The sequence below is a fragment of the Heterocephalus glaber genome, unplaced genomic scaffold (assembly GCF_053883595.1).
Source record: "Heterocephalus glaber isolate CG9 unplaced genomic scaffold, H.glaber_assembly_v1.0 deba00000937, whole genome shotgun sequence".
NCBI classification, from domain to species: domain Eukaryota; kingdom Metazoa; phylum Chordata; class Mammalia; order Rodentia; family Bathyergidae; genus Heterocephalus; species Heterocephalus glaber.
In genome coordinates, this window is record NW_028258173.1 from 13,024,504 (window position 1) to 13,312,861 (window position 288,358).

At 43.7% G+C, this 288,358-nt stretch overlaps 3 protein-coding genes, 2 long non-coding RNA genes and 1 pseudogene across 17 annotated transcripts; 3 read left to right on the forward strand and 3 right to left on the reverse strand.

Moving 5' to 3' along the window:
* Window positions 1-9,533: 9,533 nt before the first annotated feature.
* Window positions 9,534-53,816, reverse strand: Gna13 (G protein subunit alpha 13). Of its 2 annotated transcripts, none has more exons than XM_004870274.4 (4): window positions 53,317-53,816; window positions 50,863-51,089; window positions 20,747-20,797; window positions 9,534-14,960 (listed from the first exon to the last, which is right to left on the reverse strand). In XM_004870274.4, the coding sequence occupies exons 1-4, from the start codon at window positions 53,597-53,599 to the stop codon at window positions 14,388-14,390; spliced, it is 1,134 nt and encodes a 377-aa protein (XP_004870331.1). In that variant the 5' UTR covers window positions 53,600-53,816; the 3' UTR covers window positions 9,534-14,387. The 2 variants fall into 2 exon arrangements, with proteins under 2 accessions (XP_004870331.1, XP_021104244.1); XM_021248585.2 differs by lacking the exon at window positions 53,317-53,816 and adding an exon at window positions 52,504-52,599.
* On the forward strand, window positions 53,332-58,698 carry LOC147828777 (uncharacterized). Its single transcript, XR_015450138.1, has 2 exons — window positions 53,332-53,467; window positions 58,343-58,698. It is a non-coding gene; the product is annotated as an uncharacterized LOC147828777 (long non-coding RNA).
* A 20,051-nt stretch (window positions 58,699-78,749) lies between these two features.
* Window positions 78,750-82,876, reverse strand: LOC110346814 (uncharacterized). Its single transcript, XR_015450136.1, has 3 exons — window positions 82,520-82,876; window positions 81,317-81,650; window positions 78,750-79,418 (listed from the first exon to the last, which is right to left on the reverse strand). It is a non-coding gene; the product is annotated as an uncharacterized LOC110346814 (long non-coding RNA).
* Window positions 82,877-83,083: 207 nt separating this feature from the next.
* Window positions 83,084-201,143, forward strand: Rgs9 (regulator of G protein signaling 9). 12 transcript variants are annotated; one of them, XR_015450132.1, is made up of 25 exons: window positions 84,140-84,477; window positions 85,807-85,989; window positions 91,390-91,489; window positions 92,660-92,749; window positions 108,276-108,355; window positions 131,290-131,386; window positions 134,692-134,742; window positions 136,153-136,259; window positions 136,467-136,518; window positions 136,781-136,839; window positions 137,955-138,031; window positions 142,218-142,299; window positions 149,123-149,194; window positions 157,229-157,258; window positions 158,103-158,164; window positions 160,228-160,341; window positions 161,310-161,425; window positions 163,575-163,662; window positions 165,443-165,581; window positions 167,527-167,612; window positions 169,796-169,913; window positions 178,700-179,187; window positions 180,387-180,533; window positions 182,198-188,688; window positions 191,810-201,143. XR_015450132.1 is itself a non-coding variant. In XM_087208183.1 (25 exons), exons 12-25 carry the CDS (start codon window positions 138,009-138,011, stop codon window positions 182,394-182,396), a joined length of 1,764 nt encoding a protein of 587 aa, XP_087064309.1. In that variant the 5' UTR covers window positions 84,140-84,477; window positions 85,807-85,989; window positions 91,390-91,489; window positions 92,660-92,749; window positions 108,276-108,355; window positions 131,290-131,386; window positions 134,692-134,742; window positions 135,814-136,022; window positions 136,153-136,259; window positions 136,467-136,518; window positions 136,781-136,839; window positions 137,955-138,008; the 3' UTR covers window positions 182,397-186,730. The 12 variants fall into 12 exon arrangements, 11 of the variants coding, with proteins under 11 accessions (XP_012923082.2, XP_021104241.2, XP_087064309.1 ...); XM_087208183.1 differs by lacking the exon at window positions 191,810-201,143 and adding an exon at window positions 135,814-136,022 and having other exon boundaries at window positions 182,198-186,730; XM_021248579.2 differs by lacking the exon at window positions 191,810-201,143 and having other exon boundaries at window positions 84,191-84,477; window positions 149,123-149,185; window positions 182,198-186,730.
* On the forward strand, window positions 126,631-129,312 carry LOC106008200 (pre-mRNA-processing factor 40 homolog A pseudogene; annotated as a pseudogene).
* On the reverse strand, window positions 187,232-191,961 carry LOC110346813 (spermatogenesis-associated protein 31C2-like). Its single transcript, XM_021248578.2, has 4 exons — window positions 191,773-191,961; window positions 190,899-190,956; window positions 190,267-190,318; window positions 187,232-190,040 (listed from the first exon to the last, which is right to left on the reverse strand). Exons 1-4 carry the CDS (start codon window positions 191,959-191,961, stop codon window positions 187,232-187,234), a joined length of 3,108 nt encoding a protein of 1,035 aa, XP_021104237.2.
* Window positions 201,144-288,358: the final 87,215 nt, after the last annotated feature.

Genomic DNA, 288,358 nt, shown 5'->3' on the forward strand with positions numbered 1-288,358 from the left:
ACGAACAATTGATATTGTGGCCTCTCTCTCACTCCCCCGACCTCCTCCTCTCTTCCCATCTATCCTCCTTGCTAGAGTTCCCCCTGCCTCTGCTGCTCTCCCTGGGACAAATCTCTGTCCTCTCCTTGAAGATGAGGCTTCCGGATACACTGCCTAGTCAGGCAGCCCCCAGAACAATCTCATCCACACCAGCAGCTTCAACCGCTAGGTACACGTAGCTCAAAACCTGCTCTTTCCTATCAGACCTCTCTGCTGAACCTGAGTCCCGAAGCTCCAGCTGCAGCTGCTCCTCCCCACCTACAAGAACCTCAGCCTCACCCTGGTTCCCAAAACCCGTCTTTCTCATGCAGAGCTAAGGACTCCACCCATTTGCTCCAGCGAAAAGCAGAGACCTGCCCAGTTCCCACCCTCTCCTACCACCTGCCACATCCAACATTCAGGGCAAATTTCTTTCCTAAGTATCTTAGGATTCTAACCCATTGCCTTCTGATTCCACTGCTAAAGCCTAAGTTCAGATTCTTGTTTCTTCTGTACTTCAACAGCCCTAACTTTAGTTCTTGCCTCCTTTGGTCATCACTGTCTCTGGAATTACTAGAACAGCACTCGGGGCATGTCATTCCCTCCTCGCAGTGCTTACAGACAAAATCCGAGGGCCTGAGCTTGCATGTGACACCCCGCAGGACACGCTTCTGGCTCTTTGCTCCAGCTTCTCTTACTGCCACTCCCAAAGCCTCCTGTCTTCCAAGCCATCGGTATTTTTGCCCCACCGGACATCTTGCCTTTGCACGTACTGTCCTCTCTGCCTAGAATGCCCTTCCCTGCCTGTCTCACTGCCTTGTACTCACAGCTGTCCATGTTTGTTTCCCCCACTAAACAATGAACTTCCTGGGTGGAGGTGGGGTGGAGGGGCTCGTTTCTTCTCTCTACTCCAGCACCTCGCAGAAGCCTGCTCAGTTAAAGCTTATGCAGCTTATTTATGTAATCAAATATTCTCAGCTGTCTCATTCCCCTGCTGCTCCTTCCATCTAGTGTGCACCCTTTCCTGCTCTCCGTGTCCAGGTAACTTTGAGGTCCCCACCCAGATGCCTTCTCCCCACGAGTGTCCCTGATGTCAGCTGGCCGGAAGGAGCTGCCTGGGGAATCCTCTTGAGTGACAGTTATTTATTACTTCATATCTTGGTTTAAATGATTATATACCTGTATTCTCTCTCTTGCTAGACTATGAGCATCTTAATTTCATATATGGATCATTTTTTATCACCAAAGATGTCCAGGACATAGGTGATACCATAGGCATTGAACAAATGCCACTATATTCTACGCGTATTTCTGAGCATATTGAATAATATATTTCAGCAAGCTATTAGACTCTGAGCGTTGAATGGACAAGCTCCAGTCTAGAAGTCAGACAAGGAAGTACACACGTGGAGGTTAAATAAGAAAGAGGGTGACAGCGTGGGAGGGAGCAAGAGGAGATCTGCGTTCCACAGCTTGAACACACAGTTGATTTTTTGCTTTTAAATGTCTTTGACTATTTTTCCTATATAAAAGCAATTTACACACTGTAGAAAGTTCAGAAAACAGAAGAGCATAAAGAAGACAAAATACCTTGTGACTCTTGTGATTCAGAAAAGAAAAATTAACATTTTGGTATATTTATTTTCAGTCCTTTGCAAACTATGTGAAGGGATTGAAGGATCAGATTCTCCTCTTTTGCAAACTGTGGGATTGAAGGATTAAATTTTCCTTCCCTCTCCCCTCCTCCCTCCTCTTCCTCCCTTTTCCTCTCCCTCTCCTCTTTCTCCTTCTCCTCCTTCTTCTGGTGCTGAGGTTCCAACCCAGGCTTTGTACATATGGACAAGTATTCTGCTACTGAGCTACATCCCCAGCCTTCCAACTCTCTTTTTTGTTTTAACAGATTTACTGAGATATAATTCACATACAATAAAATTCATCCATTCAAACCCACGCAACTACAGTCATCTGATTCTGGACAAAGGAGCCAAAAATATATGTTGAAGAAAAGTCAGCGTCTTTAACAAACGATGGTGGGAAAACTGGATACCTACTTGTAGAGACTGAAACTGGATTGCTAGCTCTCACCCTGTACAAAATTCAATTCAAAATGGATCAAAGGCTTGGGTACAAGACCTGCAACTTTGGAAGGCAGCTATGCTCACCACTATACCACCAACGCCCGCCAAGACCTGAAACTTTGAACTGCTTGAAGAAAACATAAGGAAAACACTTGAAGTCACAGGCACAGGCAAAGACTTTCTGAAGAGGACTCCAATAGCACCAAAAATAGTAGCAATAACCCACAAATGTGTCCACTTCAAACTAAAAAGTCTGCACAACAAAGGAACAATTAACAAAATAAACAGAGACAGTTTACAGACTAGGAGAATATCTCAGCCAGCTACTCTTCTGATAGAGGGTTTATATCTAGACTATATAAAGAACTCAAAAAACATCTAAAATCAAATAGCCCAATCAATAAATGGGCAAATGAATTGAACAGATACTTCTAAAAAGAGAAGCACAAATAGCCAATAAGTATATGAACATCTTCAGCCATTAGGAAAACGCAAATCAAAACTACATTGAGCCAGCCGTAGTGGTGCACATCTATAATCCCAGCACTTGGGAAGCTGAGGCAGGAGGATCATTGTGAGGTTGGGGTCATCCTGGGCTACATGCAAGACCCTGTTTGAAAAAACAAACAAACAGAACTACATTAAATTCCATCTTATCTCAGAATGGCTATTGTCAAGAATCTAAAAAATAATAAATACTGATGAGGAAGAGAATATAGAGCAAGCCTAAGTGCCCATCAATAGATGAGTGAATAAAAAAAAATTGTGTGTCCGGTGTGGTGGTATGTCTCTGTAATCCTAGCACTTGGGAGGCGGAGGCAGGAAGATTCCCATGAGTGCAAGGCCAGCCTGGGCTACACAGTGAGACCCTGTCTCAAAAAAAAGAGAAAGGTGGGCTGGAGATTTAGCTCAGTGGTTCCGGCGCCTGCCTCGCAAGCACAAGGTCCCGAGTTTGATCCCCGGTACCAAAAAAAAAAAAAAAAAGAGACAGGTATATATACACAATGAAATATTATTTAGCAATAAAGAGGAAAGAAATCTGAAGGAAAATGGATGGATCTGGAGATCATCATGTTGCATAAAGTAAGGCAGACTCAGGAAGACAAATATAATATGTTCTTTCTAATATGCAAAACCTACAAAAGAAGACAAGGAGAAGAAGGGACTCAGGAGGAGGGGTGTAAGGGCAGGTAATGGGGGGATGCAGATGATCATAATTGATTGACCCCCCCCAAAGAATATGAAACCAGAGGGGAGACCTGGGCAAGGAGGATGGGGGTGAACACGACCGAGGTGAGTTCTGCACAAGTATGAATCTGTCCAGATGAAACCACTAATCTGTATAGCCACTACGCACTAATAAAATAAAAGTGTGAAAGAGAAGAACTCACCCGTTACAGGTGAACAGCTCGGCATTTTAGTGTGTTCACTGAGTTGTGCAATCATCATCGCCATCTAAAGCCACAACAGTAAGAACCTGCCTGCCGGGAAGTCCTGCACCCACCACCTTCAGTCACCGGTTCCCCTGTCCCAGCCCTCAGCAGCTACTCATCTCCTCTCTGTGCATTCACACGTGCACATTCTGCACATGGAATCGGAGTTTGACTGTAAGGGCAAAGCAGCTTGTGACTTTTTCACTTAGCAAACTATGCTCAAGCTTCATCCGCGTTGTAGCACGTGTAAGTACCTCATTTCTCCTTATTACGGAGCAATCACTATTGGGATGTACTAGATTTTATCTATCTGTTCATCAGCTATTGGACATTTAGGTTATTTCTACTTTGGGGCTATTGTATATAATGCTCTTATGAACACTGATATGCATATTTTGCATGAATGTTTTCATTTCTTTTACATACACATCTATGATTACAATTGCTAGATCCTGTGGTACCTACAGTTAATATTTTGAGGATCTGTCAAACTGTTTTCCAAAGGGGTGTATTTTTACAATCTCACTAGCAGTGAATTAGGTTTCTCACTAACACTCACTGTTGTCTTTTTTATTATAGTCATCCCAGTAGGTACAAAGCGGTAGCTTATTGTGGCTTAAATTTGCATTTCCCTGACGGAGAAAGACGTTGTGCAGCTTTCCATGTGCTTATTTGGAAGCTCAAATTCTCATTTGTACATTATGACGAGATCTTTGTGGAGGAGTGGCTAAAGTGAGTATCAACTTCCCAGCGAATAAAGCCTGAGCTTTGTGTCCAAGTGTCCTTCTGGGGGCCCAGCTCACTGATAGTGCTGAGCTGGCTTTTGTAAACAATCATGAGAACATCCTTGGATGTGAGCCCCATATCGCCAAGAATGTCCCTGGATATCCAGCCTGCCTGTGACCCTAATAGGAAGATTGTTTTCTTGACTCAAAACATCACTTCTCCAGCACTTTCCTCTGGAAAGTTACCTTTTAAGGATCCTGTTTCAGAGGGCCTGGCTTGTGAAAATAGTACTGGATTCTCATGCAGATGGCTCGCCAGTGCTGGCTTTGTAGTTGCCTGTGGCAGAACACTGGATGAGAGAATCATCTGTGGTAAAATAAAAAAATTGTCCCATTGAGAATGAGAGTTGGAGCTGGGCGGAGCACGCCTGTAATCCCAGCACTCAGGAGGCTTAGGCAGGAAGATTGCTGGGAGTTCAAGACCACCTGGGCTACTGGGCTACATAGTAAGATCCTGCCTCCAAGAAAAAAAAAAAAAGAAAAGAAAAAGAAAAAAAGAATCAGAGTTGTAGCTCAGTGGTAGAGTGCTTGCTATGTGAGGCCCTGGGTTTAATCTTTAGCAACACACACACACACACATACACACACACACACACACACACACGCAAAGGAAGAGAAAGATACAGAATCTGGGTTGGACTGGGTGTGGTGGCACACACCTATAATCCCTGTTCTCTCTGCTACACAGAAGGCTGAGGCAAGAGGAAGCAAGTTTGAGGTGCAATTTAAGGACATCTTGTTTCAAAATAAAAAATAAAAAGGGTGGGAGATGTAGCTCAGTGGTAGAATGGTTGCCTAGCAAGAGTAAGGCTCAGGCTCAGGGTGGTGGAGGTGGAGAATGAATATATCCAAGATGGCCAATAACCTGCTTTAGTTAATTGCTTTTTTTTTTTGCTGTACCGGGCATTGAGTCCAGAGCCTTCACACTGAACTACATCCCCAGCCCTTTTTAATTTTGACACAGTGTATCACTAATTTGCTAAGTTAAACAAGCTGGGCTTGAACTTGCAATTCTTGTGCCTCAACCTCCCAAGAGTGCCAGGATGACAGGCAAGCACCATCATGCCTGTCTTGGCCAGTTGGTCTTTAACAAACATGGTGCAGGCTGTGGCTTTTGCATTACGGCTTCATTTCTACTGTGCTTGCAACCCTAAAGCCAACATACGGTCCAAGAATCTCATATCTTGCCTACCAGAAGATGAGAGCCCATATGGAGGAGAACCAAGGCACTAACACCCCCACGTGAGGGCAACTCTTCAACTGACCAGAGATGCATGGAACAGCATGCTGTGCATGGAACAGCGGCAGAGACCAGCTCAGCCGCCCAGACCAAAGAACACCTTCCACTCATGGACTGAGACACAAATAGAGTAGCTGTTGTTTTAAGTCACTAAGTTTTGGGAAGATCTGATACCCCGAAAAAACTGAAATACAATCTGAGAAATGAGTCAGATTCTTGGAATGAAGGATTCAGATCAGTTCCAAATTTATAAACTTTTGGAGACCACAGACTCTCCATCAAATTTTTTTTTTAATGTAGCTATCAGAAAAATGATTTATAAAACAACTGCCAAACTAAGAGACTCTTATTAGAGATGCTGAAGTTTTCTGTACTACTTATGTGGTATGACGTGTGGGGTTTGTTTTACAAAATCTTGGGTGGAGGAAGGGAAAGGTGCAGATATGGATGGGATGAGATGGCCAGGAGTTACCACTGAAGCTGACTTATGTGTAGATTTATTATACTATTATCTTTACTTTCGTGTGCTTGAAATCTCTTGTAATGAAGTTTTTAAAAAAATCCAAAGTGAGAAGCAACGAAACAAAAACAAAGAACCACCCCAAACCTAGGAACACAAGAATAAAACAAAGTTAATCTTACAATGCAGAACTAAAATCATTTTATTGTTTATTACTAAATGGATAAAATTATTTACTATAGGATTTTAAAATATTGCTCCCACAATGTCTCCTGCTCTTCCTTTCCAACTTGGGCAGAGTCGTGAGAAGGGCCATTCTGCCACCTAAGATGTGGTGACCAAGAATATACCATCAACGTTTACAAGCCATCCCACTGGAGTGGGGTTAAAGAAGTGTGTCTCTTGGGCCTTAAGGAGATCCAGGAAGGAGGTGGACACTTGGGACATGTACCCTGACACCCTGACACTAAGCTCAACACAGATGCCTGGGCCAAAGAAATAAGGAACGTCCCATAGGGTATTTGTGTGCCTTTGTCCAGAAAATGTAATGGGGATGAAGATTCACCAAACAAGCTCTATACCTTGGTAACCTATATCCCTGTTATCATGTTCACAAAGCTGCAGTAAATGTGGATGAGAACTAGTCACTGTCAAATAAAAGAGGAAAAAATGATTTCAAAGTATCTTTCCCAAACTGAGAACTATTCATGTAACCAGTTATTCACAGAACATGGGATCAGTTTTTAAATTTTCTGTTCTGTTCTAAGGTGCCATAAAATGTGTTTCAACTCTTGTGAATATCCATGAAATTTTATCCATGTGAATATCTATGAAATTTTAGATTTAGTAAGAACATTAGAGGAGTTCAGAACCAAATGCTAAATTTATAGTGGTTGTGGTAGAATAGGGTCAGGAGTGATGCATCTTAAAAGGTTTTAGTAATCTATGGGGAAAATTAATGTGAAAAAGAGCATGCTAGCATTGTGTTACTGTAACAAATACCAGAGGCAATCAACTTAAAAAGAAAAAAGGTTTACTTTGGCTCACAGTTTTAAATGTTTCAGTCCATGAAGAGTTGGCCTCAAGTGGGTCTTTGAAAGGTAAGTAGGAGTTGCCCTGTGGCAGAGAACCATGGAGAAGTATAGGGAAAATGAGCCATCTAGTTTGGTTCCCCTTGTCATTTTTTAAATCACACAGGAATTGTACATCCTCTGTGGGTCCCACTGTGATGTTCTGGTACATGTCTACATTGTATAATGTTCAAATCAGGGTAAGTGTATCAATCTGCAAACATTTGCCCTTTGGGGTGAAAATATTCAAAATCTTTTCTTCTAGGTTTTCTGAAATATACTCTATGTGAACATTTTGTATGGTCACCAGAACTTCTATTCAACTTGCTGACTGACCTGACCTCAACGTCTCACTGCTACTACTCTTCCCAGCCTCTGGTAACCACTGTTGTATTCTGGCCTGGGAAAGGATGGTTGTTGGTGGGTCCTGGGTATTTTGAATGCTGGGTGAGCAGTTTGGGTGTTATTCTGTTATACACAGCCTAGGAAAGTAATGGCTCTCCATTGCACCTAAATTGGACTGATGCTCATCATTTCCATAACATTTGACATGCACTCCTTTCTCTGGAATGTGTTCTTTCCAGGTTTTTAGCATCTTCCCTCAAACTAGACTCTGCTACAAATGCTAAGACTGCCTGTAGAAAATTAGCTTGTCATTTTGTCAAAAGCTGAGCCATAGTGCTATGATTTTTTCTTTTCAGGATTTTTCTCACTCTGATGTTAGAATAAATCAGCAAGCTAAATTCCACAAAACTGGGGTTTTGCGTGTAGAAATAATAGGAGAGTGGAACAGCCAAGCTTTCTCTCAAGGTCAGCATGCTTGGACTTTGGTTTCATCTAATATGTTTGTTCTCTCTTCAACTTTTGACAGGGGCAGAAAATCAAATCAAGCCTATTGAAAGCTGCAGTGTAATTGAAAAACCAAACAACCAAAAAACAAAACAAAACAATAACAAAATAAACCAAACTCCCCAAAGCTACCAACTTTTTATAAAGACTTGGTTGCTTGTTTTCCTGCCATGTAGCTCCATGGGAGAAGAAATCATCACATTCCCCTGTGCAGTGTAAATGTTACTTCTGGGCACATCTTTCGTCAGTACTTTTGTGGTGAGCCACCGTGACTAGATAGCGTGTATTGAAATCTTTGGTTTTCCTGGTACATTTCAAAGAAAAAGGGACTCCTGCAAAACAGCTGCTCAGAATTTTCAGTTACTTCTTACTCTAATGCTGCCTTTTCAGGTGCCTCACCGGTTTCCCAGGAAAAACTGCAGCATGTATTTTATAACACTGCCCTAGGTCATTGGTTTTTTGAAGATCTGCCAAATTTCCCAAGTCACCAAAACAAATCTCTGGTTCAACCTGTAAACCTTGAGTTTCTTGCATTTTCAAAAGACTTAAATCTTTTCTCTTCAACCACCTACATTCCAGGCAGTGTTACAGGTCATTCTGAGAGCACATCCCATGCCAATGTGGTGCCTCATGGTGTCACTTAACCTTGTGGCAAAACACTGTGCTAGACAATGAGTTTTAGCTGCTTTTTTTTTTTTTTGGTACCGGGGATCGAACTCGGGTCCTTGATCAGTAATATTCTTAAAACTAGGGCTGGGGATTTAGCCCAGTGGTGCTGCCGCCTGCCTTGCAAGTGTGCAAGCTCCTGAGTTCCATCCCTGGTACCAAAAAAAAAAAAAAAAAAAGTTAAAAAAAATATTCTTACAACTGCCAAGGTGATCAAAAACAAGGGAAGCATAAAGGAAGCATGAGAAACAGTCTGCAACAGCCACGAGGAGCTGAGGGTGACAGCTCATGTGATAACTGATGTAACATGGGACCCTAGATGAGTTTTGGGACAGCAAAAAGGCATTAGGGAAAAGTAATCTGAATAAATTATGAGGTTCTGGTGAATAACATTACCAGTATCAGCTCGTTAATGACAAATGCACCAAACTAATAATGCAAGAGGCTGAGGAAGCTATTACAGGGGTGTGGACTATAGGAGAATCCTAACTATTCTGCAATGTTTTCTGTAAATTATATTCTAAAATAAAGTTTACTGGAAGAAAAAGTGCTAAGATGTTGATTAGTTTTTAAAATGTTACTTAAAGTACAAGAAGAGCAGCAGGACTACACAGCTAAAAACCCCAGGAGTCCAGAATACCTGAGTGCAGTTTCAGCAACTGTAAAGAGAACAAAAAAATTAGTGGTTCCCTTTTCCTCTTCCCGTGTTAGAACATACCACCTGCCCGAGAACTCCCTTGGAAGAAGTCCGCATCTCCAGCTTTAGTAAAAAAAAGTTTATAGACTAATCGTAAGGCAAAGTGTACTGCTAGAGATGTGCCAAAGTAGATTTTTGTGCCTTAAATCACTATGTGAAATTTCATTTTCAGGCTTTAACCTTACCATCTCCTTACATTTATAAAACTGTTAGTTTAAATAACATCATAGTATCAAATCATTTATAAATTTTTATTAAATGTCAGTAATTTTTACAAAACAAATATTAATAGAAAGAGGCAAAACTTTTTTGGCAAAATGTTTACAAAAGCAAAAAGCCTTAATGAATAGCAACTCATTTTATAAAATCAAACCATCCTTTCCACTTTTAGACCTCCTTTAGAAATAACTTACTGCCAATCCTGAACTAAAGCACTGACCAAAAAAAATTTACAATCATATAATGTGCTTAGTTCTTGGAAGGTTATAAAAAGATATAGGTAAAAAAAACCCTAAGCCACAAATATTTTTGTACAGAGCTAATACAGATTATGTTTTGTTAGATACAGTATGTAAGAGGTTGTAGCAAAATATACTTTTGGATAAGGCTTCTTGTGATAAATTACCATAGAATAGAGAAAAGCCACTTAAAATATTTTGCGAGTCTGCTTTCAAGTAAGGGGTAAAGAAAGGGTAAATGGCATAGTTTGTTGCATTGTTAAATAAACATAACAAAGATTAATCCCTTCCCTCTCCCTTTTATTCCTGGTGTCATCAGTCATAGACCAAGGACAAATCATCACTTAGTATGGTAAGAATATTATAAACAAGCTTTTAAAATACAAACTAACATTACATACCAAGTAGTTTATTACTATCAACGACATTCACTGAATGAAAATTTATGCTATTATGTATGGGTCCCAGACTCCAATTCATTGTATAAATCCATCATTAACAGAAGATTTGTATAGATCACAATTATCAACTCGGAAAATATTGCCATAGCATTAATGCCTTGAAAAAAATAACAACGTTCTGTGTAAGTTCTGGTAGTTGAAACCATATAGTTATACCTGAATGATGAACATATTAAGTACTAACTATACAATCATGATAGACATACTAATGTAAGTGGTTCAAATACTGTACTTCAAATGATGTTAATAACCACCTACCAACCCGAGGCTGTTATCTACTTGATGGTATTGAAAAAACCAAAGAACAATTGATGTAAAACATTCAGGTTTAGTATAAATTTATTAAGCCCTAAACTCGTACCCTAAAATAAGGGGTGTATGCTGAATCATCTGCTTTACTTGGAACACGGAGACACATACACACCCACTTGTAATCTCTCCCCTCTTCATGTTTACTAAATTCTAGACTGAAAGGCCAACTGGTATCCTAGCATTAAAGGAAAGAAAGAAGGAAAGGAGGGAGGTCAGGAGGTAAGAAAAAAACAGTATTTTTAGTCAAGCAGCACAACACAAAGGTATCATCTGTTATTATATCACATGCTGAATCGATGGGAAAAAGACCAAAGTAACCAGTACTGTTAAGGTTTCCAAATGAAAAGGCATGTGCAAAACTTGTTCTTGATTCCTCAAATAAAACTAAAAGAAATGAAAGGGTAACTTCTCTAGCTTTATTAGGGAGTTTGTTACAAACGTTTGGCTTGGTCTTATAGGCATGATTCCATGGATTCAAACAAGAAATTAAGAGTTAACACTGCTATTTAGCCTTCTCATTACATATATAGAAATAACATTGCTACAGATGGCAACGGAGAGAATCTTGTTTCAAATGGCTTGTTTGTGGTTTTGTCTAAATGCATCATTAAATAATGAAAGCAACAATTTGAGGGTTTCTCAAATAGTGATTTGAGTTTCAGAACATAACAGCATAATTTGGTAACTTTATTTTTTATATAAGGCATAACCAGATATGTGTACTAAGGCTGAAAAATACATTTTATCAAAAGCAGAAGATACAAGTATTTAGGTATACATTGAAAGTTAAGGTTTAATTATAGAGCACAAGATTTCTGTTTAATCTAAATCAATACTTCTAATCATTTCTGGTATCAATTTAAATCAACCACTGCCACCAACTGAACAAGGATTTCAGTAAACAGCCTGTATTTGTAAGATTAACCATAGGACTTTTTCTTAAGTATTAGTCAACACAACTTAAAAGAAAACAAAAAATGATCTTTTTCTTTCCTCACTGTATTTATTCCTCAGCTGCAGCTGTACTCCAGTTGTCAAGTGCCCTTCCCACATAATAATATTGAAATGAAGATTCAATTTAATACAGTATTTGGCAGAAAGCAACAATTCAGGCTATTAAAGTATTTAAGTGGTAGAGGCATGCCTCGAATTGCTCAGGTCTTTAGAAAACATCTGAAAAAAACTATAAAAATTAAGGTCTAGGTTGTTGATCTTTGACTTATAAGGCAACTCTGTAATACTATAAATTCCTTCCACGTCAACAAAGACATGATATTTCTTCAGATCAATGAGCAAGCATTCAGAATTACAAACAGAACATAATATCTAAGAATTAGGCACATTTTGTTCCAAATCATAACCAAAGATTTGGAAACTGAATACACCAATGAGCTTTACATCAGAGTTACTTTTTTAGAGATTGAAGGGAAGTGGGTGAAGATTACAAGCACCTTTTAAATTCTGATCCTTAAATTTCATCTCCCTTTTCATACAGTGGTATTTCAATTAAAAAAGGATCTGGTTTTCATGATAGTTAAAAAACTTCTTTCAAATGGTTTAAAAATATACTATACAAAAACATGTGGGACTAAAGTCTTTGAACTTTACAATTCTACTGAATATCTAAACAAGCCTGTGTAACTTAAATACAAGTAACTTACTGCCTCAAAATATATTCTAGGTTTTGAAAAGAATGGTGATTCTGAGACATTACATGCATCAGAAGAAAACTGCAAATATCCAAAATGATAACATATCTAGTTGGTGGCTTAATATTTCTTGGGAATAGTCAAAATGGAGAAGCTTGGGGATTTCTGCTTTGTCAGGCAATACTTATTGTTATCACAGACCTTAAATATAATTTACACAGCCTAAGTGTCCACTTTCTACAGGGAATTCAGCCTTCACAGGAGTCAAATGTCTTGGCCATTCAAATAAAACTATTTGCTAAATTTACACAGACCACCAAACAGACCAAATGTTACCATGCACATATTCAGATACAGTATTCACTGGCAGTGGATTATGCTAATCCTGTGAACTTAAACAAGGTATTCTTTTTAGGCAAAAAGCAGTAGATGTAAAACTATTCCAACATGCATGAGTTACATTATCAACATTATGATGTCCAGCAACATTTCTGAAGCTCAATACACAAGGCATGAACGCACTGGAATTCATATGGCTATAATGACAGTGAAACTTCAAATGCAAGAAAAGTTAGGTGTGTCAAGAACAAATCCCTGGCTAGCACACCGAAAGGCCCTGCTCTCATACCTGACAGAGAAACAGAACAAGAGCCAGTGACTTAGAAACGCTGGGTGATCCAAATGCTGACCGGTCTTTCAAGGATCAATGAAACACCTGAGAATACAGTCAGCTACACAGTAAGCTAACAGATATCACAGTCGTAATCACAATTTTCAGGAAAAGTAGAAAAGCTGTCAGACTTTGCAAACTCTCACCAGCCTTGTACATCTGTACCTCTAATCCAATTTTAACACTACGTATAACCTACCATGCAACATTTTTAGTACTTCAAACCAGCCACTCTGCTGAGTTCACTATGATAGAATCATTTTGTACTCACAGAGCTACTTCATGGGCATGGTTTAAATTTGGTAAGCAGTGAGGGGAGGTCAAACGCAATCATCTTTAGGTGTGAACTGAAAAGATTACTTATTCTTAGAAGCACTCTTAAGACATTTAAAATGTACCTCAACAAAGTTGGCTTCTCATAAACAATAATTACACAAACACGTACATACTGTATCTTTTAGCAACATACCAAGAATGAACAGGAATCTCAAATAATACCTTCCTGAATAGTTTGACATGAAAATACTGCCCTTGGCAAGCTTTGATAAACAAAAGAACCCCTTAAATGCCACAGTTTGGAGTTGTTGGGGGCTAGACAGGGAGCAAAAGAAAGAGGCAACAATGCAAAACTGATTTCCTCCTGTAAGGAATGAGATCAGCTAAGACAGGTTTAAAAGCAAAGCACACAGCATTCTGGAACAGGTATGTTTGTTTCTGTTATTAGTTTGCCTGTAGTTTATAGTGGCTGCAGTGGCCAAAATATTTCTCTTATGGCACATTAAATTACATGATAATCAAACATGAAAAAGGCAAATTGTATTTCACTCATCACTTTTGATCAAAGTATTATATATAGTATTTGCTTATCTTTTGCTCCCTGGTACCATTTGTCAACTCTTTCACATCAGACCAGAAATCCTTATGTAAACTTTAAAACACTAAGAACATTATCTTCAGAAACCACAGAAATTAAATAACAAAAACAAAAAACAGCTGTTGTGTCTGTAAGCAATTACAAACACATGAATGCTACACCTGTGTTAACTGACAAGCCTGCCATTCCTTAGATTGAACTTTTTTCCAACAGCCGTTTCAAAATAATCATCCTAAAGGTAGGCAGTAAGCGTCACTAGTCTGTGTAAAGTAGACTGAAGATCTCTTACTTGTTTTAGAGCTATTCCTAACCTCATTCCTACAGGTATTTAGGGTGCTGTCTACACTTGGCACTACAGGAGAATTCTGTTTGAAAAGTGGAGGAATGGAAAGCCTGACATACACCTAGTCTGCGATTGGCCAGGTTACATGTGGACTTGAATGGAAGCCATGGTGAAACTGATCAAAGCCTGAATTCCAGCAGATACTGGTGATACGTTATTCAGCAGTTTTTGGCCACAAACCAAAGGCGCACAAGGACTAAGATTACCTAGAATCAAGATTTTTCTAATTCCTGTTGTAAACTGCTATTTTTAAAAAATAAAACATAACAAACAGAAAACAATCAAAAACACAAAAAGGTATTACAATAGCAAGTCTTTTATACATCACTGTAGCATAAGCTGTTTGAGGTTGTCATGAAGAATAGTATCCTTCACATCACGGAAAACAAGGCGGATGTTCTCCGTGTTGATAGCGGTGGTGAAGTGGTGGTACAAGGGCTTCTGCTGCTGGTCCCGGCGTTTGTTCCGGAAACATTCTACCAGGAATTTTTGGACGTCTCTTAAGCAGTGTGGATCTCCTTCAAATTCTAGGAAATAGTCTTTGATGCTCACAATTTGCACTTTCTCCTCAAGCAAGTCTGTCTTGTTTAAGAAGAGAATTATAGAGACATTGCTGAAAACCCGGTTATTGACGATTGTTTCAAAAATGTTCAGAGATTCTGTAAGGCGATTGGTCAGTCGATCCTCCATAAGCACCTGGTCAAATTCACTTGAGGAAACAAGAAAAAGTATTGATGTCACACTGTCGAAACATTCAAACCAACGTTTCCTTTCTGATCTTTGACCACCTACATCAACCATTTTGAAAGGAACATTTTTAATTTCAAAGTCATACTCATGAATGCCTTTAGTAGGTCTTCTGGCAAGCAGAATATCTTGTTGTGATGGAATGTAATCCTGGAAAAGAAAAAAGGTTTATACTTAGTAACTGAGAAGTAATTAATACAATTTCTAATGGGTTATTAGTTGGTCTACTGAATGGGTATGCACACAAAATGATCTTTTACATGACATTTCTGATACATTAAAGCATCAAGTACTGTTATTGTCATTCTCATTTAAAAAATGTCAAGGCATGCCTGTAATCCCAGCTTCTGAGGAGGCCCTGGCTACTGAGGAGGCTGAGACAAGAGGATAAAAAATTTGAGGCTAGCCTGGGGAATTTACCAAGACTGTTTCAAAATAAAAAATAAAAAAGGGCTAGGGATGTAGCTCAGTGGTAGAGTGCTGGCCTCCCATGTGCAAGTCCCTAAATTCAATCCCCAGTATTGAAAAGAAAGGGGGGTGGGGCAGCCACAAAGAAAGAACAGCTCAAAATTAACTGCAAATGACCAGCATCTACAATTTTTTTCGTCCATGCAATGCTACTCACATTTGGAGACGATGCACCAGCTGTCCTCTCCCATCCCCACCCCAGTTCTACTTCCTATTATTACCCACTCATGGATCCAGCCACGGTGAACTCACTGCTCTCACACTCAGCATCCCCACCCCGCTCCTCTATGCAAAGCAGGGTCTGAATCCAATGCGATTCATTAGGGTCACTTTCCGTGCCTGCTTCTGTCCACTCCTCTCTAACCCATTCTAAACGCTCCTGTACTGTGCACCGCCTCTTCATAATGTAAGAGCAGGTCCACAGTATCACTGCTGCTACACTCAATGTGTGGAAAACATTTTCTCAACTAGAGTGGTGCCTCTGTTCACACACTATGCTTTCCACGATTCTGGCCCACAAACCAAGTTGGATGAGAAATGAATCAAATTCAGTAGGTTCAATGTGGATCTTATGGGGTAATTTGATTAGGTTCTCCAGTTTGGTTTGCAACCAGAATTGTGCAGAGTTCAGTTCATGAACTGCGGTGCCATGTATAAGCAATTAGCCACATGTACTTTGGGGACACCTGCTAGGTTTGTTTCCAGGGGAAAGTTCAAGTAGTTATGTTCTACTTTTCTCATATGTTGACCCAAGAACTCACAATTGGCCACTTAGTCTAAATGTCAACACCCCTGCCCGTGAAATGGAGGCAGTCACACCTGGTCTATCTGCCTGGGAGGGAGGGTCTGTGCAAATATCAAGTGAGCTCCTCCTGAACTCCTGAGCAGTGCACTTCCTTATGCAGTGCAGGTGGGCCTTCCTCTTTAGGCTAGTACTTTTCCACAGTGTTCACATAGCTTTCTGGCAGTAGATGAACAGGAGAAATTTTTTTTTTTTTTTTTGTACCGGGGATTGAACTCGGGTCCTTGCACTTGTACAGCAGGCAGCAAAACCACTGAGCTAAATCCCTGGCCCTAACAGGAGAAATTTTAATGTTCATCATCAAGGTCAAAATATTTTAAAAATCAAGGCAGGATATAAAACAATGTTTTTATTCACAATGCTGTGAATATTTTATGCTTTTACCAGGTAGTGAAGTATGATTTTCAAATTTTATTACAACATGAATACTCATCTCCTCAAAATGGTGCACTGGATTAGGAATAAGAAGAGCAGGCAGTTTTTAGTTACTAGAACTCCACAGCTATTCACAGCATGACTCCAGGGTTCCAATTAAAGTGTTAACTTTTCCATATTTTCTTCTGGCTTCTGTTCACATGCACACCTGTTCTGATAACCAGCATATGTGCACTGTTTCTAGCCCACCATCAGAATTTTCCTTAGCATCTAACCTGTTCTGTATATTGGTACTGTGACATCTCCTTGTAAAAGATTTTACATATCAAAGGTATTAATGTGCTGTAATTTACATTAACATTCCCCTACTAGGGGAATTTAGGTTGTTTGGGTTGTTTCTAATTTTTTATTCTAATTAATAGAAATACTGCAATTTGGGCTGGGGATTTAGCCCAGTGGGTCTGCCACCTGCCTCGAAAGCACAAGGACCCAAGTTCAATCCCTGGTACCAAAAAAAAAAAAAAGAAAGAAATATTGCAATTAAATTTCTCGCACATGTAAGTTTTCCATTTGGAGTATTTTTTGAAACAAAAATAATCAGTAATAAGATTATGAAGTCAAAGGCACAAATGTTTTAATGAACTTGGACACTCACAGACTACTTTCCAGAAGGTGGTACTAGTTTATCGTGAATATCTGTGCCACCTATTTCGGATGTGCCAGCTCTAAAGTATTTGGAAAACTTCAGATTCCATAAAAATAAGTTCTCAGGGGCCGAGGATTTAGCTCAGTGGTTTTGCCGCCTGCTGCACAAGCGCAAAGACCCGAGTTTGAGCCCCAGTACCCCCCCCCCCAAAAAGTTCTCAGACAGTGGAGTAGCACACACCTGTAATCCTAGCACTCGGGAGGCTGAGGCAGGAAGATAATGAGTTTGAAGCCTGCCTGAAATACATGGCAAGACCCTATCTTACCCCCTCCCGATAGTTCTCTATAATTGTCTTTATTACAAGACAACAATCTAGTTAGGAAGTAAAGTCTCCTGTGCATGAAGCACAGCATACAGGACAATGTGACGGAGTGCTAAATGTTTGGCAGAACAGAGTATGTTGGTTAGGAGTGTGAATCTTACAGCCAGCTTGTAGTTTTGTGTGACCTGGGACAAATCATTTGACCTTTCTGTGTTTCAATCCCCTCAACTATAAAATACAGATGGTACTCAGAGAGTTGCAGTAAAGGTTGAGTTAAATGGGTACAGTGCGTAAGAACTGCATCTGGCAGGGTGAAGAGCAGAATCAAAGGAGGGTGGCTTGCCCAGATACACTTCCACTCTAGCCTCACACTTGTAGAGGTCCACCATTTGCACTTGATAAACTATTCACAATCAAACACATTTACTCAATCAGAAACTCACTTTCTTCCAATCCCTCTAAGTGCCCTCAGGGTGCTATTTCTACCTCTTGCCCACTTCATTAAGACTTCCTGTCACCTTAAACTTGTCCCTGTCAATACTATTTTGTATTGAACCCTGTTGCCCCTTCTTTGAATCTTTGTTACATGTTTTCTTTATCCCTATACTGCTCCCATTTATTGTCTCAGACATGGGTCATTCTTTCCCCCAAACATCTTACATCTCTTGGACCCATCTCTCAGCTACTCCCAAGCCTCTTCCAGATGACTCCTGAACTTGGGATGTGGCTGCTTATTTCATCAGATCAAACTCTGCTGACTGGCTTGTTCTCTGGAATCTGCAGATGCAGTCCTGCATTATTCAAGCTCACCATAAGCCCAGCATTAAGACCTGCACAGAGCTTCACTTCTCTTGCCATTACTGTTCATCCACTTGCACAACAATGCCCGTGCGTGCAATGGAAAAAACTCAAGCTGCCGCCTTTCAGAAGTCCGTCTTTACAAAAATCTGAGCCAAAAACTTCATGTATCTTTCACCAGACAGATGTGCCTCCTAAAAACCAAACCCATCCAGCTGTCTCCCAACTCGGTGAACATATCTTATATATCTAAATCCAACCCACTCTTCAGGTAGGTTAGGTTCGCTAACTCTTTCATGAACTAATATTATCTTTGTGACTGGTATCATTTAATTGTCTACTACTTATTTTGTATATGCTATAGCTCTGACTAGACTGAGCTCCTTTATTTAGTGTATAGTTTAAAGAACAAAACAGCTAACACTGGGCATTTACTACATGACTACTTTTTAAAGGATTATTTCTGAAATGTTTCATGACCCTATGAACTGAGCTCTCCTGTCATGCCCATGTTACGGACGAAGAATCTGTACTTTTGAGCTCCTAAGGTCACAACAGAGCCAGGTGGGGACAGATGGGGCAGGAACTCGAGCAGTCTGGCTACAGAGCCCATGTTCTTGACCCCTGTCCTGTTTCACCTTCCAGAACAGTACAGAGCAGTGGCGGCGAACCTATGGCATGCATGCTGCAGCGGGCTGTTTATTATCATCAAAAGCTCTAAAAGGTTTGCCACTTGTTTGAGCTTTGCATACAGTAGGCTTCAAAGACTCTGGGACGTTTAGTAAGAGATAGATTGAAAATATGATCCTGTAACTTGTCCAATATGCACAAAATGGGTGACAAAAATGCAACACACTCAGGATTATTCTCCCCTCTTTTTCAACTACATGCTGACCACATTAACTTTTCTTTTTATTCCCAATTTGTCTCAACATAAGACTGAAAACAGCCATTACAAACTGGCCTAGAGTACTTATTCAGAAGCTATTCACTGAATGCCTACTTCATGTCAGGCACTGTCACTAGGCACCAAAGACTCACTTCCTGGCCCTTATGGAAAGAGGCGGATAAAAAATAAACATAAAATTGGGCTGGGGATTTAGCTCAGTGGTTCCACAGCCTGCCCCACAAGCGCAAGGATCCAAGTTTGATTCCCGGTACCAAAAAAAGAAAAATGGAACCAAAAATAAACATATAATAATATCCACCGTAATAGCTGCAATGAAGGAAAAAAGTGAGGGCTGACACTGAGTGCTAAGAGGAGATATACTTGAAGGGTGTCCTCATGGAAGGCCTATCAGAAAAGACGACTCGAGAGGAGCAGGCAACACTGGCACTGCATAGACAAAAAGAAATTACTCTAAAAACTTACTATTTCATCCACCAAGGCTTAGCATCAGTTGGTCTATTCTTAACTTTTTTTTTAAGATTTACAATCAGATCAGATGGAAAAGAGATAATAAAGCAGACTTTAATATAAAGTTTTACTAATGTGGACTGATGAGCAAAATAAAAAAAATACAATAAATTATGGAGAGGTCAACTTCTGGGGTATATCTGTGTCTACAGAACAAGCAAAAGGACAATGTGCTGGCTTAAAGGCAAATACAATTTAGAAAAACTCAGGGATGATATAAAATTAACCTGACGGGATAAAAGAGCATACTGTTTCACATGTCCTAAATATATCTGTATGCTACTTTCTTACTTGAAACAGGTTCATTCTGTGCTTTTCTTAAGTTATATTTTTGGTTTACAACCTCAGAATCCATCAGACAATATTTACATTATAAAAGGAATTTGAGAAGAGGCAAATGAAGCCACGCTAGATTTAATGAAGAATGACTCCAGGGCAATGCATCAAAACATTTTTAAAGCAGTAGAAACCTTAATTCTAACGAACTCTTCTGTGTCCAACAAGTACACACAGTGGCCTTTTATGCCTGTGTTGGCCCTAGGACATCAGAGCCAGACGAGAGTCACTGGCTGTGAGAGTAATAGTCAGAGAAGATAACAGACTACTGCTTCCACAGTCAAGCCTCCCACATGGAACCTCAACACAAAAGAGCTCTCTACTGAAAAATGGCAATTGCCACAAGGTTTGAAAATCAATCAACCCATTGTGTTCTTTCCATTTCTGCTTACAAAAGGCCCTAACAATATCAAAAGATAGTAATGTATAATTTCATCTCCAAAATAAATCTTAATGGTTTTACTTCCATGTAATAGTAGATAGGACAATTCTTCAAGGAAACTGGCAGAGGCCTAAACAGTAGGGGAGAAAAAAAGAGGTGTCATAACTGAAAAACACATTTTTTTATTTTGAAAAAAAATTCAATATTCTTAGCTGCTAATCGGTCTATAGTAAAGCAGGATGAGTTAGATTACTGCCACTAGGAAAAATGAAGAACCAAACTGCTTAATACATATTTCTAAATTTTCCAACAAGCTTCCCTCAAATAAAATCATACTCTGACTACTGCTTTCAATATCAGTAAGTATAAATATTCAGTTTAAAAACTTACTGGTTCTCCAAGTTTATCCAAGTTATCCAGGAAATATTTTACAGATTCACCCTAAAAACAAGAAGAAAACAGTTATGAGGGCTTAGAAATGGAAGATCTTACAACATTTTATATTACACTGTCTGGTTGTACACTTACACCAAACATACTTCATTTAGCCACCAATTCAGACTGAACAATGCACTCTTCTAAAAATATATAAAAAGGCTACACTGCTGAAGTGCTAACTCTGCAAGGGATGGCTAACTTGGAAAATGCTTTGTATAAGTGATACCACAAGTGATCATCTATTTGGATGAGATTACAAGCATGCTTCTGGGCAGGACTCCATATCCAAAGGGAATATGTAATTAAAAGGTTAAAAACTGATTTTTTTTTTTTTTTGGTACTGGGGATAGAACTCGGGTCCTTGTGCTTGTGAGGCAGGGGGTGGAACCACTGAGCTAAATCCCCGGCCCTAAAAACTGATTTTGAGATAAACATAAATCTGTTAGTAAAATGTGAGATCCTTTCGGCCTACATTTTCTATCTACAGCAACGGCAGATCTCTTCGGGAACAAGAATAAGAACGACTCAGACTTGAGAGAATACACATCTCTCAGGAATATGCCTGTGCCCGCGTGGACACAGTGCTCCAGGAGAGACTGGGTGCTCCCCTTGCAGGTTTCCCATCTCTGACACCTCTCATTGAGTGGTCTGTCCTTTCTGAGCCCAGATTTCTATCAGAAATACAAGCAGTTACAGACAGATAAACTGTATGACAATAAAGTCCCACAACCAGAGGACATAAGAAGAGGGCAACCTGCTATGGGAGAAAAGGGCTCTGGGTCCAAATCTCCCATTGCTCGCTCCCTGCGTTTCCACTTTCCCGCTAGGTCCTGCTGCTGCTGCACTGCCCCTGTCTGCTTCCACACCCCAGAAGATGGAGCTTCTGGGGGTGCAGAGAACCATCTGAATCTAGATCTCCCTGGACTGCAGATACTCACTTAGTAGCACCGGGTTGGGGCTCCAGTTTCTGTGACTCAGGGATGCCCAGGTCCACACTCTGTATCACAAGACCTTAAAGAAGCAGCTGTCTGGCTTTTTGGTCTCAAGATCCCTTCATATGTCTTAAGATTCTTGAGGATCCCCAAAAGCTTTTGTTTATGTGGGTTATGGCTAATGATACTCACCAAACTATAAAGAAAAACTGAGAAATTTTAACAAACATTAAGTGGCAGTAAGTAATAAGCCCATTTCGTGTTTTTGTATTTTGGTGTGGCTTAATACATGACAGCAGGACTCTGCATCTGAACTACTACAACTGGTTATTTTGTTTGAAATAAATGAAACTTTGGCCATACACATAAATGTCAATGGAAAAGGATAACTGTAAATATTCTTTGCTACATCAAAATTATGTAAGTCGTAGTTTCTCAAAAGTTAGTTCCCGCTAAGCATAGTGGTACATGCCTATAATTCCAGCACTCGGGAGGCCGAGGCAGGAGGATTGCCATGAGTTAAGGGGTAGCCTGGCCCACACAGTGAGTTCAAGGCCAGGCTGGACTACATGTCTCAAAAAAAAAAAAGTTCCCTGTAGAACTGGAAACCCCACCAAACAACTTTTCATACTGTTACAATTTATTGGTCTATCCTGTGTTCTGAATGGATCTTTTACCCACCTACAATTCTGTAACATCAAACAATGGTTGTTTGGAACATACAGTATGTATGTCACTAAGTTATGCAGATCTTAACAGTGTTGGTATGTTTCATTATACAATACTTTAAAAATCATGTTAACATGTTAATATCAGCTCAATCTTACCACAGGTCTTTGGAAAGCTTCCAAGCTCACAGTGGCAGGTAGATACAAATTTTCCTAAATTAAATTTTCACTCAAAATCACTGGTAACAAAACTTTCAGTTACTTTGTCACTGGTTAACAAAAACTCTTATTTTCCTTGTAATGACAGGCCAATCTCTTCCATTTTATAAAAAATGTCTTATCAAATGCTCAAGTCTGTCAGTCGCTCTTTCAGGTAAAACTTGGTACTCCATGAACAATGCAGCCAGTGCAGCTCTCAACGGGCCCAGTCATCCTTGTGCTATTGCTGGAGATCACTGGTAGCCAAGCTATGGCACTGGCCTGTTGTTTTTCTTTCAAGACAAAAACCATTAATGTATGAAGCTGTTTTTTCTACACTAAAACCTCACTGTTCAGGTTTAATTCCAGTATTAGCACTTTGCATTAAATAAGTGGGCTTTGGGTTACAGTTTGGGCACTTATCTCCAAAAGGTTTGCCATCACTGCTGGAGACCATCATCCTCCTTCCAGAACGGTTTCACTGGACCTCCCATTTGAGCACAAATATTGGACAGATGGGTACAAGGGGCAGGGGAGACCTTAACATAATTAACAATTTTGCTGTTCAAGCAAGGGTAGTCATGAGAAAAACTGGATTGAGGGGGCATGCTTTTTGGGTCTTAATTGATACACAGCAGCAAAGAACACGACCAGTATAGTTTGAAACCAAAATGCTAACCTGTGTGCCAAGGTGCTGGCAGTTTGGCCTACTGGGCAGTTTTATCCTTGGGTGTTCTGTACCATCAGTCCAAGTGTCAACATAGTGAAAAACTGAAATGACATCCAGTGTCTCTCTGAAGCATTTCTAAAGGCCCCATGGAGAGGGTTTTGATGATCCTCAAGAGTCTGTGGACCACATGTTGAGAACTGCATACTGTATATCACAAAGGGAACCATGTATGCATGTGTGGTAGGATGGAGTGGCTGATTTCCAAAGGATTTCAAGTGGTGATAACTGATATTACATTTTTCTGGACCTGAGAACACTGATACAGTATTTACAGAATCTAAAGATGATTGTTCAGAGAAAGGAAAACAAAAAGTGTTCAAGAATCCATCTTGTACACTTTTTTTTCTTTTTTGGGACTGGGGATCTAACTCAGGATGTTATGCTTGCCAGGCAGGCAGGGCACCACTGAGCTAAATCCCTGGCCCAAGAATCCATTTTGTATTAACAGATTATTTGGTCAAACAAGAATAAATATTTTATAAATTACTCATCTTAATGAAAAGAAAATGTTATTTTCATTTTTTGACAGATAACAATATGGATCAAGGGGAATCTTGGCTTCATCTCTAAATAATAAAATCACTGTTTAGTTATAGACTTCTCAGTATAACTCCAATAACTATTAATTCTATCACTCAGTGATGATCAGTTAACATTTGAAGATATTTCCTTCTAATCATTTTATAGTTGACAGAGTTGAAGTCATATAGACAACTCTGTATCCTAATTTTCCCACTTACGTAAATATAAATTTTAGCAGTTATAATAATGTAAGTACATGGTAGAAAGTAAAATAAAACCATTAATCTAATGTTGGCTATTTCAGTCATTTCTCATAAAGTTTTAATATTTTCAGAATAACGTCATAATGAACAGTTTTATGTATACAGTTCTTTGTACTTTTTGGGTTAGGTCCATAGTGACCTCAGATGATTGACTATGGCAATGGTTAAGCATTTTTAAGATGCCTGCTAACCACAGCCACAAGGGCTCTTCTGGATCTTCCTAACCCTACAGGTGAAATGGCGAGTTTATTCAACAGTGGATCTAAATGAAGATAAACTAAACCAAAATTATTCAAAAGTATTCTGCAGATTTTTCTATAATGAACTGAAGCGCAAACTTGAACTCCTATCATGATGCTTAGCATTTAGGGATCCCAGAATAAAAAAGCTCTGCTTAAAAGACAAAATCAGCCCCATACCCAAACCAACAACAACAAAAAAGTTCAACTATTCAAAAATTATTGGTATCGTTTAAATGATAGATAAATGAAAGGACAGTAAACTTAATATGAACATGTTAATATCTGAAGCAGCAACAGTCTTCCTCCTGTTTGTTTGTTTTTGGTACCAGGGATCAAACTCAGGACCTTGTGCTTTCGAGGCAGGTTGCACCACTGAGCTAAATCCCTGGCCCCTGGTTTTTTGTTTTTTTTTTTGGTACCAGGGATCGAACTCAGGTCCTTGCGCTTGCACAGCAGGAGGCAAAACCACTGAGCTAAATTCCTGGCCCCTTTTTTTTGAGACAAGAGTTTTGCTATGTAGTTCAGGCTGTCCTGGAACCTGAAGTGATCCTTCTGCCTCAGCCTGCTAAGTGCTGGGATAATAGGTGTGCGCCACCAGGCCGGGCTTTCCCCCTTCTTAAAAGTAAATGCTTATACCCAACCATTCTGACAGTGCAGAGAACTGGTACACCCACTCTAGTGACCGTGTAAATTTACACAAAACCTTTAGAAACTTCAGGGTAGCAGACTCCATAAGATGCTTCATGACCTCTGACACATTCTAAGGAACTTAGTATAAACAAAGTGATCTGTACACAAAAGGATATTTACTTAGTGCTACCTGTAACAGTAATATCTGAAGGTACATTTTTCCACTTATCATTAGAGCACTAATTTAATTCTGGTATACTAGCATCATAAAATGTTATAAATATCAATTAATTTGCTATAATGTTATAAATCAAAGAATAATTATATTTGCTACATATGAACTATTTATTCCATTTAGTGAAGGTCTACAATCCTGATCTGCAAGGTTTTCTCGATTTTTGTTCTGCAAGCACAGCACAACATTCATCCATCAGGATAACCTGACCTGAACCTGTTAGGTTGCTCACAACTTTTATTTATCTTACACAGTGAAACTATTCAAATGTTTTATAGCACAAAAACAGTGAGTATTAGACAGAAATGCACACATGCACAGTTATACCTTTCTGAGAAAGAAAAATTCTGTAACACATCTGAACTCAGGATTTGAGACTATGGACAGAATTAAACTTTTAATGTGAATGGATGTAAACTAAAATCTTAATATTCTTTTTTTTTTTTTGGTACTGGGGATTGAACTTGGGACCCTGAGCTTGAGAGGCAGGCTGCGGAACCACTGAGCTAAATCCCCGGCCCCAAAACCTTAATATTCTTACGGAAAAGAAATGTTTAAATATAGATTTTTTTCTACAATTTATCATAAAGTTCCACATTAAATCAAATAAACAGGTTATCCTGTACCCTAGAAAGAATGGCCACCATCAAGAGGTCAAATAATAACAAATACTGGCAAGGCTGCAAAGGAAAAAGAAATCCTCTACACTGTTGATGGGAATGTCAACTAGTACAACCACTATAGAAATCAGTATGGAGATTCCTCAGAAATCTAAAAACAGAAATTTCATTTGACCCAGCCAGTCCCCTTCTAGGTATCTTTCTCAAAGAGTTAAAGATGCCATATAACAGTGATCTATGCATACCTATGTTTATAGCAGCACAATTCAGAATAGCTAAATCTTGGAAGGAGCCTGTATGTTCATTAACAGATAAATGGATAAAGAAAATGTGGTATTTATATGCAGTGAAGTACTACTCTGCCATAAAGATAAACTAGTGTCATTTGTAGGAAAATGGATGCCCCTTGAGATCCTGTTAAGTGAAATCAGACATACAAGCTTAAATATTCCATGGTTTCTCTTATATGTGAAGCCCAAATTATAAATAAAGAGCAAAAGAAAAGACAGATAATAGGAATTAGGGAGACAGGTCTTTCTCAAACGGGAAGGGGATCAGACATGGAAGAGGAAAGATGGGATGAAAGAAGGAATTAAGATATGTTATGTACATGTACCAACTCCACACGAGGAGTGTAAACATTATATACTAATAAAAAATTTTAAAAAACAAGGTCTATTAAATTGCTCAAAAACAAGTGATTTAAAAACACATCTGGTATGTGTACATGCACACGCACACACATGCATCCTCGAACAGGATGAGGACTTTTCTGAATTAGGTAATTTGGGGAATTTTTATCAGCAGATTTTAAGAGTTTTAGTGAAAAAAAAATCCCAACGAGAAAAACTGAACTTTTTACTGTCTCAAAAAAAAAAATTTCAAGTCAAGTACAAAATGTGTATCGCCTGCACTCTAACCATTAAAGTTGCAGAAACAATGATGGTGTCTATACAGGAAGCCCAAGAGCTTCTGACCATTTCCTTTTGTTTGTGCTTCAGTGTTCCCATGAAAATTTTATATACGAGGCAAGACATACGGTTAAAACTGTTAGAACTTTTCCTGGTCCACTTTGTATTACTTAAGGGAATTTTTAATGAAATTCCAAAGAAACTGCATTGGATAACTAAGACTTTGTAAAATATAAGATGTTTTATGTCACCTCCTCCTTTTTTCTCTGTTCAGAACACTAAAACAACTTTCTAGGTTATTGTAGCAAGCCTGAAAATCATAAAGCAGTATGGGACCACGGAAAGTCTTCCAGCGCTCCTTTAGTTTCTGGGCATTTAAATTCCATCTAAATAATGGCACATTCACCAGCAGACCTGGTTCTAGCAACAAGACAGGCTCTATTGTTCATAAAATTAATGAATACTGGTGGTTTCCAATTATTTCTTTGACTTTTAAAACTGTGAGCCAGGAGGCTGAGCGGGGAGGATCACCACAAACTTGAGGCCAGCCTGGGCTACACTGGAAGTTCAAGGCCAGCCTGCACTACATAGCAACACCCTGTCTCAAATTAAATACGTAAGTCTAGGAAGGTCTGTGACCCACATTTCATATCAGTTTTATAAAGTTGCAACTGGGAATGGCCTCAATGTTGTCCACCATTCCTGAGAATCATTTGTTGCAAACATTCTTTCTTTGCTTACAAAGACAAAATGGGTCAGGAGCCCTAAAATTTAAGTTAAAGAGCTGAGAACACAAGTTATTAAATTCAGTTATTAAAAAAATAACTTAACAGTTTCCTTGCCCAGCTACTGGATAAATGACAGATATGTTCAATGCTCCCTTCTGGACAGCTGAAAAGACAAGATTTATAATGTACTACTTTATAGAAATATGGAATTTAGGCTAGATAGCCAAAGAATACAAAAGACATTATCTGCTTTTTAACAAAAACATGATAAAAAATACTAGCAAATTTATGTCACTAGGAAAAGGGTAGTCTACTGATAAAAGAGGTAAAAAGTAGAGATTTTAACCTCAAAGTCTGATTCATGCCTGAAGAATACAATTTTAAAGTCTATATAGATGAAGATCAAACATACTCTAGCTTTTTAAGGCAAAGCATACACACTCTGGAAAGCAATCTGGCAACATCTATCAAGACCTTCAAATGTGCTCATCAGGGTACTACTGAAAAATACATGCAACTTCAATCATGGTAGTGAAGTACTATTGTTGGCAGAAAGCCACTAATTATTGTTGTTATTTATTAAGATTCTAGAACCAGGGATGGATCAACAAACTATAGCCTGCAGGGCCAGTCCGGCCCACTGCCTGGTTTATAGGGCCCATTTCTAAATCACTAGGAAAAATATTTCATAACATAAAAATGTGAAACTCAAATATCAGTGTCTATAAACAAAACAAAACTATATTGGAGCACTGCCACGTTCAATGGCTTTGTATCATCTAAGGCTGCTCCAGCAGCAAAGGGCAGAGGAGGCAGACGCCATGTGTGCCGCTCTCACAGCTCTGTACCCCTCACTGCTCAGGGCAGTCTGACCTGCAAAGACACAGTTATACCTTGACTTTAAAAATGTTTTAAACACCACTAATATTGCCTTACCATAACATTTTTTTTTTAAAGTTCTAAAAGAAAAAAATCAAAAAAAGAAAAAATGGGCCAGGGATGTAGTTCAGTCGCGCCACACCTGCCTGCAAGCTGGGGGTGGGAAGAGAGGGAGAGGGACTTCCCTGTGCTTTTAAGGTGCAAAAGTATTGTGTTTCTTAGGCAGTGACATTAAGCTAAAAGAATACACTATACGTTTACAGACTAAGCACTCTACCATATCCTCACAACTACAAAAAAAGTCACAGAATTTAAAACAGAACAGCAGAATTTCTTCACAAAAATAAAGAACGAGTGACTGCAAGCAGTTTCCAAGTGGTTCATCTGCTAGCCAAGCCAGGAATGACATTACTACTAGCAAATTAATTAATTCATGCTCGATTTCAGCAGCCAAAGAAGTACATCCAGAGAAGAAAAAGACTACAGGCCAAAAGGTTTAAAGTGTTCAAAGCTTGAAGACATCAAGAACAACTATCTACTGTCAATTAAAAAGCAAGGCAAATGGTTTTGGTGGTTTTCCTTGACTCCTGAGTTTATTACCAATAGTGCTCAGTTGCTCTTTACCCAAGGGCCCAATGCCAAGTTTGATGTGCCCGAAGAATCACCCTGTATGAGTGGTCAGCATGGAAGAACTACATGTGAGAATATTTTAAACTAAGTTGAGAAAACAAACCAGTGCAACCTAAATCGGAATACTCTAGGGCAGTGGTGGCGAACCAATGGCATGTGTGCTGCAGCAGGCTGTTTGTATCACTGAAAGCTCTAAAAGGTTCATCACTGCTCTAGGGTTTTGCAACTAATGGTGGTAAAAACGAAGAGAGCTTAGCTGGACAATTATAGAAAGCTTGTGAAAAGGGTTATTCACTCATTATGCATGAAGAGGTACTCTGAGGAACTGATTTTTTTCCTGAACACCACTGTTAACCACTATTGTTGAACACTGGTTTTGGAATACTTCTGGGGAAAAAAAATGATGAGGATGAGAGCTCCACATACAAATTTGCAATGGACATATATTCCAAACTCCAGCCACAATTCCAGCAGCACTTTTCAGATCTCAAAGTAAGTGCAAAGGACATCTTATTTCAAAACCCACTGAACTATGAAAATAGTCTCCCCTTACCCTTCAACTGGAACTGGTGAATCTATAATGACATGCAAAGAGGCAACAAGGAGAAGAATCTAACATAATTCTACAAATGTCATCCAAGCAAAAACTATGTGTAATTAAATCATATGCTCATTTGGTAGTACCTGTATATGGAGACATTTTCTTTTACTTTTTCTTTCTTCCTTCTTTTTGTTGAGTGCTGGTAACAGAACCAAGGACCTCATGCATACTACACAAGCACTTTACCACTGAGCTATAACTCTAGCCCAGAGACATTTTCTAGGATAAAATGTACAGTATCATTACAGATCAGCATTAATGGATGGACCTTTTTTTTCCGAGACAGGGTCTCCCTATGTAGCCCAGGCTGGCCTCAAACTCAGGATCCTCCTGCCTCTGCCTCCCAAGTGCTAGGATTATAGGCATGTATGTGCCAGTCTGCCTAGATAAGAGCAAACATGTGCAACTGATTAGGAACATAAGGAAGCACTAAACATTGAAACTGAGAAGCAAAATGCACTTCTCCATTTTCTCCTTGGCAAGACCTATATTATCAAAACTACACATTTTTATTATTTTGAGTTTTATCAATAAAAAAATCTGGAAATCTATGTTTCCTCTTGTTACATAAATACCAATAACAGTGTTCTTCATTTTGTCTCTCACCATGTGAAGCCTAAAATGTAAGATCTGGCCCACTAGGAGAAACAATTTTCTGACTGCTATTCCATACCAATGTTTTGTTGTTATTTTTCTTTCTTTCTTTTTTTTTTTTCCTGGAGATAGGCTCTTGCTATGTTACCCAGGCAGGCCTCAAACTCCTGGGCTCAAGCAATTTTCCTGCCTCAGCCTCCCAAGTAGCTGGGACTACAGGCATGTGCCATCATGCCTGGCTTGTTCTAGTGGTTTTTATTCCTGGCAGTCATCAAGACTGCCTAATATACTTATTAAAAGTAAGATTCCCTGCTCTAAAATGAATCCACCAAGTCACAACCTTGGCAAACTCTGAGAAAAGTCATGTGATTCAGAAGTACTTTACGCATAGATTTTAATTGGGTGACATGGTGCATGTCTACGGTCCCTGCTACTCAGGAGGCTGAGGCAGGAGTATTGGAAGATAGAGACCAAACCGGAAAACTTAGACCTGGTCTCAAAAAATAAAATAAGAAAGGATAAAATGTAACTCAGTGGAGAAGCACTTGCCTAGCATGTATGAGGTCCAGGATTCAGCACAGCAATAACAATAGCAATAACAAAGGATTTTATATTAATTTTATCTTTAGGGGCTGACTGTATACCAAATTAGCTTTTGTAAAGCTTTGAAAAGATGCTGCAATATTAAGAAACTAGATTAAAATTTTAATTTAGTTTTCATTCTTCATAATTCAGCCAACTCTCACTGGGGGGGGGGGGGAGAGTGAGGAAAGAAAGAACAAAACCAATCTAGTCAGGCCTTCCTTCCTAGATTGGGGAGAGTAAAATTCAGTCAACATAGTTTTCCCTTTTCTTAAAATTTAATTTTCCCTTTTTAAAAACTGAGTTTGCATTTCAGATAAGCATCACACTCTTGAAGCTTATTTTCAAATATCTACCCCAGTCCACAGCCTTTAAGGTAGTTCTGAAATTTTGTGGTTAAACATTAACAAACCTGGTATTCCAGATGTAAAACTGTTAAGGTGCCAAAGCACAAATGAGAAAAATTATTAGGCTGCTAATTATATCTTAGCAACAGGACCCCAAGAAACTTGAAACCTGAATTAAACTTACAAAATTAATCTGCTTCTGTAACAGTCAATTTCAGTCACCCAGTAAGATGAAAAAAATAAGGATGTGGCCTCACTAATTCCCACCTTTCCCGTGTTGTTCTGCTCTGCATCCTTTTTCTTCCAATGTATATCCTGACTGCCACCAGCACTTTCCAGGGAGCTGCAGTCCCTTATAGTCTCAAACCTAGCCTCCTCTCTGAAAAATTTAAGGAGAGACAATATAAATTTTATTTTTTTAAAATGAAGCGGGGCTACTGACAGCTCTAACACTGAGTTCATCTGACAGAAATGTTAGGGCTGTTGGGGACACTGGAAGATCACTGACATAATTCAGTTGTGCTGTTCCACCAAAAAGTATTTACCAAGAACTACCTAAAATGGGAGAAAGTCTCAATTATGAGTGCTAAATGAGTGAGACAGCATTTCTTGTCTGAATTCTCTAGACAGTTTCAAGCGATCACACCAACATTATCTTTTTTTCTCTGTAAAACCATTTCTAATTAAAAGGAGCTTCCCTCTGCTTCCTGAAAATGCTCTGCCTATTCCTACCACGTCTGCCATCTCCTCACATCTCCCTCTACCTCACCTGAGGATCTTACTCCTATATAGAGAGAACAAAGATTTCAAGCTGGAAGTGTTCAGAGAACTAATCTTGGTCTCCATTTCATAGATGAAAAGCCCGAAGGTCAGTGAAGGTAGGTGGCTTAGTCAACAAAACTATTTTTTGTGGCAGAAATTGAAAGAAAACTACTGTAGTGGCAACAACTGAAACTCTTTGATTCAAAAAGGAGTTTTTCAGGTATATTGATTCTTAATCTACTTCTCTCCCCAACTTTACCACGATTTCCTCTTTATCTCCACTGCAACTTCTCAGTAATAATTCTGTATCTTTTGCACCGGTGGCTTATACCTCTCACAGCAGTTTATTTTATATGTAGTCCTGTATGTAAAAATCTAGACTCAAAGTCCTTTTGCTATACCTCTAGGTATCCCACAGTAGGAATATTGCCTTGGACATACCAATAGCTAAATAACCATCCGTCAGATTTTCTGTATTGTAATTTCCCTTCTAGGACATCCTGTTTCCATCTTATTATTTCTGCAAATGAGTATTACAAGCATAATATATTGAACAGAAATGTTTTTCGAGTAACTTTCACTAAATCCAGGTGTTTATAAAGATGTAAATAGTAACAGTAGAAAATCAAGAAATGAACTTGAATATATATGGCTAAGTTCTTCCAAGGCAGCAAGTGCACTACTTTTCTATGACTGAGTACTGTGAAGAGGACTATGGGCAGTGAGGGGAAGAGCCTATGCTATACAAGTAATCATTAAGTATTATCATCAATCAAAAAGATACACCATCAAAGTGATAAAGTATCATAGCAGTTCAGAGTAATATTCAGTTAGAATTTGGAAGAGGCAAAGATGAGGAATCTTCAGGATTTTTTTTTTTTCGCTGAACAGATTCAGAATATTTCAGAATACTCGTAAAGTTTCAGCAGATTCAAATTCCAAGTAATGACCAAGAAGAGCTGGTCCTGCACCAGGACTAGATCTCCAGAGGCAGTGAAGACCCACAGAATCTGAAAGGCTTTTTGTCACAGGCAATATATATCCTAATTATTAATACTCAGAAATTTGACAGATGTCAGATTCTGACAATGAGAATTTTAGGTAATATATAATAATACAATTAATTTAACGGATTATTTTACAGACTATGATCAAAGTCAGAAATGAGCTGTTCAAAAATTTGTGGCATTACCTAAAATAGTCTTTTAAAAGTAAATGTGAAATAGGAAGAAAAAGGGCAAAGGGGAGGGGGAAGTGGGAGGGGTAGGGGAAAGGAAAGAAGGGAATGGAATTAATATGAGAAAATGAAAAGATGGAAACAAAGTCTTTTTAAATAGGGAGGGATGGAGAGGTTGAAGGGAGGGCAGGGGAAGGGGGAAAAAAATAAGAACCAAGAGAGTATGTAAAGGTGCATATCTCCAATGATGAATGTCATTATACTGTATACCTAAAATGTACCAATAAAAGGATATACAAAAAAAAAAAAAGTAAATGTGATCATTCAAGAAGTATTAAAATTTGCCAGGGATTTAGCTAAGTGGTTCTGGTGCCTGCCATGCAAGCTTAAGGTCCCAAGTTCAATCCACAGTACAAAAAAAAAAAAGTATTAAAATTAAAAGAAAATTCATATTACCAAGATAATCAAGTAGTGAGAAATTTTCTTCTGAAATCTAAGTATACATGTGATTTTGAAAATGATAGTATGACTCAAAGATAACATCTAATTTCTCTATATACAGAACCGTCAACTAGCCAAGTGCTATAAAGAACAGAACACCTCCTGAAGTACTAAGCAGCTTCAAAAGAAACATTTGTGTACCAAAACAGCTAAATCCAATGGTTTAAAGGATTTACAAGCTAACCATTCACGTCTGAGCCTTCTATTTGCAAGCCTGAAATATTTGGCAGGATAAGAGCTAGGAGAAGAAACTAGGAAACTACACTCATCTTTTTAAACTGAACACTACCGTGAACTACTATTAACATAAGGTTTTTGTATACCTCTTAACGCCTTTAATTTCCATCAGCCTTAAAATCTCCAAATTCAAAATAAAATGGTTTCTGAATATTAGGATTCTCTAAGTATATACTTGAGGAAAATCTACTCAATAGGAAACTTACTAACCTCCCTTTAAAAGAGACCTGCAAGTAAGTTTTAGTAATGATTCACATTTGTATCACTAATAGTTTCAATCCTAAAAACATCTTCGTTAAGTCTCATCTAAATAAGGAGACTTTAGGATAATACTCTATGAGTACATTCTGTGTGATATAAGTCTTTCCATCCAGCATGTAGTTTTCAGCAAGAAATAAATGCCAAATATAAAGTACAAAATACAAAAGTCTATCCTTAAAGCTATTTAATGAATCAAGATTCTTCATTTTAACCTAAAATGGCTAGTAACAAAGGTAGTATTTCTTATTGAAGACTCAATTTTCCACCCTATCTATTCTTTATTGCGTCTCCACATGTTCAGATGAAAATACAGAATATATCATATTGCTCCACCCAAACTATTTGCCTAAAATCTAGGATTCTAACCTTAACTTGCAATCTGTAAAGGACAGTAAATACAAAACTAGCTTTGATTATATTTTAAGAATTTGTTAATTGTTTGGAAAACAATTGTGAAGTGACAAAAAAAACCTTAAAACCATCACAAATATTTGAAATAAACTAGACCTTTATAATGGATTCCTTATCTTTTCTCCCTTAAGTTTTATTTCAAAATACATGACAAAGGACTGCTTGAGAAGGTCGTACCATACTAGTGGCTAGCTTTACTCAGGGGAAAGCTCATAAAACTCCGCTCTCACAGCTTGGCAGGGACCAGTTTCACTTCTTTCATATCATGCCCTTCAACATTCTCTTCTTGCTTGGTTTTCACAAAGGGCTTATTTTATTGTTTCTTTTTTAATTTTTTTGGTACCAGGGATCGAACTCCGGTCCTTGCGCTTGTGCAGCAGGAGGTGAAACCACTGAGCTAAATCCCTGGCCCTATTTTATTGTTTCTTATCTTTGAGATCTTTTTTTGGTAAATTACTTTATTACTTCATTTTTTTCTAGGAAAAAAAAACCAAGTAGCTGAGGTGATGCATAGTACATATTTTTTTTTTTTGGTACTGGGGATCGAACTCTGGTCCTTGCGCTTGCGCAGCAAGGAGTGAAACCACTGAGCTAAATCCCCAGCCCCACAGTACATATTTTTAAGAGCAACACTGTCATCTTTATTATGAACTCATACAAAAAGTGCCAGCTTCATGCCTTTTTGTTCATGAGGAGCAAGACAGAAGCTACTTTCCTTCGCTTGTTAAATACATCAAAATTAAGCAGACACCCAAGTGAATGTCATTTCAAATTTATTGCTAGCATTTTCCATGTGCATCAGTAAAAACTTCCAAAAGAGCCAAAATCAGTCCATTATAGTATAAACTACTCAATCTGAAAACTGTTTTTCAAATTAAATCTTTCCAGATCTAAGATAGTTTATAATAGCATAAGTAGGATCTCCCAAAGAATATTATCTGCATCTAGTTTAGACAAAAATTGATTTCAATTCTTGCTAGTACAAAATTACGCTGTAAAACAAACTAGGGTGCAATATTAAAAATAAAAGATTTTGGCAGGGGATTTAGCTCAGTGGTTCCGCCACCTGCCTCACAAGAGCAAGGTCTTGAGTTCGATCCCCAGTACCAAAAAAAAAAAAAAGCAACAAAAAAACCAAAACCAAAACAAACCCAACAAAACACCACAAAAAGGACCTTATTTATTATAGAGAAATAGAGAAAAAAGTTTGTCATATGTCTAATAGCCATTTATAAATACATAAGTATCTTTTTTGTGGTTTTTTTTTTTTTGGTACCGGGGATCGAACTTGGGTCTTTGTGCTTGCAAGGCAGGCGGTGGAACCACAGAGCTAAATTCCCGGCCCTACATATGTATCTTTTATAAGCTATTCAATTTTATTATCTTACGAAAATAAAAGTACAAACTTTAAATGTGAGGAAGGTGTTTCATACTGCAGAGATGGGCTGGCCACATTACAAGTTACCTTTTAGCATCACCACATTCTATTCCTAACCATTTCCCATTTAAGTAAAAAATCTGCATCCATTTCTAAAGAATTCCTTGCTAGTCCTCTGAGGAAATCACCTCCAGGAAATGATAATGGTGCAACATTAAATGTGCAGGATATAAGGCTGTACAGAAAAGTTTATCTCAACATCGAATATTGCATTCAAATACCAGATGGAAATACACCAAAATGTCAACAAAGATGCCTTGGAGGGGTGGAATAGTGGCTAACTGAATGACATTTTTCAATGTTTTAAAATTCACACTTAAAAAAAAAAGCTATTTTGAATTCTAGTGCCCATAAGTCATTTCCTGAAAACACATACACAAATCACTTTTCTACTCTTCAATTTTCACTTATTACCATAAAGCTCAGCCTTGAAAAATTTCTGTGTTTTTGAAAACAGCCAATCTTGTACAATACCAAGAACATATAAAGAAATACGTAGCCAGAACTAGAACTCTTTAGTAATAAATTATTTGATTCTCAAAAATGAATGACCTTGGAGCCGGGGATTTAGCTCAGTGGTTTCGCCGCCTGCTATGCAAGCGCAAGGACCCGAGTTCGATCCCCGGTACCAAAAAAAAAAAAAAAAAATCAAAAATGAATGACCTCAATAAAAAAATGTAGTTTTCCAAAACAGAACATACTTCACAAAGTTTTAACTCCCCTGCTATCTACAACAGACAGCTTTATAAGAGTTCTTTGTTAATACCCCAGAGTCCTCATGAACACACACCAGATGCAAAGTTCTGCTCTATGACCTACCACACCCCACAACTCAAACATGATAATCAACACTAATTAATGAAGTAATTACATGCCTAAGATCACACAACAGCTGAGAGGAAAACCCAGAGCACTTTACTCTGGCTTAGTGTTCAATCCATTATCCCAAATTCTTATCAGCAGAAAAGTTCCACCCTGCTCACAAGGAACATTAACTACCTTCCTCACCTCACTCCCCAGTCAGTCTTGTCAGACAGCAAAGCAATGCAATCTGCAAATACTTCTAAATACTACTGAATGTGAAAATTGGCCCAGAATTTATTTTGTTATTACGAGAGGCAGGAAAGTATGGTAGTGAGCATCACACAGGGACTGGAGACTCCTGCACCTGAGTCTGCACCCTGACTTTAGCACAAAGCTAGCTGTGCCTGAATCTATGTCCTTAACCCCTGTGGACCAATGCTTCATGTACCAAGTGAAGTGAACAGGGCTACATGCTTTTGTAGGTCCTTTCAAGGTTAATAAAGACATCATGATTCTGCAAACGGAGTAAACAAACAGCATATCATCTGCCACTACTAGACTAGGAGCCCTGCTTAAGGCAGCAAGACAGGTAATTCACATGAGTTCTGGCTCCTGTACTCAACATGTATGTATGTTTTCTCCCTTGTCATTATTCCCTAAACAATAAAATGTAACAATTATTGGGCTAGGGATTTAGCTCAGTGGTTCCACCACCTGTCTCACATGCCCAAGGTCCCGGAGTTCAATCCCCGGTACCAAAAAAAAAGTAAGAACTATTTATATAGCATTTACATCATATTACATATCAGTTACCCAGAGTTAACAATATATGGAAGGATATGCATGGGAGGATGTTCATTAACTGTTGGCAATCTAGAGGTTATATGCAAATACCACAGTTTCTTATAAGACTTGAGCAGCCACATGCTCTGGGTACTAATTTCCTGTGGACATGGAGGAATAGGTGTACCAAGTGAAAAGCTCTTCTGTACTTAAGAGATCAACAATATTGTTAAATGATATTTAATTCTCCTGAGAGTGAGGGTCAAAGAAATCGATTAACATAAATGCAATGTTCTCTTGAACTTTAAAGAGGTCTGAAAAACCACAACCTGCTAAGCCAAGTGGCTGGAAGTGCTGCAAAAGGGAAATGAGAATAGTAAGCTTGACTTCAAATGAATCTTCCCTACTTCCTCACCTCTCTTCCCTCTGCCAGTCTGGCCTCCCCCGCATCACGCCACCTGCCAGTCAGCCTACATGAACCTCTTTCTCCCAAAATCAAGGAAGATGTCATTCTTCAGTCAACAGACCCATCTGTAGCACATGGCACTGCTGATCACACTTTTTCTTTTTGAAACACTTTTCTGGCTTCCAAGGCTTCACACATTTCTAAATTTCTCTCCTTTCTGGTCATTTTTGCTAGTACCCTCACCTCTGAACATTTTCAAAAGATAGGAAGGTTCCTTAAGACAGAGCTCCAGGGGCTGGGGATTTAGCTTAGCTCAGTTGCACTGTGCCTGGCTTGCAAGCGCAAGGTCCTAAATTCAATCCCTGGTAACAAAAAAAAAAAAAAGAAAGAAAAGAAAGAGCTCCAATCTTTTTCTCTTTGTATACCCTTTCTCTATATGCATTATACGCTTTTAAAAAACACCTGGAAAAAAATAACTCCTAAATTTCTATCTCTAATCCCAAACTCTGTTCTGAACTCTAGACTCAAACTGTCTTCTTGGTATCTCCACCTATATCACTCAAAGAGATCTCAACCTAATATATTCAAACTACATTTAATATTCTCTCTCAGAGTTTATTCCCACACAAGCCTCCAGCTCCATAAAAAGCACCAGCACCCACCTAGTTGTTAAAAGCCAGAAACCCAAGTCATGCATAACATATACCTTTTCCCCTTGCCCCGTATCTTTATCTATCAGAACCCTGTGATTTTCCTTACAAAACAGCCTTGAATCCATTTTCTTCTCTTTATCTCTCTGGCCACCACCTGCTGACAAGCTGCTCATCCTAACAGTCTCCTACTTTTGGGCCTGGGTAGCAACCACGACAGGCCCTGGCACTAAGGCTTTCCCCACTTCCCTCCAATTCCCACACAACAGCCTGAGTGATCTTGCCTAAAATCCTTTAGTAGCTTCTAAAGGCATTCAGGGAAACCTCAAACTTCTCAAAGCAGGCTATAGGCCTGTCAGTTACAGGCTGCTGCCTTCCTCCTGCCAGGTCAGACTCCTTCATGCTCTCCCCTCATGGGCTCTGGTTGCAGTTCCTGACAGTCAACAGCTTTTCTGACCTCACACACAGTATTTCTTCTGCTTGAAGAACTCTTCCTCCTCCTTGCCTGGCTGACACTTTCTTATCCATAGGGTCTTAACCAAGATGCCACCTTCTCAGACCAAGCTTTTGGTCTCTTGTTGCTTTTCTTCTTCAGAGCACTGATCACATATGTAATTATACACGTGCTTGTATCCCTATTTACTATAGGTTCCTCCAACTAGCATCTGAGACTGATGCAGAAATGACTTTCACTTGGTTTACCAGCAGCCTGCAAAGAGAGGCTGGTCTCATCAATAGATGTACAAGAGCATGTGACTGTGTAGATGCAGGCAGCTGCCTAGGAACTGTTACTAGACCAGGTCTCCAGTAATCTGCTACCCAGGGCTTTCCTGCCCTCACTCACTACTTTTTACATTCCAGGAGAAAACAATTCAGATTATTATGAAATTGGATAATTTTAAAGTAACATTCTAAATCTTAATACTTTCACAAAGAATATAGTTACGTATAAAAATAATCATATGGACATACATGGTCTTACTAAAATACATTTCTACAGAACAAATCTTTTAACCAACAGTTTACCCCAAGCACGGCTCAGGCACATGTCATTTCAATCAGTTAACTCTTATTTGCACAATATACACTCATATGACTGTTTTATATCAACTATTTTTTGTATACTTTTAAATTTAGAATGTTGTATTTGCCTTTGATGTTTCTAGTGAAATCTAATAAGTTCAAGTTATTTTCTTTTACCAATTTGTGTTTTTATATGTGAAAAATAACCTATAATTTTGTGCTACAATCTATAAAGTATATTAGATATAATTTTCATACTTCTGCAAGACTCAGTGATATTCTTTTACAATACAAAACAGACACATTTGGGACACTGAGACTGAACAGGAAGTGCCAAAAGATCTGCAAAAGAAAAAACTAAAAATGGGAGAAATGTTAGTATATCAGAGTAAAAGTCTGTGTTATGAAATGGAAAGACAAAAAAGACATGTCCTTACTGTCAACTACTAACGATACAGAAATGATAGAATTTGAAAATAAAACAAAACAAAAAAACTAAAAATATTCCAATAGTGGTCAATGATTATAATGCTATGGGAGGTGTTGACAGAGTTGACTAACCTTTAACAAGCTATCCTATGATCAAAAAGCAAGAAAAAGCTGGATGTGGTGGTGGTGCACACCTGTAATCCCGGCACTTGGGAGGCCGAGGCAGGAAGACTGCCACAAGTTCTAGGCCAGCCTGTGTTACAGATTTCAAGGGCAACCAGAACTACAGTGAGACCCTGTTTCAAAAAAAAAAAAAAAAAGCCAGGAAGAAATACGATAAAACATTTATGTAACCTTCTGTACCAAATAACATGGAACAACGTTTGATATTTATTCACATCGAAGGGGTTCAAAAAGTCATTTACAATTTAGGTTAGGTCTCACAGACAAAGTAATTGAAAAACACAGGATAGTGAAATGCCAACCAAGACATCCATCATTGACATCTTCACCATTAGGTTAGTGGGTAGACATCTTATTAAAATTATATCCCCTAGCAAAAAAGGAAAGGCCAACACATCAGTGTAAAGTGTGTTGTTAAGGAAAGACATTAATTCAAAAAGAATTCAGAAAGAGACTAAATTCTACTGTCCAGATTGTATACTGAATGTTTTAGAATATACCATACATAGAAAAATCTGACAGTAGTGTCATTTATATTTCCTGTTGTAAAAATTAATAAAAAAATAAGCAAGTTTTGATCATCCTGTATTTAAATAATTGGACTGGTAACTGGTTAAATAAAACACTCCTTTTTCAAAAGAAACACATCACACATTAAGACCAAATGTGCAAAACACTACAACAGGGGAAATGTTGGTTCTTTTACTAAACTATAATATTAACCTTAAAATTGGTTCATTTAATCGTAACATACCATCATTAAAAAGTCAAGAAAAAAGCCAGGTGTGGTAGCACATGCCTGTAATCCCGGTACTTAGGAAGCAGAGGCAGGAGAATCCTAGGAAGTTTGAGGTTAAACTGGGCCACACAGTGAGTTCCAGGCCACCCTGAACTACACAGTGAAACCCCGACTCAAAAAAAAAAGCAAGCAAGCATAACTCCTCTTATAGCCTAGAATTGAAATGTTGATATCTACAAGGTAACAGTTTAAAGTCCCTATCATATTTTAAGGCTATAGCAAATAAGGACACTTTTACTGTAAAAGTGGCAACCGGGTAACAGCTAAATATAGCATATCATTTGTACTGTGATATTTCTAACTAAATTGGCTAAAATATATAATTTTTTTTTTTTTAAAAAACAAGGTTTTGCTATGGTGCCCAGGCTGGCCTCAAACTCCTGGGCTCAAGCAATCCTCTTGGCCCAAGCTTCCTGATAGCTTGAGACTAAAGGTCCTGGCCAGCAATCTTGGTTTACATTATTCTTTTTTACAATTTCCATTAGGATAAATAATATTTGTGGCTTCATATTTAATTAGATTTATAAAAATCAATACAATGAATTTAGAGACCATCTTACGCTTGAATAGCAATTTTATTTGTCTAAAGTATATTCATGTACATCTTCCCATATGTCAGGCCACAGCAGAGTTGGCCTGGCAATAACCTAGCTGTGATTCTAGCAACCAGGAAAATCTGGGGCAACTGGTCATTGCTAGTAGCCTCCCTGAGTTCTTCTTTTACTTAACATCAATGACTAGATACCATCAAACTACATATTGTATGGGGCTGGGGATTTAGCTCAGTGGTTCGGCTGATTGCCTCGCAAGTGCAAGGTCCCAAGTTTGATCCCCGGTACCAAAAAAAACCACAACTACATATTGTGGGGCCTAAATAGAAACTACATGATCATATAAGATGATGGATTTTCTATATATAGTAACTTACACTGAGCCAATTTACTCTACTTAATAAAAAATAATTTTAAAAAGTTATCCAAAGAGTAGGAAAACAGTAATCAAGGTATTAAAAAGAAAAGCAAAAAGTCCTTCACTCTATTATGCCCTTTTACAAGTTAAATATAGCTGCCTTGGCTCCAAAAACCCAAAGACACTGTTACACCTTTTTGGGGGCAGAGCAGTATAGAAGAGTTTTGTTTGTTGGCTAACATTGTTTTCTAAATGCTAAAATCAACGTGTTGGGTTTTTTTCCCTGTAGGGGAGCATATTTGAAATCTGTTTATTTTGCTCCCTGAGAAAAAAGTAGGAATTTTCAGCTGGGCTAATGTTGTTTACTTGGTTTTATAAAAAATGGTGAGAAGCTTGGACAGCTCACAAAAGAAGCAATATGCAACCTTAAAAAATCATTCTGTATTTTATGAACATTAGAAACTTTTTTTTACCTTGGAAATGAAGGCCAAATACCTTCTTAAGCTGAGTGCTCATCAGGCCTCTGCCAATTTACAGGCAGGGAAATGGCAGAAAGGGAAAGGCAGACACGTGTATATGCAGTGTAGAGGTGCCAGGCACTCAGACAAAGGTGAGGAAGAGCAAGGGAAAGCACATTCATTGGGAGGGGCAGGGCACCTGCGCCCACACCAAAGATCACCTCACCACGCCTTCAGGAAGGACACAAGGATCTGCCCCATTCTGCTGCACAACTAAAGCATTTCAGGAACACAATCATCTAATGATTAAGTAATTCTGGCTAGAAATCTCTGAAATGTGAAAGATCAATAGTGGTCAGTTTCACTATACATCTATATACTACTTCATTATTATTTTTCTTTTTTTGGTCCAGGGGATTGAACTCAGGACCTTGCACTTTCGAGGCAGGCGGTGGAACCACTGAGCTAAATCTCCAGCCCACTACTTCATTATTTTTAAAGCATTTTAGTTTTCATTACAGGTTGAGCATCTAAAATTTGACTATTAAAAAATCTGAAATAAAAAAAAAATCTGAAATGCCTTGAAATCCAAAACCTTTTTGAGTGCTGACATGACACAAGTGGAAAATTCTATACCTGACATCATGTGGACAGGTCACTGTCAAAACAAAGGCACACCAGAAATATTGTGAGATTGCCCTCAGGCTAATGTGTATAAAGGTATATATGAAACAAATGAATTTCATGTTTACACCTGGGTCCCATCCTGAAGATATCTCATTTTATATATATGCAAATATTTAAAAAGCTGAAAAATCTGAAAGCCAAAAACTTCCAGACCCATCATTTAGGATAAAAGATACTCAATCCATATGAAATTTTATTCTTTAGAATTGTAGAATTTGCAAACTGCAGAATTTGCTTTAAAAATCACTTATAAATACATATAAGGATTAGCCACAAAGACTTATTACATATAAAATGATGTTTGTTTGTTTAAAAAGGTGCTGTAAAGAAATGAGCCAGGCCTGTTGGTGCACCCCGGTAATCCCAGCACTCAGGCTGAGGGAGAATTGCAAATTCAAGCCCAGTCTAGGCTATTTAGCACAAACTTGTTTCAAAATAGAAAACAAAAAGGGGCTGGGAACATAGCTCAGTATGAAGGCTGGGTTCAATCTCCAGTAACAAACAACAACAAAAAAAGAACCACTTCACAAAACTTCAATCTGAAAATCAAGCAAAGCGATACTAGAAGGCAACAGGAACCAATGTAGCAATCAATACCTCAAGTCTCTCTCTGTTATGTGATCTTCTTAGATAAAATATAGGGTCTGACAAATATGTAAGTCATACATTCTGGATTTACTCAGAATTCAAGGTTTTTATATACTGGTAATCAAGTTCAGAGGGTGAAACAAATCAAAGCTTATAGTGCTTTTTTATTGAGTGCTCTCTTTTTTATAAAGCTATTTATGTGCATATGCATATTAGGAACATTAATAGCTAATTTAGTACTGGCTATGTCATTATATTTGTCAGGTACTGTGCCAAGGGGATTAGCTTTATATGGATCATCTCATGTAATCCTCGTAACAACTAGTTCTACTAAGTTCATTAATGGACCTCATTTTACACTCAGAAACAGAAATTCAGACAGGCTCAGGGATTCACCCAAGCTCAACAGTGATCGGCAGCCAGGACACAAATTCCAGTTGGTTGCTTGTTCCACTTTTATCCCAGAGCACAATGGAAAATCACACCAAATTTTAAGGTGATCGTACTAAAACCATATGTAAAAAATTTACATATATATAAATTATACATAAATTTATATATTAATATTTATATATTTTATATATACAATATGTAAAAGAAAACATGAAACCTGAAAGTGGTTACTTTTAAATTTGTATGGAAGCCAGGGATTTAGCTCAGTGGTTCTGCCACCTGACTTGAAAGTGCAAGGACCCGAGTTTGATCCCCAGTACCAAAAACAAAACAAAACAAAATTAAATAATATCACTTAAATTTGTATGGAAGATAAAGGTTTAAAAAACCCACACATACAGCATAACTATGTACCCAGTTCTTACTTTAGCCAAAAAACAAAATAAAACAATGAAGAGTAATTCTACCAAAGTACTCTGCATCTACTGCAGACTAGATGAGGATGAAAAAATTCACTCATTAAACTGATTTAAAAATCTTTTTTTTGGTACCGGATATCGAACTCGGGTCCTTGCGCTTGCGAGGCAGGCGCCGGAACCACTGAGCTAAATCCCCGGCCTCTAAAAATCTTTTTGATTCATTTTTCCAAAAGAAGAGCAATTAAATTTGAAAGATTAACAACTACCATCATTGCTACAGATCAGTAACTTTGGCCAAGTCCACTAAAGTCCAATTCTCAAAACAAAACTATTTCTTTGATCCCTATCAGCCCATTCTAATGCTGCTGTTGTTCATGCTGCTATACTCTTTTGAAAAAAGGGCATCTTGTGAAAAAGGCTCAAAATACAGACCAGTGGTGGCAAACCTATGGCACGCATACTGCAGCAGGCTGCTTATCACTGAAAGCTCCAAAAGGTTCACCAACACTAATGTAGACAAAGGTTAATAGGATGTAGTTAGGGAATAAAATGAAGTACTTCCAGGCAATAAAAGCCACTGCTAATGGAGACATACACATTTTTTAAAAACTAGGTTGTTTCTTGGGCCCGGGGATTTAGCTCAGTGGTTCTGCCGCCCGCATTGCAAGCAGGAGGATCCGATTTCGATCCCCGGTACCAAAAAAAAAAAAAAAAACTAGGTTGTTTCTAACTGAAAAATATGTGACATGCCGCAATCTGAAGTACTCATAAGCAGTATGAAAACTGTGACATAATTACATGAGAAGCATTTCAAATAAGTTCATAAAAGTAAGTGTTCTACTATCCTTTTCCCCGAAACAAAAGCAAATCTGTGTAATTACATAAAAGATAGGTGCTGATTTCCAAATGACACTTCACTGGAAAAATGTACAGCTGCCTCTCAGCTAACTGGTTGTCATTAAACTTCTACTTTTCAGAAAATAAAAACCATGTGCACTGATGAACATCAGCTGAGGATCCCTACTACAGTGAACTTTCAAAGAGGGGAAGATTCAGACTGAGACTTTACCAAGGCTATAAACAGACAAGATGAACTCCACCACTCAAGAGTAAATTGACCATTAAATGTCACTTAAGTCTATTTCTATCCTAACTACTGTATAGGTTAGTTAACAAAGCAAAAAAGGGATAGTACAAGAAAGTTCATAACAGAATTATGTGACTACTACTGAAAAACTAAATATCCTTAATAAACTGCTAGACCTTAATAGAGAGACACTAAATGACTGTGTGGGTGGTTGGAAAAGGCTGAGAATAAAAGGACAGAAGAATAACCCACAGATATAATGCTGAAGTGCTTACAAAATGGTTGTAGCCAGTGCTATGAACCAGGAACCAGCAGATTAGGGTTCCAGTATGTACTATACTATCATTCAAGGAATCTATGCCTCAATTTATTGGTTAACTGACTGTGGTGCTGGGAATTTAGTTCAAGGCCTTGTGCATGCTGGGCAAGTGTTCTACCACTAAGCCACAGCCCTAGCCCACGGCTTTTTAAAAAAAAGGATGAAATGATAATATGTATGGTAGGGCTTCAAAAAATATAAAGCAATGCTACTATTATAAACATTATAGGTATTGAGCAGTGATTACAGTTATCAGCACTGTAAATTAATTTTCTGAAGAAACTGGTACTTGTTTGGGGCTAATATGAGTAGATACCCCAACTTGCTTGGGCTGTTGCCTAACTTGTAAAAGATGAACAAGGAACATTTCATGCATGGAGTCCTTAGACTGTTATGTATTTTTTAAAGTAAGCTCACAAACCTTTTCTCCTGGATTAGATCCACAGTCTAGGTGAAGAGTCCTGAAACTGCTAGCTTTCAGAACAAAACTATTTCCTTGCTCCATCTTTTCATTGTTTAATAAACATTTTCAAAGGAGCATAAACTGCTGCACCACTAGCTTTGTTTAGCATAAAGGTAATACAGAAAGCAGCACAGCATTTTACAGTTCCTCCTTAGCCTAAAGAGCCACATATCTTACAGCCAAGTTTCCATCAAAAAAAAAGGAAGAAAAAAGAAAAATGTCAACATAATACATCAAGTGACTGCATCTGTTTATGAAAGCCCACACACGCGCACACACACACACCCTCACAAAGTTGTATGAAAACTATAAGCTTATGCCAAAATATCCTTTAAAAAGATGGGTTTCCAAGATAAAACTGGATAAAATGTAAGCACTCTGACATCTGATCAAATTCTCCAAAAGGAATTATACCTATAGATACTTGAATTTTAAGTCTTTACTATTGCTAATGTTATACATAATCCTTGTGCTATATAAGTTGAAAGATTTTACCCTAACTGGAAAATCAGCAGACACCCAATAGGTTTTAGTAACTAGAAGTCAGTCTTGGCTTGATTTTCAGTCAAAAAAACCAAAAAACCAAAACAAAAAACCAGATTCTCCAATAGAAAACATATTTTATAACTGAAAATAGTAACTGATTCATTTTCTAAAGCAAATTCCAATTAATATTTAAAAAAGACAAATGACTCTGATTCTATTACACATCATAGAGCAAATAAAAATATTTTAGCCAAAACAGAAGTTTTTGAGTTTTGTTTATTAGGTACTCTGTTCCCTCAGATGCTAAATAATTACTTTATTAAGCAGATTGAGGGGAGACTCTGCTGTCTTCATGAATAAACTACCTTATCAGCTTGGAGAAGATAAATCTCAAGCACAAACTGTCCATTTGAATAAGAAAAATGAAGTCTAACTAAAGGTACCACGATTAACAAAATAGTTTTGGTTTCAGGAATTGCGCAGACAGACTGGCCGTTACAGGAAGCTGTATTAATGCTGACAATGTTAAACTGTTTACAGAAACTAGGAAGTTGTGGGGTGTTCCTTCCACTGTCACACACACTGTCTTGTCCTATACAACCAGCACTGGTTATACTCCTCAATAAGCAATTGTAAACAAAATCCAGTTGGCAGTGACTCCCAGCCATTTTGCTAAGTTTGATCCACACTGCCAATTACTGCATATCCCAGCCAATTCTTGACCTATTTCTTCAGTCACCAAGTTATCAAATTCCCTGTTAAATGGGAAATTTTTCTAAAGACATTAGTGCAGTGGCAAGCCTGAATGCACAGCTAAAGTAGGGTATTACGAATATTTAATCCAACATTAAGAGAGACTACTTAAGATATATTATCCTCACTGTGCTAGTTTACACATAGAAAGGTACCCTGAGATTTAAGAAGACCATGAATCTTGTATTTTCCTTTTCCACAGTATGCTATTTAGTTTACCCATAAGGGAACTAAACAGAAAGGGAAATGTTTGCCTTTGGGAACTTGAGAAAGAAAGAAAATGGTTTGTATCTAAAGTTATTACTAACAAATGAGTGGCCTTCTGAGGTATCACTACCTAGCCCTTGTCCAAAAAATTGACTAAAGGGCAGTCAGTCACTCATGCAAAATGTAAGTTACAGAGAACCTTAAAAATCACCAGTATTTGTTTTTAAATTTTAATTTGCATTAAGGAGTTTAAAAAATCAATCATTAGTTGAAACAAAAAGACTTAACTTCAGTTACTATATCTGTGAACTCCTCCCATTTTCCAATATTTTTCTATCCAAAATTCAAACATATGCGTTGTTAAATATAATAGAAAAACAAAAATTTTAAGAAAACAAATTATGGTTATATAACACAAAGATCTCCCATTTCCTGAAAAAAAAAAAGCAACAAATTAGTATTTAGGAGTACAGTAACTTATATTTCCCAGAATAAACAATGCAGAATGTTTCTCTTTTTTTCTAGAAGACACTTTGTAGTTCAGAATGTCTGAAAGATTGAAGAAATAAAGTTAAGTCCCAGGCCTTATTCTAATGGAAGAGAAAAAGACAAAGCATTCCAAAAGAAGGTTCCATGTTAATGAGGAGCCAAACAGAAAAGTAACTCTAATGCACATGCCGGCTAAGATGAGTATAAGTAAGGACACGTTGGAGACCACAGGGCACACAAATACATTGAGTCTGCATTTGAGGCCTGAGGAAGCTCCAGAGACGTGGCCCATAAGGCATGGGGTAAGCTAGAGGAGCTGGAACAAATTCATCCAAATCACCTATGGCTGTATGGTACAAATACAAATCACTGGGTCTCATCTCAGATTCCTGAGCCAGATCCTCACGTGAAGGAAGTTTGGGAATCTGCTCATTTTAATAAGCATTCCAGTTAAATCTGATGCAAGGGACCCATGGACCACATTTAATCACATTAAAATTTGATTACTGCTCCAAGGGAAGGGTAAGAGCTAATGTAGAGGATATGATAAAGAAAAATCCTGACAGAGATACTATATGAAGAGAGCTATGGAAGCAGAAAATCAGGGCATGTGAGAATTAAAAAGGTTATAGGAAACATCCAATAGCCTAATGAAATATTGTTGGAATCACCATGCCAACCACCACAGAAAACCCAGAGAGTAAAAATCGTTAATTCAACTTAATAATCAAGCACCTACTACATGTGCCAAGTACGATAAACAATGCCTAGATACACCCAGGAGAAGAAAAATCCCCATCATCAGTTTAAAATTAGATCTTGTCCTGTTCTTTTCTGGTCTCTCCACTTTTTATCAAAAAGAAAGTATTTCTGAACTTTCCTTTTTAAGCCTTTGAGAACTTGTGCCTCGAAGCACTAAGTGGCTCACGTCAAGAACATGGAGGTCCTTATCCTGAGTAGTTTTACCTATTTGCTCTTAATGAAAAAGAAACTTAGGGATCTGTCTCAATAATGATGATCCTTGATAGGAGGCTAAAATGTGAAAGTCCAGATTTTTTAAAATTTCAGAAGAAATGGATACAGAACTTTCCCATAGGGAACTTTCAGGTATACAGATGTTCACCTATTCATTTAATATGTACTGGATGCTTATTACAAATGGCTCTTTCCTCCCCTACACCTTGGAAAGATGAATAATAGCTTAAGGTGCAAAGTGTAGTATGTCTGAGAAAAATAAACTAAGGAGAATGAGCAACACCTATAACCTGGAGGGATGGTGCAGGAAGATGAGAAGGGACATGGGAAGGAACCCAGCCAAGCAGGTCCACCACACCTAACATAACAATACTGACCAAAGATCAAAAACCAACCAGAACTCTGGGAATTGGATGAGAGTCACTTGTCAAGTTAAATTCATAATATTCAACATTGCCAGCTACTCAGTTTTAACAGAAATGAGCCAGTCCCTTTTAGAAATGAACAAATTATTTAACAAGACATATACATGAAAGAGAACTATGCAAGACAGCACATAATCAGTTGCTGGTTATATTGTACATATAAAAGCCATAATTCGGAGAGAATAAAGATTAAGATGTTAGTTTAAAAAAAGATACCATGATCACTTTTCCAGAACTCTGAAGAGCCGAGACTGCCTCTGAGCACAGGCTGGTGGCTGTACATCCTAGTGTAGCCACACCCATAAACGTGGATCATTTTAATGTGACAACATCAAACAACTTTCTGAGACCTACTTTTAACTGTCACTTTATTTTAATTATACTACAGTAGCACACTTCAATCTGAACTACCTCCAAATTGCATACAGACTAGATTGCTACCATTGATAGAATCTTTCTGGTCTTTGGCAAATAAATCGAGAATACAATCAAACATTTAAAATTAAATTACAAAAAACACTTCATTAAAAATCTGTCTCTATTATTTTTGTATACTTAAACCTGTAATGATCAAATTATTTCTTTTCCATCCTTTTTTCAATCCTGTGTAAGGGCCAAGAATTTTATAGTCAGTCTTGTTCAAAACCAAAGATGAAAAATAAGTATAAAATAAAATCTGTTTCCCATGTGAAACAGAGGCACAACAACAAAAGAAACTAGTATTTTGTATTTAAATAAGGAACACTATAAAATTTGTTGAGGAGCCTTAAAAAAAACACAAAATGCAAAGATTAAACTATATTTAGTCTTAAACATTAAAGATTCTAATCTCTGTATCAAACTAATCTGTATTATGAAGTGATTAAATAGTATGCTTAAATAACTAGGCTCAGTTACTAAACTCTTATTCCAAGAATAAAAGGTCAAGTTCTGTAGGATAAATACTATTACTATGGTTAGGAGAAAATTAATTCCAATAAAATAACAAAATTAAAAGTGCCAAAGGAAATCACTGTAACGTTACTTTCAAAAAAGAAAAATGATCAATATTAATAGGTTCATTAAATCTATGCAGTTTACTTGCTTAGGAAAAGCTCAGACAGCAATACAAATATCTAAGGCTACAATTTTGGATAAATACATTATATTGTGGAAATCAGTTAAAAAGTGTGCTAACTCATATTACTCAATGTCATTAAAATAAAACCACATTTTAAAAGAACAAACATCTTACCAGCTGGAATTCTCTACGCCGGTCATAGGCATTCTGTATGCCGCTGTCCGCCCATAAGGCTCTTATAGCAGGAAGATATTGTAAAAAAACTCCAGTTTCCACCATTCCTTTTGCAGCCATGGGAGCCCGGGTATCAAACGCCATCAACTTGTCTCCATGGAGCTGGTTGTCATCATCTCCCCAAGGGATATGAAGCTTCTCTCGGGCATCTACCAGCACTCTCATACCTTTGTTTAAAAAAAGTGTGGGAAGAGTCATTAAATATTATCGTGAAGTTTTATTCCAGCATAATAATCTTAAATTTTAAACTACTCAGACCCATCTCCTCCAAAAACAGAGACAGATATCAAAACACCCTTATCATTAAAAAACAAAGTGCCCACCATGTTAAAACTGGAACTGTGAAAAATAAGTACTATTAAAGCAACTGTTCTATCTGAAAAATTTTAACATGTTGCAATTCATAAAATAATTTCTGGGGCAGAAGGTGGTTAAAACCAACCTGGGGGGCGGGGGGAAGTCATACTACACAGCCCAATACCCAGGCTCTGAAGACAGCTGCAACCCAGAATGCATGAGCTTGCCTAAAAGACAATTACTTACGGAACCCTAAGAAAAACATTACTGCGTTCAGTTTGTTCACACAGCACCCTACCCCCAATACCAAGTCTTCTAGAAATACATTCAAGGTTCAAAAATTTCTTCCAAATCAAGCTTCAAATCAGTGAAGGTCACAGGATAGGGTTACATTTCCCTAAAAGGGAGGAGTACCAACTGAAAAAAGACCGAAAAACAGATTTCAACTCACAGAGGTTAGTTCAAACTCAGTGTCTGTATCACTAAACTGTTACTTTTGGCCCCTGTTAACAGTCTATTAGGAAGTCATTTGTTTGGATAACTGGAAAACCATTTTCCTTTCAATTTTCTGATCATGCCAACTCAAAATGCTGGATGGCTAATGACTTATTTCCAATGCTCAAAGTAGGTCATACTCAGGACCCAATATGCATTAAGAACCAGGTGTTCACCTGGCTCATGGTTAACGTGTTGACTCTATTCATTAATGTAATTCCTAAAGTTCAACTACCCTAGGGGATATAAAGTATCTGAAAAAAAGCAGTCTGAAGCCTTCAAAGAAACTTTAGTTTTGTGCTAAATGTGAAGGCAGGCCAAATACAACAGTCTTTTACAGGTTAACTGCAGAGGTACTAGGGCTGGGAGCTGGCAGACGCCTGTGGGCTCCTTGGCCTACTGTCCTTGCAAACGACCCCAAATGCCTCCCTCTCTAGGCAGTTTTTCTCTACTCAAAATGGGGGGGAAGGTGACACACAGGTGACACTGTTTCAAAAGACCTGCAAAACCCTAGATAACACGCTCAGCAAATAAAGGAAGGAGAATCTTGACGCACATCAAGTACCAAGTGCTGTACTTCAACTATGCCAAGTATACCTGACACTATGAAAACTAAGAACTGACTCCTACTGACTCCTTAAAGATAAAACCATCTTTTCTATTTCTTTGAATGCCCAAGAATAAAGACCTTGTGTATTTTTCACTTAAGAATGATGTTTAATTTTAAAAATACTATCAAAACAAGAGTAGAGCATATTAGCCAACCCAACATTGACTCATTGACTCCACCTGTAGGGGATCCATATCACTTTCAGGCCAAAGGGTCTTCACACTACCAAGCAATCTCATTTATACAAAATTGGTGGGATCTCTTTTTCGCCTGCCTCTAGCAAAAAAAAAAAAAAAAAGGAGTAAAATGGTGATTATAGACAAGCATCCTTTAACACTGGGCCTAAAAACCGCTCCTGCTAATCTTTTTTAGACTAACTGTATGGGTCCACCCTTTCCCGAGGCCAGTACCGTAAACTTGACAACCTCAAATTTCATACCCTTGCCACCAAAGGTACTGCTCTACGCCTTTGACGAGGCTCAACAAAAGTTTCTTCCTTGCGATGATTCCAGAACTCCCTTGCTCAGGAGGCGGCCAAGCAAACCTCGAGTTGGGAGCGCCCCGACCTTGTGACTCGGGTCACCCACCAAGGGCAGCGAGGTTTGGGGAGGGGGTACTGGGGTCCAAGGGTCAAGGGCTGTTCTCAGATCTCCCGCCTAGTCTGCATGGAGGAGGAGAGATCACCCCGCACCCCAGACACCCGGCTCGGCTCACTTCCCTCTCGGAGGGGGCGAGGCCCGCGGCGGGGTGTGCAGTTGGCCATGACCCCCACCAGGGCAGAAAGAGAAAAAGGGGCGCACCCAGGGACCCTCTTGCGGGGGGAGAGGGTACCCCGGGTGGGCAGGACCGGTGCCCCGGGCGCGCCCCCCTCCCCGGCCGTCCATCCGCCCGACCCGGTCCTGTCCTCCGCCAGGGACAGGGAGGACGAGGGCGGTGCCCGGCCCCGCGCCCGCCGCCGCCGCCGCCGCCGCTCCCCGGCCCCGGCCCGGCACCTTTAATCACGTTGCTGCAGATGGTGGGGCGGAACTCCTCGCGCGCCCGCTGGTCGAAGTCCTGCCCGTGGATGATCCGCATCTGCTTCAGGAAGGTGGACTTGCCGCTCTCGCCCGCGCCCAGCAGCAGGATCTTCACGAGCCGCTTCACGTAGGTCTTCTCCCGCGACAGGCATTTGTCGATCTCCTTGGACTTGCGCTGCTGCTCGGCCTCGCCGCTCGTCAGCACGCAGCCCGGGAAGCACACGGACAGCACGGACCGCGACGGCAGGAAGTCCGCCATCTTGCCGCCGCCGCCGCCGCCTGGAGGGTCCCTCCGGCTCCTCCACCTCCTCCTCGGGCGGCCGGCGGCTCCGGCACCGCGGCTCGAGGGCGGGGAGCGCGGCGGCGGCCCGAGCGCGCCGGGGAGGGAGGGAACCAGCGAAGTGACTCGCGGGGCTTGGCCGGGTAGGGCGGGCCGGGCGCGCTGGAGAGGGAGGGAAGAGGGCGGGAAGAGGGCGGGCCCGAGAGGGGCGGTGGCCCCGGGAGCGCGCCTCCCGGGAGCGCGCACGCACACACGCTCCTCCCCGCCCGGCGGCGTCGAGTCCCACGCTCGCTGTCTCGCTCTAGCGCTTGCAGCAGCTGCTGGGCGCGCGCGAGGGGCACCGGGAGCCGCGGTCACGTGCGCCAGGCCTGACCCGCGCCAGCGAGCCCTACTTTCTGTTTCCCTTTAGTTGAGCCCACTTCCGCAAAGAAGGGCTCCATCTCCAAGCCCGAGAGGTGGGAGACCGGATCGCGGCACCTGCCCGTGGGGCTCCCTTTCTTTCCGGTTACTCCCTCCGCCCTTTCTTTGGTTGCACGCCCGCTGCCTGCAGTGACCTCCACGCGCCCTATTCCGAGGCCACTGGCTAGAAAATTATTTCAACGGCCGGCCTGAGCCTGGAAGGTTTTTGGTGCCTTTTCTTAAGTTGACTCTTGACATTCTGCTCTCTCAAGTCCTTACATGTAACTAACTAGACATCCATCCCTCCCCTTACTCCCAGCCCTTTATAGCATTTTCTAACCCCTGCAAGGGCCTTTGGTTGAGGCAAAAGTCATTGTTCGTCTGAGATGTGGTCGTTTACGTCTCGCTCGTGTGCATTCCCACTCGAGCTGCGTTATGATTTCAGTAATGGTGAAATCAGTGAGTGGTGCGGAGGGTGAGGTCATGGTGAAAATCCCCCTAAACCGGACACTGTGATGCAGATTCTTCCCCACGAGGAAGCAGATAAGCAAACAGAGCCCTGCAGCAGGCAAATTTTAGGTTTCCTGCCAGATTACAGAGGATATGACCAACAAGAGACTTTTTTTCTTCTCTCCCAACAGCAGATTGAGGCCAGGAGACCTGAAAGGCCTACCTGGAAACAGGTGACAAGTGACAGCTGGGTTGGCAGGGTGACTGCTAGCAAGGACTCCAGAAGCTGACTTTTGTTTCATTCTTAGTACAATATTAGTTACAGGCAGAAAAACCCAAAGGTTTTGGCAGTGCGACCTAATGCTCCTTGGTTTGGGCTCCTGTAGCTTAGAAACTTCTCTTATGGTAGGGAGTTGGGGTAAGAGGTCATAAGGCTGTGAGGCTTATGAGCAAGTTTAAATTTAAAAATCAGTGCTAATCAGTTACTGTCTGGGGTTGGGTTCATGACTGAGAAGTCTCATGACTCAGTACATTGGCTGCAGTAAACAATGCCTGTAGTTGGATAATCTCCTGCTGTGCTGGCCAGGCCCACTCCCTTGACAATCCACAATCTCCAAAGGGGCAGGATCATCCCTAGTGTCTGGATGACAAGGGTCAGGGTTGCCATGCAGTATTGTGGGGCCAAATGTATGGTAAAAGCCTGGGTGGAAGGTGTGTGTCTGGACTAGTGTTAGAGAGGCCTTGCTCTTGAACCATGAAAAGTCTAGCCTCTGCCCAGGACAGAGACTTAGCACCAGCCCCCAAAGCCGTTTTGCCTTGACTCCAGATGCTGACCGAACTCTGCAGCAAAGACAGAGAAGGTGAGCCTGTAAGTTAGGCTAGTTAACACTCCCCACCAAGTGTGTGCAAAGTAATGGAAAACCAAGGATGCCTACGAGACAGGAAGGTATTCCTGCCCAGCCAGTTCATGTTGGAACAGGTAGAGAAGCAGGGAAGCTGTTCAGGGCCCTGAATGGAACTTTATTTTGGAACAAGCCTGACTCAGACTGAGCCCAGCTACTCATTCTGAAAAAGAGACCTCTTTGGTCCCTGCCGGGGTTTGTCTGTAGCTATCCTACTTTTATCTAGCTGATGATCAAGACACTTTGTAAGTTGTAAGCATAGAATTAGAGTTTGGTGGTTCCTCACAAAGTTAAACATGGACTTGTCATGTGATCCAGCAATTCTACTCTTACTCCAGAGAACTGAAAACAAAAACTCGTATGGCTATGATCATGGCAGCACTGTTCAGAATAGCCAAAAACAACCAAATGCCCGTCATGGAATGAATAATATATACATACAATGAGAGTATTCAATCATGAAAAGCAATGAAGTGGGCTGGGGATATAGTTTAGTGGTAGAATGCTCACCTATATGAACACCTGGGTTCAATCCCCAGCACTACACACACAAAAGAATGAAGTACTGATACATAGTACAACATGAATGAACTTTAAAAATATGCTGAGATGGGCACAGTGTAACAGACCTGTAATTCTTGCGTTGAGGGAGGCTGAGGCAGGAGAATTACAAATTTGAGTCCCACCTAGGCAGTTTAACAAGACCTTCACTTTAAAAGTCTAGGAATGTAGCTCATTGTAAAGCAATTCTGGGTTCAGTTCCTACTACTGGGGGGAAGGAGGGGAGTTTTGCTCAGTGAGAAAAAAGGCCACATATATTATGGAAATGTTCAAAATAGGCGAACCCACAGAAACAGAAACCAGATTAGCGTTGCCAAGGGCTGGGATTGAGGGAAGAATGAAGAGTGAGTGCTTCACGGATACAAGATTATCTTTGATGAAAATGTGTTGGAACTAGATAGTGGTGATGGTTGCAGAACCCTGAATGTAGCAAATGCCACCGAATTGAACACTTTAGAATGGTCAAATGATGACTTTTATGTTATAGGAATGTTACCGCGGTGAAAAATAAATATGGGAAAAATACTTTCCATAGATAGTCATTGGCATTATTTAACACTGAAGTTCCCACAGTATGCAAGATCTACTGAATGAAAGTACCATTGCATTTATTTTTATATGCTCACAATTATTTGCACCAGAAGTAATCTTCAGGTTATACTGAAATGATATTAGTGCTGTTTTAATTTTCAGTTGCATCATTTCATAAGTGAAAAAAAAGCCTAAACTTTTTAAGGGAGTATGGAATCTGTCTACTGATTAGAATCGAATTTTCTGGGTGCTGTTTCCAACAGATCCAGATGTCAGTTCATCAGAAACATCTGTATTGTTGCTAGCCAGTTAATCCATATGTAAAAGGGATTTAGATGCCCCCTGGAGCTGTGTTAAAATGATAGGAACAGTTGATTTGTTGCAGTGTTCTTTCTGGAAACTCAAAATTTAATAGTAAACAGTTTTGCAAGATAAATAATGAAAGGTGCAACTACAAATGAGATACATCTCCCATTGATATCCACTTGTCACTCTTAGGAGAGAACAAGCCCTTTCCAATGACACTGCTATTCATAAAAGCTCCTGTTTGAATTCTTCTCTTGGCATGGAAAGATAGGCTTCTACTTTATAGTCATAGTTTATTTTCAATTTTTAAAAATGGTATTACTGAGCTTATTTACCAATCTTTGTGCCAAATAACTTTGGGCTGTTTACAAAAATCAAGATAATCCACATAGGACAAAAATGTGTCACCCTCAGACATATTCAAAGAATGTGCCAGAGGCTCCAGGAACAGTTCCAAGGAAGAGTTTAAAAAATTCTCTTTTTGAATGATGGGAAACACAATTTAAATGAGTGTTTTGCTTGCCAAGGTAACTACTCACTACGAAGGATGGGACAACACCCATTTAGATGTGTTTATTTAAAGCTCACTCACATTACTTGATGGTTAAACCTTGGGTTAATTTTCTAATAATGATGACACATGCAGCGTTCTTGTTACACAACTCTCTTGTGTTTCACCATCAATATAAAATAGGTGGATTCACATTCTTTCTTCCAAATGAAGCAGGCAAGGACTTTTTCATACTTCCCTTTCCTTACTAGGAAAGGAAGGGAATTCCCAAGCTCTCCCATAGCACAAACTTCTTACATTACTGTGATGTTTTAAATGCTTCAAAGCACTCTGACCTACTTTACTCTATCTCATTCACTCCTCACAATAGCCTGACTAGGAACACCCAGTCTTAACCTCACTCTCCTTGGACAGAAAGGAGAAGCTGATGGGAGGGAATGCTTCAATAAAATTTTCTCAAAGCCCCACTCACCATGGCCACTTGCAGAGCCAGGACTGGAAACTCCCCAGTTTGACTCTTAGTGCAGTGCTCTTTCTGATATGCCAAAATAGTTGTAGTGCTCAGAACGCCTGGATGTGTGAAGACAAAGTGGAGGCCAGAAACTAATTGTATTTAGCCTCCAGGCCCTGTGGAGTCCTGCTGTTTTGTTTGTCCGTTGTTTGGTCTATTTTCCCATCCCCTTCCAAGCTGGCTGCCATCTTGAAGTTCCCCAGCTGTTAGGCTGATTCTAGTAAGATGTTCCATACTCTGTACTTTGAGCTCAGGCTCTGATTGTAAAATGTTCCAGGTGGCTGATGGACAAATAAAAGAAGAGGAGCTGAGCTTAGGGCAGAATTTAACAGGTGTATAAAGCCCCACACTTTAGTCACTTAAAGTGAATTAGATCTAAAAGGGCAGCATTTTTTTTGTAATGAAATTTGTTGTTGCCCTTACCAGAATTAGCTTCTTATGTGGAAACTTTTGTATGAAACCAGACATGTGGAATTGAATCGTGAGTGGTTTTGTTTGTTGTTGTTAATAGTGGAAAACATGACTTTAATTATTGGTTTTATTTTTCTCAGCCTCTGAAAAAGATCCATGAGCTGCTGATGACCAGCTGAGAGCTCAGCTCATTGGAAGCCAGAAGCCTGTACTGTTGTGAAGACACACACCAGAACCCTGTAAATGCTCACACCTTGCCTGCTGCATCAGACCTGCTTCCGGGAAATCTGTTTGTGTAACACTATGCACAAAGCTGAGTCTGTACATCTGATATACTTTCCGAGACACTGAAAACATCCTGCTCACTCCATCTTCTTTATTTTCCCTTTGCACTTTTAAAGTCAGGGATACTTTTTATGTTTTCTTGCCTTTAAATGTCCCTTGCCAGGAAAAAGCAAGGATTCTTAATTAACCTAAACTTTGTTTCTCCAAGGAAGTTCAAGCTGGCATTCTGAATTTATTCCTGCATGTCAAAATACCCTTCTTCCAATGTGGTGGCAGCAGTTTTCTTTCCCTAGAATGCTGGATGAACAGGCTTGGACCTGCTGCTCCCAGCAACCACACTCTTAGCTGGCTGGCTGGCTATAGGTAGCATCACATGTCATGGCTTGCAGAGCTGGCCTTTGCCTCACTGTAAAGTGCCAGGAAGCACCAGCTGGTTGAGTCTATCATTGGACAGTCAGGGCTTACCCAGGGGTGCTGAGAAATGATCCAGTGGCCCATATGGCCTTTGTTAGACTATGGCAGACTGGCTTCCAGAGCAAATAATGTAATCAACTTGTCTTTCTTCACATTCCTGTGTCAGCTGTTAAAGAGAAGAAAGACGAGCTCATGGAAGGATTCAGGGAAAGGTTGCACCTCCTGAGTCAGAATGACACCCTGGAGGGCTTAAAAGATTCTCTTGGCTATGCCGGACCCCAGTGGGGAGATGAGAGGCAAAAACAAAAGCCAGGAGAAGTGGCTCGATGTGTGCCTGGCAATTTTGTAATTAGGATTGCTTGAACTATAATAGGGAAGGTTCCCTTAAGTAACGAGGTCATCCACTATTCTGTCTAAACCAGTCTGACTCATATCAGATTGCTTGTCATTCATTTTGTTTTCCAGAAAAGGCTTGTAGTGCAGTGGACAGAATTTGGGTGAGAGTTTAGTTAGCGGATCCAAGCCTTATCTCTCCTATCTGTAGAATGGGAGTAGTTGTAAGGGAAGATTGCTCGTGGTGTACTCAGTGTCTGTCCATACCTGGGAGAGTTAATTTAGACCATCTGAAGAAGAAACAATGTCTTTATAAGGCCTTCTTTAAAAGCTTGGCAATATTGTCATTGTCATAATGTTCTCTCTAAACCTTTCCTAAGCCCTCTCATCTGTGGTTTAAACATATTTCTTCTCTCTCCCCTGCTCAGCTTCACTTAAAGCTGCTGCTGTGACCCCCAACAGGACCTGTTTCTGATTGCCTGAAAACAACGAGAAAAACAACAGATACCTGTGAAAGTTGTCCCCAAACTAAACTCTGAAGAAGGGCAGGATTTATTAGTAGTCATCAGTAGCCTCAGGAATCACCTTGTCAACCAGAGAGCTGAGGCTAGCAAATGGAAATGTTGGCACAGTCCAGTAAGAGCAGGGGCTTTGTTTTCTACGTACCATAAGATTGGAGTGTTTTCATAGGGGTTGTATAAGATGGTGGAGCAGACTTTCAGTTGGTGTTACCATGCTTCTTTCTGTGGCGGTGCTTACTTATCTGTTGGTGAATTGAGATCTGTCCTCAAGGTCATGGTACTAGGGGGTGGCTAATGGCATCCATGTTAGTACTTTAGCCCATGCCTGTGTGCTCGGTGTGTACCTAACCCCAACAGCCACCTTGGACAGCCCTGTGGCCTGTGGGTTGACCCATCAATGATGCAAGTGCTCCTCAGAACAGGCCCACATGCAGGGAAGTGGCTTGGGCAGCTTGGATAAGGAACTTTGGGATCTGGTACCAGCAGTTCAGTGTGAGAGGAAGCTCAGGTCCTTGGGGGTCCCTTGGCCTTGATCCATTTACAGGGTCAGTATTAGAGAGGGCCAACTGAATCCCCTTAAGCCCTGCCAGGCAGGGTCCTCTCTTGTGCAGAGTGAAGGGTGGGACCAGCTGGGAAGATACCATAAGATAGCATCCCAATTGCCTCCCTTCACAGGAGCCAAGCCAAAGACTCCTAAGTTCTCAGGCTCTTCAAATGGATCCCAATGGGGATCCTTATGAATGTCCAGCTGAAACACCCCACTGAAGTCATTCACAAGCCAGTCCTTGCTTATGGACAGTTTGTGCCCAGCCTCCACACCATAGGAGTCCACCGAGGCCTAGTAGTTGCTGCCTTTGCCAAGACCACCCCAGGCTGAAAGCCTTTGGAGAGAGCACTTTATGAAAAACCAGCTGCATAATGTATAATGTTCTGGACCAATTCTTTGTTATTCAGTCACCTTTCAACAGCAGATACTCAGTGGAAGCTCACTTCTGTCAGGTGTGAGCTAGGGTCCAAAGGAACATTCAGGAGAGGCAGGCAGGAATATCAAACCCCAGCTCTGTCACCTGTGTATCTACAGATATCCTTTTTCAGCCATCTACATTCTCTGAGCTTCATTTTCTTTATCCAAAAAAATAGAACTAATAACGCCCAATAGTGTGTTAATGAGAAGATTAAGTGTGATAACCTGAAAAGCACCTAGCAAAGTGGTTGGCCCAGAGTGATGTCAAGAAACGGTATTCTTTTCTGCCAGGCATTCAAGATTAAAATGATTAAAATGATGACATGGCACACAACTGAAATCCCATCGAGTTGGGAGGCTGGAGCAGGAGGATTGGGTTTGAGGCCAGCCTGGGCAACTTAGTGAGATCATGTCTAAAAAAGAAAAGATGATTTTCAAAAACTAACTGAAATTCAAAATCCAGAATGTATTTTACATTTTCAGAAATCTCAACAGATACAGACAGTGCTTTTTATCAGAAATACTTAAACTGTACTTAGATTTCCTAGAACTTAGTCAAAGCAGTACACCTGTAATTACAGCTACTTGGAGGCTGAGGCAAGAGGATCACAAGGTCCAGCCTGGGCAACTTCATGAGACTATGTCTCAAAATAAAAAGGGCTGCAGATGTAGCGCAATGGTAGAACACTTGCTTAGCATTCATGAGGACCTGGATTCAATCCTCAGTGCCATACACAGGCACACATACAAACAATTTACAGTTGAAAAAGTAGATTTACAAAACCAAATTGTTCCAAATGTACTTAAACATTTTCTAGTAACTGAGTTGAGTATTAGTCTTCAAATTAAAATGGATAACAAAATACAAAATTCAGTTCCTCAGTGACAGTGGCCATGTTTGACACATGCAATAGTTGCCCGGAGCTTGTGGCCATTTCCACAGAATGGGCTGATCCATGGGAAGTGGCCAGGAGCCTCCAGCAAGTGGACAGAGGCATGGCTTTCCAGGCAGATGGAGCAGCCCGAGAGCCAGCATGTGCCCAAGAACATGGAAGCCAGTTTGCTCAGAACCAACGACAAAGTCATGCCTCGGTACTTGTTCATTTGTTCTGGAACCAGTGAAGAGTGCTGAAACTGAGTACTGAACAAATTTTTCCCATAAGAAATAATGTAATTAGAAATAATTTGTGAAAGTTCTCCGGAGCTTTCACATTTTACTGGGCTAATGGCCTTTTATTGGACTAATATAAGCCTTTTGGGCTTAGTGGTATTGCTCTCAACTTTTTTGTGTCCCATGATTAGCTCTTAAAATGCGCAAGTACAAGACAGTAATGAGTAAGTGGGGGGTTTGCTACAGTGCTGAAGCATTTTTTTTCTCATCAGAATGCAGCACGTACAGGGTTTAAGAGGTCCTGAAGCTGAAAAAGACCAAGGTATGACCATAGGAGAGGCTGAAGGGGTAGGGTGTAATCAGATTGGGAAGAATTTGGATACCAGATTAGGATGTTGGGATTTTACTCTGTTGCTAATATTGAGGTATTTTTGGAGCAGGGATTGGGTCATATTGCACTGTTTTAGGGGGAATCCTCTGGTACCGGTGTCTATGAGGACTGAGAGAAGAGAGACACCAGCCCGAGGGAACAGACACAGCAGTTATGGTGACACAGGTGTGCCAAGAGTGGCTGGCTGGTGTGACAGCAAATGTGAAGACTTCACAAAGCCAAACCCCGGAGGATTTAGCAGCCAGTCAGGTTCCTTCAGAGAGGATAGAGAACAGGCCGAGGTGGCCTCTAGGGCTGTGTGCCTGGGAGGTGATCAACACTAAGCTGTTTAAAACGCTGAACTCAGGCCCTGGAGTCTGAATTTTTTTTCTAAACAAAGGTGTAATTTATAACTCTAGCCCAACCCTTTGAATCTCAAGGGTAATCAGGGACTTTGTCCTAGTGTGAGTTTGTGAAGGACACTCCTTAGTTCCAGGGAACTCTTTCAGATCCTGAGTCTGGGCTGGAGCCACATTAAGCGACTCCATTCTGAGAAGTCGTGGGAAGGGCTAGGAGGGAAGCCCTCAGATGCCTGGCTAGCTTTTCCTTACCCCTAACTTCTTCCCTGGGGAAAGCATTCCTTCCCAGGTGAATTCTGGCTTTGCTGTGACTAGGAGGGAGGCTCTGCTCTCTCCTCCTTGGCCTCTCTCCTCCTCCCTGCCCCAGGCCTCTGAGATCCCATCTCTTTGTCCACCAAGTGTCCCAGGGACTCCACAGGCACAGCTGGGGACTGACCTCGGATGGTGCCTTCTCCAGTAAGCCCAGTGCTGCCCTGCAGGAGGAGACAGGTGTGCTTGCACTGGGCAAGGTGCTGGTAGTAGCAGGGGAAAGAGATTAAGGGGAGTGCCCAGTGGGTGCACTGACCAGCTACTACTGAGCAAAATGCTGTGTGCCATGTTGGAGGCAGGTACAGCTGCCCAAGGCCAAAACCTCTCAGCCAGCCAGGGGCTGGGGATTTTTAAGAGGACAAAAAATAAGGGAAATCTGGGGCTGGGTAACAACATGAGGTGAAGACAAGGGGGCCTGGGATATAATGGAATAATGGGGTGAGGAGGGTGGTTGTCTATTGAGCACTTGCTGGGCACCGTCAAAGAGCCTCTCGGCTGTTGCCTTCTCCCCATTTCCCAGATAGGGAAACTGAAGCTTTGAGCAGTAAAAACGTATGTGTCCAAGGTCTCCCTCTCGAGGGACAGTGCTGATTTAAACCCATAAATGCCTGACTCCTGCCACCTTCTTCAGCAGCACGATCTGCAAACCGCCAAGGGTCCTTTTGGGACCACTTAGTGAACCCACACTAACCTGCAAACGTTAGGTTTTATCGTTGCTTTGAGGAATGAGCCAAAGTCATGCTAGCGGTGTGATGTATGCCCTCCTGCTAATAAGAGTGAAGTAGAATATTTAGTAAAAATTTGAAGTGCTAGGGTCGAACCCAAGGATTTAGCTTGGCCTCGAACGTGCCGGGCAAGTGGTCTACCAGTGAAAGTGTCACTCTCAGCTCTGAACTAGACGAACCGGAACAGGTAGTTCCCCCTGCAGGACGTGAGGAGGATACTCAAGCCTCGACTAGGCTCTGCCTGGCTGCAGAGTGGGATCCTCCGTGTGAGGTCTGCATTGTGCAGGGTGGCCTCCACCCCCGTGTGTCCAAGGAGCTTGGATCTGGGTGGGTCTGGGCGGGAGCTCCTCCCGGCGCTAGCTGGGCACTGAGCCCAGACTGGGGCTTTTCTAGGTCAGGCGGTTCTATCTTCAGCCTGGCCAGAAGATACAGTTTGTGTAAACTGCAGACATAGAAGGCATGCTGTGTAAACACAGACTATCTCCCACTCCAACGGTTTCCCCTGGGGAGGCTCCTCCAACTGGGAGGCTGGATTCCAACTTCTTATCAACTTGAGCTTCCTACTCTGATATAAGGAAACTATTAAAGTACGTTTCCTGGTATTGCCTTGACCCTACCAGGATGTGCTCCTGTGGAAGCAAATGTCCCTTTGAGGAGAATTTCTTTTACACTCTCTAAATCCACTACCCAGTCTTGAATCCCCCCATATTAAATAAGACTGCAGGAATTTTGAACATGCTTTTAGCCAAAGCCTATGCCCTTAACATTTACTTTTTACTTTGGCTAGTTTAAGCATGTTTACTTGGCTTTCCCGGCCCTCCTTGAGCAGCCTCACTGCATCTTTCAATTTATTTATAAACTTTGTTTCCTTCCAGTGTCAGTGTACTCTACCAACCCCCACATAGGCCCTGTCACCTCTGTAAAGGTCTCCTTGTGCTTTCTTGCTTCCTCTCACCCTTCTGATTGTGAAAGTCCTACTTTCCTCTCTTTCCAAGTCGTACTGAGGGAAGATGAGAAAGAAATGGTAAAGGCTATCATTCAAATCTACCTAAGAGTGATCAGAACATTCCCTAGCACTCTGACCTTCATTAGTCTCCCTCTTATCTGAACCTGAGTTCCTGTAGAACTCATGTCTCTGTCACATAATTTAGTACTTCCGGTAGCCAGCCTGCAAAATGGCACCCAGTTAGACTCTCAGCCTGGTATTCATGCGCTTCGGTAGCTCCTCCCCCAAAGACAGCACAGACTTGTGTAGCCAGGAAGGATACTGTGATATGCAATGTGACTTCTGGGTGTAGCTCTTAAGAGACATTGTGGCTTCTGCCTTGCTCTCTTAGACCACTTGCCTTGGAAGAAGTCAGCTGCCATGTTGTAAGGATACTCAAGCAGTCCTCTGCAGGGACTATGTGGTGAAGAATTGAGGCCTTGGGCCGATAGCTAGCAAAGAGGTGGCAGCCATGTGAGCAAGCCACCTCAGAGGCAGAGCCTAGTCAAGCTCTAGGCAGGCTTCAGGCAATAGTTTGTAATCTCATGAGAGATCCTGGGCTAGAACCATGAAGCTGGAAGTTTTTCCCAAATTCTTGATCCATAGGATCTATGTGAGATAATAAATGTTTATTATTGTATTAAATGCTAAGTGTTGAAGTTATTTGTTATGCAACAATAGATTCAGAATTTAAATAATAAAAGTAATAACAGTACTGCCAGTTAACAATACTGAACGTTTGATAGTGCTAGGCATTGCTCAGGACTTTTTTGTTTTGTTTTGTTTTGGGAGGACCAAGTTCTCACTAAATTGGCCAGGTTGGCCTTGAACTTGCATTCCTTCTGCTTCAGCCTCCTGAGTCCTGGAATTTTGAATTATAAGTATATACCGCCACATCCATTTCTGTGTGGCATTTTATAAGTACTATTTCATTTAACAATATAGTCAGTGCAGCAATGAACACTGACAATGTGGCAAAACTGTCCAAAGTGCTTCATATACGTTATTGCATGCTGTCCTCATGATGGCCTACGAAATGGGTACTGTGATGATTACCACTCCATTTCATTTATAGTAGTAAATCAATGTATATTCCAAGATATTTCAAGGAGACCTGAAACCATGGCCAGTTCTGAACCCCTTTATACCATGTGTTTTTTCTCTACACACACACATACATACATACATATAATAGAGTTTGGTTGGGCACAATGACAAGTCAATAACAACAGCTAATAAGGGGCTGGAGATGTAGCTCTGTGGTAGAGTACATGTCTAACACTGCAAGAGCCTAGGTTCCATCCCCCACACTGAAGAAAAATCTAATAATAAAATAGAACAATTATAATAATGTACTGTAATCAAAATCATTTAAAGCCTATGAATTGGCCAAGTATATTGGCACATTCCTATAATCCCAGCTACCTGAAAGCCTGAGGCAGGAGGATCAAAAGTTTGAGGCCAGCCCAAACGGCTAGCAAGACCATGTCAAAAACAAAAAAACCTTATTAATTTTTGCTGTTTTGCAGTACTGGGCTTTTAACCCAAGGCCCCACAGTGAGCCACATCTCTAGCTCTTTTTATTTTTTATTTTGAAGCAGCCTTGCTAAATTGTCAAGATTCTCCTCAAACTTGCCATTCTCCTGCCTCAGACTTATGCATAGCTGGGATTACAGGCATGCAGCACTGTATCTGGCTTATGAATTGTTTACTTTGGCAATTTCCATTTAATATTTTCCGATAGTGGTTGACCTCACGTTACTGAAACCACCAATAAGGATGGACTATTATATGCAGTCTGCCCTCAGTATCCTCAGGTTACAAATCCACAGATCCAAGCAAATGCATCTCAAAAATATTCAGGAGAAAAATTGCATCAGCAACTGAACATATATGGACTTTTGTAATGACTCCCTAAATAATGCAGTATAACAACTATTTACATCATATTACATATTGAAAGTAATATGAGATGATTTAAAGTATAGGAGAGAATTGTATAGGTTATATGCAAGGACTGTGGCATTTTATGTAAGGGACTTGAACATTGGAAGATTTTGGTATCCTCAGGGGGGTCCCAGAACCAATCCTCCAAGGATACCAAGTGACAGCTTTATAAGGAAATTAAGACAAAGAAGACTTTGGTAAAATGTCCAGGGCATATAGTTTGGGATTAGAGTTCAACTTGCCCTGAAAGCCTGTGGCGAGCCCTTGTCCCTGTGTTGGTTTGTTGTTCTGGACGTGGGTCTTGGCTCTCCACCCATCAGACTCACTTTTTGTCGTGACTGTGTCTTTTGTCTTTGCTTCCCCGCCACGATATGCATGTGATAAATGCTGCAGCCTGCAGTGCCCCTTAGCTCAATGCCTCCTTCAACTTCATTATGGCACTTTTTGCCTGTAAATGTGGTAAAGCTTTTCTGGGCTCAGGCTCAACTGGTGCCACACAGAAACATTGAGACATGGGGACTTGGAGACAATGCTACTGCGTGAAGGAAAAAAAAAATTTTTTTTTGAGACAGGGTTTGTTCTGTATATTGTCCAGGCTGGCCTGGAACTCACCATGTAAGCTAGGCTGATGTGAACTTGTGGTTCTTCTGCGTCAGGCTCATAAGTGCTGGAAATGTATTTTTTAAGCCAGATACATGAGGAGTCTCACTGACCAGTTTATCCAAACAGGCTATTACTCAACTTGAGACTGAGGTTGTGCTGTGTCATGGGATTTGACATGTGACCATTCATGTCCTTTGATCCTCCATGATTCCATCTTGTCCATTCTGGGATATGTAGCTACCATATATCCTGAGAACATGAAAAGTACCTTCCCTTAGCTGGGCACAGTGGCAAATGCAGGTAATCCCAAGCATGCTGGGAGGCTGCAGCAGGAGGATCACAAGTTCAAGCCCAATCTGGGATACTTAGCCAACACTACAGGAGCCTTTCTCAAAATAAAAAAATAAAAAGGGCTGGGGCTGTAGCTCAGTGTGAAGGCCCTGAATTCAATCCCCTGTACTGGAAAAGCAAACAAAAACAAAAATCAAAAAAATAAACCTCTATTCAGACACTCAGAAGAACCTTTGCAAGCTATCATACTTATATTCACAGTCTAACTCTATTTTATGTTATAAAAGAATACAAAAGCCTGAGTAATTTATAAAGAAAAGTACTTATTTCTTACAGTTCCAGAGGCTGGGAAGTCCGAGGTCAGAGAGCTGCACCTGGTGAGGGCCTTCTTGTTCATGGGGACTCTCTGCAGTCTTAGAAGCTGTGCAAAGCATCCTGTGGTGAGAAAGAACGAGTGTGCAAAAGCCTTCTTTCACAAGCACAAGGACCCGAGTTTGATCCCCGGTACCAAAAAACATAAAAAGCCTTCATGATCCAGTCACCTCCCAAATATCATTACTGTATTCTTTAGGGATTTGGTTTCCCACACATGAATTCTGGGGGACAAATATCCAAACCATAGCCAGCACCATTGGCACATAAACATCAGTTCACTTCAGCTCCTGGCTCCTGGCCCGGGATTTGGAGCTTCAAGAGCCTGGAAGAAAGTGGAATGGAGTCTGGAAAACTTTGGAGCATACCTCCTGGATGGGTGACCAGCAAGCCTCCAGCTGAGGATGGTCATTTGTGTCATTTTGCTCCATCATGGACCTGACAACTCAATAACTTCTTCAAAAATTCATCCCACCCAACATAGGTTGAGTTCTTCCTAGGAGCAGATACCAGATCACAAGGACTAATAAGGCAAGGTCCTTGCCTTCCAAAGTGCCAGCTGTTAGTGGAGAAGACTGATAAAAGTGTAATAAATTATTCAGATCGTTTTGAGGGTCTGGACAAGGAAGCAGAGAGGTGAGCGAGGGCTGAGTGTGGAAATTGTTGAATTCAGGTTTTGAAGTTGGAGCAGCATGGTCGCAGCTGCTTAGAGGTTCCTCCAGGGCTTGCTCAGCCACTTGCATCTGGAAGCAGGATGTCAGGCTCAGTGGAAAGTGTTGCTTTTATATCCTGTTCCAAGGGCTTCCTGGAAAGACAGAAGAAAGGAGAAGAAAGCACAGGCTGTTGAGGCCAGCCTGCTTCTTTCCACAAAGCCATGACTCACCCTTGGGAAACAGGCAACAGAGCCCAGCAGATCATTCCCAAACTTTACTTGGTTGTTTTGATCGTGGCATGAGACCTCAGATGTCCCACGAGCTAGTCCTTGTGTGTGCACAGAAGCTACGCAGGGCTCATGGACACTCCTTGAACCCCAAACTCTCTCTGGACTCTTGGTACCTTAGTTGACCCAAATTCCCTGACTTGGTGACCAGCTCTGGGAGCCTGTGGGGTGTTAGACCCTGTGCTAGGAACTGAGAGTTTTGAACATGCTTATGACATGTCCTTGGATTGCCTCAGATTTATAAATCATCGAATGATGGGGTCACTATATCCACTTGGAAATACAATTTTAAAGATCCCCAGGGAGACTCTAAATTCAGTAAGTATTCCAAAGTGCCCAACCTCCAATGAGGAGGTTTTTGTATTTGTTTGTGTGTAGTGTTTATTGGACATTGAACCCAGAACCTTCAAACTGAGATACATACCCAGCCACCTCCCACTTTGAGACAGCCTAAGTAGGTTGCTAAGTTGCCCAGGCTGCACTTGAACTTGTGATCTCGCTGCCTCAGCCACCCAGAAGGCTTGGGATTACAAGTGTGTATCACTATGCCCAAGCTGAGGAGGTATTTATGCTATTCTCAGGGGCAGTTTCCAGGATTCCATACCAAAGTATCCAGACCTGGTGCCTTAAAACAACAGAAATTTATGGTTTCACAGTTCTGAAGGCTGGAAGTCCAAAATCATGGTGCTGGCAGAACAATTTTCTCTGAGCACTCCAGGGGAGAACCCTTTCTCTCCTAATTTGTGGTGCTTGCCAGCATCCTTGGCATCATCCTTTTCAAATGGCTATCTTTTTCCCTTTGTCCCCACATCATCTTTTTCCATGCCCAAATTTCCTATTTTTAAGGACATTAATCATATTGAATTAGGGTCCACCTGACCTCATTCTAACTTGATACCTCTGTAAAGACCCTATTTCCTAATATGGCTACATTGTGAGCCACTGAGTGTCAAGACTTAAATATACCTTTTTAAAATTTATTTTTATTTTTTAATTTTTTGGCACCGGGAATTGAACTCGGGTCCTTGCACTTGCGCAGCAGGCAGTGAAACCACTGAGCTAAATCCCTGGCCCAACATGCCTTTTTTTTAAGAGGACAGGACATAATTCATCCCATAAAACCGGTCTTTTAAGACTACTCTTGACAAGACCTATAGCAACATAAAATAGTGACCAGAAGTACACAAATCATGCAGCCAGAAAGACTTGCTTGTTTTTGTTTTGTACCGGGGATCGAACTCGGGTCCTTGAGTTTCAGAAAGACTTGTTTTGACACCAGGTCAAAACCTCTTACTAGTTCTCTGAACTTGGCATATTTCAGGAACCTTAGCCTCCTCTAAAACAGGGACAATAATACCCCACAATTTTAGTAGGAAAGAGTCACTGCCTGCACCAATAAATACTAAAACACACACAAACATACACACGTATATACACTGAATACAGTCCTTGCCTTGAGAAGCAGGAAAGTCAAGATGGACCTGAACCAGTAATTAAAATTTCCATGATACCAGAAATAATGGGCATATGTTCAAAGTATTGTAGAAGCAGAGAGGAAGACTTGATGGACTTCCCAGAGGAGGTGACACTTGCAGGAGGGTTTTAAAGGTTCAACAGAGGTTTGGCAGGCACGTGCATGGAAGTGTGAAATAATGGGCCCCTTCAGAAGCCACTGGTATCACAGGTCTAAAAGTATAAAAGAAGGGGGGGGCACAGGAAGAGCAGGCAGAGAAATGATCACGATAACTTCATATGCATGGATTTCATTTATTTCCTGGGGAGACATCGCCAAGCTTGGGAGTATCAAGCAAGCTGTGAAGGTACAAGATGACACAGTCCAACTGGGTAGCCAAGGAGATATTAATGCATGAACTTTGTAGAACCGGTTTGAGAAGGACTTGGAGGGCCGGCACAGGGCAGTGCAGTATCCTAGTGCTGTCACCAGCAGGGAACTGTGAAGTCACCTAGGCTGGAAGCAGCAAGAGGCGAGAGCAAGAACTGACTGACATCTCCAGTGCCCGTGGGAGCAGCCACCTGACAGGGGCTGGGCTTTGGTGCATGGAGGCAGCCCAGGAGCATGGTGATTGGACAACCCAGCCTCTTCCTGCCCTCTAATCTCCCTACCTAACTGGAAATCCAAAGGCAAGGAAGACTCGGCAGTACAGTCTGTGTAATCCAGCTCCCCAAGACTTGATGTGGGGGGAGGAGCTGGAGACAGGATCTGGAAAAGCCAAGGACAAGTGTCCAGGCCAAAGGACGGAGGATGCAGGATTGGAAATAATCTCACAAGAGTTGCTTTGGTTCTAAACTAAAAACCCCAGGGAAGGTTTGGAAGCCATGGACAGAGCTGAAAGAAATTTAGGGGGGAGAATTGACCAGACTTGGTAACCATATAATTGTGGGTGATGAGGGAAAAGGAAAGGTATAGAAGGTTGGGCTTTGGGGAAGGCCATAACTGTTGACATTGCTGATTCAGGAAGAGAATCAATAGGAAGAGAACGTTTTCATTTTGCTTGAGGGCCTGGGCTGGGTATGGGAGATGAAGTGATGCTAATAAGCTCAGATGGGGACTTGCTGAGTTGCAGAAGGGTCATCCTAGTCAAAATATTCCTAGGCCACTGGTAATGTGTATCTAGAACTATGCTGTCCAATACAGAAGCCACTAGTCACATGTATCTTTTAAAATTTAAGTGAAGTAAATTAAATGAAATCTAAAATTCATTTTCTCAGTCACAGTAGCCACATTTCAAGTGTTCAGTAGCCACATGTGGCTGGTGGCCACCATATTGGACAGTGTTTTGTAGAATGTTTTCATTGTCACAGCAAGTTCTTTTGGACAGCACTGGTCTAGCAAATGGGGAATAGAGCTGCAGTAGGGCTGGAATAGAGTTTAAAGAGTAGTGGCAATAGTTCTTCTCTAAATGTCATGTAGAATTCAGCCATGAAGCCATCAGGGCCTGGGCTTGGAATAGAGATTTAGAGTCATCCACATATAAAGGGGTTCCCATCACAGGAGGGTGGGGGCAGCCTGGAGAGCAGGGAGAGCGAGAAGAGAAGTAAAATAAGAGTGGAGTCCTACAAAACATATACACTCACTGGACACCTCAAGGACCCAACAAGGAAGGCCAAAAACCAGCTATCAGATACAGAATCAGAATAAAGTCATATCCCAGAAAGCCAAGGAGGGGCCTCAAGGAGGGAGAGATGAGCCATGTGGAACGTAGCAGACAGAACAAGAGAAGGAAGCAGGGTATCACTTGGAGTTGGCACTGGGCAGGTCATTTGTGGAGAGAGCAGTGTAAATGGGATGGTGGATATTCAATCCAGACTGCAGCATAAGGGAGGACACAGGAGAAGGGGATGTGGAGAAAGCCAGAGACAGCCACTTTCCCAGAAAGCTGGGAAGAGAAGGACAGTAGCAGGGGAAGCTGGGGGGAGGGGTCCACATTAATTGTAAAAGATGACTTCAGTTTTTCCCCACTTAAGAATCAAGATATATCACGTTCGGGTACAAATTCTCAATGATGAACATAAGATCTACCTAATGGTAGCAATAAACTCAATTAAAAAAGATGACAAGTAATTTGTAGAGAGAAGGGAAGACACATACACACATACACACAGAGGGAGAGAGCAGCAGTGAAAGTGGATATGTGGAAGGAAACAGTCGTGTGTGTGTGTACACACACACACACACACACACACACACACACACACACAGAGCTGGGAATGCCCTGGAATAGGAAAGGACAAGAGCAGGTGAAAACTCATCTGGTGGGGGAGGCTGGTGTTAGGCCTGCCAGCTACTTAGTCCCCTGAATGCCATGTCACCTGCTGAGAATGAGGCAAAGCAGTTTTGGTTGGGGCCTTGAGAAGAGAGACTAATGTGAGGAACAGTTGAAAAGGAGCTGCCAAGCTCCAGAGGTTGTGCAGTATGGAGACCCCAATCAGATGGCAAGACTTGGGATTCTCCTGAGGGGATTTTGTGTCTGTGGAGGATTTGAGGGTGAGGCATCAGCGTGACCAGGGTGAGAGGACTCCAAGAGTGAAGAAGATGGAGTTTGAATCTCCTTGTCTAAATAAAGAAAGTGAGACTTGTGGATGGTAAGTGGAATCCTTGCAGGTGCTCATGCTTTCATTTCCCTTGCATTTCCTGGAGCAGTCATCTTCCTGCATCCTTCCATTCCCGAGAAATTCACAGGCAGAGGGGTTGGAAGCTTTGGAAAGTCCCTTGCTTCAGAAGGTCCCAATTTGGCCACTTGCTTGGCTCCCAGATCTGCAGCTCGTGAGAGGTGGTGGCTGCTGGTGGCAAAATAAAGGCATGGAGGTCCAGGAAGACTGGGCCTGGGCCTGTCACAAGAACACTAGGGGTGCCAAATACCCGGTGTCCATGAGGGCCATCAGCTGCTATCCACTTGGCCCAAGTATCCTAACTATAGCATCCTCATAAGGATGTTATGAGAGTTAAGAGTTGAAAGGTGCAAGGATCTAGCACTCTGTGGACACCCCATAAAGATGGGGAACTATCCTTCAGCATCGTGTGCATTGGCCCTGGAGGGTCTGACAAAGCAGTGAGGCCTTGAGGACAAGGTAGCTGCAGCTACAACAAGTGAGGGTGTATGGTGTGGCATGAGGGCACTTTGGGCCTCTCATTCTGGAGCAGGGACCTCTTTACGTGGAACATGGGCAATGTGGGAAGTGGGGGCAATGTCTTGAAATTGTTTTGGGCAGTACTAGGGACAGAGCCCAGGACTTCATGCATGCTAGGCAAGCACTGTACCCCTGAGCCACATCCACAGCTCAAGAGGCAGCAGGTCTTGACATGAGGGCCTCTCAGGGATGGAGGGATCTGTCTTGAGTGGCCACTACTGGGAATTTAGCCTAGGGTGTCTCAGCTCAGAGGGGCCTAGCACTGAAACTAGTTCCTCCACACTGGCTGCTGAAGGCTCCCTTAAGACTCCTACTGAAAGCCAGTGTAGAGGCACACGCCTGAAATCCCAGCTACTCAGGAGCCTCAGGCAATAAGATTGTGAGTTTGAGACCAGCCTAGCTAACTTAGAGAGAGACTCTGTCTTGAAATAAAATTAAAAAGAAAAGAAAGGAAAGGAAAAGAGGGAGGAAGAAAAGAAATGAAGGGAGAAAGGTAGGAAAGAAAGAAGGAAGGAAGAATTTCTACTGAGTGTGGAGCCGCTAGCAGGGCAGCCTATAATGTCCGCTTTCTCTGAATTGGATTAACAGAGCAGAGAAACCCACTCTTATTTCTGACAAAGCCTTGGTGGGAGAACCCAATGGGCCTGTTGAAGCAGGAAGGAAGCACTGTCTCCCACGGGGTCAGTCAGCAAGGTGGTTCTGGGTGGGGGCTCTCAGGGTGGGATAATGCACAGCAGATGCTACTGCGGGAAGCTCAGGAGAAAGGAAGGGATGGTAGCTCCTCCCTAATTTGCTAATCCCATGAGTCAGTCCATCTCTTCCAGGCTGGCCAGAAAAGGGGCAGTGCTTGAGGACTTTAAAGCCAGGTGGACAGACTGAAGGAAAAAACCATGAAGAGGGGAAGGCAAGCCTTCTCCTAACACTCAGCTACTCCATGCCTCTTAAGTCTTTATTTCTCAGACTTTTACACCATGCTTGGAGTAAGGAATGGCAAGTCAGTGTAACGGTACAGTGGATGGCTTTGGAGCCGCAGTGCCCGGGTTGGAATATGACATCCACTCTTTCCTATTCTATGCTAAGTCCCCTCTGAACCTCTTGATTCTCACCTGAGCAATGGGGACCATGTCACCTTCCACCCTCAGGAGGTTGCCATAAAGATTAAATATGAAATTCTTTAAAATAGTGCCAGGCATATAGCAGGTTGACTCTAGGAGTATTAGGATCTATACCTGGATTGCTTCCAACTCTAGGCTATTGTGAATATCGCTGCTACGAACATGAGTACGGTATACAAATTTAATGTTTTCCTTTCACAAGTGAAAAAAATTATTAAGGAAAGTAGACCAAGAAAAGGCACAAAGAAAGGATCTAACCTAGCAGGGGGAGGAAATCAGGGAAGCCCTACCCCAAAGTGACATTTTCGCTGAAGCCCAAAGGATGGGAACTTAACTCAGAACAATGTAAGTGAAGAATGGTTGTGGTGGGTTAACTAACGGTCAACTTGGAACGCCCAGCTGAACTAAATCAGTGTGGTCTGGCCATGGAAGACCCACCTGAGAATTGTTGCGAACGGCATAAAAAGAAAACTGGAGGGGAAGATCGTTGGCTGTTGATTTTCTTGGAGAAGTTTGCCTTGGCTGGGTTTTGCAGATGCAGACTTGGCTGTTCTCCTTGTCGTCACTGTGGGAGCTTGGGGCCTCACTGTTGCTAGGAATGGCTGCTGTTCTCATCAGGGAGGCCTGATCTTTGCCTTGAGCATCACTTCCTGGCTCCAGTGCAGCCCCTTCAGCGTGGTAGCACAAATCCTTCACCTTCCTGACACAGGCTTTGTAGCCTCCACCACCGGTCTTTGGGCCTTCCTGGTGCAGATCCTGGATACAGACTTGCATGAGACATTGCCATGGGCTCTAGGCCTCTGGCTGAACTCAATAGAAGACATTAGTTTGGACTCTAGGCCTTCAGCTGGACTTGTGCAGGACATTGCTGGGATCCAGGCCCTCGGATGGATCCTTCAGATCTCTGGTGTGTGGATAGACATCTTGCTCCACTCTGCATTTCACATGAATATTATAAAATAATCCTATAAATGATGTGTCCTGTATTTAATTTATTCTCCTTTGACCATATATGATACCACTAAAGCCATAAGAGGCTAGGGATGTTCCAGAAATGAAAATGGAGCTGGTGTGACTGGAGCATACAAGTCAAGAGGAGAGAGGATGGGATGAGCTTGAAGGGTCTTTAAGCAGAAGAGTGAAACATCCAAATATAGGTTTGTGTTTGTTTATTTATTATTTATTTATTAGGTTGGCCTCAAACTTGTGGCAATCCTCCTGCCTCAGCCTCCTGAGAGTGCTGAGATTATAGGCATGTGTCACCACATCTGGTTTATTTTTTTTAAAAAATTATTCTGGTCACAGCAGAAGAAAGGAATTGGGAGTTAAAAGGGGGTGTGAAGCAGGAGTGAATGCAGGAAGATTAATTAAGTACCATGATTGTTGCCTTGATAGGAGATGCTGGTGTGTTGGATTTGGCTGTTGATAGTGAAGATGACAAAAACAGATATATTTTTTAAAATTAAGGAGACAATATAATGAGAAGATTAATTAGATTTCAGGAGTAAGGGAGAAAGAGGTATTTGGTCAAGCCTTAGGTCTATGGGATGAGCAAGTGAGTGGAATTGACATTTGCCATGATAGGGAACAGTGGAGGAGGAGTGGGTTGGAGTGTAGACAGATTGTTCATTCCATTTTGGACACCACACAATGATCTAGGAGGTCACAGTGTTGCTGGTTAGACAACACTGGGCATGTGGCTCTCAGATGAGAGATAGTGTGTGACATAAGATAGAAGGGATAATCAAAATATACTGCGCATATTTAAATTTTAAAAAATTTTGGGCAGGGAATTTACCTCAGTGGTTCTGCTGCCTGCCTCGCAAGCGCAAGGTTCTGAGTTCAATCTCTGGCAACAACAACAACAAAAATTTATAATAGTAAAAGACACATTGCCATTAATCCCCCTCAAATTCCCTCTTCCTTTGAACACACTTGTCCCATCATTCTTACTACTTCCTGAAGCAGTTCTGGAGGTCCTCATTTGTGTCTTTACTAGGTGTGATAAAGAATATGATGAACACAGGCTGGGGATTTAGCTCAGTGGTTCCACCGCCTGCCTTGAAAGCGCAAGTACCCGACCGAGTTCAATCCCCGGTACCAAAAAAAAAAAATTGATGAATGCAGCTGCAGAGGCAAGCTCCTGAAACATTATGGCAGGTCCTCCTTCACCTTATTCACCAGGTCTGCTGCTGTGTAACTTCTCAAAGTCAAAATGACCATGAAAGATGAGCATTTTGCATCAATTTAGATTATTGAGGCATCCAAGGCAGTGCAACTGAAAACACAAAAGAGGACTTCCAGAACTGCTTCAGGAAGTGGCAAGAACAATGGGAGAACAGTGTTTAAGGTGAGGGGGAGTATGTTGGAAAGATTAATAGGAATTTGGCTTAACATTCACTGTGTTTTTTTCAATCACACCTTGTACAGCTGGAAAGGCAAGCTGGGCATGTTTAAGATAATAACAGTAGCCAAAATTTATGGAATCAGCAATATGTAAGCATTATTATCATTATTCATGTATAGATGGGGACACTGAAACATGAAGAGGCTGTGAAATTTACCCAGGGTCCAACAGCTCAAAACCAGCAATTCTGGGAATGTAAACTGAGGCAGCCCGGATACCATGTCTCTTGTTTAGCCATTCTGTGGTCCCAGAATGCTAGCAGAGCAAGGGGCCTGGCCTAATCATTCCTTTGACTAGGGAAGAAAGTCATCAAGGATAAATGACTTTCTCAAGGACACCCTAGCTTCTTATAGTACAATTGAACCATAGTTCAAGTCTCTGACTCTGAGTATATCTCTTTTCTTTTTCTTTCTCTCTCTCTTCTTTTTTTTTTTTTTTACTGGGGATCAAACTCAGGACCTTGCACTTGTGAGTCAGGCGGTGGAACCACTGAGCTAAATTCCCAGCCCTGTCTTTTTTCATTACATGTTCAATCTCAAATCTTTTAATTTCCTTCCCAGATTAGTTACTATTACATTTTCTAAAGTTTGCTTTTCTCTATTTTATTTTATTTTTTAATTTTTATTTTATTTTATTTTATTTTTTTTGCTTTTCTCTATTTTAAAAAAAATTTTCAGTGGAGTATGCATATTTGTAGCAGGGGAAAGAAACGTGTCAATATTACTGAGCAGAATCCTTCAGACTATGGCTGAAGATAGGCACATTGTGGCATCTCATGGAGAAAAGATCAGAAGTCAGGGCAGTGTTTCCATATTTGCCTTCCAGCACGTATTTTGGGACATCTCTGCCCCACACTCAGTGTAGGAACTCCACTCCTTAGGACGGAAATGATGAGGGGGAAACAATGTAGGATGGTCTAACTTAGATCCAGCCACTCTTCACGGAGCTCTGGAAGTACCAGCGCTCATACATTCTCCTGCCAGCTCCTTCCCTTCCTCACTCACTCATTCACAAGTCCACTTTTCCTGGAAACCATGGAGATGCAGGAAAGCAAGCAGGACTCCCTGTTTGCAGGAACAAGATTTCTGTTTACTGTCGGGAGAGTTTACCATCAGGAAAAGCCAATCAATTCAGACTGAAGATCCTCTAAGCGGTTGTCTGATAAGTATAGCATGATGGATGAAATCTGTTGAACTCAATTGCATTTCAAGAAGATGTTCTCTCCCTAGCAGATATCTTGGACCAAAATAAAACAATGCTGGTTCAAAAAATAAGTTGGTAAATATGATTACTTACCTTGAAGACTGAGAGGTTTCTTACTTTTTTCCCTTTCTTCCCTTACCTTGTCCAATTCTTCAAGCCACTCCCACTCATAATACAAATAGGATGTTTATTTATATCCCAAGTTTTACAAAAATTTAAAAATTTTAATGTATGGGCTTTTGAAACAGGGTTTCACTATGCAGCCCAGGCTAGCTTCAAACTTGAGATCCTCTTGCCTCATCTTCCTAAGTGCTGGGGTTGTGCCACCATGCCTGCCTCCAAGTTATCCTTTTTTCTTTTTTTTTGGTACCAGGGATTGAACTCGGGACCTTGCGCTTGCGAGGCAGGCGTGGGAACCACTGAGCTAAATCCCCGGCCCTCCAAGTTATCTTTTTAAAGAAGTTTTTGTGGTTTACCAAAAGAGAAAATCCCAGGCAATAAAAACAATGATATATGAATCAAATAGAACAGTGAAGAAATATTAGACACCAAATATTTATTCTAGTTGCTTCAAGGGAGCCCAATGCCAGACGTGATGGTCCAGATGGAAAAGGAAACACGATACACATCTCCTATGATCAGAAAAAAGGAAACATTTTTTTTTAAGGGGCCACTGAGTTTTCCTTTTCTATTCTTTTTGGTACCAAGGATTGAACTCAGGACCTTGCACTTGTGAGGCAGGTACAGTGCCACTGGGCTAAATCCTTGGCCCATCTGAGTTTTTCTTTGTACTAAACCTTGAAAGCAATCTCTCTTATGGTAGAGAGATAGAATGTACAATACTTTGACTACCTTTTTGGAGCAAATCAGATTTATTTTCAAAAAGGAATCCACAAGACTAGTTATTATAATGACTTTTGATAAAAGATGGAAATCCTGACACTGAAGTTCAGCTGAAGGGATGCTGATTTATCAGGAGCATTATGGGAAGTTCTTGGAAGCACACTGGTTTCAGCTTAGACCAGCAAGAAGTTCTGGATGCAAATGCTATTTTCTCATCTATTAGTCATTCTTTTATATCTTCGATGATGTAAACATTGTGAATCAATGTTATCATCTAAATCATGATGATTTTTACGAGATGCTGCTTTGGATGAATCCTGGAACATGCAACTACAAACCTATCTCCGTGCCTGTAATAATGATTAGTAGGAGGAATTAGGATTATGATGATTCGGAGTCCATTTAACTTACTTCCCATCTGATCTATTTATTCAGACCATGCCTCTTTTCACATTTGAGCCAATGAGGTCTATAAGAGATGCAGAAAATAAAATGGTAAATTATGCACTGAAAATCAGGGCTATGAAAACAAATTAAATATGAAGTCAAGACCAGAGTGGGCATAGGATGAAGTAGGACAGAAAGAAGATTTGATGGCAATAAAGTCATACTGTTGCTACAAATTGGCTGCAAATTGGTGATGGGCTTCCTGGTGAGTGGTGATTTATAAATGGCTTCCTAAAATACAACTGTTCTATTCTACCAGCATCGCCCTAATCTGTAGTCCATCACTATCATGAGAAACTAACTAAGGATGATAGAATTTGCTCTTTGTGACTCAACAGTAGCTTCCAGTGACTATCACTTCCATTCTGAGATGCTCTCAGGCCATCTCTGCAGTACTCTGCACCTCTGTTCCATCCTTGATGACCTTTTGCTGCATGCAGTTTGTCTCCCTTATAACTTGAGCTTTCATGTGGCTTTGTCTCACAATGGGCCTGGTTCCACTTGGCATCTTTTCAAATTTGCCTACCTCTATTTACTCAAGTTATTGGCTATTTCTAAGAGTAATAATGTGGTCGGTCCAGTTCGTCCTTTGACATCTGGCCATGTTACAGGGTGATAGTGTATGGGTCAGATCACATAGCCCAAAACATGAGCCAAGGGGTAGGGTGGGGATGGACAGAGAGTTGTGTGTGGGGGTTTTCTTGCAATGGAGTTTAAGTATGGCAAGCCATATCATCTATTTGTGTGGGGAGGGACTGAGCATCAGCATGGGGAAACTAGCTGCCTCCTGCTTTGTTGCACCAGTTTACTGAAAACTTCTCCAGTTGCACAAGTCATTCTCTTTGGAAGTATGCAAGAGGCCTTGGGGATATGGATAGAAAACACTTCCTTATAAGTGTACCAGACACACAGACTTCTGAGTGTATTTGACTTTTGGACTTTCTACTCAGAATCACATCAGCATGGGCATTGCCTGGCAGCCTGTTCCAAGTGCAGAATTCCAGCCTCACGCCACTGAATCAGAATCTGCAATTCAACCCCCCCCCCCAAGACTAATATGGGCATCAAAGTTTGAGAAACACTGGGGCCGGGGATTTAGTTCAGTGGTTTCACTGCCTGCTGTGCAAGCGCAAGGACTCGAGTTTGATCCTCGGTACCAAAAAAAAAAAAAAAAAAAGTTTGAGAAGCACTCATAGTACAGCAAACTTTGGGACACATGATGCATTTCTGATAAGTGACTGAGGAGTTCAGAAGTGATGTCTTTCCTAAAGTCCCCTAATTGTCAGTAATAGATTTAGGAATTGAATCAAGATGACTTGAGTCCTATTCATATTTGCTTTCCGCTACTCCAGGCTGCATCTTCACTTAGGAAACAAAGAGACTCCATTAGGTCATTAGTAAGAAGAACAAATTAACATGATTAGGATGACTGTACAAGAGTCACTTTCGGGTGTACAAGAGGGCACAATTAACTACTTTAGGACAGTAGATACAGCCTGACGCATCCCATGTAACTGAAGTTTTTCTAGTTTACACAGATTTCTCACATGTGTTAAACTATTTTTTTTCTTTTTTTTAAGATGGGGTCTCATTAAATTGCCAGGCTGGCCTCAAATTCATGATCTTCCTGCCTCAGCCTCCTGTGTAGTTGGGATTGCAATCTGTGCCACCAGGCCCAGCTTGTTAAATAATTTAAACAGCATAAATATTGTCCCCAATGAGAAGGTCATTTTAAAGTTTTAACTTAAAAATTTTGATCTTCAAGTAAATGACAGTACCCAGAAGATCTCATTATAATAGATAAATCATAATCTAACCAAGTCAAGAAAAATAAGAGAATGGAGGATGCAATCACAGATCACAAATTTAAAATAATTTTGAAATGGCTCAAAAAAAAAAAAAAGAAATGCCTTTGCTTACCTCCTTCAATAAATGTGAACTTCGAAATCAAATAAATTTGCAGAGCTGGATGAAACAGGAGTTTCTCAGCTGTCAGACAGCATGGCAGTGGCAGGGCTGGAAGCTCTGTCTTGTGGCTGCCTGCCAAGTCATTTCCCTATGCGTCAACTAGACTTTAGAGTTTGCTTTCTGAAACTGTTATGCCTGCTCTGTAACTCGGAGCAAAGAGGACTGGGCAGCATGGCAGGAACTTGACTCCTCCAGTGGAATGGGACCCAGATGTCCCGAGAAGCATCTACCTCCCAGGACCAGCCCTGCTTGGGCTCTCCAACATCAGCATTTAGGGCACTCCGCTCTGGGAAGGAAAAGCGAACATGTTCTTAAATCCGACGATCGTGAGTGTTAGACCTGGGAGAGTGCATCCTCTCAGAGACTTAGCTAGTGTTTCAAATTTTGTGCTCTTTCCATTATATTACCTTTAATGATTCTAATATTAATAACAGTAATAATGGGATTTATTAAATCCTTACTCCTTTATCTCTTCTCAACAGCTTTACCAGATAGGCACTATCTTTGCACCATCTCCATTTTACAGGAACTAAAACACAGAAGGGTTAAGTAATTTGCCAAAGTCACACATTAAGTAGCAGAGTTGAGATCTGACCCCAAGTAATTCGATTTCAGGGCCTATATTCTTACTCCCATTTGCTACTCCAACAGTTCTCATATTTATCTGGGAATGGACACATTAATAGATGCGTAGATAATGGGATCACTAGGCATGGTAATTGTATTATTTATTTATATATTTATTTATATATTGTGGTGCTAGGAATGAAACCCAGGACCTCACACATGACAAGCAAGCTCTCTACCACTGGTCTACAACCCTATCCCTTTGGCATAGTAATTAAAAAAAAAAAAAGATTCCTGAGAGGGGCTGGGATGTAGCTCATTAGTACAGCGTGTGCTTAGCATTCAAGGAATTCTGGGTCCAATTCCCAGCACAGGGGTCGGGGTGGGGTTGGGGGGGTGGATAGGAAGAGTCCCAAGAGACCAAAGATGAACTATGGCTTACTGGATATTCACCACTTGTTAGTCATAGTTTACGTGCTTGCTCAGTAATCATAAAACCAAAGCCAGAATCAAACAAAACTTCACGAAGAAGATGAAGTTAATCTCACTGACTAGAGGAGAAAGAGGAAGCCTAGAGAGGTTCCATACCTGGCTAAGTAGCAAATCTGGGGTTCAGATCCCGCAGCATTCTCCACCTTCACCGCCAAGCATATTAAACCGCCAGTTGTCACCTTCGTTATTCATTCAGCCCTAGCAGTCCCAGCTGGACAGGAGTCATTTCCCACCCACACTCTTTTCGGGGTGCTTTCGGCCATTCAGTGACTTGGGGGCAGGCGAGGCGGGGATCAAAAGCCTGTCACGCACTGTCTTCACTCTTTCCCAGGCTTTAGAGGTGCGGTCCAAATCACCTCTTTGTCCGGGGACCTTCGGGTCTCACCTGAGGCTCCTCCGGGTCCAGGTGGAGGCGGACACCGCCCCCTGGTGGCAGTTGGGCGCGCGGCGCATGCTAATGAGCCCCCAGCGCCGCTCGCTGATTGGCTGGCGCGGATTCCAGCCGCTTCGCAAGTCGCCGAGTGCGAGCCAGAGTAGAGGGGCGGCCGGCGGCAGCCCGGGTCCTGCGCCCTCCTCGCTCTGCTCTGCGCCTCCCCGGTGACTCCCCGGCGACGCCCAGGCGGGGCCGGCCAGGCTGCCTGCTGCAGCAGGGGGCTTTTCCTCTCCTCTCGCATTGGTGTTCCGATCGTGAATTCACCCAGGGTCCGGGATGACGATCCGACACCAAAGCCAGCAGTACAGGCCGAGGATGGCATTTCTGCGAAAGGTAATGAATGGGCCCTCACCTGGCCAGTGGCAGGTGGGCGGGGACCAACTCTGGGGCGTGTCTGAGGAGACGCTGGGCAGGAGGAGAGGCGTCCCTCTGCTCTGTCCGCTGGTGGATCGCATTGACTAGTGTGTGTTGTGATGAAACGTCATACCTATTTAGTTTTCAGGCTGCCTCTTCAGCCTGAGGAATCCGCACCGCTTGGGCAGAACGTGGGAGTGGCAGCGCCGGCCGCCTGGAGCAGAGGTGACAAAGGACAGCTCAGCTGGGCCTGCAGCTCTCAGTTTCACAAGACACCCACAAGTTAATTTCAAGCTGCTATAGGTTGCCATTTCTGGATCTGACATGCTATATTTGAAAGTGAAAAATATAGCTTGCACAAGTAGACTGGAAGCACATACCTGCCCTTCAGGCGTGGTCACCATCTTCCATTGCTCGAGTCCCTTGGTTGAGTTTGAGCCTAAATGTCAGGGTTTCTTGGTGCAAACTTCATTCTGCACCATCTCCTCTTAGTCACCAATGTGTGCTAGAGGGTAGCTTGCTCTGAGCTCAGTTCTGGACACCAGGGACACAGTGACTGGAAAAACAGGGATAGCTCTCTCTTCAACCACCCCTGAGGCTGAGTGGCCCACCCAAGGGCCGCTTCATGGTGTCCAGTCTCGGAGGATGTGGGCAGACTGAGGACCAGCTCACCACAAGGAACCTGAGGGTGCTTCCATTCAAGTGCTACACTTTCTAAATGAGTCAAGCTCTCTCAGCCAGCTAGTGGTAGGGCTGGAGGTTGACAGTGTAGATGTCTTGGCATCCGACCTAAGAACAGCACCTGAGCCTCTCTGCCCAGGGGCATTTTTTCTGGTCCTAGGAACATAACTGGCACACATGTGACCAGAATGCCAGGGAGGGGATGCCCCCAGGACCAGCAGGTGATCTTGAAAGGCAGCTGTACATACATGAGGGTCATTCCCTACCAGGTAGTCTTTGAGGGTGTTCTCTACTGTTCCTCCCAGGGACTTCCAGTAGGCTACAACTCCAGGGGTAACCTGCTCATGAATGTACCTTGTATTTCCCTTCTTACCGTCCCTTTCCTGTGTCCCTAACCACCTACAATTGCTTCTTGGAATCTTTTTCCCCACCAATGCTCTAACTTTGGTTATTATCTTCATTTTACAGGAGAGGAGCTTCCAAGTCTGTGAGGAGAGAGCCTTGAAGCTGGAGGGATGTGAGGTACCTACTGGGCAGAGGGAGCAGGGCCCAGGCAGCAGAAGCAGTGTGTGCCAATCACAGAGAGGTGAGAGTTGGGTAATCTGAGGGCAAATTGTTCGCTATTGCTGAACTTATTGTACAAGGGGAGTGTGAGGCTGGATTCCCAGGAAGGGACAGATCATAAAGGCTTCCTGTGCCTGCTAAAGATGGTTCAAGTTTTCCTGAAAGAAGCCACAGTGGGATTTGGAGCAGGTGAGTGGCGTGGTGAGGTTCAGGTTCCAAAGACTGCTCCAACATGATCAAGAGGAGTGGGTGGAATGTCTTCTCTGGAGCTGAGAGTGTTCACTTGGGGTTCTCCTAGGCTCCCCACCACTGAGCCACCTAGGAAAGGCAGCTCCTTTAGGGGCCAGTGAGAGCACTTCCCCCTGCACTCCCATCCCATGCTCGATGCAGCCTGGGGGAGACATTCCCACCAGACAAGGTAGCTGCCTGGGATGCCTGGATTCCTTTAAGATATGGTAGAATTTTTTAAAATGGGCCACTGAAATGAGTAGACCCTTCTCAGAAGTACAGATGGCCAATAAGCACATGAAAAAATGTTCAATCTTGCTGGCCATTAGAGAAATGCAAATTAAAACAACCCTGAGATTCCATCTTACTCCAGAAAGAGTGGCTATCATCAAGAAATCAAACAATAAATGCTGGTGAGGTTAAAGGGGAAAGGGATTCCTTTTACACTGTTGGTGAGAATGTAAATCACTGTGGAAACCAGTATGAAGATTCCTCAAAACATGAAAATAGAGATTCCATTTGACACAGCTATTCCACTTGTAGGAATCTTCCCAAAAGACTTAAAGTCATCATAGTACAGTAATACATTCATGACCATATTTATAGCAGCACAATTTATAATAGCTAAATCTTGGAAACAGCCTATATGTCCATCAACAGATGAATGAATAAAGAAAATGTGGTCCTTATGTACAGTGGAGTACATTTTGTCATAAAGAATTATAAACTTGATTCATTTGTAGGAAAATGGATGCACCTCAACACCACAATGTTAAGTAAAATAAGGCACACAAGTTTAAATATTACATGGCTTCTCTTATATGAGAAACTCAAAATATAAATCAAGAGCAAAATAAAAAATAGATGGTAGGGAGAGTTTTTTTCAACTGGAAAGGGAAACAAGATGGAGGAAAAGGGATAAAAAAGAGAACTGAAGAAAAAATACAAACAGAGCTTTTGGAAATGGAAGGGGAACACAGTTAGAAAGAGCAGCAAGGGAAGGGAGAGGTAAGGGGTGAAAAGAGTGTTCAGCTGTGTTATGTACAAACTGACCATGATAAATGTAATCGTTATGTGCTGCGAGCATATACGAGTAAAATAATTATGTTTAATTAAAAAACAGATGTGGTGCAAAGAGGTGAAGCGTGCAGGTACCTAGGGCTTTGCCTGTGAGAACCGGCTGATGACACGAAGTGGCGCTGGCGCTGACATCACGGTTAGGAGCCTGCTGTAACTCCAGCCCCACAGAGCTCTGTCCCCACTCCAGCCCATCATCGCTATGTTCTACTAGCCCAGGCCATCCAAGGTGAGGTGGAAACAGCTCTCCAACCCTTTAAGATGCTTTCTTCCTTGTCTCAAGGAAATAGCTGGACTTGGGGGAGGGACCTTACTGAGTCTTGGGGAAAATTTAGAGTTGCATGTATCATTTATAGATTTCTCCATTTAATGAACACTTATTGAGCACTTACTGTGTGTCAGATGTTTGTAGATGCTGGATCAAAAAAGATTTTGAGACACAGTCCCTGTCCTCAGGCAACTTATAGTCTAATAATGGGAAATGGCCACACATTACAACTTGATGGCACCTTACCGGTGACACAGCAGACACCTGGAGGGCAGAGCAACTGCTGTGAAAGGCACAGAACAGGCTTAGCTGAAGGATGTGGAGACAGATGGGAGCCAGGAAGGGGCTTAAAGATAAAGGAGGAGGAAGGACATGAACTTACCTGTGGATCTGTTATGTGTCAGTTGTTGACTGGAGCCAGTGACAATGTCCAGCAGGCAATTCTCTTTTCAAGAGAGGTTTTGAAAGCCTTGAGACACATATCAAACTGGTCAGTTTTTGTTTGGTTTGGTTTTTTTGAGACAGGGTCTCACTCTGCAGCTCAGGCTGGCCTCAAACTTGTAACCTCCCTGTTGTAGCCTCCTAAGTGCTGGGATTGCAGGTGTGTACCCCCACACACAGCTCCAACTGGTCATTGAGAATACAACAGACACAGGGGTGGTATCTAGGGCTCAGCCTCACTAATAGGCCATGTGGGACTTGGGCATTTAAACTGTGAATAGCAGCACTGTGGGTTGGGATGTGAGTTGCTTATGAGAAAAGAGAGCTCAGTGGTTTAGGATTGCTCTTCACAGCTTTGCACAGCCAAGATGATTATAATTTTTCCCTCAGGGAGCTCTCTCTGGTTTATAGGGAAATTCCAGTCCTCAAGGTCAGCCACTTACTGAGCCAGAAACTGAGAGCCAGTGGATAGGGTCCTGGAACCTTGGCTTTCTGAGAATTGGAGTGACTGGCTGGGTTCTTTAAACAGGGCTCAGTCAGCTGGAATCTGGGAGGGGAAAGGCTTGTCTGGGGTGGGGCCAGATAGGTCCATTGACCTCTTTCTTGTGCATTTGTTTGTGGCCTCAGGGACTAGTTGTGGAGAATAAGGATTCTGGGAGAACCTGGAAGCTGTGGTGTGGTCAACAGAGGCCAGGTGGGGTAGGGAGGTGACTCCATGGAAAAGAGCCAGGGAGCGTCATGTACCTGATGAAAGGACAGCTCTGAAAGGACACACACAGGCCACAGACAGGGAGTCTGGAGAAAGGCTGTGGCAGCATTCTTTCTGAGGGTCTTTAAAACCAAGGTGGATTTTCCCCTGTCCTGCCTGAGCCAAGGAGATGGCCAAGATCACCTCTTTAAGAAAGACCATTCCAGCCCCCAGGAGTTATCAGTTTTTGCACTTTTGATTTATTATAATTTCAAAAGAGAACTCCTTATGTGAATTTACACAGGAGAGGTCAGAGGAAAAGTATTCTGTACTCCAGTGGGAAGACCCCTAAAAATGTACGTGGCACACACATCCCCCTCTTCCCAGCAAATGATCCTTTTGCAAAGGAAGGTTTTCCTGCTGGAAGAAATCTTCCCTTCTTTATTGTGCCTTTAATAACACCTCTTATTATTCCTCATTGAAGGTTAGTTTCAAATTCTTCATAGATTAAAAAAAAAAAAGCCACAATGAAGCTGCTGATATTTTCATCAGTGTTTACATAAGCAGATCCGATTCCTCCATCTGCTGTTGGGCTCCCTCTGTCTCTCTAAAAAGATGGTTGCTTTACCCAGGAAAGTACAGTATTTCCGGTGAAAAGTTGTTTATAAACTGAAAAAAGTTATGAGAGAAAAGATGAAGAAACTATAAGCCAGCCATTAAAAACTAAAACAATAGGCTGTGTGTGTGTGTGTGTGTGTGTGTGTGTGTGTGTGTGTGTTGCTTCTGCTGGAAGGAATGATTTGAATGATCCCACAGCTGGTATCTCCCCCCACACCTGTCCCAGACCTGTCTCCTACTCCCTCCTGGGGCTGTCCCTTTGCTTCCCTCCCTGCTGCTACCTCTACAGCTGACCCAGTGGTGTAAGACACTGCCAGGCCCTGACTTTGCAGGAGGCTGAGGTCCACAGTTCCAAATGGAGCCACAATCAATAGATTCAGCTCCAAAACAATTCTCTGAGCCGAGAAAGTGTCTGCACAGATGAAGAATGCAGTCAGTCTTGGACAGGCACTCCTGCTGGGTCATGCATGCTGTCTGAGTGGCTAGCATTTTTCCCAGACTCCTGAGCAATAAGACTGTCCTCACAGCCTTCCCTGTGCACCTGATCTTGGCCTGTTTCTGAGATTATGGTCAGCTGCAAATACTGGTTTAGCAACAAAGATTGAAATAATAAGTCCCAGATCTTATTGTTGACTTAGGACAATGCCCCGTGCTCCTTCCCTCCTTTGGAAGGTGGGGAGCCTTCCAGCACTAGGAGCCAGGTGGAGGGAGGGAGAGAGAGAGGGAGGTTGCAGGTAGAATTTTTCTATTCTGATCTCTCCTGGGTCGTTCTTTCTCTCTGATGCAGCCAGATCAGCCTATACCTCTTTCCCACTCTACTTGGCCACATCACAAGTTCCCTTCAAACTCTACTTTCTGCAGGAAGCAGTCCTGAACCATCCGATGATTGAGGCTCCTTTTGGGTTCCTGTGCAATTTGGATCTGCATGACTCTTGTGGAACACACTTTATCCTGGCCTGCCTGTTACTCATCTCTGTCTACATCTTTTGCCATCCCAGCTCCCAGAGGACAGAAATTATGTTGTTATTTGTAGCAGTCATGGCAATGGAGCCATGAGAAGCATTCTGTTAAATCTCTTCCCATAAGGTTGTATAGCTGAGTTTTTCTTATGCAGCTTCCCTGACTGGTCCCTAAAGGACATATTGTGACAAGAATAACCTCTATCAGTACCACTTTCACCCCAATTTGTCACCCTTCCTGTATTGCCTTAGAGATTATATAACTGTTTTACAGTCATTATTTTCACTCGATCTTCATAACCACCCTTTTAAATATATGGGGCAGGTGTTACATTTTTTCCCCCAGTGAATGAAAATACTACAGTTTAACATATTCCCACTGGCTTGAACTTTGCATCACTGTTCCTTTGGGCAGCTTGTACCAGCGGGGTACCCTATGGGACAGTTATGCATGGACCACCAGTGGTTCTGAGTCACCTGGCAGCGAGACAGAAATTACAGCCCCGTCGTGAACATGTGAAAGAGGTCGAATGACTGGCCTACAGTCACATCACTGATACTTTTCTTTTTCTCAGCCGCTTGGAGGTTGGGGAAACCAGTAGTCTCATTCAGACCACAGGAATATGCAGCCATGTTAAAAGGACTCGAACTGACTGCTGAAACAATGTAACATAGAGTTATGATCTATACTAATGTAAGATTCAATCTAGTTTGGTGGCTCTGGATTTGGTCGACAGGTACCAGAGAGCTGGCTGTGCTGGGCCAGCCCCCTGGTGTGGCTGTCAGGCAGGCAGCAGGAAGTGGCTGGGAGTGGAGGAGCGAGGGACTGAGTTCATGGGCAGAATTTGTTCTTGCTGTAGTTTCTGAGTGTGCTCTTGTCTCCATCTCTTTGCTTATGTGGTGTCCTCATTCTGGGAAACTCTTATTCACTCAGTGAGCTTAGGGCTGTATTTTCAGTGAAATGCTCTAGATGTTTCTGTGTAGAGTTTGGCAGCAGGACATAACTGAAGTGTTTCTCTTTCAGAACAGGCTGATTTTTTGCATTTCCTGTTTTGGCTACTGATACTGAGGTAGGATAGAAGAAATAAAGATAGGTAGCAAGGAGACAAAGAAAATAATAATCTAAAAATGGTACTTTTAAGAAGACTACAACTTCATGACACAGAGTTATCCAAAGTTTGCTATTATCTGCACTCCTTCACCTTCTTTGTATTTTTGTTGTTGTTGTTGTTCCAGGCCTGTCACATCACCAAATCCCTTAAAGATAATATGTCCAGAAAATTAGCTTAGTTGATAAGGTAAAGGTCAGAAAACCGGCTCTGAGATAGAGAAGGGTTTCAAAGAACATTTTTAGGGAAAACTGATCACACATCTTTAAAAAAAAAAAAAGTACAGTACAACGGACTAGGCCAGTACCTTCCTCCTATAAAATGGGCCATCCTTTCACTTGTAAAATGATTCATTCATTATCTTTCTATCTGTCGGTAGGCCTTTGATTTTTTCTTTTTCCTGTAAACTAAGCTCAAAATTTCTATAGATGCACAAATTCCAGCTGGGGATTTAGCTCGGTGGTTCCATCACCTGCCTCACAAGCACAAGGACCTGAGTTCAATCCCCAGTACCAAAAAAAAAAAAAAAAAAAAGTAGTGCTAAAACAAATTCCACAGATTTCCACTGCCCAAAACACATAAATATTCCTAGCTCCTGCCATAATGTGCCTTTTTCCCTTTTGAAGGCTCTCAATCTATTTCTTTGAGTGTGCACTTTAAAATTTCTGCCTATAAATCTCTTTATACTTTTTCTAATATGTCCTGAAAATTCTTTATTTTGTGATGGAAATCAGTGAACCTGAACCTGCCTCATGGATGGAGTGAGTTAAGGTCCTCATTTCCGCTTTTAGGACCTCCTTGTGCCCTATGTAGTCACAATATCGCTATTGCCTTGGCAGTGAGACAGGAAACCTAGGGATCATGCTCTCTTGCCCTCCCCAAATTGTATCCAATCTCCAAGTCCAAGAGAGTTAAGGGAAGTGAAAAGAATTAAGATGTGTTCTGTAAATGTACCAGCTCCCCACAATGAATGGAATCATTATGTATTACAAACTTGTGCCAATAAAAATTTTTTAACAACCCTAACTTTTACTTGGAAAAAACTGTACAGGAGAGTCCACATCTCCATTGCTTCTAGAGCTTGCTCTTCCTTACCTCTGCACCACCTCTGGCTGGAGTGGTACTCTTCCCACCTATCTTGTCAAGGCCGGCACTCCCTCCTTTTTGCTGCCATCTATAATCTTGTAAAATAAGGGAAACTGATGTTCCCCTCTTGCTGAGAGCTTCCAGTTGCCTATGGAATGGCACTGAAGGCCTGTTGTGTCGTAGATCTGTAGTTTTTCCCATACACATCATGTACTTTGCCCCTGCCTGCCTCAGCACATGATTTCCTGTCTGGAATGCCCCTTTTCTCTGTGGCAGAGTCAACACAATCTCACCAATGACTCTGTGTGCTGTCTTCATTAGAACCAATGGGCCACAAGCAGAAGTGAGTGAGTGTGTGTGTGTGTGTGTGTGTGTGTGTGTGTGTGTATGCATGTTTTCCAGGCAAAGCCTTGAAGGGCAAGTGCAAGTTCTCCATGTTTCTTCTCTTTCCCCTGCACAGTGATCATGAACATGTGATGAAACGAGGAACTGCAGATGGTAGCAGCCTGAATTGCCGAGTCATTGCTGGAGGGAGGAACCTGAACATTGCTCACCTTAAAGTAATGTTTGCAAAAGAGAAATATACCTTTTGATGTTAACCCTTTGTTACTGCAGCATGACTCAATCTATCCTGACTAATACACTCTCATTTTCTGCCAGTTAAAATCTGTTACTTTTAAATCCCAGCTTAAATGCTACCTCTTCCTTAAAAGCCTTCCAGAATCAACCCACCCCTCATCATGAATCCCTTTCCTTTGTACTTCACAGCATGTGTAACTTATGTCCGTTTGACACTTCATGCTTAGTATGATGGATTGGTTATACATGCAGTTAGCAACACAGAATGATTAATAGTATGAATTCCAGAGTTAGATTGCCTGGGCTCACATCTTGGTTCTACTATTTATCAACACTGAGACTTTCAATGAGTTACTTAATCTTCCAGAACCTTGGTTCATATTTTCCTCCTAGTACCTGCCAGACCACTTGACATGATAGTTGTTAAATAGTACCTTGTGATAGTTAACTGTTGTGTCAGCTTGAGTAAGAAATACCCATCTGATTGGCGTACCATAGTTCTGGGTGTGACTGAATGGATTTACTGAAGACAGCCCCTGGGTGTGAGTGGCACCAGCCAACTGGCTTGTAGCCTGAATAAAATATAAAAGGGAAGGAAGAAGGGAGACTTGCTTCTATTTCTTTGGAGGAGCCTCCAGTCTCTGCCTTTGCCTTGGACGTCCATCTCCTGCCTTCCAGCACAGACTCTTCGGCCTTCCATCATAGCACCTTTGGGTTCTTTATACAGGTCTCTACATTGAGCTCCAGACCTTTGGCTTTTGACTGGATCCTTTGGATCTCCAGTGTGCAAAGCACTATGTGCTCTTCCACACCTGACTCTGCAAGTGGGCATTGTAAGCCCTAATATATATCTATATCTATATCTATATCTATAAATAATATATATAGAGATGTCTACATATATATGTCTATCTCTCTATATGTATATATCTCTCTACATATCTATCATATACATACAGTAAGTCCTGTGTAAGACTCATTTTGTCGGCTTATGAATAAGTCCAACTTATGAACAATTCTCCCAGAACAGAACTTGTTTGTAAGTCGGGGACTTACTGTATAATTCATATGTCTATATATCTTATATGAAATCTGGTGAGCACTGACTGATACATACTTGTTTGCCAACCTCCTTCTGTTTTGTCTTCCAGATTGAAGCACCAGTAAAAGACGTGGAGAGCCAGAGATGGGATTCAAAATGAAAGCCAGGGAACCCTTGAAATCAGAGGCCCTTGTAACAGGTAATGTAACAGGTGATACCTTGTATGGCCCTGGCCATTCTTTTTCTGTTAAGATGACTTTATGATTTTTTTCTACAAATGTGATGAATTACGTTGGTTGATTTTAGAGTAATAAATCACATTTGCCTTCCTGGAATGAAGCCTAAATAGATGCTTGATTTTATTGGCTGATATTTGATTTAGGGTTTTGCATTTATACTCACAGGTGAGAGTTTTGTTTATGTCCCTCCTGACACCAACCAATTTTCTGATTCTCCAACACCAACTAGGTATCCTGTTATTCAATCCATTTCTGACACTACCTAGTGTTAGTATCCAGATGCAGCAGATTTTTTTTTTTTTTTTGGGTACTGGGGATTGAACTTGGGTCCTTGTGCTTGCACAGCAAGGAACGAAACCACTGAGCTAAATCCCCGGCCCTAGATATGGCAGATTTAAGAGCTCTGTCCCATGAGACTGCCACCACTTTAGACACCAGTTACAAGTCCTAGCCACTCATACTTCTGAGTGACTGGCTCCAAATCAGGGATTCCCATGACCCCCTTTCAGGTTTAATAACTTGACAGAAAAACTCACAGAACTTAGGAAAGTGCTTTACTTAATATATCCCGTTTGTTATGAAGGATTCAATGCAAGAACAGCCAAATGGTGAGATGCAGAGGGTTAGGGGTAGGGGAGGGGTGTGGAGCATCTGTGCCCTCACCAGGTGCACTGACCTCCTGGCACCTCGATGTGTTTGCTAACCTGGAAACTCTTGGAACTCCTCATTTAGGGTTGTTACAGAGGTGTCCTTACTCAGGCATGACTAGTGAAATGTTTGGCCGATGGTAATTAACTCAGTCTCTGGCCTTTCACCCCTCTGTGGCCTGGAGGTCAGGGAGTGGGGCTGAAAGTTTCCACCCTCTAGTCAGGTTTAGATCTTTCTGTTGCCCCCACCCCAAAGCCACCTAGAGGCCTCTAGCCACTAGTCATCCCAGTAGCATACAAAAGACGCTCATCACTGTGGAGGTTCCAAGTTTAAGGAGCTTCACACAAGGAACCAAGGACAAAGACCAATTTTTTTTTTTTAATTATACCACAACGATTGAGATGGGTCTGTAATTTTTCCTTCTTGTAATATCCTAGTAGTCTAACTTTTCTGTCAAGATGATGTTGGCCCCATAAAAAGAGTTGGGGAGGATATTCTATTTTTCTAGTCTCTGGAAGAGTTTGGATAAGATTGGTGTCATTCTTTAAGTATTTGGAAGAATTGCTGGGTGTGGTGCTGCACACCTGTAATCCCAGCATTTGGGAGGCTGAGGCAGGAGGATTGCCAGGAGTTCAAGGCTAGCCTGGGCTATAAAATTAAAATATTTACAGTTCTGTCATATTCAAACATATGGATGAATCATTTTTAATATTCCAAGTCCTAAATGAGTTAGTTCTGACAATTGACTAGACTTGGCCTTCCTTCTCATCATTCAGCCCATAGCTATTTAAGAAGTACACACCCTTGTTATGGCTTGTGTTTGGATGTCCTTCCAAAGCCTCATTCGGATGAGGTAGGGATATTTTGGGGGTGGCTGAATCTAGAGTGAATGATGCTGGGATTAAGGGAATGTGGTTGGTTTGGTACTGCCCTAATCCCGGTAGTCTGAATAAGATAAAAGGGGCAGAAAGACATTGTTAAGGTCCCTTGTTGTTTTTGCTACCCTATGGGCACTGTGAACTGTTTCTCCTCTGCAATGCCCCTCTGCCATGTGCCACTCTTGAAGTCAGCTGATTATGGACTGAAACCTCTACAAACTGTGAGGCAAATAAACCCTTTCCCCTTTAACTTTGATTATTGGGTATTTATTTTGGTACCTGGGATCAAACTCGGGACCTTGCACTTGTGAAGCAGGCGGTGGAACCACTGAGCTAAATCCCTGGCTCGAATAGGATATTTTATCTCAGCAAAGAAAAAAGTAACTCAGACAACACTTAAATATTATTCCTATAAAAATAGATTTTGGTTGAAATAACTCCCCAATCAAAAAATATACATTAATTTACTACTTCATATCATAGGTCCTACTACAGTTCCTTCCATTAGTAAGAATGGGCAGCAGGAGGCATAAAAAATGGGTTAAATTTTGCTGGGTGTGGTGGCATATACATATACTCCTAGGCTGAGGCTGGAGAATGGCTGTGAGTTCAAGGCCAACCTGGGCTATATAATGAAATCCAGGCCAGCCTGAACTCTATAGTCAGACCATTTCAAAAAACCAACAAAGTAAAATAAAAACTATTTAGAAGAATTACTTGAAGTCATCAGGGCTTAGAGTTTTCTTTGGGAGAAGTTCTTAAATACTAGATCTAATTGTTTAAATTGGATATTGCATAGTCAGATTTTCTTTTTCTTCAGTAGTCTTTGGAAATTGTATTTTCAAGGAATTTGTCTATTTCATCTGAATTTTGGTATAAAGGCAATATTCTCTCATCTTTTTTCTGTCTGTAGGATCTGTATTGACATCTCTTTCTAGTATTGAAAATCTGTATTTTTCATTTTTGTTAATTGGTACTTGTTAGGAGTTTCTCAATTTAAATAATATTTTCAGAGCAACCTTTTTGTTGATTTTCCCTACTCTATATGTTTTCTATTTCACTGATTTATAACCTTCACTATATACTTTTATTTTCACTACATTAACTTTCTCTTATTTTGTCTTAATATAGAAGAATAAATCACTGATTTTTAGCTTTTCCATTTTTCTGATATATACATTTTAAAGGTCATAAATTTCCCTGTATGCTGTATGATAGCTGCATCTCATGAGTTGTCCGTATTATGTATTTACTTATTTATTTTTTGAGATGAGGTCTCATTATGTAGTCCAGGTCTACCTGGACCTTGCTATGTAACCCAAGCTGGTGTCAAACTCCTCATCCTCCTGCCTCTGTACTGGGATTACAGATATGCACATAATTCCTGGATTCATATTATATCTTTTAAAAATCAAATATGAATATTTTAATATTTGTTTGGAATTCTCCTTTAATTTGTAGATTATTTAGGAATATATTTAAAATTTTTCCATCCAGTGAAATGATCCCTTTTTAGGGGGAGGGGTTTGATACAGAGTCTCACCATGTAGTCAAGGCTAGGCTCGAACTTGCAATTCTCCTGTTTGAGCCTCTTGAGTGCTGTGATTACAAACATGTGCCACAACACACAGCAAAATTGTCCTTTTATTATTATTATTATTTTGCTTGAATCCTTTTACTGGTACATTTTAGGTATACAGTACGTTTACATTTATCACTGGGTGTTTGTACCTGTACATGATGAATCTTGGTTCTTATTTTTTCCCTATTCCCTGTCCTCCCTTCACCGCCTCCACCCTTCCCTATTTACATAGACTTTGTTTCCATTTTTTCCTTTTCTCGTAATTTTTCCTTTCCCTTCTTTCCTTTCCTCTTCCCCTCCCACTTCCCCTACCCCTTTGGACCTTTTCTTCCTATTTCAAATGATCAATTATTCATTTTAATCATTTTAATCCTTACACTTTCAGTTTCTCACACTAGAGAAACTATTCAGTATTTACACGTGTGTCCCATTTATTTCACTTAAGAGGATGGCCTCAATATGCATCTATTTAGCTATAAATGTCTCTAGTTCCTTTTCTTTATGGCTGAGTAGTACTCCATTTTATAAAGAACCACATCTTCTTTATCCAGTCTCCAGTTGATGGGCACTTGGGCTGTTTCCAAGTTTTAGCTATTACAAACTGTGCTGCTATGAACATGGGTGCACATGTATTGCTGTGGTATGATTCTTTTAATTCTTTGGGGAAGATTCCCAGCAGGGGAACAGCTGGGTCAAATGGGACCTCTAGCCCTAGTTCTTTGAGGTATCTCCATACTGATTTCCACAGTGGATGCACCAGTCTGCACTCCCACCAACAATGGAGCAGGGTTCCTTTCTCCCCACACCCCCGCCAGCATTTGTTATTGGTTGATTTGTTGATAGCAGCCATTCTTTCTGGGGTGAGGTGGAATCTCAGTGTTGTTTTCATCTGCATCTCTCAAATGACCAGGGATGTTGAACATTTTTTCATATGTTTATTTGCTGCTTTTATTTTTGTCTGAGAAATGTCTGTTCATTTCAGATGCTCATTTTTTAATTGGGTTGTCCTTTTATTATTGATTTATAACTTAATTTCATCTTGGTGAAAGAACATTCTTGGAATGACCTCAATGCTTTGAAATTTTGTTGAAGCTTTATTGCTCACTCTGAGACCAATTTTGTATTTGTTTCATATATACTTAAAAAAGTAAATTCTACCATAATAGATACAGAATTTGATATATAACAACCATGTCAAATTTGTTAATTGTGTTATTTAGATCCTCTACATTCTGTCTTTTATTTTCTTCCATAAACAAGAGTAAAAGGGATGTTACAGTCTTCCATTATAACTGTGGATTTCTTTTTTCTTAGAGTTGTTTCATTTTTGCTTTATATATTTTCAATTTGTTACTGAATACAAATTTGTGATTTGATATTTCTTTGTCGGATTAATCCATTATGATATATACCTTTTTATTTCTAGTAATACCTTTTGCTTTACAGTCTTACTCGGTAATGACATAGATATACTTGATTTCTTTCTTGTTAGAGTTTCGTAGTCTATCTTTTCTATTGTTTCAATTATGTCTCCCTATTAAAATGTCTCTCTTGGAAGCTGGGTTTTCTTTTTGTCTCTGGTCTGACAAACTTGGTTTTTTAACTGTATTATATAGTCCATTTAAATGTAAAGTAATTATGATATAGTTAGGTTTATTCTTGTCTTTTCTACTTCATCTATTTTATGCTCTTCCTTTTATCAACTTTTCAAATAATAAAATGTTCTAAGTATTGCTGTCTCTACCTCAAACTTGTTATAGATTCTTTTGTTAATCTACTTTGTCTTTGTTATCTTAGAGTACACAACAGCAATCTTGACTTCTTTCTGCCTCATACAAATGATTACTTCAACTAGTTTCCCGATGTTGCTAAAACTTTGGACAACTTTATTTCCACTTATCCCTAGCCTCACTTTAGACTGTTGTCATTCATTTTTAGTACTACACAGATATTTCAGCTCTGTAAGACATTAGAATTGTTTGGTTGACACCTAATATTTACTAATAATTACCCATATATTTAGCCTTTCTGGTATTCCTTATTCCTTCCTGCATTTCTGTGTTCTGACTAGAATCATTCCTTTTCGTTTTGCAGATCTGATAATGACTTCTCTCTGACCTTCGGTGACTAGGAAATTATTTCAAAAACTCTTTGCTTGTTGTTTTATAAAATTAGCAGTAAAATTATACTTGGCAAAAAAATCTAATCTTTCTCATTATCCCCTTTCCTGTTTCAGTCATTCTTAATCATAAAAGTAGGGAACACTGTAGTATCTCCAATTATAATATCTCACCATGGGGCGAGAGGAAAGAGCCTGAAAAACATTAATTGAAATTACTGACTGAAGGTAAGGGAACTGAAGTACAATGCATATGACTAATATGTCATATGTGTGTATATATTTTTAATGGAAATATTAGATTCACTAACAACAGAAAACATGTATAGGTCAATACATTTTCACAAAAAGAATGTGTCACATATATTTGAAAACATTAGATTCTTTTTGAGGAAGCAGTTTTGCATCCCATAAGCACATTACTTACTGTCCAAGCAGACGACTTCCTGAAGAAATACATGTGACTTCGCACATGTGACCCTCTTCATCCGACCTCCGACTATCCTGTGACCTGATTTCTTTCTTACCAACATGCCCTCCTTGATTCATCTCTCTGCAGGCAAACTGAGCCAGGGTCTCCCAGTCTGCCTTCTGGCTGCCTTTGTCCTGGAGGGAAGACTTTTTCACCACTTCCACTAGCATCCCTTTCCGGATGTTTTCCGAGTTGGTCTGGAGCCTGCGTGTCATGGCTGCTCAAAGAAGTGGGGAAGTCTGGCAGCAGGGCCTCCCTTTGACTGCACCACTTGTCACCTGTGGTTGGCCTTCTGTGGAGATGAGGCCTAGAAATCTCCTGACCATAATGGCTGATCTGGTTTGAACTGTTTTTGAGCAGTCATTATGCACCTACTGCTGTCAGGTTCTCTATTGGAGACTTCTACATTGTGTCTCATTCATCCTCACAATAATTCTGGAAAAAGAACACTATTACTATGCAATTTTAAATAAGGAAAGGGAAGCCTGGAGAGGTAATATGCTTATGGTCACCCACCCAGTAACTACCAAGAGAGTCTGGGTGAGATGTAATTCATTCTCTTGCATGACTTCTGCTCATATCTTTCTGCTGACACTGTGACTCAGTGCTCCCATTTTCCCTGGAAGTGCAGGAGCTGGTCAGAAGCTTGGAGTTTGTCTAGGCCAAACCCCTTATTTCAATGATGAGGAGACTGAAATCTGGGGCAGGTCAGTGCCCTGATCAAGGTCATAGTACAATGAGCAACAGAGCATGTCCCCACCCTGCTGTCTCTAGATTCCATTCCTGCCAGTTATTATTATTATTTTTTGTACCAGGGATTGAACTCAGGACCTTGTGCTTGTGAGGCAGGCGTGGTGCCACTGAGCTAAATCCCCGGCCCTCCTGCCAGTTTTTGTTAGTTGTGCTTCTCCTCTGGATGGCTGTTGTTACCAGATTACTCCAACAGTGGAGGAGTTTGGCCACTCTGTGGACCTAATCAATATTTCCATCCCCATCTCACCTTTTTCTTACCCAGAAAGGTGTTAATCATGTTACACTTAACCCATCAGTGCAATGGCTGTTTCTCTGACTTTCAAGCTAGAGTAATCAGCGCTGGCCATGACCTTGTTTTTCCTTATTTGTGTTTTTCTTTCCATCCACCTACCCTTGGCAAGAGGAAGGGATGAAGTGGTAGCTTTGACTCACAGCTTGACTTTGCCTGACATTGAATTTCCAAGTCTGCTCTACACCCCTGGACTCTAGGTCATCCAAGGCTAGGAATGGACCTGAGGGACCACAGCTGCTTCCTGATGTGACACTGTCTTTACCTTTAGGGTGACGATGTCTGTTCCACTCTGCTTGCCCTTGCTGAGACTGCAGTACTGAGGCCATCAAAGGTGTCTGCTCTAAGGCCCACCCATCAGGACCCAACAGAACCAGAATTGCTTGGTCTTTGTTTATTTACACAGCAGGATAGTCTATAAAATAGTACTTTTTGTGCCTTGACAAGAGTTCATAAAAGCAGCATAATGAAAATGGTACTGTGATTGTTAATTTTATTCATCAGCTTTACTGAGCCAAGGAATACCTAGATAACTATTAGAACATTATTTCTAGGTGTGTCAATGAGGACATTTCAGGAAGAGATTAGTGTTTGAACTGATAGACTGAGTAATGAAGGTCTGCACTCACCAGTGTGGGTGGGCACCATCCAATCAGTTGAGGGTGTGGATAGAACAAAAGTAGAGACAAGGTGAATTCTCTCTTTCTGAACTGGGGCATCCAACCTGACCTGCCTTTGGACATCAAATCTTCTAGTGCTTCCTTCATCCACTGGACTTCAGGTCTTAGCCAATGATAAATTCCCTTCCTTCACCTCTGTCTGAAATCTTCAGGCTGAGACTGAATTACATCATTGGGTTTCCTGGTTCTCCAGTTTGCAGATAACATATTTTGGGAATTCTTGGTCTTGTGTGAACCAATTCCCAAAATAAATGTCCTCTTATATATATATCTTTATATTCCCTATTAGTTCTGTTTCTTTAAAGGACAATACCGATATTTTCTCTTTGTATCATTAGGAAAAGGGCTCAGTCTCTGTATTTCAAATACCATGTTTTGCACATTTCTCACAGTATATGTACATATATACACACATAAGGGAAACAAAACTTTTATGAAATAATACTTATGATGCACTTAGTTACATGTATTCTAATCTATTTCATTCCACTAAAAAAATACTGGTTCCCACCCACTAAATTAATTTCAAGGCCCACTAATTGAAAAACACTGGGGCCGGGGATTTAGCTCAGTGGTTTCACTGCCTGCTGCGCAAGCGCAAGGACCCGAGTTCGATCCCTGGTACCAAAAAAAAATACAATACTCAATGTTTTGCTGGGAATTTAGCTCAGTGGTTCCATTGCCTGCTGTGCAAGTGCAAGGACCCGAATTTGATCCCCAGTACCGGAAAAAAAAGAAAAAGCAAGTGAAAGCTACACCAGGCTTTTGGCACACCCTACAAGTACTCTTTTATTTCAGTTATAGCAAATATTTACAGGCCTGTTAGGGGCTGAATTGTGTATACTGTCTCCAAATTCATATGTTGAAGTCCTAACTCCCAGTAATTTAGAATGGACTATATTTGGAGACAGGGCCTTTAAGGTAATTAAGTTAAAATGAGGTCATTACTGTGGGCCCTAATTGAGTATGAGGGGTATCCTTATAAGAAGAGATTAGAGACACCAAACACTTACAGAGACCAAAGGGAAACTGTGTGAAGATATGGTAAGAAGGTAGCCACCTACCAGCCAAGGAAGGAGGGCTCAGAAGAAACCAAACGTTGTCACTTTGATCTTGGACTTTCCTACTCTCCCAAACTGTGAGAACATAATTCCTATTGCTTAAGGCCCCTAGTCTGTAGTATTTTCTCTTTCTTTTTTTTTTTTTTTAATATGTAGAGTTTTATTTTAAAAGTACATGAAACAAACATAGTATTTTCTTATGGAAATCTTTACAGATGAATACAGTGCCATTGCCTTCAAATATGCTATTCTCCTCTAGTTAGTCCTTTCCGCCTCCAGACATCCAGGGAATTCCTACCCAGTCCTACATACACACTTGGCCCCATGTGAGCTGGTCACGGGTGATCTTACCAACCATCTCTTGCCTACCTGGTCCATACCCACCTGCCAGCCACTTCAAACTACCCACACTTCTGCAGAGACAAGTTGTGCCAATTTCTCAACATTTGCTAAGCCTCCTCCTACTGGAAGCCCCATCTCATCTTTTAAAACTGATAAGCATCTTTTCCACTTTCAAGGATAGCCCTAAGCATCATTTCCCCCTAAGCTTCCTAAAGCCCAAAGACCCCTGCATCCTTCTTGTACTGGGCCAACCCACGTAATCACGAGGCTATTGGGAATGATACTGGGTGATTTTTGAGGTTAGGTCATAAAAGATATAGTTTTGCTTCAGTCTCTTATCACTTGTTCCAGAAGTTACCTGCCATGCTGTGAGAAAATCCAAGCCTCTATGAAGAGGCCCATGTGGTGAAACTTTTGTGCCAACAGCCATGACAGCGCACCATCTTGGGAGTGGATCCTCTAGCCCCATCCACACCTTCAGATGAATGTAACCTTAAGCAGGCTGGACTGAACTTTTTAGCCTCTCTGATCTGACTTTCTTAGAGCTTGTCTGACAGCTTAAGACTCTAGCTTCATTTTCGTGTATCTTTGGAGATTTTTTTTTCTTTAGAATTTTCTCTACAATTCTATGCTGATTTCTTTATAAATCCAACATTTCCATTTGGCCAACCTTATATTTTTTTCCAAATAAATATTTCCACTGTTTTATAAACAATTCTATACTGCTAGCATTTACTCAATATTAAGATGTTATTTACTGTCTATAATATTTGTAGGAGGAAGGGAAGAGTAGACTGTTTATTTCCTTTTCCAAATATATGGCTTGTTATACTTTTTCTTTAACATTCATAAACCAAAACTATCCTTTTGGAAATCTATCATTTCAGATGACTTCTGAAATATCTTTTGAGGAAATGACTTTTGAGTAGGTCAGTACCTAGGTGACTGATTTTTTTACATCAGCAATTCCTAGAATGGATTCCCTGAACACACACACACACATACACAGACACATATTGGGGAGATTTTAATAAGGTACAACTAAAAGAGTTGTAATCAAAATGCTTGAGAAACACCAGACTAAAGAAAGTGAGTCCTACTGTTGCAGGCCCCCTCCAAACAATGTAATATTTTTGTTGTGTTAAGCGACTATATAGTTCAAATCCCAAATTTACTTGTACATCTTTCATTTTTTTCAAGAACACATTGTGGTAAAGCGTTTGTTTTATTTTTATTTTTTTGTTTTGCTTTCTGAGACAGGGTCTCAGGATGTCGTTCAGGCTGGCCTTGAACTCACTATGTAGCTCAGGCTGGCCTTTCTGAACAATCTTGGTGATCTTCCTGCTTCAGCATCTTGAGTTTGCATCTATAGTTTACAGGCTTGTGCCACCATGCCTGGGTGCTGAAGCTTCTTTATACAGAATATTCTCCCAAATTTCATAAAAATATCTGAGGGAGTATCCATTTTATAAATGAACACGTCTCACTGAAAAATCACATGCAGTGGGACAGGAAGACAGACATTATACTCACTTAAAAACTGGGGACACAAGAGGTCAAAACCTGTGGGAAGTGGCTGCCCTAGCAGAGAACAAATCCTGCCAGTGGCAAATAAGTTAAAACCATGAGTTCAATTTCTCCTTGCCAAGAAATCTTGTTTTATGTCTTCACCCTTCTTTCCCATAGAAAAGACATTATAACCTTCAACTCCCGTGCCTTCTGTCCTTCCAACCTGTACTGTCGGCCTAGCTCCCTTCCTCCCCATTCTTTCTCCAGGCCGCAATTCCTCATCATTTGACCTAAGCGATCTGTTCCTGTTCCGTATCAGGTCACAATTAAATACTAAGATAATTTTGTTTTGTTTTAGCTACCTGGTTTTAAAAACAAAAACAAACAAACAAAAAACCACGGGGAATTCCGATGTAAATAACAAAACCAAAAAACCCCGAGTCCTAAACCACAAAGAGCGTCACTGTTACCTTCTAGCAGCCTGTGGCCTTAAGGGATTATAAACAGGAAAAAAAGGCTCCACATTTTAGGGTATTCGAGGGGCCAATCCCGAAGTACAGAGAAAAGGGACCCGCGACCGGCCAACAAGACCTACCTGCGCACCCGAGGAAAGAGGAAATGTCAACGCAAAAAAACCCCTCCCGCCAAACACAACGTAGCCACAAGGGCGAGGCGCAGCCGGAAGTGGGCCGGGCCGCGGGCGGAAATCCGTCCCCCGGAGCCTGCGTTTCCCCTCTAGGAGGATGGAGGTCTCCACGTCTTCATGGTTTGGGTCTCGCTGGGTCTTACGGGTAGAAGGAAAACTGCGCCCGGGCGGAACGCTAGGGGGCGCGGGACAGTTCCTTCTGCACCCTCTTCGTACCCGTGTGCATCTGGCAGGAGACCGCCAGCAGAGGATCGGAAATTGCTCTTATTGGGATTTTTTTTTTAAACGAAGATACATTAATTTATTAAAGTCAATAACTACAAATTAATCTAGGTGTCAAATTATACAGAAACACAATAGAGCACTCCGAAACTCAACAGTTTTCTAGTTTTTTTTTCCCCACTTAGTGTATACACACATTAAAAAAAAAAATTGAGACAAAGTCTAACTTTCATCCAATAACACAGCAGAAATAACCCTAAATAATTAAAAAAAAAAAAAAAGGTTTAACATGTGCCTTGGTCCCTTCTCGCAGACCAAGACCCCATATTCTCTCCTACCATAGGCATGAGCAACCGCACCAATCCTACACACTTGTGGGGCCCAGCTGGCCCATGTGTTGATTCTAAGGTTCAGGTTAGGACATTTTTATATATTCTCTCATTTATATTTTCTGCTCTAAAAACGAAAGGGAAAACTATACAAGTATAAATACCGAATTTAATAAAACGAGAACAGCCTTGGTTTAAACAACAGATAGCATCCAACACAAATAAGAATGTGGTGAAATTACTCGTTTCGGGAGAATGAAATGTAACGCAAACCTTGGGAAGGACTATTTGGTATTTTATATTCAAAACCATTTAAGGTGCACCCTTTCTGGCCAGTGGGATCCACCTGTACAAAATTTATTGCAAGCAAATACTGTAATACGAGAGAAAGGAAAAAGCTGCCTTCCTGAAGTGATGTTACAATGGAAAATGGTTGATTTTGCTTGTCCCAAATCCTTTCACCGATTTTAACACTAGGATCTTTCTGTGGGAAATAAACTAGTGTGCAATACACTTCTGTGGTGGGCATGTGACCCAGGCTTGGCCAATCACAGTATCCTAGGGAGCACCACAGAGCTGTGAAGTATGAAGTCAGGAATCAAGCTGCAAGAGTCCCAATCCTGGCTCTGCTTCTTAACAGGTGCATGAATTTTAGCTTGTTATTTAGCCTCTCCAATTTCATGTACTTCTTTAACAAAGGGGCACATTAATGAAAGACACCTACTCATGGGACTGTAGAGAGAACTACATGAATGAAGCAGGTATAATAATGTCTATATACCATTAATTTTTTCTCCCTCTATGCCTCTGACAAATATTCCCTATGTTCAGCAGGCCATTATTACCTTGCCTTTCTTTTTGACTTCCACATACTCTAATATCATCTGCTATAATATCCCAGAAATCATATTTTATATCTTTCTCTCCTATTGGATATATCCTCATATCTGGTGCTTCTGACCACGTAGCATTCTGAACACTCTCCTACTGAATATATCCTGAAAGCTGGGATGTGTTTTATCCACTTTTGTACCTTAGGTACTGAACACAGTTCCTGCCCAGAAGTTGCTCCATGTTCAGTACATACGCTTATTGAACAAAACTGACTGCTCTTTAACACAGCAGAAAAAGCTGGAACAATGAAATGAAAATGTAGTAGAACCTGGCAATAAACAAATGGGAAACATAGGGCTGGGGATTTAGCTCAGTGGTTTCACCGCCTGCTGTGCAAGCGCAAGGACCAGAGTTCGACCCCCGGTACCAAAAATAAACAGATGGGAAACAGAGTGAACTATATGAAGCTAGAACATTTTTCTTGCAAAAAAGTAGCTTGATCATATGGGGATTGCAGAGTCCATTTCCTCCTAACCTATAGGGTGGAGAACTGAGTTCTCAGAACAGACTGTTACCTAAAGTCTACTTTTTGAATTAGTGCTTCATTTTTCCACTTCATGACTCATCTCTTTCCTTGGAGACTGGCAGTAAAAAATTACCATCCACTTCAGAGAGATCAAATCTACCCCCAGGTACTGTTGCAAGCCCAATTATTCAGGTGCAAAAATTCACACATACAATAGAGAAGGATTTTAAAATACAGCAAGACATTTACTAGGTGCACTCCAATGTCAGGCTAAGAAAACATTTTTTGGTTTTTTTGGTGCCGGAGATCGAACTCGGGACCTTTCGCTTGCGAGGCAGGCGCTGGAACAACTGAGCTAAATCCCCAGCACCTAAGAAAACATTTTTAATGGATGATTGTTTGCCTTCTGATGGTGATACTGGTTGAGTGATATTGGCATTATTTCTCTAACATACAAAACTCCTCTGGAACAAACCCCATCTGACATGGAAAAAGTCTCATAATTGGAACATATGGACAAGTGCATTAGTTTACCAATGAGTATAGTGTCACTTACTTTTTTTTTGATACCAGGGATCAAACTCAGGACCTTGGGCTTGCGAGGCAGGCACAGTGCCACTGAGCTAAATATCTGGCCCTCCATGTCATTTACTTTTAAACATAGCCATCAGGCCATGAACACTCTAAAGACACTCAATTCCCTGGTCCTTGAGATAACCTGTTTAGTTTATGGGGCAATTTTAGTTGATAAAAAGTTTTAGAGGGCCAGGGATTTAGCTCAGTGGTTCCACTGCCTTCCTTGCAAGCTCAAGGACCCAAGTTCGATCCTCGGTACCCAAAAAAAAAAAAAAGTTATTGAAATGAGGCCTAATTGGTCTTTGCTCAACCATGTCCTAACTCAGGCTTTGGTAACTAACCTTTCAGAAACTTTGATACTGTGGCTTGAACCTAACAGATTTAGAAGAGGATTAGTGGGTTACCACCACTATATTCTGCAATTTATCAAACATTTTTAGATCTGGAGAAAGACAAGAGCAAAAGGAGGACTGAGGGTGGTAGAGATGGATATGGGAGCCTCAGAGAAGGAAGGGTTGAGCATACAAGTGAAAGAGTGACGGTGGAGAAGCAGTACGGGAAGTTTGGAGGAATTCCCAATAGCAGCCTGGAAATGAGAGTGAGGAGAGGCCCCAAAGCAATCTCTCTTGCAATGGGCACGACCCATGGAGGGACAAGCCCAGTTGCATTTTGGAAGAGGTAGTAGAATATTCTAAGAGAGCTGAGAGGACTGGTCACGAAGAAAGCTCCTGAGGAGCAGAAGGAAGAAGGCCAACAGTGGGAGGATAGATGGGTGAGGAGGTGGGTTCAGTAGGTTGGAATGACAGGTTTCAAGACAATCTTACAATCCATGGTGTGCTGTAGCTTCTTGTACCTGCTTATGGGAGCTGACTGTGTCCATTTCTTCCTAATTCCAGCCCAGTGCACATTACTAGAAGTAGTTAAACAACAGAAATTGGCAATGCCATGAATCAGCTCTACTCCTTGCTCCAAACAAAATGAAATGCAAAACCCAAAAATAACTGCTTACAAGCCACTACTGCCTTTACCCTAGGTGAAACATTATTAGGAGTGGATTAAGATAGGTACCAATTATCTACAACCCAAAGTAATAAGTGGAAAATGTCACCTGAGTGAGAAGGGAGGCATCTCCTCAGATGCTGCAACTTGATCTGGGATTGAAGTAGCACAGATAGGATTTCACTTGTCAAAAATATGAAGGACCAGACTTCCAACATAACACTAGCAAGAAAAAAGAGCTGAAGGAGGGAAAACCCACCATGTGCTAAGGAAAAGGCAAATTTCAAAGCTTGCTTGAAAAGAGTCTTCACATTGAGGAACAGTAAAACTATGGCTGGAAAATCTAATTGGACCAGGCAAGAAAAGAATGAACTTCATTCAGGAGGCAAGTGGGAGGCCCTGATGATATTTGAGCAATATTATTATTGATAACAATAGCAATACCTCAGGAAATTAATTCTCTGAGTTTGTACTTTTACAATATTGAGAAATAACTCATATACCTAAAATGCACCCCTTTAAAGTGTACAATTCAGTGGTTTGGTGTATTCCGGAGGTTATGCAATCAGCATCACTATCAAATTCCAGGACATTTACAAGAAGAAACCTGATACTATGCAGTCATTCGTTACTCCTTCCTCTCCTAAGGGTTTGCACTTTTTACGAAACATTCAATTTGGTGTCCACAAGGCACTTTGAATTTTGAACCCAGATAGTCTCTCCTCCAAAGATCAAGAGAAAAGAGGAAAGAGTAGAATTTAGCTGATGGAAGGAAGGACAGTGGTAGAGGTAGATGGACAGATGGCAGATAGATTGCAAGGTAATAGAGGTAGGTAGATGATAGAGTAGTATTAGATGAACACATGGAAGCAAAGGGAATCAGCATGGGCGAGGTAGATCTGCAAATGCAACATCTGAATAAAGTGGAAGTAGTCAATGTTAAAAAAGTTTTTGCAGGGGTTAATGTTTTTATTTTCTTTGCATCTCTTGTAAATCATATCATTGTCCTGTACCTTTCCAGATGCTTTAATTCCTGAAGAGAACAAGGAAGAAAAAGCAGAAGGAGCAGGAACTTTGGAAAACCCCTTGCTCTGGAAAGCAGTAAGAATGACCCTCATTCCCTGTGGCTTGGCTCTTTATGAAGGCTGCTGGTGGCTGCTGGAAGCAGGGGGAGGGACCATGATTTTCTGGGCGCTGCTAGAGCTGCCCCATCCATCAGGGGAGGGAGGAACATCTGCCGTTTAGTGCAACACCAGGTAAGCCACAGCTCCTAGTAAGGTCTTGGGGCTCACTGCCAGTAAAGGACCCCCAGCGCGTGTGCATCCTGGGGAAGCATGCTTTCTAGGATGGGTGTGTTTAACAAAAGAAGGGACTTTAAGAACATTAATAGAAATGTGGTGCACCAGGTGGTTTCTATTCTTGAAGTGGGTCCCCATGCCACCCCTGTCACTCTCTGAGGACTGGCAGGAAGGGTTAGTGTGTGTCAGTGACAGCATCCAGCTCTTCTGAATGCCAGTCCTGAGGCATCCCATTTTGGGGTAACTGATCTAAGTTCAGAGAGGCTCACTTTGTAGGAAGCACTAAATCCCTCTCTTTATCACTGATTCAATTATTATTCTACTTTGAATATTGAAGAGATAGCTTTTAAAATTGGAGGGTGTTTTGAGTTCACCAAATCTGATTCTTGTTATTAGCAAGAAACCAGAGAATGCAACAGGCCAGGTAACTTTATCAAAATCACCTGTGCAACTCATCCATAGGGAGAGAATGCAGATCCGAACAGCAAGGGGAGGAGTTGCAAGGGGCACAAGGAAAGTTCTGAAGGTGATGGATCTGTTCCCTGTCTTGATTCTGGTTATTGTTTGCAACATACACACTTCAAAATGTAGCAAGTTGTACACTTGGAATATGAACAGTTTATCGTACACCAATTATACTTCAATAAAGCTGCTTTAAAAAGCCACCCATCTGATTAGACGCAGAGCAGGAACCAGAATACATGTCTTGTGCCTTAAAACCTCAACCCGATGGCCCCTTAACCCCAGTGCTGTCTTAAAATCGAAACCTATTTAAAGTTATAAAAATAACTTTTCCACAGTGTCATTTAAAACATTCCATACTTTTAAATTGTTCATAGTGAAAAAACAATAACATCCTTTAAAAAACAAAACAAAACAACGGCTGCCATTCAACAGCTCTAGTGTGACCTGGTCCATAGAAACACAGACAGGAGCCCTGCTGAGTTGAGAGTAGGGAGGAGACAGAGCGAGATGTGATTTCACTCTATTTTCTCATGTTCATCTCTAGCAATGCTTATGAAAAATATCTTCTCTGGATGCATTCAATACATTTAATTCAGGATAAGAAAGACAAGAGGGATTGGTTTTTAATTATAGGATTGTGCTTTGTGGTGGTCACCAGTGGACTAAAAAAAAAATTTTTTTTGGATACAGGGTCTCCTTAAGTCACTAAGTTGCTCAGGCTGGGCTTGAACTCACAGTCCTCCTGCCTCAGCCTACTACAGTGCTGGGATTACAAGCATGGACGACCATGCCCAGTTTAAATGCTGTCTGAATAAACCCTGAATGTGGGAGAAGCAGTAAACCTTCCACAAAGGTTTCCCTCTTTTTTCTCTCCTTCCTGATTAAGCGCCCAGAACCACCAAGTCTGGTCAGCTTCCACAGGTCTAAAGCAGCTCTTTGTGGAGAAGACAGAAGTACAGAGAGAAGGACGGGTGTGTTCAGCCTTCACTTTTCATCTGGAGCTGACCAATGGGACACTCAGCTGGCCCTGCTTGCTCACTGAATGGAAAATAAGAGCCCCTGGTTTCCTTACCAGGCTATGTTCATGAGCTATTGCCTGTGATGGGAGCTGGGAAGAGAAAGTTACCAGCAAAGAGATTTTCCCGGCTCTGTATGATGATTTTAGAATTGCAAATGTGAGGTACACTTGTAACAACTCCAAGTAAGACACAAGTAAATGGCTGCAAACAGAGGTGACAGTATGGGCAGTGGCCCAGGGAGTCAGGTGAATCTGACATCATTTCTTTCAAAGTATGGGAGAAGTCTGTTCATGTAGGTATTAGTGGTGTTGTTATGGAGCTTTCCAAAGTGCTTGGGGACACAGGATCAACTGCAAGCCATTTCTGTGTGTCCATGCCATCATAGAAGTTTAATCCCTTGTCTTAGTTAATCACATTGCTGGGACACAATATCTGATACTCACAACTTAAATAAGAAGAGGTTTATTTTGGCTCATGGTTTTTGTAGGATTCAGTCCATAATCAGCTGGCTCCAAGGCAGGAAGGCCCGGTGAAAGGGTCTGGTGGAAGAAAACTGCTCATGTCGTGGTGGCCAAGAAGCAGAGAGGGAAGGGAGGAACCGGAGAGAGTGAAAGACCCTTCCAGGCCATGTGCCCGGTGACTGCCTCCTCCTACCAGGCCCCACCTCTCAACAGCACATTCAGCTATGAACATATCAGTAGATTTATCCACTGATGTGTATAGTGACCCCATGATGCAATCACCTTCCAAAAGCCCCACCTCTGAACACACGAGGCTTTTAGGAGATATCCAAGATCTAGACCATAACACCCCATTGTGCTGCTTCTTCACACACGGATTTTAATCCCATGTAACTGTCATCCATTACTGGTGTAATCCCAGTACTCTGGGAGGCTGAGGCAGGAGGATCACAAGTTCAAGCTTAACCTGGATAATTTAGCAACTTTGACCTTGTCTTCAAAATGTTGGGGATATAGTTCAGTACAAAGGCCCTGGGTTTAATTCTCAGTTACCTGCCCCCCCCCCCCCCCCCCGCCAAGATAGGAATACCTGGGGTCCATTGCTGTCTAGGTTTAGATCAGGACTGGACAACAGAAGGCACCAACAGAAGGTCAAGGGCAGGAGGAGAAAGAGCCAGGGTATTTATTCCCCTAGTTTTCCCTCTAGCCATGACTGTGTCTCTCCAAGAAGACAGGACCTCCAACAGACCTCTGGCTTTCCGTTCCTTGGGTGTAGGTAATAGTAATGGCTTCCCCTGATTGTTTTTCTCTGGGTGCTGCCACATGCCCTAATGGCTTCTTCAACTCCACCCCATCTCTAAGAAACGCCTTCATGGAAATTACTGCCTGGAATTGGTCTGATACATCATGTGCAAGGCTCTGTCTTCCCTCCCAGACTGAGAGGCACAAGGGCAGGCAGTGCACCTTTTAAGGATTTATATTCCCAGGACAAGGGACTGAATTAAGTGGTTGAGTTGATGAGGGGTGTTGGGACATTTTATTAAGACCTTAGACCTGGTTGTTAAAGGGCATGACTGTGGTGTGTGTATGATAAATCATTGTACTCAGACGAGATTTTGTTCTACAGGGACAAGGTCCAGGACCACATGGATCACAATGTATAATATTCAGAGCAGCACGACTCCAGTTTAGGTCCTGAATTGCACCTTTCTGCTGATGATGAAAGGGAGGACACTGAGGACAGTCATAATGATGACGATGATGGAATGTCCACTTACCTGACTGAGTCACAGCAGGACTTTGTGTTAGCACTGTGCCCTCTGTCTTACTGCAAGATGATACTAATTTCCTGGGTCAGTCTCCTAGTTGAGGTTTAGTTAAAAGTATATTTGGATGTTCTGACAACTAATTTACCCATGTAACCACTGCTTCCATTGAGAAATAGAACATTTCTGTCTCTCCAGCAAATTCCCTTATGCCTTTTCCCATTGAATTCCAGACCCAACCCCTCTGAACTGCACCACCACCGTAAGCTGGTGTGCAGTGAACTCCCGCTGCAGCCCCCACCCATGCTGGCAGAGGCCTCTTGTGCTGTTCTCCCTGGAATACCTTTGTTTGCCTCTTTCAACTGGTTGACTCCCCACCTTCCTTTCGATCCCTCCTTCAGGAAAGCTCCCCGCCTTTGTCCTGGATCAAGGCCTATTTCCACAATGCTCTGAACTGTTTGTCTAGATTTTAGCCATATCTAGATATTGTTTTCTATCATTTTGTGTGAGTATTCTTTCCCCCATTAAATGGCGAACTTCTTGAGATAGTGACTGGGTCATATTTTGCTCGTGATTCCAGTATGTTTGTTTGTTGTTTAAATAAACAGATTATTACCTCAGGTTTAATGACACTAAACTTTTAACATCTATTAGACATTAGACTGTTTTAATTGTAAGAAACAACAACTAGGTCTGTGGGAAGAGTCGCAAGGACACCCTTGCCTTGGAAAGACCACGGCCCAGCTTAGCCGGAGGAACCTCTCCATTTGTCTCTTGGTCCCTCTGCCTGTTCGGTGTGTTTGCCTCTCTTTTCTGATTGGCTTCCCCTGATCACCTTTAAGTTTTGCTTTCTCCTTTCTGCTTGCATTTTGCTGCAGCTTCCTCTCATTGTGACTTGACATCTGGCTGGCCTAAGTTATCATTTACAAAGGCAATAATCTAGTAAGCTCAGGTAAGCTTTTCAGGTCCACTTCATGGTCACATCACTGGCCAGGGACTGGGTCACCAGCCCAACGAACTAAGGTGGATCCCACAAAATGTAGCTTGAAGAGTGTAGCCTGATAGAAGAAGGGGTGGGCAGAACATTGGCGGCTTTCTGAGGTCTCTCCTACCCCATTGCCAAGAAAAACCCTTTGTATTTTTTCCCATCTTTGCTCCCAGATAACTTTTCTCATTCTGCATTTCAGGAAACTTGCTTGTCTCTGTTTAGGATTTATAGAATCAAGGAACATTGAAACAGGAAGAAACCTTAGGGTGACTGACTTGTGTGTGTCCCATGTAACAACACTAAGTCCAAACAATGCTCCATTAAGACTTCAAGGTGTTCTAGCACTTTCCTTGGCTCGCAGCCCACACCAGGAAGTTAGCTCTCAGAGGCCAGGAGTGCTTGGGAAGATTGCTGGTCCTTTGTGTAGAGAACCTCTGTAAAGTCCGGTTCCTCTAAGCGGCAGGCTCTAAAGCAGGGGTTTCTGAAGAAGCTCAGGAAGAAATCAATAGCAAAGCTCTTGAAATTGTCTGCAAATTTAAATTAGTATGATGTGAATGTGTGGAGAGTGTCCATAGCTTTCATCAGAGTCTAGCCGGTAAATATGACTTGAAAGAAAAAAAAAATAGATAAAACTTCTACTTAAAGGGGTAGTGGTTGACTGTTCCTTCCTAAGACAGATCTCTCTTTGTTGGTTTCCAGTTTAAGCACTGTATTTGCTACACTAGACATCCATCCACTGCGTGTACACAGGGGTAAGTGCTTGACATGACAAAGCTGAAGGGGAATTGATGGCTCTTAGGAGTTTCACCCTCCTATTTTTCTAGAGGTGAAACACTAAAATAATGATGTTTCAGTGCAGGTTCACCGATTATACCCAGGTTCTGCTCAGGTAGGGATGTTGGTAATGGAGGGAGACTATAGTCGTGGGGGGAGTGGATATATATGGGAAATCTCTACATTGTACCTTCTGCTCGATTTTGCTGTGAATCTAAAACTGCTCTAAAAATTAAAATCTATTAAAAACAAATACAAACACTAAGGATCAGAGAAATAAAATATAATTTGCCTAAGGCTAGATATCAGCAGGGATAGCAACCTTCTTTCTTCACTTTCTTCCTTTCAAATTCCTTTTTAAAACCAACATCTTACCATTTTCTGTATTTGCTTAATAAATCACTACCTCTGACCTTTTTCTTTCTTTTTTTCTAACGTTTATTAAGATCCAAGCACTGTGTTGCATGTGTCTTCATTAAATGCCAGAGGAATCCTTTGGTTGGATATGATGATCCTGTTTTAAAATGTTTACTTTTCGGAGAAGGAAACTGATTCTTAGAATCTGAAGAAACTTGCTCAAGGTCGCCCAGCTGCTTAGTGCTAAAGTAGGCACGGGACATCCCCGTGTCTCTACTGTGCTTTATTAGTGAGGACTCTGTCTCACTACTGCGCTTATCTCCACCCACGCTCAATCAAAGGCTCGCTCCGCTCCTGGTTACAGATCCTCGTGGCGCGCCTCCCTCCAACCGGTCTCACCTGAGGCTCCTCCGGGTCCAGGTGGAGGCGGACACCGCCCCCTGGTGGCAGTTGGGCGCGCGGCGCATGCTAATGAGCCCCCAGCGCCGCTCGCTGATTGGCTGGCGCGGATTCCAGCCGCTTCGCAAGTCGCCGAGTGCGAGCCAGAGTAGAGGGGCGGCCGGCGGCAGCCCGGGTCCTGCGCCCTCCTCGCTCTGCTCTGCGCCTCCCCGGTGACGCCCAGGCGGGGCCGGCCAGACTGCCTGCTGCAGCAGGGGGCTTTTCCTCTCCTCTCGCATTGGTGTTCCGATCGTGAATTCACCAAGGTCCGGGATGACGATCCGACACCAAGGCCAGCAGTACAGGCCGAGGATGGCATTTCTGCGAAAGGTAATGAATGGGCCCTCACCTGGCCAGTGGCAGGTGGGCGGGGACCAACTCTGGGGCGTGTCTGAGGAGACGCTGGGCAGGAGGAGAGGCGTCCCTCTGCTCTGTCCGCTGGTGGATCGCATTGAATGACTTATTTACCTTGTGTGTTGCTTTTAAGGGCTATAATAAGGTTTTTGTGTAAACTGTTTATAGTGGAGAATCTTGCAGCCAGCTGCGATGGTCTGCGGGAGGCTGAAAACAACCTGTTACTCGGAGACGAAGGTGCCAGAAGGCAGTTCAGCCCCGCCTGTGCGGGATTTGAGACAGTCCGCGGATACTGTTATAAGACTCTCTGCTGTTAAATTAACGTATTTGGCCATTTTTCTGATCCAAAACTGCATTATTTTAAAATGTTTGTGTGTACACATAGACCATGAAGATGTGATTTGTAGGATCAGGGGCCACCTGACTTACAATGGCCTGGCACCCTCATTTGAGGCTGTCTATCTCTGTCTCCGTCTGTCTTGCCGGTGGCAGAATGGTTGGAAAGCTTTCTGAGACTGAGTGACCAGGCACAGGATGTCCATCCCGGGTGGACATATGAGAGGTGGATGCACTTGTGGAGTTACGTGTTTGGAGACACATTGCTTCATCTTATTCTGGCCTTTGGGGACTGCGAGTGTGGGGAGAGATCCACCCAGGATTAGGTCGAAGGTCATTTGTTTGCCCTCCCTCCCATCCACAAGCCCTTTGCAGCACTGTGCCCATCTTCTTAGGCTTATCCCCTTGAGTGGAATTAGCTGAATGCTTTGTGACATCCAGGGCCCTGCCTTGAGCTCCTGGAGCCCAGCAAATTGCTACGGTCAGTGATCAACTGTTCCAATTTGCTAAATGTTAAAACCTGGAGATTTCTAGGCACATCAGGACAGTAGGTCACACTCACTGTACTAATTTCAAGAAAGCTGGGCTCATTCCAGCAATGGAAGTGTGAAGGATGCCCATAAAACAGGTAGGATGTTGTCTTGAAAGACCCACCCTGAAAGGACTCACAGAAGCACACTGAAGCTGCCAGTTCCTAAAAGCACAAGGAACTCCCCGGGTCCAGTGTCTAAGAGCCGAACTTCATCATCCAGGTTTTATCCCGGACCATCTCCTCCCAGGCTGGATCCTCTGGCTTGGAGGTTTGGAGGTTTGGAGGCTCGTAGTCTGGAGACATTCCCCTTCCTTACTGAACCTTGGAGATTCTTTTCTATCTGGCTGCTGTCTGGTATTCGCCTCTCTTTGCCTTCACCTTCCGGGTGGTGTGTTGCTCTCAGCCTCCTTCACTTTCACCCTGGGCCTCTGTTTCATGGCCCCAGGATTCTTCACCTCCACCCCAGCCTCTCCTACCTCCATCCCTGTCTCCCCTCCTCCCCACCCTAGCCACCACTCTTTCCATGCCAGCCTTTGTTCCCACCCAGAGCCCCACCCTTTTCCTCGCCCCCCCACTCCCCTCCTCCACGATACCTTTCATACACACACAGTTGTCTTTTTGGTACCAGGGATCGAACTCAGAACCTTGCACTTGTGAGGCAGGTGGCAGAATCACTGACCTAAATCCCTGGCCCTTCACACACAGTTTTCTTTCCCAAACCAATGTGATCACCACACCTGAAGCCCCACACATAGGATGTGACCCTCCCTTCTCAGCCTGGCCACTCAGGATCCTGCTCTGTCCCATCTCTGGCTTTACCTCCCACCTGCCTCCCATATCTGCCCTCCAGGAAGCAGGACACGGTGGCCACAGGCATTCAGAGCTCTCAGGACTTCTTCACCCCTTTAGGAGCCTGGTGTCCTTTCATGCCTCAGGCTCCAAAAATTCTTCCTTCTGTCAACTTCCCACTCCTCATCTTCCTGTGTCCCCCGTTCACTGCCCCTCCTCTGTGAAGGCAGGTTCTGCTGACCCCTGAGCAGATCGACTTCCTTCTGTGCCCACATAGAGCCACCTGGCCCATCCCCTTGCTTTCTCTGCTCTGTACTGATTGTTCCAATCCTGTCTGAATATTTTGAGATCCTTGGTCATGTCTCGGAGCACCTTCGAGCAGGAGACAGAGCAAAGGTGTGCAGAAAAGCTCTCAAGAACCCATGGCAGAGGATCCTTAAGACTTAGATGTTCTACCTTCCAAAGAAGGGCCCAGACCAGAAATGTGCACTTGGTGCAAGTGGTAACCTCCACTCATCAGTGCATGTTGTGATGTGTGCTGTATCCTTGGCAAGGGGCTGTTACGCGTTACCTCATCTGTTTTTGTGAGATAGTGGTTATGATCATTATTTTACTGAGAAGGAAACTGAGGCTCAGAGAGGTTAAGTGATACAGCCACTACGTAGAAGCAGAAAAATACAAGAGTAGGGATCATCTCCCCCCAAATGTGATACAATGCTATACATTTTCCTAAGATATAGGACAGAGTAGAAGCTGTGGAAAGTCCTGGCTCAATATGCCTGGGGGACACAGAGCTGAGAAGTGAAGAATAAATGGGAGGCTCCAGGCAGAGAAAAAGAGAAAGATGCTTCAGACAGAGGGAACAGTGTGTACCAAGGCACCAAGCGATGGAAAATCTGGAGGGGAGGGTGTTGGGGACATACTGTATTGTCCTGCAGTTGATGGAGTTTGAAGTATAAAGCAAAGGGTGGGAAGGTAGGTGGAAAAGAGGAGATTGTAGTGGGCCCTTGGAGCCTTTTGATGGTGGTTTTATTTTGTCCCATAGGGAGAGTTACAGAATTTGGAATAGTGCGAGGGCAGATTTATAAGTTAAGAAGACCACTAGAGTGAGAGGAATGGATGTCGTATCTTTTTCCCTGAGCTGAGAGAATTCATTCAGTGTCCTTCTATGCTACTCACACTGAGCTCGAGAAGGACCCTTGTTTCTGTGATTCTTCTGGTTCTCACTCTCATGTTGCTTCTCCAGCTTGGGCAGCTGCTGGGGAGACATGCCCATCAGCAGAGCTGCTGCCCAGCAGGCTGCCTAGGCTTGGAAAGAGGTAGAAGCCCCACCTGTCCAAGAGCTTTGAGGAAGTTGGCTAAGGAAACACAGTGGACCAAGTAGCATGGGGAAGTGGCCTCCTGTGGCTCTTGTTCTGGTGCTGGCCTGCCTGCCTCTGTGATGCCTAGGCCACCATCCTACCAGCCGCATCTGCTCTTGGGATTCACCATGGGGCTGGTTCTTTTGGTGCTATGGGAGAAGCCTTAGATTTCCCGTGTAGTTTTTGGTGTCTTTGCTTGGGAAGGGACTGCAGAAACAGAAATATCGAGGGGACTTGGGCTGAGGGTGGTGTCACTTACTTGCTTGTGTCACTCTTTCATTAGGTATGCATCATAGAGCACTGAGGTGCAGGTCCTCGGGACACTGAGAAGCTTAGAGTCTGTAGAGAAAGACAGATGTCTAAACAAGGAGAGGAACAAGTTGCACACTACCAAGGAGGGGTGGTCAGGTCTACCTGGGGGGTGGGAATCAGGGCAGGTTTCACAAGGGGGCTTGCAACTGAGATCAGGCAGACAAAAAACACAGATGTGTGACCTGGGAGACTCCTCGGGGATTGGAATAGCCCCCCAGAGAGCGGAAGGGATGGCTCTGGTGTTGGTGGTTGGGAAGGTTGGTCAATGGCAAGAGCCCAGAACCAGAGGGCTCATATGGCATGCTGAGCATGTGACGTTTTCTGTGTTTACTGAGTGTTTGATTGATGTTTTAAAACCAAGAATGAATAAGGTGAGTTGGTTCTCATGCTACAGGATAATTCCAATGACAGGATATGAGTGCTTCTCAACCCTGGCTGCCCCTTAAAAATATTGATATCAAGTTGCTGTCCTCCAGAGTTTCTGACTTGTTTGGTCTTAGATGGAGCCCAAGGATTGAACCCAGACTCCACACTGAGCTATATCCTTAGCCCCTTTAAAGTTTGTTTTTTTAAAAAAGTTTTCAGACAGGGTCTTGCTAAGTTGTCCAGCTGGGTTCAGACCTGTGATCCTCCTGCCTCAGCCTTTCAGCGTGGTGGGATTCCTGGCAAAAGCCATCACACTCAGCTGCATTGGTCTTTTTTGAATTGCTCCCCAGGTGATTTGAATACATGGCTGAGATGAAAACCCCCAGGGATGTTGGCAATATCTAGAGACTAGGGATGCTGCTGAGCATCCTACACTGCACAGGACAGTCCCTGAACAAAGGAGGGTCCTGCTAAAATATCGATGGGCCGTGGTTTAGAGTCTTAGGCTGGAGAACACACTGGAGGCTGGAGACATCTGCCAGTGAAAAGGCAGAGCACCATGGTCCAGGAGGGAGTTAGTGACTTTCCCTTGCAGGATAAGAGAGGTGGTGCAGATGAGAGACAAGTTGAACACAAAAGCAGAATCAACAGAAGTTGGTCAATCTTGCTGTTGGCCGGTGTCATTCAGAATGCCTGCTGGGTTTGTGACCAGGGCAGAAATGGCACATTTTGGGGCAAGGTCACCACACACTAGTTAGGGCACAGGGCTTGTGAGTGTCTTTGAGATGCTAAGGTGGCCTGGCCACAGGTTGGCCGGACTTTGCATGGCCAGGCTTTAAAGTGAGTCTACCTCCTTCTGTTAGAAAAGCAACAGAGTGATCTGAGGTTCTGGGTCACTTTCCTCCTCTTGACATAGAGAAGTCATAATTATTATTGTCCCTCTGGGAACCTTCTCCAGCTTAAAGGAAAATTCCAGTCCCCGAGATCTTCCAAGTGAGTGACAGCTCTTTAATTGGAGGAACAGCGTGGGCGTGGTGGGTGGATGTCAAAGCCATCAAAGCCATCATTTCTGATCCCTTCCTGATGTCGGGATCGCTGGCACCCCTGCCGTCACCCCCTGACACTTGGGCATCAGAGCAGAGATGTGGGGCTGTCGTCTCTCCTCCTCGCTCCTATCCCTTTTCTTCAACACAGGTCAGACAGAACCCAGCTGTGGCACGGTCATGTGGCATCTTGTGTTGCCTGGGAATGAAATGAGGCTGATTCTTCAACATAGAGGGAACTGGAGAGCCGATCTGGCTGGGAGCAGGGCACTGACACTGTTCAAGGCTGAGTATGGCCACACACTCCCTTATCTCCAGAGGGCCACCTGTAGAACACAGGTGGGAGGTGTGAGAGTTCTCAGCAGTTTGGGGCAGAAAGGCATGGGTTTCTCAGTCTCTGGAGAATCTGTGAAACAATCCACTTTCTCCCCCCTTTATAGGGGGGAAGGGATTTTTCTGATTGAGGATAAAACAGAGTCTGAGTCTTCTTAGGCTGTCATATAAAGAACGACAGACTGGGTGGCTTAAACCACAGAAATGTATTTTCTACAATTCTGGGGGCTGGAAATGTAAGATCAAGGTTGGTCTCTTCTAAGACCCTCTCTTTGGTCTGTGGAGGGCCATCTTCTCTGCAGCTCCCCATAATCCTCCCTGCAGGTGTCTATATGTATTAGTTCTGGGGATTGAATCCGGAGCCTCACGGATTTTAGCAAGCCTGGGGTGATCCCTCACAGGAATCTGTATGGGGCAGAGTCTGGGGAAAACTAATTGAAACCCCATTGTACCAAACTCCTTCGCGATGTTCCCGAGGTCCATGTGAGGTCCCCTCCCACTCGGCTCCTTTCTGGGCTGGGTGACATACCTATTAGAAAGAATCTGACTCTCCTCATTGTGTTTCTAAAATAACTCTCTTTATTCCTCCCCTGAAGGTTATTTTCAAACTCTTTATAACCAGGTTTTTTTTTTTTTTTTTTTTTTTTTTTTTAAATGAAAAGACAAGGAATCAAACCTGCTGACTTTCTATAGGAGAAACTCAGGTTTCTAACTTTTAAAATGGGGTTCTATTTCTTCTACAATATATGGACCCCTGTTTCCATGAAATGCTGTTATTTTATTTAAGAAGAATTTTTAAATGAATACAGCCTTTCACCAGAAGCTAACATGGGCCAGGGGAGTCTTGGACTTTGACATTTGAGAATCAAGCATTTCTTGGAGTACTGTATACAGTGGAGGCTCTCTGCCAGGAACTCTGGAAAGTCATTTCTGCAGCCCTGGGATTTATATGGCTCCTCAGTCCCCGGGCCACCCCTAGGGGGAGTGGCCACCTCCCAAAACCCTCTCCAGCACCCTGCTGGGTTTGTTTCTTTGTGTTCCTCTCTGCTCTTGACCCCATGGCTGACCCTCGGCTGAGACTCAGCCAAGCTCTGACCTTGCTGAAGGCAAGGTTTGTGTGACTTCTAATGGATCTGAAATGAACACTTCCTGTTCCAGACAATTCTGTGCATCAGGAAAATGTCCGTGCAGATAAAGCACATAGTCTGTCTTGCCCAAGAAGTCCCTGGTGCTGCTGCTTCTTGCTCGCAGGCTGAGCTGCTGGCCCTGGGCCTGGGAGCAGCCTTGATGATGCACCTGAGCTCAGCCTGTTCCTTAAGATTGTGATTCTCCTGAAAATTCTGGGTTTGCAATAAAGGTTGAAATAGGAAATCCCACCACTTAATGTTGAATTAGGACATTATCCCACACATCACAGCAAGTGGGGAGTCTTCTAACCTTAGGAGCAGGCTAGTGAGTAGCAGGTAGCAAGTAGAATTTTCCAATTCAGGGTTTCCCAGAGTGACCATTACCTTCAATAGGGCTGGTTGTTTTCTCTTTTTAAATTTAAATTTTATTTTATTGTGGCAAGACCACTTAACTTATGGTCTATCCTTTTAGAAATTTCAAAGTGTATAGCACAGTATTAATTGCAAGTACTATATTGTACAGCAGACCTCTAGAATTTATTCATCTTAACTAAATTTTTATATCCATTGATTAACAAGAACTCGTTCCTGCTCCTCCCACCTCCTGGCAAGCACCACTCTGCTCTTCGGTTTGTGAATTTGCCTACTTAAGATACCTCATAAAGTGGAGTCATGAAGCGTTTGTCTCCTGTGTCCAGCTCACTTCACTTACTAAAATGACCCCACAATTCATGCATATTGTCCTGTGTTGCAGAGTTTCCTTCCTGTATGTATGTACATTTTCTTTTTCTGTTGATTGTTGATAGACACTTGGGTTGTTTCCATGTCTTGGTTATTGTGAATAATGTTGTAATGAATGTGGTGGTGCAGACACTTCTTCCAGATCCCAATTTCAGTTCCTTTTTTTTTTTTTTTGGTATGGGGATCGAACTCGGGACCTTGTGCTTCCAATTTCAGTTCTTTTGGATATATACCCAGAGATGGGATAGTTGAATCATATGGTGGTTCTATTTTTATGACTTTTGAGGAATAGCCATGCTGTTTGGTGGCACCATTTTGTACTCCTGCCAATAGTGCACAAGGGTCCCACTATCAGTGTCTTCACTTTCTTGTGTAGGGAAGCTGAGGGCCTTCACACCATCTTTCCCTTTCATGCCAGTGAAGCTTTGTTCTCGCTTTCTCCAGGAATCCTACTCACCCTCTGTGTACACTAGGGAGGACTGTCTCAGCCTCCCCTTCTGGCTCTTATCCAGTCAGTACCTTCCTTTTAGGGGCACTTTTCTTGGTGTACAAGGTATGATCAAAATATACAGTGAATGTTTAAATTAAAAATTTATTACGGTAAAAGACACACTGCCATCATTCACTCTCAAAATACTTCCCTTCATTTTGAACACTTATCCCATCACTCTGGCCACTTTCTGAAGCAGTTCTGGAAATCCTCTTTCATGAATGTCTTCACAAGGTGTGATTAAAAAAAATATGGTGAATGCTCATGCTGAGTTTAATCTAATGGAAAGGCAGGCTCCTAAAAACATTATAGGATATCCTCACCCACCTAATTCTCTGGATCTGAGAGACTACTGGCTCTTCCCCAAAGTCAATATGCCCATGGGAAGGGGACCAAGAAATGCACTAGGGGATGGGGGGAGGAGATACAAAGAATTAAGATGTGTTGTGTGTATGTGCTGCCTCCTCATGGTGAACATAATCATTATGTACTACAAACATACACAAATAAAATACAAATGTAGAAAAGATTCTGAAAGGTAAACACTTTGAATCAATTCAGGACATCAAGGAAGCCACACAGCACAACCAAAGACACCCACAAAAGCGGACTTCCAGAACTCCTCCAGAAAGTGGGATAAGTGTGTTTGAAGCAAGGGAGAGTACTTTTTATTTTTAAAATTTTATTATTTATTAGTACATGTCTGCGTGTATAATTATTATATTCATTGTGGGGAGCTGGTACGTTTACAAAACACATGTTAATTATTATTTTTTTTTTTGGTACCAGGGATCGAACTCGGGTCCTTGTGCTTTTGAGGCAGGCGATGGACCTACTGAGCTAAATCCCCTGCCCTTTGTTAATTATTTTTTTTATCCTGTTCCTCTCCCCTCTTTTCCCTGTCCCCACCCTCGATCTCTTGGCCCCCTTCATGGGAGAGTATTTTGAGGGGGATTAATGGCATTGTGTCTTTTATTGTACTAAATTTTCTAGAAGTTTAAATGTTCACCATATTTTTCAGTCGTACCTCAAATAATTCAATCTGTAATTGCTACCTCATACATACTTACTTGGTGCAGAGCTTGATCCTAAGTGCTTTACAGGCTTAATCTCATTTAATCTTCATAACATTAGTATGATGATACAGGTAATATTATAATCTCCATTTTACAGAGAAATGAGTCTAAATGAAGTCTAGCAATTTACTGAAGGCCTCTAGCTTCTAAATTGGGTTAAGGATTTGAACCGGGCTTTCTCTGCACCCAGATCCCTTGGTTTTATAAGATAACTCTTTATTTATCATCATCATCATTATTATTGTTGTTATTGTACTGAGTGCCTTCATACTGAGCTACATACTCAGTCATTTTGATTTATTTTGTGACAGGGTCTTACCAAGTTGCTAAATTGCCCAGGCTGGCCTCAAATTGTGACCCTCCTGCCTGCCTCTGTCTTGCAGTGTGCTGGGATTGCAGGCATGTGCCACCACACTCAGCTTATTTATTTATTTTTGAGATGAGTCTTGCTATGTTGTCCAGGCTGGTCTTGAATTCCTGCATTCAAGTGATCCTCCCACCTCAGTCTTCTGATTGCTGGGACTAGAGGTATGGGTCACTGTGCTCAGCTCTCTTTCTTTGCTTATAACATTTTCTTCACCTCTCCAAGGACTGGAAATATCTTTTACCTTGTCATATCCCCCACAGTGCTGGACACTTAACACATGCTCAACAAATACCTACATTTGTTTAGGTAGCAGAACTGAGTTTTTATTCCTGGGCCTCTAAATATAGCCCTGCAGCCAAGTTTCAAAAATGCATTAATTGTATGAATCTTACTAATATTATCACTATTATTATTTTGATATGAGGTCTTGCTCAATTGCACATGCTGGCCTTGAACTGGCCATCCTCCCAAGTAGCTGACATTACATGCCTGAACCACTATACTCACTCAGCCCATTACTACTACTAATGAATATAATGCCTAAGTTATGTGTTTTCTTACGAAATGTATGTTTTTACGCTTACAAATATCAAACATGCTTAATCAAAAATTCAGTCCAGAATGTTGTAAAATCTGAAACATTTTGGGCACCAACATGACACAAGTGGAAAAGTCCACACCATCAAACTTTGTTTCTTGCACAAAACTATTTAAAATATTGTATAAAATTGCCTTCAGGCTATGGGTATAGTGTATATGTAATATTAAGTGAATTTTCATGTTAGCACTTACTTGAGTCCCATCCCTAAGTTATCTTATGTATATATAAATATTCTCAAATTTTAAAAAATCTGAAATCCATAATACTGCTAGTCCCTAACATTTTCTCCCTTTTTTTAAAACCAGGGATTGAACTAGTCCCTAACATTTTGAATAAGGGACATCCAATTTGTACATCTTTATGCACATAGAATGTACTCTTTCCTTATAAAGCATGTGTTAGCCTTTCATTGTTATGACAAAAATACCCGAGAAGGTCAACTTAAAGGAGGACATTTATTATGGCTCACAGTTTCAGAGGTTTCAGTCCATGGTTGCTTGACCCTGTTCCTTCTGGACCCACGGTGCGTCAGGACATCATGGCAGAAGCACATGATGAAACAAAGCATGGAGCTGGGGACAAAGTATAATCCCCAAGGGCATGTTCCCATGACCCACTCCCTTCACATCTTCATAATGCCATCTAATTATTAGCCCATTAGTGGATTAATCCACTGATTAAGTTAGAGCCTTCATGAGCCATGATTCTGAATATGGCCGCACTAGGGCCCAAGCCTTTGGGCCAGGGACATTCCAAATACAAATCATAAGAAAAGCAATCTTACACGGTTCCTTAATTAGAATCTTAAGAGATTACAAAACCCTACCAAAGAGTAGGACCTCTAATGTGGTCCCCATTTTATGGAAAAGGAAGGAATTTGGAGAGGTTAAGTGAGTTGCTCTGGATTCTTCAGTTAGCAGAGGAAGGAAACCCCACAGAGGCTCTGGGAACCTGGGGTTCTTTTTCTTCTGACTGCAAATGTCTTCAAACTGCAAAAACACTTTATTTATTATAACAGGCCACATGGTGTTGAGGGTGTTATTTTTAAATGACAGGAGGATAATGATGGTGTAACAGTTAGTTAAATGGAGAGGAAGCAGGTAAGTCAGGAACTGTTTTTCTTCTGATAATGGCTGGAATATGGGCAGGGTGGGTCTGAGGTACAGCCCTCGCTCAGGGTCTGTTCAGCTGCATGCAGCACCCAGACTTCAGGAGGGGGCATCAGGCCCAGGGGAGTCAGGAGAAGTTCTGTGTTCCCATTTGCTGGTCTCCATCCTGAGCTTCTGCTCCTGGGGTCCCTCACCTGGGAGACCCCTACCCATCCTGCCCCTCTCTGCTGTCCATTTCCTGCTGTCTGTGATTTCCATCCCAACCCGGTGTGGGCACTGTGCTGTTTTCCTGCTATCGCGAACCCACCTTCACCACTGCTTCCCGTGTCCACCTATCCTGGTAGTTATCTCCCTCATCGACAGTGTGGCTTTCCACAATCAACCTTGGTCCAAAAGTACTAGGTGGAAAATTCCATGAGAGCGGGGGAAAGAATTTTCACATAACTTTCATTACGGTGTATTGTTAGAATTGTTCTGTTAGTTATCATTATTAACTAATGTGTTGAAATTTCTTATTGTGCCTAATTTATAAATTAGTTTATCATAAGTATGTATGGATAGGAAAAGCTGTCCCGTGTAGGGTTTGGTATGTCCGTAGTTCCAGGCATCCCCTGGAGTCTGGGAATGAACCCCTGTGGTTGTAGGGATGCTGACTAGGTAGTGAGCCTTAGGGTACCATAGGGACCACAGTGGCCTCTCGTTGGCTTCCCAGAGTCGCTCAGGATGTACCTGGCAGATGCAGGATTGCTGGACCATTGGTGAGCGTGTCTGGGACAAGAGCGTGGACAGTTTCCCCAACAGTGGGGACTTTGCTGGGGGCAGGGAGAGCATTTGGATCCTCTGCTCCAGGCTTTGTCAACATCAGTCCCAAACCAAATAGAAGAAAAATACCCAAGTTATTTTTTTAAAAGAGAGTAAAACATCCAGTTTGTTTTAAAAATATCCTCCAGTTGATTTTATTTCCATTTAATTTTTTCAAGTTTTTATTTTTTTGAGACAAAGTCCTGCTTTGTTGTCCAGGTGGTTCTCAAATTCTTGGGCTCAAGTGATCTTCCTGCCTCAGCTTCCCAAGTAGCTGGGACTAACAGGTGTGTGCTACTATGCCTGACTGGAAAATATTTTTAAATTAAAAGCTTTTCAGTCCCACCCTACCCCATCCTACCTTTGGGGTCTTAGGCGGCGTCAAGTGAGGCTGAGGTCTGGGGTGAATTACTGCAGAGCTGTGTGTTGACGACACACACTGAGTGGACAGTGAGAAAGCCTGTCAGCTTGTTAGCCCCGCTGATCCTGCCCTGTAGCTCAGGGCTGCCTTTAACTTTTAGCCCCAGGGGGCGCTAGGCACTCAGATGCTTCTTGTTGGTACGTGTAGCAGCAGTGGCTGCCAGCGAAGCAGTCTGAGCCCGATGATGAGGCCGGGGACTAGAGCCCAGCATGGAGGCTTCATGATGGGGCACCCTGGCATGCATTATGCACCAATGGGAATGCACCCTATGGGTCAGAGAGCAAATATGCTGCCTGTACCTCATGGAACGATGCCACAAATGATGCCCGCTATGGGAGGGCCACCAATAGGACAAATGCCTAGAATGATGATGTCTCATATGTCTCAGGCTTCCATGGAACCTGTTTTACCACCAGGGGTAAATAGTATGGATGTAGCAGCAGGGGCAGCATCTGGCGCAAATGTGGACTGAACATAAATCATCTGATGGAAGGACTTACTACTACAATACTGAAACAAAACAGTCCACCTGGGCAAACCGGATGATCTTAAAACACCTGCTGAACAACTGTTATCTAAATGCGCTTGGAAGGAATATAACTCTGACTCTGGAAAGCCTTACTATTACAATTCTCAAACTAAAGAATCCCGCTGGGCCAAACCTAAAGAACTTGAGGATCTTGAAGGATACTAGAATACCGTTGTTCCTGGAGGTCTTATTACAAAATCAAACCTGCATGCCGTGATCAAAGCTGAAGAAAGTGCCAAACAAGAAGATTGCAGCACATCAACAGCCCCAGTTCCTACAACAGAAATTCCTACCACTGTGACCCCATGGCTGCTGCAGCAGCCGCCAACACCAGTGCTTACACTTCTACTATCAATACTGTCGGAACTGTTCCATTTGTTCCTGAGCCTGAAGTTACTTCCATTGTGGCTACCGTTGTAGATAATGAAAACGCAGTAACTATATCAACTGAAGAACAAGCACAATTTACTAATACCACTGCTATTCAGGATCTAAGTTTTGACATATCTAATAATGCAGAAGAAACATCAAAGCAGGAAACTGTAGCTGATTTTACTTTCAAAAAAGAAGAGGAAGAGAGCCAACCAGCAAAAAACCCCATATACTTGGAATACAAAGGAAGAAGTAAAGCAGGCATTCAAAGAATTATTGAAAGAAAAGTGGATACCATCCAATGCTTCATGGGAGGAAGCTATGAAGATGATCATTAATGATCCACGATACAGTGCTTTAGCAAAGTTGAGTGAGAAAAAGCAGGCCTTTAATGCCTATGAAGTCCAGACAGAGAAAGAAGAAAAAGAAGCAAGATCAAAATATAAAGAAGCTAAGGAATCCTTTCAGTGTTTTCTTGAAAATCATGAGAAAATGACTTCTACAACCAGATATAAAAAAGCAGAGCAAATGTTTGGAGAGATGGAAGTCTGGAATGGAATATCAGAACGTGATCGTCTTGAAATCTATGAAAATGTTTTATTCTTTCTGTCAAAAAAAAAGAAAAGGAGCAAGCCAAAGCAGTTGCAAAAGGGAAATTGGGAAGCCTTAATAAACATACTTGATAATACGGCTAACGTAACATACTCTACTACTTGGTCTGAGGCCCAGCAGTATTTGATCGATAATCCAACTTTTGCAGAAGATGAGGAGTTACAGAACATGGACAAAAAAGACACATTAATTTGCTTTGAAGAGCACATTCAGGGTTTAGAAAAGGAGGAGGAAGAAGAAAAACAAGAGTTTGCTGAGAGAAAGACAGCAGCGTAAAAATAGGGAATCTTTTCAGATATTTTTAGATGAACTGCATGAACATGGATAACTACATTCTATGCCATCTTGGATGGAATTGTATCCAACCATTAGCTCTGACATTAGATTCACTAATATGCTTGGTCAGCCTGGATCAACTGCCCTTGATCTTTTCAAGTTTTATGTTGAGGATCTTAAAGCACGTTATCATGATGAAAAAAAAAAAGACATTCTGAAGGATAAAGGATTTGTAGTTGAAGTAAATATTACATTTGAAGATTTTGTGGCAATAATTAGTTCAATTAAAAGATCAACTACCTTGGATGCTGGAAATATCAAGTTGGCTTTCAGTAGTTTACTGGAAAAGGCAGAAGCCCGTGAACATGAAAGAGACAAGGAGAGGCTCGGAAAATGAAACGAAAAGAATCTGCAATTAAGAGCATGTTGAAACAAGCTGCTCATAGAATTGGATGCTGTCTGGGAAGGTATCTGGGAGAGATTTGTAAAAGAGCCAGCATTTGAAGACATAACTCTAGAGTCTGAAAGAAAAAGAATATTTAAAGATTTTATGCATGTCCTTGAGCATGAGTGTCAGCATTATCATTCAAAGAATAAGAAACATTCTAAGAAATCTAAGAAACATCATAGAAAATGTTCCCACTCTCGATCGGGGTCAAATTCAGATGATGATGACAGCCATTCAAAGAAAAAAAGACAGCGATCAGAGTCCCTTTCTGCTTCAGAACATTCTTCTAGTGCTGAATCTGAGAGAAGTTATAAAAAATCAAAAACGCTTAAGAAGAAAAGCAGAGGAGACATAAATCTGACTCTCCAGAATCAGACGCCAAGCGAGAAAAGGATAAAAAAGAAAAAGATCAGGAAAATGAAAAAGACAGAACTAGACAGAGATTGGAATCAAAACACAAATCACCTAAGAAAAAGACTGGGAAGGATTCTGGTAATTGGGATACTTCTGGCAGTGAACTGAGTGAATGGGAATTAGAAAAGCGGAGAAGAACCCTTTTGGAACAACTGGATGATCAATAAATTATACCAAAATATATTTTAAAAAAGCTTTTAAAATGACTCCAAAGATAATTAGAAAGGTCCTTGTGGCTGTCTTCCTATACAATCCATTGGATCTTCTATGGACAACTCACCCATTCTCTTTGGCTTGAACACTTTCTTGGATATTCATGACTCTCATTCAAGTCTCTGACCCTTTTATCTTCTGAATTTGGGGCAGTCATTTCTAGTCACCTGCCAGGCACTGTAGATATCTCAGCATCCTTAAAGAGCTCATGTGGTAAAGCAGAAGTATGTGCTTCTAGAAGGTGCATTTTCTTTTTTTTCCTTCTCTCTTTTTTTTTTTTCCAGTGCCCAAGGCCAGGGCATGCTAGGTAAGTGAAGTGCTTTACCACTGAGCTATATCCCCAGTCCTTCTTTTGCTTGAGCTATAGCCCCAGCCCTTCTTTTTCTTTTTCTATTTTGATAACTCCTCCTGTACCTTTGCATATGCTGTCTCACTTTCTGTCCAGCAAAATCTTTTTTTTTTTTTTTTTTTTTTTTGCTGCGGTCCATCTGCTCTTGCAAACATTCCCAGACTCTCCAAGTCAGAATGCACCTCTGAGCCCTCCCAGCCCAGGAGGTGCCTGTGTTGCTGAAGCACACGTGTGGCAACTCTGATCATATAAATCATAAGCCTTGACATTACTCTCTGCCATTTGTACTAAATCACCTATCACTTGCAGGAGCAGTTAATTCTCAAGGCTCAAAAAGCCATTCTTCCTTACCATCTTCCTGGCCACCAGTTTCACTTACTTTTTCATTCATGTACCAGCTGTTTATGGGGTATCATCTAGAGGCCAGGTACTCTTCTAGGACTTGGAATATAGCGGGAAGCATTAACAACTAACAAAAGACCAGCCCTTGAAGAGTTTACTTTCTAGGAATGAGGGTAAGTATGCAACCAACATTTTAATAAAGAGATAAATTACCTTGCATGTTAAAAAATGAATTCTATAGAAAAAGCAAACAGGGGATCAGTAGAGTCAATAGTGGAGTTTGAGGTTGCAGCTTTGAGTAGGATGGTCTGCAGTGGCTCCTGGGAACATCAGGAGGAGCTAAGGGGATGAGCCAAAGGGGTCAAGAGGCCCCAAGAGAGAAGACTGGTCCAGCAGAGGGAACAGCCAGCGTGAAGGCTCTGTGGCAGTCTGGGAGCATGGATGATATGGCCAGGAGCAGCAGGGTGGTCGGCAAGGTGGCTGGATTGGAGTGAGCCAGTGGGGAGTGGTAGGAGGAGCCTCAGAGAGATAGAAGATCCCAACTATGTAGACCAGGAGGGCAGCCTTGTCATTTGCTCCAAGTGAAATGGCCCTGGCAGCTAAATAGACGGGCAGAGGAGGTCCAGAAATGATGCTGAAAGAACTGGGCACAGACTGAGAGGCAGGGTGGCAGGGATGCAAGCCCCATCACTTCCTGCCTGGACAGTTGCACTAACTTTAAATGGATTGCCCCCCCCCCCCCCGTTCCTACCTTGGCAAACCTCCTCACACCCCAGTGTTCTCTGTATTGTGGGTTTCCAAAATGCTCTCCAGTGCCAGCCTCTGGCACCAGATCCACAGTCCAGGAAGGATCCACTGGAATCTGGCCTCTACTCACCATGCCAGCATCATCTCCCCCTGTTCTCTGTCTCTCTTACTCATGGGGCACTGTCCTCCTCTTGCATCTTTGCATATGGTGTCTCACTTTCTGTCCAGCACAATCCGTTTTTGTTAAGGTCCATTCACTCTTGCAAATGTTCCCAGATGCTCTGAGTCAGAATGCACCTCTGAGCCCTCCCAGCCTGGGAGGTGCCTGTGTCACTGAAGCACATGTGTTGCACCATAGCCTACTATTCTGTGTCTGTCTTGTTCCTGCACCCAATGTGAAGCCCCCTGGTTTTCCCTTTGCATCTTTGAATCTTGCTCAGTGCTGTGAAAAGCTCACCCAGCTGCTGCAGTGCTTCCCATTAACTGGCTTTTCCTGTTCTGTTTTTCAGATTGAAGCGCTTGTGAAGGACATGCAGAACCCAGAGACAGGAGTCAAAATGCAGAACCAGAGGGTCCTGGTGACCAGCGTCCCTCACTCCATGACAGGTGATCGGCCACTGCTTAGTCCTGGCCTGGAACAGACCCCGCAAAAGGGCTGACAAACTTGGGTACACAGGCCAAATTTGACCCACAGCCTGTATTTGCAAATGAAGTTTTATCAGAATACATCCACATCTATTATGTACTGTTTATGGCTGCTTTTACACTACAGTGGTAGAGTTAAAATATATAGCTGCGCAGAGACCAAATCGTGGCTCACAAAGCTGAAATTTTTACAGTCTAGCCCTTTATAAAATATGTTTGCTGGTTACTGAACTAGTTTTCTTCCAAGGGAAGGAGTAAGAAAAGGAGAAAGGGATTCAATAGGTGACTTGGAGTCATTCCTCCCAGGAGGTTATTGTAGGTATCTTTACTATTTTTTGCTTGCCTCTTTTGTTTGTGTTAACAAAGTCAGATATTGGGGGAATAGTGGTGTTTGGTAGGAAAGAAAATTGGCTTTTGTCTTGTTCTACCCTTCCTTACCTTCTAGTTCATACCCAGACCCTTCTGAACTCCCCCTGGCGGTGAAGCCACTGAGGTCCTCTTAGTGTGGGTTGAAGGTCTGCACAGCATCCTCTGAGGATATCAGAGAGGGGAAGGACTGGGCACCAACAGAAGAAGGAGGCATTGTGGTTGCCCTGTTACCCATGCTTCATGACCTTGGTTTTGCAGTAAAGAGTATGGATCACACCGAGGTTGGTGCCTGCAGAAGCAGACAGCTTCCTTAAGCTCAAGCCTGGGCTTTGCTCACTGTGAGCCCTTATCCTCCATCCTACCATGGCCTGACTCTGGGACCCTGATCATGAAGAGCCTTGCCGTCTCTCAGCCTGCCATTCCCTGATGGCTTGGAAGATGGGGCTCCGCCACCAGCAGTGCATCATTCAGCTGTCGTGGAAGGGAAGCCAACTCTGGCTTTTGGGGGAATAAGGGATATTAATTGAAATGTTGCAGGGCAGCTCAAGGAAGAGAAGGAAAAATTGGGGAAAGTAGGCACCAAAAAGCAGGGGCCAATGAGCAGGGTTTTCAGGGCGTCTCTGCTCTCTCCCATCAGTTAAGAGGCAACTGTGGGAATTCTTGAAAGCATCTCTGACTTCCACCCCTCCCTGCCACTTGTATGAATAATTTCTGGCTTGAATTAATTAATTTTGGACTAGGGACCCCTTTGAGGGGAGGTATCTTGTCTTGCTCATCCGGGCAACCCCAGTGTTTCGCATGGCTGGATGGATAGGTGTGGAAATGAAAAGTTTATTAGATGTGTGAATCAGCCTTGGCCTAAAATGTGCAGAGAACATTGGATACCAAGTAAGGCACCCTAGGGTTCAGTCCTCAAGATGCCCTTTTCTTGCTGGGTAGCCCTAGCCTCAGTTTTCTCATTTTATTCCTGTCTGGGAGAAATGTTGCAGGAATGCCATGAGCATGCTGCACAAGGGCTAACATGCAGCAGATGCTCCATGGGTGGTGATGGCTGGCACTTCTCTGAGCTGTATCTTCAGCACCCACAGTTCCATTAGGGTAGATATGACCAACCCCTTTTTGCTGATGGGGCTGTGGAGACACAGTAAGGTTTAGGAACTTGTCCCCATGTCACTGAGTTCATTCACAAGTGAGCTTGGATTTGAGCAAAGCTCTGTGACTCCAGAGTCCATTTTATCTGCTGCCGGTGTGCACCAGCTGCTCTCCCACCTTGTCCAAGGGATGCACTTGGCTTCTGGATTTGGGGGAGGCTGCTCATCCTGTATTTCCCCCTTATTCCTTCTCTGTTGGTGAATTCCAGCTGCTATAGAAACAGAACCCAGGGAGGAGCCTTGGACAGTGCCAATGATAGCAACGCAATGGCCATCTACCTTCTCAGATGGCAAGTGGCCCAGGGCCTCCTGAAATGAAGGGGGCTAATGTGGGAGCCTAAGCAGCTTGGCATGCAGTCAGCATAGATCACGTGGTACCAATGTGGATGCCAAGGCCAGTGGCACCACAATCTCATTTGGCCTATTTCAGGAAACAGTCAAGTAGATGAGAAAACCCTCAGCTTCTTGGTGTAGCCTTTAAAGAGAGACTGGGTTGGGATGTTGACATATTCAGACCTAGGATTTTAAGTAGGATTTTAGATAGAGAATTTTGCTTTTTACATTGGGGATATGTAAAAATGGGGGTGATTCAAAGCTAAGAGCCACAGAAAGAAAACCACTGAATGCAATAGTGGTGGCATGTGGGCACCCATAGAGACAACGGTGGAGCATTTGGGCCCCAGGGTCTGGACATGAAGGGGAGAGACACAGGTTTCCACATCTACCCATAGCCGTGGGCTGGTAACTAATCCTAGGGGTGTGAGTGGATCATACTGGGTTGGGGTGCTTAACTCCAAGTGGCTTGTCTTCTGAGACACCAGTGCCTTTCACCTCCAAGGAGCACCTCCTGTTTGCGAGGCCAGACGGCCAGGCTGTGAATGAGTCTCAGAGGCTCCTTGGGGGGCTGCAGCAGCTCTGCACTTGCTGATGGTGCTTAGCTGGCTTTTGGCCCTTGGATAAATCTGAGGACTTGAGAGTGGGTGAAGGGGTATGCATTCTTTCCTGACATCCTTTCTTGCCTCTCCTGCCTTTTCTCATGCCAATTTTCCCTCCGTGTTGCTCTCAGACCAACCCCTAAGATTTGCCAGGCTCAAGGCAAGAGTACAAACAGAGCCTGAGTTACATTGTCCAAAGTTATAAATCGGCCAACAACAGCTTACTAAAATAGACATCCTCCTCCTACTCTGAAAAGAACCTTCCCAGCAACCTGAAGACCAGCTTCAGATTTAGAATTCTCTGGCTTTTCAGAGATCTACCTGGGAGCTCAACATATGGAAAGCCAGCCCTGCCCTCCGTTCTGCCTTCTCTCCTCCCTGGGTCTGTTTTACTCCAATGTGTCCATGCACCATCCAGAGCCCCGCAAGCAGCTGGCCTGCACTCTATTTCGTTTGTCAGTGTTTATACTCAGTCTGTTTACTGCCCAGTTTATGAATGATGGTCCATGCATACATTATTATATGGTGAAAGATAAGCACAACAAAACAGTTAAAGATTGAGTGGTGGAGGAGAGGTTAAACTGTAAATCTGTTGAATCAGACTATGGATGGCCCTGAATTGTAGTTGCAGTGTTTGGGGTGAACTTATGAGTGAGGAGGGGAATCTCTGAAGACTTTGAATAGGTGAGAGACAAAGGGACTCACAGCTGAGCAGCAAGGAGACCAGTCAGGCACCTGCGCGAAGGAGGCATGGCAGTCCAGACATACTTAGGGGGCTGTGACACTGACCAGCTACTTATCTGTTTTGTAGGAGGCGATGTTCTACAGTGGATCATTCAGCGGCTTTGGATCTCCAATCTGGGTGAGGATTTATTCTGCACTTGGTTATGGCCTCCTGCCATGTATTCAGCATCCCAGGCAAAACTAAAAGGAGGCTTCACCTGTGACTCTAAGACATACATTTTAATTGCAGACAGAACCTTCATGCTTAAAACAACCAGAATCAAAGGGAAAGGCATGATAAATCTGGGGACAAATAGTTATTTTGTACAAAATATTGAAGGCATGTAAACAACAGGAAATTGAGAAAGATTCCAGCAAGAAAGACTTCTCAGAGGGGTGAAGCATACACCTGATCTGAAAAAAAGTGATACTTTTGAATTACTAAAGGGGAGTATGGAGGGCCTTCCTGGAAGGGGAGACTAGCAAAAGCAAAGGTATGGGAACAGAATGAACAGGAAGTGGAGGGTAGTGAGGGAAAATTGGGAGAAATGGCATCACTTAGATATGGAGGCAGTGGTGGGTCCATGTACATGGCCTGTTTGCAGCTTCATGAGAGGAACCAGGGGGAGCTTTTGAGGCTGGCAGTATGCCTGATAATGTGTATTTAAGCTGCGGCAATGGGTAGCAACTTGAAGGATGGATCAGAGCAGAAGGAGCAGATGTCACACTAGGAAAAGGGCCGTTGATACAACAAGGCATAAAAACTGAGGGTCTGGTCAGTTTTTATGGAGGGAGTGGGGCTTGCAGAGAGAAGTGAATGTTGGGGAGAAATTCTTCCCAAGCCTTGGAGGGTGGAATGGGATGTGGGTTGGAGCCCCAGACAGAGTGGTCCTGGAAGCGAAGAGATGGACAGAGTGGTCTGGAAGATGGAAAGTGCCTGGTTCCATTGGTGCTTCTGAGACAGAACAAGGAAGACTTTCTTTTAATTGTTCCGAATCCAGAAACAAGGCTTTGCTTTCAAACAAAGTGGGGAGCGAGGTGGGAATTAAAGTGTGATGGGGAGGAGTGGAAGGATCTGAACCCAGGCAGAGTTGTGCTTGAGGTAGGCGACAGTAAACATGGCCTCCCTTCCCTTTTTTTTTCTTCGAGAGAGGAAGCATCTGTTGGTGAAGCAGAGACATTTTCTTACCACTCTTGTGGTCTTTTCCAGAGCCAAAGAGCCTGTACGTGCTTCTCCAGAGCTTCCCTGATCATCACCCCCAAATCGCCTACACTACGTGGTAGTGGGCCACAAGTGGCACCTGCTAGCATTCAGCTTCACTGGTTCCCATCTAGACTTCCTGGGTTGTCACTGCTGGGGAAAGACAGGGGCATCATCCCTTAAGCATGCTTCCCAGCTGATCCTTGTTCACAGCCATGGTAAGGAACCACCATCCCACTCCTCAGCGAATGAGACACTCCTAGAGATTGAGGTGCTGTGTGGGCCAGGAAGTGAGCTTTTCCTTTCAGTTCCTGCTCTTACCATCTGTGTCTGAATGCTTCTCCCCAGAGGCACAGAACTTGGGCAACTTCATTGTCAAGTATGGCTACATTTACCCTCTGCAAGACCCCAAGAATCTTGTTCTCAAGCCCGACAGTAGCCTCTACCGATTTCAGGTGAGTTTTGGCCTTGACTTTGGCCATGCATGTGGGGCTGATCTTATTTGAAAAGATACTTGGTTGGCCTCATATCCTCAGAGATCAGGAATTTGGAAATGGTGGAGGGAACGAAGGTGGTTTGATCTCTTCTGTCCCAGGGCTGAGAGTCAGTCCTTGGAGCCACACTCCAGTGGTTAAGTACGTTCTCCTTATTTTCTTTTGTAGACACCATATTTCTGGCCTACCCAGCAGTGGCCAGCTGAAGATACAGATTATGGTAACTACTTCACTCCCCCACCTATGGCTCTGGTCTTAGCACACTGCTTATTTACTTGCTGTTTTGGTGACATTTGTCTTGGTGTCATCACGACCTTTATGTCAGCTCACATCTGGCTTGGGAGTGTCCCCTGGGGGCAGAGACTGGGTCTGCCAGGCATCCTAGCTGGCACTCGGAGCAGGGAAGCCTCGTGCAGAGAGAGGCTGCCAAGGGGGGTTTGAAACATGATGATGATGGAAAATGTCACTGCTTTCTTTTCCAGCCATCTATCTAGCCAAGAGAAATATCAAGAAGAAAGGGATTTTAGAAGAATATGAAAAGGTACGGAGGTGTTTTCAAATAGAGCTTACTATAGTTGAGTCGAATATAATCTGAGGTATGGTTTTTCTCTCTTTCTTACATTACTACATTTTTCTGTACCCTCATCCATCCATCCATCCATCCATCTATCTGTCCACCCAGCTAGCCACCTATCCACCCATTTATTTATTTATAAATGGCTCATGGAAGTAAAGTTTTTCTTCCTTGTGTTTAGCTCCAGTGTCCTCTGCTGTAACTTAGGCCCTTAACAGTAGTTGTTGGTCACATGGTAACTACCTCATTCTTTTTACTGTCCCCAAACAATATGACTTAATATATGTGATAACAGGCAATGCTTGATTAACATATTTGCACTTAAGTTTATGGCATGAAAACAATAGTATAGACTTTTCTTTTAGGGTGAATGAGTCATATTTCCTGAAGAATGCACCCAAAGCCTCAAAAGGCTAACATTTCTGAAGAAGGCTGCGATCTTGCTGTGTTTTAATTCTTTAGAAACATGTTTTTAGAGCCAGGTATGATGGCACATGCATGTAATCTCAGCTATTCAGGAGGCTGGGACACAAGGATGACAAGTTTGAGGCCAGCTTGGCAACTTAGTGAGACCCTGGTTGAAGAAAAAGGATGGAGGTGTAGTTCAGAGGTGGAGAGTTTGTCCAGCATCCACAGATCCCAAGGTTCAGTCTCCAGTAACACACACACACACACACACACACACACACACACACACACACACACACAAAAGAAAAAAAACATGATTTTAGAAGGGCAAACATCACATTAATGTATCAATGTTCAGGCTTATCTTTGTGGATTTTTGACACTCGATTGTTGAATATTGAGTTTCCCTATTCTTCCCCCTCTCTTCCTAATCCTATTAGGGATACATTTCTTTTAAATAGAATAAACCAAGAAAACTAAGACTTGCTGTGAAAGCTTTAGAGAATTCTGTGCTGCCCCTGAAATAAACCTCTGGACAGTGGGGCAGAGGTGACTGGGCTGTCCCTGCTGAGGTAGGGAGCCAGGGACATGTCCTTGTTGGCTTAGGGCATTTTGATTGGATACACACATCCTATAGCATGGGCTGATGTTCTCATTTTGTTTTCTTTCTCTAGGAAAATTATAATTTCTTGAACAAAAAAATTAACTACAAGTGGGACTTTGTCATTATGCAGGCCAAAGAGCAGTACAGGTGAGTGAAAGGAGGGCACACCTGCTCTCTGGTTGTCCCTCCTCCTTCCTTCCTTCTTTGTTTCCTTTTAATTAAAATACACCTTTGTGGGTCATTTAAGTGCCTCACACAAGGCGAGGCACGTGGAATGAAAGGATGCAGTCCAGTGCGTTAGGCAGATGGGGAACACGCTGTGCTGCTGCTACGGTGTGAGCTAAGGGCCACATGGCAAGGGTTTGCAGAGCGAGCTGCAGAAATGACCTTGAACCTGGCAGCTGTGTAGGAGGCATCCAGGTGAAGGATATTGATAATGGCCAGGAAGGAGAGAGGGTGGGAGGAAGGATGTTCTAAGCAGGCAGAACCAGAGGATGGAGCCAGCAGAGTGCCTGCCACAAGCAGTTCCTGTGCCTGAAACAGTTGAGCGCAAAGTGTGCAAAGAGCAGAAGGTAGCAAGGTGCTTGCTGGAGATGTGAGAAAGAGCAGATCCCAACAGGGCTTCGTGCTGAGGGCCATGTGAGCCTGAGAAGGATATCGTCGGATTTGCATGTTGGAATCTACCATTCGCTTGCACTTTTCCATTGTCTACATCAGAATCAGATCTGAAAGTCGTCTGGAGGGCTCTCCCTTGTCCATGAGAGCCAGATGTAAATGCTGGGGATGGTGAAAGTGGTGGAGAGAGTGTGCTAGTCAGTTTGAGACTGAGCTGTCATAGCAAGCATACCCCAACTCTCAGATGCCTTTGTGAATTAAAGCCATACCTGTCACCAGTGCTCACAGTTCATTTGGCAAAACAGGTCATGTGGTTATGTTCAACTTCAGAAGGCAGTGAGTGGAGATGTAGGTCCCTTCCAGGGGCCCGAGAAGTGAGAGAGCCAAGGAATGGCTGATGACCTCCACTGGTGATGATCAAAACAGGTGTTTTCAGTTGGCCCAGCCGCCTCATTCTAACGGGTGCAGACCTGCAAAGGCTAGACTTTCTTGTGCACACTTGGGGTGCATGGTAGAGACTTGTATCATGGCATTCTCCTGATGCAGGCTAGGAGTGGGAGTAGTGATGAGCAATGTTATACCCAAGTGATGGTCCAGGAAAAATAAGCTGGCAACATGGCTTTATTCCTCCCAGGGCATTAAGGGGAGAGCTGTTGCTGCTCTTTAGCCATGAACATGTCACTCCCTGGGCACACTTGAGACAAAGCAGCATGGGGTAGCTATCTAATTGTCATCACTTGTATTTGCCAACAAAGCTCCATTCAGTGAGTTCTTGGGTGTTGTCTCCTTTTATGTTGGTGTGGAAGAAATGCTTAGAGTGGCAGTGATTGCCACCCACACAGGCAAGGAGACTGAGGCTTAGAGAGATTAAGATTACTTGGCTAAGAACACTGGAATAGCTTAACTCCATCTAGGGCACTCATGTTGCATTCCTAGTGGCTTCCAGCCCTGGGCTGGGTCTCAGGGACACAGAAGGAGATGTGCTCATCTTTCCAGCCCCTCCGGGCTCTCCACCTCTTCTCTGCTCTGAGCAGGATGATCCCAGCCACCTACAGGACCATGAACTCCGACATAAGCCTTCCAGGCTGCTGGAACAGCTCAGAGCTGTATTCTGTGGTCCCCCCACCCCCAGGCCCTGGATAAAGCTCTGAATGCCCAGACTCGTGGGGCACTCTCCTCCTCCATTCAATTCTAGGTGCTGTAGGATGAGTCATTCTTAAAAGTCGTTCTCTTTCCAAGATGCTGGCATTTCCCCACTAAATCCTTGGCTTAACTTGAAGGCTGCCTTTGATCTCAGATTAGGGTCTCACTAAAAAAGTGGGTGGGCCCTGTGCATTGGCCCATGAGGCCATTCTTCATTATGTGGAGCCTCCTGTTCTGAGTTCCAGACTCAGCACCCAGCTGCCTCCTCAAGGTCTCACTTGATGTCATTCCTTAAACCTAAGTTGACTATCTTTGCATCTTTCCCTCCCTCTCCAAGTCTCCTCTGCTAATATTATCTGTCAGTACAAGGGACCACCATCCACCCTACCCTCACTGGCAATGTCCAGTTACTTGGTTTTGTTGCCACCTCTTGCAGAGTCCCTTCTGCTAAGTGTGACATTTGTCTACCTCCACTGCTCCCACCCTGCTGGAGCCAGCTTTGAAATACACTGCACAGCAATGTCCTCCCAACTGCCTCTCTGCTTCTGTTTTGCTCCTGTTTTTGAAACACAGATAGGATTGTGTCACTCAACCTTCTCTAAGCTATCAGAAAAGATGTTCACTTCATACGTCACTTCCTCCAAGGGGCTTTTCTGATCAGCTGTTATTGCACTCAAATCATCCTAAACCTAGTGGCTCAAAACAGTCACAATTGTTTTATTACCTGTTGTGATTCCGTACTTCCGGAACTTGGGGAGGGCTTGACCAGGCAGTTCTGACCCAGAATTTCTCAAGTGGCTGCAGTCAGACTCAGGGTGGGAAGCTGGGGTGGCCAGGAACAGCAGGCATCCTCTGCCGCCTTCCAGTGGCCCCTGGGCTGGCCATGTGGTCTGGCTTGTGCTTCCTTGAAGCATGGCTTCTTGCAGGTGGTGGAGGCTTCCAGAGTATATGTGCCAGTGAGGAGCCTGGCAGCTTCCCAGCCTCAGAAATCACACAGTGCTGTGTCTGACATACTGTGTGGGCCAGAGCCATCACCAAAGCCTACCTAGCTTCAAGGGAGGGGACACAGACCCTTCTGATATGTCCTTGTAGTACATAATGCATCTTGTTATTCTATATTTATTTCTTGACTATTTGTGTAATATTTAGACCAAAAGCTACTCAAAGGCCAGGACTATGTGTTTGGTTCACCAGTGTACTCCCATTTGTTGGAGCATAGAGGAAGGTTAATAAATACATGAATGAATGAATGAATGAACGAACAAATAGTGGTGTTAAAAACATCATAAATGACCAACTAAAATGATTCTTAGTTTGCTGGCGGTCTTGGTTTCCATCTATTGCGACTACCCTTCATTAATACCCATCACAGAGAGACAGATGCACAAAACCAGGAAGGATCCCGGCGTCAGTTAGACACTGGCTCTATTTACAAGGCTGGTGTGCAACATGGGGATCTCACAGTGCCTCCTCTGCTTATGGCCTGTGCTCCCGAGGACATGAGCTAATCAACCTGGTAGCAAATCCAGTTAGGTTGTCAAGGAGAAGCGAGAGCAGCGGTGTTTATTCTTCGTTTCCAGAGGAGGTTGGCAAAACACCCTGATGGAATGGTGCCGTTCACCCATCTGGCTCTCTGAATGTTATTATGTTATTCACAGTACATTAACGGGGAAATAAATCCACCGACTCTGTCGCAGAGAGGGCTGGTGCGTCATCTCTTGTTGCCTGGGAAAAACAAGTGCTAATAAATGTGTGCGCAGCTCGCTGCGGAAATGGGCCTGAGAGGGGCCCTAGTGCGATAATTAGTGTTCCCTCACTCCTGGAGGAGGAAGGCCCAGCGTCACCCCCTGTCCATCTTGGGAAAGGGGGGCACTGAGAAACAAGAGGGAAGCAGCCTTTTACAATCCTAAATTGAGTCCAGAAAAAGCCCTGGTTCTGTGTGAAGTCTTTGGGGAGAGAGAAGTGTCAGCTGACAGGTGGGGAGAAGAGACCAGCCTCGACCAGCAGACCAGCACTGCCCCCTCCTGAGCTCTGGCCCTGTTTGCTGCCTGCCCGCCCAGAGGTTGTTATGTCATTCACCAAAGTGGGAAACCTTGAGAGACAAAGGTTTAGTGTCGGCCCAGCTAGTCATCCCTGCTGGCTCTCATGGGGAAGCTGGCAAAGCTGATTCGATTCTAGGGCTGGTCTTGGCAGCCATGATCATTGTGGCCCATGGTCATCTGGAAGAGAAGGCCCTAGGGCCCAGTGTCCCAAGTTAAAGCCTCACCTCCGCCTCACGCTGGCCATGTGGACCCAGCTGGGAATTTATCCCTTCTTTCTTCAGTTTCCTGAATTGTGAAGTCAGAAAAGACCACTGGGAAGATGAACCAGAATTAAACAAGTTAATACATGTAAAAGTAGCTAGAATGGTACCTAATGTGTAAGTGTGGTGTTACTGTTTGCTGCTTATTATTGCAGCACACGTGAATTAATTGGGCATACAGGGAGAGTGGTCCAGGTCATCAAGAATGGAAATCATCTTGGACCAAAAGATGTGAAATATCACTGTCCTTCAGCATGGATTTTGGTTTTTCAGGACTGGCAAAGAAAGGAACAAGGCTGACAGGTATGCACTGGACTGCCAGGAGAAGGCGTATTGGCTGGTGCACCGGTGCCCTGTGAGTATCTTCTCCCCTGGGTTCCCCGACCCCTTCCAAGGCCTCCCCATGCCCTCCCTGTGCTCGCCATGACTGTGGCGAGCTCCTGCCCCTCTAGGGTTCGAATTGAATCTGCAGAAAGAGCTGCTGAGCATTGGCTCAGCATGCAGCTGGGAGAGGGCACACACAGTGTCTGGCTGGGTCTGCTAACAGCCCATCTGTTGTGTTAGGTGGCGAGGACCTGAATGAGTTTGTCTTTTATGAGGGCTGGGACTATTTTTGTTGTTGTTGTTCAAGATACTATACCTTGGGAAGGGGATAGAAGAAGAAAAAAACTAGAAAAACTAGAATACAGATCCCAAAGCAGAAAAATAAAATGCAGTGAAAACAGAGACTCTCCATGGCCGAAGCCATCTTGTGTCTCTGGCTCCCTCTTTTCCTCTCATGGATCCGGTTCCCAGCAGCTGAGCTGGGAGGAGGAGAGAAGGAGTTGGTGTGTGCTAAAGCTTCTTGTTGCTTGGAGCATATTGCTTCTCTGGCTTTGGGACTTTCAGTGGCACAGAGAGACAAGCTGTCCGTAGCTGGCGGGACTTACCCCAGTCATCACTGGGAAATGGTAGCTTCTGACTGGCCCCTGCTGGGGTGAACTCTGCCTCAGCTTCCTCCTGTCTCAGGTTCTTGTGCTGTCCCTGGATTATGGGAGGTGGGAGATGGGAAAGAGATTCCAGAAACTGAAGAGTTTGAGACAAACGTTCTTCCTCTTTCAGTGTCCTTGCCTGCTGTTAGGTGTCAGAACTTCTCAGAACCAGAGAGTGAGTTGAGTTAGGCATGGTGCCTACATTTAAAGATTTTTTAACTTCCGTCCCATCCTATTTTGGGCCTTTTGCTTATTTTCTTTCTATATTTAAAATAGATTTTCTAGCTGGGCATGGTGGTTCATGCCTGTAATCCTAGCACTCGGGAGGCTGAAGGAGGAGGATCGCCGTTGAGTTCGAGGCCAGCCTGGGCTCCATAGTGGATTCAAGGCCAGCCTGAAATACATAGTGAGACCCTGTTTCAGAAACAAAACAAAACAAAACAAAAACCAAACTAAAACAGATTCTCCTTGAGGTATTACCTTTGTAGGGGCATGGGTTTGGAGGCTGTGTGGCTCAGGTTGATCCCCAGGTAGTTTGTTTGTTTTTTCTTTGCATCAGGGGTCTTCCTCTAGGGAAACCAGTTTGCAGAGAGCTGACACAGGTTCCTGGGGGCTGGGTGTGGGTGACAGAGCACACAGTCCTGAGGACACAGTGCAAAGCACATACCTCCCTATTGGCAGGTTAGCAGTGAGGTCTGTGGGTGAACTGCATATGTCTCATCAGTTCCAGAAGATGCACACATGGGTGAGGATAAGGGAAAATGGCAAGTATGCCAGGCACCGAGCCAGGTTGACCCCATGCCCAGTGGCACCATGACCAAGGGATCCCTGCTCCTTGCAGGGTGGAGAATGCTTCTGTTGTACACGCAGAGACTCCACGGTGTGAGAATGCTGATGTGGCTGTCTTCCTTGCAAAGTGACAGGCTTGTTGTGCATGTGATCTTCCCAGAGTCCTTTCCTCCCTCTGTCCCTGCATCCAGGAAGCCCATAGAAAAGAAAATGAATAATCGACCACCAGAGTCTCTCCAGTTCTCCTGGAGTAAGCTCTCAGCACCCCCTTCAGGCAGTTGTCTGAGTGACTCTTCACAGCATGACAGAGGACACATATGACAGTTGTATCTATGACCATCTTGCGCCTCCTCCTCCTCTATGTCTGCCACCATGACCTCCATCTCCACCCCCCTTGGCCCACCACTGTATCCACCTCCACCACCGACATCGTGATTGTCATTGTCATTCTTGTTATCCTCATCGTGGGACTCACAGTGTCCTGGGCAGCATGCTAAGTGCTTCGTGTGCACTGTCTGATTTCCTCTTTTCAGCCTGGGTGGAAGGCAGTGTTATCATTCTCATCTTATAATAAGCAAGCTGAGGCTCAGTGATGTTGCTCATTCGCCCACAGTTACACAGTCTGGAAGTGACAGAGGATCCAGTCCCTCTGATAGTCGACTTGGAGCCCTCCCTTGTGGTCTCTATGCCCTTCGCCTCTCATGACAATGGCCCCTAATAGCTTAGTGCATTTCCATGAGGTCATTGCCCGAGTCACTGCTGTCCCAACAAACACATCACATGGGTGCATATGTCCCTGGCCCTTCTTTGATAGCATGGAGGACCCACAATCAGAGCTAGGCTCCCAGCACATGACACCGCTCTTCACATCTCATCTACCTCACTGCTGCTCTCCTCAGTGGAAACCAGACCAGTGGCTCATGCCTGTAACCCCAGCTATTTGGGAGATGGGGCAGGATGATCAGCAGGTCGAGGCCCGCTCAGGCAACTTAGCAAGACCCTGACTCAAAAAAATTTTTTGTGGTGCTGGGCATTGAACCCAGGGCCTTTGCACTAAGCTACATCCCCACCCTTTTTATTTCTTTTTAAATTTTGAGACAGGGTCTTTCTAAGTTGATAGGTTATCCGGGCTGGGCTTGAACTTTTGATCCTCCTGCCTGAGACTCCCAGAGTGCTGAGATTACAGGTGTGTGCACCACCATGCCCTGCTTCAAAATAAAAAATTTGAAAAGGGACTGGGGAGGTAGCTCAGGGGTAGAGTACTTGACAAGCATGTGTGAGGCCCTTGTTTCAATCTGTAGGACTGCAAAAGCAGCAAAGGCATGAATCCACCTGGATCTTCCCTCCAACTCTCCTAAAACACTCTGCACTTCTTTCATTCGCATGCACAGGGCGGACATTTGAGGAGCATCACAGCCAAGAACAGAGCAATCTGTCTGACAAGCCTAGGCAGCCTGGGAGCCTACAGACTGTCAGATTGTTTCCAGGAGACCCAAACAAACCACCAGTGCAGTCGTGGCAAACCAAACATCTGGCTCTGTGGATGCTGAGCAGCCACTCTGTGCTCTGACTGTAGCCACCGGCTAGTGTGACGATTCATTCACCTGCTCATTTGTGTGTTCATTAATCCACAAAACCCTCTGTGCTGGAAAAGGAGTTAGGTGCTGGGCAAGAAGTCATTGAGCAGCTACTGTGGGTGTGTGTGAAGCTCTTGGCACAGGTAGGCTCATTCACACCCAACGACGATGCTGTGGAGTAGGGAGTACCATCATCCCATTGCTCAGAAGGAGAAATCAAGGCTCAGAGCATTCGGCCTGATCAGTGCTGGACTGTGAATCCACATCTGTGTGATGACTAAGCCCTGCAGGCTGCTCCTCTGCAAGGAGCATGTCTCCTTTGTCAGCTCAGTTAGCTCAAAATCCAAATTACGACACAGGAGGGTAGCCCTCCCCCAGAGATGAGACCCAAGCGTGGAGGAGGCTCCGTGAGCAGTGACTGATTTGAGGTACCGTAGGCAGGTTGAGAGGCCCATGTCGGATGCTGCATGGGGGTTGGCGCCATTGGCAGAGGCCAAGATCAGACGTGGGTGGTGGTAGTTGAGGACTCTGACCCCAATTCCATCCAGAGCTCAAATGCCACCTGTGATTCAGCCTCCTGTGGTGAAGGGAAATGTTGTTCCTCTTTTGTTTTTCACCCAATGGGTGATGCAAACAGTTAATAGTGTAAAGGAACACAGGGACAGGTGGTCCCTTCAGCAAGTCATTTTGGGGGCCTTCCCTGCATCTTTGCTGTCCCACCTGTGACTTGGTGCCTTGCAAGGGTGTGATCCGTGACTGCGTCCTGGTTTTGTGGGTAGAGGCTGCCTTCTGGCTGTGTGCCCTAAATCAAATGATCAAGTGTCTGATTAACAAGCCCGGTGGCCCTTGTTTCACCCACCTCTGCAAACACTCGCTCTGCAGAGAAGGAGATGTCTGTCTTCCATTTCTTGCCAGGGCTGGGCTAAATGCTTCAAGACAGAGAAGGGCACAATAAATTAAAGTACATCCAACATGATGGAACATTGTGAAACTATTCAAAGGACATTTTCAAAGGCCATTCATTGACCTAGAAAAATGGTCTGACATAAAAACAGTAGAGAACACTCCATAATCTGGTTCAAATTAAAAAACTCAACCTATACTTTGTGAATGTCTGCTGTATGCCAGATGCTTAGCAGGATACTTGGATTATGGAGGATATTTGGATTATGAGCCAAGACAGACATGGCCTGTGACCTCAAGCAGCTTACTACAATTTGGTGGAGAGACAAAGACTATTACATAAACAAATAAGCAATGTACAGAATGCTATGGCAGCTCGTAGGAGGGGGGGCCTGCAGCTCTCCGTGGATGAGATGTTCAAGCCAAGATGCGCTTTGAGCTGACTTCTCACCCTCACCCAAAATTATCTCCCCATTTGTTCCAGCCTCTCCTCTCCTCTCTTTTCTCTTCCCCTTACTCTTTCTCCCTCCTGTCTTCCCATCCTTTCCTCTACCTCTGTCCTCCTTCCTCTCTCCTCCCTTTCCCTTATTCTGCTTATAAAACAATTTAGTGCTTTATTTCTCTTTATCCTTTGCATCAAAAGGATCTGATGCTTTAGGAGAAAGAGTGAGGACCAGCAAAGGAGATGAGCAGTAGAGAAGAGACAGGAGTGACAGGGGAGACGGACACCTAGCAGTGCTCCACACTGGCACTGCTCTGGAGTGGACATTCCTGGGAATGTCACTGCCTTATAAAGCAGTTGTTGCAAGTATACAAGGTCTTCCCCAATCTGAGCCTTATGTTTATACTGAGGGGTTATGGTCAGGGCATCATATCCCGGCATTGCAGTCCTTCTGATTGATGTGGGGAAGCTTCCATGATGTCTCTGGAGCACTTCCTGCCTGTGGCTCCAGGGCAGGAGCATCTGCCTGCCTCCTATCTGCTGGCAGCACTTTGCAGAGGTTTGTCAGTTGCCCTTATTTCCTGTGCAATGACAGTCAGCTCTTCCATGGAGCTCCCCTTTGTGGGCTAGAAACTGTGTCAGCAGTGGCTCTGGAGACCATCACAGTGGACCAAGAAATGAGCTACCTGAAGGATATATGAGTGAATGAGCAAATCAGTGAGCTAGGATTCTTCTAAAGGAGAAGAGGCAGAAAGACAGCCCCCCAGGGGTGAGGATTGAAGGCAGGGCACCAGGTAGGACCACAGCTCCATTAGGAACAACTGAGATGTAGTGGGCAGCTGCCCACAGAAAGACCCCAGGGAGGCAGGAGTGGAAGCAGCACGGTACCTGGTGGTACCTGGCTGTCCCCGAGAGCTGGCAAAGGAAGCTAGGATCGGGGAGAGGTTAACTGGATGGAAGAATAAAGTCCAGAGGTGGAGATGGTGGCAGGCCTGACAGTCCAAGGCCATGCTGTCGGGAATGTCCCTGATTTCAGTATTGCAGGTGGACTGTTGAGCTCCAGGGCAGTAGAATTTGTGCAGAGTGGGGGGCGAGTTCACAGGAAGAGATGGGTGACTGAGTCTGGTGACATTGCCCAGGTGCCCAGGGCTGAGTGTGGTGTCCAGAATGTAAGAAGGGCCACATAAACGTTTGCTGATGGAGGCCCACAGGGGACACTAGTATAAGAACGGGGCTCCCTTTGTCTGCCTTCCTCTGCACTCACTCTCTATTGCCTTCTTTTTTTCCCTTCCTTGACTAGGCTGTAGGCTCAGTTTTTGCCTCCAAGCAGCCTAGTGAACTACATTACCAGATCTAGCAAATTAAATATGGGGATGTCATATTTAAATTTTAGGTGAAAAAATTTTTATATAAAATATTTTCTATTATTTTGCATTTTTAGTATAAATATACAATAAGTATAAAAATATTGAGACATAAATCATTTACTGTACACCTATAATTCCCTGGAATCCCAGGTTGGGTTCTGGCAGTCCTAACTCTGCACTAAGTATGTTTCCAGTCCCACTGGTGTGGCTGAAACTGGTGAAGAGAAAGCTAGGTGCTTCTCAGCCTTCTCCTTCAGTGTAGTCAGCCTGGTTAGTAAGAGGTACCGAGTACTTAGTGGGTTCCTTGGCCTGAAGAAGGAAGTGAAAGACCTCAATCGCCAGCCTCAAGAGGTTGGGAGAGACCGAGTGAGACTGGCCAGAGTGTTGGGTTACCCAATACAGAAGTGGGAACTGATGAGTATCGCAGACCAGCTTAGCTCCCACCTTCACATATGATGTGTGATCTTAAGGTGCATACGGCCCCTTGCTCAATTCCAGCTACCTTCTGTTGACAGTGTCACCCCATCTTTTTAAATCCTCACAAGACCCTGCCAGGTAGGAGGCATCATCCCTGTTCCCCACATGGGTCAGTGCACGTAGGAAGAAGTGGTTTTTGAGATCTTTGGCACAGCTGAGAAGCAGCAGAACCAGGATTGGAAACCAGAGGTAACCAGGATGTTACTCCTCTAAAAAGAGCCAAGACAGCAACTTCAGAGTGTGGGGGAAAGAGCACTGTGGGAGGAGTCAGGAGTTTCATATATTAATCCATGTGAACTTTAATTGAGCTTGATCATCCATCCATCCATCCATCTATCCCACTATGGTGTAGAGATGGCATCCATCTGTTCACTCATCAACCCATCTTTCTATCCACCCATTCTTCCACCCACTCACATTGCCATCTATCCTTCCATCCCACTGTTAGGCTCTGGGAAGATGTGGTGGCAGAACAGCTCCCATGAAGCTCCTCAGCTTACTTGGAGGGTTTATGCATCTTCATATCACCTCTTGGGCTAGGTCACAAGTCCTCCTCAGCTGTCTCACAATCAGCATCTTGGTGAAGTTAAAGTTAATCAGAAGAAACTGGAGACTCCTGTAGTGATCCTTATATTGCTTTTATTCCTTCCAGCCAGGAATGAACAACGTGCTGGACTATGGCCTGGACCGCGTGACCAATCCGAATGAAGTGAAGGTAAACCAGGTATGCCTGCGCTGTCCTCTGAGAGTCTGGGAAGCTGTCCACATGTCCAGCATGTCTACAGAGGCAATGCTTTCTCCCCTCTGAGAGTGCTACTATGATACACTATGGCTCTGTGGGGTCAGGGTCAAGGGAGAGGGAAGGCCATGGCCAAGTCCTGGATAAAAAGAGCTCATCAGCGCGGGGAGAGAGAGAACATACAGTGCGTGTCAGAGCAGATGGCGTCTATGTGGTTGGTTTTCAGTCTTTTCTGAGTCACTTCCTTCTTTGAAAATCTGATGAGAATTACGAGCCTATCCTACCCCAAGATGCACGGACAGATATTTTACACAAAATTTCAGCCAATACCTTGATTCTAAGAAGATTACAGGCCCTAGGCTCAAAACCCTTGAATCAAACATCGATTTAAACCTTAATCCACACAACAGGCACTAGAATACCACACTTTCTTTCATATCTCTCTGGGGATCTTTCAAAGATTCTCAGACATTATTCATTTTAAAAAGACCCTTTCTACAAACAGGTCACCTTTTGTAATGCTTAGCCAATTTCTTAGGGATTTTTCCCCCTTAAACAAATTCAGTTTACAAGCTATTAAAACCATGTCACTGTTGACATTTTAGGCCAGACAGTTCTTCAGCAGGTTGTCCTGGTGGTGTAGCTTAATTACCAGCATCTCTAGCTGCTACCCATTAGATGTCTCCATTCTTCTCCCTCTTCCTCTTTCCTAGTCCTGACAATCAAAAATGTCTCTAGACATTGCCTACTTTACCTTGGGGAGGAAGTCACAATTGCCCAAGATAGAAAGAACTGGTCCCAGTAATCTCGCATAAAATACATTTAAACTTGGGTGGTAGTCATTGCTTTCTGTCCAGCATTGTTTTGGGGAAGCAAGTGGCTGTCACCTCTTGTGTGTCCTCTGTAAGGTACAGCTGTGCCTTAAGTCAAGTGTGGGGGCCAAAGGGGTGTACTGGGAAAAGCAGACCGAAAGGGAAGGAGAGAGAGAAAGGAACAGGAAAAAGGTGGCTCTGGGACATGTGGAGAGGGACACTGTGTCCCTAGAGAGTGTCACCAGGGGAATTGTTAGGTTCCTTGTCCATTAGCCAAAGTGACCCTTCCTGTGACGCACATGTTGCCATCAGCCTTCCCAGGGCAGCCTTTCCCATGTCCCCCTTGTCAGATAACAGATCTCTGTTGAGCCCTTGTAGGTTCAGTTGCCATGGAAACAGAATCATTGAGTAAAATAGAGAACCCCGGGTGGAAAATATGCTTTTTTTCTCTTTTTTAATGGATAACTGGCTGCTCTGGAAACCTCTTCTCTTTCCTGTGGAGGAGAAGGAGGAGGAGGTGGCAGAGGTGGCGGAGGCAGAAAGCGTCACTCACCCTGCCTTCAATAGGGAGTGGGGGTGGGGGGTGCGGCTGGGCTGTGACTGAGCCTCAGCTCTGGGGGAGGGGAGGATGGGGCGAAGCCTTCCCTCGAGCGGTTTGAGGGCAGGCGCTGACCTGCTCCATGTGGGTGTCATGTTAGTCGGGGTGACTTCCGAGGAGCCGCGTGGTCCTCACAGGGGAGCATCCTCCTGTTCTCTGGTGGTGCCGGAGGGAGGGACCTGCCTCTGGCTTTCACAACCACCTGGTGCCGGCTGCCGGCTGCTGGCTGTGCCGCGAGCTGGGAGCAAAGAGCAACCCGGAGGGGAAGCTGTGCTTACCCTGCTGCTTACACGTCGTCTCTTTCTCTCTCCCACCAGCTCTCTCTCTCCTGTCTGTGCACCATGGCTGCCTGGAGTAGCAAGACTGAGCCCCGGGGTTCTGTGCTCCAGATCCCTCCGCAGCTTCTGCCACCCCAGTGCCTGCCAGACCCGGCAGTGCAGAGCCGTAGGCTGTGCTGTGCTTTACCTCTTGGCACCATTGTCTGCCTTCTCAGTGCCCCCATTTCCCCAGTTACCTGCCCTGAGAGGGAAGGGTCATGGACAATTCCGAGAGTCTCCATCAGGCCTTGGGAGTGTAGAGGTTTTGTGTTTTGTCTCAGCTCAGAGAGCTCATGGGGCCTGCGCTGGTTAGAAGAGAGGTCATTTCTGAGAATGAGTGAATTCTTGAAAAGATGTCTATTTTCCCTAAGCTGAGGCAAAAACCCATCAAGGGTAAGAAAGGAGGCTGGTATCTTGGCCAGTGTCTGGGTCCCTGGGTGACCCGCTCCCTCAGGCTGGTGGGCCTAGCCCTGGGGGGTCTTCTCTCAGGCCAGGGGCCATGCCAGGGGCTGTGCAGGAAGTGCATCCCCTCTCAGTTCTGACGCCCTGAGCCACACTGGGTGCTGAGCATGTGTAGCTCCCCCTTCCCTTTGCTGAAGAGAGAATTTGGACCCACATTCGGGACCCAGAGTGGACACCAGGCACTGGCCTGGCTGTGGCAGTGATGTGCCCAGGACTGGTCCTACCTGCATCCCCTCCACCCCAGGAAGTGCTGCTCATGACCGGGTTAACCACTGCCATCTGGTGATGAGGGACGTGCACTGTGCTGAAGAGTGGTGACAATGGATGAACTCAGCTCTACCACTCCTGGCCTGTGTGATCCTGGGCAGACTCATGAGCCCTTCAGACCTCAGTTTTCTCACCTACAGAATGAGAACAATGATAGTTCCTTCCTCACACGATTAAACAGGATCGTTAATGTGAAGTGTCTAGCACAGTATCTGATAGGTGGAGATGCTCCACAAACAGCAGTTGTTATTATAGCTGTCCGTGTTGTTAGGGAGATGATTTATGTGGGGTCCTACAGACCCTTGACTCAATTTGGGGGGCCAAACTAAGCCAGTTTCCTCTTCTGTCCTTACACATTCCCATACTGTGACCCAGCTATAGGGAGGAAGTCACATGCAGATTTCATCTTCTTTTCCTGGTCCCGTAGCCAGCTGCTGAGTACAAGGCAGAAATCTGGCTCTGAGGTGTTATACTTGGTGCTCTGCAGCGCACTCAGCCTGTAGCCCTCAGTGAGCAAAGTCCTTTGTGTGCTCACACTGGTGGGGAGCTAACTGCTTTCTTCTTGTGGGCCCTTGTGTGGCCCTGGCTGGATGGGGAAGGGGCAAGTGCAACAGCTGACACTTGCTGATTCCTTGCTGTGTGAGGCAGGGAGCCAAGTGCAGCACACCTGGCACCTGCTCAGAGAAGACCACACCCACCTTAGGGGCAGGAATGGAGTGCGCCTCCCGGATTCCCAGCTGAGGAAGCAGGTCGAGGGAGGGAGGACTCACAGTTAAGATTCTGATTTAGCTCAGCACCACCCCTCCCCACCATTCCCAGGCCTAGGTCCTGCATCCAGGGCCCCTCCACGGGCAGGTGACTTGTAGAGTCCCCAAGGCTCCACACTCAGAGGACCTTTGCTTGGTTTAATGTTTTGTCACCATCTTAAAATTCTCTACTCAGTTTGTCTGGAGAAAGGGCTGGACAGTTTCGTTTTGCACTGGCCCCTGTACATGGTGAGCAAGTTTGCCTCCACGCTGTCAGGAAGTACCTAGCAAGACCAGTATTAGCTTCCCATGATGGCAATTTTGGGTTCTCCTTTCCTTGGATGGTGCCTCTCCTTGATTTTCCTGTCTGCTTTGATCGGTGACTTCTGTTGTTGGGTTTCCTGGTTTCTGCTTTTGCCCCTCTGTGGTTCCTGCAGATGCTGCAATTCCTGCTGGTTCTTTCCACCTCCCCCACATTGCCTCTACCTCTGTTTCGTTCCAGATTCCTGCCTGGCTGCTTCATCCTGAGCTTGGCTTTCCCCGGGGCTTCCTCCCTTCTATCTGTCAGTGGCATCAGGGCCTCTCAGGCATGGCCCTGACCTCTTTTGCTCTGTGATAGTTGTCTACAGCTTCCATCTGGCTGGACCAAGAGCTGCTGTGTAAACAAGTCTATCTCTGTCCCTATTTGGGAAAAATCTGCAAGTGAAAAAATAATAAGTTGTTAGAATTCCAGGAATGCAGAGCACTCAGAGATTCCTGAGGCAAAATATTCTCAATGTGGCAAAGTGTATCACTCGGGCAGGGGACAGAGGTGGCTTCACTCTAAGAGTGCCAGCTTCTGAGAAAGGAAGGGACTTGTGTGCAAAATCTAAGAGAACAAAATGTTCCTATTTTATCATGAGGCAATTTTCCTTGAATTGCATAGAATTGTGTGTGGGTGTGTGTACTTTTAATAACTTCATTTCAAAATTATGCTTCTTATGACCTCTGGCTAAGTAATAATAATATTGACAGTAGGTTTGTAAGATTTAGCAAATAAAAACACAGGATTTCCAGTTACATTTGAATTTCAGATAAACAGTGATAACATTTTTAGTGTGAGTATATCCCAACCATTGCCTGGGCTTAGTGTTTTATCTTGTAATGAGGGCTAACATCATTCCCTACATGTGTCATATATTAGAAGCAGTATCTTAACCCTAATTAATAGCCACTGTTTGTTGAGTCTCCACAATATGCCAGTCACTTGTGTATATGATCTCTTTTATCCTCTTCCCTTCTCCCCCACCTGTTTTCAAATGAAAGCCAAAGGTTCTCAGATGCTAAATCACTGGCCCAAGGTCAAATAGCTAATAAATGGTAACTAAGATTTTAGTCTTTGCCTGACTCCCATAAGCTTTTCTGAACCACTGCCCATCTCCCAGACAACATTGTCTTTCTACCTTTTAGAAAAGTCCAGAGCCCTTTCCCTGCCATGCCCCGATACATAGACCCCTGGAGAGGCAGAGATACCTGTGTGCCTAGATGAAGCTGATCCTGTGAACAGCTATTTTTAAAGCTAGAAATAAAAGCTAAAATTCATACAGATAATCCAAGGTACAGGCGAGGAAGCCTCAGATTCACAAGTTGAGCAACCCTAAAACAAAAATCGGAGATTTGAAATGCTCTGAAAATCTGAAACCTTTTGAGCACTGACATGATGCTCATGGAAAAGTTCATGGCGTGGAGCTTTGTTTCGTGCACAAAATTATTAAAAAATATATAAAATTACCTTTGGTCTATGTGTATAAGGTGTACATGAAACAAACATTTCGTTTTAGACTTGGACCCTGTTCCCAGGATATCTTGTTATATACCTGTGTGTATTCCAAAATCTGAAAAAGAAATCTGAAATGCTTCTGCACCCAAGCATCTGGGATAAGCACCTGTCAACCTGTATTACAGAGCATGCTGGAGTCTGGTTCCCAGAAGTCAGCGGGTAATTCTGGGGACCACATAGCAAATGGGAAACCACAGCACAGAGGCAGAGTTCTAAAAAGATAATAAAAGCAAATAAAATTTTAAAACTATGAAAAATTTAAAACCATGAAGACTGAAGTAATGCCCCTTGAAGCAAATGTATTAGACCAGGGGAAGACAAGGAGAAGGAGAGCAGACATATGTGTGCGTGTGGCTGGGACTTGCAAGTACGGCTCCCACAGGGTCTTGAGAACACCAGGACAGCCAGAACCCACTTCACCCCTCTGTGTCTGTCCACCCAGCAGCTCTGAGCCCTGGGAACTGGCCCTGGGACAGTGACTGACAGACAGATTGACTGTGGGTCCTGGCACTTCAAAGGATGGAACCCATGACACTGGCTACTGAGCATGAGCCTAGGGAGGAACTGACAAGAGGGGCAGGCAAGGTAGGAGAAAAGCAGTAAGTCGAGTGATTTTCTGTTGCTCATGGAACATTCCTCAGCATTGCCAAGGGCAGCGCTGGATTTGGATCGTGGCTCAGCCAGTTGCTAAGCAGATGTTGGGAAAGTTTCCCACAACCTCTTAGATTCCTCGATTTTCTCTGGAGAAAATCAGAATGGTAAAATCTCCCTAATTAAGATTTATAAAGACTCTAAAAGGTGAAAATTGCTTTGTGGTATTTCCCAGGCAGTTATTATTATGCAAAAGTCCAGCTTCTCCTTGGAGCAGCGGTCAGAGATCATTGGATACTATTTTGAATAATCCACTTCAGCAAGACTCCAACAGAAGGATCTGATTATGTTAGATTTAAGTGCAAGTCCACTCGGGGGCCTTTTCTACCTGGAATGCAAATCTTCTAAAATAGAACAGGAGAAAATAATTGTGGTTGGCAAAACATTTAGATCATTTGGGGATAAAAATTTTAAGTGTAAAATACTCTAATAAACTTAGAAAGAGTTCCCATTGTTTCTAGGCTTCCAAGAGCACTGTACTGTAGTCAAGAAATATTTGATATTTGTTGAGCACTTATCCTACATCAGACAGTATGTTAGGGAAGATAGACATAGTTTTCCTGCTCTTAATGGTTCCTTAATGGTGATACATACATTAAAAGAGTCACATAAACATATATAATTAAAATTGTGATGAATGTTATGAAAGAGTAGATCCGGATGTGAGAGAGTCCAAAACAGAGACCTACCTGAGCTTTACCTTGCTGAAACAACTCTCCTTATGCCCCCACCTGGGAAAAGAGCTCCAGTGAAAAGCAAGCATATAAAAGCAATCCAATGAAGCAAAGTGAAACCCTGCATAGATTATAAAGGAGAGGTGAGTACATGACTTTCTAGATTGGTACTTCCTTCATCAGTGGGCTCATGAACTGGTGCTTATTTTGCCCACTGGCTAAGGGAAAGCAGTGTGTTCCTTGGGCTTCAGACTATTCTAACTTCAGCCTATTCTAACTATTGAAAATTTGGTTGGGTTCTGTAGCATGGATACGAGCAGGCACAAAGTAAGAGGCTCAGCTTGAAGTGTGAGAGTTGCACAAAGCAGCTCTTGGAAATAACTGTCTTTAGTTACTCTCCTTGTTGCTGAGACAAAACACCTGACGCCCAAACTTAAAGGAGGAAAGGTTTATTTAGCTCACGGTTTGTAGAGTTTTCAGTCCATAATTGGCTCGCTCCAAGGCAGGGTGGCACGGCAGACAAGCATTGCAGAGGAGAAACAGTTTATGCTGGGCAGAAGGTAGCAAAGCAACAAGGGACCACAGCTCTTTCTATCCCTTAGATCATATCCTTAAGAAAAGTACTTAGGGAGGGTAGCACTCATACACTTAATCCTTAGCATCCTTGATCCTAGCATTGCATCATGAATCAATTCCAGTGTTACACAATCTAGATCCAGCCACACCTTTGCCTGAAAAAGCCCCATCTATGCCTCCATGAGGCTTTGGGGGGACATCTAGACACAAGCCATAACAATAACCAAGGCTAGGAAAACAGACTGGAATTACCACTCTACACAACCTCAAGCATTGGGGTAAAAAAGTAGTACCAAGGAAGCCTGTCCTTTCAGGTTGTAGAAGGCCTATGTATATCAGTTGGAGACAGATCTGAATAATCAATCCCCAGGAGCTTCTAAGAGCCAAAATGTGGAGCCCTTCTTGAAGCCATCCTTCCTGTGCCTTAGCTTCAAAAGTTCTGAGAGGACACCCTGCAGCCCAGCCCAGCATGAACTTGGTTTGGCAGCTTGAGCAAGGGGACGGGGCTCCATGTGGCTGTCCTACACTACAGCTCAACTCTGGGACTCAGCTGGCAGCAGATGCTAGGATTTTAATTGTGTGCTTTATTTTTGACAATGTGGCTTTTTTGGTTGTTTCAATTTGTTTGTTATATTAGTCAAGTTGTCATAAATATCTGGGAGTGAATATCACCGTTCAGTCAGAACTCTTCCCTGTGAGGAAAGAACACTCAGGTGCACATTAGTTTCTCCATCTTTTTCTCTCATTCTGTATCAGTGAGAAGTGAAGATTCCTGTCATTATCTTCCCATCCACAGATAATTCTGTAGACACTACAGGAAGTTGGGACCAACTCCAAACTTAGTCTTTAATTTATCTTGATTTTTAGGAGAGCATCATGAAATTATAGTGGTAAATTAAACTCTGTTCCTCACCACATCTCTTATTGATGTTTTTCTTCAGAATAGGGTAGAGTCTGTGGTGATGGGGAAATCCTACCTTTTAAGAAAAGATAGACAGTTTTCTCATGAGGAAGGGTATTTATTTTTCAAATGAGTATTTGAGCTGTAATGATTTAATGAAGATTGGTTTATTGGTTTTGCTTTTTTTGTTTTTCAGACACAAACAATCACAGCTGTCAGAAAAGAGGTAATTAGTCTCCCAGTTCCAGTGAAGTTTGATTTAAAATCCTTTAGCAAATAATACGTACTTTGTCTTTATGCTCTACACTGGGTAATGAAATGAAGACCATGTGTAATGTTCACACAGTTTTTTCCAGATTAACAGTCAGCACAGAATGACAAAGGATCTTTTGTAAGATCTGAATTGGTGAGGAGACTCAGGAAGTGAAACACTCCTTGAAGTCACACATCTGAGGGATAGAAAGAGAGGGCTGTGGAAATAAATACTGCATAGTGTCTCTGCCTCCAATCTGGCCACTGTTCTTGCAGCTCCAGGGCCATCCAGAATCTATTCAAGGAGACAAACTACCTATTTTACCCAGTCCTCTATATAGGGCCCAAGACAGAGCCCTGAGAAGCCTTGGCCATTGAGGTGGCATATGTCAATGGATACTTTGGGAGCAGTTGAGGAGGGGATGGCTTGCTTTCATAGATGCAGAACCAGAAAGATTGAATATGTCCCCTTTGGTGGGGACCATACTACTTCTGTCAGCCAGAAGCATGTAAGGGAAAAGCCAAGCATCTGGCCCCATGCTTTAGTTTAATGCTTTTGGGGACTTTTTTTTTTTCCATTGGGTAACTTTTTGCAGACCAACATTAAGATATGCTGAGGCAGCCACTAGTTTGGAGTATGGGGTCAACTCTCCACTGTGGGTCTGAGTCCTGTTGGTACTGGGGTGGCTGGCTTGAGGGAATGGGGTGGGCTGTTGTTATGGATAATTGGCTTCTAGTTTTGGGGCCATATATAGTATCAGTTAGTGACATGTAAGGGTGGGGAGGTGGACATCTTTTAACAACTGTCTCTCTTCCAGATCATGTATTATCAACAGGCCTTAATGAGGTCCACCGTGAAGTCTTCAGTGTCCCTTGGAGGGTATGCCCCTGATTTGTTGATCTTGCTAAGGTTTCAGTGGTAGGTAGGCAAGAGGAGAACTTCTGCTTTAAGGCAAACTGGACAAGTTGTGAACTGACTGACTTAAGATCTTAAAGAACTGTGATGTATAAGCCCAGTTTCTTGGCGTTTATTTTCTAGTTTTTCACTTAGAGTAAGTCTCTCGGTTTCGTCTTGGGGTGGGCAAGATCGAGGGTGGGTGAGGTTGTATGAAATCCCTGTTTCTTGGAATTCACTGATGTGTGGGAAGAGTAGCAAGCCCATGGACTGGACTCTGGGAATCTGGGCAGCCTGCATCGCCGCCACCACCCACTCACATTTGTTGGGGATGTGTGGGTTGTGCTGCTACATGCCCATGGCTAATCTTTTTTTTTTTTTTTTGTACTGGAGATTGAACCCAGACCCTCCACACTGAGTTATATCCCCAGCCCTTTAAAAATGTTCTATTTTGAGATAGGGCTTCCCCAAGTCACTAAGGTGCCTAGATTGGGCTTGAACTTGTGGTCCTCCTGCCTCAGACTCCCATACAGCTGGAATCAGCACAGGTGTGCACCATCAAACGTGGCTTCCATTGCTAATCTTCAATTCAAAAGAGTTTAGATTTATTGGAAATTTATGTTTCATTTATTCAACTTTCAGGTTACCCGATCCAGTATCTGGGAGATAAAAAAGGGCTTAAGAGCTTCCCAAACACAAGCAGTTATCCTTTTGAAATGTGAAGTTCATTTTAGAAACACCTTGATAATTCTGAATTTTCCTGCACACATAAAAATAAAGCTGGCCTACCCCTTAATAATTTATTCTGACCGTGTAAGACTTAAACAATGGCACTGGATACTATTGGGATGAAAGAGGCTGTGGTTGGTACAGTGCTCTCCTTCCCATATGGTTAGGAGTTAGGGTCTCATAAAAGTCTTCAAAGACCTTTCACATTTTATCAAATTTGTAGTTTGCAAAAGTTCCACCTTCACAGAGAAAATCTCCCGTGACCCCACCCACATTTTTCAGTGACCTCACCTGGTGCTGCTGAGCCCTGGCTATACATGAGAAGTGTACCCTATCCACTTTGGATTATGGTGACAATTATTGCTCTATGGTAAACCCAAAACCGTTTATTATGAAACAGGCTTCATGAAATGGAAAGATTATTGAAGGTGACATGAAGCCTACTGGATACTTCCTAGACCCACTTTCCCATTTTGGAAAAATTGTCTCAGGCCCTCATTACCATAATTTTGCATCATTAGCATTTGGACTTGTGAACCAGTATTTTCTCGCTCTCTAACTGCTCCCCTCAGAGTCTGATTGAAGAATAAGAGCATCATGGGAGATGTGAAGTGGGGGTGGGGGGGAGGCTTGAGCTCTGCAAACCTAGGTCTCTGTTTTACCTCTGGGCTGTGGATCCTGTTCCATCCAAATCCATGTCCACGGGCAGACTCTGCGGCAGGCGCCTTCTGTGTGTCCTGTGGACGCCATTCATCACCATGGCTGTAGGTGTTCCATGACTTCTCTGACATCAGGAAATAGGAAAACTCAGAAGATCTGACTTAACTTGAGGGAATTTGCTTTTTCCCCAAGCAGTGGGTTTGGGGTTCACACCACAGTTAAGTTTTAAATAATTGGTTTAAGTTCCCAAACCTAGGTGTTATCCTGATAAAGGGCAGACCCAGCATGGTGGCAAAGTCACAGCAATTCTATGGCAACCTCATGCTTCCTGAATGAGAGAGCCAAGATTCAGGCAAACCAAGTCAGCTTTGAAGTTTAAAATCCCCTAATAACACATGAACATATTTTAATGAGCCAGGGACAGAGAAATAAATGACAAAGGGACCGGATTGGGAGACTACACTTGTTATTTACAAGTAGAATACAGAGCCCTGCCCATCCCAGGGACTGTTAGATGGTTTTCCTACGAAGACAGTAGTAAGTACAGTAGATGACTAAATCGTTAGAGGAAGAGAGGACACGCTAGGCAATTAGCCTGAGCATTCATCTAGTCTCTTGGTACTGAGCTTTTAGGAAATCATTTTCCATTTACTTTTTAGGATCGTCAAGTACAGCGAGCAGTTCTCATCCAACGATGCCATCATGTCAGGCTGCCTCCCTAGCAACCCTTGGATAACAGATGACACCCAGTTCTGGGACTTAAATGCCAAATTGTATGTATTTAATATATTGGGGTTTATTATTATTGCTTTATGCATTGTAATTCACATGCCATACAATTTACCCATTTAAACTGTATAGTTTAATGGTTTTTATTATGTTCATTGGGTAATGCAATGATTACAATTAGTTCAAAAATATTTTCATCACCCTCAAAGAGATCTTGAACCCTTTAGCTATCACCCCACAAACCCCTATACTCCAGCCCTAGGTAACTACTAATCAGTCTACTTTCTGCCTCTATGGATTTGCCTACTTTGGATCTTCCATATAATAAGGAGCCATACAATATGTGGTCTTTTATTTACTTTTCCCACTTTGCATAATACTTTCAAAGTTTATCCATGTGTAGCATGTATTGGTACTTTGTTTCTATTTGTGTCTGGTAATAGTCATCACGTGGATATACTACATCTTGTTTGTCTGTTCACCTGTTTCTGCCTTTTAGCTATTATGAATAATACTGATGTGAACATGCGTGAACATTCATGGTGAAGAAGCAGCCACGGTGGGGTGGCAGGCAGGTGTCTGGCTGGTGGCTGAGACCACAGCATCCATCACCAGTGCTGCTCTAGAATTGTCTCCTGGCCCATGATGGCAGCCTGACCCTTCACAGGATGGTCTCCAGGCTTTCAAGGGGACCTTTGCGTTCTTTCTCCCTGAAGGCTATAGGAGCAGGGCCTGAATGTGTAGCTGCCATTGTGGGTACCTGCTCACCTCTGAGAGCTCATTTCCTAGAGCACCAGGGCACTTGTCTGAGGCTGCGGCTTCCTAGCAAGTGCTACTTGGACTGTGTGTTTATGCAGGGATCAGAGGAGCAGGAGGAGGAGGACTGGGTGGAGCCCTGGGCTGTGGGACTAGTGGGGGTTGGTGGGGGGCCACAGTCCCTCACCCCCACCCCAGGCATCACTTGGTCCTGCCTTGCTTGAAGAGCTATGTTTATGAATCATCATCCTTGCAGGGTGGAAATCCCAACAAAGATGCGCGTGGAACGATGGGCCTTCAACTTCAGTGAGCTGATCCGAGATCCCAAGGGTCGGCAGAGCTTCCAGTACTTTCTCAAGAAAGAATTCAGTGGTGGGTGTTTTTTATTTTTTTAATTGAAAAGAACTACTTTTAGTAACATTTCTTTGATGTCTAGCCTGGGGTTTGCTCAGTGGATGTTTCCATAGCTTTGCTAAACGCTCTTAAACAGGGCTTCCTCCTTTACAGCATTAAGAATTGTACCTGGGTCTAGGACCAGTTCCATATTAGCATCATTTACATTTCTGAGGGCTCCACCCCATCTTGGCTTCCCTCTCTTTATCTCTCAAAGAGAGCCTGCTCCCTCCACCCCAGCCTCTAAGTGTAGCTTTTCAGGGAAATTGAAGGGAAATTGAAAGCTTGCTTGCTTTCCCTTTTACTCCCAGCCTGACTTGCTTTAGCTCACTGGTTCTGCACATTCAGTTCACCTGGGGGAGATTTTAAAACACATGCTGGCCTGGGTCTCCTTCCTAGAGATTCCTTTTGGGTTGGTTTGGGTCAGAAGTTCTGAAGTTTGGAACGATCCCCATGTGATTCTACTGTGTGACCATGGCTGAGAACCACAGCCTTAGCTCCTGGCCTGATTTCTTTGGGGGCCTTCAGAGTGTGTGGATTTTAATGGAATGGGTAGGGGCACATTTTATGTCTCATCTCTGAATTTCTCATCACAGTGGGCACTTGTGGCCTCTTAAAATATACTGCACGGAAAAATACCTGGGAAAACCAAGAAGGCAGATTAGAATCCATTTCACTAAGCTGCACATTCGGTTGGCTCCAGCACCTTTGCTGAAACAGTTCCTTTTAACGGGGTTTATTTGCTACTTAGAGAGTCCCTAGCCCTGGGGGCTTCACTTTGAACTTTGAGACTATGGAAGACCTGCTTCTCTGTGGAATTGCCCCTGAGACAAATCCTACTGGACATGCCTTTGGTAGGGTTGACTGATGCAGAACATTACATCATAATAGGGATTGTTGAAAATCTGTTCCCCTAATCAAGCCTAATTGCCATAATATGATAAACCCCAGAAGAAATGGCTGGAGAGAGCCCTTAGGGCAGGCTGGTGAAGAAGTGAGAATGCTACCATCTAGTGGCCAAATGACAAACTACACTGAGTCTGTTTAACCCTATTGCGCCTTACAAAATAAGTGAGAATCCAGAAAAGATTTCCCTATATTATTAAAATCATATTATGGACGATGTCCTTATGACAATTAAGATATGAAAAGGGCAGATTAATCATCACTCATTTAATTAAGAATCTTAAATTGAGATGAAATTCACCTTTTAAAGTGTACAGTCCAGTGTTTTAAAAAATATAATCACTGTCTGCATCCATCAGCAGTCTTTAATTCCAGAAAAATTGTGCCACCCCTAAAAGAACCCCTTTGTCCATTAGAAGTCATTTTCTGTTCCTCCCTCTCCCCCATTTCCTCCCCACTGCTCTCTTCCCCTGACCCCAGCCCTAGGCAACTACAAATGTATTTTCAATCTCTGTAGCTTTGCCTATTCTGGACATTTGTTATAAGGTGAATCGAGGGGTCTGACCTTCCTTCTGTGTGGAGAGGAGCAGAGTCCCTCTGGCTTTTGTGGCCCTCGGTTAAATCTCCCTTGTGGCCAGGCCTTCCCTGGGGTCAGTGCCTCATGGTCACACCTGAGGGATGTAAGGACCCTAAAAGGACCTTAGGGCCGGGAAGGGGCTACAGAAGGTGGGGTCTCCACACACAGACAAAGGAGGCAGAAGTCACTCAGTCATTTAGGAAAAGAGCCTGAAGCGCTGTGATACGTGCTTAGGAACCGTGTCATACGTGGGCTTGTTCAGGCAATACTTGCTGCATATAAATGGTAGAGCAAAAATAATGTAGGAGTCTCTCAATGTGTGTGTGTGGGATTATTATGAGCTCTGACCTCTGTGCTATTGGAGGAGAGAACAGCACCCCCAGTGTGCATGCATTCTCCCAAACGTGGTGTTTGCCCAGTCTAGTTGATTTCAAGGGACACCAGCAACTGTAGCCACTCCCGGGTTCCAGTTTCTGCCCCAGGCCCTGACGTCATGGTGTGCAGTGGCTCTTTTGGCAGGGGAGATGCTCACCACGCTGCAGAACTGAACCACCCCAGCTGATCCATTTCTTTTATTCCCTCTTCTCTTCTCTCCACTTGCTCCTGTCTGGCTTTTGTCCGCATGGACCCCTTCTCCCCATGCAGGGGAGAATCTGGGATTCTGGGAAGCCTGTGAGGATCTGAAGTATGGAGATCAGTCCAAGGTCAAGGAGAAAGCAGAGGAGATTTACAAGTAAGGATCAGCCAGAGAGTCCCTTCCCGTGTGTGGGGCTGCAGCTAGAGAAGGAAGGTCTCCCACATGCGGCCAGCCTGGTCCTGGTCAGTATCAGGCACTGCACCTGCCACACCATAAATACCCGCTTCTGCTTTGGAAGGCTTGAGGTTTCCTCTGGAGGCAGCCTGGTGAGATGGTCCGGGGGGTCCCCCGCTCCAGTGGGCATGCGTCTAGGGTTGCAAAAGCAAGTTGTCCTGAATTACAAGACAAAGTTCATTAAGTGTGTGTGTGTAACACAGAAAGAAACAGAGGAGTGACAAGATGGACAAAATGGGGAGAACCTATTCCATGCGCCATGTTGGAAACAAGAAGACAGTGAGGGAAAGACAGCAAGCCCAGTTTGGGGTACAAGTGTGGGCACTTCTCTTATTTCTTATCCATGGCTCTCACTGCTCCCATAGAAGTAAGTCTGCGCCTCCTCAGGCCCCTCTTCCAGATGACCCCAGAATCAAGGGTTCAGTTCAGAAGCCTCAGCCCTGCTGCCAATGGCCAGGGGAGGAGGAGGGAAGATGGGATGAGGCCAAGATTGCTGAGAACCACACTTCCACCAGCACTCCTCCGCTGAGCCTGATGGGTGCCCACACCGTGCAACGTCAGATCCCCGTGGGTCCTTCTGCCTGCGCCGCCACAGTGGACAGCAGTCTTCAGCTTGGTGGGCCCAGTGATTTCAGTTTGCACTCACAGCTGCCCTGCAGTTCCTGAGGCCCGAGCTCTATGTGGCTGGAATCAGCTCTTGCAGCCCACTCCCCACTGAGAGTGCAGCCTTTGTCCTGCTGGTGTCCCCCTGCATGTGGACTCAGGATGGACCACACCAGTTCTCAGAGAGGCATGGACATCACAGGCAGGAACAGCTGAAGCCTCCCTTCTCATCTCAGAGGCTCCTGTGCTCTCGCAGCTCTGCTCACCTCCTGCCTTGGGGAGGGACCAACACCGAGAGGCTGGGGAGGGCATTCAGGTAGGGTGGGAGGACTGCGGTCTGGGAAAGTCAAATGAGAGCCTTCCCCAGAACAACGGGTGGGTGACTGCTGTGCTCAGATACGAGGACAGCTCCTAATGTCAAACTCTTGCTGCAAGGGACTTCACTGGTTCTTCGGTCACTTTGGCCACCTCTCTCCTCAGGTGCCCACTTGGGGGAGTCTTGGTTGAAATGCCAAATTGTCATGTATATCTTAAGGGGGCGGGAGAATGTCCATGTGAGTATTTGTGGCATGAAACAGCTAAGAACCAGTGTTGGCACAGCTCCCTGTGTCCACAGCCCAGGTAGAGACAGGACGCAGAAAGCACAGCTGTCTTTGGGCCACTGGGCCGGATGCCCAGGGGTCACACTTCGGCCCCAACTCAGTGTTGAAGATTCATCACCAAACCCATTTGGACAGGGCCAAGGGAGAGCTGAGGCCCCGAACACCTGGTGGTGTCTTAGCCTGGTTCCAAACTGTTCCCAGAGTCAGGGTGAATGAATAGGCAGAAGGGGTTGGGGTGGAAGTGGCTAGGAACTATGGACATTTTGGTTGCTCTCCTAGAGGCTGGGGACAGTTGAGTACTCTCATTCGCAGAGCTGGAGTGGCTGTCCTCTGCCTTCTAGGAAAGGCTGCTTAACAACCTCTTCAAATGCTTTAGTGTCTCCTAAAAAACAGGTCAACCTCATCCCAGGGAACCCCACTGCATCAACCCCTCTTTCCCATGTAGCTGTGAACTTGGGGTAACTACTTTTGTGAACACTTCTTCCCTCCCTCCACAGACTGTTCCTGGCCCCTGGGGCGAGGCGGTGGATAAACATAGACGGCAAAACCATGGACATCACGGTGAAAGGGCTGAGGCACCCCCACCGCTACGTGCTGGATGCAGCCCAAACCCACATCTACATGCTCATGAAGAAGGTGGGTGGGGTCCGTGTGGGCCATGCACAGGGCCTGAGAGCCCTCTGTGACCTGTGGATACCACTTTGCTGGTGGTGGGATGTAAAATAGGCAACTGTTGTTTCCACTTGTCACCTGGGCTGGGTCCTCTGTGGGCCAGAGGGCGAGGACACCTGCAGAAGCTGTATGCATCTCGGGGGCCCCTCACTCTGCAGGAGAGCAGCAGACAGCACCAGGAATGCCACCAATGGTAGAATTCCTATAGATGTCATTCGTTGAAGGCTTATTAATTGCAGTCACTGTGCAGAGCACGGAACTTTGTTCCCAAAGAGACTGGCGAGGGAGGGTGTGCTCCTCTAGAGGCGATGAGATTCCAAGTCCTGCTCCACTGGAGCCCAGAGACCAAGCTCCGGGCCGTCCAGTGGCAGGTGGCAGTTCCTGTGGCCCTGGACACATAGGACACATGGTCAGTCTGGTGTCTGAGAGAGACAAACTAGGTGCGACTGTAGTACAACCCCAAGGAGGTTCAGGTTGCCTTCGGGATTATTAATAAAATGTCGATACAGTAGAAATTATTAGGGAATTGTTAAAAATAAAGTAAAGGGAACCTGAGAGAAAATCATTAGCTTTCTTAGAAATTAGGACTGGAGGCTCAGAGGAGGGAGGTCATCTAGTTTGGTCCCCACTCGGGATCGTCCTTGACCAGGCTCCCTTCTGGTACTCTGACTTCTCAATGTGGCAATTACTCCCTTTATGGCAAACCACCCAGCCAACTGTGTTGTGTGATACGAGTTGGTGAAGTTGGCAAATGCCTGTGATTTTCCTAGTTAGCTATTTATTGTGTTATAAGGAAATATATTTACTCTTTTCAAACAGAAAATTATTTAGAATTCTCAGCAAGCTACATTTGCCATTTCTCACCATTTTTTTCTATCAGAAGGGTTTCTTTATATTTTCCCACTGGCAGCTCCACAGCACAGTGTCTTTAATGACAGTCCTCCGGAATGTGTTTTACAATGTTTTGATTTTTTTTTTTTAAAAAAGGCGTTTTCACAGTCTTTTAAGAGGTGCACAGGGAGGCCAGCTTCTAGCCAGGATGGAAGATCACAGGTAACCGATCAGGACAGTGATGCATGTGCGTATTGTCCTCTGTGTCCTTACGGGCTGGGGACTCCGGTGACAAGCTCACGACGACTCAGTGTCTCCATTAGCCCTGTTCCCAGACTCTGTTCTCGTTCTCCTAACTATAACCGATACATTTAGTCTTTAGCACCATCCTGTGTCAATCTTTAAGACTCCTGACAATCCCTGTATTCTTGCAGAGGGCTGGCTCAGTCTGGTCTTTGTTATGATGGAGTTTTTAGCTGGCTAGAAGTAGCCCCATTGGGGAAGTCAGTTCCCAGACCCTACGCAGGGTCCCAGGAAACATCTCACGGAGGAATCAAAGTCTCCTTTTCTCTTTTCTTGTATTCCTTTGCTTTTATACCCAAAACTGAGGGCAGAAAGCCCTGTGGTGGGATGGGGAATGGGCTCCACATGCAGGGCTCCTCAGTTTTTTGGAGGATGGTGCTGGGTGGGAGGAGCTAATGTCCTCCGTCGCTTGCTGGCTTCATGACATGGTGAACAATGCAGGGGGATTTGGGCGTGTGTGGGTGGGAACTGTGGCCGCGAAGCCCCGGGCTGTGCCATTCTTGGGGTTCCAGGTGAGACAGGACTGGGATCGTGCCTTCCGGGTTACTAATAAAAGACTGCATTTCTAGCAAGTTCCTGGGTGACACTGACCCTGGCCTGGGACCCGCATCTAAGAGCAATTGCTCTCAATGGCTCCCTGAACATCTTTCAGGCAAGGAGATGAATCTGCCCTGTGCCATTCTGCCACCGAGTGAAGGCTTGAGAGTGGCAAGTGTATTTGTTTGATCTGACATGTTCCCTCTCATAATCAGTCTTTTTCTCTTGCTTTCGCCAGGATTCTTATGCTCGCTATTTAAAATCCCCGATCTATAAGGAAATGCTGGCCAAAGCTATCGAGCCTCAGGAAACTACCAAGAGAAGGCAAGTGGGGCTGTCTGTAATTGCTGCTGCCTGCTGTTTAGCTTATGGAGAAGCCAGGGTTTCTTCCGGCCCAATGGCTACTATTGATTTTTGCTTGATGACAATATCAGGGATTGGGAAGTATTGCGTAGCATCTCGTTTCTTCATAATGCCCTGAAATGACTCTAGTAAGGTTTCCTTAGCAATTACTTCCAGTGAGTATTGTTTCCCTCATGCTGGTTTGATTATCAGACCAATAATTACTCTTATCACAAATGGAAACATCTCACTGTTTTGTTTTTTTTTAAATTGCTACTCTTCTCCACCCCCAAGCTGATGAATGGGACTTCATTTGGCAACATTCTTATATCTGCATTGTTCTAAGTGCTTAGAGAGAATAGCAAGTTGTATCCCAGAGAAAATGCTAGACTGTTAGAGGGGAGGAAGAGTCACGTCCCAAGTGTTCTTGCTACTTCCAGGGATTACTCTGTGAAAGTCCATAGATTCACTCATTCTCCTTTTCACTGGAAGTGTGCATCACTTCACCTTTTAGAGCCACGGGGACAATGAATGATCTAACATTGGGCAGAAAGATTGAACCCTTTTTGTGGGGGAAAAATACAGGGATTGAAGATTCAAAAAAGTAACCAAATGACAGCTTGAACAAAGTCATAGGACCCTGGCAGAGGCTTTTCAAAGCACTGGCAGCCATGTGTCCTGTCCCATGCTTAGTAAATGCCCAGAGAGCCCATGCTGGGCTCCTGTCCAGCATCTTCAGTCCATTCAAAAGGAGGCAGTTGGACCAGAGCCTTTTTCAAAGGAGCTTAAGAAAAAACTCCAACTTGGTTTCATTCTTGAGGATAATGGTGCTGTTATGAACAGGAGAGAAAGGAGGCCTTTGTAGTGCTGTTCTAGGTTTACCGAGTAAGGACGGGAGTTCAATCTCCCCGGGGACTTGAAAGCGTCTCTTTCAAGCCACAAGAAAGGGCTATAATAGCCTCCGACGTCCTGCCAGAAAGCAGTGGGGGCAAAGGGAGGTGTCTCGGTGGGCATGAGAATTCAGCTGGGATCCTTCCCAGACTCAGCAGGGGCTCTGAGAGCCTAGGGTGGCAGGGACCTGCTGGTGGGGCACTGGCTTTGGCGTGGGCTGAGGCAGCCTGGGACAGTTGTCATCACCACTGTGAGTGAGAGTCACCTGTGCCTGCTTCTGTACAGGACAAAGCTTGGCCTGGATCCAGGTGGGAATGGCAGTGGGTGTGAGTTTGTTCCATGACTCGCAGGTACAAGATGATGGATTAAAGCTTAATTTTTCCAGGACAAGTTAAACCTACACTCTAAGTCCTCCCCTAGGTAGGACTGTGAGACACCCAGTGTCAGGCAGTGCTTCCTGAGAGGGGAGCCATCCACTTCCCTGAAATAGATACGAGAGTTCTTAGGGGCTTATGCAGTCCAGAAATTTGGGGTAGGTCCTAAGTCTTCAGTCTGTCATTGCTGTTGAAATGCTTGGTTCTCAAGGCCATGTGTGTCCTCAGAGCGGGGGTGTCAGCTACTCAGTCTCTCTGGCTCACTGGGGCACCTAAAGCTTTGTCTTTGCTCCTGAGGACATGGTAGAGAGTTTGTTTCCAGGAATCCTTAGTTGGCTTTGGAAAGTTCTGACTCATCCCAAGACACTGCACATGAGCAGAGCCCCAGGCCACCACTCCTCTTCCTCCCTTTCCTCCTTATCTGCCCATTGGGACCCTGCTGTCTTGGACAGTCCAGCTCTTTGTGCCCTCCCAGGACGTGGCTTTTGAAAGTTCTGCTGGGGCTGGAGCACTTGGGCTTCCATAACCCAAGCCTGCCTTGCCTCCTTCTTTCATGGAGATATTTCAGGATGTTAAGATGACAAACCAATTTCTGAACGCTGTAGAAGGTGTGCCTGTCATCTTTACCATCTGAAGAGTCCTTTTCTTTGTGCATAACTTACAATCTCATGGCAATTGGTGCTCACTCTGGTCCTGTCCTCCAAGGTGGGAGAAAAGAGCTAAGCTTGGAGGACCTTACTCTGAGCTCTGAGCTCTGAGGACCCTACTTGAGGTTCGCTGGTGAAACATGGGAGCACATCCAGATGCTGGACTTCCAGCTCCAACTCCCACCACTTGTGACAGTGGCACTGGGCAAGCAATGTTGTTTTCTGCCAGCCACCAATGTGTCCTTCCTTGCAGCTCGAGCCTCCCATTTATGAGACGTCACCTGCGCTCTAGCCCAAGCCCTGTGATCCTGAGGCAGTTGGAAGAGGAAGCCAAAGCTCGAGAAGCAGCCAACACAGTGGACATCACTCAGGTCATGAGCAAGCTGGACCGTAGGAGCCAACTCAGAAAAGAGCTTCCTCCTAAATAGATCTCTGGTTCCTGGGGTGGGGTATGCACTCGGTAGAGCAAACTAAGAAAGGGCAGTCAGAGTCTAGACGATTCCATTCCCCAGTAGTGGGACAGTAGAGTCAACAGGTTTGTCCCAGATCCTTCTAACTTCCGTCACAGCAGAATTCCCAGTTCTAGGGCCCCTAGAGCTGATCTCTCACCCCAGGTTACCAAGGGCCAGGGGTGGCGATGGTAAGGGTTACCTGACTCAGTTGCTGTGTGCTCATCTGTCTTACCTTAGGAAATTCCTGTAGTGAGGACCATAGGGAAAACATCTGCTTCGTGTCCCACTATTTGCTTTGGAAAATTACAGAGAAGGCTTCTCCCCACCCGCACCGTACCATTCTTTCAGGGACATTTGTTTAAAGTAGCTTCGTGAAGCTCCTCCTCCCATCTCTTCAACTTAGGCTGAGCTTCTAAAGTGACTCGAGGTCCCTCCCAAGGGGTGGTTGCAGGGCTGCCCAGTAAAAGCATTTCCCTGGACATCCCCCCTCCAGCTGCCCGGGGAGGCCCTGCTAGCACCTGTCCTCCCATTGTGCTTGTTCCTAGTCGCCGTTATTTGAGGGTTCATGGCCTGTCTTCTTCCTGTGTCCCCATTCCTGAGCACATACTGTGTGTATCTGTGGCTTATAAAGAATGAAGCAGTGAGGCCAGAGTAGTCAAGGTGAAATGGGCTGCTGTGGAGCATGTTTTTAGCTAAAGAATAAGTGCATCTACATCTTTATTCAGAAGAAGGAGAGTGGACATCTGTGACATTTTCAACATGAGATGGGATCAAATGTACTTTTTGAGATGTTTTCTAGATGTCTAGCTATAGGTTAGGGCAGCTCCCTGGTCAGGGGCAAAGGAAGAGGACACTTTAGGCCCTGATCTTGTGAGGCCTAGAAGGTCATTCTTGAAGTCAGGCTTCCACCATACAACTGTATGCAAAAGAAAGAATGGGAGGTGAGCAAGGGACCAGCCTTACACAGCAAGAATACTGAATCATTCACATGTTTGTTGAGTACCTACTATGTATAAGTCATTGGTGGAACAAAAAAACACTTTCTTTTTCATGGAGCTTATAGTCTCAGACTGACCAAAAGTAATTTAATCTAGCAGGTAGCTGCTGCTGTATAACAAGTGACCACAACTAGAGTGGCATGCAGTAGTGTTTATTGTTCACGCATATGGGTTCATCTCTGTGGCTCTGCTGATCTTGGCTGGGTTCCCTTGTAGGTCTGGGTGGTCTACAGTGGTCTAGGCTGGGATGAGGGGAATGAGTCTGCTCTGCTTTACCTGTCTTTCATCTTCTAACAACCTGGCCTAGGCATGATCCCATGATGATGGCAGAAGCCCAGGGATGCTAGGAGAAATACACAAGGCTTCACATAGTATCTTCCACCTCATTTCATTGGCCAAAGCAAGTCCCCAGCACAGCCTAGACTGAAGGGTTGGGGAAGTAAATTCTATCTCTTTTAGTTTTTTTTAAAAAAACAATCTCATGGCAAAAGACATGGATACTAGGAAGTATAAAGATTTAGGGCCATCATTATAATTAACAGCACAAAAATATATAATAACCTGTTGACTGTATTCTTTAGGAAGTGGATCTGGTGTTGTCATAAGGAAGATGGGGCATATGGACATTATGCCCCTCTGAGGCAGTGACAGGCAGGTGGAGGATAAAAGAGAGTTGATCAAAGGATGTGGTCTAAGCAGGAAGGATGTCCCACAAAGAGGAGATTATGTGGGCACATGCTAGATTGTCTACACAAATCACTGGAGACCTACTCCATGTCAGACACGGGATCCCATGATCTATGGGAGACACAGGCATGTAGACAAGGTAGGCGACCATTCTCTATTAAGTGAATGAGCAAATAAGGGTCCCAGCATTATCACCATGAAGGAAGGTACATGGCTTCATTCCTGGATGGCAAGATTATGTTCCACAGATATATTCTAAAGACCACTTTTGTGTTGAGATCAGTGGCCAACACCATGCAATTCATAGATGGAAGAAATCAGAACTCTCATAATGGTACGAACAAGAGGAAGGAGCATATTGGACCCATCAGGGAAACTGGACATCAAAGACTGAATAAAATTTTCCAGGTGGAAGGCAGAGAGCTATGGTTCATAATTTTGGTCTCTCTTCTTCCAGAAAGGATTTGAGGCAACTTATAATATTAAAATACCAGGCGATGGGCCGGGGATTTAGCTCAGTGGTTCCGCCACCTGCCTCTCAAGCACAAGGTCCCGAGTTTGATCCCTGGTACCAAAAAAAAAAAAAAAAAAAAAAAAAAGGAAATATCAGATGATGGAACTTCTAAAAGGATGGATGGATAGAAAACCAATTGTTAAAGTAGGGCTGAGCACAGTATACCTTACTGGGTTATCATATACTTACTTATGGGTTATCATAAGTGAACATTGCAATTTTGTAAACATCAACTTTTGCTCTAAGTGTCTGACAACTACCAAGCCAAAAAGGAAAAAAAAAGACAAATTTTGGTCTGAGAAGTCTACCATGTCATAAAATAAAACATTCAAATCCTCCTTGACCTAGATTCTCCCCTGACTCCCAGGTTCCAACAGGAAGTTGAAAATAAAATATGCTCCTGGAAGGAGATTTCTAAACCATTCCGGTTTTAGGCATGAAAGATGCAGAACTGAATAAAACTGTCAGGTTTAATTTCATCAAGTTTACGTTTCAGTGGAGACAGAAAGTGGATGGTAGAGAAGTGCCCTGAAGAAAAAGAAAGCAGCTTGAGTAATTCTGTATTATGGAAGGGAAGTAATTTTAGATGAACTCATTCATCTGGAAGCAATTGCTGAAGATGTGAGAAGAGATGAGAATTCAGGGAGAGAAAAGAAAGCTAAGAGAGAATCTTGGAGAGGCCATATTTTAAAGGTGTAGAGAAGGAAGAGTTAAGAATGGAGTAGAAGAGCTGTTAGAATATACCACACAGGAGATGATGAGGGTATGAGTGAGTTATGACACGACAGAAATTGTGTGTCTCACCCTTCCACTTTCCAGCCTCCCCTGCGGTTAGCTGGCATCGCCAGACCAGGTCTGGTCAATGGGTAATGCTGAGGCTTGGAGCCTGGTGCTCCATCTCCACTGCAGGCTCTGCTACGACGTGGAGACCATATCACCTTCCACATAGTACAGCTGTAAGATGAAGGAGGCCTGCTGGCCCACACTGGACTTAAATGAACAAAATGTGGATCTTGATTATAAGATATCACTGAGAGTTCGAGTTTCTGCAGCATGGCTCATGCTGTCCTGACTCACCAAGGAGTTGAGTGTGTTAAGACTATAAGAGGCCACTAGAGCTAGGAACGAGGAAATCATTGGGGACATTTAAGGGGTGATATCAATGGAAGAAGAAGGGCGGAAGTCAGATGTTATGGGGATAAAGAAGGATAAGCAGAAAGTAAAAAGAGTAGGCAGTGAGTATAGATCACCATTTCAAGAAGTTTGGGATGAAGATGAAAGATGTAGTGGTAACTTAGAAGACGGAGGATTGACAGGGAGCAATTTTTTAAAAAACAGGGTGAAATAGGTGTGTGAAAGAATGATTCCAGGGAGACTGGGAAGTAAGCAAGGAACGATTGCCAGGTGTGGTGGTGCACATCTGTCTTCCTAGCTGCTCAGGAGGATGAAACAGAAAGATCGCAGGTTTAAGGCAAGCCTGAGCAACTTAGTAAGACCCTGTCTCAAAATGAAAAAAGAAAAAGGGCTGAGGATGTAGCTCAGGAGAGCACTTGCCTAGCATGTGTGGGGCCCTGGCTTCAGTTCCAGTGCTAAAAAAAAAAACTTGAAAGAAAGAAAGAAAAGAAAAGAAGGGGGGGGGGATGAATAACTGACAAGGGAAAGCCTGGATTAGATCTGGAGGGCTGGATGGGATCAGACCAAATTCCAGATTCGTCTTGGAACAGTTCACTCCCTCATGTTGCAGCTCAGAGAGACTATGAATTAGAAAGGAGGAAACTGAAGGCACTTGGGATGAGACCATTTTTCATGATTAAATAGCATTGATGGTATTTGATCATCTCGAGGCTGGGGGAGGGCAGTGGGACTGCAGCAGGAAAAGTTCTTGACAAGTCTTGTGGGCAATAATGTGACAATGAAGCCAGATAGAGGTGAGTGGAAAGGCTGTCAAGCTAGGAGAAGGAAGCAGCATCCCATTTCTTTATCTGGAAACCTTTGTATGTTTTGAAGGTGGAGGGAGGTTGAACTCCTGGAACACTTCTAGTCAACGGAAAAGATGGTTAAACAAGAGTGTGAGTGCCTGAGTCTTGGGGCAGCCCCACATTCATTTGGGAGGGCACAGCCAGGAGCACTACCAGCCTGGGAAGGAGTGAAGACTTGGGGAGATTGGAGGGACCCTGGGTCAGTTAGTTGGTGGTGTACACTGACCAGGACTAATGGCCAACATAGACCATCCACACTGGAAAGCCCTGTACAGCTCCTAGGGATGCAGAACTTCACACATTTGTGTGGCTTCACTGTATCTCAACTCCAGAATCAGCCCATCAGCCCCTTTCCACACTCACTCCTGCCTCCTCCCCAACTGTAAGAGTCTGGCAGGGCTCTGCTCTTTGATCCTGGACTCCACCAGGAGATTCTCATGTTTCATAGGAAAGATGACACAGGTCCCTACCTAGTTCTGCGGTCTCAAAAGAATGTCCATAGATGCTGTCACAGCTCTAGCAGGTGGCAGCTGCTTCTGCTAACTTCAGTACCATGAGTCAAACCTTACAGCGGCCCCATGGGCCCACCTGGATCTCAAATGGCTTCCAAAGTAATATTTATTTGGACAGTATTATTGATATATTTAAATAATTATAATAGTCTATTATGCCACATACTTAGACCCATCTTAACTCCTTATGTCATAGTTTAACCAGATCACAGACCTCTCTATTCATGGAATACACATCTTATGTGAGAATATGTTATTCTATAATATACCAGGATTCCCTCAATAGGAGTCCATGTTTCCAGCTTGACTTTTCAAGAAGAGACTGCTTTCTCCAAGTGAACGTTAGAGAACATAAAGGATCAGGGATAAAAAATAAGAATAAAGTACTCAGAACCATATGTAAGTGCTCAATAGGGACTAGCTGCTTTTATCACCATCCTCCTCCTCCTCCTCCACATCATTATCATCACTGTCACCATCAACATCCTCAGTTTTGCTGTCACCACCATCTCCTCCACCGTCATCACACTGCCCTTCCACGACCACCATGAGCATCTCCACCACTACTGTCCCTGCCACCGCCATAATTATCCCCACCAGCATCACTGTCACGAGCGCCTTCGCACGCCACACTCACCGTCAGCGGCATCAACACCACCACCATTGTCCCTGTTGTCACCACTTTCATCATTACCATCATTGTAAATCATCCTCTTGTAGCTTTGCGGTCTTAGAGAAAGCTCAGGCTTTCTTCCATCTATCAGTATTGTCCAATACAGTAGCTCATCATTCATCATTATTTAAGCTGTTTCCTGAGGAATATGTAGAATATTACTGCCCCTAACCATCTTACTTCTTTGCTCTCTCGGAATCTTGCAGTGTAGGCCTTTGAGCTCTCCAGGGAAGATTAGGATACGTTCAAGGTCGGGGGAGGGTGAGGAGTTGATTTCGTGTCCCCATCTGTGGCTTCTTGAAGTGACCAGCATAGTGACTATTCAGTCCTGTGATTCTGAGTTTCATGGCTGAAGTAAAGGTCAGTTCCGAATGGGGAGGTCTTGTGCTGGACTATGTCAAACGGGATGACTCAGGAGAAATGCTGAGGTCATCCAAGTGAATTTTTCCAGTGGAGCCAGCTTTCCTTGTTTGCTTTTGGGGAGGTGGGAAAGGGAGAACAAGAGGGGCTGGAAATGGAGTACTGTGGCCTTCGTGCTGACCATAAATTTGACAGTTGAGCCCAGCATCCTGCCCTCAGAAAGGGAATTCAGACCGTGGGTTCTCAGCCAGTTGCTGTAGGTAGAACAGTCAATTGCATCTCTGTGCCATCTGCTTTGCCTTCCATTAAAATGATTGTATTCATGTTCATGTACCTGCTCCATTTCATGCTTCTTTCCCCTTTTCTTGGTTCCCTCACACAATAAAAAAGCAGTATGCAACAATGAAAAATCAAGCTCTCCTCTACTTTGTCTGTGTCCTGTCCCATTTCTTTGTCACGTATCTTGCATGCCACTGCTTTGCTGCCACATGCCAATGTGGGGTGGGCCATGGGCTGGAGGATCTGGGTCTCCAGGCTTGAGCCCCAGGCCAAAGTGTAGGGGCCAATGTGGGGATCCATAGATACCTGATGGGAGGGACTAATGGCCATTAGCTCAGAAGCTCAGAAGAAAGGACCCTATCAGGTCAAGTAAGTGAGAAAAGATAGTGATCACGTTTTGTTTTTTTTTGTTGTTTTTTTTTTTTACTTGCCTTGTCCTTCATCCCGGAATAAAGGAAGTGCCAGCGGGGAGTAGGGTAGGGACAAGGGGAGAGGCAGAAGGGGCACAGAATTAGGGAAGGGCACGTGGTCATAAGATGCAGGATCTCGGTCAATTTGCACCAGCTCTACGAACTTCAGTGTTTTTCTCTCTAAAGTGGGATCGTAACAGGAGTTTATCATAAGTTGAAAGGGAGTAGGGTTCCAGGTAATGAACCCGGGGGTAACACTCAGACACCTTTCTACCTCCTTTGACAAAGTCTGTCTCCTAGTTTGGTTATTTTTTCCCCACTGTCTAGATCTCAAGTCCTATCTGAACTTCACAGGCAATGAGATGCCAACATGGAAACAGCTCTGTGACTAATGACCACAGACAGTATTCCTTAGCTTATAGGTGTCTAGGTGAGACTCGACTGGTGTCTTACTCCTGAGACTCCTCCTGAACCTTAATTTTGTGTTTTCTAAAATAAGGTGGTTGTGGATTCAGTGTGTCTGGCCTGTCTAGTAGATGCTTAATACATTATTTAGAAATCCCATTTCACCCAGCAGTTGTCTTTCACACCCTTAAACCAGGTCTAGCTTTCTCCCCTGCTGTTTTGGTTCTTGGGAGAGAGGATTCCAGCTGGAGCTGCACTGCCCTGCAGAAGGGAAGGGCTATAGAAGCTTACTGGTCACCTGGCCCATCAGTCAGAACATGTGTCCCCTGAGTCCCCCCAAACCCAGAGACCCCTTCAGTGGGGCTGGCTGGGCCAGGATCTGAGTTTGTAACCAGAACCCTGGGGGATCTGATGTGGCTGCTCCTCAAGCCACCCAGGGACACCTGGCCTGCGGGTCTGTACACAGACTTGGGTGAGTCTGATGTCAAGGCTACCCTTCCATACCCACAGTTCCTTGGCTTCTCAATTCATGAGTTTCCTCATCTGTAAAATGGGGATAATAGCGAATTGCCTCACTGAGAAGTTCTGGGGAGTAAATGCAATCATCTGTGATCATAAGCAAAGTGCTCAGCCCAGCACCTTGCATTTGCTAAGCTTTAGCTGCATATTTCAAAAGCAATGATTGTTATTAGTGTAATAATCCAGTCACCCGTGCCTTGGCTCTGGCTCCCTACCTATAGGAATTTGGGCAGCAGAGCAGCAGCCCCAGCTGCTCTTTGGGAATGGGATCGTGGTTGAACTTCAGGGAGCCCACTCGGAGAATGGAGACCCTTTTCATTCTACCCAGACTTCTCAGCCTCCATGGCCCCTGGGCTTCCTCTTCCTCCAAAAGCAGTTCTTGGGTGAACTTGCCTCTCCTGTTCCATTTGAGTCTGGCCCCTCACATGTCCTGGAAACCAGACTTCACTCTGCAGAAGCCAGCAGCCCCCTGGCCTGATCTGGGCATCCTCCCTTGCCCTTGGGGCAGTGCTGTGCTGGGGGTGGGGAGGGGACAGGAGGAGGCCTCTGAGCAGGACGTCCCAGTGGTTGTTTCAAAGAGGGTCTGTTCACTGCAGCCATTTTCAATTCTCATGGTGGTGGCATTGGTCCAACTGTCCCAGATACCCCAGAACCTCTATCTGTGCGGGGCTTTGATGTGGCATGGGCTGCAGCAGGCCTTTGGGGGGAACCTAAGCCATTAGGCCTTGTTTGCTGCAAGGGGAAGAGCCTCATTGGAATTCCTGATCTTACTTTTCTTTGTCGGCTTAGACAAAGCTCCTGGAGGCTCTGTGAGCTGAAAATGTGCCATATTCACCATCCTGCCCAAACACCCGGGGTGGTGGGCCATTGCAGGCCAGGAAGGCCGAGGGCCTCCCCCTCCATCCATTGGGTTATTCTTCACCCTGTATAGCCTGTTTCATTCTGGCCAGCATGCCCAGGCTCCACACTCAGTCTTTCCTCCCAAGGTGCCTCAGCAGGTGCTGTCAGGGAGGACATGGGCAGGTTTCAGGACAAGGTAAGTTCTTTGGCTGGAAGAGGCAGCAAGGCACAAGCTGGGACGACTTGTATCATCTCCCTGGTACAAAGTGTCAAAGTGTTAGCTGTCTCCAGACTCGAGGGTGAGGCCAAGCATGGAGATGAGGGAACAAGGAGTAGGGTGAGGATGAGCCGTTTTTCATTTGGGGACTGGGATGAGGAATGATTGAGAATCAGCCTGGCTGGGGACCGGCACCCTACCAGGCCTGACCTCTTGGCATCAGAAGGGGCTGAGTTAGTAGAGGACAGCTGGGGGCCCTGGTGACCAGGACCACAAACTCACTGCTGAGCTCTCTCCCTTTCTCCTTTACAGCCAGGCCAACACATGGCTCCCAGCCCCCACCTGGCTGTGTACACCGGGACCTGCGTGCCACCACCCTCTCCGTCGGGCCCCTTCTCCCCCTCCTGCCGCTCCCCCCGGAAGCCTTTCCCTTCACCCAGCCGCTTCATCCGGAGGCCCAGCAGCACTGTCTGCCCCTCACCCATTCAGGTGGCCCTGGAGAGCTCCTCGGGCTTGGAGCCCAAGGGGGAGGCCAGCTGGTCTGGTGCCCACCGTCGGCCCCTGGCTGCTGATGGCAGTGAGGCCTCCGCTGACTGCTCTGGGGCTCGAGGCCAGCCAAGGGCCCCCACCAAGGCCCGTGCGGCTCTGCCCTTCAGCAGGTTCCTGAGACGGGGTTGCCTGGCCTCACCTGTCTTTGCCCGGCTCTCCACCAAGTGCCCTGCTGTGTCCCATGGCAAGGTGCAGCCCCTAGGGGATGTGGGCCAGCAGCTGCCGAGGCTGAAACCCAAGAGAGTGACCAAGTAAGAAGCAGCAGGGTTGGGCTGCGCGCGTGTCTACCTTGTGGTTGTGTGGATGGAAGCTCTGAGGTGTGAATGTGCTCTGGGGCTGGGGCCTGGGTGGGTCATGAGGAGGACCCCGGGGAACAGAACCACAGGTGGGCTGCTCACACCCCTGGGTCACTCAAAAGCCTCTGGAAACCCAGTCCTGTCCTCCGTCTTCCTGAGAAGGAGAAGGGACAGGTGTCTTTCTTTCTCGTCTTTAATTCCCTGTCCATGCCCTTCCCTCTACCCTGCCTCCCTGCAAAGCATATTAATCTGATAAATTGTGGTATTTTTAAGGGGCAGGAAAGATTGGTAGCTGCTGTGGGGACCACAGGTGGTGAGATGCTAAGGCCAGTTCCAGTGACTTCTGTTCCCTCCCTCATCCTAGGTGCCCTTACCTCCTGGTCTCCAAAGACACCTGTCCTCAGCCTCCTGCATCCAGCCACACACTCCCTTAGAGGAGCTGGCGGGGTCCTTACTGCAGTGGTGGTTTCTGTGATGATAACAGTGCCCAGAGTTTGCCTGAGCAGTGGCCCCTCCATACTCCACTCCAGGTGGTCCTGCAAGTCTACCTCTGAGAAGCCCAGGTGCTCTGACACAGCCCATGGGGGCAGAGGCGAGACTCAGGGGAGGCCTGATAATGTCTGGACCAGTGAGAGAGAGCAAAATGGTGACAATGTAAAACCAAGAACCAGCCTCAGCCTTATGGAATTGGGGGCAGACAAGGGGACCCCCTGAAGTAATTAACCCTGCTCCTGTGTTTGGCCATGCCTGGCTTGGAGAAGGAAGGTTGCCATGGATACTCGGGAAGTGTGGCCCCTGCTGTGTCATGCCTCACATGTGGGCATAAGGCTTTTAAAAGGCTCTTCCCAGGGGCCGCCATGTCCTCAGAAGGGAGTCCAAAGGGGTTGAGAATTATGTACTGCTATGTTCTACAGAAACATCCTGAATTCATCAAAATCCTACACATTCAAGCCCTTTAAAAACAAAAAGAATTATCTTTAGTTTAGCAGGAAAGTAGGAATCCCCAATAAGGGGATCCTCCCTGGCCAGTGGCAGTACACCCAAGCTTCGGTAAATGCCCCTGGTGTGCTGGTCTTCCCTGAGGCTGTCGGTATTCTTTGGAGATTAGCTGTCCTCCTGCCCATTCATCACTTGCTTTTCTTTCATGTCTGAAGCTTTTTCCAGATCAAAATGGACGTGCCTACAGACATCGGGCCCTTCCTGATGGACTCGGATGACACAGGGGCAGGAGAGTCTGGGGACCGGAACACAGAGAAGGAGGTCATCTGCCCATGGGAGAGCCTGGCCTCGGGAAAGGCAGGGTGAGCTGGGGCCACAGGCCAGGAAGATGCTCCTGGCAGGCACTGCCAGACAAGGCCACGGGGTACACTTGCTCTCAAACCAAAGTGCGTTAGGATGAAGTTGGAGGCTGGTGAGACCAGGCAGGACATGGGGAAGAGTGCTCCGGCTGGCTCCCCATGGCCACCCCTTTTTTCCCCTGACTTTCCTTTGCTTGGCCAGAAAGGCATGTGGACCAGAAGTTCCTTGCTGCCTTAAAACCAATAAAAGGGTGAATTGGAAGAGTTTCTCGGATTGGACTGTTAGCATTGCCCAGCTTTATTAGTTATTCAGGAGCTACATTCACATCTTCCTCAGTTTTGTGACAAAGGGACATTGAGTTGTCCCAAGAGCTCTCCCTCCCTGTCTAAATGGGTTTGGGAATGATGCTTTTGCCAACTGAGCTGCGGGGGACAGCTGGGAATGGCACACTCCCAGGGTGCTAGATCCCCCAAGAAGCTGGCACCAAAGCAGGGGCTGTTGGGGAAAACACCTGGGGTGGATAATGGCTGGGAACTGAAGAAGGAGGTGGGAGGACTGGGCTGTGGAGCAGGTCTGCCCTCTGGGATGGAGGTAGGGACCAGGGAAGGATCCGACGGCAGCATACTTCCAGGAAGATGTGGGTAGCCACCACGTGGGCACACTGAGTCAAAGTCATTGTCGGAAGAGTCTTGCAGGTCCTGGGAACTGGCCTGCAGTGGCATTCCTGTTGTGCGTGGTCACCAGCTGGGAGCCCTCTGTGTGGACCCTGGTCCCCCCACAAGGACGTGCTGGTGGGTCATGTGCCACAGCAACTGGTCATCAGTCCATCTGCATTAGGCGCTCTAAGCACCATTTTTAGGTCTGTTGTACCAGGCTAGTGGGTTCCAGAAGTGTGGGTTTTGGCTGTCCCTCCCACCTCTTCTCCCAAGTACTCATCTAGTGGGGATTCATTAACTGAGCCCCTTCTGTGTGCCCAGGCTGCGCTAGGCCTGGGGATGTCCCTGAGAGTAGGACTTCTTGCCCCACAGATTCGCCTCGTGATTCCCAACCAGGTTGATTTTGTCCCTTAGGGGACACTGGGTGTGTCTGGAGTCATTTCTGGTTGTCACAACTGGGGTTGAAGGTAAGGACTGCCACTGGGATCTAGTAGGTAGAGGTTAAGTGTGCTTCTAAGGATCCTACAATGCACAGCACACCCCTCCATGACAAAAGATTATCTGTCCAACAGTGCCACTGTTAAGAAACCCTGGAGTAGAGGTTACAAATGTCTTTGGTTTCTGCCTCAGCCCTGAAGAATTGCCCCAAAGGGTCTGACTGGGAACATAATTGGTGTGGACAATGGGTTGAGATTAAGAGCTACATGGTGAATAAAGCATTTCTTAAAAGTTGAGTGACTATTTCTGTTTGCTGCTCCCATTGCTTTGCTGTCTCCTGCCTGCTTGCCATGAACTATTTCTTCTCTGCCATCCCGCTCTGCCATTCCACCCTGTTTTGGAGCCAGCTGACTATGGACTAAAACCTCTGCAAACTATGAGCTGAAATAATTTTCAGGTTTCCTAATTTAACTTTGGATGTCAGGGCACAGAGATCTGGTCCAGCCCTCGGCAGCCTGTTCCTCTGAAAAATTTGGTGACTTATCCTCACCTGCAGCTTTTTGTCACCACAGACAACCAAGGATTGATCAAAATGTGGAAAGCAGAGACTGGATGGGAATTGGCCTCCTTCTGCTTACCGACCTCCACTTCTGCAATGGAGCCCTGTTACCATCCAGAGGCCCCCTTCCTGCTGTGGGTTTACCCACGTGGAAAGTGACAGCACAAACATTGTTGGAGTGGAAGCCAGAAGCAATGGAACAAGCATTCTGAGGTCATATGGCTTCAAAATTCAGCATGTCTAAAGATTATCCCAGTTGGAGCAACAGCATTTGATTGAGCTGATCCGCCAGCATGAGACTGAGGCAGCCCTGGAGTTCGCCCAGACACAGCTGGGAGAGCAGGGCGAGGAAAGCAGAGTGCCTCACAGAGATGGAGCACACACTGGCCCTGCTGGCCCTTGACAGTCCCGAGGAGCCACCCTTTGCAGACCTTCTCCACATGATGCAGAGGCAAAAGGTGTGGAGTGAAGTTAACCAAGCTCTTTTTCAGGTCCAGGCCCCTGCCTGTCCTGGAGCACCTGCCAAAGCACTGTCGGTCATCTTCACATCAACAACTCTCAACATGCTCTGAGGCAGAAGAGTGACTCATCCAAGATGTCCAAGTCCTGATCCCCAGAATCTGTGACTATGTTGCCTTACATGGGAAAGGAAGATTAAGGTTGCAGATAGAATCAGTGTTGCTGATCAGCTGACTTTAAAATAGGATTATATTGAATTATCCTGGTGGGCACACTGTATAATCACAAAAATTTAAAACCAGCCTGGGCAAAATATCAAGACACACACACACACAAAAAAATTAGGAGAGAAGATGTGAAAAAACAGAGGGAAAAGTGATGTGATTATTTTGAAGATAGAAGCGGCCATGAGTGGGCAGGAAAAGTAAAGATGGAGATTCACCCCTAAAGTCTCCAAAAAAAGGAACATGGTTTGACTGACTCATGGATTTTAGCCCAGAAGAGCTCTGTAAGGTGCCTGATCAGCAGAGCTGTAAGATGGAGCATTTCCTGGCTTCTCTGAGGGGAAACCTTATTATGTCTTCCCTTTTTTGAGCTTCCTAGCAGCATGTTATTTGGGTTTTTTTCCTCTTTTTTGTGTGTAGCACTGGGGATGGAACCCAGGACCTTCTCACTGAGCTACATTCTCAGGCCTTTTTATTTTTTATTTTGAGACAGAGTCTCACTAAGTTCATATATTGCCCTGGCTGGACTCCAATTTGTGATTCTCCTGCCTCACCTTCCACAGTGCTGGAATTATGGTGTATGTCTGCATGCCTGTTTCTGGCAGTGCATTGTAACTGTCCCAAGAGTAAAGTTACTGTGTTATTGACCCCTATGCCTAGTATGCTGGCTTGCTAAAGCCAGCCTCCAGAAAACATTTGAGAATTTACTGCACTCATGCTCTAAGCAGTTGTCCTGCTGTATGGTTCTCTCATGGTCGGTCAGAGTTCTAGCTAATGAAAAGCTATGAAAGAAAGGATTTTGGAGGTCTACACATAGAACCTATAATTCTTTTCTTCAGAGGCAAAGGAATTAGAAAAGATGAAACACATTGTGAGCATCTCCCCTGGCATAGAAACCCATCTGGTGTTGATATAGATCACCAAGTAATCCAAATAAGGGAAATATTATAACTCTCAACTTGCTAGATATCTGAAATGCAACTTCATGTTCTCTAAAATTGAAGAATGAGTTCTAGGAACAATGGAGGTTGAGAGTAGGAAAAACTTATTGTGAGAAAGATGGCTTTTGTTTAAGAGATAGGAGGGGGACTGGAAAGTGAGTTGCCCACCCACTCCACTTCTCAAAGCTTCTTTATGGGGCAAAGCCACGAGGTGAGGTGGGTACAAAGTGGGACAAGACTATAAGATCCAATGGAAAATCACAAAGTGGGAATGAGGTGGGACAAACGATGATCAACCAATAAGATTACAAGTACAGTCACCCAGGTAATATTGATTAACAGGATCCAGGGGGAAGCTAGTTACCTAGCAAGAGTACATGGATATTCTGGATGGAATGGACTAGCTAGGAATGTTTTAGTCCCCAATTAAGGTGACTGATGTCTATTTAGAATATCAATCCCTGCTATTCATCTCTAGGGGAAGTATGTGGGTGTAATAGTTTCTTTTTAATGTTAAACTTTAGTGAATGTGACTCAGTTGTTTTCTGTGCTGAGGGCCCAGCCCTGCCCAACTATCTTATGATATTTTCTAATTTAACTGTCTGCAGTAGTGTGATGCTGACAGTGTCTGGTGTCTTGTTCTCAGGGGCAAAACTCATGGGAATCCCACCTATGCTGCCAGTTTGCTTAGTGGTTCCACCTCCCCTGGGAAGGACCTGTCAAAGAGTAGCTGCTCGGGCTTCTAAAAAGGGTGTGTGAGGTGTCTGTGTGAGGTCTCTGTGCCCTGTTTCTGGGGACAACCCCAAGTGAGGTCTCCATGTGGACTACAGAGTTTCCAGGTGTGCTCTGTGGAATCCCCTGGGAGCTTCTGTGTGAGGTCTCCACGGGAGGACTCTGGGGTGGGAGAGCTCTGTATGGGCTCTGACCTGTGTGGGAGATCTCTCTGTCAGGTCTCCGAGGGAAGCCAGTTGTGAAAGCTCTGTACTGGGTTTCTGTGGGGCCGCACAGAGCCCTGTGAGAAGTCCATGTGCAGGCTGTGTGGAAGGTGTGGGCTCGTGGGGCAGTGGGGAGACTGTCCTGTGAGGTCTCTGACAGAGGTTCCTGCTTTTGAGCTCTATGGAGCAATGTGATGTCTCTGCTTGAGCCCTGTGGGAGTCTCTACCAAGGGCTAAGTTAGGTCTCTGTGGAAAGTGCAAGCATGTTGTCTTTGGGAGGGCTCTGCAACATGTCTGTGGGAGGTCTGTGGAGTCTGGGGGTTCTCTGTGAGGTTTCTGCAATGATTGAGAACAACCTGAAGAATCTGTGGGGTCTCTGGGGAGTGGGGGGTCTCTGTGTGCTGACTGACTGGGAGGTCTCTGTGCTCACCAAGAAGACTCTTTGGAGGAGGGTCTCTGTCCTGTTCCCCTTGTCTGAATAATCTCCGCTTAGTGTAGGATGCTCTGCCCCAGGATTGAGGTCCCCGGGGCTGTGCCGGTGGCTGCCCAGTGGGCCACACACCACAGGAAATGCTCTCTGGAGAAGTGGCTGCTCCTCTCCCTGCCTCTTGAGCCCCTCTGCTTTTCCACGAGGACCAGGTCCCACAGGAAGGGGAACATGTGCTAGAAGCTGAGAGCTCTCCTCCTGGACCGGCCCTGCCCCCAGGCATTTGGACAGGTCACTTCCAGCCTCCTTGTGGCACAAACCCTGTGTGACCGCCTCTTGCCCTGTGGGCTCTGGGCTAAGCAAGGGCAGGGAGCCAGGCAAGACTTGCTGTGTGGCCCCAGGGCAGGCTCTGGACCCTTCTGAGTCCCTCCTCTCCTCTAGGGACATCCTGGGGGCTGCATACATATGTACAGGTCACCAGACTTTGAGTCACCTCTCAGGTTCCCTTGTCCTATCTTCTCCACCACTGTCAGTTCATCCTTTCTGCAAGAGGTGAGCATATCTCCAAGTTACCCAATGTATTGATAAGAAATCAATCTTTGCTAACGTGCTCTGCTCCCTCTCAAATCTGGCCCCGTGTGGGAGCTGAAGGTGGCTTCTCTGGTCTGGGATCTGGAGCAGGTAGGGCCCTGTGGTGCGGCCAGGGTGAGCCACTTGGCCCCTAATGTTGCCTCCTGTCTGCTGGTAGATGGCGGTGGATCCTTGGGAGCGCCCCATTCCCTGCACCATTCACAGTGTCCTTGTGCCACTCTGCTTCCTGCCTGGCTCCAGCCTTTTCAATTCTCCTCCCACATCCCCATCCCCAGTGCCTGACCATCACTTACCACGCAGGCACAGCCCTGCTCCCTCCACCCAGAACCACTAACTGGAGTCACAAGATGGACCAGGATAAATGAGCCATAAGCAGGACCATTTCTTCACCCATGAGCAGGGCCCCCCTGACCACCACCAGCCACGACCCCCCCAAGCTGGATTTTCTGTCCTCACGGCCGCCCTAGTGTAAGGAGGGCCAAGGCCCTGGGATGGGAGCTCTGAACTTTCCATCGAAGCTGAACCCAGAAGGGCCCTCTCCGTCCAGGCCTTTGCCAGGGAGAGGAGGGGCTTCCCAGGGGTGGACATCATCTGTCCCCCACCGGGAGGTCAAGGGCAAGATTTCTCTCACTTCTGAACTCAGGGCCCAGCATCCTCACATGCCAACTACCACCCATTTTGGGACCGGTGGATCTGCATGGCTCTGACCCTTGTGGAAACTGTGGGGGAATTTTCAGCCTAAAGTGTCCCTGTGCCTCTGGTCCTACCACTGCCTTAATGTAGGGGAGCAATGGAAAGATGGGTTGGACCCGATCCCAGGGGTGGGGGGGTCATCATTGGTTTTCCCTGGCTTGTTTTTAGAGATTTTGTGCGTTTAATGGTGGAAGTGGCGATCAGTGAAGGAACTAAGGGTGAAGGTGGGCTTGCACCCCTCTGTCACCACTACCACACTGCTCCCTTCTAGACCCCAGAGCCCACACCAAGCACAGAGCACACAGAAGCCATTTCTCTTGGAAGGAAACATCGGTGTTTTGGGATACAGTAAATATTTTGGATGCATCATGAGACAAATCATTTTCCTCTACTTCAGTAATATTTTTCTTGGACATGTGTTTTCCTACTAAGAAAGACTGGAGAGAAATTTCTCTGTTGTCCAGTGAAGACACCTCCTGAAAGAGGACCATGCCTTGGGCAATAATGTTGTTGGCCTGGTGCCCTGGACGCTGTTGGGCCACACTGGGAGGGGCTGACTGGGGACACAGCCTTGATGGGGAAGGAGGGGTGGGGATGCCTCTGGGCCTGCTGCTCACTGTTGTGCTGTCCAGTTTTCAAGGACTCTTGGCCACAGGGGTGCCTCTCCCTGGTAGGACAGCTGTGGCACTTGGGGGTGGCTGCATGTCCTGGCTTTCTCCTGTGCTCTGAGGAGCAGGAACCCTGGGAGACTGGGGAGTGACCTTCTTCCTCTTTGTGCTAATTGAACTTCAAGGCACAAAGTTTATGCTTAAGCGTTATTGTGGTTTCTACTATCTGCCCAAGTGCTGTCAGGAGCTGCTGAACCTCCTCAGTGTTGCGGGCCACACGAAGTATCTTTTTGGCTGGTCTCTGACTCTGGGCCGTGGTGGGTGCAGGCTTGCCTTTTTTCTGGGAGTCTTCCTGCCGTTTGATTTCTTTCTTAGGTAAAACCCACTGTAGACCTTTCTTCATGCTTTTTTGGAAGTCACCTTCTGAGGGGACTGGTTTCTTTTGTGGGAGCTGAAGGTGTTTACTCTCTAAGGTGTCTTCTATTCCCCCATCCTGGGTGGGCTCAGAGGTCTCCAAGTCTCCCAACCTGTCTTCATGTTTTCCTGAGCTGGGGCTCCTACCAACCTCATGCTTGTCAGCAGGGACAGATGTCTTGCTTTGGCCCTTCCGTGAGTGCTGATATTTCAGGATCTGGAGCTTCTGCTGCCCCAGGCTGCTCCCTCTGTCTGCCATTAGGTCACCAGACAATTGTGGAGCTAGCATGTACCCTAGAGGCATGCTGTGATGGCGGCTCTGGGACTCTGGAGACGCCAAACGGTGTGAAGCACAGAGAGAGTCAGTGGGACAGTCTGGAAGGTAGACACCTGTGGCACAGACTTGACAATGGCTCACTGACTTGATCTCCACTCCGTGCTGAAACTTGCTCCCAGTGTCTGCCCAAAGGCCTGGCTCTCCTGCATCTTGGACGACACATGTTCCAGGAAGCAAGAGGACTTCTGGGCTGCCTCTGCCAACCCTTTGGGTGGTCTTGCTCTCACAGGTTCTGCCCATGAGGCTGGATGTGAGTTGCCGTGAAGGCCCCACACTGTTCTGTCTAGTGAGGGGGGCCTCTGAGGACCACCGGCCATCACCAAGAGGGATCCCTGCCAGGGCCCTGTCGATCTTACATGAAATAGAGACAAGGAGACTGCCCAGTGCGTGGACAGACTGCCTGACTGTCGCCTCCTCTCCCGGACAACATCCCTGAGGTGGTTTTCCCAGGAACTTGGCCTCATCCTCCACTCTCAAGTCGGCCCAGGACACACCGCCAGAGGAGGAGGGATGGGCACACTGTGGAAAGGGTGAGGGCACAGCCTTTGTAGACTTAAAGGTGTTTACGGCCTTGAGGAGCTTGAGGGGGAGGCCCCACCTGTGCCTCACCCTATGCCTTGTCCTCTGCATCTCCAGGTACTGCTGAGTGCATGGATCGGAAAAAACCTGGATGGTGCTCACACAGGGTCCCCGACTCCTGGAGGATGCCGGATTTCTGGTTTCCATGTGGGTGTGAGATGTGGGAATGACACCACTGACAGCGAGCCAGGACCGGCGCACTCTCAGAGGGATCAGCCCCTCATGGATCTGCCCCATCTTCACACCCAAATGTGCTTTCAGCACGGCTTCTAGATGTTTCTTGTCTCTACTTCTGAGTGAGTCATTTCTTGCGTCCCTGTCCATGGGCCACATCAGGTTTCTCTCTGACTCTTCAGAGGTCGCCCCCAGAACCTTCCCTGGGGAGCTTCCTAGGGCCCTGGAGAGATCTTTCGGGACCTTGCCTAGAATATGGCCCACATTCTTGCCTGAGTCCTCCCTTAGCTGGAACCTCACCTTCTTCACATGCTCGCTGAGTTTGCCTGTAGACACAGACGAATGTGAGAGCCCGGGTTTGTCCTTTACCTGAGGTGAACGAGCTAAGTCATACTGAGGCTGTGTGAGTTCTGGAGACTCCTGGATCCTGCAGGGCAGGTCCTGCTGGCGTCGAACGTGCCACTTTCGAATGTGTTGCTCTAGGTTTTCCCGGAGCTCAGAGCTGATTGGAAAACTCTCATGAAGGATGGCAGCGGCACCCTTGCCTTGGCAAAGGTTGGGAGAGGAGGGACAGTAACCCTCCTGAGGGCTTCGGACTGCTGAGGGAACAGCCCACCCATGTTCTAGGTGTTTCTTCGACAAGGGCCTTCCTGAGGGTTGAATTTCAGTTGCAATGGGTGACTGTGGGTTATGGGATGTAGAACAGCAGGATGCTCCACAGCCCCAAATGAGGGGCAGAGAAGGTGCTAACAGGATCGGGGAGGAGGATTGTGGGTGGGTCCGAGTCTGGGCCTGACCCAGAGCTGGGGGCTGGGGTTGGGGTGGGGAGCGCGGCTCCAGACAGGATGGATCCTGGGCCAGGGAAAGCAGCGGGGACATTTGATCCTGCGTGTGAACTGGGCAAACAGGTGGGATTCTGTTGAATAAGGTGGGAAGGTGTGGAACGGGAGGGTTCTGAGAGATCCCGGCAGCAGCTGTTACGGATTCACTGTGCAGAGAGGGCAGGCCACAGAAAATCGGGGTCCGTTTCTGCTGAAGGTGGGCCCCCAGGATCTTGGGACATGAGGGTTGCTGAGGACCGAGCTGCTGTTCTGGCATCTCGTTTGTGTCCCAGCAGGGAGGTGGGGTTGTGGCACAAGCGGGGGGACGTGGTGGGGAAAGGGAAAGTGGCTGGGGTGCAAGTCTTCCCAGGAGAAGCAGGGGCTCTGGGGTCTGAGAGGCGGTGAGGGGTGTGGGTGAACACACAAAATCGGAGGAGGTTGCTGATGGGCCTTGTGATGGAGAAGAGGCCAGAGATAGAAGGTGTGGAGTGAGAGGAGAGGGAGCTGCCTCTACCGGGGACAGAGTAGCAGGGTCTGCTTTCTTCCCATCTGGCTGTGGGGCTGTGACAGGTGCTCTGGTACCCGCATCAGCAGGGTGGTGTTGGTATACAGGATGTTGAGAGCCTCCTTGGCCAGGGAGCAGCCTCTGCAAGCTGTAATAAATAGAAGTTGTAACTGTAGCTAGGGGCTGGGGTGAGCTCAGTTGGGCCCTGGCCCTTCCACTGCCCCATACCCCAAGTCTATAGGTTTTCCTGCTATTCCTCGCCCCAGGGTCTTAACATCCCCCACTCCCGGGATCTCCCCCTCCCAGCTTAGAACAATGCTACTTGGTGCCATCACAGGCCTTAGAAGGAAGGAAGAAAGGGGAAAGTTCTTTACCTTTTCAGAAGGGGAATTAGCTGCTTATCCAATTTCTTGTAAATCTGGTAGTCTGCAAAAGGTGGGAAGTGGGAAACTGGGTTATAAAGGATGAAGGGTAAGGAAGGGATTGGGATTTTACAGGAGGCTGAAGGGAATGTCCCCTGAGAGGACACCATTGGAGGTCTGACTCCAGAGCCCAAGCGTCGGTGTCCAATGTCCTTTGGCCCTGACTCACAGTGGCTTCATGGTACACAGATGGGCAGTGCTTTGTCAGCACAAAGTGCTTCCCCATCCTTCAACATCCATGGTCCCCACAACTGTGCTTGCTGGACGGATGGGGTCATCTCACAAAGGAATCAGTCTCTGCCAATTGTAACAGCTGGGCCTCAGTTGGACCTGGGTGTCCCACTTGCAAACCCAGGCTGTACTGCTCCTCTGCTGCCTGTACTGCCCCCTACTGCACAAAACCCTTCTTTGTCCCAGCACAGCTTCATTCTGAGCAGGGAGCCTGAGAAGGATCCCCCCTGCTGATTGCAGTTGCAGGAGCCCCTCTCTGGAACTGGCATCCTTGGAGCCCTGGCATTGGTCCCTGAGGGATAAGCAAGGTCATGTTAGTTCCAAGACTACAGGACTGAAAGGTGTAGCCTTACCTAGGAGACCAGCTGTCCTCTTCCTTCTCCCTTTCTTCCACCTCATCCACACTGGATGCTAAGAAAGAAGGAAAGGAGTGAGAGACCCAGGTCCAACGCTCCTGTCTCTCAGACAGGCTGCAGACATTCAGTATTCATGAATATTATGCTGCTCCACAGTGAATTAATGAGACTATGTTTTTTCTTTCCTTTTACTTACTTTTTAAATTACAGTACTTTTTTCTGTCCTTGTAGAAACACACAGGAACTTTCTAACATGAGATTCCCCCATAAGGGGATCCCCTGCTCAAAAGATGAACTCATTTCTACAGCTGCATGTCAGCTGCTAGAGACCAGAGGCAGCTGCAGCGTGGAATTGGGTTGGACTGACTCTCAGGCCCTCAGCATAGCCCTTGGTTCAGCCCAGCACAGAGGAAATCCTGGGCCTAGAAGTGTCTGCCAAATGTGTCAGAGCAGAACAGTTTGGTGCTATAGCCAAGTGCCACAGCTCTGAGGCACACCTACCAAAATTTGAAGACTCAAGAACCCGATGGTCACTCAAACAGGTGGAGAAAAACTTTTATTACACCAGCAGGCCCAGAGGAGATCATTCTCGAAGTCTGAGCACTTGACTAGAAACAGGAGCCTCCTTATATAGGGGTCTACTAGGTAGGAGAGCATGTTCACTGAAGCAGGTGGGGCAGAGTTACAGAACATTCAGATCTGATGTCCTGGTGCCCACTTCCCCTACCCTGGCCTGCCTGTCCCACAGGAAGGATATTGTGTTCTTTTCTGAGTTTTCCCTCTCAGCAGTCTGTCTACTTCACTCAGAAAAGTGGAAATTGTGGTAAAAGGAGAATCATTCTCTGCTGGATCTGGGCTGAGAGTTTCTTACCTTTCTGATGTTTCTCTTTTTTCTCCTTGGGCGTAAGGTTGGTTCACCCTGGAGCCAGGGCAGTAACAAAAGGAAGAGCACCAGTCCACACACAATGGCGAAGATCATATCCATCATAAAGGGAGTGCAGCTGGGGCACAGCCCTGTGACGCTAAGGCTTTCCAGAGAAATGAGAAAATTCTCCATCATCTGAATCGCAGTGTTGCTCTCAGGCAACTGAGCACTGAGAGTTCTCTCTGGGGGTAGGGAGGAGGGCCCAGGCCTGCATCACAGAGCTGTGTTCTCCTCATCACAAAGGGCTCTTGGGGTGGGGGAGGGGCGAGGAGAAGCGGCTCAGCCACAGCCCCGCCCCTCCCCAGGCTCCAGGACAGTGGGTGCTGCAGCCTCCTGGGCCTTCTGGACCCCTCCTTCTGCCTCCACCTGCCCAACCTGTCAGAGACAGACCATAGCCTATTTTCTATTTGTTCCTCCTGGAACACAGGTATTACCTGGCTTTTTTATCCAATTGAGATCTTGGCTGGTGCTAAAACTTCAATGATACTTTTATAAGTGGATGACATAATTCTTAAGCGGCGCAAAGTGGTCTTAAGGATCACTATATGCATGCACACACAGATACATATAATCCCTATATCCTTTCACAAACCAATCTAGTATTTTTCACGAAACAATGTAGTATTTTCAGTTCCATTATTTTCTCATTAGTATCAGGAAAAGACCAAACAAAACTACAATGAGATACTATTTCACCCTAGTTAAAATAGCTATGATTATTTCTTTTTAAAAATGCTAGCAAGGATGTGGAGAATGGGAAACTCAGCATTGATGGGAACGTGAATTAGTGCAGGCATTGTGGAGAGCAGCGTGGAGATTCCTCATAAAACTAAAAATAGGTCTACCATGTGATCCAGGTATCCCACTTCTGGGAATCTATCCAAAGGAGATGCAGTCAGCACCCCAAAGGGACACCTGTGTGCCCGTGTTTATCCAGCACTACCCACAATAGCTAAGATGTTAAATCAATCTAGGGTGCTCATCAGTTGATGAATGGAAAAAGTGAGGAATACATACACTATTCAGGTATAAAGCAGAATGAGACCCTGTTGTTTTTTAGCAAGGATGGAGCTGGGGTTATTTTGTTATGTGAAATATGGCAGATCCAGAAAGACAGGTACTAATTGTTCTCTCATATGGAAGTTTAAGAAAAGTGAACTTGAATGTGATTGTTGGAGGTTGAGAAGGGGTAGGAAGTATCTGCAAACTTCATGTGTGTTAAGGGGTTAATATCCAAAATACATTAAGAACTTCTACAGTTCCAAAAGATCCGAATAGACAGTTGTCTAAAAAGATATAGCATGGTCAATAAGTACATAGAGAAATGCTCAGTATCATCAGTCATCAGGGAGATGCATATCAAAAGCACAGTAAGTTATCATCTCATACCTGTTAGGGTGGCTGTTATTAAAAAGCCAAAGATAACACATGTTGGCAAAGTTGTTGAGAAAAGAGAAACTTTGTACATCATCGATGTGAATGTAAATTGGTGTGCCAATTGGGGGAAGTGATATGGAGGCTTCTCAAAAGTTCAAATTGAGGGCCAGGGATTTAGCTCAGTGGTTCTGCCACCTGTCTCGCAAGTGCAAGGTCTTGAGTTCAATCCCCAGTACCAAAAAAGAAAATTAAAATTGAACTGTCATGTGGTCCAGCAAACCAATTTCTGAGTATATATCCTAACAGTTAAGATCAATATTTTGAAGAGATATTTGTATTTCTGTAGACAAGATATATAACCTAAATGTCTGTGGGCAGATGAATGGTTAAATGAAATGTAATAGATAATGGATTTTCATTCATCCCTATAAAAGAAAAAAAACACTTTCATTTAGGAAAATGTGGATGAATCTAGAGGATATCATACTAAGTAAAATAGGCCAGACTCAGAATTACTGCACAATCTAATAGAATAGAATGGTAACTACCAGGGATCGGTAGTTTGTCAAAGAGTACAAACTTTCAGTTTTGAGTAATTCTTGAGATTGAATTTAGAGCATGGTGATTGAGGTCAATAATGTATTCAAAATTCTAAATTTACTCAGAGTCGTTCTCAAGTGTTCTCACCAGATACTCAAAAGGTAACTAGGTGACGTGATGAATATGTTAGCTTGATTATGATAATTATTTCACAATGCATACTTAAAATATCACTCTGCACATCTTAAATATATATAATTTTTATTTGTTGATGACCATCATAAAGCCTGCAAAAAGTCTTTCATGTTGTCTTGAGTCAATTTCTTATTTTGTGAAAATAAATTTAGTGCATACTGTTTGCATGAGTTTTGAAGCTTGTGTTATAACCCGGAAGCCAATAACAGGGTAGTGTGAGTGAAGTTACTGATCCTCAGGGTGGTTAAGGCTCAAGGCTTGGGCTGAGTCTAGTCTTGAGCAGCCTCTCCTGATAGCCCCTGCATGATCAGTGCATATTCTTTTTTTCTGAATGTGCCTTTTCTTCTCCTTTCCTTCCACTCCAAAGTCCTGAAGACTCCAGCTCTCCTGGACTATGTAGAAGGGGAGCTTTAAGTCTGGTACAACCTTCCTGCACCATTCTGCATCCCCTGCAGCAGTGACTCCAGAGCCACCTGGGGATTGGACCTAGTACCTTGTCTTAATGCTATATGTGGGCTGACAGATTACTGGAGCCTCTCCTCATTGGTCCTAATGTTCCTTAAGTATTTTTTTTTTTTTTGGTACCAGAGACTGAACTCGGGACCTTGTGCTTGCGTGGTCCTAATGTTTTTATGAAGCTTTAATGGGAGTGAGAGCCCTTGGGTTTAGCTGGCTGTATAGTCACAGGTGTACATGTTCATAAGCATGTCTTCTTTATCTATAATTTCTTCAGTCTACAGCCTTTTTCTCCTTGGATACAGGCACCTTGAATTCCATCTTTTATTAAAAAGTGGGCCTAGTTCTTTTCATTCATATTTTTCTGCTATATTTTCTCTGTAAATTTATTTCCAAAGTGATTTTTTGGACCCTTAGAGTTTTTGATATTTAAAAATCTGATAATTCTTATCTTTGTTCTATTTAATTATTGTTTTGTTATGACATTTCTACCATCTTATTTTATGCTTTGCTTCTGTACTTTATCATTTTGCTCTTTTATATCTCCCACTTGATAGATCACATATTCTTCTGTTTGTTTGAAATTTGGAAATTTTTGATATTGTCATGCAGTTACATAATTAATTATGTCAATCTTCTCCCTAGTTGTATACATGAGCCAATACTGCCATCATCTCAGCAGACTGAACAAGTTCTCCAGCCACCTCTAGAGGTGCAGCTTTGTCCAGGCAATGACCCTCAGTTCAAGGGGCTACTTTCTTGCCCTTGTTTCTGAATTGTTTTAGATATGTTCATGTAATTTATGATAAATACTTGTAATGTCAGTCTTTGTTTCTACAAACCTAATACCATGTTTCCAGGTTTTTCTTCTTACTAGAATATTTCCTCTAGGGATATTTTCAAAGGGATTTGTGTGACCTAACATTTGTAAAATATATATTCTAACAACATCCTTTTCTGTACCCTCATCCTTAAAAGATGTTGGCTATACATAGTTCAAATATCAACATTTATTTCTTTTAAACTCCTCATCAATAGTACTCTGTTGGATTCTTGCCTCCAGTGTTGATGTAGGAAAACCTGACATCAATCAAAATCAAATTTTCCTTAAAGGATGATCTGGCTTGTCATCATTTCATCAGGATCAATCTTCAATGTTGTAAGTGTAAATCGCTTTGCAACTATAAACTTAACTAAAAAATAAATTCAATATGTAAAGCATCAAAGCCTTCTGAAGACATGCATAGACACAGGAAAATTAGTTATCTTGAACTTATGAGTAATACATACACTATTCAGGTATAAAGTAGAATGAGGCACTGTTGTTTGCAGCAAGGACGGAGCTGGGGTTATTATGTTATGTGAAATACAGCAGATCCAGAAAGACAAGTGCTATTTGTTCTCTCTCATATGGAAGTTTAATAAAAGTGAACCTGGGGCTGGGGATTTAGTTCAGTGGTTTCACCGCCTGCTGTGCAAGCGCAAAGACCCGAGTTCGATCCCCGGTACCAAAAAAAGTTTAAAGTGTACCTGAATGTAGGGGAGTGGTTGTTAGAGGTTTAAAAGGGGTACGTGGATGAAAAGAATGTCAGAATGTGGATGTGATAAGTGAGTTCTATGTATGTGCATTCAAATGCCACCCTGAATCCCGTTAATATGTACAATTAATATTTTTAATAAAAGGAGTTTGATTCTAAAAAAAAAAAAAGTTGCGTGAAAAGCCCTCAAAGGAGAAAAAAAAACTCCAGTGCTTTGTAAATCATTCATTCTGCTCCTCCCCTAGAAAACTTGACTGCATCAGAACTCAACTAGCAGATAAGAGCCCCTGACTCTGTTAACCTCTGACAGCTTATCTTATTTAAGCTGTAAATACTGGGGCTGTGGAATCATCTCTGTATTCTTCTAAAAGTGAATGTTGGGATAATTGAAGACTCTGGGAGACTGAGGCAGGAGGATTGCAATTTCGAGCCCAGCCTGGGTAACTTAGTGACTTAGTGAGATCCTGTCTCAAAAATAAAAAATTTTAAAAGCCAAGGAATACAATCCTATGTTCAAATCCATTCCTGCAAAACAAAAACAAAAATAATAAAAATGAATGTTGAGTAGGTACATGGCCCAAATTCTGACTTGCTGATCCCTGTAGGATAACCACACAATCTTCTATACTTTAGGGGTGTTGCTCATTTTAAAGTCTCCCAAATCTACTCCACTCAGCTCATAGGGCTAAGGAAACTTTTCTCCCAGGATGTAAGCGAAATAGTGTGGGTCTTTATTGGGAGGGAAATGAGTTGGTTAAACAGATGACTATTTGTAAAGCTAGTCTAAAACAAATTAAAAGTGAGTGCAAACCAAACCCTTAGTTTGTTGCTAGCCAGTACGCCAAGAAATAAGGGCACTCTGAACCTGGATTTGGATGCTAGTGTTTGTGGTGCTCCACTTCCATGCCCTCAAAGTTCTGCAGAGAACCAAGTCTTTCTGGCTCCCACCAGCAATGACAGAAGGCTCCAGAATTCTCTCTTTGGATTAGATAAGGTGTAGTCTAAAGTCAGTTGGAAATAGACCTGAGAAGGAAGTGATTCAAATACATGAGAATTTTTGTGTCTCCGTCACAGTTGCCCAAAGACAGGAGGATACTCTAGGATGAATAGAGTACAAGGAAGATAGAAAATGCAGGTTTAACAATTTTTTTAAACCTTGTTCTTCCACCCATTCTCTAGTTACAGGTATGATGATTCTTTATCTTGTGTAGACATTAGAAACCACTGGGGAAACTTGACAGATGTGGCCCTGCCATACCCTGTCCAATCAGGTCAGAATCTCTGGATCTGGTTCCTGGTGTCAGGACTTTTGAAGAGCTTTTTAATGTCCAGACTAGGTTGAGAACCACTGCTCTGAGGTAGGAATGAAGCATCCCCACAGCCATGTCCACACACAGGAAGAAGTGGTGGGAAGGCAGCTGCTTCTAAATTCACAGCCAGAAGCAGCCTGGATCATGTCCTCTCACCTCCCATTGGTCAGCACCTGGTCATGTGGGCTCTCCTTGCTGCAAAGTGTCTGGGACCAATTTCTGAACAGCCAAACTTCCAGAGGTTCAAACACTGGGAAGGAAGATAAGGAGAAGGGATATTATATTGGTAGATACTTGGTCTCTCCCACACTGGAACTATTACATAGTCTTGAGGAAATGAAAATATATTGGAAATGGGGGAACGTGAGAGATAAACCAAAAAGGGGCAGGAAGACCGTTTAGGGTTTGTGTTTCTTTTCTTTTTGCCAAATATTTGGTAAATGCCTTAAAAATGCAACCATACTGTTTTCCATGATGGAGTGGCTTTTCACTCAGAGTGCAGATGTGAAGCTGCATGTCACACCCCAAGTGTGCTACTGGGAGCAAAGCCCATTCCCTCACAGAGCTGGTCTTCTTGCTCTGAAGCAAGTTGGAGAACTCGGACTTGTGAGTCCCTGGTGGAGTTTAAGGTGTGAGATCTTTGAGTCCTGCCTGGTCCCTTTCCAGCCTGGGATAGCACCTCAATTTCCTCTGCTAACTAGGGGTGGCAGTGTGATCCTCATGGGGTTAGCCGGGAGCACACAGGATGACACAGTATGTGTATGACCCCGGGAAACCTTTCACGTAGCTTAAGAGAGGGCAAAGCCCCAATACATGAGTTTGTGACTTCCAGACTCTGCCTTTGCTAGGCCTGTCCCCCTGCCCAGTACACTGTTTTATAAGGGGCAGGTGGTTGGCACCTGCTGTTGGTGCTCAGCTTTCAGGGTCACAGCAGAAAGGGGGCAGAAAGAACCCTATTTTAATATCTCATTACATTAGCCAGTGTCCCAGGAATGTGCTTATTTTCTTTCTCTTGACAACTGACAAGCAGAGCAAGTTTCCCCAGGGGTCTCCAGGTGGTTACCCCTTTGCCCTCTGAGAAGGGCACCCTGGGACCCATGTGAGGCTGTGCATTCACTGAGCCCTAAGGGAAGTCATGCTGCTCCTTGCTTATTTGCTGGGACTGCCAAGGAGCCTGTGCCGGCTGCACACCAGAGGAGTCCTGGTGCCCAGCATATGGGCTGGGGGCGATGACAGGACCAAGGGCCTACCAACACCTCCGACTCAGGCCCAGCTCTCCATGCAGGGAAGCTGTCTCCTCCTCACACTTCACCAGGAGAGGGAGTCGGAGGCTCACAGATCCCCAAAGAGGCAGCTGGGATTTGTCCCTAAGAGGCCAGGGCTGGAAAGGCAGGGGGAGGATGGCAGGGTACTTTAGTTCTTGGAAAGCCTGGTGAGAGCGTGGGAGGCAGCGAGAGACCTGGGCCTCTACTGGGCACTTTGTCCTCCTGTCCTCAGTCCCCGGAGCCCAGGAGTGGGCTGAGGTGGGGACCCATGAGTGAGAAGCCATTTGCGGGGTCTCCTTGCTGCCTGTGTGGCCCTTGGTGAGCCTGAGTTTCTTGGCTGCTGTGTGCAGATGGGGGCCAAGGGGCAAAGCTCTACCCATGGTGGCTTTGGGTGAGGGTCGAGACTCCACAAACAACTTCAGCGGGTAAGAAATTTTCTCAACCTTGCCCAATGGACTGGGGCCAGAAGAATCCTGTCCTTGGGCCAAGGGTCATCTCTGTGTCAAGCTCTGACACCTAGGACAGGAGGCCACTGGAGCCTCATTACCTTTGACTCCTTATCTGCAAGGGGAGGCCGGAAGGGTGCAACATCCAGAGCGGCCAGACCAGCGTAGGGTCATAAGAGGGGGAATAAAAAAGCTTTTTAACTCCTCAGCGGATGGCAGGGACTCCTCACGTGACAGAGATGGAGAGAAGAACTGCTCCTGTGCCTCTGGAGAGAACAGGCCCTAGGTAGGGGGAGTACAAGGGCACAGCACCCAGGCCTCATGAGCATGCTCTGGCCTGTGTGTTGCATGCACGGGACACACAGGACACTATGGGATATGCGCCTGGCACTGGGTGCAGCGGGGACGAGACCCAGACCCCAAGACAAGAGGCATTCAGGGCCATGGACGTGGAGATCATCAAGCTTGCGCTTATGAAGAACAGCTGTCTCACTGACAGTGTTGAGGGAGAGGTGACACAGTGTGTGAGCTGAGTACTGGGGTGCTGTAGGGTCCAGCTCTGGGCTGGTCCTGAGCAGACCACAGCATGTGTCTCTGCAGAACCTTTAGAAAAGAAACAGTCCCATAGCCCATCTGCTAACTTCTATCATGTGGCCTTGACCTGTAGGTACCCACTAAAGGATTTGACCTCAGGAAGTTAGGGATTTGGATGCTCATCTTACAGACTCACGTTTAAGAAGCCCCTTGTGAATTCCTGTTCACACTACAGTGCTGTAGGCAACCACATCACCAACGTCATAGTCTCTTTCCTGTCTCTCTCTCTCTCTCTCTCTCTCTTTTGTTTGGGAATTTCAAAGTATAGAAAAATACAAAGGATAATAGAACAAATATCCATACACATATCACTTATAATTGGCTAATTTCGATCAATTGGCTAATATTTTGGCCTAACTATTTCAAATAGTTAAAAAAGAAGATAAAACAATATCTCTGTTTTCTTCCCTTCATCCAACTCTTTCTCTCGTCTTACATGTCACCAAACGTTTTCCTAAGTGGCTTGATAGGAAATATTTCATATCTCCCATGCCACGTTTCGTCTGTCTCTTCCACTCTCCTCCTCTTTTTCTTCTCTTCCTCTGTCTCCTCCTTCTTCCAATCATTAAAAAATGTAAAAGTTATCACATGTCATGAAGTGTTAATTTCCAGAATTTATAGGTAATTCGCCCAACCCATTAACAAAAAAAGACCACTTGATTTAAGAGTTGGATAGCCATTTCTGCAAAAAGATATGCAAATGGGAACTGATTTTAAAAAGATCTCTTAACATTCAAATGGAAACACCAAAGATCCAGAATAGCCAAAGCAATCCTAAGCAAGAGGCTAGAGATATCACAAAACCCAATTTCAAATTATACAAAGCCATGGTAACAACAACAGTGTTGTCTGGCATAAAAATAGACACATAGATTCATGGAATAGAATAGAGGACACAGAAACAAGCCTACACGACTGCAGCCATCTGATTCTTGGCAGCAGAGCCAAGAACATACATTGCAGAAGAAACAGCCTCTTTAACAAATGGTGCTGGGGAAACTGAGTATCCATACGTAAAAGACTGAAACTACATCCTTATCATTTGATAGAAAAATCAATTCAAAATAGATTAAAGACCTGGGTATAAGACCTGAAACATTGAAATTACTAGAGAAAAACACAGGAAAAACATTTAAAGTCATAGGAACAGGCAAGGATTTCCTAAATAAGACTCTAAGAGCACAGGAAATAATACTAAGAATCAATAAATGAGACTATAAAATTTAAAAGTTTCTGCACAGAAAGGGAAACAATGATCAAAGTGAAACAATTAATGGTCTAAAGAATGGGGAAAAATATTTGCTAGTTACTGTTCCAACAGAGGATTACTATTTAAAATATATAATAATCTCAAAACAATACCCAAACAATCAAATAGCCCAATCAATGAATGGACAAATGAATTGAACAAATATTTCTCAAAAGAAGTATAAATGGCCAAGAATAATATGAGAAAAATTTCAGCATCTTTTGTCGTTAAGGAAATACAAATCAAAACTACATTGAGATTCTATTTCACTCCAGTTGGAATAGCTATCATCAGGAATACAAAAAAAAAAAAACAACCCAAAACCCAGAAAACAAAATAACAATAAACACTGGCGAAGATGCAGGGAAAATATACTGTTGATGGAAATGCAAATTAGTACAACCTCTATGGAAATTAGTATGGAGGTTCCTAAAAAATAAATCTAAACAAAAATAGAGTGACTGTTATGGCTGTGTCTGGATGTGCCCCCAAAGCCTCATGCAGTTGTAAGTGCAGCTTTTTCAAGGGGTGGCTGGATCTAGAGTGTGTGACCCTGGAACTGATTCATGGTGCCATGCTAGGCTCAAAGGCACTAGGATTAAGGGTGTGAGTGCTACCTGCCCTAAGTAGTCTGGATAAGATATAAAGGGTAGAAAGAGCTGTGGTCATCCCATGTTGCTTTCCTATCATCTGCCCCCCATGAACTGTTGATCCTCTGCAATGCCTGTCTGCTGTGTCGTCCTGCCCTGGAGCCAGCTGTTTATGGACTAGAACCTCTACAAACTGTAAGCTAAATAAACCTTTCCTCCTTTAACTTTGGGTATTGGGAATTTTGTCTCACCAAAGAGAAAAATTTGATCCAACTATACCACTCCTTGGTATATGCCAGAAGGAATTCAAGTCAGCATACTGTAGAGATATCTGTATACCCATTTATTGCAGCACAATTCACAATAGCCAAGATACGGAGCCAGCCTAGGTGCCCATCAATGGATGAATGGCTAAAGAAAATGTGGCATATGCACACAATGGAGCATTGTTCAGTAGTAATGAAAAATGGAATTATATCATCTATAGGAAAATGGATGGAACTGGTGCATCATTTTAAGTGAAATAAGCTGTACTCAGAAAGACAAATATTCCATGTTTTTCCTAATATAGTATGTGGAATCTAAAAGATGACATGAAAGTAGAAGGGAAAGTATTATTAGACAAATGGAAGGAAATCAGAGGGGATGTAAGGGAGGGTAAAGGGGGATGGAAAAAAGAGTTATTATTCATTGTATAGTTAAAGAGTTCATGATGTTGATATAAACTTACTGAGGTGAAAAGGTGTCTGCTACACTTTGTTAAGTGAAATAGCAGGTCATAAAACAGTTCATATAGCATTGCCAATTTTTTAAAGTATATAAATTTATAGATATATGAAGAAATTCTCTAGGGTGGTGTGCATTTAACTGTTTTAATCTATCTCTGGTAGTGAGATGATAAGCACATTTTTCTTTTTTAAATAGTTTTTAAATTTGTGCTATTACAAAATGTTTCTTAGTGGAAGAAATTAAGAATTTCTATAAGTATGTGAAGTGATAGATATGCTGTTACCGCTTGTATCCAGATGGCCCCTCCAAGGCCTCAGGTGGCCATAGGTGGGGCTTTTGCAAAGGTGGCTGAATCTAGAGTGTGTGACACTGGGAATAATTCATGGTGCAATGCTATAGGCTCAAGGCACTAGGATTAAGAGTGTGAGTGCTATCCACCTGTAGTAGCCTGGATAAGATGTAAGGGACAGAAAGAAGCTGTAGTCATTCCTTGATTGTTTTGTTTTCTACCCACCATGAACTGTTTCTCCTCTGTGATGCCTATCTGCCATGCCACCCTGCCTTGGAGCCTGATTATGGACTGAAACTTCTGCCAACTATGAGCTAAATAAACCTTTCCTCCTTTAACTTTGGGTATTGGGTATTTTGTCTCAGCAATGAGAGAAAAGTAACTAATTAACATATGTTAATTCATATGACTGTGGTAATCATTTCACTATATATAGTATATGTATTTCAGAACATGTTGTATACCTTAAATATATATGATTCTGTTTGTTAATTAAACTCCATGAAAAGTGAGAGTTAAAATTTTTAAAAAGATATAGATATTGCCAATAAGCACACCAGAAATGCTCAGCAGCACTAATCACTAAGGAAGTAGAAGTGAGATATTATTGAAATGATACCAGTTAGGGGGGCTGTTACAAAAAGAAAACACAATAGAAAATGAAATTTGAGCCCTTAAACATTGCTGGTAGAAATGTGAATTGATGCAGCCACCATGGAAAATAGCACAATGAGTCATAAAAAATTAAAAATAGAATTACCAAATGATCCAATATTTCCATTTCTGAGTATACATGCCAAAAAATCAAAAGCAGAAACTCAAACAGATATTTGCATATCTGTGTTCATAGCTGCATTGCTAGTAATAACCCCAAAGCATAAGTAAGCCAAATGTCCATGAATGGAATAATGAATTTAAAAATGGTACAATAAAATATTGCTCAGTTTTAAAAAGGAGAGAAATTTTGACACATGCTACAGTATGACTGAGCCTTGAAGTCATTATCTGAAGTGAAGTAAGCCAATCACAAAGGGAAAAAACACTGGATGATTCCACTTATATGAGGGTCTGTCTTTTGGCAGTTAATTAGCTGGCCCCCAACTACTGAACACAAATTGGTAAAGGAAGTTTTTTCCCACTTCCAGGTAGATGCACCCATCTATCCAAGCTTCATGGAAATTTAACTAGACTTTTGTTATGCTTTCTTTTCTTTTCTTTTTTTTGGTACCAGGGATCGAACTCCGGTCCTTGAGCTTGCGCAGCAGGTGGTGAAACCACTGAGCTAAATCCCTGGCCCCATGTTATGCTTTCAAGGATAAAAATCAGATCCTGCTCTCAAGGACAGAGTTTAGATGGGGCACATACTCCTAAAGTCACAATTACAATACCCTCTGTTAGGAGAGAGAGCAGAGTATGACAGCTAAGAGACACCCAGAATCAGGCCAGATTCAGGATATATGCTTTTCTAGCTGAGTGATCTTGAGCATCACACTGGAGGTCTCCAAACCTCAATTTTCTCATCTGTAAACTTGGGATCAGGGTAATACTGCCTCCTAATGGTGTGGAAGATTATGAATTAATTTATGTAAAAAGCTCAAGCCCGTGCCTGGGATCTAGAAGATGCTCAAAGAGTACTGGCTACTTAAAAAAAAAAAAAATTCTCATTTTTTATTATTTTATTATTTTTTTATCTCTTTCTCTTGGATTATTCCCTTAACAATTATGTAGTAAGTTCTGTGTCTCTTCTGATCAGTCTTGGATTGAAATCTGCATTGTTTGCAAATAGAATAGGTACTCCTGCTTTTATCTGGATTCCTGTCACATGGAGTATTGTTTTCTATCCTTTGACTTTCAGTCTATGAATTTCTTTTGGAGTTAAATGTGTTTCTTGTATGCAGGATATTGTTTCTTGATCCATTCTACCGTTCTTCTTTTGATTGGTGAATTGAGACTGTTCACATTGGTAGTTATAATTGATATGTATTGACTTATCCTTTTCATATTATTTTCCTGTTGTAGGTTACATTTCTTTTCCTTCTGTTTAATTGTTTGCTTTGCTTGGTGGATTCATTTAATTGAGATTCTTGTTTTCATTATCTTTTTCTAGAATATCTTTTAGAACTGTTTTGGAGTCCTGGTTTAGTGGCCATAAATTTCTTTAGGTGTTATCATTGAAGTATGTTATTTCTCTATCAATTTTGAAAGATGATTTTGCAGGGCGCATCAATATGGATTAGAGATTGTTTTCTTTTAGGGCTTGAAATACTTCACTCCAAGCTCTCTTCAACTTACAGGTGTGAGTTGAGAAGTCTGCTGTGATTCTCATGGTTTTCCTTTATAGGTGATTTGTTTCTTTTCTCTAACAGCTTTCAGTATTCAGATCATGTGTTGAATTTCTGGAATCTTGACTACTATATTCCTTGGTGTAGTTTGTTTTCTGATTGTGACTTTTTGGAGTTCTATATGTTTCAATTATCTGTATCTCAATTCCTTTTCCTATGCTTGAAAAGTTTTCTCCTATTACTTTTGTGAACCGGTTTTTTACTCCCTTTGTGCTATCTTCTGATTCTTCATTGATTCCAATTCATCTTATATTAGTCTTCTTTGCATCATCTAGCAGCTGTTGGATTGATTTTTTTTATGGCCCCTTGTTATTATTATTATTAGGTTTTTCATTTGATGATTACTAACCACATCCCTGCCTTTTAGATCTGATATTCTATCTTCACATTGGTTGACTGCTGTGTATACTGTAAGTAGAATTTTTAATCTCCTGGCTTTCTGTTTGAGTCTGTTTTATGGAATCCAGTTTTTTTCTATGTTGGGAATTCATGGTTTCTGTGCTTTCTTAAGCTCCTCTATTTATTATCTGTATCTACTCTAGATTCACTAATCATTTTCTTCATTATTGTCATCATCTATTTAATTATCTTTGTTTTATTTTTCTCAAGAGACTGATTGATCTGTTTTGCTATTTCTGCTGCTACCATTTAATAAAATTCAGTTGGGTAGCTTTTGATTTCTTCCACCTAAATGCCCCCTTGGTTTTCCTTGGGTGAGTTCAGGATTATGGGTTGCATCTTGCTTTCATGTTTTATCATTTTCAATCTTTTTGTTTACTTGTTTTCTGCATTGAGGCTTGTAATTTGCTTAGGGTAGGTAGCTTTATTAGTAGTATGGAGACCTCTTGAGGAAATAACTACTTTTCAGAGATGTCTTCTAGGCTTAGCTGACCTCTGAGTCTGTCCCAGGAATCTGCCTCTTCAATATATTAGGGATGAAAGGTTGCTGCCTGTTTGGCCTAGTTCTCAGTTCTTTTGTGCTGGACTATACTATTTTTTATGACCCCCAGACAATCTAGGTATTGGCATACAAGGAAAACCAATTGATCACAACTATGTCACCTTGGCTAAAGTAGTACAATCAGTAACAACAATAACATAAGCACAGACAGGAAAATGACAGACTCTGATAACTATTAATTAGGTGCCTTTAACCATAGGTACAAGATTTATAGTTATATAACAAAACCTCAGATAAATAAAAAAATATAGTAAATATCTACTCAATAGAGCAATTTTACCCTAAAAGGGAGAAAACTTAAAAGAGATAGAGGAAAAAATAGGGAAATAAAAGAAGAAAAAGAGATTAGAAGTAAGACTGAAGAACAAAGGATGATTACTTAACCCTCAGGAAACTAGTGAAGATAGGAGGGAAAGAAAGAAGAAACAAAGACAAGAACAAAACAAAACTAAGAACAATGTTCACACACACACACACACACACACACACACACACACACAAAGAACAACAACAATAAAAAAACCCCACAAGCGATGAAAAAAAGAAAAGACAAGAAATTTCTCTGTGGTTTCAAGCCAATTCAGGGCATGACTTTCTTCTCACTGGTAGACTAAGGAGACAATCAGAGCCCAGATCTGTGCTGGATAATCCCAGTAGGCCTGCAGTAGAATTGGGGTTGGGTGCTGGTTATGGTACTTTCAAATCGACAGAAGTTCAGGCTGATCTTGGTCTTTGGTCACGGGGTTGGGACCTGAGTCATTTAGCTTGTAACACTCTGGGTGTCTCTTGCCAGCCTGACTACTGCTCCCTGACCCTGGATGTCTCCTGTGGATATCCCTTACTCAGTCACTGTGGGTTTTTAACACTGGGATTCCTGAGAAGAAGCCAACCCACAGCTGCTCTGAGTCTTGGGTTCAGTTGGTCCCTCCCTCAAATAGTGTCTGACCAAACAGCACTGTCTCCAGGGGACACTGTAGTCACTTGGACTGGAGTCACTCACCAGCTGTTGTAGCACACAGCATCCACTGCTCCATTCCACAGTTGCATTTCTCCCTGAAGGCCTCTGGAGTCACCCACTCTCATATGTCTCTGTAGATTCAATCTTCCTTTCTCATTCCACAAGCCAGGAGTCACAGAGAAAGGATAGATTTCCTCTTCCTTTTCCTGTGTTGTGGTCTGTCTTTTCACTTTCTGTGTGGCCTCCAATTTTCACTTCAGATCCTTCCTAGTCCCAGGGATCCACCTCCCTCCTTCTTTTCTTCCCCAAGTTGTTATTTTCCAGTGTGTGGATTTTGAATCTTACAGAGGTTGCTGCTTACCACTCTGCCATCTTCCTGGAAGTCTCCCGGAGTGCTTTTTAAAACAGATATTTGACCCCAGAGATTCTGATTCAGGTGGCCTTGGGTGGGGCCTGAGATTCTGCACTTTCACAAAGCTCCTAATTGCTGCTAATATTATAGGTCCTGGACCACACTTTAAGTAGCACTGGTCCAGCGAACCCCCAGGAAAGATCTCAGCATCAGGGAAGAGCCCAAGAGTTGGGCTACCATTCTTGATAAAACAAACAACTATATTCCAAATGGTGCTTCAGTGACTGCTGTATTAACTGAGCATTTTCAAATAGAGTTGCTCCATGGAACTCATAATGAAAAGAACTAGAATTTTCAGAACTATCTGCTGAAAGATTTGTTCAATTGATGTGATTCTCTTTTCAAAGGTGTTTGTCCCTTCCTGAAGGTAAAACTCTTCTTTTATAATTAAAAGCTAATTACTGGTGAACTACTGGCTAATTACTGGCAATGGTCTCATTGTTTTCAGAAAAAGGAAGCAGAGGGAGAAGCCAGGGAGAGGCAGTGTCTTGGCTGAGCTGGGACCTCAAGAGGGAAGAAAATATGGGTCCATAGAGGGCCCACAGATTGGAGCAGATGTCCAGTGTCTTCACTCCTTCAACAAGCATCTTATGCATTTCTGAATACCTGCTAGTTCTTCCCTATAAGGTGGTCTTTTAGCAGAGAAGAGCCTCAAAAAAGTCTTTCTGGCCCCAGAATGTGGCTGTATGTGTGTACTAGGGTCATGTGTGGGGAGCTTCAGTTTCTTTGAGGAGCCAGAAGCATAAGAAAATAACCTCAAAACGCTTAACTGTCAATAAAATGCCAGCTATGCAACTACGTTGCACTATTACCCACAAAAATGAGAATTCACAGAATAAAAGTGACAGTTACCTCTGGGAGGAATTGACAAAATATCTCCTGGGATCCAGTTCCTGGAAGTCCAGGAGCTAGGGCTTGGCTGGAGATGAGAAAGGAGCAGAATACTCTTCAACCAGCGGGAAACTATGGTTACCTACTTAGGAGCATGATACACTTCATACTCAGGAGGGTGCAAAGACTTGAGCTTAAATTCTTGGCTTCTGTTGTGCATGTTACTAGTTTAATATTAGCAAGACCTCAATTAAAGCTGGGCATGGTAGTGCACATCTGTAATCTCAGCACTCTGGGAAGCTGAGGCAGGAGGATTGTAAATTCAGGCACAGCCTGGGCAATTTAGCAAACTGGTGAGGCCCTATTTCAAAATAAAGAGCTGGGGATGTAACTCAGAGGGAAGGCCTTGGGTTCAATTCCCAGTGCCCCCCACCTAGATTACAGAATTTTCTACTCTGTTTGCAGTTCTCAGCCCTGGTTTCCTGTACCAAACCTCCATGTTTCCCCTTGTTCTTTGGCTTAGGGGCGAGGGGAATTTGACGCACTGCAATAACACAGTACTCTTGGGACTTTTTCTGTCACTCTCGTGGTTATTGAGTTCTATTTGTCTCAATATATTTCAACAATGGGAACTTCTGTAGGGCAGGAGTCATGTCCACAGCTTCAGCTTTGTACAGAGCCCAAGGCAACAGCACACTCAAATTAGTATTTGGGGCATTGAAGATATTGGCTCTTCTCTTATTAAGATACAAATCTAATTGTACAGCAGACATCCAGACCTTTCACTTTATACATTGAGACTAATATTGTAAGCTGGTGGTCTTTTTATTACTTTACTTTTGCATCTTCCACTAATCTCTAGCATACTTGTCAAAACAGGAGGAAAAGTCGATAACTTCACAGCCACCATTGATCTGAATTTTTGTGCCTTTCTAAATCCCCGAAGGCATACTAAAGTATGAGTCCTAGTAGATTACAGTGGGCTCTAGGACTGGAGTTTTGCAAGAAGAGGAGACAACACACAAAGACACACATGTGAAATGGAGGCAGAGATTGGAATGAAGCAGGTACAGTCCAAAAACCACTATGGACTGCTGGGCACCAACAGGAGCTTGAAGAGGCAAGGAAAGATCCTTCCCTAGAGCATTCAGACAGAGCGTGGCCTTGCCAACACTTTGATTTCTTCCAGCCTCCAGAACTGTGAGAGAACAGCCTCCTGCTGCTCTAAGCCCCATATATGGTACTTAGTTATGGCAGCTCTAGGAGACTAATACAGTAATCATGGGCCATAGTTTGATTATTCTTCTAAAGATGAACATTAAGTTGTTTCCATTTCTTCATGAAAACGATGTTGTAATGAACATCCTTGTACATCCCTCTTATATCTTCCCAAGACAGAAAAAAAGCTGTGGGTGAAAGATTATACATATTTTAAGACTGATCCACCACGGTACATTGCCTTTTAAAAAGCCTATACTAATTTAGATTGCTTTCAACAATGAATGTATGGGGTTAATCATTTCTTTACATCTCAGTCAGAACTGTTACTAATACTCTGACATGGCCTGTGCTAGCTTTTACTGCAGCAGGAGACCACCTGGGATTGAGCACGTTCTTCCAGAGGGCAAGGATGCGGAGGCTCTGGTGTCCTGCCAGCTCCTTTCCTCTGAAGGACAGGGACAGTGGGCATGACCAGAGACACTGCTGGGCATGTCTTCCCTGTCTGTCCTCTGAGCATCCCATCCTGCAAAGGTGACCCAGCCTTGGTGGGACTTTGGGTGTGTGGTGGATGTCCCTGTTGTCCCAGAGTAAGGCTTAGTCGGAAATCAGAGACTCTTTATCAGGACATGGGTGACATTGCACTTTGTGTTATTTTAATACGTGGCTTGTCTCTGGGGGAGAGTGTGATGTCACTGGGACTGGGGACTACAGGCATCTTTGTATCCAGAAATGCAGGAAAGCCTTTCATGAAAGAGGAGAGAAGAGGGCGGCTCTTTCAGCCTCCTTGTTGGGGTTCTGCCTTTGAGGCTGTTGTGCCCTTGAATCCTTCCCAGTAATGGATTCTGTGTCTGGGAACAAGTGTAAATCCCTCTCCCTGTCCAATCATTTAAGCAGGCCTCGGGATGTCAGCTACTGGGGTGGGCCATCCTGACCCCGGAAAATGCCTCAGGTGCCCCGACACACCCTGGTCCCTCATTGTGGGGCATCTAGCTCGAGAGGTGGCTTCAGGGCTGCTGAGATAGGAGAGGCAGGTTCTGCCGGTGACTGCTTAAAATTCATGTTGCCATGGCAGCATGGCATTAGGCCGCGGGTGATCCTGCTGCACAGAGCTTTGATCTTGGGAAAGGCAGGGTTTCTTTTGCTCTTTGGCTGGTTCTAAGGGGACACTGCCTTGGGACCAAGCTTTGCCTTTGCTCCGGGGCCTGGGGATTGTCCTAGAAGCAGAATGCTTGGGACAGAAGGTCAGAGAACGAGAGTCTCAGAAGTCAACTAAGCTGCGATTCTAGTCTAAGGGAGCCAGCTCAAAACCCTAAGGGCAAGTGATCTCGGTCTGAAGTGAAAGCAGTCAGAGGGATCATAATGAGGAATGTGCATGCATGGACTGACTTGAGAGGCAAGTGCAAATGAGACGTTTGTGTGTTTTCAGTAGCAGAGCTGAGGAAGAAGGTGTTTTATAAATAGATATGGGCTAGCTCAGCAAGTCTCAGCACTGCTCCACATTTACCCATTTATTCAACACCTATTTCTTGAGGATGTACTGTGTAGTTTGTGCTCAGGGATGCAAATGCCTCTCGGCCCTCATGAACTTTCCCAGCAGCCAGGGCACAAAAGCAAGCACTGAAATAACACAAAGCAGAATGTGCTCAAGCGCTGGAGAATTGCTCTGGCACCTCAGATGGAGAGAATTGCCGCCCCCCCCCCCCATGCAAACTGGGTATTCACAGACAAGTTTGGGTTGCATGTGAAATGACAGGGAGGGGAAGGGAAACGTTTCAATGGATGGACACAGCTAGATGTTTTGTGATCAAGAGAGTGAGAGGGGATGTATTTGAGAACAACAGGGGAGTCCAGCTTACTCAAGGGCTGGTAGGAGATGGTGCTATGGTTAGGTTGACCCCAGAACTGAGCAGAGGAGATCAGATTGACTTGATAGGTGATGGGAGGCATGGGGATTTTGAGCCTGGCAGTGACTTATCAAAGCCAAACTTGAAAAAAAAAACGAATCAGGGGGCGGGATGTAGGATGGACTGAGAAGTGAAGCTACAGCAAGTTTTTGATATCTCTGTAAGACTGAAGAGGTAAATGACGAGAGTGATAAGAAGCCTAGGTTTCATGCAAGTGTGGTCATTGGAAGAACAGTCAAGGAGGGTGAGCAGGGCCTGGACGCTGACCTCAGGGAAAAGGAGAAGCAGATGGGGAAATCAAGCACATCAGTGAATAATGCTGCCCTTCCAAGGCACCAGGGGGATCAGGAGGAGGGAGGGCTTAGGGAGAGAAATCAAGGCCTTGAGTTTGAAAATACCAGATTAGTCCCCCAGAAGGAAGATTAGGAGAGGAAATAAAGACTCATGAGGATATGATAAAAATAGAGGAGGGTACTGAGAAGAGAAAAAGCATAAATGTAGAATCTGGAACAAAGCCAGTGTAGAAATTAGTCAACCTTCCTATCTCTAAGCCACTATATCTGGCACCTGCAACTTAAAAGTGGAAAGGTTTAGTTTGGCTCACCATTTCAGTAGGTTCAGTCCATGGTTGGCTGACTCCAAGGTATAAGCTGTACAGTGGAATGGCCTGGTGGAGGGAAGCTGCTTATATCATGGCAGGAGAGAGCATGGAAGGAGAGAGCAAAGGGAGAACCTGGGAACTAGAATACACCCTTACAAGTCACATCCCCAATGATCTGCCTCTTCCAACCAGGCCTGATCTTTGAATGCGAGAGTTTTTGGGGTATTTTAGATCTAAACTATAACAGGAACTGTAATGGTAAAGAAGGCAGAAGATTTGTGTGGTAAAGCCCACGGAAATGGGTAAAACATCCAGCATAGGCCAAAGACTGGCTGCATGAATGCTTCTTCCTAGTGGAAAATTCAAGGGAATTGAAGAGAGAAGGGCCATTGGTTATATGCAGAATGTTACCTCACTATCCTTGAAACCTAACTTGCTACCCCCTTCCTGCACCTTAGTGCAAAGTAGACAGGAAAGCACTCCAGGCCAACAGAGTCCTTCAGGCATTGCGTTCCACAAGCAAACTGCTCCTCTGTGCAGATTCCAGAGGTGGCCTTTCTTCTACCACTCAGCTTGTGAAGAGGAGCCAGGGCTTGATGTAAATGACATCAAGTGCTAAGGCAGACAATTAAAACAGAAAGGAGACTTGGAGTGGAGAAGGGCAGGCAATTTGCATCAGGTGGGGTGGAAGACATGTTCAAGAAGATGGATTTGAGGAGAGACATACAGAAGTGAGGGGAGAGCTATTGAGAAGTCTCTGGGAGTGGAGTAATGTGACCTGGCTCTTAGACCTGGCTCCCTTTGGCTCCTGCACAGAACACTGAGGATGGATTATGGAGCAGAAGTGTGTACGTGGGCGGGGATTAAAGAGGCTCTCAGACACCATGGTGAGAAGTGAGCCTGTGTCCCAATGGAGGGCTGGCAGTGGGGTGTGAGAAGGGGCAGATTCTGGTTATGTTTTGATATTAAAGCTGAGGGATTCTCTAGAGGATTGGATAAGGGATGTGCACATAAGGAAGAAGCAAGAGTGATCTCAAACTCTTGTGGCCACTGAAGCCCAGATAATGTCATGGCCTTTGTTGAGTTGAGGATGCCTTAGGAAGAGACGTTATAGGGAAGTGAGGATCAAGAGTTTCTTTTTTGTCTATGTCTTATACTCTGAGTAACTACCTTGAAGGTAATGATACACAGTATATTAACTATTGTCATTCTCTTAATTTTTTAATGAAATTTTGTTTGTTTTTTCATAAAATAAAAAAACTATAAACAAAAATTTCCTTATGGATCTGCTAATATGAATGCCCACTAAACACCCAAAAGGAGGTGGATATATGAGTCCAGAACTCAGGGTGGTGCTTTGCACTGGAGTTATAACTCAGGGTTTCTGGGTGCACGCCTGTAATCCCAGCACTCAGAAGGCTGAGGCAGGAGATCACCATGAATTCTAGGCCAGCCTAGGCTATATAGTGAGTTTCAGGCCAGCCTGAACTACATAGCAAGACCCTGTCTCAAAACAAAAACAAAAACAAAACAATTGGGCGATCTCCAACACAGAGATGAGATCACCAAGGGAGTGAGCACTGATGGAAAAAAAGAAAAAGTCCAAAGATGTCCCGAGGCACTCTGCAATTGGAGGACAGTTCGCTGAGGAAGAAACAGCAAAGAAACTTAAGGAGGAGCAACCCAAAAAGGGAAGAGATACAGGACAGCACCATGTCCTGGAAGCAAGAGTGTGTTTCAAGAAGGAAGGTATGATTGGCTGTCTAAAATGCTGGTGATAGGTCAAATGAGATGTAGTCATTCTCCGCGGCTGTTGTGACAAGGAAGGTATTGGTGGCCTTGATAACTGCAGTTTCTTTGCAGTGAGGGACGCACAATGGACCAATGCAGTTTGTGTTCAAGACTCTAAGTAAGGGAGAAACGGGAGACAGGACATAACGAAAACATTCAGGAAATTTCCTTATAAAGGACAAGGAAAAATGGGATAGTAGCTTGCAGGGAAGTTAGGTCAAAAAAGTTTTTTTTGTTCAAAGTGGAAGAAATAACAACATGCTTGTAAGTTGATGGGAAAGGTCCAAAAGTGAGGAAAAAGAAGAAAATATTAGAGAGAGAAGGAGAAAGTCTTGATGACGCTCCTGAGTGGATGAAAGGGTTGAGATCTGCTGAACAAGGGGAGGGTGAGCTTCTGTGGGGAGCAGACTGCAGTAACAAGGGAGGGGGCAGAGCTCACAGGCACAGACACGGGAAGCAGGGGAAGGGGCAGTGTGAGCGAGGAAGCACTCTCTTCCGGTGGCTTCTTAGACAGGAGTCCTGGAGAGGAACCGGTGATGGCCTGGGGAGGGTGCAGATGGGGATGCTGACCAGGGAGCACAGGAGGGAGCATGGGCGAGGGGAGCTGGAGGCTTCCTGAGAGCAGCTGACTGACTTGTGCTTTTCAAGCCTGAGTGTGCATTCTGTGGGGTAAAACTGCTCTCTGTCACAAGTGTTCGCAGGCACATGCCTCAGAGCCACTGTAGTTGTCCCTCCTCATTGGCAAGAGATACATTCTAAGACCTCCAATGTTGCACTGCACTGTGGATAGTAGTGGACCTTGCCCATATTGCTTCTTACATACATTCATACCTATAAGAAAGTTTCCCCGCCACTTAAGGGAAGCACTTTATGGCTTCTCTGGCGTATCTGAGTTACCAGCATGACTACTTTCACATGTTTAAAGCCATTGAAAAATAAAGGTTACTTGAACATATGAACTGGGACACTAAGACATGGATCTGGTAACTAAGAGAGCCAGGGAGGGACTAGCGGACAGGTAATGTATGGATTCACATTCCAGGTGGTATCTAGTGGGATGCTGTGAGATTTCATCACACTACTCCGAACCGTGCATGCTTTAAAATTTGCAATTTGTTCATTTCTGGAACTTTGCATTTAATATTTTCAGGCCACAGTTGATTGCTGGTAAGTGAAACTGTGGAGCGCAAACTCATAGAGAGTGGGGGGATTCTCTACTAACCTGTGCGTCCAAATTATGTCCTTACATCCATTCTCCATGCAGGCTGACTCTAAATATTTGATATTGTGAGTCATGTTTTCTGTGACTTCATTTGCTTTGCCCAAGGCATAGCTGAAATTCCCTCTCAGCATCATTCCTATGTAGTAGACAGGGGAAAATAAACAATCTTTTGTTCACATTTCTGTGTACCTGCTTGGCTCTTCATGTGTGATGAAGGGCATAAAAGTAATAAATATTATTTTTCTTTCCCTCATACATATTTATGGTCATTTATGTTTTATCTGTATCTCAGTGCTCCTAAACTTTCCCTTACAAACACCTTTTAATTATTCTATTCCACTTATATATAGCAAGTATGATGTTTACTTAGCATTCATGTATTATTAATTGAAAATTACACAGCTCCCAATCAATTCGTATAATTCTTAGCCTTTCTAATATTTTCAGAATGTTATAAGTCATTAGATGGCCAGAAAGTGGTGTGAGAAATGGAAGAACCAGGGATAAAGCTAAAGGGTTAAGCCAGAGCCATGAGCACTATTCTAAGTAAGAGAGTTTTCTATGAAGACCTTGAAAAAGCCACCAAAAGATGTTAAATCTGGAAAGACCTGGCAAGGTTTCTGTGATTGAAAGCTCTCTTTAGGAACAATATGGAAAAGGGATCAACTGAACCAAGAAAGAGGCAATGAAAATGAGAAGGAACGAATAAGAGACAGGGAGGTGGTAGAATTAATAAGACTTAAGGGGTCATTTGAATGCAAGAGAATGAGGTTGTGTTGGTTAGGGTTCTCTAGAGGAGGAGAAACAATAGAAAATATGTATGTGTATAATTATGAAAGGGGATTAATAAGACAGGTTTACAGGATCAGACACAGGGTAGTACATAATGGTTGTCCGCATGCAAGAAAGCCAGAGGATCCATAACTGCTCAGTTCAAGAAATAGGAAATGTTGGAACAAGAGGAACCCAGGAGTCACTGGTGTGAGTTCACGTTGAAAAGCTGAAGAAGCTGATGTCTGAAATCCACAGGCCATTACAGCAGAAAAAGATGCACTTGATCAAGTGTATGACGACTTCCTCCTTCCTTCCTTTTGTTCCATCTGGGGTACAAGCCTACTGGAAGGTGCCAGTCACAGTCAGGGTGGACCCCCGCCCCCCCAACACATGCACAAACACAGTTTGCTGGCCTATCTGCCAGCCATCTCTGGAAATACTACACAGACACATCCAAAAGTGTGCTTTATTAATCTGCTTGGGCTCTTAATCCAGTCAAGATGACAATCAAGATTTACTGTCATAGTGTTAAGAAGAAGGGAGAAATCAGGTCTGGAATGCAAAGTAAGGTCATAATGGATCCCAAAGAAATAGTCTACCACAAAGAAAAGTTAGCTCCATATGACAGAAAAACACATGTCTGCAGGAAATGCGAAAGTCAGAGCATTGCATTCATTCATTCAAACATCTGTGCCATAAGCACCAATCGTATGCGACACAAACAAGAAACTAGTCCTTCGTGTAGAAACTGAGAATAACTTCAGGGAGCCAGAAATTTAAATAAATAAAAAATACTAAATAAATAAAAAATACTAAATAAATGTCAATCCAATCTGTTATAATAAAGGTGTATAAAAGAGGTTCATTTGGTAAATCCACTTCAAATTATATTTGTCACATCTGTGTTTTCTTAAAAACTACAAGATATTTTTCTGCTACTTTTGCACCAAATACCGTTGCTATTTTACTTATAGATAACTTTACGATGATCTTTGTAATATTGCTTTGTTTTTTGTTTTTGGTACCGGGGATCGAACTCAGGGTCTTGTGCTTGCGAGGCAGGCAGCAGCACCACTGAGCTAAATCCCCGGCCCAATATTGCTTTGTTTTGAAAATATTGCTTTCTTAGCACTGCAGTAAGAATTGAGGCAGGGGTTGGAAAAGGAGGAGAAAAAATATTATTTGTATAATATAACTACACATATATAAGTAGAGACCTCCCCCATCACCTAAAAATTAATTAAATTAATTAGGGAATTTAGTAGGGAGATTATAGAAAGACAGAATAATTCAACCTTCAGTAACTTCCTGTTTTACCAGTATGGTAGATTTATTATCCATCTAAAACTCTTCCTTTCTTTCCTATTCTTGTTGTAACTTCCTTGAAGGCAGCATATACTTTACCTCCTACCCTGTGGGCCATGTGGCCTGACCAATAGAACATATAAGAAAGTAATAAAGCACCACTTTCTAGCTGAGGCCTCAAGGGCACAAATATCTGATAAACTCACTTGGGGCACTGTTCTCTCTCACGAGAAGGACATATGTCAGGCAGTCTCTGCATTTCTAGACAGTGTCCAGGAATAGAGACACATGGAGTAGACCTGAACCTGATGCCACGCCTGGATTCCAGGCTGGCTGACCTAGCATGTGGACTCCATGTTTGCATGTGCAAGTAATTATGACTTTTTAGAATGGTTGCTTATGCTGAATAATTACAACAGAAAAGTCTCAGACTTGGGCTGGGGGTGTAGTTCAGTGGTAGAGTGCCTGCCTAGTATGAGCAAGGCCCCAGCAGTAAGTAAAAATAAAAATAAAAATCTCAGACTCGTACAACCAACAATAACCAGTATGACTATGTAGTACTAGAAAAATTTATATTTACAAGACCTCCCCAACCCCAGTTCTTAGAAACAATTGTAACAGAAAAGATGTTTGACAAATTTTTAAAAACCACCATATTTCAACTGAGAAATTTAAAAGATGTCTTGAATAAATTAAATGCTAGATCATATTTCTGAATAGAAAGAACTTAATGAGTTCCAAAGTTAATTTTTTAATACATTTAAGCAACTTTTGGATAAAAATATATAGAAGAGAATTATTAAATATTTTAGAAGGAGGAATAGCAACAAGGAGAGGTTAACTCTTCCAGATATTAAGTCAAAGGTACAGTATTACAAATATGTTAGTGCTTATGTGCATCAAATGGATTGTATGTCAAAATATAGTTACAGGAACAGGTAATGATTTAATATATAATGCCAGTTCTGTATTTGTAAAAAAAAATAGAAGAGAATATTATTCAATAAGTGATGCTAGAATGATTACTTCCATTTGCAAAAAAAATTGTTTGCTCATCTCACACCAAACAGCAAATGAAATTCCAAGTAAATTAAGGAGTCATATGTAAATATTAAATTAAGATGAAAAAACAGATATTTAAAAAGATTTAGGATGGGAAAGAACTTTTTACGTTAAGCCTCTATAAGACAAGCCGTGCCAAGCAAGCCATGACAAGCCGTGCCATCTTTATAAATAAGATAAACCACTTATTTATATTTGAGGAGAAAATCTTAAACCTTACCTAACATCAAGCATAAAATCATTTCATGATGGGTCACAGACCTAAACATGAAAGCTAAAACAATAAAGATACTGGAAGAAAATATAAGTGAGTATCTATATGACCTTGAAATAGACAAACATTTCTTAGGAAATATATAGAACACAAAAGTTGTAAAATAAAATTTGATAAATTAGATCCCATCAAAATTAAAAACTACAGCTCATTAAAAGATACAATCAGGAAAATAAATAACAAGGTTCATAGATTGGTAGAAAATATTTGCAGCACTTTCTGTTTGACAAAGAACTTGTGTCCAGATTGTAGAAAGAATTCCTACAACTCAATAGTTAAAAGTAAAATAACCCAGTTAGAAATGGGCAAAAGATCTGAGAAGACACTTCACAGAATAATTTGTACAAATAGCCAGTGGGCGAGTTAAAACCATAATGAGATACCATTATAGACATCCTAGGGGAAAAAATGACGGGACTAATGTGGAGAGAACGTGTAACTGGAACTTTCAAACATTGATAGTGGGATAGTAAAGTGGTCAAACAGTTTTGAAAACTGTTTGGCAGTTTCTGGAAAAGTTAAACATATGTCTATCTTATGAGCCAGTGATTCCACTCCTCTGTATTTCTCCTAGGAAAATGAAAGCATATGTTTCCCAAAAGGCTTGCACAGAATGTTCTTAGCAGCTTTATTCATAACAACCCAAATCTGGAAACTACTGAGGTGTCCATAAATAACAAAATGAATAAGCTTTGGTATAGTTATAAGTAGGCTACTGGTAATACATGCAACAAAATGGATGAAACATTATTTGAATTTAGAGCTTTAAAAGAGTTCTTACCTGGTAATTCTACATCTAGGAGTTTAGTTGGAGGAAGTTGTCTGAAATGTAGTGTACTAGAGCAAAAAAGTTCAACATTCTAAATTGTCAAATATGGAGAAGAATTAAGGACTATAAAACTATTTTTATAGACAGCATTCAATGACATGATAAAATCTTATAAATGATAAATGAAAAGAGCAGTCTGCAAAACTGACTAGCTGATATTCTTTCAGTAATGGAAAAATTGCAAATATAAGCTAAGTTGTCGGTAGTTCTTTGGTGACTTACTTGAAGAGCATGCTTTATTTCCCCCTTTATAACAGTGGCTACAAATTTGGCTTATGGTCATGTTTGTTTGGCTCATTGTCTTAAAAATAACAAGAATTCATTTCCAATATTTTAAAATTGAGATCATTTACATGCAAATTCTGATTCCCAGGTTTTCTTGAAAACTGGAAGGTCTGGCAACAGCATTCCCACATGTCAACAACTGAAGCTGAGTAGTGGTTTCCTTGGACAGGAAATGTGCCCTTTAATTATTTTTTTTCCAACATGGTGCATTATTTACACTATCCATCTTGTCCCTCTTAGGCATTTGGTTCTGCAGCCCCTGATTAAACATTGAATTTAAATCTTGGATTGTATCAGAGCATCAGAGAACTCTACCATTCAACCACACTGCTTTGGCTTTTTGCCACCATCCTATGGGATTTGTTATGGGATTATTATAGGAAGCTGTTGACAACGTAGTTTTCTGTAATACACAGGACAAGTTTTCCCCTGCACTCATTGGCCCCAAATACCTCTTTCTCCTCAGCCATTATTGCTACTATTTTAATCTCATGGACACCATGAATTCTATGGACTATCATGACTGTCCTAGCCTGGGAGGATCAGATGCAAATCTTTCATAAAGTGCAGTGTGTCAGAGCTGTAAACACATGGTGTGCATGTAACATGAAGAATGGGAGATCACGAATTGAAACATTAACAGCAGTGTCTTACCTGGTTTCCCAAAGTAGACCCTGAAATGAGGATTCATGTGCAAGTGGTTTATTTGAAAAGCACTTCCAGGAGAAACCAATAAGTGAGAGCAGCATGCAGGACTGGAAAGGGGAAGAAGCTACCCCAGGTGGGATCTCAGGACCATGGAGAGTAGCTTCCATCGCCTATCATAGGGCAACACTACAGTAAGTTACACCTCCGGGGTTTGAACCCCTTTGGGTATAAGCTACCCAGTCACTTCTTCCTTTCTGCACATTTGGCCAAAGAAACTCCAGTGGCCTGGGGCAATCCTTCCGGAGAACTCTAGGTGCTGGCGACTGGGAGGAAGCCATGTTGGAACTGGCAGAGGAGCTCCAGAAATGGAAAAAGAAACCCAGGAGATCTGAATAGAGCACCATAGTGTCCACTACCCAGTGATCATTTCTGAGAAAACAAGATTGTATGTGATTATCATGCTTTTAAAATAGAGTTTTTTCATGCTCAAATTTTCTACATTATTGAAATACATAATTTTATAACCTGAATAAAGACTAAAGTCAAATGTTAAACCATGTATCTTCTTCTAGCCCCAACTCTTTCTTCTTGCTTTCTTTGCTAAATTTTCTTTAAAGGAAAATTTAAAACAAATTTTATTTTTCTTTTGACACAAGCAATACATGTTTGCTGTTGAAAAGATAGAAAATACAAGCCAGGAGTGGTGGTGCACACCTGCGATCCCAGCCCTCGGGAGGCTGAGGCAGAAGGATTGCTGCTAGTGAGAGGCCACCCTGAACTACAGAGAAACTTAAGGCCCTGTATAGCAAGACCCTGTCTCAAAAAAACAGAGAAAGAAAGAAAGGAGAGGAAATACAGGTAAATAAAAGTAAAAAATCCCCAAACTCTCAAATCCCACCACCCAGAGATAATCACTGTGATCACTTTTAAGTATATTTTTCTAGCATATATGTCAGATAAAAATTGGAAATTTTTGTAAATGTCTTCTTTTCAAATATTTAAGTGAACTTTTAAATTTGAGATTTGTTTTTAGATTTACTGTGAGTTCCATGTACCTCTCATTCAGTTAAATACCTGCTTTTTGCCCTTTACTTTTCATGAAGTTTTCCATCCAATATACCCTCACCTCAACATCATTTGTAATCAGATTGTATGCTGTTATAGAGATACAGCATAGTTGATCTAACCAGTCCCATTTTGTCAGACATCTGAGGTATTTCTAATTTCTCACTTTTATAAATGTCTCTTACCAAAGGTTCATAGAAGTATAATTGCTTGGTTAAATGGGAAGAATAAATTTAAGATTCTTTATACCTGCTCATTTTTAGTATGTTTGCAGTACATAATGACTATATTCCTTTCAGGGAGCTGGTACATACACATAACATATCAGAATTCTTTTTTTTAATCCCCTACCCCTCCTCTTCCTTCCACCTCCCTACATCTCTCAATTCCCTTCCCATTTAAGAAAGGTGTATCTCCCTACTTCCTATTACTGAAACTTTATTTTGCTCTTTATTGATAATTTGGGTTTCTCATATAAGAGTAACTATGCGATATTTAAGCTTTTGTGTCTGATTTATTTCACTTTACTTCATGGTCTCAAGGTACATCTATTTTCCTACAAGTGACTCAAGTTTATCTTTCTTTTTGGCAGAGTAGTACTCTATTATGTGTAAATACCACATTTTCTTTATCCATTCATCTATTGATGGGCATTTAGGCTGTTTCCAAGATTTAGCTATTATGAATTGTGCTGCTATGAACATGGTCTACATGTATCACTAAAATATGATGTCTTTAACCTTTTGGGGAAGATACCTAGAAGGGAAATATCTAGGTCAAATGGAATTTCTAGTTTTAGGTTTTTAAGGAATCTCTATACTGATTTCCTTAGTGGTTGTAGTAGTTCACACTCCCATCAACAATGTAGAAAGGCTCCTTTCTCCCCACAGCTGCACCAGAATTTGTCATTATTTGATTTCTTGATGATGGCCATTATTCCTAGGGTAAAATGGAATTTCAGTGTTGTTTTAATTTGCATTTCTCTGATGGCTAGCAATATTGAAGATTTCTTTATGTATTTATCAGCAATTTGTATTTCTTATTCTCTGAAGTGTCTATTCATTTCACTTGCTCATTTTTGGACTGGTTCTTTAATTTTGTGTGGCCTAATTTTTTTGAGCTTTTTATATATTCTAGATATTATTTCTATGTCTGAGGAATAGAGGGCAATATTTTTTCCCCATTCTGTAGGTTTCCTCTTTATCCTCTGTTGGTTTTCTCTTTTGCTGTGCAGAAGCTTTTTAATTTAATATGACCCTATCTGTTGATTATCAGTGCTATTTCCTGTGCATTCCGGGTTCTGTTAAGAAAATCCTTGCCTACACTATGACTTTAAGAGTTTTACCTATTTTATATTACAGCAGATTGTTCCTGTTTTAACATTTAGATCTTTAGCCCATTTTGATTTTAGTTTGGTACATGGGTCTAGACTCAATCTTTTGCATGTAGACATCCAGTTTTCCAGCACCCATTTATTAAAGAGGCTGTCTTCCTTCAGTGCATGGTTTTGGTCCCTTTGTTAAAGATCATATTGTTAAATGTACCTGGGGTTGTTTCTGCATCCTCTATTCTACCATTGATCCACATGTCTGTTTTTGTGCCAGTACCATGCTGTTTTTATTATTAGCTTTATAATATAACTTCAAAATTTGGGATTGTGATGCCTCCCCCTTTACTCTTGATATCCAGGATTACTTTTGCTATTCTGTGTCTCTTCTGATTCCATATGAATTTTAGAATTGTTTCCTCCAGTTCTATGAAGAATGCTGTTGGTATTTTGATTAAGATTGAATTAAATCTGCATATCAGTTTTGGAAGTATGGCCTTTTTGACTAAATTGGTTCTGCCTATCCAGAAACAAGGGATCTCTTTCCATTTTCTGATGTCCTCTTGGACATCTTTTTTCAAAATATTGTAGTTTTTTAAAAAGAGGTCTTTCACTTCCTTAGTTAGCTGAATTCCTAAGTATTTAATTTTTCTTGGTGCTATTATGAATGGTACTTTTTCTCTTATTTCTTTCTCAGTGGGTTCATTATTGATGTATAGGAACATTATTGATTTTTGTGTGTTGACATTATATCTTGCTATATTGCTGAATTTGATTGTTTACTGTAGGAGTCTTGGTGGATTTTTGAGTCTTCCATGTAGAGGATCATGTCATGTGCAAATAATGATAATTTGACTTCTTTCTTTTCTATACACATCCCTTTTTTTCTTGTTCCTGATTTTATAGGGAAAACTTCAGTTTTCCTCATTTAATGTGATGTTGGCAGTAGGTTTGTCATAAATGGCTCTTATCAGATTGAAATAAGACTCTGCTATTTTCTTCAGGTTTTTTTTTTTATCATGAATGGATGTTAGATTTTGTCAAAGGCCTTTTCTAATTCCCTTAGGATGATCATGCAATTTTTGTCCTTGTTTCTGTTTATGTGACATATTACATTTATTGATTTGTGTATGTTGAGCCATTGTTGCATTCCTGGGATGAGGCCTTTTTGGTCATGATGTGTGATTCTTTTGATGATTTGTTGTATTCTGTTGCCAGTATCTTGTAGAAGATTTTTGCATCTATATTTATTAAAGAGATGGGCCTATTTCTCTTTTTTGGTTGGATCCTTGTTTGGTTTTTGAATCAGGGTAACGATAGCTTCCAGGAATGCTTAGATTTTTAAAACACAAGACCTGAGCTGGGCATGGTGGTACACATCTGTAATCCCAGCACTCTGGGGAAGGTCGAGGCAGGAAGATTGCAAGTTTGAGTCCAGTTGGGGCAACTTAGTGACTTAGCGAGACCCTATCTCAAAATAATAAATAAAAAGGGGACAGGGATATAGCTCAGTGCAATCCTTAGGACAAAAGAAAGAAAGAAGAAAGAAAGAAAGAAAGGAAGGAAGGAAGGAAGGAAGGAAGGAAGGAAGGAAAGAAGGAGGGAAGGAAGGAAGAGAGAAAGAAAGAGACCCGAATATGCTAATACCCTGCTTAAGATCCCACTGTGGCTCCACGATGACTACAGAATGGAGCCCAGACTCCTTGGGATGATATCCAAGGTCACTCCCCAGCTGATTCCTGCCCATCACATCAAACTTTGCTTTTACTGTAACACTCTTATAGTTTCTATTCTGTTCAGGGATCACACTAGCATTCCCTAAACCCATCATGTGGCTTCCTTCATCCAAAACTTTTCTACGGATCTTGTTCCATGCTGCCTGCTTGGCAAACACTCATCTATCTTTTTAAAAGATTCATTTCAAACACTGCCTTCTCTGGGATGATTTTATGCCCTCTTCCCTTCCTCCCCAGCCTCCTTCTCAGCTATCTGCTTTCTCTGCTGTGGCCAACTTTTGAGGTCAGCTCAGTCAAGGTCAAGTCTCATTTCCAGTTAAATAACACTTTAAAAATGTGCCTTTCATCTGTAGAGGGAGAACCAAAGGAGACGACAGACATCCAATTATGTGCCTACTGCAAGGATCCAGGCAAGATGTAGATAGGATGGGAAAGGAGGTATCGACTCTGGACATATTAAGGAGATGAAATCAGAGCGTGGTGACTAAGTTACGATGCAGGGATGGTTAGTGACAGGATGACTGTAGACAAATCCTAGCTGACCTGCTATTGATCAGCTGCATGCTGGTTTTCTAGCTGGCACTTTTTCTTGGCCTTTTCTTCCCATCAGATTATGAATACACTAAGATCTTGACTCCCTACAGGACTGAGCACACTATCAATGGACATTGAGTGATCATTCACTGTGGCTTCAAATTCTACTCACATTCAGTTGAAAAGCCTATTCTAGGCCAAATACCATGCCAGTTTCCTTGACCCACAAGGTCTCATGTTGTACCAACATTACTAACTTGTAAGGTGGGTGTAGTAAGTTTATACATGAAGTTAATATGAAGGATTTGAGAAAAGTCTAGAAGGCTTAAAAAATATTTCAGTGGTGTGGATGGTGCCTCTCCTTTTTTTACTTGCTCAGGAAGGGCATTTTGGCTCTTTGACTCCCATCCATGGTAAGGAATATGTTTTACACGGCAGAGCTGGTGCTGTTGGTTTTCTGTTCATCTGTGTCTCCTTGGTCTATTCCAAGGTCACCATAGACAGTTTCTCTGCATCTGACACCTGCCCATCTCTCTGCCTGAGGACATTCTCTGGCCATAGGACATACATGTTCTATGTGAGGACATCCTAAAAGTGCTAGTGAGCTAATGGTTTGGCTAGATCTTGACTAAAGGAGGCAGGGCATTTGTGGGCCAGCACTCAGCTCCCTCACCTTTGATGGGACAATTCTGAGGCATGTCCCCAGGATGTCACTGAGGGTTCTTGGTGAGATGGAGAGCCAATGGCCCACAGCGGTGGGCCAGGCATTAACACAGGATTTCTTGGCTTTCCTCCCTGCTGGACTCATTTCATCCACACCCTACCAGTACTTTCTGGAGTCTCCTCCCCAACCCAAGAGGGTAAGGAGGACTGGATGATATTTAGTGACCCAGTGCATTCATATCTGAAACAAAAGTTTTGAGAAACAAACCTATCCTGATACAGTTGGCCCTATATCTGCAGATTCTGCATTTGTGGATTCAACCTACTTCGGATCAAAAATGTTCAGGGGAAAAAATTGCATCTGTATTAAATATATACAGACTCGTTTCTTGTCATTATTCTCTAGACAATACAGTAAAAATAACCCTATTTCCTTAGCATTTACATTGATTACATATGAGAAGTACTGTAGAGATGTTATGAGCATATAAGAGGATGTGCATAGGTTCTATGCAAACACAATGCCATTTTATACAAGGAACTTTAATGGGTCACAAAGCAATCCTTAATTAACTTTGTAAAAATTGAAATTATATCAAATACATAAGGGTCTCGAATAACCAAAGATTTTGGTCTTCTAGGGAATTCTGGAACCAATCTCCCCTAGGTATGGAAGGATGACTGCATCAGATGCACTCTAATCCTTTTCTCTTCCCTCCCCTCCCCTCCCTTCCCTTCCCTGACATGCCCACTAGACTGATTTGATGACCCTCTCATGGGCCTCAGTGCAGTTTGGAGATCGTATCACAGAAGGTAGCCATGTTGAGGAGAATGGGGTGTTGATCCCAAGGGCAATCTGAGAGTTGAATGTTCCCCGGGGAAGCACAGTGAGCAGCAAAGGTCAGCTGGGAGGGCTCTGAGCAGCCTGTGGATGCCTCCATTTCATTGAATTTCAAACTGACACTTCTTGTCAAGGGGCTACTTCATTGGTCTCTGCTGACCATTTTGGCAAGAAGCCCAAGAGAAACAATGCCTCCTTTTCTCTGAACAGTCCTTTGGACCACCTCAGAGAGCACCAGGGCTGGGAATTGAGGGTGGAGAGAGCAATTAGGAAGGAGGAGGAGGAGGAGTGGATGTGGATTTTCAAAGGTCAGGCGGAGTATGATTAGCACACGCCTGGAGATTTATTCCAAGTGCCTTTCCTGACTGGAAAAACAACAATAAAAGAAAAAAAAAATCCACCCAAGCCCACAAGTAGAGTAGAGGTTGAAGAACACTTTAATTCATAAGGAAAAGGGCTTGAATAATTGATGCTGCCGCCATGCCAAAGATAATTTCAGCTCTCTCTCTATCTCACAAAGACATTTAGCATTGATTGAGATCAAAGTATCAGGGACCCCCGCTGCCAGGCTGAAAGGCAAAACTCACAGCGGCCTTTCTCCGCTCTGATAATGTCGTCTTTATGTAGTTAATAAACTGCACACTTCAGTCAAACTATATCATTACAGAAGACTTAGGGAGCTAATAATTTAAAAGCAAAGAATTGCCTCTGTTCTTCACTTTGAACTAAACAACATCCTGTTGAATGAGGAGGACATCAAAGTCTTGTCACTCTTACCAGTGTGGATCCAGCAGAAGGCCTCACAGAGTGGGTACTTCAGTCGTCAAGGGGGAAAAAGAGATGGAAAGAGAAAAGATTAAAGATATCGGCTGATCAACCCAAAGGCAGTACCAGGTGTTTTTATTATTATTATTTGTGCTGCGAGAGCATCAGGTGGCTGGCTCATCAGTGAGGGTCCTTGAGAAATGAGCCAGGCTGGGCTGTTCGCTTTTCACCTTGGTCCTGCTTTGAACTCTGCCTTAACTACATCTCCGCCCGCCCTCAGCTTGCTCACACCTCTCGCCACCCCTGGCCTCCCCGAGTTCTGTTTTCGTGGCTTCCTTGGTCTTTCTTTGAGTCAGGCAGTGAAGTCCTGTGCAGCCACTTCCTACTGGCCCCTTGGTCACGGCACAACTTGTGTGACCTGAGTTTCCACGGGGTTCCTGGGTGGGGGTCTCCTCGCACTTGTGTCTGGGGAGACACAACCATTCTGAGTGGGGGTTTTCGGGGTTGGAGAACCCCATTCTACCAGCATACCCTGCATCCTGCAGGGCTGTGTCATCCCGTAGTTGTAAAGAGCGATACTACATAAAGCATGTAAAGCCTTCCCTTGACCCGACACCCGGCTACCAGGAGGGCTCTCTGCACAGATGCACTAGAAGCTGGAACTCTCATGAAAGTGATTTATTTTGGGGTGAAAACCTGTACCGAAGGGAAGGAGGCGGGATTGCCACGAGGAAGGAGCCAGTCTGCCAAGTCTTTGCCTGGCCCATAGGAGTTAGGAGCTATGAATGACACCCAGGTGGTCTCTCCTTGAGCCAAGGGGCCTAGCTTTGTACGCTGCTCAGTCAGCCAGTGGCTGTGGCGGCCCCTGGTGGTTGGGCTGACATTGCAGACGTGTCCCACCTGGTGGCTCCCATAGGCCAGGAGAATTTGTCAGATAAACGGGGGGGGGGGGGGGGGCTCTGAGCCCTTGACGGCGCTGACTCACGGATCTGGGAGACCAGTGCATCGCCTTGCAGAGGGGCTCTGGGCAGCACACGAGGGAGGACGAACTGAATCACTTACCAGAAGACTTCAGAAAATTTGTCAGTGACTTAACCCAGAAGTTTTAAGACTCATAGCCTGAGGAAAATATCATTGAGATTTAAGAAACTCTATTGCCATCATCAGTATTATAATCATCTTCATCATTCTTTGTTGAACATATATTTGCTGAACATATTACATGTATTATCTCATTTATTTCTTCCAACAATCCTGTGAAGGATTGCATATGTTCAATAAATCAAAAAACTGAGGCTTAGTGAGGTTCTTACCATGACCTTAGGACCCACAATTGGAGAGTCATGTTTAGTGGATGTTCACTGAAATGTCATTTATAGTAGTCTTAGAAATGATCTTCTCCAACACTGGGCATAGTAAATTATTGCCTCTATAGAATGGCGCAGTATGTAGTTAATAAAAATGCTGTAATGACGTGGATGGGTTCTTAATGCATTGCTAAGTGGAAAAGTTAGGCCACAAGGTTGCATTATACGTGTGTGTGTGTGTGTGTGTGTGTGTGTGTACAACATTTTAAAAAGATTAAGGGATATTTTTGCATCTGTATTTCCTTTTACCCTTTGATAAGCCTCCTCCTAGCCCTCTTATCCTCTGAATTAAAGTCCAGTGCTTTGGTGCTTTTTGCCTCGAGGAAGGGAAGTGCAGTAGAAAGCAGTGTAGAAAACCACTAGGGAAGAAGGAACCGGGGGAGGGAGGCTGGGGATCTGGGGCCATGGAGTGGCCCATGGATCAGGCACCCACCCCCAGACCACGTCCCCTGTCCTCCAACCCCTCACCCTTCTCTTCCAGGAAGGGACTGAACTGGAGTGGAAACAGAAATCAAGCCGAGTTAGAGAAAATAAAGATCTCCCTGTTGGCCAAATGATGCTGCAGACTGGGATTTATAGCCATTACTTCTGCCCAGCAAAGGAGTAAAAGGCTATAGCACAAAATTGTGGTTTAGTGTTTATCACTGAGTGATTTTTATTTCCTTCTTGGTGCTCTCTTTTGTATTTCATATTCTTTTACAATAAAACATTAATTTTGAAGGGGTGTGTGTGTGTGTGTGTGTGTGTGTGTGTGTGGTGGTAAGGATTGAATCCAGGGCCTTGAACATGCTAGAGAAGCAGTCTATACCTCCAGTCTATACAGAAGCAGTCTATACCAGAGCTATACCTCCAGCCCTAATTTCACAATCTGAAAAGAAAATTAATTTAAACTTTTCTCCTACTCCTTCACCAACAATGACTGCTGGCTGTATCAGTCAGTGTTTACTAGAGAAACAGATATAACACAAGATATACAAATATATAAGGATTCACAAGATTGGCTTACAATGCCACCCACAGAATCAGATGTGGAAGAGTGCAGAGGGTCTGTCTGACACTGGAGACTGAAGGATTCATTCAAAGTTCTGGGACTCACTGCAGTGTCCCGTGTGAGTCTGTATCGGGAGGCCAACGGGTCTGTAGTGGAAGGGTAAAGAGTCTGGGCTGGAAGCCAGGAGTTGATGTCCAAGGTGAAGGCAAAGACTGGAGCTCCTCTGAAGAAACAGAAGCAGATCTATCCTTCTTCATTTCCCCTTTATACCATCCAGGTGACGAGCTGCCCGATGGTGGGTCTTCTACCCAAGGGTATGGAATTGCCAAGCCAATTTAGCTGAGCTTCTTTTATTCAAGTTGACACAATCAGTTGATGAAACCATCACACTGGCTTACATTTATTAAGGAAGCTTAATATGGTGGACATTGGGTTGCTACCACTTTATATGATTTCAATCATTCTTCACAATTACCTGTGGGGTAGGTACTATCATTACTGCATTTTACAGTTGAGGACTTTGAAGCTCAAAGAAGCAAGCAACTTTCCCCAAGTGGCAGAAAAGTGGTAAAACTCCAGATGTATCTGAGTGCAGATCCTATGCCTTTTTTCATTCACCCCATTGTCTATCAGGGGAACTTTTTCTGCTAAACACAAAATTAGCCAAAGCACTGGGGATCCAGTTAGAAAGTACAAAGCACAGGTGCAGAGCAAAGCTGGCCTTGCCAAAACTGCAAGAGTCCCTATGAAGGGCTGGCCAGTGTGCGGCCTGAAGTCACAGCTGCCTGTATAGTGTGGCTTGATGGATTATATTGATGCGACAATGAAAGGATTGTGTTTCGAAAGAACTGAAGCGAACTGTTATTACCAGACAAAGGCACATGAGTCGTGCCAACATTGATCTACTCATTGTAGTTTCTAAAGTAGGCAGTATTTTTAAAGGTATGTTTTCATTGAAGTTTGATATGTGAAAAAAATATAGCAACTGTAGGCTCCCGGGTCAAGAAACAGATATTCCAAGAAATCCAGACTTCCCCTTATGCCCACACTGTTATTTTCCCCTTATGCCCACACTGTTATTTCCCCCTTAATAAAGGTAACAATGCCCCAACTTCTAACACTTCAGGTTAGTTTGACTTGTTTTTGAACTTTATGTAGATGAAATTTTTTGTATGATCTTTTTTTTTGGGGGGGTGGTTACCAGGGATCAGACTTGGGACCTTGCACTTACAAGGCAGGCGGTGGAACCACTGAGCTAAATCCCCGGCCCTAAATTTTTTTAACATTATATTAGCGAATTTTATGGTATGTTTATGAGCTTTATCCATTATATCTATGTAAGGGTTGTTCTTGCTCATTGAGTGGATAATTTCTCACATGTGAGTATATAGAGGGGATTTAGTGTCTCATTGAGTGGATATAGTTTTCATATTTGAGTTTATAGAATAGAATTTACCCATTCTGCTAAGAAGCACTTGATCTTTTCTATCCTTTTCTCTCCTCTCTTCTCCTCTCCTCTTCTTTCCTTTCCTTTTCTTCCTTCATGTTAATTAATAAACAGAGATATATATTTCTTCTGGGCACATACCTAGGAGAGCAATTGCTCAGAATATATATATATATATATTCTACATTGGTAGATACCATAAAAAAAGTTGTCCAAAGCACGTAAGAGTTTCCAGTTGCTTTTCTTCTTCACCAGTGCTTGGTATTTTCTATTTTGATGGGTATGTAGTGGCAGTATGTCATTGTTTTAATGAAGTTAAGTACTTAAATACCTTTCATGTGTTAAAGGTTATTTGGATATTCTTTTTTGTGAAGTCCTGTTAAAGTCTTTTGTAGCATACAATTTTAAAGAATTGTTTCTATGAGTTGTGAACTGAATACATAGTGTATATTTAAATAAAAATTTACTATCATGCAAGACAATATTATTAATCCCCCTCAAAAAAAACTCTCCCTCATTTCAAACATACTTATCCCATCATTCTTGCCACTTTCTGAAGCAGTTCTGTATCTCCTCTTTCATGAATGTCTTTACAAGGTGTGATCAATGGACCACCATCCAACAGAAAGTCAGACTCATAGAAACATGACAGTGTGTCCTCATCCACCTTATTCACAGGATCTGGCACCATGCAACTTCTGATTCTTCTCCAAAGTCAAAATGACCATGAAAGGTAAATATTTTTAATGGATTCAGTACATTGAGCAGTCCAGACAGCACAAAGACATTCATTCACAAAAGAAGTGACAATGGAGTGTGCTTGGAGAAAGGGGAAGAATTTTGAAGAGATGAATAGCAATGTGTCTTTTACTGTAATAATTTTTTAATGTAAACATTAACTATGTTTTAATCACACCACAGCTGTAGATGGAAGAATTCTGGTTCCCATTCATGAATTAGTTGGACTCTGTGGTCTGTATGGTATTATTTTTATGTTTCCTTGCACAAAAGTGCATGTACCATGCTAGATTTTTCACTGATGTGTAACATGTCTCCATTGTAGTTCTCTTGAGTTAAGAAATCAGCTACCTGCCCTAAACATGCACATGTTAGAGGAAGAGCAGGGTGTAGTGGATGATATGTTCATTTAAATGTTCTAGATAGGGGCATGTTCTGGTTCCCACAGTTAATAGGGTTTGTGATATGGGTACACAGGGAATTGAGAAAGACAGGAATGGTCTCAGCAGCCCCCACCAGACCTCCCAAAGAACTAGAACATCTCACACCTTTACAAGAGCATCTCAACAGTGGCTCAGCTCAGCCCACAGAATGAATTAATCGATCTGAGTTTGGCCAGTGGACTCCGCTGCTCCTGACAAAGTGCTGCTAGACTCTTTTATCCCTCCTTCCCAGATTCTGCCATAACAAGGCTCCTACTGTCTCAGAGCTTGTTTGGCTTCTGCAAAATGTCTTCTTTCCACACTTTCTCCACCCCACTAACTGCTCTTCTTTCTCTGCAAGACTCACTTTTCAGTGAGAGAACCTGATTGGACAGCCATTGCATGACACTCTAGTGAGCAGTCTTGTACCAAGCTAGTCTGAGGGCTAAAATTCTTTGTCAAAAACATCAATTGATCGTGTATTTGTGGATTTATTTTGGGGCCTCTATTCTGATCCACTGGCCTTTATGTCTGTTTTTCATGCTGTTTTGGTTTCTAGAGCTTTGTAATAGATTTTTAAATCGGGTAGTGTAATGCCTCCAGCTTTGATTTTATCGATCCCATTTGTTTTGGCTATTCAAGGTCTTTCATGAGTTCTACCAACTTTTAGCACTTTTTTCTATTCCTGTGAAGAACGTTAATGGAATTTTTGGTAGGAATTACATTAAATCTGTACCTAGCTTTGGTTAGGGGGGACATTTCAACAAGGTTAAATCTTCCAATCTTTAATAGGGAGTATTTTTCCATTTATTTGTCTAATCTTTAATTTCTTTCATCAGTTTTCAGTGTGAAGATCGCTTATCTCCTTGGTTAAAAATGTTGTAATTAATTTAAAAGTTTTTATTGGTACATGTTTGCAGTACATGCAATTTACAATCATTTTGGGAAGTGGGTACATGTACATAATACATTTGTTTCTTTTAAAAATCCCTTTCTCTTTCCTCCTCCCTTTCTTCTTCCCTCCCTATTCCTTTAATTCCCCTTTCCCCTTTTTCATTCTTATTAATATTATTCTTGGTTCATTTTTATAACATATAATTTTTTTGGCAGTACTGGAGATCGAACTCAGGATGTTGTGCTTGAGAAGCAGGCAAGGTGCCACTGAATTAAATCCCCGGCCCTATAATATTTACATTCATTGAGAGTATTAGGTTCTTGTATGTGGCATATCCTTATTCTACTTATTTCCCCTTCCCCCCACCTCACCCCTTGCCCTTAGTCTCTCAGAACCATTCACATTTCTTGGACCCCTTGAATCCTTTCTTAGGCATAGGTGTAGGAAAGCATTTTCCAAACAGAACCACAATTGTACAAAAAATAACAGCAAGAGCTAACAAATGAGATTACAACAAATTAAAGAGTCTCTGTACAGCAGAAGAATCAATTAGCAGAGTGAAGAGAAAACCTACAGAATAGGAAAAAAATTTTGCCAGCTACTCCTCAGACAGACGACTAATATCTAGAATATATAAACAATTTTGAAAAATTAGATCACCTAAATTTTTTTCAGCATAGGAATTAAATCCAAGGCTTTACACACACTAGGCAAATGCTCTAGCACTGAGCTACATTGCTTGCCCTTCTTGTTTGAATTTATTCCTAAGTACTTTTAATTTTTATGAAAATAAAGTTACACAAACACAGCTGTAGCTTGTGACAGAATAGGTAAGTCAGGGTAGGTAGGCAGTATTCCTATGTCCTCCTTAGAACTTTCCTTTCTGTTTTTGGAAATATTCCTTGTTTATTCTTGGTCAGTCATCACCAGCAGTGTGGTCTGATCAGTCAGAAGACTCAGTACAATTTTCTGATCCCAGTGATTGGTTCAGGACCCAAACCAGACCTATAAAATTTAACCCTGGGTCAGTTGGGAAAGACACGCATAGTCTTCTCACTACAGTGATTGGTCAAAAGCTCCAAATAAGCTTGGAGATTCTTGGTGTGCAGCATCTTTCTAAGGCTCCATGTGTTAAAACCCGCCTGAGAATGAAGCCAAACCTGAAGAAAGCAAAGCTGAAAGATGAAGACAGAGCCTTTCTGACCACATTGTCTGTGGATCTGATCTCAGCTATACACGGAGGAAAATTTACCTCTGGAGTTTTTGAGTTAAATGTAACAATAAATTCCTTTTGAGGCTTAAGCCAGGTTTAGTTCTTTCACTTGTAATCGCAAGAGTTCTGATTAACATAATGAGCTTCCTGCATTAATACTAACATGGAGAAATTGAATTAGAAGTTTGCAATATTCTCCTTGAAAAGAAATTTCAAGGTTCCAAAGACATGAAATCATCATGTAAGGTACCTCCTCCTCCAGAATGGGCAAAGTAGCAGCCAGGCTGGGCCAGAAAGAAACAATCCTATGTGAGACTTGTGTGGCTAAGAAATTGTGGAACATGCTGGGCTCGTTCCACTATGTTTCTGGTCATTTTTAGTATGATAGCTTCTTAGTCTATTCAGACTGCTATAACAAAATACTATAAACTGAGTGATTTATAAACAACAATATTTCTCACAGTTCTAGAAGGTAGGAAATGCAAGATCATGACACCTGCAGGCTTAATGTCTGGTAAGGGCCTGCTTTCGCTTTCATAAATGATGCTTTCTAGCTGTGTCCTCACTTGGTGGAAAGGGGATGCGATTGTCCAGGCCTCTTTCATAAGGTAACTAATTCTGCCTTCACCATCTAATCACCTCCCAAAGGCTCCACCTAACAACACACAGTGGTGATTAGATCTCAGCATGTGAGTTTTGGCAAGGGGCACACGAAGGGAGAGAACATAGCAGATATGAAACCCTAGGCAGGAAAATAAAAAACACATTTGTTAGTCGGATTGTTTCCATCCATCCATCCATCCATCCATCCATCCATCCATCCATCCGCCCATCTATCCATCCATCCCCTACATTTGCCTATTAATTAAACAAATATCTATTGAGTTTAATTAAATGTTAGATACAGGACCTCCTGAAAGAGGGGTTTTGAAGCAATGGAAAACTAGTGAGGCACTTCCCTGTTTTGGGGCCAGATGCCTTCTTTTTTATTTGCAAAATGGGAAAATCTAATTTAGTTACTTACATTCCTTCCAGCACTGTTACTTAATAATTCAAACAATTCTCAGACTGGATAATACCTCAGATCATTGTCTGGTTCAATTTTCTCATGTCTGAGATGTGAAAATTCAGACCTGAGGAGCTTGAAGGATTTGCTCAGACTTTCACTTCCTATGTAACTCCGTCCCTTGATGCCATGATACTGGGGGATGAGGACAGAAATGGCAAACAGGATGCCCAGCCTATGGGCGGCTGGTCTGAAGACCAGAAGTACCAGAAGTAGCTAGTGTGGTAACGAGTGCTGTGGGCACCCACCGAGGCATGGAAGGTGGAAGAAAAGTGACAATGGCAGGGGACATAGAAAAGCCACCTCATGGTCTCTCTCTCTCCTTCCTTCCTTCCTTCCTTCCTTCCTTCCTTCCTTCCTTCCTTCCTTCTGTGTGGACTTCAAAAGAAAACAGGCCAGCTGCCTCACAAGACACGGTTTTGAGCCGAGGCCCCGAGACCATGTGAAATGCCTGCCTGGAGAGGCCCCACGGAGGGCTCCAGGCTGCTCTGCCTAATGGCTGTCTCCCTGACTTCTCCCTTCCAGAAAGGAAATTGCAGGCATGTTCCCGCTTTGCTCAGGAACAGGGATTACGGAGTTTAAACTCTCTCCTCCAAGCCATGTTCAAGTTTTTGACTTAAAAGGGAAATGTTTCATTTTCGGCCAAATGCATACCCCCTCTTCCCCCTTCCTGGACAGAGAACAAAGCAATTCAAATCAGAAAGCAGAGGGAACTCCATGCGTACTGTCCACAGGGACCCGGCTCCCAACTGGATCCCATGGAATTTGATTGAAGTGCAACCGAACCCCTCCGCGTTTGTTCAAATGTCATTTAAATAGAAATGTTTCAAATCTCTGCCAAGGAACTGCCCAGGGGGTGGCATGGTACGGAGCCAGGCCCTCTCTGCTCTGCGGGCTGCCTAGAGCCCAGACCACAGGGGCGGGACCCAGGCCAGGCTGCCTTCACCGGTGCACAAGAAAAACAGTGGTGGGAAAAGAGAAGAGAGGAAGAAGAGGGAGGAAGGAAGGGGCAGAGGAGAACTCTGTGGGCGGTTTTAACACTAAAGATACCAGATGTAAAAGAGACTTGAGATGCTTGTCTGCTGGCATTCATTTTTTCCCTTTCCCTTTCCTTTCTTTCCTTTTCTGTTTCTTTAAAGTGAGACAGTTTCAAAGCCTAGCCAGATTTGTGGTCAGGGTCACAGTGAGGCTTCCAGGTGTTGCTTGTCACCCTCTTTGTTGTCATGACAACCCCAAAGTGAACACCTGTTCAGCCGTTTTGAGCTTTCGCTGCTGGTTCACCTGGGCTTCACCAGGGCAGTTGGATAGGATTTGGTTTGGGGTTCAGGGCTGAGGGTGTGGGTTTCCTTACTCCACTAGATGTACATGGCCTCAGGGCCAGGGGTTTGAGATGCTGTTGTACCCAGTCCTGAGGATCCGCCAGTGCTGCCAGAGTGTACCCCAGAGACGCCCAACAGGGAGGAGTCCGGTGACTCATCTTCCACTTAGCTGTAATGACTACGCTTTTATCTGTTTTGTGCTTTGTAGTTCTGGGTAAAGTTTTGTGGCAAAAAGAAATCTGCTACTAATAGCACTGTTTGAGAATCACTGAAGTAGATGTTTCAAAGGCTTCCTGGATCTGACATTCCAGACAGGAGATCAGAGTTGGGAAGCAATTGGAGTGGGAGTTGTTTCTTCCTCTATGGGGACCCATTAGCATGAGAAAGAGTTAATTCCCTGCATTAGAGCTTTCCTCCCAAGACAGGTTAGATAGGCTTACCTGGCTGTGTGAAAAGCCAAGTCGCTCACAGCATGCGACATAAAGTAACTCGTTCTGCAGAATGCACAAAATGTAGTGTAACCTCAAATAAAATATTTTAAGCCATGAAAGAGGAATGAAGTATTGGTACAGGCTAGAACTTGGATGATCCTTGAAAACACTATGCTGAGTTAAAGAAGCCAGACACAACAGACTACATATTATATGATTCCATTTATAGGAAATGTCCAGAATCTGCAACTCCATAGAGACTTCAAGTAGATTAGTGGTTTCCAATAGCTGGGGACTGGAAATGAAGTATGGAGTGACTACCAGTGGGTATGGGATTTCTTAGGAGTAATGAAAAAGATTCTGGAATTTTATGGTGGTGATATTTGTGCAGTTTTGTGAATACACTAAACAATGAATTGTACCACCACATATGAGTGAATTTGATGGTATATGAGTTACATCTCAATTTTAAGAAAAAGCCACAGAGATGAATTTGGGAAACAGATTTAGTGCACAAAGAAGGGCTAATGAGGGTTTAGAAGCCATCCAGACGCTTGGTCACTTAGGATTTTCCTTAATTATCAAATGCAGGAGGTCATTTGGCCATAGTATTCTGGACGGCACTGTTGTTTTGGTCTCATTTCTTTTTCTTGTGGATGACTTTAATCTGGCCAACGGGCAGTTTTTTTTATAGTCCCTTATATATGTGGGTGGTTCTGTGTGGAAGAAACAACATGAGCACCAGAAGCAGACGACGTTGTATTGAATCTTGGTTCTGCTCTTTGCTTATTGGGGGAACCTAGGAGCTCCTGAACCTCAATTTCTTCATCTGTAGCAAGGGCTAGTGGGAAGAGTGAATGTCAGCTTCCAGGAACATGGTGTCTAGGTGTCCACTCTTGGTGTCTTGCTTTCCCTTCTTGTCTTCCCAGGGCAGTGAGACCTGTTTTTCCACGATGTGACATAAGTTATTGGGGAAGACCATCTCCTCCTTTCTCATGCTCAAGTTGTGGAAGAGAAAGGGAATCTCATCCCAGTCAGATCCCTCCTGTCTAGATACGTCCAAGGGCCACTTCCCAAGAGCCCTCCAAAAATGGAGCTGAACCATAAGACACAAAGTGGATACATTTCTCACACCAGGTACCCCTGCTGCCTCCTTCTCTCCCCTAGAAAAACTTGGGCTGCTTGCTAGACTCTGAGATACCTGTGCTACAGGGCGGTGTCACCTGACCACCCTAGGGACCTCCCCACCACTCGTCCTTATCCAAGGAGGGAGCCCTCAGCAGAGGCAGAAATTGAGCCTCAGGCTTCCTTCCAAAAGGTACTCCCGGACTCTTCACCCGCCTTCCATGATCTGACCTGCGAGTTGGGAGTTGGCTTTCATTCCTTCTTTCTGTCAAGCTGCGAAGGGTAGCTCTCCCTAACACTTGTCAAAAATTAAAGCGAGAACTCTTTTCAAATGTTCTGTCTGCACTCTCTGGCCAGGAAGGCAAGCCTGTCTCCAAAGAATTTGCATTTACATTCCAAATATGCACTTGTGCTAAGAGGAAAGAATGTCTTCCCTCTTTCAAGCCGGTTCAGTGTGACCTCTAGGTTTCAACGTTTTCAACAAAGTGTCATTTGACAATTCAACCACACTGAGAAAGAGGAGCAGAGTGTGTGTCTGCTCATGAGCACACAGACTAAATTCAGTGATGGATGAGAAGATGTAGCTCAGGGCCAACTACTTTATCTTTTGCTCTTGCTCTTTCTTTAATTTTTAAAACATCTCCATTGAAACACCATTGTTTCCATTTCTAGATTTTAGCTTCTTCTGCTCTGGTTAAGGGGGGTCAACACAACGGTTCTTAAGAATGAAGCCCAAGGTGCCTGTATTTCCCAACACAGAAGCATCCAACCTAGACGTGTCTCCTCTCTCTCTCCATCTCTCACATCCACTCTAGCACCCTGCGCTCCTTACCCAGGCTCTGACAGGAAGGGGATCTGGTCACAACCAGATTCCCCAGGTCTATATTTTTGTCTTAGGGCTTTGTCTCATCAGCCCTATAAGAATGCAGATGACTCTGCTTTTGGCCCCAAGCAAGGGGAACAGACAGGATCCAAATGCACCCTTAGTCCTGGGCTCCAGCCACTCACAAGAGGAGCCCTGAGGCTGCTGCGCGGGGTGAAGTGCCTCAAGAGGCCAGGAGGGGGGTGTCTTGTGCTTTGGAAGTCCCGCTGATATGCTGCTTTCCCTTCTCTAGCCCTGTTATCTCTTTTCCAAATAACAGGGAGTGCTGGGAAGGCTCCATCCTGACAAATGCCTGGCATTCGCACCATGACTCAGCCTGCAGATCAGCTTGTCACAATAAGAAACGCTGCCCTGGGCCGCACCACTTAGCTCTGTTTTACTTAGAAGTCGGCTGAGAGTGGGATTTCTTACGACAGCTTCACTCAACACTCTGGTGAGCCTGTGGGTGCAGGATAGGAGCAGGTTTACACAGATGTGGGCGACTCAGGCACCCCGAGCAGGTGTCCACTAACCTTACTCAGACCACCCTCCCCGTAAAAAAGCCCCCTCGGGCTTCAGGTATGAGAGGCCAGACTTTGGAGCAGCCTTCAGAGACATCTGCTATAAACCTACTGTGCATCAGCTGGCTGGTGTATGAGGCTTGAGAAGACACAGGGAGACCTTGGCTGAGGGTCCAGCTTTGGTGTGACACATGAGTGCTTTGCGTGACGCCACACTGATACATCATGACCACCTCAGAAGCACCAGTTCTCTCATTTACACATGATGAAGTAATGACAAGCTTTGCCAAAGGTCACAAAACCAGCAGGTGGCAGTGGTCAGCTTAAGCAGGGGCCCTTCCAGCTCTGTCCCAGGCTGATAGCAATGCCCCGCCTGCCCAACCAGGTGGACCTCTTAGGGACTGAACACATACCCAGCCACCTTCAGGTGCTTTTGACTTTTTAAAAACCTTTTCACATCTACTTCCATTGTCTTTTTGTTTGTCCCGACAGAGCCCTAGTGGTAGGGATCAGGACAGTGCCAGGTCTGGAGTCTCCCGCAAGCCATGTGGGGCAACCCATTCCCAGAGTGTATAGGTGGTCAGTCTCCCTCTGCAGGACCCACCTGGGCCTGTCTTCACTTGCATTAGAGTGGATGGGACTCACCCTTACCAAAGACAAGTGTGACTGCATGCAGTCCTCTGAACACAGGTGTCCGGTGCTGGTATACAGTTTCCACCTGTGTTTCCTTCTCAGCAAGGGGGAGGGGAGGAGCCTGAAAATTCTTTGACACTTGGTATTTTATTTTTGAAAATATTCATAGGAAATTCTACCTCATCACATGTTTCTTTTTTCTTTTAAAAATATTGTAGTAAAATATGCATGTCATAAAATGTACCATGGTAACCATTTAAAATGTACAATTTAGTAGCCTTGAGTATTTTATTCATGTTATTACACAACTATCACCATCATCCATCCGCTGAACTCTTTGCATCCTGCAAAGCAGAAGCTCTGTACCTATTAAACACTACCCCTCATCCTCATCTTCCTCTCCCTAGCTCCTGGAAAACACCATACTACTGCCTCTATGAATTTGATTACATTTGCCTCATATGAGTGGAACATATGGATACTTTCCTGTTGTGACTGGCTTTTTTATTCAGCATAATTTCTTCAAGATTTATCTGTGTTGCAGCTTGTGTCAGAATTTCCTTTCTTTCTAAAGTGGAAAAATACCCCTTTGTATGTCTATACCACGTTTGATTTACCCATTCATCTTTATCTGTTTCTTTTAAATAAAATGTATTATTACTCACTAGCTATAAATAAATTGTTCACACCATAATGTGGGGCCAACTTTTCCTTGAAGGGTCAAGTGATAAATACTTAAAGGTTTATGAACCATATAGACTCTGGCAATCACACAACTGGGAAACTCTGCTATTGTAGTACTACAGCTGCCATTGACCGCATGAAAATGAATGGATGGAGCTATGTGCCAACAAAATGTTACTTACAAAAACAATCAGTGAGCCAGATTTGACCTGTGGTCAGGGGTTTGTAGACTTCTGGTCTACCATAGATCAATATGGTATATTGTAGGGAAGAGGGAAAGAGGACATTACTAGAACCTCTGCAGTGAGTCCTAGTCTCCTGCGAGCCATGGCAGCACAAGGCGAATTAACTTATTATACAGGAAAGGTAGAAAAATGAGACTTTTGAGAGGAAGCTGAGCTTTGGGTCAGATCAGTGCTGCTCTGGGAGGCAAAGACGAAAGCCCCCGCTTAGCGCACCTTTTATTCAGTACATCGGGAGAAACAGATGTAACAAATGACTTGCAGAGTTCAGTACATCAGAATAAACAAAGTGTAACAATCCAAGAACAATGAGGAACTGAGTAGATGAAGACTTTGTTCCTTCCAGGATGTCTGCAGCTGGTGTAATCTTGTCCTGGAGCATCACGGCATCACCAGATCGTGTGACCTGAGGCCAAAATAGAATTATGTCTCAAAATGACATAGCTGGCCTATAGGCAGGAGAAGTAGGACTAATAAAATGATTTTTTCCCTAAAATTATGTAGCATTGCTCCCGACAGTATATCATTAAGAACATGAGCTGTAGTGTCAGTGGAATGATTTTTTTTTTTTAGTTCACTCAAAAACATTGCTCTTCCTTGAGGTTCACACATACCATTGTGAGTGGCATGTTTTGCTTAGAACTACCTTCCGCCTCTGTTCAGGTCACTTGGCTAAATCTGGCACTCTCTGAACAAACTCTTCTCAATAAGCCTGACTCTCCTGAATGATCCATGGGATGAACATGGGTCCTTCCCAGCTCCACAATCCAGAGTTTGCTGTATATGCCTGAGAATGACCAAAATGACCAAGAGATGACTATTTGCAAGAAGCTTTCCCCAGGGAGTCTCGGTCCCTACATAGTCCCGGATGGGCACAGGCACTTGGGGGAATGGGATGTTGTACCACCAGATGCCAAGAGAACTTGATGCCCAGTCCTGGCCCAAACAAGAACTTTGTCACTCTGTCCTAGTAAAATGTTTGTAGTTGCTTGTAAAGTATCCATTTTCATATGCTCTTCTTGGAAGACATTTTTACACTGGACATTTGACATTATTAGCCTTGGGTTCCCAGTGATGCTGACTCCAAACCAAGAATGTGGAGTTGTGTGTGTCTGGTGCCTTCTACCAATATCTCAGGAGCAGAATACACAAGCTTGGGCTCCAGGAAATTACACAACCTCCAAAACAAAGTTTCCAGATGGACACTTTTTCTTCTTCTGGAGAACCTTAAGACATTTTTAAAAACAGCTTTATTAAGGTATCCTGAACAAACAATAAGCTTCACATCAAGTCTATAATTTGTCAAATTTTGACATATTTATATATCTGTCATTCTACTGATCAGTTGATAGATCTATCTCCACAAAAACATCTCCACAACCAAGATGACGAACATCTTCATCTCCCCTCATGTTTCCTCATGCCCCCTGGTGATCCCTCTCTATGCCTTCTCCCCACACTCTTCTCAGGTAACCACTTTTCTGCCTTTCATCATTGTACTTCAGTTTGCATTATCTAGAATTTTATATAAATAAATTTATATAGTGTGAACTCTTTTTGATTCACTTTTTTCACTAAGCATTTAAATTCGTGTCATTTTAAGGTCAATCGTTCATTCCTTTTTATGGCTGAATAGTATTCTGCTGTGTGTATAGACTACAATTTGTTTCTTCATTCTGCTCCTGGACATTTTGGTTATTCCAGTTAATTAGTTCAGGTTGGTTAATAATGCTCTTCAAGTCTACTATGTCTTTGCTGATTTTCTGTCTATATGATTCAAGCTTTTTTTTTTTTTTTGGTACCAGGGATCGAACTCGGGTCCTTGTGCTTGTGCAGCAGGTGGTGAAACCACTGAGCTAAATCCCCGGCCCCTCTGTCTATATGATTGATCAGTGACTGGGAGAGGAATATTGGAATCTCTGACTACCATGATAGTTTCTTGTTTATTTCTCCTTGCAGATCTGTCAGATGATGCTTCATGTATTTTGAAGCTTTGTTATTAGAACCATAAATGTTCAGGATTGTTGTGTTCTCTTGATTAGTTGATCCTTCTATCACCACAAAATGATCTTTTTTTTTTAATCCCTGGTGCATGGCCCACTAGGCAACATTATGGTTGCTTAAGCTTAGTTTCAGCAGTTGATACTTTGGGGACCCAGATGAATCAATCTACTGTGAGCAGCCAAGTCACAGTCAGGCCTGGCCCCACTGGTGGCCTGTTCTACACACAATTTCCATTTCCCTTTTTCCCCATCCTCACCCCCAGCAGAGACTCAGTGGAGGCTAAATGAATGGAAGCTAGGGATGGGGCTAGGGATCCAGGACCTGGAATATCTCACTTTATCACTGGGCACATACTCCAACCTGGTCAAGAGTCAGGGGTGGCAAAGAGGTGACTGTGACCTTGTCTAGACTCTGAATTTATTTTTAAAAGATCACCTTGGAACCAGAGCCCAGACTGTTTAGTGTGTTCTGAGATGGTGCTAAAAGAATCTACTGTACAAGGGCAAAGGCCTTGCTTTACAGTTTCCTGACTAATTCCACCATAAACTTAATTGCCTTTTCTTTGGCTTTGAAGCCCAAAGTCTCCTTTGGCACAAGACTCCCTCCCACAGACACACCCAGACTCCTGGCAGGAAGCAATGACTCAATATCCCAGTGCCAGGGCTCCTTGACTCATTATCCAAATGGTTCCTCCTACTGGCCTCGAAGCCAGACTCTCCCTCTTCAGGAGGTGATTTCAGGGAGGAGCCACTCTGCCAGCAACACACTGGACCCCTGGCAGTCCAGGCTCAGGAAGTGCTACTTCCAACCCTGTCCCAAGTGCTGTCCCACACACCATGAATTCCAACTCATTACCTTGTCCCTCAGACCCAGCCCTCTGTAGTAGGAGCACTGCAGACTGCTCCAGACACCGACCTGTGCAGTCCAGACTTCAGACTTTATTTCATCCTCATCTCAGCCTCAAGGGCCAGGCAGCAGTGTACCCATTCTCCAGAGGAAGCCACTGAGGAGTGGGGTGCAGGGAAAGGAGTTGTGCATGGGTCCACAGCCAGGGGGCGCGGAGCCAGGGCTCAATCTGAGTCATCTAAGTACAGCACTGGTTCCAGAACTCGACACAAGTCTGCATTTGTTTCCTAGGGCCGCCATAACAAATTACCAGAAAGTTGGTGCCTTAAAACAACAGGGATTTATTCTCTAAGTTCTGGAGGCCAGACGTCCAACATCAAAGCATTGGCAGGGTAGGTTCCTTCTGGAGGCTGTGAGGGAGAATCTGTTCCATGCCTTTCTCCGAGCTGTTGGTGGCTGCCACCAGGCAATCCTTGCTCATTGGCTTGTAGGTGTATCTATGTAGACTCTGTCTGTCTTTTCAAGAGTCTTAACGCTGTCTTCTTCTTTTGATAACAACAAAGTATGCTGGCCAGGTGGAGGCATTCTAGGAAAGCAAGCTAGGGCAGAAGGAGGATCTAGAGTCCAGGGCTTCTGGGTGGAGTCCTGATCAGTCAACAGTGGTTTATACAATTCAGCTTCCTCCTCTGCAATGTATTGGGTTCTTACAAGAGTTAAATATATGTAGAGTGCTTAGTCTTATGCCTGTCAAGAGTCCAATTAATATTAGCCATGAAAATGTTATTAATAATATGGCTCCTATCTCAATGGGAATGAAATCCAAAGTTCTTGCTGTGGTCAACCCACCTTCTACTTATGGCCCATGTCTTTCTGATCTCACCCCTGCCTGGCCTATCTGTTCTCTGCCTTTCACTTGCCCTGGCCTCACAGCCATCCCTGCTCTTGTGCAAGGGCTTTGTATTTGAAGTCTGCTCTGCTTGGCCTGCTCTCCTCTGCTTTTCTGCCTCCTTGCTACTCATTTTCTTCTCTCCTCTCTTTAAAAGTCATCTGATGTGAGATCTTCCCCAATGTCCCTATTTTAAATGGCACCCCTGTCCTTCCATCTGTCCCTTCTGGCCCCATTGCTTTACTTTTCTTAGCACTTATCATTATTTAAATAAATATAAATATATATATATATATATATATATATATACACACACACACATACACACACACACATCTATAGCTATATATACATATATATGTATATATAGATATATATTTCCACCAGGGTCCATCTCTGTGGCACTCTCTTTAGATCACTGCTAAATCCCTCATGCCTGGCAGACAGTACCTTTCAATAACTATATGTTACATGAATGAATGAATGAATGAATGAAAGCTGACTGGTCTGTCCTGTTGGTAATGCGGTCTATGTCTACTATCCTGTCTCATCAACAAGTAGTCAGTGAGGCACAACCCCATGGAGGCTTTGCTAGTATCCTGCCAGCCAAGACCATGGGGAAAGTGATGGTGAGTATCTGCCATACATGCCACACACTGCACACGGTGCCTCAATTTATCTCCACATCTGCTTTTATCGGTGAAGAAACAGGCTCAGAGAAGTTGTCGCCTGGCCAAGATCATACAACTTATAAGGAGGGAGCGGGAATTCAAACCTGGGTCTGTCCATTGTCTGTCCTGTCTGTTTTCTCCCACCTCAAGCTGCAGTATCCCTCAGCAGGAGGAAAATATGAAAATATGGGTAAAAATGGAATTTTCCCACCAGGGGGCTCCATGGGAAACTCTCTAACCTCAGCTCCCAGAAGAGAGTCCTGGCCTCTGGGCTTTCTTAGCAGGAGGCAGGAGATGTGCCTGGACCCTCCTGTCATTGACCTCGAAGAAATGTCTTCAGAAACTCTTTTAATCTAAAATCCCCTGCAGCTTCCAGCCACCCGAACCTTAAATCATGTCAGCAGAACCCTCTCATATTTGACATTCCTTCCCCGAGTTCCCGACCCCAGCATTCTGCAGCAAAGCTCCCTCCTGCATTCCCACCTCTGTGGATAGCGAAGCACTGGAGAAGGAGGGGAGGGGCAAGAGGACCCGAGGACTTCAGTCACTCCTCTGGGGATCAGGGCAGAGGTGCCTCTGCAGCTCGGTCTTGGAGAACTCATCTCCAGAAAGGTTCTTCGGGGTCCTTCTAGAGATGGCTGGGGTTTGACAAACCTGCGGCTCAGAATGTGCTAGGTCCAACCTCAGAGACACTTGGTCAGCAGAACCATCCTCCCAGACAAGGGGACCTCCCCCCTCGATCCCTGAGCTCCTCCAGGGTCACTCCCCTCTCTACCACAGTGCTCCCATGAGAATCAAGTGTGTGTACTGGGTCGAGGAATCCTCCCAAATTCATGTTCTTCCCAGGAGCTTTGAATAGGCCCTTATTTGGGGAAAGGGTCCTTGTAGATGTAATGAGTTAGGATGAGGTCATATTGGGGTGGGGTGGGCACTTGATCTAATATGGTGGGTGTCCTTAGAGGAGGAGATACAGAGCCACACGGGGAGAAGATGGCCATGTGGAATGAGGGCAGAGATTGGAGCTATGCAGAAATGAGCCAGCAGCACCAGGAATTGTCTGCAACCACAAGAAACTGGGCCGAGGCAAGGAAGTATCCTCCCTTGGAGCCCTCAGAAAGAGAAAGATTCTGCTGACACCTTGATTTCAGACTCCCAGCCTCTGGTCCGGCTGTTGTTTCAAGCTGGCCAGTTTGCAGTACTTGGTAATGACAGCCCCTAGAAACCCCTACTAAGTTAGTAACATAGATCTCTTCTACCTCAGACACTTCCTCTTCACTCCTGAACCCCATGTTCACTCCGTCTGCCCTGGGCCGCCCCCTCCCACCAAACCTACAGCCCCAGAACATTACACATCCCTTCTTGACTGCCCCAAACCAGGTGGGATTCTCCCCAAATACAACACAGTTGTACATATCATGGTGATTTTCTCTTTGCATACCATCTTCCCTCACCTCCACTCCCAGCTACAATCAGAAATATGGCTGTCAGAGCCATTGGAGCCAGATGTGAGCATATTTCCCAGAGCACCAGTGGAGAGAAGATGTCCCTAAAGTGGTTGTACCAAGCCACACACCCATGTTCCTTCTCAAGGTCCCCTGACCCTCTCCTTCCCTCTAGCTTTCAGAGCCAGTTCTCTTTCAGACGTTGCAAGGTGCTCATGCCTCCAACTATGGAATCTGGAGTGGCCGCCAAGGGGCCAGATGGCACAGCTAGATGGGATCAAGTGTTTGTGAAGGGAAAATTGATCAGTGGGACAGAGCAAGGAGCTAGGGGACTGTTCTCAAGTACATTTCCTCCTGTATCCATTCTGGAGAAATCCTGTAGACCCGAAAGCACACCTGCTGAGCAACCTCAGTGCAAGGGCAACTCTGGGCATGGTTGGACATTGGTTTCTTCTCCCCCTCTTTCACTCATACCTCCCTGCACTTGTGCCTCACAAATAAAGTGTCAGCACTTTCCTCTTTGCTGCAGGCTTTGCTTCTAGAGCACTCAGGGCAAAACAGTCAAATAAGATTAAGTAACAATGCTTACTTTACCATGCTCCTCCCTTAGAGGGAGGGTCACAGTGCACGTGAAATGACAAAGGCTCTGAGAAATTCTGCAGTGAAAAAAACCTCAAATACTGCTTCCATTATGAACATTATTGAGTGCTCACTGTATGATAAATATTATTCTGAGCACTGTACAAGTACCAATTTGGCAAATATTCCCACTACCACCATCTAGGATAGGAATTTTTATTTTCCCATTTCACAAACAGGGAAGCAGGCACAGAACACCAAAGTAGTTTCTAACTCAAGAAGCAGAGTGAGAAGACTGGCTTCTAGTCCAGGACTCCTGGCTACAGAGTGAGTGTTTGTAGCCACAAAACCATGTACATAGTTGGTTTAAACTCAGAATTGTCCCTCTTTCTTTCTTTCTTTCTTTCTTTCTTTTTTTATGATGAATTGCTTTAAATCATATCACCTGTTAACATCAACTGAGCTGGTTCTCCTGAAAACAGTTTGCTCTAGGTTTATCTTGATTTCCTGCAGAGATGTAGCTGCAACCAGCACTGATCTTTCTATCCTTATCTGCCCAACTTCCTTACGGGCTCACAATTTTACACTACAGTAAATATTTGTAGGAAGGGAAGGAAGAAGAAGAGGAGGGAGAGTTTGTCTTTATAAAAAGACCAAAGGACCTGTCTTCAGAGAAGGAATCCTAGATAGAAATTCATTCCTGGGTACGGCCCCAGGCTCAAGTAGAAATTGAGCTTTCTTCTAGCACATGTGTGTGCATCAATGGCTTTACTTGTGTCTTCTGAATATAGGCACAACCAAGAATAAAGCCAGGAAAGGTTATTGCCACGATGAAGCCCAGTCCCCTGGTTTCTAGGAGTGAAACTGCCATGTACATTTGCATGGATTGCATAGTTCACAACTGCAGGGAGTGTGTCTCATATCACCCTCAGGAACAGTTGTGCTGCACACTGTACGGCAACCACAATGCAGAGGCTTGGGTGTGGTGGTGGGAGGGTAATTTCAGGACTATAGTCATTGCAAACACAATCTGGCTTATCGGAGTGGTTCAGGGAGTGGTCCGTGCCATATCACAAAGCACCAGGAAGCTGTGACAGTGGCGTCTGGCTGGCTGCCCCGTCCAGTTGAGGCGGGGTTCTCATAGGAGTGTTGGGAGTACCTAGCATGCCCTGGCCACACGGTGCTGAGCACTTGCTTCCTCTGGTGTGATGCAGAGCTCTGGTTGATACTGATGATACTTCCCTCTGGGTCCTGCTTTGTTGTTGGGCTGTCCTGTGCGTTGGAAGGTCTTTAGGAGCACCCCTCACCCCAAGCTGGGACAGTTGTCCCTAGACATTGATAAATGACACCCAGGTCCAGAAACAACACTGTAGAGAGTATCTCAGTGTTAGCCAGTGTGGTGGCCACCAGCCATAGGCAAAATGGATCTGGTCCAAAGTGAGATGAACCCTAAGCATAAAATACATACCAGAGTTTGTCTGAAAAAATGCAAAATGTCTCAGTAATAATTTTAAAGCATTGGTTACATGTTAAAATAATGTTTTGAATCTATTGGGCTAATTCAAATGTGCTGCTACATTAATTTTACCAGTTTCTTTCTTTTCTTCTTCCCCTTCCCCTTCCCCCTCTTCCTCCTCTTCTTCTTCTTCCTCCTCTTCCCCTCCCCCCTCCCCCTCTCCTTCTCCTCCTTCTTCTTTGACAAGGTTTTTTAGGTAGCCCAGGCTGGCCTTGAACTCTTTTTTTTTTGTACTGGGGATCGAACTTGGGGCCTTGCTCTTGCGAGGCAGGTGGCAGAACCACTGAGCTAAATCCCCAGCCCTGGCCTCAAACTCTTGATCCTCCTGCTTCAGCTTCCCAAGTACTGGGATTACAGGTGTATGTCACCATGCCTAGCTCTTTTTACTTTTATAAATGTTGCCCCTGGAAGGTTTCAAATGACATCATTGCCCTGAATTCTCTTTCTGTTGGCTGGTGCTGAGTTAATGTGCCCCACCTGCATTCAGTCTCTTGGGCAGCACTGGACTTCAGCCAGTGGGCCTGCCTCTGTCCCACCCCAGCCCTGCCTTTCCTGATGCTGTGTCTCAGCACCTCAAGCTGTCCTCAGGTCCCCAGCCCCCTTTTAGAAGTGTCACCCTGCTTGGAATGTCACCCTATCAAAAGCACCAGGTGAAGGGATCTGATAGGCTACCCTTCTACACCAATGAGTGATGCAGTGTCTCCACAAAAGGGGCTCTGCAGATTTGCATCTGATCACGTGGTCCTGCACCAGAACCCTCCCTCAGTGTTATCCTCTGCCCCTGACTCTCATGGCCTCCTTCTGTAATCTCTAGACACACTGCCCAAGCCCATTCTTCTCCCATTTAAGAACCTTGCAGGGCTGCCTCATGACTCCCGGAGGAAGTCCATTCTCCTCAGCCAGGTCTTGCAAACTGGCCACAAGCCACTTTAGGGGGGCCTTCCTCTTCCAACTGAATGGATATGTTTCTTGCACTCTGCAATCTACCCTCCTTCCCACTGCTATCGAGACCTCTCACCATTTACCCTTTGAAATCTCTCCTCCCTTCGAGAAACTTCTGAACTTGGCAATCATGGTGACCTTGGCAATCACAATTGGGAGCAATCACCCAATTGTCTTGAAAAGAAACTCTGATACCACTTTTCTTTACAGACACAATCATTCCTTTACTTTTTGTGCCTTGAGATCATCTTTACCCTTGGAGATTGTGGAGGACAGTCATGAGTATTTAGGCCTTGTGCAAGTGACTGCTAAGTGGCTTTGTGAAGGACTTACCTTCTTGGAAGATACTCAGTCAGGGGCCCGGGATTCAGCTCAGTGGCACCATGCCTGCCTTACAAGTGCAAGGTCCTGGCTTTGATCCCCAGTACCAAAAAAAAAGAAAGAAAGAAAGGAAGAAAAGATACTCACTCAGACCACTAGGCAGGGTCTTTTCAAAGGGAGGATCTCCTTCCACGTGGGAGAGAGATGGCGATCACAATTCAGCTTCTTGCTATTTCCTAAACTCTCAAAACTGTGGGTGGCACATATGGGTAGTCAGAAATGATTGTTGGCTGGCTAAATGGAGACCGAGACTCCAGGGAAAAGATGGAATCAAACGGCAGGTGGTTCGGGCAGGGTAGGGGACAAGGGGAGGACTGGTCATGCCCGTGGCTAACTTGCCTAGTGCTGATGTCCTCTGCAGGGCAGAGGGATGAAGGGGCTCTCTTCGTCTTGTTGGTGGGTGATCTTGGTCTTTAGCAGGACATCTAGAGCACAATCCCCTTGGCTGTCTTTTGGGTTGGTGATATGAAGCAGCTGTCTTCCCTCCTCTATCTACCTCATAGCTCAGTATTTGAACTGGCAACTTTTGACAATGAACCAGAATGGTGGCTTCATTTCTCTGCATCAAATAGTGCTGGACCTGGGTTCAAAGGGCACGGGAGACAACAATCAAGGAGTGTGGTCCTCCCTGCACCTCACCCTACACCTCCCATCACCCTGCCCAGAGTGGCTCCTTTTCCCCAGGGGCATCACAGAAAAGTCACCCTGTGTGCATTTGGCTATACATGGCTCTGCCCAGACCTCCCTGGCAACTCAATCAGGCTGGATCAGTCTACTGCAGTGACAAATGCTCTGCCATCAAAGCCACCTCTTTAATATCAGCACTCTGGGAGGCAGAGGCAGGAGGATGGCAACTTCTAGTCAGCCTGGGGAACTTAGTAACTCAGCGAGACCCGGTCTCAAAATAAACATTCAAAAAGGGCTGGGGATGTAGCTCAATGTGGAAGGCCTTAGGTTCAGTCCTCAGTATCACAATGATTAAATAAGTACCCTTCGGTTCAATGAGCAGTATCACATATGCACGCACAAAAAGCTGCCCCTTCCCTTTGGCTTTTGTCCTTAGGGTGCAATAGAAGGAGAGACGAAGGTCCCCCAGGTCCTCTTAGGGACCAGTCCTGCCTGGCCTGAGACAGGCAAACAACCGAGCGGACTTGGAGGGATGAGGTCCTTGACTGAGTAGGTGCAGAGGCTTCTGAGCCCTGTACAGGCTCAAGGCAGCCAGCAGGTGTCTCTGTTACACACCGCTCCACACAGGGACACCAGAAGGCAGGTCCAAACAGGCCACCCTTCCTCACACAGCTGGCCAGGGATGCTCTGAGGGCCTCTGACACTGCCTTTGTGGGAGGAGGCAGGAGGCACATTTAGGGACCGAGAAAGGGGGGCAGAGGCCAGGAGGCCAGGACCAGGTGGAGGGAAGGAGAGTGTGCAGGTGTGGATAGCACAAGGTGCTAGGAGGTACAGTGACCCCTCTAAGAAGGGCGCTGTAGGAAGGGGCAGGACAGCAGGTGTGTGAGAGGTAAAGGAAGAGGAGAGACACCATTACTGGGGGACCTACGTGCTTAGTTCCTGGAAGAAGGGCAGTGGCTGGGTTTCCATACAACTCCAGCTCTTACTAACTATAAGGCTTTGGACAAGTGACTCAAGCTCTCTGCGTTTTCTTGACACATTTTTTACTTGAAGGCATAATGTCCCATAGGGTTGTTGGGCCATGTCAGTGGGCGTCCAGTCATAAGCACCAGTAATTCTTAGCTCTTTCGCCTGGAGTGGAGCAGGCAGTCACCAGAGGCAGCCACACCTGCTCTACTGCCCCCCACCGTCTGCTGCACCCCTTCAGAGAAGCAGCTGGAGGACTTGGAGGCCACTTCCACTCACACCAGAGTGACCAATGGACATGTGGCTGAGGACATCCTCTCTGGAGGATGAGCGCACATCAGGATGGGACTGTCATTTTATTCACAGGGAACGAGGGAGCTCCAAGGATGAGAAGCAGGAAATGACTGTTCACAGGGAAGAAGGGGCAAATGAGGAAGGCAGGGTCAGGGGCCTCTCCTTCCTTAGGGAGATGTCAGAAGTGATCATTAGCATCTGGCAGAGCTTAGGGGTGCTGTAGCTTAGGGACTAAGAGCAGGAGTCCTGCAGTTCAGTCCTGACACCATCACTGTAGAGCAAGTAACTTTACCCCTGAGTGCCTACTACAACCTCAGGACGTTATAAGGCTCCAGTGAGTTAGCACCGGTAAGGTGCCAAAGAAAAGATGACACTGCCATGAGACAGGAGGCTAATCCAATGATGCTGTCTTTGTTCCAGACTGATTTCATCTTAATTCACTTGAACTTTAAGGGGAGACATGTCAGGTTGATGCTAAAACAGGAATTGAACCATTTCCCTAAACCAAGACCCTTACAATAAAGAACTTATCTAAGTTCCTAAGCTTATGGAGAGAAGAGGAGGGTCCTGATCTTTTGACTTTAAGTCAAGTACTTCATAAATTCTTCTTCTTCTTCATCCTGATATCAAGATATGATCTCTAAGAGGATTTCTTTAAATGTTCCTCAAAGGACTAGCCATAGGTACTTCTAGAAACAGGGTCTTAGGGATAATTAAATTTGGGAAATGTTGAGTTGGGAAAAAATGACATAGGATTTTGTTTTTCTGCAGAACTTATCAGAGCTCTGACTATATTTATATACATGCTGGTGCTCTTAGTGGCTGGTATAGTGAAAAACCTTTCTCAAAGGAAGAAATAGTGCTGTCCCTTGCTTTCTTGGAACATCTCATGGAGCTAGACTTCATGAAATATAGTTTGGGTTACTAATACGGTCAGTATGTAGAGAAAGTTTTCATTTGGGGGTGCCTGTGTGGCAGCTGAGTGCAAATAACTAGCTCTCTGGCCATGCTATATTATCCAGGCCACAAGCAAGCATGTTAGAGTACAATGCATGCCACTCAATCCATACTGATGAATGTATATCTATGCGACAAAGATCCATACCAAATGACAGTACTTACATCTGCATGGTTGGAAAACAAATTATTTATATTTTCTTCTCAGGCTTATCTGTGCTTTGTGACAGCTCCACAGAATATATGTCTACAGCTCAAAAGAAAAATCATTCTTTATTGCATAATCAGTGATGAGACATCTATTTGAAAGAGTCCTGCTCCTCTGGGAATTAACTGCTGGGTCTATCTAATGACTTACAAACAAAAGGATGGGGGATGTACTCATTAGATCTTCACATGATACTAAATTTGGTGGAGTGGCTCACACTCAGAGAGCCAAGAATAAAATTCAAAACAACCATGACAAATTGAAAACATGGCCCTACAAAAACCGGGTGAAATTCAATAGTACAATTATGAAGTGACATGTTTAGGGCTAAAGGCAGCCACCGTATGTTTAGGATGAAGAGAAGATCAGCTCCCAGTTGGTCAGCAACTAGCAGGTGAGTATCTCTTAGGCCCTGAGCTGAGGGTTGGTGCAGCCTCCAGGGAAAGACCAGTAGGGATCATGGAACACAGGCTAAGGACAGATGAGAAGATGGTCTCAAGGGTCCTCCTTTCTGAATTTGCAATACTACTAGCATGGCCTGGCAGGAGCTATAACTTCTAGTTCATTAAAAGGAAGAACTGAATTGCCTATTCTGAGATTGCCATCGTGGGCACGTCAGCATGACATCTGTCCCCTGCTGGGCTGAGGGAACATCTTGGTGTCACGTCTGTGTGTAAGAGCTACCCTGGGGCCTGCAGTGTGGAGGCAGAAAAGTTACAACTTCTGGGACATTTTATTGTTTTATGGGGACAATCAAATAAGAAAATTTGAAATGTGAACCATCTCCAAAAAGCCTGTCCTGGAAAATTCGGGGCATCTGGTCACAGTCAACCGAGTGCCGTGCCTTCTTCAAAGCTGGCTGGATTGCACACACATGAAAGGCCTGTGACATGCCATGGCCCCCAAGTCATCCTCTCTCTCGGGTCTCAAGTTAGTCAGCTCCTCATTAGACTGCTGAGCGGAGGCTGTGCCACCCCCCTCCTGAAAGGGTTTGGAGAGGCTGGAGTGTGTCCAGGCAAGAGCCACAGACACGATCAAAGAGACTGAAACTCTGCTCTGTGACGAAAGGTTAAAAGAACTACAATTATTGTGCCTGGAAAAAAGCAAGGAGACTGAACCACCCCAGCCCAGAGTTGAAGCATGTAGACCTCATCTTAGCTTTGACTTCCTTCTCTTTTGCCACTGGTATCCAAAAGGTCACCCGGAAGTAATGACCAATAACACATAAGGGTCACAGTGGCTCCCGACCTTCTGTCAAGCACTTTTCGTGGTGGTTCCATTTCACTCTCACCATAGTCCTATGATTGTCCCTGGCTTTCGGATGAGGAAGGTGAGGCCCAATCTTCCATGGTGAGCTCGGGCATCTGATGCCCTGTCAGACTCTATCTCCAACAGCAAATGCTCTTCACGGTGCCCTTTAAAAGGGTGGGTGCTCACACTACGTGGCAGGAAACTTGGAGATGAATGCTTATTGTGAGACCTTGTTAAGTGACCAAGGCCCTGAGCTGTCCCCAGACTCAGTTTTAACAAGGTATCTTGTATAGTGTCATGTAACCACTCTCACTGTTTCAGACTGGGGGAGAGGGTAGGAATTGATTCATGTCTCAGGCCCCCATTCATCTGTTGATATCTCAGCTGCTGAGATCTCAGATCATGACTGTATTTGGAGACAGAGGCTCTGAAGAGACAATTCAGTTGAAAATTGGTCACTAGAGTGGATCCTAATTGAATGTGACTGGTATCTTTGGAAGAAAAGGACTCTAGGATTCAGATACTCTCACAGCAGGAAGATGCTGTGAAGGCAGAGGGAGAGGGCAGCCAGCTAAGCCCAGGAGGGAGGTCTTAAAAGAAGCCAACCCTGCTGCCACCTTGGCCTTGGCCTTCCACCCTAAATACTGTGAGACAGTACTTTCTTATCATTTAAACCACTGGTCTGTTATATCATTTGCTTAGCAAGCAAAGACATCGGGTAATCCTCAAAATAAGCTACTACCCCTTCATAAAAGGGGAAAATGAGACATGGAGGGGTAGAGTACCTTGCCTGCCATCACAGAGAACAAGCCACAGAAATAGCTTCAAATTCTTTTCTTGTGTACCCCTCAGGGACAGAACAGAGAGGAGAAAACATGCCCAGAGTGTGCACCACACATGGGGAGCTCACTCCCTGGCCAATAGAGGTTGTATTGTACCACAAATCTTGTCAAGCACAGCCCTCCCCACCCCCAATGTGGAGACACAGAAGTGAGACATGGGGCCAGGTGACCCTGCTGACAGCAAAGCAGACAGGGGCAGAGGGCCCAGCAAGATGCTCTTAAAATCCAAGTCTCAAAAACGTAACTGACTCCTCGGGAGATAATAAAATGGACCAGAGTTTGGAGAGTCAAATCTAGCCCATCTTGAGCCATAGTAACATTCTTGTAGATCAAAGAAGAACACACTGGTTATCATCAGGCTGGGGAACATGTGGAATTAGGTCAGGGTAATTAGACCTCTACTGGAGGGCAAGGACACGATTACCATGGAATTAAAAGAAATGGGGATTAAGTTACAGGGACTCAGTCCTGGCCCAGGTTGGGGGAGAAGACAGAGTTCATAAGACAGCAGCCATAGGTGCTGGGGGTTCCAAGGGGTGCCCAGAGACAATCAGGATTTCCTGGGAGGAAGCTGGGGTCTGAATGGGGAAGCACCATGGGGAGAAACCTATGGGATTTGCTCACAGATTCTAGACCAGAGCAGTTGCAGGGTCCTCTGACTTCTGTCCGTGAAGGACACAGTCTGTGTGCTATGCTCCCACCTACGGCAGATGCTATGAATACCAAGCACTTCTAAACATTCCAGGATAAACTTATTTTACAAAGGAGAAATAGAATCACAGGGAGGTCAAGCAAGGAATCAGAGGTCACACAACTCATAAATGGCAAACCCAAATTCAGGTCCACCTTATCCTAATCCCCCTGCCCTTTCCAATACACAGTTTCTCCTCCCACTTCCATTCCTTCTTTTTACTTTGCAATATTCCCACTATTCAACCTGGCACTCAGTACCTGGTCTGCGTGTACCCTCCTGTTGGATCAAATGATAACTATGCAAAACACAAACCAAAGCCCATCTCCCCATCAGACCAAAGCATTATTGAGTGCTTCTCCAAGTATCTGTTGTGATGACTGCTCTTCAAAGAAAGGGTCTATGGTCTTAAAGGAGTGGGAAGTAGACATATGACAGCCTTTCACTGAGAACCACAAAGCACATTAGCATGTAAAGGGGCAGGGGACACCCCCCTGCCATCCCCACTCTTTTCTGAGTACTCAGCCCAGCACCTGAGATCAGCAGGTGTTTGCTGATCAAATGAACAAATGAATGGATGAATATTGTTTTGGAACTTGTGTTCTTGGTTTAACACACTGTATTAGTCAGCTGGTGCTGCTATAAGGAAATAATGCTAGGTGGTTTGAATCATAGCAATTCATTTTCTTACAGTGCTAAGGCTGGAAGTCCAAGATTAAGGCCAAGTGGGGTTGGTGTCTAGTGCTCTCTTCTTGGGCCACAGATGGCTTCCTCCTGACTATCCTCACATTACTTTTTTCTAAGTACATGTGTGCAGGGTAAAAGAGAGGAATAAGGAGAGGGAGAGAGAGCAAGAGCATATCAGTCTGAAGAGACCAATTTTGCATCTCTTCTTATAAACACACTGATCTTATCAAGACCTCATTTTATGACCTCATTCAACATTAATTACTTTCTAAGAGACCCCACTTCCAAATATGGTATAGCCACTTTGGAGGTTAGGATGTAACATGTAAGTTTGAGGGACCCAAACATTCAATAACACCCACTATCTCAAACCTACATATTTAGCAGATCACCTTTTTTTGCGTACCGCCATAGTATGGGGTTCTGGGAGACATGCTTCCAGAGAGGCTGGTTGGTGTTCATACTGCCAGGTCAGCGTGCTGGGGAGGGGAATTCTCACAGTGCCAGGGCTTGGGAAGTTTATCAGCAGAGAAACTGGAGGTAGTGAATGGAGTCAGGATTTGGAGAGGAGATCTTGTCATGTCTGAATGCTGTTTAGGCTCTGGTAAGTAGAGGGACACAGTGACTCTGAGACAAGACTCAGCTGCAAGGGTACCAGCATAGTTGAGAGCCTTTCTTGTGTCAAACTTCATGTCACTTGAGTGAGAGCATTTCTTCCAGAGGCTGAGAGGTAGGCAGGAGACTTAACATCATAGCCAGCTCACGCTATTGTAACAAATACCATAGACTGGGTGACGTAAACAACAAACACGCATTTCTCATGACTCTGGAGGCCGCAGAATCCAAGATGAAAGTGCCAGCAGATCTGGCGTCTGTGAGGGCTCTCTCTTTGCCTTCTTGCCTCCATGTCCTCATGTGGGTCAGAGAGCAGAGGAGAAAGCTCTCGAGTCTCATAAGATTCCAATCCCATCATGAGGGCTCCATCTTCATGACACAGTCACTTCCAGAAGGCCCCGCCTCCCAATGCAGTCCCATTGTGGACTGAAACACGAATTGCAGGCCAGACACCTGCCATTCATAACATTTGTGTTGAAAGGATCCTAATTCTTTTTTTTTAAATTAAGAGAGAGGAGAGAGAAAGAGAAAGAGATGAAGGAGAGAGATTGAAGTTTGGATACTCCGCCTGGATTCCTAGCGGTACTTACACAATGATGTGACAAGATGCATGACCTCTAAAGGTCTAAAGATCTGGGTAGGAGGTAGAGGACCCAGTGTGAAGGTCCCTGAGAGCAGGACAGTCAGCCTGTAGGAGCCCAATCAGGCTGCCCCCTGTGCCGACTCCCTCTGCTGCCACTCTGCTATTTCCTTGGTAAGCATAAAGGCAGAGGATGGAGGTTTGGTGTCATGTCACCAAGGGTCCTGCCAGTGTTCCTGAGTGACTAGGGCTATATCATCCCTACAGGCCCTACCTTTGAGCTGCTGCTTTCCAGGGAGGGGACAGCCCCAGATGCCTCCTGGGGGAGGCGACTTTGGGCTGTTCAGTCCATTTAGTGCTGCTGGCTCAGGCTGGTTCACCCACCCAGGCCTCAGCTTTGTATCTGCCCAGGGTCCCTCTGTAAGTTTCCTTCCAGCAGTGACACACTTGTCTGTGATTCTGAAGGGATCTAGAGCGGCTGGAGCTCATCAGCTCGAAGATGAGCAGCCCAGCTCCTCTGGAAGGAGGAACCAACACGGAGTCCCTTCCTTCCTCTGAAGCAGGAGCCTGATCCTGTTGAGCCTGTGGCCTCAGAGCAGTCAGTTTGGAATATTTTTGTTCCATTCATGGGTCTCTAATGGAATCAAGACCAGGCTATTTATATTTACAGATGGTGCAAACTTTAGTGGAACATCAAATGTGCCAGATGTTGTTAGGACAGAGGAAAATTTAGTGAACTTGGCTAATAGAAATCAAAGAGCCCCCTCACTCCCATGATTTCTGGACCCAAGATGCACAGAACCCTGAGCATGCAGATGATAAAAAGTGTGGGGGTTCAGGACTTGTTCACTCAGCACAACTTCTGCAACCCAGCAAAGGGTTTACTGGAGCTTGTTTTGCTTGGGGAAAAAAACTGCAGTCATTGTCTGCCTCCATTGTTCCTTCTGAGACCATGCGGGGGACTGAGCAGCAGGCTTTTCATCTCCAATTATTTTCAGCCAAGGGAAAAAACAGATGGTAAATAGCATTGAAAAAAAATTTTTTAGAATTAATATTAATAAAAGATGTGTTGGAGGTTCTGACTGAATCCCAAGGAACCAGGGCCAGCCTGGTGGGTGGGGAGGAGAGGGGACAGGAGGGGTGTGTGTGGGGGAGCCCAGGAGAACGGGGGTGGGGTGGGGGTCTGGGTGGGAGGACGGGGGTTGGTGGGAGCCCCAGGAGAAGGACAGGGGCGCAGGGTTAAGTCAAGCGCCCCAAGTGACCCTAAGGTGCCAAGGATGTGGGGAACCCTTGGGAGCCCGGCACCTGGCCACGGCTGGAGCCTAATGCCACGAGGCACCTCTCCACAGGGAAGGAGGGCAGTGGGTCCAGGCCAAGGGCTGTCCAGCTCTCACTCAAAAGGCACGCTGGCGCCACGGGGTCCTCCTTCCAGCCGGGTGTGGCCCAGATGGCTCTTTTGTGCAGCTGCAACACACAGAGGAGGCGGGCGGGTGTCTTCACCTCTTTGGACTACGCCAGCTCTGTCCCCAGCCCGGCTCGGCCAGTCCCAATGTCCATCTGTCAGCAAGTGCTATCGAGTGTCTACCAGCTGCCCGCTGTGTGGATTCCACATTCAAGCAGAGAGATTGTCCTGGCTCCTTCAAAATTTGAAGAATTCACAAGGGAGGAAAGGCGGACACACAATGAGTCTTGTGGAGAGGAGAGAGGCTGGTCTCTGGGGATGCGCATTCATTAACACAAACTCTTGGGCTTTCACTCTGTGTTTGGGGTTATTCTAGGCCTAGAGAGCCACTGAAGGACAAAACAGACAAGGATCAGGCCACTAGTAGCTTGTACTCCAATGCAGAGTCAAATGCACACCAATGTGTATGGAAGCTACAATTTATCCTGGGCTCTGAGGCTTTGCCCAGCTTCTGTCTCCCCTTATCTTGGAGCTCAGAAAGGGACGAGCTTGGAGAAGAACCTGAGACAGGAGTATGCACCATGACCATGAACCCTAGACACTAATATTAAAAAGAAAATGCTACCACAAGATGGGATCTCTCATCATGACCATTCTGATCTCCTGCCTGTCAGATCTGGTTCCCTTCTTTGCTTTTGCCTCTAGGAAGCTTCTAGGCAAAAGCATGGTTCTAGGACTTCATAGTATGTTCCTGAAACCCAGTAGTGAGTTTGTACACAAAATAGTATGGACATCAGCAGAGTTCATTTAAGGCCTGAAGATCATCCTTATTTTTTGTGATTCTAGGTAGATTATGAATCAGAAAAAAAAAGAATTCCACTAAAGGACATGTTTTTTAGGATGACTCATGAAGTTGGAATATGGACTGTGGTTAGATAACATGTTATCTTAATGGGAATTTCCTAAATTTAGTAATTTACTGTGGTTTTGCTCTTTAGAAATGCATGTTAAAATACGAAGAGGCAAAGAAGGAACCTACTTTCAAATATTCTAAAAGTAAAGGTGAAAAAAAAGATCTACCCATCTGCCTATCCACTTACAGAGAACAGGGAAAATAGAGAGATTAAATCTCACAGTTGTGGGCGGGGATTTAGCTCAGTGGTGCCACTGCCTGCCTTGAAAGGGCAAGGTCCCTGAGTTTGATCCCTGGTATCAAAAATTAAAAAAAAAGAAACCCAAAATCTCACACTTGAAAAATGAAAGGTCTTGTGTGTCCAAGTGATTTTGTGTCACAGTTTTCGTTACAGTGGTGCCCTTTGAAAAGGGAGTCTCAAAAAAAAAAAGAAGAAGAAGAAGAAGAAGAAGAAGAAGAAGAAGAAGAAGAAGAAGAAGAAGAAGAAGAAGAAGAAAGAGCTTGCCTTGCCTTCCAGTTCCCTGCTCTCTCTGCCTGCCTCCTGTGCCCTCTCCCCAGAAGATCCCCACTCTCAAATGCTAGAAGATGTTTTGGAAGGGTTCAGGGAGAACTGTCCTTGGACACTCACTCCGACACAGTCTGGATTGCCTCTGGCATCGCTATAGATACCAAGCTCCCATCTGGGTCCTCAGCTTCGAAGTATTTGCTTTTGGAGGCTGTTGTTAATCCTTAGGAGAGACAACCTCAACTGTTCTCTGCCACCCCAACTTCTTGTCACTGCAATCCGACATTTCTGGACCTCCAAAGAAAGAAAGGAGAGCAGCTAGCAAGGGGGATCACAGATTTTCTAGACTTAGGAATAAGTGCTTTCTTCCAGCTCTTCTGAAGCTGGCCTGTGCTGGGCTGTGAGTCCCTCCAGCCCAGAGCTCGGCACCTTACCGGCCCCCAGGCTAGGTGGCCTGGCTGGAAAGCAGGAGCGCCTTCCTGCGGCTGCTGCCCAAGACACCTCCAATGAGGAGGAGCTCTGCGCTGCTCCCCACTCTGCAGTTAATCCCAGGAGACTCGAGGACAACTCAAGGAGATAGCACCCCAAGGAGACACCCTTCCGAGAAGGTGGAGCATGCACATAGCCCAGTTCCCAGGCTATCTGCCAGAGCCTTCAGCTCTGGCCAATTCATTACCCCGCCCCGCACCGTCTCCTTTCTTCAAAATCTAGAGCCCAAACACTCCAATGCCCCTGGGCCCTTCAAGGCCAGCTGAAAGGACTTTGGGCTGCACTCAGGAAGAAAAATGCATCATGCTGCCACTCTCCTTAGCAAAGACTCAGTGGTCTTCTTTCTTTGCTCAGAGTCCTCTTTTCACTGGGTCTCATTTTTCTGGAGGTCCCCTGCTCGTTTGGCCTTGATGAGTGAATGGGCTCCAGTTCTCTAATGGATCCAGTCTCTAGGTCTTGGAAAGATTATAGAACCTGGCTCATTTAGTTCAAAGAAATCCCTGCACTTGGGGGCAGATGGAAGAGTTAGGTCACGGGACCCAGACCCTTGTGTATAGATGGAGCGGGCAGGTGAGCGGGTTGAAGGACAGAAACATGGTGACTGCAGAAAGGCCTCTGCTGAGTTAAAGGGTGACAGGAGCTCTGAGAAGTCAAGTGACTTTCCTCACTGCCACTGCATCCCCATGGCCCATTATTTTGCCTATTTCCAACACTCTTCTTCTAGCCCTTTCATCCATGCAGTTCAAAGTGTTTCTCCAACTCTTTAATCTGGAGAATAACCAGGTGATGCAGCAGATGATGACAGAGATAAGGCTGCAGGAGGGAAGAACCAAGTCCCAGCAAAACAAGAGGATTTAGCCTGGGATGCAGTCAGGTTGACCTCAGCCGTCCCTTCTGGGACAGGTGAAAGGCACGGGGGAAACTCGGGGAGGGGGCAGCAGGGGCTCCAGGGTCCCGAGCCAGGTGCTATGATGGCTGTGGGCCTAGCATATGCCCTGGTCCAGAGCGCTGCTCCACCTCCAGACCTCAGCCCCAGCTTTGGCCCCAGCTCTTCCCCGGCTCTCCCACTGTGTCCATAGCCCCCCTGTCCTGTTTTCAGACTGCCTGGGCCTTCAGGCAGGAGACACAGTTGCACAGAGTCAGAGGCCCACATTGGAGCCCAGTCCTGCTCTCTGCCAGCTGATAGATGGGACCCTGGGTGCATTCTGAGGTCTCAGGAGATTCAGGTGTCTGACTGCTGGGAGGGGAGGGTCCGTCCTTGTCCCGAGCAATCTTGTCTCTCACTCTTACATGTTTGTGTGTACTTTCCTTAGAGCCCTCTGTTCTCAGCTGATAAACGAGCTAACTTCAAGGTTGTTGTAGGCTTGCACCTGTTTCCCTTTCCAGGCAAAAGGTTTGCATTGAATTTGGACCTGGAGAAAGCATGCAAAGGCGAAGTGGATGGCAGCTGGCATTTGGGAGGGGGTTTGAAGGGAGGTGTTCGGATGATCTGTAGTCACCACTCCATGATAACAATGGTGACCATGACACCAGAGCAGTGGATTTTCTCCAAGCTAGAGCCATGCTGATCTTACCCCCAGACATGTAGGACAGGCTGGGACTGTCCTCGTTTTGTAGAAGAAGGCTGAGAGGACTCTGCATCAAAGATACATCAGAGAACCCCACCAGACAGTTGTGCAGCAGCATTTTGTCTATTCATTTAACAATGCCTACTTACACACTGTGCCTACCTGGGCCAGGCCTTTTCCTGGGCAGTGGGGACAGAGGTGTGGCACTCAGAGCACGCACCCTGGGGAGTGCACAGGAGGTGTGGATAGGATCCACACAGACTGTTGCACACCGGCAGAGCAATGGGATATGTATCTGGCAGAGAGAGCCACTGTGGATGAGGTGACCCCAGGAGGTGACATCTAGGCTGAGATCTGAAGGGAGGAAGAAACCCAGAGAAGCAGGATCTTGGAGGAAGTTACCACAAGGGCCACATTCTGGAGGTGGGACAGAGGCTGGCAAGCTGTAGGGCCCAGAAGCGGACCAGTGTGGCAGCTGGAGAGAGATGAGCACAGATCAGAGAGGCCACACAAAAGGGACTCTGTGGGTGTGGGAAGGTGCTCGGGTCTTGTTCTGGCAAGGAGTGGGTCTAAGGAGATGGCTCTGGCTGCTGTGGAAGGGGTCAGAGTAGAGGTGGGAAGACATCAGAGGCCATAGGAGAGAAAGGAGTCTGCAGCCACAAACCCTGGAGGTAACTAAGCAAAGTCCCTGCCCCTGGGCTGATGCTGTGCTGAGCTGGGCAGGCAGCTGGTGCAGGCATGGAGCCCGTGAAGCCCTCACAATGGGCTGACTCATCCTGCTTGGGTGAGGCAAGGCCCATCGCCACACTGTTCTCAGGACTTGGCACAAACTGCCACCCCAGTGGCATAGCTAGATCCCCTGTGTACCCCCTTCCTGTCAGTGGTTACGCCCTGATGTGGGCCCCTGGGCTGGACACGTTTGGGAGCTGCTGCCCCACATCACACAGCAGTCCAGCTCAGAAGACACGGAGACCCTTCTCACACAAAGGGCAGGGCACCGACCAAGGGCCAGAATAATATGGGAGCTGATGTCCTGGGGTTTTTTCCACATACCAGGCTCTCTTAAAGCACTTAAGATAACCTGTGTCTCATCCTTTACTAACTAAGCGAGGCAGGCACCTCTCTTATCTCTACTTTACAGTGAGGAAACTGGGGCAAGAAGCAGTTCAGCGTGCTCTCCAAGGCGAGAGAGAGAGAGAGAGAGAGAGTCCCCAAGGTACCAAGAACTTGGGTCCTTCTAGGCCAAGCTTTCTGTGACAGTGGACGGCAGCCACACCTTCTCCTAACCAGGGGAAATACATCTCCCAACACAGTTCTATCATAAAATGAAGAAACTTAAAGGAGAGAGAGAAAGGATGTAAATTCTTTTTTATTTTTATTAGTCCACGTTTGCAGTACATGATGATTACATTCATCCCGGGGTGTCAGTACATGCAGATAACACATCTTGATTCTTTTTATGTCCCTTCCCCTCCCCTCTCCCCCCTCTTTCTATCTCTTGGTCTCTTTCCCATTTGCAAAAGATCTATCTCTCTGTTTCCTATATGTATCCTTTATTTTGCCCTTTAAATTATTTATACTTTGGGTTTCACATATAAGAGAAACCTTGTGATATTTAAGCATGCATATCTGATTTATTTCACTTCATGTTATTGTCTCAAGGTGCAAAAGGATGTGGATTCTGAGAATCCACAATATGCAACAGAGCTACACCAAACCCTGCCGATGTCACAGGGACCCTTCCAGTAGGCACTCACTGGCCAGCATGGGGAGAGCCAAAGCTGGCTGTAGGAAAATCACCAATAGCAGCGGCTGCTCCTCTGCCACAAGAGATCCATATCAAAGCATGACTGAACACACTTGCTGCAAAGGAAGTGCCCTAGGTTCACCCAAACCCAGGGCACCCTCTCGCTCCCAAGCACCCTTGTGATGGTTTATGCAGCACAGTGTGTGCTGGACACAGCCCAAGCCTATTTGGTCAAGTTCCACATGACTTTTCCTCTAGCTTCCTAGGCCTCACTTGTGCAAAGGAGAAGGCCAGTTCAACCCTTATGCCACACTCACTGCCCAGGCTGGGTTGAGAAGCACTGAGCAGCCCCACATCATTCCTTTTGGTGTCTCTGAGCCCACAGGCTGGGCTGCCAGGTAGTGTTTCTGAGCCTGGGACACATTCAGTTTGTCTTCTCCAGGGAAAAGCATTGAGAAGAACACACTCTTTCTTAAGTGAGAAAAGAAAAGAATTTATGGGGGAGGCTGAGTCAGGAGGATTACAAGTTCCAGCCTAACCAGGGCAATTTAGGGACTTAGCAACACTCTGTCTCAAAATAAAAATGGGCTGGAGACATAGCTCACTGCAAAGGACCTGGGATTAGTCCTAAAATAAAAAAAGAAAGAAAGCAAAAGAATCCATGTCAGGCAATCCATGCCAGGCAGTTAGGAATTAGAATGACGAGGTGAAACCAATCACCTGCCTGCCCTCCCATCGGTCCCAGTCCAACTCAGAAATACAGGACAGATGATGGCTTTCAAAGTGACCGTCCTCCCTCCTCAGTGCAGGTGGAAGAAAGACATTCCATTCCTCCAATTACATGGACACCTACTCATACTCATAAATGCCCACATGTGAGATGATATATACGTGAGTGTATTTTTTTTTTTTTTGGTACCGGGGATTGAACAAGGGTCCTTGCGCTTGCGCAGCAGGCGGTGAAACCACTGAGCTAAATCCCCGGCCCTATGTGAGTATATTTACACACCATCACACATCTGCTTCCCTATCCTGTAATTAGCACCCCATAAAGGACATTCTCTATATTAGAACCCACCCACCTGGATCTTGGGTGATTCTGGGTGGCCAAGGAGGCAGAAAACTTAATTTCCCTCTTCGTAGAAGAGATCATTTAAGCTACTGTTTGATTGCCTCACCAGATTAGGGGAGCTCTGAACTGCTTTCGAGAAATTTGTTCTTTTTCCCAACTTCTGGACTCTGCCTCCCTACCCTCCAGGCGATAAGGCATCTGTAAACACTCTCTGAAATTCCTTCCCCAGCCTTCCTGGGTTTGCCACTTTGAAGCTGAACTGCAGGAAGACCTCCATAGGAGATGAAAACGTCTTGCCAACTGATAAAGAAGTGCGGGTCCAGATGAAATCCACTTGGTGATAGGGATTAGTGAACTGAGATGGTTTGCATGACTTGAAGACTGAGTTGAAAAATACATGCTTCAGAGGCCATCAAAATGAACCTGAATGCCAGGCTCCCATCCACCCCCGCCCCTGCCCATCGCACAGGTTGGAGTGCTTAGGCAGACACTGTGGGTGACCTGCTTCTAAATTCGGAAACCTCACAGCTCCAGAAATGGCTCATAAAACTTTTGCTCTTGCTCTACAACGTGGTCCTCAGATTTCATCTGGTATACAAATCTCCAGATCAGCTTGTTCACATGCGGACTCTGAGGTTTTAGTAGCACCGAGTGGCATAGTGTAGGTTGAGATCCAGTGAGTTGGATTTTTAGTAAGTCCTCAGGGGCTTCCGGCAGAAGTGATCAAGACCAGATTTTTTTAAACTGCTGTTCTGTATAGGGTCAGTTGACAAGCGGTGGATAAAATATCTGCAGGGCTATGGTCCTGTGGTATATACCAGTACTGGTGGTAGAAATGTTGAAATATAGTCAATCCCTTTATGGAAAATGGGTTCCAGAACCCCTGGGATGCCAAAATCTGCAGATGTTTGAGTACCTCTTATGAAGTGGTGTGGTATTGCATATAACCTACCCACATACTTTGTACACTTCAAATCATCTCAAGATTACTTATAATATCTAATATAATGTGAACGGTGTGTAGATAGTTGTTACACTGTGTTTTTAACAAAGAATGATAAGAAAAAATGTCTGTTACATAAAGAATACAGAAACTTTTTTTGTACTAGGAATTGAACCTTGGGCTTTCTTACTGAGCTACATCCTCAGCCCTTTTTTATTTTTTTGTTTTGAGACAAGGTCACACTAAGTGGTAAAATTGCCCAGGCTGGGCTTAAACTTGTGATCCTCCTGCCTCAGCCTCCCAGAGTGCTAGGACTACAGGTATGCACCATTCTACCTGGCTTAGACACATTTTTAAAAATGCATTTGATCTTCGATTGGATATGGAAGGCTGACTGCACTGGGATGAAGACTTATGAATAGCCGCAGTCTCTAGTTTCCTGGTGCTACCTGCTGCTCCAACTAATCCTCCCTCTCCCTCAGGGCCTCCTGGGCATCTGCACAATTTGGACACCAAAGAGCAAATGCTTGGTCCAGCAGGAGGCCTGTGGTCCCTGTACCTGCTGCTAAGGTCCAGGATCTGCTCCAATTGACCACTGTCTGCAATTCCTAAGCATCCTCACCTGCACACCCAGGTATGGCAGGGCACGCCCAGCTCCCGGTGGGCCACACCAGGACAAGGTTAACCACTCTCTTCCATTTGCAGCATTTTCCTCTGCCCCTCTCCTTGTTTGCTTCCTCCCTTTGACCTCTAATGGCGCTTTGTTCCCCCTCTCTGTGTTGCCGCATCCTGGTTCCCTTTTCTTATCCAGCACTGAGTGATGGCATTAAGTACCATCTAAAAGACCGTGATTGCCAGAGGGTAGTCAGTCTCCCTGGGACTCCAGGAATATTTCAATATCAACTGGCAGCTCCACTTGGATGTCTAAGCGCACTTGAAACTTGGCGTAGATCAAGCAGAGTCTCTGATTCCTTCTGCTCTCTTCTAGCTTGCCCCATCTCTGCAGGTGGCTCCTCTACCAAGGAATTTGTTTCATGCAAACATCTAGGAGGCTGTCTCTGACTCCTCTTCCATACCACCCCAGTCGATCTCTTGGCAAGTTCTGCCAACCTACCCAGAGCTACCAGTCTCCTTCCACTCCCACCATCCTCCTGGCCCACAGTTCTGACCTTCCTCGCCACAATCCTGCCTCAGTGACTCATGCTATACTTGCTGGCAAAATGGCCTCATTAAAACACAGTCAGATCATGTCACTAGTCTGCCTAAAGCTTTCCAACCATCTCAAACTCCTACATTAGAATAAAATCCAAATTCCCACTGCAGCATACAAAATCCTTTCTCCAGACTACTCCAATCTCATTTGTGACCAACCTCTCTCTGAGCCTCACATCTCAGACTTTCTGGCCTTCCTTCTATTCCCTGGAATATCCCAAACTCATTCCTGCCTCGGGCCTTTGCACTGGGTGAGTTGTCAGCCTGGAATGCTATTTATCCATGGCTGGATACTTGCTGTCAGTTAGATTAGCTTAATTGGACTTTTCCTGACCTTGCACACTAAATTAGCTACCCAGTCACTCTCTACTAACCTATTTTAATTTTCTGCATAACACTTACCATTAGTGAATGTTTTAATTGTTTATTGTTCACTTGCTTGTTTATGGTCTGTCCATTTAACTCTCCCTAATGAGCATGTTAGCCTCAGCCATGATTTGGATATGTGTATATGCTCTAAAATATATGTATGTATATGTGGATAGATAGAGAATAGATAGATAGATAGATACAGTTTTTATGTCTCTTCTGTTTTTATTTGACTGTCCATTCGGTATGGACAGGACCTCTGTCTCCATTAGTCAGTCTACTATTAATATGTTCTAAACCAAGAAAGCAGTATGTGAGCTTACAAGATTTGTGTGCAAAGTAAGAGTTAAGCAGAGACTCTCTGGGGAAAAAAAGATGCCTATAGTTGAGTATGATGGTCTTCAGACGCTCATGTGCAGATCAACAATAGCAGAATCCCCTGGGGGAACATCTGACCACTATGGACTCCTACATCCTCCTTCCTGGAGGAACTGTTTCAGGAGGTGTGGAGTGGAGGAATTTCAGAATCTGAATTTGTCAAAAAGCAGCCCAGGAAGTATGGGGTTGGTCTTACCTGGCACTGCCTGCAGGTGCATCTGATATAATCTGGTGCAGCCTCCAGGAAGAGCCCTCACTGCCTGTTTCAACAGCAGGGTTTCCAACCTCATTGCCATTGATGGGCATTTAGGGTGGATAGTTCTTTGTTGTAAAAGGCAGGTCTGGGCATCCTAAGAAGTATGACAGCATCCCTGGCTGCTATCTTTCGGATACCAGAATGCTTGTTTTCCAGTTATTTATCTCCAGACAGTGTTAAATTTCCCCTAAAAGGCAAACTTTCCCTTGGCTGAGAACCACTGCTCTGGGATTGCAGTTCTGTTCTGGATAGCTGAGGTAGCTGATAGGGGAATTCTGTACTCAACGGTCTGGAAAAGTCAGTTATCCCGAATATACAACCACATCTGCAGTGGCTCTAAAGGCTAAGTTCTCCTATGCTAAACGATTGCCTAAACTGCCAAGTGCATCTGTGTCAGCTAATTGTGTACGTAGAAATCAAGAGCAGCTTTCAACTAATCTAAAAGAGATATCCTGGTCAAAGCTTATTTGAAGACTGCCATGTTTTAAAACTCAACATGACTTAAAACAGAATCCTATAAGTTCCTTTGCTAAAATACTTTCAGGATGTATTAGGGATAACAATAGTTTGCTACATGAAAATGGCTTTGAAAATCTTAAAAGTGTTATAAAAGAAAAGGGACATTTTTTTTTTGCAAGGCATTAAATTGGATGTGAATATGACAGATTTCAAAGACTGTCAAAATAACGAATTTACATCATAAATGTGTCGGCTTCCTTTTTAAAGGCTCTTCCACCACTCAGGAAGGCATTTAATGGTGAGCAGGTTCAAAATGTCGCAAACTCCCACTGGTACAAAAGGGAGGCGATCCCCAGTAGAGTCTCCAGGATTCAGATAATGTCTCTGCCTCTTTTCAAGTTAATAAACTGCACTCCTGTCAAATTGCAGATAAATGAAAGAGACAGCACCATTGTTTTCTCCCACATCTTGCTAAGAAAGATATCTCCCAATATTTCGGGAGGACCAGTATGCCAAAAAATAAACTTGAAATAAATCCACCCTGCCGTGACTTTACCGGATCAAAGACGATGGAATTTCCACAGAAGCACTTTTCTGAAGTTTGCAGTGCTTTAGTTCAGATAGCGGCTCATTAAGTAGCTTCTAATGCATTTGATTGTTTCAAAGTTAGCCATCTAAATTTTTAATCATGTATGGGTGCAAGACAGTCACAGGGTCATACCCAAACACTGCAAAGCCTTTATATTCTAAAGAGTCATGTCAATATAATATTTCCAGAATAATCAGTAGGTAGGCTTAGGGAGGGGGCAGCTTCAAACAGCTCTGCTCTTTGATGGAGGGTGGATAGCTTTCTGAAGTTGCCTTTTAAAGAAAAATAAGTCTGAGCATTTTGAAATCTGGATTTCTTTCTTTTTGAGGGAAGGGGGCTGCCGATCTCTTTTCTCATTTTTCTTTCTTTCTTTCTTTCTTTCTTTCTTTCTTTCTTTCTTTCTTTCTTTCTTTCTTTCTTTCTTTCTTTCTTTCTTTCTTTTTCTTAGTAGGAGAGGGAAAATAGGGCTTAACTGGGGTCCCAGCCTCTGCAACTGGGTCTCTGGGACAAGAAATACATTCATTGACTCTCACTCTTGGGTTAAATGTTTTCCAATACTAACTACAGATCTTGTTTTTGTTTCCTCCTCCCTCTTTGTAGACATTGTTTTTCTTTCTCAAGAAACTCATTTGACTAGGAAGGGGGCTCGGTGCACGTGTTTCCAAAGCTATCAGTGTAGACAAAGGTATCAGCTCCTTTGCACTTCCAGGAGTGGGAGCTGCACTTACAATGGGCAGAAGATGAGGGAGAGGAGAGGGCTTGGAAGAGACCTTGCTGCCACCATCCTTAGAAGATATGCCATAGGGGACGTGATTGGAAGAAACCTGGGAGATCATGAAATCCATTCCTTGGCCTTCAGATGCTCATAACCAGCACCACGTTTATGGAGCATTTACCCTGAGCTGGCATCTGTTCTAAGCACTTTACACAGGTTAATGTACTCAATCACTATGACAACCCTATGTGGCAAGGTTGCAGTTTAGATGAAGGTTTTATTTGAAGATCCATATGCAAAGGATTGGTCCCTAAGATGGGAGTAATGGGAAATCCTATGCATCTTTAAGAGGTGAAGCCAAAGGTTTTGGGGGCATAGCTCTGAAGGGGATTATGGGATCCCAGCCTAGCCTTTCTCATTTTGCTTCCTGGCTCATATAAGCACTTGCCCCAATATGTGTTCCTGACATGAAGCATTGCCTAAACCAGAGACCCCAACCTATGGGGCTGCCCAATCTTGGATTTGAACATCCAAGACTCTGAGCCAAATAAACACCTCTTTTTACTTCATAAGGAACTGGTATCAGGTATTTTATTGTAGTGATGCAGAACTGACTAGTATACACAGGATTTTAAAAATTATACCCACTGTGTAAATGAAGGAGTGGAGACACAGACTTAGGTTTCACAGTCAGGATTTAAGTTTGTGTGCTCAGGCTCCAGAGCCATGTTCTAGATGTCTGGATGTTCCTTTCATGAATCAAAGCCAGGTAGCCGAGTTGGCTGCAAAGTCCAAAATTTGAAGAGATACAGTTAACTTTGTTTTATTCCAGGGTCATGAAATAGGCCCTTCTCCATGTTTCTAGTAGTACTTGTCAATGGCCATGACCAGAGATAAGAAGTGAGGTGACTTTTGGTGGAAGTTTTGGGGTCTTGTGTGTAGAGGATCATGTCATCTGTAAATGATGACAATTTCACTCCTTCTTTTCCTATATGTATTCCTTTTATTTCTTTCTCTTGCCTGATTGCTCTTGCTAAGGCTTTGAGGATTATGTTGAATGGAAATGGAGATAGTGCACATTCTTGTCTTGTTCCTGATTGTAGAGGGAAGGCTTTCAGTTTTTCACCATTTCATATGATGTTGGCAGAAGGTTGGTCATAAATGGCTTTTATCAGATTGAGATAAGGTCTTTCTACATCTGTTTCATTCAGGTTTTTTAAAATCAGGACTGGATGTTGGACTGCAAACATGCACTGACAAAAGTAATAAAACACAAACAAACAAACAAAAGTGAGGCGAGATAAAGAACCCTGTGCAAACAACTCTTCCGTTGATAGGGGTCTGTGGCCTTACCTTTGAAGGGAAGAGACTCAATGCTATCATCAGACAACTTACTATTTGGAGTAATGAGATTCTGCTGCTCACAAATTCCTTTATGTACTACAAACAACTCCTTAGTGCTTGAATATCTCATACTTTTCTTTATTGCCTACAGGAAAAAAATTCTATTTAAATGTTTTGTGCTGTGAGTGGAAACCAAGATAATATATACTCAAGAATGTTGTGTTTTCTTTTTTTTTTTTTTCTTAGAAAATATTTATTTGCCAGAGACATCCATTGTTTTGATACAACACCCAGGAAAAATGGTCTCTATGTTTTATAGTGATGATAATAACAATAAAAACAATGCAGTCCATTTACCAAGTACTTAACTAATAGGTACTGCTCTAAATATTGTGTTTGTGTGTGTGTGTACATCTAATGTTCATGCCATGTATATGAGGTTTTATTTTTTATTACAATGAGGAAACTGAGACCTAGCAAAGTTAGGTAGCACACTTATGGTGAGGTCAAGGGCAAGTGGTAAGGTCAAGACATACCAGAGTACCACTGTACCATTGCCTGCTTTGCCTGGATAGTATAAAAATAAAAGACCTTTCCGGAAATGCAAGGAACTGACTGTTTGCCTCTACTGTATGTGTGTCTATAAAATGGATGTGGAACCTTAGAAAGAAGCCATGGTTGGCACACAGGAGAATGCTCCAGGAAGTCCCCCAACAAGCCAGGGAGTAGGCCATGGATCTATTTGTGGGGAAAGAATCCTTGGTGACTCAGAAGTACTGGACCCATTAGCTAAGAAATGGACCAAGTCACTGTGTGGGTGGCAGTGCAGAAGCAAGCTTGCATCAGCCCAGCCATGGGATCCCTAAGCATGGTTCCAAGGAACAGAAAAGCTTCTGTGAGTATCAGAAAGCCTTTATGATTAAAAAAATGATAAAACCCAGGGTGGACACAGATGTAGGGAAATGGGCACTCTCCTACCCTGGAGGTAGGAGCAAAATTGGTGCCACTTCTCTGGAGGGCAATTCAAATGACATATAAACAATCTTAAAAATGTGCACCCTCTTCAATACATGTAGAAATTTATTCTAAAAGAAGCATAGGTATACATGCACAATGATTTAGCTATAACATCTTCCTTGCAGCACTATTTATGAGTGAAAAGTTTGAACCCTCCCTCAAACATTCAAAAAATTGAGTATTTGTGTAAACATGAAGGAATATATTCTATATTGAACGTACTGCAACCATATCTGTCACTGACAAAGGATAATGGCACAAAACACAATTCACGTTACCTAACTAAGGGCCACTTACAAAGTAAAATATAATAAGATTTTATATTTTTGTAAATAAGAACAAACATTCACATAGAAAGAAGGGTATAAAGACTGTAAAGCTGATGAACAGCTTGGGCTGCTATCATAAAATACCACAAGCTTGGTAGCTAAAATAACAGGAATTAATTCTTTTTTCACAGTTCTAGATGCTGGGAAGTCCAAGATCAAGATGCCAGCTGATTTGTTTCCTGGTGAGGGCTTTCTTTCCAACTTGTAGCTACCTTCCTGCTCTGCCCCCCAGGTCTTTCCTTGGGGTGTGTGTGTGTGTGTGTGTGTGTGTGTGTGTGTGTGTGTGTACACCAATCAATCTCTCCCTCTTCATGTAAGGTCACTGATGCTATAGGATTAGTACCCCACTTTTATGATCTCACTTAACTTCAATCACCTCTAAAGCCCTGTCTCCAACTACAGCTACACTGGGGAGACAAAGTTTAAAATGTTAAGAGTAATTATAGTCAAGTGATGATAGAAATGATTTTAAGTTCCTTTATTTTCAAATCTTTTACAACAAGAAAGAATATACTTGGTATGATAAGAAAAAAGTGTTTATAGCTGGCATCCTTTTTAAAGGGTCCATGTGATTTTTTTTTCTGGGTACTGGAAATTGAACATGGGCCTTTGCACTGAACTTCATCCCTACCTGTTTTTATTTCCTATTTTGAGAAAAGGTCACAGTAAGTTGCTAAATTTCCTAGGCTGGGCTCTAACTTGTAATCCTCCTTCCTCAGCCTTCCAGAGTGCTAGGATTAGAGCTGTACATCACCATGCCCAGCTTGGGTACAAGTGGTTTTAGTCCATTTTGCCTAGATGAGTACTGGAAGCCTCAGCTCTAGCAAGCCAGTTGGTGCATCCCTCTACACCTAGGGTTATTTTATACAGTGTGTAGCCCAGTCCCTCTCTGCTCTGAGAGCCTGAGACATCCCAGATCACACTCCCTGTGCTGGTTTCTAAGCAGCCCTGTGTGGGGCTGGCATTGTCTGGCCAGGCAGAAGCAGGCAGTGGCTGCATGGTGGCCAGGACTTGGTAGGTGGTGCCCCTCTGTAGCCCTGCCACTCAGAAGCAGAACCAAAGTAGGTTAAGTAAGGTGCTAACTTGAGAATAAAATACTTGGGGCTTTGTTTAGAAGGATGCCAATAAATCCACAGCGAGACTGTCTGGGAGGAGAAATTCACCAGACTGGAACAGCCTAAGTGTTCAGGCCAAACCAGGAGGTGGGATTGCCACATGGGAGGCCCTGGCCAGGGATCTCTGCTTACAGCTCAGTTCCATCCCTCTCAAGTGGGGAACACAAAGGATCACCACCCTACAGACATACAGACAGTATCAAGGCCAAGATCTAATCCCCAACATTCCTGAGAGTCTTTCCTGCCCAAAGTTGCATTTCCTTCAGACATCAGGCCTGTGGACTTGGATGAATTTGCACAGACAAGTAAGAAGCATACAACCAGAGTCAGGTATACTCTATTCATTGTCACTGGGATACAAAATAATGAGCTAAAGGACTGGCTTCATAGAACTCATTTGCTGGTGGCTTCAGGTGCCACTTTGGGCAAAGCTGTTTGCCTCTGGTCTTGGTTGACTCAACTTTCAAATAGTAACAAAAAACATGTGCACTGCTTACCTTACAGGATTATTTGAACACAGTGTCTCTGGCTCATCGTGTGTCTCTTGGGAGTTGCTCTGTCTGGCAACAGGACACATTTGCTGGGAAAGAATCCACAAGGATTCAAAGGTTGAAACCACTTGGCCCATGAGATGGGCCAAGTCACAGTGGAGTGGGAGAACATGCACAGCTATGGGTCTCTAAGTGGGGAAAGGGGCAAGCACAGAAGCAGAGCAGCACCTGTGAATGTTCCCGGGGGCAAGAGGAGCTACAGAAGATCATTTGCATCTGAAATGCTCTGACACAGAGAGAGGTCAGCAAGGGTGTTCTGAATGACTGAATAGAGCAGACACGGCTGATGTTCATGAGAGTGGTTTGCAAAGTGACTGAGCAGCTGGCCAAAATCTCTCTGCTCCCTGGCCAGTGCTGAGCAGTGAGCCTGAAGCCTGGCCATAAAAACCCTTGGGAAGCCAGGTGTGGAAGAAGGCATGGCCATGAGACAGAAGGAGATGGAAGTCTCCATTGATTTTACGTAAATAGTAACAAACACTGAAATAGGGTCTATTAAGCATCTATGCTATTTTGACTAATACACAGTTACTAAGACAATTCATAGCTTTGCTTCCAGAGGTTTGGAGAGGCTTTGTGATGTTGAGGACAGAGGCCTAGAGCATGGTTCAGAGATGTGGGGCACAATTTTATGGCAGGGATTTTAACTGAAAGAGAGTTGTAGTTCTAGCCATGCTGTTTCAAATGGAGACAATGCAATGGCAAGGAAGATTTGCCCAAAGAGACCTCCTTAGAAGGGATTTTAAGAGTGCTGAGGTTCGCCCCCAGCACCAAGAAGCAGAGCCACACCTAGTGATGATGAGGAGCCTTCCGGGCCACTGTACCACCATCCCTAGCACCAAGGAGCAGAGATGCCACCAGCACTGAGGAGGAGGTGACGCTTCTGGGCCACCATACCACCACCCCTAGTGCTGGGGAGATGAGCCACGTGAGCACCAAAAGCACACCCTCCCCCCTTGAAATGAGAAGACACATAAACAAGTCTCAAAACCAGACTTCCAAATCACCTAAAGCAAGCTCAAAGGGAAACGAAATGGAACAATTTGATACTCAAACACCTGGACTCCCTGAACTGGCAACAAAAGAGGATCTAGAAAAAATGAAATCAGAAATAATTTCTCAGATAACAGCAGAGATTGTGCCCATAGTGCAAGACATGATTAATAAATCTAGAGAGGACACAGATTAAAGAAATAGAGGAGCTGGGAAACATAATGGAATCCCAACATAGGAAACAAATGGAATACATAAAACAGATGCAAACAGATTTCCAGGAGATTAAAAACTCCATTGAAAGTTTATGCAGCAGAATGAACCAATGTGAGGACAGAATTTCAGATATAGAAGACAAGACCGCAATTAGTGACCAGGACAAGAAACATTTCTATAAAATAGTAAGGGACCATAAGAATTCAATCCAGTAGCTGCTAGATGATGTAAAGAAGAATAACATAAGAATGATTGGAGTCAATGAAGAAACATGAGAAAGTACAGATGACATAAAAAAACTGTTCACAGAAGTAATGGCAGAAAACTTTGCAAGGAGGGGGAAAGAACTTGATATACAAATAAGTGAGATGTATAAGACTCCAACTTAGCCAGGATCAAAAAAAAAATCAACACATAGGCATGTAATAGTTAAGATTCCAGAAACCCAACAGAAGAACAAAGTTCTACAAGCACTTAGAGAAAAGAAACAAATCATATACAAAGGAAAGCCCATCAAAATCACAGAAGACTTCTCAATGCAAACCTTCAAGGCAAGAAGAGCTTGGAGTGATGGATTTCAAGCCCTAAAGCAAAACAGCCTTCAACCCAGATTGATGTAGCCTGCAAAACTATCATTCAAAATTGATGGAGAAATAAGATACTTTCGTGACAAAGACCACCTTAGGAACTTCATGAATATCAAACCAGCAATCAAAAAATTTTTACACAATATCCTAGGAAAAGACAATGAGGATCACAACCCCAGGAAGCCCAGAAGAATGAATCCATTGGGCATGACAAGAAAATAAATGCAAAGGGGGAGAATCCAACAAAAAGAAAAATCATGACAATGGTAAATCAATAGGTATCAGTTATAACCATCAATGTTGATGGTCTCAATTCAAGAATCAAAGGAAATACACTGGAAGAATGGTTCAAGAAGCAAGATCCAACAATATGCTGCATACAGGAAACATACTTAATTCAAAAAGAAACTCATAGACTGAAAGTTAAAGAGTGGAAAGCAATACTCCATGTGACAGGAACCCCCCAAAAAGCAGGAGTAGCTATCTTCTTTGCAGATCAAGTCTATTTAAAACCAACACTGATTAAGAGAGACAAAGAAGGACACTACATCCTTGTAAAGAGAACAATCCAATAGGAGGAGGTGACAATCATAAATATATATGCACCAAACGCTAGTGCACCCAACTGTATAAAACAAATACTAATGAGGGCCGGGGATTTAGCTCAGTGGTTTTGCTGCCTACTGTGCAGGTGCAAGGACCCGAGTTCAATCCCCAGTACCCAATAAATAAATAAATAAATAAATGAAACAAATACTAACAGATATGAAAAGTCGTATATGCACTAATACAATAATAGTGGGGGACCTCAATACACCACTGTCACAGATAGATCAACTAGACAGAAAAATAAGTAATGAAATACTAGAACTCAATCGAACTCTTGAACAAATGAACTTAACAGATGTTTACAGTGTTCCACCCCATAAAATCAGAATACACATTCTTTTCAGCTGCACACAGGTCATTCTCCAAAATAGGCCACATACTCACTCATAGAACATATTTAGGTAACTGCAAAGGAATTGAAGTTATCCCCTGTATATCATCAGACCATAGTGCAATGAAACTGGAGATCCATAGCAAGAGAAACTGCAAAAATTTTATAAATACATGGAAATTGAACAACACACTTTTGAATAACCAGTGGATCACAGAGGAAGTTAGAGAAGAAATCAGACAGTTCCTAGAATGAAATGACAATGACAATACAACATATTGGAATCTATGGGACACAAGGAAAGCAGTCTTATGAGGGAAATTCACAGCAATGAATATTCACATGAGGAAAACAGAGCTAGCTCAATTATACAACCTGATGCTGAACTTCAAGCTTCTAGAAAAAGAAGAGCAGGACAAACCCAAAGCTCACACAAGGGAGGAAATTATAAAGATCAGAGTGGAAATCAATGCAATGGAGACTAAGAGAATGATACAAAAAAAATCAATGAAGCCAAGAAAGAGTTGGTTCTTCAAAAGAATCAACAAAATTGACAAGCCCTTACCCAACCTTATCAGAAAAAGGAAAGAAAAGGCCCAAATCCATGCAATTAGGAATGAAAAGGGTGAAATTACAACAGACCCAGCAGAAATCGAGAGGATCATCAATACCTACTTCCAGAACCTATACACCAATAAGATGGAAAACACAGAAGAAATGGACAGATTCCTAGACATGTATGAATTACCACAGTTGAACGAAGAAGACCTAAAAATTCTGAACAACCCAATATCAACCAATGAAATTGAAAATGTAATTAAAAACTTATGAACTAAGAAAAGCCCGGGTCCTGATGGCTTCACTGCCAAATTCTACAAGACATTTAGAGAGGAACTACTGCCACTACTGTTTAAACCCTTCAATGAAATTGAAAGGGAAGCAGTACTCCCCAATTCATTCCTGGAAGCAAGCAGCACCTTGATCTCCAAAGCAGAGAAAGACCCAAGTGAAAAAGAGAACTATAGGACAATCTCTCTAATGAATAAGACACTGGCAAATAGAATGCAAAAGATCATCAAGAAGATCATACACCCTGACCAAGTGGGATGCCTCCCAGAGATGCAGGGATGGTTCCCCATATGCAAATCAATCAGTGTAATACACTATATCAATAGAGCCAAGGACAAAAACTGTATGATCATCTCAATAGATGCAGAAAAAGCATTCAACAAAATCCAACACGCATTCATGATAAGAACCCTACAAAAAACTGGAATAGTCTCTGTCTCAATCTGATAAAAGCCATCTATGGAAAACCAACAGCCAATATCATACTAAATGGTCAAAAACTGAAATCCTTCACACTAAAATCAGGAATGAGACAAGGATCTCCACTATCACCACTCCTGTTCAATATAGTTTTGGAAACATTAGCCACGGCAATTAGACAAGAGAAAGAAATAAAAGGAATAAAGATAGGATATGAAGAAATGAAACTGTCATTATTTGCAGATGACATGATACTCTATATAGAAGACCCCAAGAACTCCACCAAAAGTCTTCTAGACTTAATAACCAAATTCAGCGAAGTAGCTTGATACAAGGTCAACACGCAAAAATCAATAGCTTTCCTCTACACGGACCACAGACTCACTTAGAGAGAAATAGGGCAAACGATTCCTTTCACAATAGCATCCAAAAGACTGAAATACCCAGGAATCAAGCTAACAAAAGAAAACAACGACCTCTTCTCTGAAAACTATAGCATTCTGAAAAGAGAGATCGAAGATGATATCAGAAAATAGAAAGACATCCCCTGCTTCTGGGTAGGAAGAATCAACATAGTGAAAATGGCCATACTTCCAAAACTGCTATATAGATTCAACGCAATCCCAATTGAAATTGCAGTAGCATACTTCATGGACCTTGAGAACACTGTCCAAAAATTCATTTAGAAGAAGAGACCTAGAATAGGAAAAGCAATTCTAGGCAACAGAGACATGGCAGGGGGTCTCACAATCCCCAACTTGAGACTGTGCTACAAAGCTACTGGGGTAAAAATAGCATCGTACTGGCAAAGAAATAGAACTGGGGACCAGTGGAACAGATTAGAAGATTCAGAAACAACTCCAGACACACTCAGCCACCTCATCTTCGACAAAGGAGCCAAACATCCTCACCGGAGGAAAGATAGCCTCTTTAATAAATGGTGCTGGAAAAATTGGGTTTCAACTTGCCAAAGATTAAAACTAGACCTGTATCTCTCACCTGCACTAAACTAAAATCAAAATGGATTAAATATCTAAATATTAAAACAGAAATGCTGAACCAGCCCGAACAGAGGTTAGGTAGAACTCTTGAAGACATTGGTGTAGGAAAAGATTTTATGAACAAAACCTCAGTTGCCTGTGAACTAACAAGAACAATCAACAAGTGGGATCTCTTCTTATTAAAAAGCTTCTGCACAGCACGAGATACCACTAACAGTGTGAAGAGACAACATACAATGTGGGAAAAAATTTTTAACAGCTGTACCTCAGACAAAGGACTACTATCTAGAATATATAAAGAACTGAAAAAATCAGACCCCCCAAATTCAAAGACCCAAATTAAAAAATGGGCATCTGAAATGAACAGACATTTCTCAGACAAGGAAGTAAAAGCAGCAAACAAATGTATGAAAAAATGTTCAACATCACTCATCATTCGAGAGATGCAGATGAAAACAACACTGAGATTCCACCTCACCCCAGAAAGAATGGCTGCTATCAACAAATCAACCAATAACAAATGCTGGCGGGGTTGTGGGGAGAAAGGAACCCTTCTCCATTGTTGGTGGAAGTGCAGACTGGTGCATCCACTGTGGAAATCAGTATGGAGATGCCTGAAAGAACTAGGACTAGAGGTCCCATTTGACCCAGCTATTCCCCCACTGGGTAATTCCCCAAAGAATTACAAGAATCATACCACAGTGATACATGTGCACCCATGTTCATAGCAGCACAATTTGTAATGGCTAAAACTTGGAAGCAGCCCAAATGCCCATCAACTGGAGACTGGATCGAGAAAACGTGGTTTTTTAAATAAAGTGGAGTACTACTCAGCTATAAAAAATGAGAAATTAGAGACAGTTATAGCTAAATGGATGCACGTTGAGGAGATGCTCTTAAGTGAAATAAGTAGGACACACATGTATAAATACTGAACAGTTTCTCTAGTGTGAGAAACTGAAAGTGTAAATAAGGACTAAATGTATAATAGGTAATGTGAAATAGGAAGAAAAGGGGCAAAGGGGAAGAGGAAGTGGGAGGGGTAGGGGAAACGAAAGAAGGGAATGAAATCAATATGAGAAAATGAAAAAATGGAAACCAAGTCTTTGTAAATAGGGAGGGCAGGGGAATTGGGAAAAAACACGAACCAAGATGGATTATGTAAAGGTGCAAATTTCCAATGATGAATGTCATTATATTGTATACCTAGAATGTACCAATAAAATTAATTTTAAAAAAGAAAGCTGAAGTGCTAAAAAGACATACATTACAAAAGATGCAAAGATGACATAACCAAGGATGAAGGTACTGAAATAGTTAGGATTAGAATAATATCAGGTAGCTGTGACTTCTAAAATCAAATTTTAGCTTTTGTATATGTGAAAACATGTGATATTTAGTTTTTTCCCTGCTCATTTCACTTAACATAATGCCCTTAACAATTCTGTCTGTTGTTGGCCAATGACAGAATCTGGTTCTTTTTCTGGCTGAATAGTACTCCATCACGTCCACATTTTCTTTATCCATTCAGCCATAGGTGGACACCTATGCTGATTCCACATCGTAGCTATTATGAATGGTGCTGAAATAAACAGGCAAATGTAGATGCTTCTCCAGCATATAGATTTCATTTCCTTTGGATATATACCCAATGGTAGATGACTAGATCATATGGTATGTCTAGTTTTTTGATAAATCCCCATTGTGTACTAATTTATATTCTCACCAAGAATTTCCCTTCCTCTGCACCCTTATCAGCATTTGTTTTTAATCCTTTTTTTCTCTGAATGGTACAGGTATTTTATTTTAAGATTAACTTGGTTTTTTGATGGGTATAAACTATTTGTATATGCTCATGAGGTACAGTGTGATGTTTGGACTCTTATTACCTTTTTGACACCAGCCTTCCAAATGCAGTAAGATTTCATTGCAGTTTTGAGTTGCATTACTCTGAAGATGAATGATGGTGAGTATCTTTCATATACTTGCTGCTTTTCAGCCTAATGTTATAGCACTTATGATGGAAAAGGAATATGGAGGCCATCATCTCCTCATGCTTCTGACTTCTCTGGCTGGGAAGGGATTAATCAGACCAACTGGAGTAGAAGGGACACTGAAGCCCAACCCCAAACAGCTATTGGCTCCACACAGCCCTGCTTCCTGGGTCATTTCAACCCAAGGAGAACTTGCGGAGAAACACGTAGTTACTATAACATGAAAGATGGGTAAAACATATTCCTAATTGCCATAAAGGAGAAGAGGGTGTCTTCTAAAGTCCTCAAAACAGTGCTTTAAAGGGTAGTTTTTATGTCCATGGAAAGACGAATGGTGATGGTTAAGGGTCAGCAGAGATTCTCAAGATCTACACAGCCCAGGCTAATTGCAATTTCATCTTCCTTAGCCCTAAAAATCTGGTAAATCAAGGGGATACAATGAACCCTGGTAACTGAGTTTTATTTGGCATTTGCAAGATCTAGAAAATCCAGGGGAGATTTAGGCCATGGGCCATGGTACAGCCCAGTGTGTTTCTAGTGAGGGGACAGGTCATACCCAAGGTGTGCGATAAATAGGGTAGGGACGACTCACTCAACAGCTTCAGAAGTGAGGTGGGCATCATCAGTGAATGGGAGAGGGCTAGATGCTTGGTAACAGGGCTCAGTGGAGACAGTGTTAGAATGGGGAGCCCGGGCCTTGCCTAACGGCTGGGTCACTACATATATCCAGATAGAATGTGCAGTCCACAACCTACACAACTACACACAGCTGCTCTGGTTGTTGGATTGTGGTCTTATTGTTGACATATCTTCTATCTTTTAGGAGAAGCTTGAAAGCCAGATGTTGGCCACTAATTCAAAGTTAAAAAAGAAAAAGAGGAAAATATTATGCAAGCCAAACAAAACACATCTGCAGGCCCCATTTGTCAGATCATCAGTATGTGACCTCTGACCCCAAGAAAGATTCCTAGTAGCACAGGGCTGTGTCATTGGTTTGGTTCTGTTCTACATTTTTATCAATGAATTTGATTAAGCTCTAGAAAACATGTAAATCAAATGGGGTATTGACTCAAAGCCAGGGAGGGGACAGCTGGATGATCGACTCCGGATTCTGAATAACAAACAGACTTCAGCAGTCAGGGGCTCAGTTGCACAAGAAAGAACTCTTGGATAAACAAATGTTAGATCATGTAGAAAAATAAAAATCAACCATGCAAGTACAGATGGCTTAACAAGAGCACATGTTGGGGAGAAAATGCTGTCACATTTTCATTGCCTACAAACCAATAGGCAACGGTGCAATGTGGTTGCCAAAATGCAAAATCAATCTGGGACTGCATCAAGAGGACCGGATCCTGTGCTGTTTGGTCCAACTGCATCTGGAGCTTTGCCCTTGGTTCTGGGAAACATATGAGGAGGGACACAGAGAAACTGGAGCACATTTGGAGGGCTTCAGATGGGCGGGTAAAGAGATTGGGAATGATTCAAGTGAAGAGTGGCTGAGGATGTTAGGGCTACTTCCCTTAGAGAGGGAAGTCTTGGAGACACATCAATGCTGGGTTTTAACATTTGGGGAGTTGTCATGGGGATGAGGAATTGATTTGTTCTTTATGTCTAGGCTAATGCCAAGGGCAAAATGGTACAAAGAGCCAGAGTTCCATCCAACACTCACATACCTTTCAAACATGTCTCTAGTTAGGGGAAAGGCTACCCAGGAAGAAAGTTAGCTACTTCTAAAGACAGCAATGTGGGAGCAGTGGCTAGGCCATCTTTGGCCAGGAACAGAGTGAAGAAAATGTGATCATTGAATGGGTGGCCAATGGAGCAGCAATTGACACAGCTGAGATGGAGTAGAAACAGCCCAGGTGGAGTGGAGCGTCGGCCCAGTCACTGCTAAAAATATACAGCCACACAATAAACCTGAAAGACAGGGGGACAGAAGAGTATATCAAAGAGACGCATGGAACACAAGGCAATGATAGTGGAGATTTAGGAAAAAATCTAAGTATCAGAGCCATTACAAACCACAGTCTCCAAAGGGTGAATCACGCTATCTCACATTGGTTGTTAATGGTGCAGCAGTCCTCCAGGGAGAGGAGGGGATGGAGATGCCATCAAATTTCAGTAATGGTTGGGCTCCTCCTCAGTGGGCAGCATGTATCAATGATGAGCTACTGTTCTAGAACAAAGTCTCCTTGACTTCTTAAGCTTCTAACCTCATAGATGAACTTGTTGTTCAATCTCTTTGTAATATCAATTAGGAAATGGATCCCCAGAAAGAGAAAGTGACTTTTCTAGGGTCATATAATTGGAAAATGACAGGATCAGAACTTGAACTAGGTCCTTCCCAAGTATTCTTCGTGATCTTCATGATTTGGTTTGGATACTCCAAAGAAAAGGTGACCTCAGAATCAACCTCTTTTTTTGGGGGGGGGTATTGGGGATCAAACTCAGGACCTTGCTCTTGCAAGGCAGGCCCTGGAACCACTGAGCTAAATCCCCTGCCCTCAGCCTCATTTTTATGGCTTAAAAAATGATCTTTGTAGTAATTATAATGACCTCCAAATACAGAGACCTCAAGAAACTAAGAGATGAATCTTGGGATGCATCTGTTCTGGTTCCTGTGAATTTTCTCCTCAAGTCCTTTGGCTGGAGATTCATATTCCATCATATTCTTTCCATATCATTGACCTTTCCTGTCTGAGATTCCTTTGATATCTTGCCAAAATAAACATCGAATGGGGTGGGGGGTGGGGTGCAGCTTTGTAAATCCATCTATGGAAGCCAGTTCCTAAATCCTCTTCATATCCTTCCCTTTCCTCTAAAGTCCAGCTGGCACGATGAGGGAGGCAGAGGCCACCAAGGCTCATCTGCCTCATCGTGGCTGAACACCATCCGCTGGCACAAACATCCCCTGAACTCACTGGAATAAGAGGTGCAAAGGGAGCTACCTGCAGGGATAGCTCACTGGTCACTGAGGTAGCATCACAATCTAACAATTTCCCTTCTGCTTCCACTCCCCTGAGGCCAGAGAAAGAGCAGCAAACCAACCCCTTGCTGGAAAGACCATGCCATCAGACCTAGGCCCACCAGGCACTCTCTCTTGGAGCTCTGGCCATTATTCTGCTGAGGTGATGCTTCCTGGAGACAGAGATGAAGAGGATCCACAGGTTTCTTGTCCTAGGGACATCAACAGAGATCTCATTTCCTTCTGTTGCCTTTCCCCTCTGTCTTACTGAAGCTCAGTGATTTCATACTTCCATAATTATGATTTTCTCAAGAAGTTATAAGAACTCTCCATTCTAAAATGTAAGAAACCTGCTCCTTTCCCAGAACATACGTGGTCTGGATTCTGTAGGTTCTTGGGTCACCAGATAAGGGTAACCTCAAACACATAGAATAAGGGATTGAGTGTCTTCCAATGGCTGGAAGAAACGTACATTTCAGTGTTGCCAAAGGAAGAAAAGAATCCTAGGATCCAGAGTCCTTTCATGTGCTCCTGTAGGTTTAAGGCTGCTCTAGAAAGTGTTACAAACACCTACCAGACCAGGAAGTGAGATGGCTTTGTGATGAGTCAAGGAAAAAACCTGAGCTAGAGACCAACCTCCTGGTCTTTCGCTGCTTCAAATCACTTCATTCCAACTGTCGTGTGGTAGAATAAAATGGACCGTCCATTAGGAACTAACTTGTTATAGACTATGAGCTTGAACTTTAATTCTGCCAATCAGGAACAGCCTGGATTAGCAATCCAGTGATGCCTGCTCACCCTGGGGAAAGAATGACTCCAGGCTGAGACCAGTACTTTGTCGCTACACCTTTAAGGTGATCTTCAAACTGAAGCTCTAGTGTCATTACAATTGTATCCATCAGCACTATGATCCTTTTGCTGGATTCAAGAACATCTAATTCATTGTCTCTCCTTAGCATTTGGCCTGGCTCATGGCTCTATGGTAGACAGCCTGCAAAGCAGTCCTCAGTCATCCCTGTCTTCTGTTATTCACAGTCACATGCAGTTCTTTCCCACTCTGAATAGAGCCAATCTGAATAACAAGACTCTTTGGTTCATAGGAGATTGCAGAAATGACCAAGTGCAACTACTCAGGCTAGGTGTGTAAAATATAATCACTGCTTCCTCTTTGCTTTGTCTTGGGTCATCCCCTCTGGGAGAAACCAGTGGCCATGTTGTGAGGATGCTCAAGGAGCCCCACTGAGAGGTCCCCATGGAAAGATCTGCATGGCGAGCAACTGAGGCCTGCTGGCAAGAGCCAACAGCAGTAGATCTTCCAGGTGGGATCAAGCCTGAAGGGCCATCTGACTGCTTGACTGGGGGACCCTGAGCTGGGGCCACCTAGCTAAGCTGCTCTGGAATTTATGGCCTCTAAAAATTATGAGAGACAATACATGTTTAATGTTGCTTAAACTGTCAAATTTGAGGGTAATTTGTTACATAGGCAGAGATAATGGATGCATTCTACATACAAGTGTGAATGAATGAGCAATAATGAAAATATATCCAGCCATGCCTGTACATGATACAATGATCATTGCTGCTCAATTCTATTGGAAGGAGGCAAAATTGCCGAGGTCCTGCCACCAAAACATCTCAATCCCAATCCACATAGGAGGAAGAAAGTGGGCAGCCTAACTGGCTCCCTCTCCACTAAAAGAAACTCATTTCTCAGGCAACATGTCTTCATTTTTTTCCCCAACAGAAATCTCTAGATGCCCTACTTATTCAAACCTCAACACCCCTTCCCAGCCTCTTTACGCCTCTGTGAGGCTCTTCCCTAATTTCTATTCCTGTTGCCTCCTTCTCATATCTCACAAAATGAGAATAAAAGAATATGCAGAGTAAACATGGCAATCCCTATGAATCTTCACAGATCTATGAGCCTCAGGTTAAGAAATTCTAAACAATGCACTGTCCATGTGGTGGAATATTACAAAGCTATTTAAAAGGTTGCGGTAGAAGAGCAATTCAAGGTAAGGAAAGATGTTTATAGTGTACTGTTAACATAAAAAGGAAAATACTTCATGGCAGCAGCATGCACCTGACCAAACCTGTTATGCAATATTTATGATTATATTATTAATAAGAATGATATAGTTTATGTATAAATACATGAATAATGAAATGTATCCTCATACAAACTTGGATGTAAACAGGTTGATAGAGAAGAGAATATAATAAGCCTTCCATACCTGTGAGTTCTGCATGCACGAATTCAACAAACTATGGATTGAAAATCTGCAGGAAAAAACAATTGTGTCTGTATTGACATGGACAGGGTTTTTGTCTTGTTATTTCCTAAATTTTTCAGTATAACAGCTATTTACCTAGTTCATTGCATTAGGAATTCTGTCATCCACAGATGATTTGGTCTATGGGAGGGGATGTAGGTTATAGGCAAACACTGCACTGATTTATATAAGGGATCTGAGCATCCCTAGAATTTGCTGTCCAGAGGGATGGGGTGACCTGGAACCAAACCCCAACACTGAGGGACAGTTGTGTGCATAAAATGCTAAGAATTTTCCTCTTTCAGTGGGGTAATATACATAATTTTAAAATAATTTTAGTGGTCTGTAATATCCAAATTTTTCCACTGCTTATACTTAGTAAAAAATGAGATTTTATTTCCAAAGGGAGAAGAGGGTCACCCTGGCTTGGGACTGACTCCTCCACTTTGGAAGCGATCCTGCTCATAAAAGCTGAAAGAACAAAAGGAATCGCCTGCCCCCCACCCCGCCACCCCAAAGTCCCTGAAGATCTCTGCAGTCACAGGACCAGAGCTGATGGGGAGCGGAAGCTTGGCAGGGCTCCCACCAGCGTGCGGAGCCAGAGCAGCCCAGGGGCCGCCATCTGGACTGGAAGGCCAGAGCCTTTTCCTTCAAGCCCAGCAGGAGTGGGATGAAGGAGTGGTTGGGAGAGCAGGAAGAAAGAGCAGGGATGTGAAACTAGGCCATCAGGAAATCGAGGAAATAAACAAGGGGCTCCTGTGGAGGGGGGGGCTCCCTTTGATCTGGGGCTGGGAATGGGAGGGACTGACTCTGGGAAGAGAGACCAAATCACTATGACATCCTCAGCCCACCGCAGATTGACACAGAGCCTTAGAACTGCACAGCTGGAGAGGGAAAGGGCCCAGGAGCCAACCCGCCGGCCTCACTTCCACTCCCACTCCCCACCCAGACACACCATGGGCAGCTGCTGACTGCTGTGACTCTTCTCCCACTTCCTATGGCTGCCCCACCAAACCCTGAATGATGCCTCAACCCAATGCCCATCTTTGCTGCACGGATCCCTGCATCACCCTTCCCTCTCAGCTCTGTGAGATGAAAGCATTTCCTTTAAGAATTAGTTCAGTTTTCCATTATTCAAAGCAGAATTATCTGTGTTACTTTCTTTTCTTTAATTAATTTTTTTAAAATTGTGATAAAACACACATAACAAAGCTCACCATCTTAACCATTGTTAAGATCATTGAATGCATTCATGTGGTTGGGCAGCCATCACCACCATCCATCTCTGAAACTCTTTTCATCCCCCAAAACTGAAAAATGTACCAGTCAAACACGGGCTTCCCATTGCCCCAAGCCCCTGACAATCATCATTCTTTTTCTCCATGAATTTAATTATTCAAGAGAACTCATATAAATGAGAATCGTGTAGTATTTGTCCTTTTGTCACAGTT

What these genes read in the sequence shown, in the direction of transcription:
- LOC110346813 (XM_021248578.2), bottom strand. Translation starts at nt 191,961, where the DNA reads ATGATGGAGAATTTTCTCATTTCTCTGGAAAGCCTTAGCGTCACAGGG. An exon ending in AAAAGAGAAACATCAGAAAG is followed by an intron (nt 190,957 to 191,772) that starts GTAAGAAACTCT and finishes CTTCTTTCTTAG; the next exon opens with CATCCAGTGTGGATGAGGTG. An exon ending in CTAATTCCCCTTCTGAAAAG is followed by an intron (nt 190,041 to 190,266) that starts GTAAAGAACTTT and finishes TATTTATTACAG; the next exon opens with CTTGCAGAGGCTGCTCCCTG.
- Gna13 (XM_004870274.4), bottom strand. Translation starts at nt 53,599, where the DNA reads ATGGCGGACTTCCTGCCGTCGCGGTCCGTGCTGTCCGTGTGCTTCCCG. An exon ending in CTGCAGCAACGTGATTAAAG is followed by an intron (nt 51,090 to 53,316) that starts GTGCCGGGCCGG and finishes TTTTAAACAAAG; the next exon opens with GTATGAGAGTGCTGGTAGAT. An exon ending in TGGATAAACTTGGAGAACCA is followed by an intron (nt 14,961 to 20,746) that starts GTAAGTTTTTAA and finishes TTTCTTTTCCAG; the next exon opens with GATTACATTCCATCACAACA.
- Rgs9 (XM_021248579.2), top strand. Translation starts at nt 92,695, where the DNA reads ATGGGATTCAAAATGAAAGCCAGGGAACCCTTGAAATCAGAGGCCCTT. An exon ending in GGCTGGTGCACCGGTGCCCT is followed by an intron (nt 142,300 to 149,122) that starts GTGAGTATCTTC and finishes TATTCCTTCCAG; the next exon opens with CCAGGAATGAACAACGTGCT. An exon ending in TGGGACTTAAATGCCAAATT is followed by an intron (nt 160,342 to 161,309) that starts GTATGTATTTAA and finishes TCATCCTTGCAG; the next exon opens with GGTGGAAATCCCAACAAAGA.